Genomic DNA, 234,198 nt, shown 5'->3' with positions numbered 1-234,198 from the left:
TACTTTCTGGCTTATAATTCTGCAAAGTAAAGCACTTTTTCAAAGGAGTCTTTTGGAAAGCAACATAATTTCAGCTGTGTTGTGAGCTCTATGAATATGTTTCCAAAGATATAATCGAATGTCTTTCTATTGATTAAAAAAGTATAAATAAATATTAAACCTATCCATAGAGACATTTAAGTGTAATTAAAACAGATTGTTATGCTTTAAAAATATACTCTAATAAATGATATAAAATATAATGCTTATGATGGAACTATGAACTAGAGGAAGACACTGGGTCACCAAAATCAATAATCAGAAAAGTGGATTATATGCATCAGACTCGTTCTGGTTTGTTCTAGTTTGTTCTATTTGATGTCATTTTTTGTTAATTTGAGGTTTGGTCTCACAGCAAAAGCCCTGATGATTTGCTTCAGTAAATTTTTCGTGTCTTTGTTATTTTACTTATTAATAACTGCTAAATGTTTGCAACTTCACCCTCTTACTGTTGCAATTACACAGTCATGTCACCCACAATACCCAATATAAATCCATGATAGTGTAACGAAAAATGAGAAAAAAAAAGCTTATTGCTTCTCAAAATTCCACAGCTTAAGGAGTCATGTGGGTCCACCTGCAAAGATGTGAACTCAATCTTCCTATTACTTGAATCAATCAAAGGTGACTATTTTTTTATTTGAGTGATTATGTTGAAGATGCTCAAGGAGGAAAAAACAAGAGTGCTTTATCCTGGGATATATCCTGGCATATATATAACAAAAAAAACTCAGGAGTCAAGGGAGTGTGACAATCATAAAACTTGGGCTTACAACCTAGTGATATTTACAGTAAAAATGTCATTGCCAGGGGGGTAAAAATACTACCATTGAGGCAACCATATTCTATTTAGAACCCTACACTGCTCGGGCCTGCTCCTGTCATCCTTCACTGCTGCCCTGAGTGCCTTTTTCTCCTATACACCCTAGATCCCCACACTTCTCTGTTTCTCTGACAAATCTCCCCCTACCCTACCCCAACACACAGTTCCCCTCACTCCCAATCTTTCCAAGGTTTCTCTGGAATCATTCTCTCCTTATAAATTCCCTTGCAGCCCCAGTCTAACTGAATGTTATTGCCACTTCCTGGACTTCAGTAAAACTCCCGTGAGGACACTTTTTTCCCTGCACAAGAGGCTGCACATTCTTCCACATAACACAGACTTTTACAAAGGGTCAGGACACGTTCTCCCAGTTTCTCACTTCTGCACCATTGTTTCTTCCCATCTTATACAAAAATCCCTCACTACCAAAATTTACAAATCCACCTATCTTAACTTTTACCATTCCGTGTGGCCACGATGTGGTCAATGTCCCAGATTCCCCAGCCTTTGGTACCAGGCTCCCTATTTCCTTCTACCTTGTCCTACCATTATCCTGGATGGCTTCAATGTTCCGAAGGAAAACCTACCCAACACCCTTGCCATAATTGCTTACAGAGTTTTACCCCTACTCAGTTTTGGCCATTTGCTTCTGGGGTTACACATCAGGCTCTTTCACAACCCAGAGTTTTGTAATTCTTTCTGAGAAGCTCCTCCATCCTTATTACTTTATTCCTTGTATTTGCACAGGATTACCAATGCCTTGCCCACCCCAGCTCTGGCAGACAGCACACCTACCAGACTTCATACCACCTTCCCCAGCCAGGTGCATCATCTCAACTATTCTCACCAGGACCATTAACTGCCTCAACCACTCATTCTTTAGCCATACCTGCTTTACAAACCTCCAGTCTAGGACCAGGACTCTTACCACCCATCTTCTCTGACCCTTAACTGTGTCTATGGGTTAGATCAGAGAGAATCATAAAACCATGGGATGAAAGACTTTAGCTATTTATGGTCTACCACCTCAGCAGTGGCCTCATTCCCAAAACCTACAATGGCTATTCCACTATTCTCAATATTCTCCTAGACAATTCTACGCACCCAAAATAAGGATAATTGCTTTGTGCTTCACAACTTTATGATATCAACTGATCTTTCTTCAACCTACCACTGCCATTTTCCCTTACCCATATATATATATGTGTATCCAACCTCCCTTGTTGTCTCTCTTCCCAAGGGCTCACAAGGCTTCTGTGTTCCGAATCTCCTTCCATCCATCATTCTTTCCTGTGTGTTCAGTCTTCCCTCTTCAGTCTTCAATCCCTCGGCATAAAAACATCCTAAAGTCTCTTCCTCAGCTCTATCCACCTTTACCACTTTGTTGTGTCCAGGTTCTTGGGAGAGTCATCAATGTCATCAATGTTCACTGTTTCAACTTCTTCATTCCAATTCACAATTCTGGACTAACTGCACCCTGACTTCCACCCGTGTTGCTCCACTAAAATTTTTCTTGCTAAAGTCACCAATAACCTAATAACCAAATCCAACAGTCACTTCTCAGTCTCTTGACTTCCCTTTTATATTTGATCCTATTGATCATTCCTTTTTGTGAAACTCTTTCTGGTTTGACTCTTTTCATGACCGTTCATTTTCTTAGTCTTGTTCACTTGAAAGTTTCCTCTTCCTCTACCATTAAATGTTGTTATTCACCAGAATTCTCTCATTCCTTCCCTTTTCACAGTATATCCTTTCCCTATACTATTTTATTTTTGCCCATGGTTTCTTCTACCACTTACATACTGGTGACCCATCGCACCCCTATTTTCTCTTTTTTTTTTTTTTTTTTTTTGAGACAGAGTCTCACTCTGTTGCCCAGGCTAGAGTGCTGTGGCTTCAGTCTAGCTCATAGCAACCTCAAACTACTGGGCTCAAGCAATCCTTCTGCCTCAGCCTCCCGAGTAGCTGGGACTACAGGCATGCACCACCATGCCCGGCTAATTTTTTCAATATATGTTTATTTGTCCAGCTAATTTCTTTCTATTTTTAATAGAGACAGGGTCTCACTCTTGCTCAGGCTGGTCTCAAACTCCTGAGCTCAAACAATCCTCCCACTTTGGCCTCCCAGAGTGCTAGGTTTACAGGCGTGAGCCACCGTGCCTGGCCATGCCATTATTTCTTTAAATATGTCTTCTGGCCTCTCTTTTCTTTCTTCTCCTTCTCTAACCCTATTATGTAAAGGTTTGGTCTCTTGATGGTGTCCCATAATTACTGTAGGGTTTCTTCATTCTTTTATCTTCTTGTCCCTGAGGCTACATAATTTCAAATGTTCCATTTACCAGCTCACTGATTTTTTCTTCTGCTTGATCAAATCTGATGTTGAAACTTTCTATTAGATTTTTCAGTTCAGTCATTGAATTTGTCTTCTCTAGGATTTCTATCCAGTTCTTTACTATTATTTCTCTTTCTTTGTCAAACTTTTTTTTGTGTGTATTGTTTTCCAAATTGCATTAAAATTTGTATCTGTATATTCTTATAGTTCATTGAATTTCTTCATCAGTATTATTCTGAATTCTTTGTCAGTCATTTCATAGATCTCCATTTTGGGAGATCCATTATTGGAGCTTTATTAGTTTCAAAGTGTCATGAGTCTCTTATTCTCTATAATCTTTGTCCTTGCATTGATTTCTGACATTTGAGGAGAAAGCCCCTGCTTCTTTCTTTTACAGGTGTTCTTGAGCAAGGATAGACCTTTACTATTTAGCCTATGATTCTGTAAGGGCCAGCTTGTGACAACCCCAGGCAGGCAGAAGTTGTATGAGTTCTCTAGTTGACTAATTGGCTGCTGGCCTTGCTTCGATGTTGAGTGGGGCTGCTGGCTGGGCTCTGCTATCGGCAGAGCTGCTGGCTGTGTACTGTGATGGCTTCTGGTCAGCCCAGTCACAAGATGTATTCCCTGGCCAGTTAATTCTGCTATTTGAGATCTGCAGTTGGGCAGGGCCACAGGCTGGCCTCTAAATTAGGTAGAGTCACTGCTCAGGACAGACATGACCAGAGGCTATGCTCCTTAGAAATACATGCTTGAGGATTGCCTCCCTGTCAGGGTGGAGCCATGGGGTAGGCATTTGGCTGAGTTGGGTGGCTATTTGACCTCCTGAGTCAAGTCTAGCCCCTATGCATCTCCCAGATGTGGGGAGGTAGAAGTCTCCCTGCCTGGGTGGGGTCATTTGAAGTGCTTTTTGGCTAGAGGAGCCACTGCTTGACTTCCTGAGTCAGGCTAGTCTAGCCTCTTCACTTCTCTGATATCCATGAAGGTGAGAGTTTCCTTGCCTAGGCAGGGTTGTTGGGCAGGCTTTTTGGCTGGATGGAGTGGCTTGACTTCCAGGGCCAAACCAGTGTAGCCCCTTCACTCTCCAGAATGAGAGGAGGCAGGCATCTCCCTGCTTGGGTGAGGTCTTTGGCTTTGAAGCTGGGCAGGAAGACTAGTAGTCTAGGGAGTCAAGCTAGGTTGTACTTCCCACACCAGCTCAACATTGTGGGTGGGCTATGAGGTTGCCTGACATCTCTGATCAGGGACCATACTTTGTAGGAACACAGAGATCCACCAAGATGGCACACTGGTCACTATGACTTCTGACTCTGTCCTTTGTTTCTACCTGACCCTTGGCAGTCTGGCCCTACTGTTTCCCCTAGTGTTCCCCATGAGATGTAACCAGAGTGGGCTTTCTGGGAAGTTTCTTGGAATCCTAGGGAAGTGGATGATTGCTTCTAGTTTTCTTTCCCCCCTGTGGGAAACTGGGCCCAGGGAAATCTTCTCTGTCTGGTGTTGTGCCAACTTGGGGATCAAAGTGACACCATGCTTCTTGCCCAGCTAATTCAGATTTCATTCAGTTCTGCAGACCATATGGGTGTCTCAGGATAGTTTCAAAGTGTTGGGGTTTTCAAAAGGATGTTCTAGTCTATGGATGCTCACTAGTTGAACTTTTTGTGGAGGGGAGTGGAGCCTGAGACTTCCTATTCCACCAGCTTGTTCTGACTTTCTGTCTTGCATGGACTTTTTTAATGATTGGCTAACTGGTCTCCCTGCTTTAAGTCTCATTGACATTCACCATTCTCCAAATCTATTGTACATACTGCTGCCAAAGTTGTCTAAGATGACTTAGTGGTTCTCAAACTTTAGCATTCCTGGAAATCACCTGGAGAGCTTATTAAAACAGATTGCTGAGCTACATATAGTTTCTTAGTAAGTTTGGGGTAGGGCTTGAAAATGTCCATTTCTAATAAGTTCCCAGTTAGTTGATGTTGATGCTACTGGTCCAGAGATTACACTTTGTGAACCCTTGAACTGAGAAGGCTTTGTACCATAAGTCCAAAGTTATTCCTCAACTTAAAATCTTTCATTAGCTGTCGTCTGTCTACAGAAGAATTCCCAGACTTCTGGCCAGGTGTGGTGGCTCATGTCTGTAATCCTAACACTTTGGGAGGCTGAGGCAGGAGGACTGGTTGAGGCCAGGAGTTTGAGATCAGCCTAAGCAAGAGTGAGACCCCATCTCTACAAAAAAATAGAAAAATTAGCTGGGTGAGGTGGTGTGCACCAGCTGGTTGGGAGGCTGAGGCAGGAGGATCACTTGAGCCCAGGAGTTTGAAGTGACAGTGAGCTTTGATGATGCCACTGCACTCTAGCCTTGTCTCCAAAAAAATAAAAGCTCCCAGACTTCTGTCTGCTTAAGAATTACTTAGAGTGCTTGTGAAAAGTATTATTATTGGGCTTCACACTCAAGATTCTGACTTACTAGATCTGATGCAGTGTGCAGGGATCACCCTTTTCAGAACCTGTGGCCTACAAGATAATAAAAATACAAACTCCTTAATGTGGAATTCAAGTCCTTTTGTAATCTACTCCTTGCCTAGCTCTCTAGTACTGCTGAACTAGTTATTTAAATACTTAGTGCAAGTCCATACCCTGGATCTTTGTATATTCTGTCCAACTGCATCTCTTTCATCTATGTAGTGAATTCTTAGTGCTCCTTCAAAATGCATCTTCTATGCCACTGCTTCAGTGAAGCCTTTCCTGACGCTGCAGCTTCCAAGTCCATGAGGCAAAGTTGATCACTCCCTTCTCTCTATCACCACTGTATCTTGTACGTAATTCTATTACTGAACACCCTTATGTGAAAACTGATTTACTTGTCTTCCTTCTATCATTAATGAACTTGAACATCACTATCTCTGGCATCCAGGAACATCTTTATCTGGCACCTGGCAGTGTATGGCACACAATTGCCCAGGAAATAGAAATGAGGGGGAGAGGTGGCAGTGGTGGTGATGACTGATAGGGAGGGGAAGGAAAGGAGGTTTGGGGAATATAAACATGGAAATCAGAGTAAATAGGATACTAAGGACCATTTCCATCATGCTTATTCCCATCAACTACCCTCCTCTACTCCTGAGACATTTACCCACCTTAGACCACCCAGACAACTGGCCAAGCATCTTCTTTCCCTTTCTGGTATCCCAAGTTCACCCAACTGATCTTTTCCTATACCATGCTTTCCACATACCTTTTAATTTCCCAAATGTAAAGAACTACAAAAAAGATCATTCTTTAATGGCTATAAATTTCCTACTATTACTAAGCAAAGATGGTGTCCCTTCTCTTACATAATTCATAATAAAATACCCAGGAAACCAGTAATCTTTTCTCTCCCCTATGAATGTGACATCTACAAAGAACAGCTAGAATGAGCAGGAGCATGTTGAACTGAAGGGTTTTTTCCCGCTCATGCAACCATATCTGAAGTGGGGGGAGTGTCTTTGCGATTCCATTCTAAAATTAATTTTTATTTATTTCTTTTATTTATTCACTTGTTTGACCAACCTGGCATCTGGTCCTCCTGTACTACTTCCTTAGGATACAACCAAGACAGGTCAAGCCAGAAGGGGGCATCATGTCAGTTTACAAGATTGGACTATTATCACCAATCAGGGTTATTTGGACTAGTTTTCAATGCTAGTGCCAAGCTGGGGCCACTTTGATGAGATGTCTCTGTGCCTATGTCACCCATTTTGTTTTCAGCTATGGGGTAATCTTATCAAAATATTTCCCAGTTGTCAGGTGCAGTGGTTTGCACCTGTAATCCCAGCTATTCGAAGGCCAAGGCAGGAGGATCACTTGAGGCCAGGAGACCAAGAGCAGCCTGGGCAACATAAAGAGACCTTGTCTCTTAAAAAAAAAAAAAAAAAGGCTAGCCAAGAGAAGCATGTCTTCAACATCCTAAGGAAAAAATAGTGACATCGTAGCTTCCCTACCTTCCCTCCACTCCAATGACCTCCATAGTTATGCCGAACCACTTTAAAAAGCAACCAACCTAATACACAGGTTTTCTTGTTATTCATCTAATATACCAACTTGCTCTCACCTCAAGGCACTGTCCTTGCTGCCACAGTAAGAGGGAATTCGCCCCAAAGCTATTTGTATGACTCTTGCTTTGTCTGATCTTTACTCAAAAATCATCTCCTCATAGATGACTTACAGCAGTGTCAATCCTACCTCTTTGTTTTCTTGTCATGATTTATTTTCTATTTACTGTACTTATCACTACTACCAGGAAACATTATATTATACATAAATTTATTTATTGCATGTTCTGCACCACCTGCGCGCCCCCACCCCCCCACATTGTAAGCTGTGTGTGGGTAGGACCTTTGCATTTCTTAGTCACTGCTATATCCCCAGTGCCTCATATAGTGCCTGGTGGTCAATATATAGTGGTCAATATATATATTTGTTGAATTGCTGAATAGATTCAGACTGAATGCTGAATAACTTAACTTTTTTAAAAAAGTATACACATCAAAATATTTAAGAAAACAATGGTTAATATAAACTTAAAAGTGGTCACTTTGTGTAGGTACATACACACCTACACCTCATAATGCTTCCTTTGCTGAAAACCTTTTGGGAACTCTTCTGCAAGAATTGTTTTCAGAGCCAGTTTATAAACTACGTGATTGGTCTTTTAACTTCATAACTCATATTTTGTCTCATCACAAGTTTCACAGCATAAAAAACCAAACCCAGCATAGAAAACATACCACAATATATTTTAGGCTCTCCAAGACAAGGCCTTGGAAGTTTATATGATTAGTGACATCAATGGACTAAGTATATCATCTCCCAAGAATGATAACCTAAAGGGTTAATGCTCATAAACATGAAGATTCTGGAACATGAAATTTAAAACACACATTTTGGATATAGATTAAATTCTCTGAAGACATGGTGATAAACTCTTACATTTTACTTCTCATAACTCCAAACATAATGCCATTGTAGGTAGGTTGCAGTTATACTACATCTAAGAATGTTTAGCTGAGGACTTGCCCATTCTCCCAGTTACTCGGTATTTTCAACCTGTCTATATTCTCCAGACCACATGGCATTTCCACTCAGCTTCTCCCACTAATCCAGCCACACACCATCTCCGTTATGAGGGTGGGCACTCCAAAGACATTCTGTCTTATAAAGTATTACTTCAAATAACTAAGAGTAAAAGGAAAATCTCTGGAGATGAAAGAAGTGAAAGAAAAGGAAAACTGACAGCAAAACCCTGAGTCTCAGCATAGGAGCTTATGCAAGAGTATATTTACAGGTCACAGGGTAGAAGAGACCAGCTGAGTCCCTATCTCAGAAATGCTTCCTCCTAGGCAATAAAGAAAACCTCACTCAGGACTTTAACCAACTCTTTTCTCTATGTATTTTAACACTACTAGCCTGCTGAATTAAAAGAGAATGGGTGCTGGCAGGCAACTCCACTGATCTGCCTTTCTGTAGCAATAATTACTGGCCAGCTGAGGGCTGAAGATCATGAGAAGAACTGGAAGGAAAGCAGATACACCAAAGGTACTGTGTCAAGTAATATATGAGATGTGTTCATAAAGGAATGAGTTACTCCAGAGCCATACAAACAAATTAATCTCTTTACTGGAGAGGCATACCTCTCATATGTATATTATTCAAATATACTAACACATGAAAGATCACATCACCTTGTTTACGGATACATTTAATATCCCTTACCCTTCCCGACTTTCAAAACATAATAGTATACAAAATATAAAATATCTTAAATATTTATAAAAATTGCAAGAAAAAAATAGAACGTATGAAAATATTTTTATCTGAGTTCTCCCTCATTGTTGAGAGGCAGCTTAGTTTGCCTTCAGTTCGTAACTGTTGAGTGGGTAGGAGTATGCCCTGCCTAATACTATTCTGTCCCGGAGGAGCTTAAATAAAACATAGTAGTTGCAGAAGAGGATGAGAGCCATGGAAAGTGTGTGGTTCCACTTCTCCGACCGCAGCAGGGAATATAGCTGGTAGAAGACGACACTGCCCTCAATAAGGATAAGCAGATTTAACAGCCTTAATGGTCGATGAAATAGAAACTGTAAGGAAGTTAAAAAGCAAAACATTATTTTGTAGAAAAGACTGTCGTTATTCTTGCATTCATTTTCTTACAATAATTTCATATTTACAGGTTCCTACATGCAATAACAAGTAGATCTGCTTATTGAATATCAATCAGGCTATTTCTTTCTATAGAGATCCAAACTTCTTCCTTTTTGCTAAAGGAATGATGAAATAAATTTTATTTCAATGTCCCGGAGACATAAAAAGAGATATGCCCAAAAGAACACTACCTAAAAAGATTTTTCTTAGATTGTATCTTAGATATGTATTTTATTTAAGATAACCAAAAGTATATTTATCTAAGACAGAGGTTGGATAAAGGACCAAATGGGAAATATTTTAGGCTTTGCAAGAGGCAAAACTTGAGGATATTATGTAGGTACATACATAAGCACTTAAAATGTAACCATTTAAAACTGTAAAAACCATTCTTGGCTTGTGGGTTAAGACATAAACGCCAACATTAGACAAGTTTGGGGAAAAAGGGAAGTTACAAGTTGAATATCAATAAAATTGTTTCTTAATTTGTCCTTAAACTCTTTACCCACCATGGTCACTGACCGAAATCCTCTATACCACATACTTCTGCTGTTTGTTTATTTATTTTTTTCTGGATATTAAGAAGGAGGGTGCACAAAGACAGGATAAGGAGGAAGGAAGGAAAAATGAATCAGAATTAGACTTAGACCAAAAACAGGGCTTACTATTTTCACTCCCACCAAATTCTTCATTCTAAGAGGCTAAATCCTGGTTTACTAATAAAAAGGTATTATGAATATAAGATATAGGCCATAGGTTGCAAAGGTACATTACCTAACAATTCAGCTTAACCAGTCTAGGACTAAATTTAGATGACGAGAGACTGCAATAGTGGTAGTGTTTCAAATCTAAAAGAATTAATTTAGATGGAATTTAGATCTCAGAGCTTACATCTGAGAATGAAGCCAAATTATCGTGACAGCTCTGAAAGGTACCCCAGTTTGGGAGGAAGAAATGTTTACCCCAGAGTCTAATAGCTATAGGTAAAAGGCACATTTTAAATGAGTGTTCTCAAATTTCAGTGTGCCTAAGAATCATTTCCAAATATGCAAATGCTGCAAATTCCTGGGATCATATAGAGATTCTGGTTCAGAAGGCTGGGATGGGAGCCCTAAATCATGGTTTTTAAAGAGTGGACCAGGTGATTTATATGCAGGTGGCCCAAGGACCACCTTGAAAAGCACTTATTTAACTATCTATCTGGTCATACAAAATCAGTAATAAGTTAATTTGCCTAATCTTTCTTCTATAGTTTTCACCTGATTCTTCCGCTGTCCAAAGCTAGCAGGGAAAATACTTATTTTTCAAACAGAAAATCCTAATGAAATATCTGGCTACGACAGGTTTCAAGGGTCTGAAAGGACCAACAGAAGTTATTCATGATCTAGAGAATTCAGCTGGCTGAATTAAATATTCTATGTAGAAATCAAATGCTTGTGTAATTGTGACTTAAGTCCACTCCCATCTTAAGGCAATTCCACTGGAGTCAAGGAGATGCTTGTAGCTTTCTCATTCAAGAGCCTTGCCCTCCCATGTTCTTCCCAACCCCCAACCTGCCCCCCTCTTCCCTCACCATGGTATTTACAAGCATCAGCAAGTTCCGGTATTTAATTGAAAGATCCCTTAGTAGCAAACACCTGTAGAACCAGGACCCCTCACAAATGAACTGGGAGGGAAAAAGAGAGAAAAGGATGCAAGTATCTCAAAAAAAAAAAAAGATGTCCAATTGTAAGAATAGGATCTCCATTTAAAGGCAATGCACTGCACTATGGGCATTTTTACTAAGAACAGCTCCCTAGGTGCACCTTCTCTTCCCCTCTCCCATTGGTCTGCTGGCCTTTCCTTTGTAAGGAAGTATTTCTGCCTCCTACAGCCAGAATTTCTGGAAAACTGAAAGACCAAATAGAATATACACGAGGCATGAGTTCAAATGGGAAAGAAGCTGGATTTAGTAGGTATCTGTTGTCTTTTCCTTTTTTAACTTTCAAGCTTTTTTCCTTTTAATCCAGGTAAAAGTTAGGCCACAGAGGATGGCATTTGACTGTTTTCCAAAGGAGAAGTTAAGATATTTTGAGGAGATAATTATATAACAAATACCAAAAAGTAAAGTCAACACTATCACTACATCAAATATCACTTATGGACACACAGATACTATATACTTTAAAGATACCACTAAACCAAACCATTACAAAATAAAAATTGTAAGATAAAAAAGGAAGTCTTAGATAATTGCCTACTTGTTTCATGTAACACTAGATTCAACAAATTCCAATATAACTAAATAAAGCAGTCAAAGCTATTGTAACTGGAAATAATAATATATGACCTTCCAACTGCCTTTCACAAGACATTTCCAAAGGACGGGGCCACTGTTAACAGTAGTAGCAATAATTACCGTGTATTAATTTCCTAATATGTGCTACACACTGTGCTAGGTGCTTACACATAGAGTGGCCTCCTAACACCCCTACGCTTATGTTTGAAAATAAATAAGCGGTACTTGCATAAAAGCGGGCATGGGATACATCTGAAGGCACTGCCACGTTGTAAGGCCCCATGGCTCTATATAAACATCTGCTGTGCCGCACCAGCACCCCTTGAGGCCATATTGTATTTTCTGACCAACTAAGGGAAAAAGAAATGCAATGTTAGCATATTGGCAATTACAGACAAGATAGTGTCTGGCAAGGCCAGCTATATTTCTATGGAAGGGATTAAGTATTCAAGGCTTCATCTGTCTGAATTCTGAAAATATAGTAATTCCATGGTCAAACTGGAAATAGTTAGAAAGGATTCGTTATTATAACTTTATTGCTATATAGTACAGAGTGATACAGTTAACTTAGTGTTGAAGACTTAAGAGACTTAGAAGAATGAGCAGATATAAATGCGTAAGTAAGGCACCTAATGAGCCAGAAAACAGAGTATAAGCAGGTGGACTGTCATCGTCATCCCAAGTAAGCAGAGTCCACCGGCAGAAATGCAAGAGGGAATAAACAAGAAGAGAAAGCTAATGGCCGTAAGAGTAATGGAGAAATTAACACACTGTCAAACTAGCAGAATTATATTCCCCAAAGCGACAGAAAATCAGTTTGCTTAGCATATAATTCAAATACCTCACAAATGTGAGAAGGTATACAGCAGAATACAGAGAAACACGACATATACACAGAGTTTTCTTTTTACCGCTTTCTTGGTTTATTTTTACAGAGGTTTCTCTAGGGAAAAGAAGTTAAGGAAGAAGCAGCTTCACTCTTTCCAGCATCAACGTAATGGAGTTGGGGTGGGGTGGGGATCTTCAGGTTAAGCTTTTAAAAAAAATCTAAGTTAATTCATCTCTTCCTCATTTTGGAAAGGTTAGTTTCCTAGGGTAAGAACTGGGACAGCAGTTTAGATATGTTAAAAAAAAAAATTCTAGCACCCTGAAGCTTTCCCAGTTCAGAAAATGTTCCACCGGCCTTGCTCACACTTACCAGCATTAAAGTGATGATACACCTCATGGCCATGTGCCATCAGTAGCCTGAAGATGTACAGTACTAGTACTGTGGATTGTATTTTCAATTTTTATTGAAATCTGTCCTTTGCCCACAGTCGGGTTTCTTTTCAGCCTGGCCCAATCTCTTTCAGTTCCTGGGCTTGAAGGCCTGTGCTAATCTGTATCAGACATCAAGGCAGATAATTGAAGGGAGAACTCTGAGGGGGAGAGGGGAAGGGAAGGTCACCTCAATCTGTCCCACTTAATTAGGAAAGAATTTCTAGGGGATGAAATTTGTGAAATGTTCAAATTATAAAAGGGGGGAAGATGAAGATGGTCCAGGTCTGAGAGAAAGGTATGATGACAGGCTCAGAAGTGAGAGAACAAAAGGGTTCTAAAGTTAGCTCTTTTGGATAATGGGCCATGCAGAGAAATGACTGATAAGGGGGATATGAGAGGAATACTTAGAACTCACGGTGAGGGACAGTTTTCATTTAATATGGGAGAAGCAGGGAAATATTCAGCAGAGAGTTTAGAAAGAAAAGAAAAAAAAAACAGTAAAAAGTATAGGCAAGAAAAATTACTAAAATAAACCTGCATGTATTAGAAAGAAAAAAATGAGGGAAGCAAATTCCAGCTGTCTAAATGTGAGATGAGTTGCTAGCAACTACGTAGCTGTGGAAAAGAAGATGAGAAAACAAATATTAAAGTGTTCTAAAAAGAATTAAAAATATATCATGATTCTTTGAATTTGGGCAAAGGGGTAAGACTTAAAGAGAATTCCAAGGGTACAGCCTGGGAGATAAATTATATTCGCTAAAGTGACTGTGCAGCTGAAAAGTAGAAGGCATTTAAGGAAGGGCTGGGGATGGTGGTGGAAATGAGTTAATATCCCCTGTGTTTGGTTTAGCATGATGACAAGCATCCATATAGACAAAAACTAAAAATTAAATGTTCAAAGCCAAGAATGACATAAAGAGCAAATAAACATGATCAGCAGCATGTAGAAAAGTGTTACATGGTTTTACCCTCTATCCTACTCACATGTGCTGTGGAGCATTGCTGTAGGACCCATGTTCAAGCTTCTGCCACTTGCCCAGGTGAGCAGCTGATTTATGTAGCAAATCACAGTATTTGGATGGCAGCAGCTGTGTGGTGAGCATGACAAAAGCATTGATCCACACCATAATGAGGTGCTCGCATGACCAGCGCATGTCATAGTACTGGGTACTCTGGAAGAGATCAGAAGAGAGAGAAATGATCCATGCACTGGCGAACAGAGGCAGGAATGGGTGCGTGTACATATGCCCTGCAGACAAATGCCACACTGAGTCACACATGCACTGGTTGTCCTGCTGTCCGTGCAGAAAGTTCAAGAGCAGAGTCTTCCAAAATCCTTCAACCTGACTCTCTGGCTGTATGAGTTAGGGCTGGAGGGAGAGGCAATTATATTTTAAGTGTTTCCTTTCTAGAAGAACTGAGTGCTCTCTGAAGGACCACTCCGGCTGCAGAAGTGCTTCTGAATGGGTGAAAGAAGGGCACTAAAATGTCCCAAAAGATTTTGGGCCCAAGTGACATCCAGATCATTTTTCTTTTCTATTGAAGTAAATTGAAGTTTAGATAAAGGTTAGTTTAAATTCAAGGAAACTCCTGATAACCATGTTAATGTCAACCACAGTAGGCTAAATTCTGTTGAAACCTTGGTCCTTTTAAGCTACTACATACTGATTCTATTACAAGTACATTTTAATTATCCCCAGAAACTAAAAAATACTTTTAAAAAAAGAGAAAAGAAAAAAGAAAGAAAAGAAAAAATGGGGGGACCACTACGGGTGCATCACATATACAGAAATACCTATCCGCCAACCAGGAGCGGTATTAGTGCACTCCAGATGCAGCCGAACTCCACCATCCAGGCTGCCAAAGGGGAGACAGAGAAAAGGGGGATTAAACAAGAAATACCTAGTTTATATAATTCACACACAAATCCAGGAAGCACATAAAAGCAAGATAACCACTTACCTTCACAAAACACAGGGGGAGAAATGCAACATAGTAGGCACTGAAGAGGGAGTTGAAGAGAACTTCTTTGATTCTGTGGTTGAAATCTGCTTTTAGACATTCTACTTCGTTGCGAATGAGGTCTGGAGATAACGGGCAGCTGTGAGTGGGGATGGGCGTGGCATTATTAAATTGTTCTTTTAGAGACTCCAGCAATAAGGAGAGAAAGTCTTTGGATTTGGCCAAGCCACCCACAGTTGAGGCACTTTCCTCTACCACCTGGTGCTGAACCACATAGTTATAGTCTGTGAGAAGAAGATGAGCTCTGCTATCTTGATGAAAACAGCAGAGGGGAACATAAACACCAAACCTGTAAAACAAGTTGAATATGAAAATGAGTCCCTAGATACCACCTAAGATCAAATCTTACAACGTCAATAAAATAGTCCACTAGAATAAACATAACTCAAGAAGGATTTTGCTGATGGTAAATTCATTATTTGGGAAGCTTTTTTTTCCCACAAAAGCAGTATACACTCATTGCAGAATAATAGAAAACTACAGAAAACCATAATAACAAAATATAAATCACCTAGAAATAATCATTTTTATAACCCCGGTGCACATTTTCTAACTTGTAAACTTTACATATATATAGTTACCTATACTTTTTTCCTTTTATATGCTTGGCCTCATACAGTATAAATTGTTTTAACTTTGTGCATGTGTATGTATGTGGGTGTGTAGTGAGTATTTTCTCATGTCTAAATATTTTTCTATAAGAATTTTTAAAGACAGCACAGTGTTCTCATATAGATGTACCATAATTTACCCATTTGTCTCTTGTTGGAAACAGGCGGTTTCTTATTTTCCACTACCATAAGTAACAACAGGATAAGGATTTTCCTAACACACATCTTTGTGAACATCTGGTAGTTTTCACATGGCTTGCCCTTCACCTCAAATGTCCCTTTCTTAGTGAGGGGCCCTCCTGTCTCCCTAATATAGCACTCACCCTAATACCACAGGCACCCCTAGTTCTCCTTTCCTGGTTATTTTTCTCCACAAATCTTACCACTCCACATAGTTTACATGTTTATTAGGTTTTCGATTTTGGGTTTTGTTTTTTTTTTCTTAGTCTTTCTTCCCCTCACTACAAGTTAAGTTCTATGAACCAGAGATTTCAGTGTGCTTAATTCACTGCTATATCCTTGGTACCTGAAATAGTGGCTGAAACATAGTAAGAACCCTATAAATATTTCATGAAATAATGAAAAAATTCTAGAAGTAAAAATACATTTCTAGAAGTAAAATTATTGGTTAAAAGACTGAATATATTTGAGACTTCTGATAATTTCTTATAGTTATTCCAAATGTTGTTGGTTCATTAAATTTTTTTAAATACTTCCCCAAGTCTTCATTAAGTAACTTCCGTATTATGATTAGGTATTGTAAATAAAATGCTCATATCACTGACATAAATTCAGATATGAAAACAGCAAGTAAAAAGATATCTTATTTAGTTATAAATTTTATTTTAAAATGAAATGATACTTGTTCATAGTTTTCTACAAAGGGAGAAAGGATGAGCTTGTTACTGATTAAGAGGATAGTTAGCAGCAGCTCTGAGATCCACCATGAATATGCCCTTGGGAGGATGAAAGGGGACAGAGGTAAAAGTACTAGGCAGAAAAACTCACACATGTACAAAATTGTGATAGCCACAGAAGGCTGTAAGAAGTTCAGTAGTGCTGAAACAAGAAGTTCAGCGCTGCCAAAACACAAGCTGCACGTGCAGGTTTAAGGCTGCGGGTAAGAGGCTGGAGTGTGTCGTTAATACAATGATGGCCCCGATTCTTTACCCTTCCTTCCTTCCTTGTAGTCTTGCTCTTTGCCTTGTAACCACACAGCCCTCATTCTATGGGTAAGGTGACCTGCCCTACCCCCATACTAGGCTCAACAATGTGACTTGTTTTGGCCAATGAGATGTCAGCAGACATGCTGCAAAAGCTTGAAATGGACTTGTACACCGGGGCTTGCTCTCTTGATACTCTGACAACTTCATGGGACCATAAGCAGGCTAGTATGCTAGAGGATGAGGGTCATATGGAGAAGAGCTGAGTTGTCCCTGTTTCAGGTATGTGGTTGAACCCAGCTAAGATCAGGAGAGCCTCCTGACTTCCAGCTGACCCCAACACTTGCACAATAAATACTTACTGTGGTATGCTACTATGATTTTGTGGGTTTTACAGCATTATTGTGGCAATAGATAACTGATACAGGGTAGAATGAAAGAAACTGGAAAGATAGTACCAAAAGCTCAGACCATGGAAGGTTTTGTAAGGTAAAGGAAATGATTTATTAAAGGATTTTAAACAGGGTTAATAACATGATCAAATTTCCCATTTTGAAACTCATTCTAGCTACAATGAAAAATAAAATGAGGGGAACAGGAATGGATTATCAGGCTGGGCACAGAGGCTTACGACTATAATCCTAGTACTCTGGGAAGCCAAAGTAGAAGGATTGCTTGAGGTCAAGAGTTCGAGACCAGTCTAAGGAATAGTGAGACCCCATCTCTACCAAAAACAGAAAAAATTAGTCAAGCGTGGTGGAACTGATCTGCAGTCCCAGCTACTCAGAAGGCTGAGGCAGGAGGATTGCCTGAGCCCAGGAGTTTGAGGTTACAGTGAGCTATGATGACACCACTGCACTGTAGCCAGAGCCACAGACTGAGATTCTTGTCTCAAAAAGAAAAAAAAGAATGGATTATCAGAAGGCCACCTGGAGGTTTAGAATGTAATAGTAGAAACTATGGAGAATAGTGGATTGATTCAAAATATATTTAGGGACCACTAAACTCTAAACTGTTAGAGTTTAGACTAATTTACCCTAAACTGAGAAGCTATTTGAGAACTGAAGAAAAAAAAAGAGGCAAAAAAGAGCCTCTTTCTTATTTTAACCTATGAACAAACAGGAAAAGATGTAGTTATTGCCATATCTAGTATTTTAAATTTCTCACACTTTTAAATTGAAGTTTAGATAAAAGGTAGATTACACAACTTTTAAAAAAATAAAGAAGGGAAACATAGGCATACCTCATTTTATTGGACTGTTTTATTATGCTTTGGGATAGTGCAGTTTTTTTTTATCTTTACAAACTAAAGGTTTGTGGCAACCCTGTGTCAAGCATGTCTATCAGTGCCATTTTCCTACAGTATGTGCTCACTTCATGTCTGTGTCACATTATGATAATTCTTACAATATTTCAAATATTTTCATTATTGTTATATCTGTTATGGTGATCTATGATGAGTGATCTTTGATGTTACTGTTGAAATTATTTTGGGGCACCATGAACCATGTCCCAAAATAAATTAAGACAGCAAACTTAATGGATATTGTATGTTCTGACTGCTCCACTAACCAGTCATTCCCCTGTCTCTCTCCCTCTCCTCGGGCCTCCCTTTTCCCTGAGACACAACAATATTGAAATTAGGCCAATTAATAACCTTAAATGGCCTCTAAGTGTTCAAGAGAGAGTTGTACATCTCTCACTTTAAATCAAAAGCTAGACACGATTAAGTCTGGTGAGGAAGGCATGTCAAAAGCCCAGGCAGGCAAAAGCTAGGCTTCTTGTGCCAAACAGTTAGCCAAGTTGTGAAGGCAAAGAAAATGTTCTTGAAGGAAATTAAAAGTGCTACTCCAGTGTACACATGAATGATAAGAAAGGAAAACAGCCCTACTGCTGATATGCAGAAAGTTTGAGTGGTCTGGATAGAAGACCAAACTATCTACAACATTCCCTTAAGCCAAAACCTAATCCAGAGCAAGACCCTAATTCTCTTCAATTCCGTGAGGGCTAAGAGAGGTGAGAAAACTGCAGAAGAAAAGTCTGAAGGTGGCAGAGGTTGGTTCATGAGATTTAAGGAAACAAGCTGTCCCAAAACATCAAAGTACAAGGTGAAGCAGCAAGTGCTGATGGAGAAGCTGCAGCAAGTTACCCAGAAGATCTAGCTAAGATCATTGATTAAGGTACATACACTCAACAACAGATTTTTCAATGGATACAAAGCAACCTTGTATTATATTGGAAGAAGATGCCATCTAGGACTTTCATAGCTAGAAAGGAAAAGTCAATGCCTAGCTTCAAAGATTCAAAGCATTGGCTGACTCTCTTGTTAGGGGTTAATGCGGCTGGTGACTTTAAGTGGAACCCACAGCTTATTTACCATTCTGAAACTCCTAGGCCCCTTAAGAATTATGCTAAATCTACTTTGCCTGTGCTCTATAAAAGGAACAACAAAGCCCTGGTGACAGTACATCTGTTTACAGCATGGTTTACTAAACATGACCAACTGTTGACACCTACTACTCAGGAAAAAAGATTCCTTTCAAAATATTACTCATAAACCATGCAACTCGTCACCCAAAGGCTCTGATGAGGATATACAAGATTAATGTTGTTTTCACGCCTGTTAACACAACATCCATTTTGCGGCCCAAGGATCGACTAATTTTGACTTTGAAGTCATATTATTTAAGAAATACATATTGTAAGGCTATAGCTGCCATAGATAGTGATTCCTCCGTGGATCTGGCAAAAGTCAATTGAAAACCCTTTGGGAAGAATTCACCACTCTGGATGCCATTAAGAACATTTGTGACTCATGAAAGGAGGTCAAAATATCAACATGAACAGGAGTTTGGAAGAAGTTGATTCCCACCCTCATGGATGACTCTGATGGGTTCAAGACTTCAGTGGAGGCAGTAAGAGTAGCTGTGGTGGAAGTTGCAAGAGAAATAGAAGTGGAACCTGAAGATGTGATTGAATTGCTTCAATCTCATGATAAAACTTGAATGGATAAGGAGTTGCTTCTTATGAATAAGCAAAGAAAGTGGTTTATTGAGATGGAATCTACTCTGGGTGAAGATGCTGTGAATATTGTTGAAATGACAATAAGGGATTTAAAATATTATATAAACTTAACAGATAAAGCAACCACAGGGTTTTAGAGGACTGGCTCCAATTTTGAAAGAAGTTCCACTGTGGGTAAAATGCTATCAAACAGCATCACATGCTACAGACAAATCCTTCATGAAAGGAAGAGTCAATCAATGTGGGAAACTTCACTGTCTTATCTAAGAAATTGCCACAGCCATCCCAACCTTCAGCAACCGCCACCCTAATCAGTCAGCAGCCATCAACATCAAGGCAAGATCCACCATCAGCAAAACGATTACAACTCACTGAAGGCTCAGATGATCACTGGCATTTTTTATTTTAAAAAATAAAGTATTTTTAAATTAAGATATCTACAATTTTCATATAATTTATATAATAATACTATCACACACTTAACAGGCTGCAGTACAGTGTAAACATAACTTTTATATACACTGGGAAACAAAAAATTTTTGTGACTCTCTTTATTGCAATATTCACTTTATTGCAGCAGTCTAGAACCAAACCCACAACATCTCTGAGGTATGCTTGTATACTGAAACCTAAAATTTGTTTAAATTACATTCTTATTTCCTGTGAAGAGCCTTTAAGAATAAGTAAGCTTCTTTATATACCTAAATAGAAATAGAAAAGTTTGCTAGTCACTTTGATGACAGTAATCCTCTTAAACCTGGCCAAAATATTCCTTGATATAGCCGTAATTAGCCTTTCAAATCAGCTAGGTTAATCTTCTGATTCAACCAGGTAAGGAGAATGACTAAATAATTTATTTTCAACCCAAACAGCTAAGATATTAATCTACAAATATAGAAGCAATTGATATAAAGTATAATACATACCTTATGCAAAATCTGAGTCATGAAAAATGTTTATAACATTTTGTAGGAAAAAGGGTAATATTAATGAATTCACCTGATGAATACCTTATATAATTGTTTAAAAAATATAATTAGACCTACAAAGCACAATGAATAGAAGATTCTTCCTGCCATCCTTGTCGACACAATCTCTGATTATGCCTTGATTTTATACTATGTGATCACCCATATAAATTCATGCTAACACTTCAACACCATAACTGGCATAAAGCAATAATTCTCAAACTTGACCAAGCATCAGAATCACCTGGAGGGCTTGTTAAAATACAACTTGGTGGGCACTGTTTTCCAGTTTCTGTTTCAGTAGGTTTAGGGTAGATTCTGAGATTTCTATTTCTAACACACTTCTAAATGATGCTCCTACTGCTGTTCTGGGAACCACATTTTGAGAACTATTGATTACAGAGTAATGGTTAAGACAAGGGCTCTGGAATCAAAAATACCTTAGTCTCTCACAATTTGTCTAACCATGAGAAAGTTTTACAATGTCTTAACTTGTCTTTACCCATGGCAAAGACAGCTAATTGTCTGCCAACAGCCACAGTTCTCCTGTTTCTGCACAGCAACAGAATTTTTAGTTGTGATACAGCTGCCCTACTAAAGATTTAATTTTTCAGCCTCTTGTGTGTGTGTACCTATCAGCAATTAAGTTCTGGCCACTGGGAGGTGGGATGAAGTGATAAGTGGGTAACTGGATCATGCCCTTCCCCTCCCAATCTATCCTGCTAGGGAGGATGGAGTAAAAAGAGAGCAGAAGCCTGGGTGCCAACACTGTGGGGCTGCCACAGTTAACTAAGGTGACTTACACCCATACTATACATGAGAGAGGAATAAACTTGTAACTTTTTAAAGCCACTAGTATTTTAGATCTCTGTTACAGCAGACTAAATATACTACCTCCTGGATTACGGTGATGATTTCCTCAGGTGATGTTTATAAGCACCAAGCACATAATGAAAGCTCAATAAATAGCAGCTATCTATTCATCTCCAATGAAGAAAGTATGTGCAATATGTCAATATGTACAGTACATACCCACCAGATACCATGTACACTCACCAGAATGGCTAAAATTTTAAGACGGAAAACCTCAAATATTGACAAAGATGCAGAGCAACCAGAACTCTCACAATTGGTGGGAGGACAAAAATGATACAACCTCTTTGAAAAAAGGCCTGGTAGATTCTTATAAACATAGTCCTATCCTATGACACAGCAAAGCCATTCTAGATATTTCTCCCAAAAGAATGAAAACATCTTCATAAAAAAGACTCATTTGAGTATGTTCTTAACAATTTTATTTATAACAACCAAAAACTAGAAACAGCCCAGGTATCCATAATAGAAGAATAAACAAAGTATGGTATATTCATATAATAAAAGATTACTGATACATGCACCCACATGGATGAATCTCAAAAACATTATGCTGAGTAAAAGAAGCCTTACATAAAAGGTTGTACATACTGTATGATTCCGTTTATATGACATTTTAGAACAGGCAAACTAATCTGTAGTAGAAAATAATCAAAACAGTGGTCATCTCTGGGGAGATAAATGTGGGGGTTTGATGGAAAAGTGGCATGAAGAAACCTTTTGAAGTAGTGGTAATGTTCTATATCTGGATATGGGTTTGAGTTAAACAGATGTGTTTACATGTATCAAAATTGAACAAATATACACAAGATTTGTGAATTTTACCTCAAAAGAAATTTAACCTCAAAAGAAAAAACTGTAGACAAACAGCAAGCTCTAATTAATATATGTATATGCTGAAGTATTTGGGGGCAGTAAACTGAGGTCTGAAATTTAACTTCGAAATGCACCAAAAATAAGATGGACTGATGGATAGAGGGATGGATGGACAGGTATGTATTATGCAATTATAGTAAAATATTAATAGGAAGAATCTAGGTGGGGTTACACTGGTGTTTGCTGTAAAATTCTTTCAACATTGTTGAGTGTTTACAAGTTTTCATAATAAAATGTTGATTAAAAAAATAATAATATATATATGTCTACAGGGCTTGAATAGGGCACACAGTAGCCCCCCTTTATCCTCAGGGGGTACATTCCAAGACCCCCAGTGGATGCCGGAAACCATGGATGGTACCAAACCCTATATACACTATGCCTTTTCCTATACTGTATATACACACCTATGATAAAGTTTAATTTATAGATTAGTTACAGTAAAGAATTAACAATAATAATAAAATAGAATAGTTATAACAATATATTGTTCACAATTTCATGGATAGAATTTGTTCTTGCCCTAAATCTTAGCCACATCAGCATGATTTTTTTGTCTTTACTTATTAAGTTGAGATCTTTTACCTTTCCATTTAAAGGAAGCACTTTACACCTCCTCTTTGGCATATGTGAATTACCAGCATCACTAATCTTGCACTTTCGGGCAAGATTAAGTAAAATAAGGGTTATTTCAACACAAGCATTGCTATATAGTGACAGCTGATTTGATAACCAAGTTGGCTTCTAAGTGACTAATGGGCAGGGAGCCTGTACAGCATGGATACGCTTGACAAAGAGATAATTCACATACTGGGTGGGACAAAGTGCGATGACAAGAGATTTCATCATGCTACTCAGAACAACATACAATTTAAAACGTATAAACTGTACATTTTGAAATTTTCCATTTACTATTTTCAGACCTTGGTTGACTGTGGGTAACTGAAACCATGGAAAGCAAAACTGTGGAAAGCAAAACCATGGATAAGTGGGGGTTACTGTACGGTACTTCTGTTACATGATCCCAAAGATCAAAGTAATATGACCAACCAAATTACCATCCAAGGGTTAAGACTGATTAAGCCAGTTCATTCAACTAAAATTAACCACCATTTCCCTAGTACAGGTCTTTACTTGGTGAATAGAGATAATTAAAATATTCTCCATTGGTAAAACAGCCATATATTCCAGGTTTCCTGGGACAGTCCTGCTTTATGCCTGTTGTCCCAACTGTACCCTAGTTTAGAAAACAAAATATATGGTCACTATACCCCCAGATTTTCCAATTTTCTAAACTCTTGGCTTATATTTGAAGAATTTCATTTTCCCCTCTTTTATAGAATCATTTGCACAACCCAAATAACTTCTAAAGATTTACTAATAAAATGGTAAAACTGGAGTACTCACGGGTAGCCAAGGAAAAGGAGATTGAGGACTGAATGGCTTCGAAAGAGATTGACGAGGGTCCAACAAAGTACCCATCCACACAAAGTGAGTAGTACCAAGCGAGCTGATATCAGAACCATGTAGTGAATCATTGATGCTGCACCTGCCTTAGTAGCCTGAAAGTTTGGAAGCATCAAAAGGAACATTTTATAAATGATCTTATTCAAAAGTAATGCAACTCAAGGAAGGACTTAGTAGCTTTAGTGGAAGCTAAAACGTGTCTAAAAAAATGAAAAAGAAAAACTGCCCATTGCATGTTATCTCCCTAATAATAACTTCTCTAGCCACAGCTCATCATTTCTTCCTTGTACCCCCACAGTGCCGTATACAGACCTCCTTTAAGTTCTTACGATATCATCTCATTTATTTACACTGGGGCATTGAGACATACTTTGAGAAGTATGGTCCATGGACCACATTCATCAGAATCACCTGGGGTGCTTATTGAACATGTAAATGCCTAATGACCTCCTTCTCCAGAGGCAGGGAACAAAATGAGTCAAGGAACCTATATTTTAAGAACCTATCAAGTGGTTTTTATGTACATAAAGATGGAGAGCCACTAATTTATCTGTCTTACTTCCCACTAGACTATAAGGGCCTCAATAGCAGTGATATTTCTATTTTTATTTGAATCCTCACCTCTAATCTGTTTGCTAAATTAGTGTTTAATAAGTTACTGAAGTTTCAAAAAATAATTGGATCTTCTTGGACACACACCTTATGTTTCTTTTTTAACTTCTGCAAACATGGAAATAATGCATAATCACTTCCAATTCTTTACATTACAGCTGTTCAAATATTCTTCTTTAATCTCAAATCTTTAAAACTGACTATATATAGTAAGTACTTCTCAAAACATGAAGCTGTGCAATGCCATTTTCTTTCAAAATGTACTAGGAAGGATAGAATGACAAAAATGTAGGGGAAAATGGTAGATATCCATAACCTCTAAAACAGCAGTATCGGAACTCAGAAAGGGGAAAAAAGTCATCTGGAATCAACAGTACATGGGAGGGGCTAAGTCGTTTTTCAGGTCCCTCCTATATATCCACTTCTTAGTTTACAGATAATATTACACAACATATATAATATATTTGCAATGTATTGTATATACTACATATATAGTAATATACACAGTATAAATAGTTACTTAAAATGCAAAGAAGCAGTTAAATTAATAATGCAATGAACTGCTTAAGCCTCAAACTGTGGAGAAGGCTCACGGTGTTCTCAGCCATAGCAGGGCACATAGTTTCCTATCACTCCCCTGATCCATAACTCATGCCAATATACCTCACATGTCAAAGACTAAGGAAGTTATTTCAGTCACTGGAGTTACTCCATTGCCTCCCATCTCAAAACTTCAGGGTTAGAAATAAAAAAGACTACTTCTGCCTAATGTCACCACAGCAGCAGAGCTTGGATTTATTATTAATTTTGCCTTATTCCTGAACCCAAGCCTTATTCTTAACCACTGTGCTAACCACTCTTTACCAGGTTCTGGGTTCACAGTGGTAACCAAGACAAACAACACCCTTGTCTTTATGAAGCTGCCCAACCATGAAAAGCAAATAATCTAAGCAAACTTAGATTTAGACAATTATTCTTATAATTATGATGAGATCTAAGGAAAAGAGTAAGCTGCTATGGAGAGCAAATAGCAACAGATCCTAACCTAGAGATGGCTTCCTTTAGGAAGTTATATTTAAGCTGAGATCTAAAGGATAAGCAAGAGTTAGCCAGGTATGGAAAAGAAAAATATTCGTAACACTATGTTAAGTAAAAAGTATAGATATAAAACTATATACAGATAATGTCTCAAATATATTAAAATAAATATATATATCTTATATCTTTATATGCAAATAAAGATTAGAAGGGAGTACACCAAAATGTGGTCCTCAATGAGACTGTAATTTTTAAAGTTTCTGCTTTAAATTTTAGCATTTTCCAATTTTTTTTTTTAGCAAAATATAGTACTTTTCTATTTAGAAAAATAATTGTCAAAAAAGAGAGTTGTTTCAGGGTCGTGAACAAACAGTTGCATTTACTTCTGGTCTCATGGAGCAAGTACAGAAGCAGAGCTAGCCTGGAGGTGAACAAACAGAGTCTATGTAGGTGGAGAGGTAGTCCTCTCTGAATAGTATTTAGCTTTCTGAATTAAAAACCTCCACCCTTTCCTTAAATACGATAGGTCCTTCTCAGGGTAGGGATCCTTTCTGTGAAATAAGCAAAAAAAAGAGGGCAAATTTATTTTAATGGAAGGAAGAAAAGATGATTTATAATGGATTTTATCCATCTACTTTAGATATTTTAGGGAGAGAATCACTATACAGCTTTTTAAAATTTTTCAGTAGGTAATATGTTCACATCACGCAAAATACAAAAGTGTAACAGTGTTTGTAGTGAAAAGCTTCCCACCTGCTGTTCCCATCTCTTACCACCAACTAGGTAGCCTGTTGTTATAATAGTTTGCATGTCCTTCTAGATACAATTTATTTATATAAAAGCAAATATATTTTGTTCCCTCCATCTGTCTTTTTTAAACACTGTCCTGTACCTTGTTTTTTCCACTTAACATCTTGGAGGTTAATACATAAACATTTTTTCATCTTTTTAAAGACTACATGCTATACCATTATGTAGATGTACCATAATTATTTAAACATTCCCTTACTGATGCACATTAAGGTATAAGTTTAAGTCTTTGATTAAAAACATGTTTAAATTCAGCTTAAATATTCTGTTCCCAGTAAGAACTGCAAGCTTCTTTAGAAAGTAGCTAATATAGTCTCCAACTAAGGGTGTGCAAAAGCTGCTAAACTATTTTTAGGCCTTTCAAAGTTGCCTTTGCAGCAATAGGGTAGAAACCCCAGTTATGCAGGGTTTACACACTACCTGGACATATTAATTTGACATATCCAAGCAGCATTTCTAAGTAACTAAAGGGATGCAACAAAATCATTCCCTGCCTATTTTAAGAGATGTAAACATAAAACTCCAGTGAGATCCTCTAAAGAAAGAACACACTTTCTCAATATATCCAAAAGTAAGCTTCTATTTTCATCATCTAAATAAAGAACCTGAAAGAAAAGGTTATAAAAACACCATTTCCCCCTGTGAAAAACACAATCCTACTACCAGTATTTTCCAGTTAACTTCAAATGGCTTTCAGATCATGACTTAACATCTCTAACTACTGTGCTCACAGAAATAAGATTCCTGAAAATCAGAGCTTATACACAAGAAGACTTTCCATGTGTGTTATGCAAGAAATAAGCTGACTTTCAATAATCTGATTATAAAATTATATATAAGATATACGTGATTTTAAAAAAATCTGGCCGGGCGTGGTGGCTCACACCTGTAATCCTAGCACTCTGGGAGGCCGAGGCGGGTGGATAGTTTGAGCTCAGGAGTTCGAGACCAGCCTGAGCAAGAGCAAGAGCAAGACCTTGTCTCTACTAAAAAAATTGAAAGAAATTATCTGGACAACTAAAAATATGTAGAAAAAATTAGCCAGGCATGGTGGCACATGCCTGTAGTCCCAGCTACTCAGGAGGCTGAGGCAGAAGGATTGCTTGAGCCCAGGAATTTGAGTTGCTGTGAGCTAGGCTGACGCCATGGCACTGGAGCCCGGGCAACAGAGTGAGACTCTGTCTCAAATAAAAAAAACTAAGATATGACCATTTAAAATTTCACACTGAATCATAAATTCCAATATTAAAATTATTAGCCACTTTAGCTAAGTTAACATTTTTTGGTTTTGTAATCATTTATAGAATACAAGATAATAAAATCTTAAGAAAGCACATTTTTCTTCCTTATTGGGGTTTACAAATATATGAAAAATGATACCAATGGCCAACTCCAACAACAACTTTTAATTTAATAAAGATCATTTTGAGCTGGGTGTGGTGCTGTGCACCTGTAATCCCAGCTACTCTAAAGGCTGAGGTGGGAGGATTGCCTGATGCTAGGAGTTTGAGACCAGTCTGGACAGCATAGAGAAACCCCTGTCTCTAAAATAAAAATAAATAAATAAATAAATGATCGTTTTAATGTTCCAGTTCTTTCCTCTTCTGCCCACTAAACTTAGATGCTAATCTTCAGATTAATCCTGTGCACATTTTGACATTGCCTTTTTTAAAACTCTAAGTTTTAATAAACTCAAACAAACGTTTCTTGCTAGCTAACTCTACAAACACTATATAAACAATATCAAGAGAAAGTTACCTGAAACGGGATGTTTTAGATGCAACTGTATATGTACAGATGACTCTCCACAGTAATAGTTATCTGACACTCATCCTATTTTTACTGAACTATTAAAATTTTGAAAACTGTACTGAAGAACTTGGAAGCTGAAAATAAGCTCCTGCCTGACAAATGAGATTTCTAACAGTTCTCTTGAGTTATTTCAGACTTGAATTTTAAATATATTGCAGGAAAACCTTTTTTAAAGTAATGCCAGAACTCACACGGGAGTAAAGAAATTAATTTATAGTTTTATTAAAGTTATATTTGGACATTTCACATTTTCAGCCTGAACCCAATCTAGTAACTAATTCTAGCTACAAGTGATAGAAGATAGTGAATGAGCTGTTACCTCTGAGATGAGGGCCCATACAAGCCTCCTTGCAAGCATCACTGTGATGAATGCTGCCAGGTGATAATCAATGAGATGAAAATTCTATAAGAGAAACAAATAACTACATCAGAAAGAAATATGATGTATATCCAGCTGGGACTACTACACCAATAGAGGTTTACCCCTCAAAAGACCTTCCTTAGATCACCTTACCCTTACAGACTATGGGAATTTCACAGATCTTGAAGAGACCACCTACCTTCTCCTTCTCCTTTCATGACAAATTGCTTTAACTTTCCAGACACTATTTTAAACTATCTGGAATGTATTCTCCTTTTTTGAAAGTTTACTGTATTAAAAGGAAAATATTGTGGCTTTGGATTAATAAGTAGTAACCTACAGAATTATGGCAAGAATAATTCATATAAAATACTATATTTATAATAGTCAAATTTAATAGATCAGTTGGGATTCTCAGACTTCAGAAGTTACTGTTGGTCTCTTTATGCAAGCTTATGTTAACCTAACTGGGCATCTACTTAACTACACAGTTGGCACATCAATTATATTCATTTAGTCTTTCTTCCTAACTTGATTGAGAATTATGCCTTAGATCTCATCTTTTCTTCTGTAAAATAATAGCATTACCTAAATGCTGTCTATGGTTTCTTCTAGTCCCAACGCTGTCAATATAACTGTGATAATAAGCAAAATGAAAAGTCTTAACTATTTCCCAGGAACCAAGGAACTTAGTATGTATTTTCATTTTGATGGTCAAAAGGTCTGTAGGTTTCCACAATTCCTTCCAAAATGGAAAGTTGAATTTCTCAATAAATTAATTCAATAAATATGTATGTAGCACCCACAACATGCCAGGTACTCTTCTTGACACTAAGGATATAGTGCTGAAGATGACAGCCAAGGTTCCTGCTCTTCTGGATCTTCCTTTCTACTGTGGCATGAGAGGGAAAGGGAATGGCAGAGATTACCAGTTGTTTCTTCTACCATTTAAAATTTAACTGGGCACTGACTCCCAGCCAACTAAAGGTTCATTTTTCAGCCTCCCTTGCAAAAACTACTTCTAGCCAAGGGATGTGTGGAAAAGTGATTTGCCTAACTTCCAAGCCATGCCCTTAAAGGAAGAACTGTCTCTTTTTCCTTTCCTCCTCCTTCCTACTGTCCAGATGTGATGATAGAGGTTGCAGCAGCTGCCTTGGACCACAGTTTCAAAAAAGCATGTTGGAGATAGCAAAGCAATAAATAAAAAGAATTGCTACACTGCCATTATATCACCCAACTAAACCTTTCATTTAATAGGGAAACAAGCTTTTGTTATGCTTTAGTCATCCTGTTACAACAGCAAGAAGGGTGAGATGAGGTAATGAGTGATAAATGAGTTTAGATTTTTTTTTCTAATGGGAAGTCATAGTATTTTAGGAAAAGAGGGCCACAGTTCTATTTGTATTTTAAAATGATCATTGGCTGCTGCATGGAGCATATATCGTAGATGGACAAGATTAGTTAAGAAATTATAGCTTTTAATTCAGGTGAGAAATGATGATGGATTGATCAGGGTTAGTAGCAATGGAGATGGAATGAAGTGGCCAAATTTAAATCCATTTTAGAGGTAGAACAGCCACAATATCAAGAGAGTGACTTACCACTCCTTAGATCATATCCTTTTCTCTCTCTAAGTATTTTGCATTGTAACAATACTTATCCTCTTCAAGTTTTGGGACTCCTCCCTACTCATTCCACTCCTCCAAAGTAATGAATGCAGATTCATCAAACCCCTAGCTAATGTCTGGGTCTTATTAATGCATCACCAGTCCATCTAAGACACTTTTTAAATCAAAAGATTTAAGTGCCTAATATATCTTTTTGTTAGCAAATTTTTTTATATTTTAAATCAATGAAAACTGGTAGTTTATGATTAACTCCTTATAAATTAGGATATTTGATTAATCAGAGCCCTCTACTGACTATTCTGAATAATTTACTAATTATAGCTTTTATATTTCTTAGGGTTAAGACTCATTAGCTAATTATCTGAGAGCTAAAACGATACTTCACATATCCAGGTGTCTATATTTTCTTTTTGGTAATTATTAAGATCTTGAAATGGAAAAAGGAAAAACCTAATATATAAATCTTACAAATTTCCAGGTCAGACACTCATAATAGAAGAAAACTTAAAAGACAACCATGTATTTGGGACATAAGTCCCTTCTACAGCATCCCAGTCAAGTAACCAACCACTGTCCAGGCTCAAACACCTTTAGTGATGGGAAATAACTAGGTCTCTGGCAGTCCACTCTATCTTGGAATAGCTCACTGATTCAGACTTCTTTCAGATTCATGGCCTAAAATCTTATTTACTATTTCACATATGTTACTCTTCGCTTCATAACTGAATTTTAAGCTTAGTGTTAGCAAAGATCATGTACAGTAAATAAGTGAACCAATCCACACTATTAGCTCCTTTAAGTTTGCTTTCCTCTAAAAATGACATTTCCAGGCTTTCTTGCAACTAAGGTTCTAGATATGATTTGGATTCTGCCAACCACAGGGATTACATAAAACTTGAATTCAGAACTGAGTGAAGTGGGGAGTGGGGTTGTGGTAAAAGGCATCCATTTTTGATGGTGTGGGTCAGAGCAAAGTAAGCATAATTCTGGAGTCAGCACCTGTAGCAGCAGGTTCCGAATGGACAGGTACATGGCTCCCTTTGTTTCAAGGCAACGTCTGTAGGTGATTTTTTTAAAGAACTCTAGTCAGAAATGGTATGCTGGGAGAAAGCTCTTCGATTAGTCTAAAAATTTAACAAATGAGAATTTTCCAGAGGGATGTCAAACAATTGAAAATTTTATAATGAACTACCCAACAAGCACTTATAGACTAAATACAGAACAAATACAGAAAGAAAGCATAGTAGATTAGTCTGCAATTGAGTACTCATTTTGCTACTATGTGATTTTCGAGCTAGTTTATGAGTCTCACATCCTTATTTATAAAATAGGAGTCAAACAGTAGTACCTACCTACTTTTATAAATAGTAAATGAGATAATACTTATAAAGAACATACTAAATATTTTAATAGGTGTTTGCCATTGACGCTGTTAAGGTAGTAAATACTTACAGAGCTACATAACTGGAAGAAGTCTTAAAGATTATTTAATTTAACCCCTCCCTTTCACAACACCATGGCCAAGGAAGCATGAAGTATAGTTCCTATGCTCAATAAACTCATAATCCGGGTAAGAAAAAAGACCATTTAAAATTAAAAAACAGAAAATTTGGTATTAAATTGTTACAGTGCTTAAATAAAGAAACCGACATTCTTATTACATGATATTAAATAGATGGATGGTCAATATAGTAAGAAAATTCTTAACAGTTAATTTCAGGAACAACCAAGTTATAGAAATATTTTTTAAAAATTTTTTATTCCCTTCCCATACTATCTTGAGGATTTTGGTCCACATTTCCTTTTTATGTTCACCAGGCCAGGGAGGTTTGCTAATCTTTTGTTAGCCTCAAACACATATATAAACTACCCAGGACAATAGTTGTCTTTCCCCTAGAACGTATCTCTCTCACCCATCCAAATCTGCCATGCCAATGACATATCTGTCAAGTCATCTGACTAGCCTTACTGATATTTTATATACCCATCTACGGTGAACCTTCTCTGCAACAAGATTAACATGACCCTCTAAAAATACTGGGAAAAAACCTCAATATATTTTTATGTACTTCAACAGAGACAGCTAGTTCCTGTTTCAATTTCGTTTTTGTAACAGAACCCAATTTTATTCAGGTTACCAATGTACCCAGCTAAAGGACTATATTTTCTAGCCACCCCTGCCATTAGGAGTGTATATGTGTGGAAATGATGTGACCCTAACCCATAAGAAATTCTCCTTTATATTTCCCTAAGCTCTTACCCCTTTCTGGCTGACCATGGACCATGTTGGAAGACACCAGTATCTCCCTCAGCCTGAATGACCACCTGAAAGAATGCCTGCCAACCAAGACAACTGCTTCAGACTGTTATGTGTTTGAAGCATTATATAATTTGGCGTTTATTTGTGACAGAAACTACCATCATCCTAATCCAGTCATTAAAAGGATAGAGCTGCTGGAATTTAATCATATTGACACCTTGTATTTACAACAAACTTAACATGGTACAGAGAAAGCTAAATATCAAAAACTTTCTGTGATACTATAATAAATTATTTAAATGTTTTCTAAATTTTCATTTATATTTTTACTTCCTCTGCTAGTATTTATACCTTAACAATCTTACCATGAAATTTTATTTCTGAAAATAATCTGTGGTCCAGTAGAAAAACATTTTATTAGAAGAAAAACTATTAAGAAAAATAATTTCTACATATAGACTTTCCAGCTAGCTTCTTGGCTGACATGAAGATGTTAAAGGCCTAGTAAGACTTACCAGTGAAGTACAAGAAGCAGGATGATTGTAAGGATACCACCACACCGTTTTATAGATGTTGATGTACTGGATGAACAGAGCAACCAATAGGTAGATGAAAAAAAGAAATTCAAAGAGCAGGCTCCCATCCACAGGCAAGTCAGGAATTTGGCAATGACGAACAGGACCCGGGGTAATTAAGGCTGTGATAGGTGGGACTGGAAGGCCAACAGCACTACCATTCCTGAAAGAGAAAACTATAGTTAACTCAGTTGGCGATACCCTTCCGTGTCACAGAGCACAAAGGGCCCCTGCTGCCTCATCCACCTACCCCTTAACTGTCGGCTTTCCCCCAAGACTTCCATCCTGGCATCCTCTTCTCTTCTCCCTTTACACACTCTCTCAGTGATCTAAGATGTAGCCATGGCTTCCATTATCATCTACATGCTGAAGACTCTCTTTCTACAGAGCTCACTGTTGAGTTTCAGTCCCATGTTACCTAACTCCCTTTTGGACATCTTTGTGTTCCTCCTCCTATAGTTCTGACATAGTTCATGGCCCACCCAACCAGCTGTCCAAATCAGAAACTTGGGAATCACACCAGAACTCTTCTTCTGCCTCTCCATATCCAATCACTCTAAATCTTATAGATTCCACTTTATAAAACTTTGTCCAAACTGTACCTTCCCCTTTAAATTCATTGCCTTAGTTCAAACATTCACCATTTTGCACCTAAACTATTATAGTAATTCTCCTAAATTCAACTTTATTTTCACCAAACCTCCAACATGCCTTCAGGGGTCTAAGGGGAAACTCTGATACTATTACTCTCTTACCTAAAACCCTGAAAAGCTCTCTACTGCCAATGGGATAATATCCAAAAATTTTTAGTATATCCTATGAGGCCTCACCTCTTTTCACTCTTCCACATGCACCCTATACAATACCCATGCTATTTGCTGTCTGGAATATACATGCTATTCTTTTGCGCTCATTATTCCCTTTACATGTATAAGAATACCCTTCCTTAACTTCTCATGTATTTACTGATAAAATACTTTAAGACTTTTTAAACTCATTGTTCAAGACTTTTAAGATGCTCAAACATATCCTCTGTAAAGCTTATTCTGACTCAACCAAAATTGATTCATCTCTTCTCTGTGCCACCATTATACCTAAATTATACCTTTATTACAGTACTTTTTATACTCTTACATAATTTTGTGTATACATCTACATCTTGTCTACCAGACCATAATCTTAAGGACAGAGACTGTACTTTTCTTAGTTCACTGCAAATATATATCTTTAAGTTGAAAAGGCAGCAGACTGATACAGTCACGAAAAGGAGAGAGATCTCTTAAAACACAAATATAAATAGAGATTTGAATCTCGATCTTATTCTTCTTTCTTCCAACGTCTTTTACAGATCAGACATAGCTAGGCTATCTAAAATGATAAGAAAGGGATAGGGATAAAATTTCCTATTGTTTAATGCCTAGGAATAGTTACAGAGATCTCAGAGAGATCTCTGTTACTATTTACAGAACAAGGAAAACAGGCTTGGTTTGGATACTTCCAAAGAAAATTCAAGAGAACGAACAATATTAGTGTTACCATTCTACTCTAAAATTTCCAAATACAGAATACCAACATTGGTATGTGGCATTTATAGTACTTTAAGTGACTCATGGGAACATGAACTCTATTCATAGTTAAGAATATTATGGGAGAAACTCAGAAGAGCTAGAAGGTAAGAACAGTACTGCAGGGGGTGGGGAGGATGGAAAAAAAGCATAAAAGTCTTTTCCTCTCATTCCCAGAGCGTACTCCAATAAAGAAGGCCTACCAAGTAATAAATTGTGATCTATCAGTAGGTCTCAGAACCATACTTGCTCAATCATAAACTAGTCTTTACATACCACAGCTTCTGATCTGTTCTGGGAGGTGCGCCACAGCACTGTAAAACTCTAGGAGGCATCATTCCATAAAATACAACATGAATGGCAGCCTCTGGAGTTGTACAAGTCAACAGACCTGAATGGAGAGGATTAAGGGCAGCAGCCAATCTACTCTCTCACTCCAGTTAATCACAAGACATTGAAATAAAAAATTCTGATGAGAAGTTACAGGGTTAGGAGCCTCTATTCTAGAACAAACTAAAAATTCTTATTCCTCTTCAGTAAAAAATATACTACAGGGGAAAACATGCTAAGCTATTTGTTATGACGTAAGGGTTAAAAAGGTGCTTAAAGGATTTTCCCAAGTAAAGCAGACTAATATGCTTCTGCCATTAACAAAGTCAATAAAATGCTGGGCTTCAAAAAAGATGTACAAAAGATCTACACCTATGATACTCTATACTGCCTTGGCTATTAAACTTCAAGACAGAAGACAGAGACAAAGGTCAAATAAAATGATCCACAGCATCAGTGGGGAAAAAAGAAAAGTATTCTTATGTAAAAAGAATCTATGAGATTAAGTCTTTTTCATCTAAACTAAAAAGTTGAAAGCTTGAAAGGAGATACGACCGAAGTTCTTAAAACCAAACAATTTATAACCAAATAAACGGACTTGGTCAATACACCTCAGAAAATTAGTTAAAGAGGTATTATGTAGGAAAAACAAAAGAATTATTCCTCTAACAGGATATAAAAATAGATTTAAGAATTTATTCAGGACTCGCTTATTTCTCACAGCAACAAGTTGTGACAACACATATAAAGTGTTGTCTACCAGGAAAGTTCATTAGAAACTCAATGTGGGCCGGGTGTGGTGGCTCACGCCTGAAATCCTAGCACTGTGGGAGGCCAAGGCGGGAGGATAGCTTGAGGTCAGGAGTTCGAGACAAGCCTGAGCAAGAGCGAGACCCTGTCTCTACTAAAAAAAAAAAAAAATAGAAAGAAATTAACCGGACAACTAAAAATATATAGAAAAAATTAGCCGGGCATGGTGGTGCATGCCTGTAGCCTGTAGTCCCAGCTACTCCGGAGGCTGAGGCAGTAGGATTGCTTGAGCCCAGGAGTTTGAGGTTGCTGTGAGCTAGGCCGATGCCATAGCACTCTAGCCTGGGCAACAGAGTGAGACTCTGTCTCAAAAAAAAAAAAAAAAGAAAAAAACTCAATGTGCAAAGTTTTTATTGGGGGCTAGCCACATAGGCACCCTCTTTCTTCCTAGCAGTACAAAATTCCAGACTCTCAAAAGGAAATCAGGTATTCAGCATAGCTACCCTTAGAAAGACCTGCTTATAAGGGTTACATCTGGAAACTTGACCGGTAAACAGTCCCCTCCACTGATACAAAACTTTCCCTAAATAATAAGAATGGCTAGCTGTGCCTAGAACTGTTTGTATAAACAATGTGATTTATGCTGAATACCTGTGCTTTGTCCTTGCATATACAGTTTTGAGTGCAGGAAAGGATTAGCATAGCAAGCCTGATACTAGCTCTTATGGAGCCAGCAAACAGCACAACTTGGGTAAGCAAATGGATAAAACAAGAAAGAGTCAAAGGGAAGAAGAGGAATTAGAAGAGATAGAAAAAACAGTAATTATTTGCACATGTTCAGGTGATATTAACAAAGTATATGCAAGGAATAAACAAAGGAAAAAAAACACACTTAGTTCTTCTCAAATAAGATTCTCCCTCAATCTGAAGCTAAGAAACTCAAAAATACACGGTAAATCTTCCTTTTTTAAAAGGACAATCATCTAAATACATTGTTGCAAGAATAAATCCCTGTTACCCGAAGGTAGAAAGCGGGACAGAGAACTATGGATTTCAATCTTGACTGTGTCACCAAACTAGCTCTTTGACATTCTCAAATTTAACTTAACTAATCAGGCCACAAACACCTACCAAACAGGTACAAAGGCTCTCTTCTCCAGTCAACCTATGTCTTGCAGACACCCCAGATCATACCATACTTAAGCAATTATCTATTTCTCTCTTCAATATTCTACAGACATCCCAGAAGTAAGCTCTCCTCATTTGGACACTGTCTTTCTTCATATACATCCTTCTTAAAACCATATTCTAAGCCATCCACCATTGCCTTTATCTATATTTTTTATACCTCTTTCCCAGGCCTCATAAAACAAACTATTCCATCTGCTTCCTTCTCATCAAGAAGCAAATATAGAGCCTTTTCTTCCCAAAATAACCTCTCTAGGTAAACATGTCACAAAAGAATCATTCAGTAATAGTCTCAGGGACTTTTCAAGCCATGACCAATTATTTCTTTCACTTTAATCTGTTGGAAAACACATTCTTCTACCCACCCCCATAATCAATTACCAAAGAAATATATGTTAAAGGAGAGAGGGTAGAGAATGGTAAATCAAGGCAACCATAGTTGGAACCCTAAAAAGCCAGGACAGAAGACCTACAATGAAGGGCAGAGAAAAGAATACAAGACTACAGCCAAATCCAGGTAAAAGCAGAGGTATTTCCCAAATGTTCTGAGTTCTTCCCAGTATACTATCTGAAAACTCCAAGTGCAAGCAGAAGCATCTAGGAATGAGACTTTCAGCTCTTTTTAACAGCAGAACGCTTCATTATCCTTCCCCCAAGAGATATTTTACATGGTATCCTGATATTTAAAACTCATAGGAAAGGGAGTTAATATGATTAAGAGGAATAGAAAACATGAAGCCTAGACTACTAGGGCTGCCCCACCCCTTTTCCTTTTTTTTTTCCTTAGGGTCTCACTCTGTCACTTCAGCTAGAGTGCAGTAGCATCGTCCTAGCTCACTACAACCTCAAACTCCTGGGCTCAAATGATCCTCTGCCTCAGCCTCCTGAATAGCTGTGACTACGGGCCATGCCAACATGCTTTGCTAATTTTTCTTTATTCCTTTTTTTTTTTGTAGAGACAGGGTCTTGTTCATGCTCAGGCTGGTCTTGAACTCTTGATCTCAAGCAATCCTCCCTCCTCCACCTTCCAAAGTGCTGGGATTACAGATGTCAACCACCGCACCTGGCCCCCTTTTCCCTTCTGAGCCCTCCTACAGCAGCCTCTATGACACTGAAGAGGGATTCAATGGGACAGTTTGAGAACATGATTATCTAGGGAAATTCTCAAAGCCAAAGTAGAAGGGAATGAACAAAGAACTGCTGGAGTTAAGACAGAGGCAAAGCTAGAATTTTGTAGTTAGCTAGAATCCTAGCTAGGCATAGGTAGGATTTTCTATCACAATTTGAAAGTGCTGAATCTATAAGTTTATAGTATATCTTAGTAAAATTAAGGCATGTACTTCAAATTGCAAACAATTTTCATCTCCGTACCTTTCTTCTAAAGCATTTTCACATACTCTCATTCTTTTCATTTCTTTATTTTAACAAATATAAAATAATACATGTTATTTGTAGAAATTTTCGAAAAAATCAGTAGTTTTAAAAAATTACTGCTACTACCTCATTTATTTTCAACATCTTGCTTCGATGCAAACAGTATCACTATTTTTAAAATGAAGAAATCCAAAGAGCAGCAGAGTAAAAAATAATACTGTTGAATAAACTACAGTTACTCTGTATAAATATATAAACATAAAATTTGGATTGAAAATTAGTATAATGAGAATCAGAGACTGGAACAAAATTCCTTCAAACTGGAATTTCAGGGAGAGCTCCACTGAAATGACAAGATCAGAATTAATTTTGAAGATTGGGTAGAACTTGAGTTGGAAAGTCAGAAAGAAAGAGGGAGGTCAGGCCAAGAAGAGAAAAGTGCATAAATACTATCAGGCAGGCCTCAAAAGACAAGAGTGGTACTGACTGCTAGCTTTGAAAATTAAAATCAAGGCAAGGAAAAACTATATTCAGGGAAAAAGCAGAAATTAACTGGCAAAAATTATCTTGACCAAACACTTGATTGGATAGAAACATTTCTTTGCACTGTTACATGATCAAACCTCTTGATGACGTTAGTTACTGTAGATTAGAAATAATTCATTGTAACTTTTGAAAATTAGGAACATAAATTTCCATTAAAAAGATCAAATTCTTTATTCTCATACAACATGACACAAACTTAAGATGTCTAGGCTATAGCTGACAGCTTATTATTATAGAATAATTTTTTGACAAAAAAATTTTTAAAACCTTTGATGGAATGTGACATAATTTTAGAACCACATGTGAGCTGTCAGTTTTAATTTGCTCTCCAAAAAAAAGAAACAAGGAATGCCAGTAAGTAGATAAACAATTGCATTTGCCTTGTATTTTCATTCACTTCTTCCTTCTAATAGCTAAAAAGGGGATGACTAGAATTTGGAATATCAGCCTAAAGTAAGAGTTTACTTTGTGACTGTTTTCACTTTACAGGCCCCATATCACATCTTTCTACTTCCAAAATATTCTGAAATATTGAGCTTTCAGTCTTCAAGGACAGGATTTCTACCTCAGTATCAAGATAAGCAAATATCTGGATGGCATGATGACTTTCATATTAGTCTTATTGATCATAGGACATCACAAATTATGCATACCCTTATTTCTTCTGTACCTGTTTCTCAAGCCTGTTCCATTGCCACAGCTCCCACCAACCAACGTCTGTAAAGAAGGTAAAGCTGAACGGCTTAGCTGCTGCCGACTGGGGCCCCTCCTTCCACCGGGCATGTCCGGGAACCAGTCTGTTTCCAGTGCCGCCTGTAGTTGCAACCCAGGTTAATGGCTGTCAACCGGTTTCAACTCTGAACAACAACAAAAGAAAACATTTAAATATCAGTTGACTATTTTTAAAGTAGGCAACATAACAAAACAACCAGAAAAACTGAGTGAGCAGGCCTTGCAAAACCAGATTTTCAAACAAACGCTCCCAGTGTCTCTTAGCTACTTTATTCTAATTAAAGGAAAATTCAGACTCTAATGGGTCAGAAAGAAGCCTAGGTTCTGATCTAAGCTCTCTCTGTTCAGTTTAGGCAAGTCACAATTTTTGTCTTTTGTCAGTTGACTTGTATCATATGAAAGATACTACAATCAGATGTTAGTTTACAAGAAACATCACAATTTATATATTTCCAATTCAAATCTCATGCTAAACCACTTGAAATACAGGAGAAAACACACTGTCCAAAATGTTAGGTTTTGTTATCAAGGGATCTGGGCTCTGAGATCAGATGTGTCAGATTATCTGACCTTACCTGAGTCGTTTGGCCTCTGAGTTTGTTTCTTCGTGAGGGGAAAAACAAGTGTCCTCTGTTCTACAGAGGTCGATATCAGAACTGATGAAGATAAATGAAAGGGCACAAGAAGGCCTTTTAACTCTTTAAAAGTGAAACTGTTCAAATGGTATCTCCATATGCTAGGTGAAAATACAGAAAGGAACTCAAGTGGATTCCCACTCCAGAAAAACTGATGTAAAATCATTTAGAAATTACTGAAACTGCAAGATTAAAAGGCAAGTAACAGAGATCCTCACTGAAAAGAAGCTGTGTTTTCATCAATTTAGGGCAAAAACCATGGTTCCTCCAATATGGATATCAAATGTTTCCTAACGAGACAACCAAAAACCAAAGGATGACACGCTGGAAAAACCCTGTTTTTCAAAACGTTACTGCAGACTGATCCGATGTTCCCTATTCCTAACAGCCTTACTGTTAGATTAGCAAACGCCAAGTGAGACAAAGCATTCAAACGGTTGGATGTAGGGGCTGCTAGTCCTTGCTTAATTAGTGAGCAAAGGGAAAGAAAAGTGAGGGGCAAAAAACTGGGACGGAAGAGGCGAGAGTATGGGGTGGGGGGAGGTAGCCGGCTAAAGATCACAAACTTCAACAGACTGGTCCCTAAGAGGTGTGGACAAAGGCGGTCCCCGCCACACACCCCGGAGGGCCAGACCAGGCCCAGGACAGTCGGACAGTGAGGCAGCTCAGTAATACTCACGCATGGAAGAGGCCCGGCCGGTGGGGCAGGATCCCTGGGAGGCGGCGGCGGCTTTACAGACTGGACCCCAGGCAACAGAACTCCCTCCCCGCGCTGAAGCACTCCAAACCAGCTGCCTGTACGCAGGTCGTCCCCGCCCAGAGAGTCGAGAAAAGGTATCCAGGCTTTGGGGTGCCAGACCCGAGTCAGTGCCAGAGCCAGAGCTAAAACTAGAGCCAGAGCTCGGCCAGGTCAGCACTCATCCCCTACCTCCATTACCACGGAGCGGAGCAGACGTGGCAGCGCACAGTGATGACGTCAGTTCCGCGACGGCTGGCCGCCCCAGCTGCGAGCTGGCCCCGGAACCGTACAGGCAGCCACGGGGGCCAGCTTGTCAACCCCTCCCGCGTGCACCTGCGCAGTGGAACTCGCCTTCTCCTTCGGGTTCGTGGTCCCGCCTTTCCGGCCAGCGCTGGCCAACGTTATTTCCTCCGTCAGCTAGCCCCTACGAGGTGCAGGGTACTTCTTGTTAGCTCATGGACTCCAGGCCACAACGATGTACAAGTTGTCGCCCCCAGTTTACAGATGAGGGGAGATTGGGAGGCGTCACCTAGGGTCACGTCACTGCTAAGTGAAGGAACCCAAATCGTGAAGACTTCAGCATCCAACCCTGCACTTCCTGTATTTTAAGTAAAGGACTAGATAGATGTGGGTGTTACAAAGTGAATGCCACAAAACCTTAGGGTCTAGTGGAAAAGACAAGACACCAGGAAAACACAGTAATTACAATTTTATTACAATGCATGCAACATTAAATGTATGTCCAAAGACCAGAGATAGCATGCAAGGCAGTGTAAGGAACTCTATGGGATGGGGGTGGTGTCGATACCAAGAAAAACTTCACAGAGAGCTTGGGATTTAAGCCAAGACTTCACGAATGAGTAGGGAGTTCGTGGGAGAATGGCTCTTCTCTTGGAGAGGAAGTGGTAGATAAAAAGGTAAGGAGGCAGGCAACGTCATGATGAGTTCACGAACTGCCAATAATTTAGTACTAGAAGAGTAAGAGCGTTGAAAGGAGCGTTTCTATGAGATCTTTCGCTCCAGAGAGTTTAATCTCCTTAATGGAAAGTTCTTTGTGTTGATTATATGATTAGTTAACCGTTATTGAGAGTTTTGTTTTTGTTGTTGTGCCAGACACTGGGCTACTACCTTTACACATTTCCTTTAAATCTCACAATGCTTTGATAGATACTACCATGGTTCCTGTTTGCAGAGGAAACTGAAGTTAATAGAAGTTAAGTAATAACCTAGCTAATAAATGGCAGAGCCAGAATGACTTATACCAAAACTGCTAAAGTTAGTAATTTTCCCCAAAGTCCTAGTGTCCTGAGGTACCACAGAGACTTCATTCATGCATAGAGATGGGTGTCAATTTAGGATGGTTTGACTTACAATTTTTTGACTTTACAATGGTGCAAAAATGATACCCATTCAGTAGAAACCATACTTCCAGTACTCATACAGCCATTCTGGGTTTTTATATTTTGAAGTATAGTCATACGTCCCATAATGATCTTTCAGTCAACGTTGAACCACATATACAACAGTGGTCCCATAAGATTATAATGGACCTGGAAAATTCCTATTGCCTAGTAATGTCATAGTTGTTGTTATGTGGCAGTGCAACACATTACTCATGTATGTGTGGTGATGCTGATGTAAATCTATTGCGCTGCCACTTGTATAAAAGTATAACACATAAAATTATGTACAGTACATAACACTTGATAATGATAATAAATGACTGTTAATGGTTTATGTATTTACTATACTATGCTTTTTTCGTTATTTTAGAGTGTACTCCTTATACTTATTTAAAAAAAGAAAAAGTTAACTGTAAAACAGCCTCAGGCAGGTCTTTCAGGAGGTATTCCAAAAGAAGGCATTGTTGTCATAGGAGATGACAGCTCCATGCATGTTATTGCCCCTGAAGACCTTCAAATGGGACAAGATGTGGAGGTAGAAGACAGTGATATTGATAATCCTGACCTTCTGTAAGCCCAGGCTAATATGTGTGTTTGTGTATTTGTTTTTAACAAAAAAGTTGAAAAAGTAAAAAACAAATTAAAAATTTTACAAATAGAAAAAAGCTTATAGAATAAGGATATAAAGAAAAAATATTTTTGTGCAGCTATACAATGTGTTTGTGTTCTAAGCTAAAGGTTATGAAAGAGTCAAAAAGTTAAAAAAAAGTAAACATTTATAAAGTAAAAAAAAAGCTACAGTAAGCTAAGTTTAATTTATTATTGAAGAAAGGAAATTTTTTATAAGTTTTGTGTAGCCTAAGTTCACAGTGTTTATAAAATCTACAGTAGTGTACAATAATGTCCTAGGCCTTCACATTCACTCACTACTCACTACCTGACTCACCTAGAGCAACTTCCAATTTTGCAGGCTCCATTTATGGTAAGTGCCCTATAAAGGTGTACTTTTAAAATCTTTTATAACATAGTTTTACTGTAACTTTTCTATATTTAGATAACCAAATACTTACCATTGTGTTACAGTAGCCTCCAGTATTCCGTACAGTAAAATGCTATACAAGTTTGTAGCCTAGGAGTAACAGGCTACATCATATAGCTTAATTTTGTAGTAAGCTATACCATCTAGGTTTGTATATGTATGATGTTTGCACACCACTGAAATCACCTAATGAGTCATTTCTCAGGATGTATTGCCATTGTTAAATGACATATAACTATACTGCACACCTCCTGGAAGTAGAGAAAATTCTGACTCAAGTTTTATTTAGACTCCTGAAGAAGTCTTGTATGGTAGTGTTGGGAGTCCATTTTTCCCTACTGCCTATTCACCTAAAGTAAGCTTCACTCACACAAAAATTGGATGGTCCTACCCTCATGGAATGTTGTCCAAATGCCTCCTCTGACTGACATGGCCCATTCCTAGCTAATCAACATTATTTTATCTTCTACCATTCTTCAACATGCATCCAAAACCCACCACTGCCATCAACCTAGATTCTACCCCCACCTTCTGCAAATTATGGCTCCCACATTTTCAGTGTTTCCAGCACAGTATTCCTTAACTGCAACATTTCCTTTTCTTCAGCCTGGAATATACTCCTCCCACCCCTTTCTCCAGATTTCTACTTCATGTTGATTTTTTTCCTCCACTGAAACCAGTAACATTTAACTATTGCCTTAAATTGTAAATTATTTCTGGGGAAGCACATATGTTTTCCCTACTAGTTCTGAACTTGGGAACACAGATTTGATCTTGTACTTCCGTGTATTTCCACAAAGCCTAGGATGTTACTATGCACATTTTAGGCAATGGATAAATAATTGTACTTGTATGATTACCATATATACCTACACTTAACTATATACACGTATATATATATTAATAGATATATACCTATACTATGCTATGTATCTATACTGTCTAGTATTATGTTGCTCACTGTCAAAAAACAAAATTTCAACAAATTTAGTTTAAAGATCTAATTGGCTTTTATTAGTGATTCATATATCAGGTAGCATCCCATCTATGAAATAGAAAGGCAGACCAATGAGCTGAGCAGAGGCGGTTGGCTTTATAGGCAGAAAAGACCTGAAGAAAGAAGAAATAAGGGACAAAAAGCAGACTTATCATTTTGAATTTACTTTCCTTAGAGGGTTAAAACAGAAGGGACTTCTTTATTATGCCAGCTCAGGGAGACTGGGAACCTTCTGACTGATTGCTCTGAATCTCCTAGTTTTTTTTTTTTTTTTTTTTTGAAAAATGACCCATTTTAAAGTTCAGTTTGATTATGTGGCACCCAGGATGAAGGACTCCATTCTGGTTTGGTCTAGTCTTTTGGGACCTAGTGTAGGAGCTCAGTCCAAAACAATGATCTTCCATAAGTTTTATTTAACAACACTGACTTTTTCCCCTCATGCCTAAGTCCCCTAAACTGTTGTAAATTCCTATCATAGAGGGACCTGTGCTATGCATTTACAACCCTTGGGGTGTAACAGTGCTGTAGACATGCACATGCTCAACATATCTATGCTATTTAATAAGAGGCAGTTTGATGTTATGGAAAGAACTGTCTAGCCTCGGTTCTATGACAAGGCAGTTAGTGGTTGTGCCACTAACCGTGGAGCTGTTGGGCAAGAAACATATCCTCTCTGATGTTCAGTTTTCTGGCTGCAGAGAGATAATATGTTTTCAATATGTCATAGAATGTAAGGAATTATCATTATATTTTCCCAGAGGCTGGCAGGGAAGGAGGATAGTCAGCTGGTCCATTTGTACATTCTCCCCAGCTTCCTGGCGTTGCACTCCGGGGAAGCTCCTGTTCAGGCCTGGGGACTGGAGGAGGGGTGCGGGGCAGCATGGCCATCTTTGTGCGGGGCCCCCCGCCCGTGTGCCGCGGTGGCCGCCGCCATCCTTGTGCGGGGCAGCGCTTCCGCCGGCGGCGCGGCGGGGACTCCGCAGTGGGTCGGCTGGCGATGGAGTGGTGGGCGAGCTCGCCGCTTCGGCTCTGGCTGCTGTTGCTACTCCTGCCGCCAGTGCAGGGCCGCCGGAAGGAGTCAGGTGGGTTCCCGGCAGGGCCGAGCCTGCCGCTCGGGCTCGGGGTCTGGCTGGGCTCCGGAGGCGCTCCCCGGTGCCTGCAGGATGCCGTGGCCGCTGTAGCGCAAGCCGGGCAGAGGGCGCGGGGCGCCCTGGAGTGGAGAGTGAGGGTGTCGGGGTCCCTGCTCCTGCGCAGGACCTGGAGGGTAGCTCGTCCTCCAGAATTCGCAGTGCTGGGGAGGAGTGGGAAGTGCCCTGCTCTCCCGCAGGCGCTGTCGCCCGCGCTCGGCTACTTTGAAGCTCCCTAAACACTCTGGGGGAGGAGGGGCAATTACATGTGTGTGCGCGCTTGGTGTTTATATATATGTTGTCAGAACAGATGAGGGGAGGATTTAATGTTTCTAGCTTTTAATTGACCCTTTATATGTGGCTCAATTTGATTAGTAGAAGGCGAGAATCCATGTCACTATCCAGTTTATCCATAGTCTTCTGAGGGCTGGGCATTAAGCTTGGGATGTTGATGGCCCAGGTGGAGGAGCAGAAGACGTGAGCACTGGAGAGTTACAGGAAAAAAATGCTTCCAGACGTTTCGTTTCTACCCGTGGATAGGAAGGGGATTTCTGAAAGTTTTGGCCTCTGTTGGTTCTGTCTGCCTGCTGCTGCTAGCAAATACGAATGCTCAGGGGTACTTGATTAACTTTAATGTACTTTACTATTTGAAGGTTCAAAATGGAAAGTATTTATTGACCAAATTAACAGGTCTTTGGAGAATTATGAACCATGTTCAAGTCAAAACTGCAGCTGCTACCATGGGTAAGTTCTCTTCTTTGATGTGTCTTTGAGAGTTTAGTTCTTGTAGCAGGAAGTACCCTAATATCCCTGAAAGACCTTGGTTGCAGTGGTAAGAGAGCCAACGGGTTTTGAGAGCAGAAAGGGCCTCACGTGGTTTCCCTACTAATAGGGAATAAAAATGCTCTAGAATAGGAGAGGCTCTAGTGGTCTCAGCATTACTGATGACTCCCTGTGGGATTTAGTGCATGTGTTTGTCTGTTTCTCCCACTGGACTGAAAGTTTCTTGAGATCAGGATCTATGTCTTATTTGCTGTTGTATCCCAGGTGCTGGCCCTCAGTAAGTGCTCAATAAATATTGTTGAAGGAGTAAACCTATTTATCAATTAGTCTAATCCTAAGTTTCCTGTTGGTTATCTTTGAAGAATGCACATCAGGGCTGGAATATGGTATGTAGAAAGATAACTTTGAAAGCAGACTTGGGTTTTAGTCCCCGTGCTCCACTAATTACCCCTGTAACAAACCACTTAATTTCTCAGTTCTCAGATTTCTCATCAGCTAAATAACAGAGTTCTTTTAGTTCCTTTGCTATGTTACTCTGACTCCTCAAAAATTCATCTGATGTTTATGATATTTGTTGAAAACTCACTATGTAGTCAACTTTAAAAGAGATGAAAAATATTATCCTTTTCTGATTACTGCTGTTAGGCTACCAGAGTATGTGGCGGTGGGTACGGGCCAGAAAGACCAGAACAAGTAGGTCAGACAGTGTTGGACTGCAAGGCATAAACTGTACCTTCTCTGGAATTCGGAAAGGGGGATGTCAGTAGGACTGCAGTGACTGGGAGGACGTGGGTAACAAAGGGGGAATTTGGAACTGGCAAGGGAGGGACAATCCAGATAGAGGGAGGAAGGAGAAACATTGACCTACTTTATATTTTTTGTAGCTTTATTGCCTTTGGTGTTTCAAGTTATCTATAGTGTTTCTGGGAGAGAGTTGCTCATTCCTGCCCTCTATTCTTTCCCTCAGCTTACTGTGTTCTCTAATATTAAACCTAAATGCGCCTAGGAATTAGGTGGAACTGTACCAGTCTCTAGGCCTGCTTTCCCTGACAATTCCCATTCTTTCCCAGTGTCATAGAAGAGGATCTGACGCCTTTCCGAGGAGGTATCTCCAGGAAGATGATGGCAGAGGTAGTTAGACGGAAGCTAGGGACCCACTATCAGATCATTAAGAACAAATTATACAGAGAAAATGACTGCATGTTCCCCTCCAGGTAAGAGTTATGAGGTAGACACCTCTTCTGACTTTATTGCATACAAGCTTACTTGATACTGTTCTTAAAGAGAAGCTAATTCAGGGGACTGACAAGTGAATCCTTCCTCACATTTCAGGAGGACTACAAAATAATGACCAGCTTTTCTCCTTGTCTGGGAATTTTTCTTGCCAGCTCCTCTCCCAAAGCCTGTCTCCTCTCTCTTTTAGAGGCTTGGGCACAGCACTGGTTGTAGTAGCTATAGCTCTGCCCCATCTTACTTCTCCAGATAGTGTAGCTGCAGGACACAGACTGATGAGGCCTGGAGGAGTGAGCTGGACTGAAGGAGGAGAAGCATAGGTATTTACTGAGTGTCTGCCACGGGCCAAGACTGTTCTAGATAGTGAGTATTTGAGGAGAGATGACAGAGTCAAGAGCAGTAACTGGGGCTGCAGACTATACCAGCCAGGACTTCAGGTGTGAGAGTTGAGGTGACATCAGTGGGCTGAGGGCCGAGGGGAGCAGGCAGGGTCATGGACTGAGTCTGGCAGTTGGGTTTAGGCAGCATTACATATACCAAATGATAAACCTTCTTTTCAGGGTCTTTTTTTTTTTCATTTTTGTTTTTGTTTTGTTTTTTGTTTTTTTTTTTTTTTGAGACAAAGTCTCGCTCTGTTGCTCAGGTTAGAGTACAGTGGGTGTCATAATAGCTCACTGCAACCTCAAACCCCTGGGCTCAAGCAGTCCTCCTACCTCAGCCTCCCGAGTAAGTAGAACTTTTTTTTTGAGAGACGGGGGTCTCACTCTTGCTCAGGCTGATCTCGAACTCTTGAGCTCAAGGGATCCTCCCACTTCGGCCTCCCTGGAGTCTTTTATTTTTTTTAACTCAAATCTTTATAAAAATTAGAAGGTATAAAACCCAGAGAGCATAATATTCCCTTATCTATGATCCTCTTTCTAAATAATCCCTATTCTGTCATTAAATGTAAAATAAATGTACAGTGTTGCAAACAAAAAAAATGCATCCATTTGGACATAAAAGTTTATAATATTTGTCTTTATGATTTTATTAAAAATTAATATTATACCTGCTGTCAAAAATATGTAAAAACAATAAAAAAGAAAGATCAGTTAATATCCCACAACCCTGAGGAGATCAGTTACGTTTTGGTTGTCATGTATTAGGGGGAAATAAGGTGGTGGTAGGTAAAATCCTTGAGGTATTTTACACAGACATTTGTTTCATTATTTGGGATAATAATAGGGGGCTTTCAATACAAATTATGAGCATAGGGGAATTTTTAATTTCCACACATAAGAAATAAAATACAAATGTAGGCATTTTAAGACTTTGAAAGCTTACCCAATGTTTAATAGTTTGCTGAACAATTTAATTCCCAGATGAAATAAAATGCTTTCAAAGTTTCTGAAAGGCACAATTCTCTTTTGATTAGAATTATGAGCTTAGAAATATTCTAAAGGGAGCACAAGACCTTTAGTTAGCAATAAAATAATTTATATTTCCAATGACACTGCAAATTCCATTTCTCACCTACATACACAACTAAGGAAAACAAAGACAGACAAAATACAAGTAGAATGAAATATTCCAACCTACTGTCCTTAATGAAATGGACACAGTTGTATATCTCAAAGATTCCCATCTAGCTGCAAATAATATCTTTCTAGGCCTAGACACTTTTAATTCAGCCAGTTTCAGAAACCTATATGACATTTTAAAAATTCAGTTTTGGACAAAATAAAATATAAACTCAGCATTTCAAGGATGAGTGGAGAGATTTTACTGAGGGACCAGAGGTCCATCTAATTAATGCTAGAGAGAAGTCATTTGAAAGATGAGGAGTAATGATATTTTTTAATAACAGCTTTATTGAGGTGTGGTTGACATAAACTGCACATATTTAACATACCCAACTTAAATGTTCTCATAAGAAAAAACAATAAGTATATGAGGTGGTAGATAGTTAGCTTGATTAATCATTCCACAGTATAAACATATATCAAAATGTCACAATATACCAAATATATATAATTACTTATCAATTAAAAATAAACTATATACTTTGATAAATTTTAATATATGTTTATACCAAGATAATGAACATACCCATCACAACCAAAAGTTTCCTTGGGCCTCTTTGCATTTCCTCTCTCCTGCCCCTCCCTGCCATGCCTCCCCCCCCATCCCTACCCCTAAGCATCTACTGATCTGCTTATATTATGGATTATTTTCTAGAGTTTTATATAAATGAAATCATAAGATATATGAGAGAGTGCTATTTTAAAAGCCAAATTGTGAAAGAAAATACAAGTGTTTTAGCTATAATGTATAAATTATTCTGCACCAATTTTTTGGATAACTCAAAAAGATGTTCAGTGAAAAGGAAGTTTCTCTTGCATCTTAGACACCTCTAGTCCCTGAGACTGCATCTCAAAAGATAGGCAGAATTACAAGTTTCTTGTATGTCCTTCTAGAAATAGTCTATGCATACACAATCATCTAAACTCATCAACAAATTAGAACATGCTTTATCTTCTGCTCTGCAGCTTACACTTCTTTTCAATATAATAGCAGATTTTGAAATTGTTCCATAAAGTACATAGAGAACACCTTACTCTTTTCATGGCTGCATGTTAATCCATTATATGGAATTCTTTATTCAGTCCTCTATCAGTGGACACTGCAATTATTCCTCACCACACCCCTTTAATTTCTGGCTAATGCAAACACTAATGCTGTAGTGAACATTCTTATACATATACTTTTGAACACTCATGTAAACATATATGTAGGCTAAATTTTTAGAAGTAAAATAACTAGGGCAATTAATGTCTTTTTAAAATGTTGACAAATAGAAGCAAATTGTCCTCCAAAGAGGTCACGCCTATTTACACTGCCACCATCCTTGTTTCACATACTCTGAATGGACCTCACCCCCTTACCAGCACTGTGCATTATCAGACTTTTTGATGTTTGCCAATCTGATCAGCAAAATTGGCATCTAGTTTCATTGGCATCTAGTTTCATTGATATTTCTTTATAATGCAGTTGAGCATCTTTTCCTATGTTTATGAACCATTGATATTTTTTGCAGTTATCTCCCCATATATAAAACAATATTTAAATCAGTCATTTCCATGCTGCCAGAAAATTATGACCAAGCCTTGGAATGCTGCCCCTAGTATAGTGATGATCAGAACCTCAAAGAATGGGGCAGAAACAAGATAAACTGTCAATGTATCTTCTCTTTCTTTCAAGAAATACTCTGAGGATTCCCAGGGAATCTAGTCAGAAAGCTATGTTACAATATTCATCATCATGTACATAACACTTTTTCTGGCTTGCAGAACTGATTTTGATATTGTTCTGTATTCAGGTTGAAGGTAATGAAAGATTTTCTATCTTTTCTCATAAACTATGAGACTTAGTTATAGTGGAAATAAAAATAGTGTCTTTGTAGAAGCAAGTCAAAGGCCCACAGTTAGAAAATTAGCTTTTCAAGCTCCTGTCAGAATTTGTATCTTACTTACTAATTAAACTATCCCATATAAGGGAAATAAAGAAAAAACTGGAATGAATAGAGAAGTGGTAGGAGTAGGAATAATACTTCCTTCAAAGCAATGATGATTTATTTGGAAAATTTTATTAAGTATTGTAAGCTAGAGCAACTTCGCTAGGAACAATAACTTGCACAATATAAAAAAGTGAATAGTTGCTTTTTCCTGAAAGCAGCATTGCTTTCAGGAAACTTTGTGGTAGACTGGTGTTCTGAACACTGGTTTGTCTTATTTTAAAGTGTGAATGGGACCCTGTCTTATCCTAGAGCCTGCCGGCAACACCCTAGTGAATTTTTGGTATTTCCGTTCGACAGGTGTAGTGGTGTTGAGCACTTTATTTTGGAAGTTATTGGGCGCCTCCCTGACATGGAAATGGTGATCAATGTACGAGATTATCCTCAGGTTCCCAAATGGATGGAGCCTGCCATCCCAGTCTTCTCCTTCAGTAAGGTAAGTATGGGAAGAGCTAGATAGAGGAATGGAGGGTGGCCCTCTAGGGTATGAGTAGAAGGTCATTTGTTCTGTGACAGAGACTGATGGGTAATGGTGAGGATGAGGCCTGAGGTTGAGGAATGGGTCTGTGTCCCTGCTAGCTTCACAGTGGTTGAGCAGTAAGACTAAGGAGATAGAGTTGAGAACCCATAAGTAATTTGAGTAAGATTGCTTAAGTGTCTATAGTGCTGGGGATGGAGGCTAGGGAGTGAGAGGCCTGAGGAACCTACAAGAAATTGGAGGTGGGGCTCATAGATCCTACAGAGCACGGGAAAGAGGGGTCGAAGAAAGCTCATGGACTTGGAGTTAGGGAATACCTTCATTCAAATAATGTTTATTGAGCTTCTACAATGAATATATCAGCCATGGTGCTGGGTATCATCTGTCTTCTCTGTCACCGAATCCCAGGGGTGACAGAAAGTGAACCTGAAGATGCCAGATTACTCCACAGGATTTGTGTCCAAGCAGTGCATTGAGAGGATAGGCCACTTACTGTGTTCTTACTATGTACCAGACACTGTTCTAAGCTTTTTATATGTATTAACTCACTTGATATTCAAAATAAGCCTATTAGATAGATCGTATTATTGATATTATTATTTCCCCCATTACGATGATAAGGAAACTGAGGCATAGAAAGATTAAGTAAACTTGCCTGGAGTTGTAAAGAGGTAAAGTAAGCATTCAGACTCGTATGATCTGTCTCAGGAGCCCACACTCAAGTATTGCACTGTACTTACTGGTTCTTGCTCCTAAGAGACTCACTAGGAAGTAAACTAGAACTGATAAGACAGTGTAAATGCCAAGAGTAGTAACAGTTAAATGAGAGAGCTCCATGATTATTCAGAATTGGGTATATTACTTCCTTTAACTAAAAACCCTAACAGTGTGTATCCTCTAGAAAAACTGAATTTGGGGAACTGAAGAGGGGTATGTGGGAGGTTAATCTTTGGGTCTCATCACGGAGGGTAGGAGTAGCTAGGATGCACCTGTAGGCTTCGTGAACTTAGGACAGTGAATATCTTGTTAGTGCTCATGTTTCTAGACCACCAGTTCGTGGCCTGTTAGGAACTGGGCCGCGTCACTGCCTAAGCTCCCCGTCACCCCTACCCCCACTCCAGTCCGCAGAAAAATTGACTTCCATGAAACTTAAGAGTGGTGGTGTGGGGGAGGGAGTTGGGGGAGGGCCTGCACAGCAGAAGGTGAGCAGCAGTGGGAGCTAACTAAGCTTCATCTGTATTTACAGCCACTCCCCATCGCTCACATCACCGCCTGAGCTCCACCTCCTCCCCCAACCACCCTGTGGAAAAATTGTTTTCCATGAAACTGGTCCCTGGTGCCAAAAAGGTTGGGGACCATGGATGTAAATGGGGTATTGGCTGGGATGGGCCTTGCTTCCCCAGAGACTAAGTATGAAAGCATTGGGAGGTAGGGGTGGAGAAGCTGGAAGAAAGTGGATGGAAGTTTCTATGGGGTAAGAGTGAGTTTAGGAAAACTTTATGGACTTTGGGAAAAGGAGTACCATCTCTGATTTGGTTTCTCCAAAGCAGAAGGACCTTTTATCCACACTTTTTTCTTTATCACAGTTTACTTTCTCTCTAGATTTTTTTATTTCCTATGTTGCAAATAGGCTGAGGCCACATTTGTTTTGCATTCCCATGGTTTACCTTCATTTCTCAAAAGTGCTTGGTCCCACTGTTTGTCATGAAACTCTCCTAGAAGAACAGATAGAGGCTCCCATGTAAGTCAGTATGGACTTCATGTTTGTTATTTATCTGTTGTTTCTGTGAATAATAAAGTATGACCATCAGTACACTAACTTTCCTTTCATCTTTACTTCCCTCCTATCTTTTTTAAATCAGTGACTCCTAGCTTCCAAGGGAGGGATTTTAGTCTGTAAACTTTAGAGTTAATTGTGCAACTCCTACTGAACAACTGTTAATGTGCTTGATGAATCACATACCTTTTTTTTTAAGTATTTGAGAGAAGGCAAACAGCATATTATGCATGTAATTCCAATGGAAAAAACAGTAGAGTTAGAGGTTTATCAGTAGCCAGATTTTCAACAGAAGTAACCATAAAAAGGGAACAAATGGTTTCACACTTTCTTCAAAAGATGTGTGATAACCCTCCTCCCATTCTAACCATTCTGCCCACTGGCACTTCTGACTCCCTCAATGAATAAGCAAGGATTTACTGACCTGCCAATGTAAGCTCCACAGTGCCACAGTGTTAGGTAATACTAGCTAACACTTACTGAGTACTTACTATGTGCCAGACACTGTTCTAAGCTTTTTATATGTATTAACTCATTAAATTTTCAAAATAATCCTATTAGATCATATTATTCATATTATTATTTTCCTCATTATAATGATAAGGATACTGAGGAATAGAAAGATAAAATAAACTTTCCTGGAGTCATAAAGAGGTAGAGTAAGCATTCAGGCTCACATGATCTGTCTCAAGAGACCATACTCTTTTTTTTTTTTTTTTGAGACACACCCTGGCTAGAGGGCTAGAGTGCAGTAGCAGCATCATTGTAGCTCATAGCAACATCAAACTCCTGGGCTCAAGTTATCCTCCTGCCCCAGCCTCCCAAGTAGCTAGGACTACAGGTGTGCACCACCACACCCAGCTAATTTTTTTTATTTTTAACAGAGATGGGATCTCGCTTGTGCTCAGGCTGGTCTCCAACTGAGCTCAAGTGATCCTCCCACCTTGGTCTTACAGACATGAGCCACCACACCCGGGCAGGAGCCCACACTCTTAACTATTGCACTATATTTCCTGGTTCTTGCTCTCAAAAGACTCACTAGGAAATAACCAAGAACTGCTAACACAGTGTAAACGCCAGGAGTAATAACAGTTAAACAATGAGAGAACTCCATGATTATTCAGAATTGGGTATATTATGTCCTTAAATTGAAAATCTTAACGGTGTTTATCTTCTAGAAAATGGAATTTTGGGGAACTGAAAAAGTTGACCTATTTAATGTGATTCTAAATTCTGGAATTTAATGAGCCCAAGAATTTTAACCCATTGTCACTTTTGCCTTTTAATGTCTAGAATCTAGACTTTGCAAACTTGGTAAAATAGATCTTTTGGCAATATGACACAAGAGCAAGGCCTTGTCCACATCTTGTGGCATGAATGCAGTTTGCCTCTTCTAACTCTGTTCCAAGACTGATTTAGAATGACCTTTATGTTTTTGTCGAAGACATCAGAGTACCATGATATCATGTATCCTGCTTGGACATTTTGGGAAGGGGGCCCCGCTGTTTGGCCAATTTATCCTACAGGTCTTGGACGGTGGGACCTCTTCAGAGAAGATCTGGTAAGGTAGGTCCTTTAAAGAGGTTTTTTTTTTTGGGTTTTCTTGAAATGAGTGGTAGAATATAACCAATTATTTACTTTAAAATGACTAACTTTTAAGTTAAAAATAAAAGAATATTTGTTATAGTATAAATAATTTTGTACATGTATAAAACTATTTACATATCCATAGGAAAGGGCAGAAGAATCTATCCTAAACTAGCAACAATGCTTCTGTGGGAGGGAGTATAGGAGCCTTTTTTTTTTTCTTTAAATTTTTCTGTATTGTTAAGATTCTTTAAGAGTGAATTTGTAGTGTTCTGTTTCTTTATTGCAAAAAAATAAAGAGTGAATTACTTTTATAACAAGAAAAAGTAAATGACTATGTTGTAGGGGAGGATAGAAAATTACTTGGAAGAACATAAATGTATTTTGTAATTGACAGCCTAGTACTTTAGGCGGGTATGAGGGAGCATAAATATTCCATCAGTACCTCAAGTACAAGCTGATTCCAGATCCTGTCTGATTCATGACTGAGACATGCCTTGGCCTGCTGACTCCCTCCTGCTATCATTTCAGAATTTACATTGTATAGTCATCTAAACTGTAGGTATTTCTTACCTAGCTACATTTTACATTAAAGATTCACACAACTTTGGTGCTTACTTAGGGAACTTCTAGAAACACAGTCTATATAGGTCTTCTGTCAGGTATAAGGAAAACTATAATTTAATTCAACCTTATTTCCACAAATATATATCACCTCTACTAATTGTGGCTGAAGATTCAAAGGGGATTAAGAGAATCTTCCCTTTCTGAGGAAACATAGGACCGCAGTCCTCTGTGGTGGTTAGAGTCCTTTGGTTAAAAAAAAAATCTCTTCTACAGCAGGTATGATTTGGAAATTTAAAAAACAAAAACAAAGAAAAACTTAGTCTCAGACTTCACATAACTGGAATTAGAAATTCCAGGGACCTTTATCCAGTCCTTTATTTCAGGGATAAGGGAATGAATGCCCAGAGAGGTTAAGTGACGTCAAGGTCAGAGGCAAATCTGGGCCTGAAGTCCAGGTTTCCAAGTGTATTACCCTTTCTACTTTACTAGTTAATATTACTTATGTTCTCCCAACACTGAGATCATCATTTCTTGTTTATTTTTTGGTTTTGAACATGAGTTTATGGGGACGGGAGGGAAAAGGCCTATCTTTAAGCTTTTTTCTTTAAGTTATTCTTGGCTTGGCCTTAGTTTTCTAATCCTTTTTTTTTTTTCCAGATACTTGCAAATACCTTTTTCACATTGTTTCTTCTTTTTGTAGCTCTTTTACCACTTGCTATACAACTACTTTGTTTTCAAAATCTTTAAAACCATTTTTACTGATTATGAAATATATATGTATATATATACTCATAAAAATTTACAAATGTGTATAACCCAGGCAAATTTTTCCCTCACTAATTTATGTTTCTAAGTAATTTTTCCATGTCGATACCTAAGAATTGACCTCATTATTTTTGACTTTTTTTTTTTGGAGACAAAGTCTTACTCCTCACAGCTCCTGGGCTCAAGGGATCCTCCTGTCTCCGCCTCCCGAGTAGCTGGGACTACAGGCATGCGCCACCATGCCCAGATAATTTTCTCTATATATTTTTAGTCATCCAGCTAATTTCTTTCTATTTTTAGTAGAGACGGGGGTCTCGTTCTTGCTCAGGCTGGATTTGGACTCCTGATCTCAAGTGATCCTCCTGCCTCCCTCTCCCAGAGTGCTAGGATTACAGGCGTGAGCCACTGCGCCCAGCCTGACTTCATTATTTTTAACAGTGGCATAGTATTCTATTGCATGGATAATAATTTACTTCATTATTTCCCTTATGGATAGTTAGGCTGCATATGTAATGTATACATAATTTGTTGTTTTCTGGACTATTTGAGAGTATGTTGCATCCCTTATGACCTTTTATCCCTTAATACTTTAATGTGGATTTTTTAAAAACAAGGATATTGTCTTTCATTACACTACAAATAGAAAATTCAGGAAACAATATTGTTATAATACTTAATTGTCCCAATAATATCCTATATAGCATTTTCCCCCTCCAGTACAGGACACATCCAAGATCACAGATTACATTTAATTGTCATGTGTTTTTTGTTTCCTTTAATCCAGAACAGCTCTTCAGTCTGTCTTTCTCTTTCGTGACTTTTTTTTTTACAGATGTTCTTCAGTTTTGCTTTGTCTATTCCCTCATGATTGGATTCAGTTTATATATTACTGGCCCAATTGCCTAGATAAGTAATTTTGCATCCATCAACCCCTCATTAGTGATGTTATTCAGTTCCTCCACTGTATAGTTATTATTTTCTCCCTTGTAAATTCGTAAGCAATCTTTAGGGAGATAGAGTATGTCTTAAAATCTTATCTTATGCGAACACTTTTTCCATTTGATACCTTCCCCTTTTGTTCAACTGAACTGAATCACAGTTATAGAATTGCAATTTTTTAGGCCCTCCATTCAGAATCTCTAGCAATGTGAATTCATTTTGTACCTTGAAACTTTAATAATCTGCTTGTTCATTCATCTGCATTGATTGATGTCTCCCTGCCATTTTTCCATCTATTTATAATCTTTTGGGGCTTTGTCCCCAATGACTTACATTTACTCTATAGAAGAATTCAGTGTTCTTATAGATTTAAAGATTTCATTTTTTATTGTCAGAGAGGGTTTTAAAAAGAGGTAGTGTCAGGTTGTGGTGGTGGCCACTGTTAGCACTCACCTGGAGAAAAAAAGTCCTAACATAGGTCTCTTGAGGAGTGGGTAGGTGGTAGAGAGAATGAAGGAAAGAGAGAACAGTTAAAGTCTGTGTATATTAAACACAGCTTTCCCAGGGTCCGGGGAAATGAAGAGAAGTAAACTTTGAGTATAAACTGATACATTTTTTTGTTAGGTAGTTTGGCAATATATATCAAAATTGAAAATGTGTACTATATGTTCTTTGACCCAGCCATTCTACATCTAGAATGTATCCTGAGGTTTTAGTCAAGTATACAAAGATGTATGTACAGGATGTTCACTGTTCTGTTGTTTCTTAGAGCAAAAAGTTGGAAAGTACCTCAAGGCCCATCAGTAAGGGGTGAAATAAATTATGACATGACTATAAAATGAAATACTGTACATAAATGGAAAGGCAACGTAGAATGGGGCTTAAAAACTAGAATCTGGGTTCAAATCCTGGCGCTTATTATAGCTGCATGACTCTGGGCAAGTTGCTTAACCTCTCAAGGATCTCTTCTGTATAAAATAGGTGTAATAAAACTTACCGCATGAGGTTGTGAAAATGATTTGATATATACAAAGCACTTAGAACAGCATCTGGAACATAGTAAGGTACTATATAGGTGTTGGCTATTATTATTATTTGTAATATATTTCCTAAAAAGAATGTTACTTAATAGCATGTATGGTATGACCTCTGTTATGTAGAGCAAAGTTTCTCAGTTTTGGTACTATTGACATTTTGGGCTAGATAATTCTTCGTCGTGGGGGCTGTCCTATGCATTGTACGATGTTTAGCAGTATCTCTGGCTTCTACTTCCTAAATGCCAGTAGCAATTCCCTAGTAGTGACAATAAAAAAATGTCTACGGATATGGCCAGATGTCACCTGGGTCAGGGGGAAGGGCAAAATTACCCCCATTTGAAAGCCACTAATATAAAAAAATGATTGGAAGGAATTCTTCACTAAAATGTTCCATTGTTACCTGTGGATAGGGAGATTCCATATGATTTTTTACTTTTATCTTTACACTTTTCCATTAGAATTTTATATAATGAGCATGTAACATTTTTTCCACCAGTAACAAAAAAAGCCCAGAGAAATCCAGTGCAATAGTGTTTATATTTTGGTAGGAGGAAGTATGGGGGAAAACAAGAGATAGTGCTAGCCTTGGAGTGGAGAATCAAGTAAAGGTGATCGAGCAAGAAAGGGCTAGAGGATGAACCAGGTTAGGCGAGGGTAGAGTCTGAGGGCCTGGAAAATATTAAGCAATGCTCTCAGCTGGGTGAAAATGAATAACATGGCACTGTATGTATCTGAAAAGGACACATACCTCAAAAGTTTATATCCTCAATTCCTCCATTACTGTAATACAGTCCACCAATCCCTCACTAACTCCAGTTCAGCCTTCCCGTCCTTTTTCAGAAAAACATGCTGTGTAGACTTCTGTGCAGGGAGGGTTCCTACGAAGAAAGTTAAGAATGATGCATTTGCGAGCTAGCAGTTTCAGCAAGGAAGGCTGGTCATAGTAATGTGTACAAGACCTGAGTTTTAGGGATATAATCTTTATAGAACACTTAGTGCAGTTTTAAGAACACTAAGGTGCTTTGCAAGTATCAGACTAAATCTGATGACACCTCCTACCCATCAAAAACATGAAATTAGGCTGGGCGCGGTGGCTCACGCCTGTAATCCTAGCACTCTGGGAGGCCGAGGCGGGTGGATCGCTCGAGGTCAGGAGTTCGAGACCAGCCTGAGCAAGAGCGAGACCCCGTCTCTACTAAAAATAGAAAGAAATTATATGGACAACTAAAATATATATAGAAAAAATTAGCCGGGCATGGTGGCGCATGCCTGTAGTCCCAGCTACTCGGGAGGCTGAGGCAGTAGGATTGCTTAAGCCCAGGAGTTTGAGGTTGCTGTGAGCTAGGCTGACGCCACGGCACTCACTGTAGCCAGGGCAACAAAGCGAGACTCTGTCTCAAAAAAAAAAACAAAAACAAAAACATGAAATTAGACAGTGATTGCCCTTTTATTCAATTTCTGATATTTTTTGTAGTTGTCTTCACATATTAATTTTATCATTAGCACTCTACTTAGTAAAGTAGAGAGGAAATCCTGACTATGCTGAATTAAATAGCCCTATACATGTCATTCAGGGTTTGGGAGCTTTTCTTTCAATGCCATTAACTTATTAATGGGGCAACAGATGTATAGATATAACTGGCTAGCACCTCCAGAGTGATGAAATAATAACAACAGGGACCATAGTATCTTTTAGGACTTTTTCCTTTGAGTAACCTTCATCAGACTTATTTAAAACTATAAAGCTCTGAACTAATCTTCAGAAATGGTTAAAACACATCCTTACATAGTTGAGAAAAAAAGCTAATCAAAATCTGTATTTGTAGGTCAGCAGCACAGTGGCCATGGAAAATGAAAAATTCTACAGCATATTTCCGAGGATCAAGGTGAGTATATTTTCTGATATTTTACAAAGATATTCTTCCATGTAATGTACAGTGTAAGTAATCTTGAGGGTAAGATGAACTTTCTAGCTCAGAGGGAAAGCTAAGATAACTAAGAAATAAATGTGGAATCACAATTTTAAACTAGAGAAGAATTCAGATTATTTGCACAAATCACTCTTAATTGAACTGAAATTCAAAGAAGTAGAGTTCATCCATCTAGTCATTGAACAGATATTTACATGTTGCCATGAGTGTGTTGGGCATTGACTGGATAATTAATGTTTAACAGGACAAGTTGTAGCACTAGCGAATGACTTAAATTCACATACGTGAAATAACAAAAGAATACAGTATAAAAAATAATAATGTTGAACAGAACAGATGGGTGTCTTCTTGTTTATAGTTTCCTGGGAGTAGCTTATGATCATGCCATGGTCACTCTGCTAGTTAATGCAGAGCAGGACTCATCATCGGGTCTCCTCACCGCCTTTCTCATCAGAACAGACCATGTGGCTGCCAAAATGGTTAGGAGCACAGACTGAGACAGGTGAAAATGGAGAGGGAAGTGGGCAGGAAAGAGAGGAGGGGAATGGAAAGATAGTTATATGGAGCTGTGTTGTTCAGCTCGATATTCCCGATGCTAAGAACGGTACATATTATATATGTAGATATACAATAATTATCTGTGGAACAGATGGATAGAAAAGACTATCAAGGGAGAAGGGTTTTGTAGCTCTTGCAGTGAGTCCTAGCCAGAGATTATACCCTTTGTTTGCCTTCCTCTTTGCTTGGGCGGTGAACTTGGCAGGATGCAGATGAGCCAACCACCCAGCCTCTGCTTCCTGTTCCTTACCAACTTCTTTGATTCTTATACCTTGAGATTATAGATTCTTAACTTGGAGCCCATGTCTGGGCTTCCAGAGTTTTAGAACCTCCTTGAAATTATATGGGGATGTGTGCATTTTTCTGGGGTGGGTGATTAGTCCATAGTTCTTACTGGATTCTTGTCCATAGCTAGGACTTTTTTCCACATACATTCTTCAGGTTTTTAAGTCCTTTAGTTTTTGAGGTTTCTTTTTAAATTTAAATATTGTACTAGACTTTACAAAGCATATACATCACAGGTCATATAGCTGTTTTGGTGAGTGGTGATTACCTATTCACACAGCCCTGAGTACTGGTGATTATAGAAGCTACATGAACTTTCCTAAAAGGGAAATCATTCCTTGGGATACAGCTGTAGTGACCAGAACAACATACCCTGCAAGACCAGATGCAAGCATCCCCATCTCTGAAGGTACAGTGGGAGCAGCCCCAGACCACCCAGATGCTGCAGTACCCGGTATCCCACTCCTGCGCTATCACAGAACCAGTGAATTGTCCACCTGGGCACAGTAATTGCATTGGACCCCAGTACTGCTCACCTTTCAGAGATTGGGAACAGTATTATGGTATAGACCATACAGTTTTATGTCATGTGTTTCTTTTATAGGACAAGTCCAGAACGAGATCCTCTCATTCTTCTATCTCGGAAAAATCCAAAACTTGTCGATGCAGAATACACCAAAAACCAGGCCTGGAAGTCTATGAAAGTAATTATTAATCATCTGACTAGAACTACAGCAGTGAACATTCTCATTCAAAGAACATTGCCACCTGGGTAGAATTTGAGATTAAGTTTCCATTCAGTGGTGAGATGAATATGGAGAAACTTCCATGAACGAGAATTAGCACATATGTAAATTCTTCTTATTCAAGCTCAAATTGCTTTTCTGACCATATTATGACTAGTATATTATATTACTTTGAAGGTTTAAACCAGAGGTCACAAACTTTTTCTGTAAAGGGCCAGGATGGTAAATATTTTAGGCTTTGCAGGTCATATGGTCTCTGTTGTAATTTGTAGTTTTTTCCTTTTTTTTTTTTTTTCTTTGGAGACAGAGTGTCTATCACCCTGGCTAGAGTGCAGTGGCATGATGATAGCTCACTGCAGCCTCAGACTCCTGGGCTCAAACGATCTCTTGCCTCAGCCTCCCAAGTAGCTGGGACTACAGGCACATGCCACCACACCCAGCTAATTTAATCTATTTTTAGTAGGGATGGGGTCTCACTCTTGTTCAGGCTGGTCTCAAACTCATGACCTCAAGCAATCCTCCCGCCTTGGCCTCTCAGAATGCTAGGATTACGGGCGTGAGCTACCACACCCAGCCGTAGTTGTTATTAATCTATGTTATCACAGCACAAAACCAGCCATGAGCAATATGTAAACAAATGACCATGGCTGTGTTCTATTAAAAACTTTATTTATGGGCACTGAAATTGGAATTTTTTGTGGTTTTCACGTGTCATAAAATATTCCTTTGTTTTTTTACCAGCCATTTGAAAATGTACAAATATTCTTAGTCCATGGATTATACAAAAACAGGCAGTGGGTCATGTTTGGCTTGTGGGCTATTGTTTTCCAACCCTTGGTTTAAACCAGTAGTTCTCAACCCTGGCTATACAATACAACCAGAGAGCTTAAAAAATGAATCACATAAACCAGAATCTCTGGGGATGGGGCCCAGGCATCTTCATTTGTTTAAAACTCCCCAAGTGATTCTAAGGTAAAGTCAGAAATTGGAACCTTTGGTATAGAGTCCATTTCTGTCTTCTTAACTCTGCGACTTCTTGCCTTAATCCAAGAACTTAAAGCCCTAAATTTCCTCATCTGAAATTTCTATATGCCATATGAGGATGCTACGAGAAGAAGCTTTAAATGTCTTGGAGGAAAACTGAGTAAATCTGAGATGCATGTATTATTTGATACAGTTTCAATCAAATAGGAGCAAATGAGTTTAAAACACTTTGTTAAATAATAAAAATATTTTAAAGAGTGTATTCATTCAGCACACAAGTAGTTGTCAGCATCTACTGTAGAAAGTTGCAAAAGCAAATGAGACTTGTTCCCCTCCTCAAGTTTAGCATCTGCTAAGGTGGATGGGATGTACATGGGGGTCTCAAACTCAAATGCCCCCGGGAGCCAGCGCATGATGCAAAGGAGTGAGCAAGAGAGAACATTCACAATTCCTGTTGATTGCTGCCAGATGGGAAGAGGAGCCCAGTTTACCAGATCTTCCTTTTTCGTTTTTCTCCAAGAAAAGTTAGAAATTTGGAGTTTTGCAAGAAATATCCTACCACCTATAATACTTATTGAATACTTATTTTTAAATACTTTGCATGCCCAATAAAATTTGTGGGTATGGGGGCTATACCTCTAAGCCCTCCAGCCAGCACTTGTGACTTCTGTGTGTGTAATTTACACAGTGAAATGTGCTGCAGGCTGTGACCTCTGAGTTCAAAGGAGGGCAACATGGCTTCAGGTGAGCTTAAACTCTAAAATCAGACAGACCGGGGTTAAAACCCTCGCTCTTCTATTTAGGATCACGTGACCCTGAGCAAGTCTCTCAAATTCTTGAAGCCTTGCCTTTTGCATTTGCATAATGGGGATAATGTCTCCTGAGTATGTTTACTATGAGGCTTAAATGTGATAATGTTGATGAAACGTTTAACAAAGCTTGCTGCACAGTGGTCACCAATAAATGCTATTACTACTAATACTAATAACTTTCATTTCACATAAAGGATACCTTGGGAAAGCCAGCTGCTAAGGATGTCCATCTCGTGGATCACTGCAAATACAAGTAAGATTTCCAGGACTCCTGACTCTCTTAGTTTCCATATTGCTTTTGAAGTATAATAGCTTCACTTTGGGTGAGAACTTTAATACAAAGGCCCAGCTAGGGTGTATGAAAATCACATTAATTCATTTAGCTGGCTTTTCCTGAGGGCCTACTGTGCACTGACCTGAGTTCTATGGGGACTGTGGAGACAAATGGAATATGGTCCCTGCTAAGGGGCTAAGGGTAAGAGCAACTCTGGCTGGAGACGGTATGTGCATGAGAAATGCTGGTAAGAAAATGTTGTTCTTTTCGAAGATAGTCTTTTTCTGGGGACATTTCTGTGAAAATTGATTAGGTTTGCCTTGTTTTCCTCTCCAGACTTCAGGATGATGTCCTGGAAACAGGGGACACCTTTGACAAGATGGGGTACACTAGAGGAAAAACAAAGGCTTTGGAGAGCCATAGCTAGTTAGAGACATTAGGCCTACATAAGCTTGTGAGGTTTTTTTTTCACTTCTGATTTTTGACATATGTCACTGAACATTCCTGTATTTTCTCAAGTATGTCCCAAATCCACAACGGACCATCATTTCCTTCTGAGCCTTGCATCCTTCCTACCCAGCACCCCACTCCTGACCCCATCTAGCCCTGTCTGGGGAAAGTATCCCCCTCTTTCTCTCACCTTGACATTCCTAGAACAGCCTGTAGCCCCAACTCTGGAAAAGCATAGAGTTTATAGAAACCTCACAGGGATAATAATGTGTCCTTGAAAACTGAAATTGGAAGATGGGAGAGGAATCATAAAAGGAGAGAAGGGGAGGAGGGAATAAGCAAAAAAGAGTCATATTTGTGGCAGTAGATGTATAGTAGCAAATGTATTTTGCTGTTTTTTCCCTAGGTATCTGTTCAATTTTCGGGGTGTAGCTGCAAGTTTCCGATTCAAACACCTCTTCCTGTGTGGTTCGCTTGTTTTCCATGTTGGTGACGAGTGGCTAGAATTCTTCTATCCACAACTGAAGCCATGGGTTCACTATATCCCAGTCAAAACGGATCTCTCCAATGTCCAGTAAGCAGCTGTCCCCAAATGCAGAGTTTCTAATGACCCTTGTAATCTGCCTTTTACGTCCAGCCATTTAAGGCATTTACTCCTGTTGATTTTTTCCACTGAAAGCATTTTATTTCTTTTATTTGGTTTGCATATATAATATTGCATTATTATCCAAGTAGGTTATAAATGGTATTTAATTTGAAAAAGTGCTTTAATGCTGGTTTCAAATGAAACATTCAGACACTATGAAGTAAAAAAAGCTCTAATTTTTCAAAAACTAAAGATAGGGATATTTGATCTTATTTTATTGTCAAAGGGATTTTCAGATACAGCATGAGAATTGATCCCAGTGAAATTTAGGCAGGTTTTCTCTCATGATGAGAGAGGCTAGGAATAGGTATAGAGAAGGGCCAGAAGTGTGAACCCAGTTCCCTTTTCTGGGGGGCCAGAGCAAGAATTTGGAGACAGGATGAAATAGTGTATTCTACAACAGGCTGCCTATAACCTATGTGTGGGCTTTTTTGTTTGTTTGTTTGTTTTTGGTTACTATTTTCTTCTTGCAAGGACCCTGATATCTTTGCTTTAAGGAAATAATCCATCATCCATGTATTTAGAGATTAATCATACACCTTAATCTGTGGTCTTTCTGATTTAGTACCAATGAACTTGGTCTATATTTCAGAGTCTAATAATTCTTTTCATTTTAGAGAGCTGTTGCAATTTGTAAAAGCAAATGATGATGTAGCTCAAGAAATTGCTGAAAGGTAAGTTCTGTTCATTTTCCCTTTTTCACTTTACTTTATCATCCCCATTTTGCCCTAGCTAAAGTTATCTGAGTATTGTTATCATGGTGATATCTATATTCCATCCTCATTATACAGAGATAACTCAGAATTAAATCTGTGCTGGAGAAAAAATATATACAAACATTCACATATGCCCCAAGCTTTATAGAAGTAGACTGAAATTTGTGAGGTAATTAAGTACTTTTTATGATCATTGGCTGTTTATGTGTTTGTTTTTAAGGAAAATCATGTTAAGTTCTATTGCTATATGCATGCGTGTAGATATGATGGCTATAGAGTTGGTTCTGAGGATCAAATTCAATTAATTCATATAAAGTACACCAAATATTACTTGGCACAAGTAAGCACTCAAATGTAGGATATTATTATTATTCAATTCTGTGCTTTAAAATATTCTTGTTAATCTTGTCTCCAGGGGAAGCCAGTTTATTATGAACCACCTGCAGATGGATGACATCACCTGTTACTGGGACAGCCTCTTAACTGAATACTCCAAGTTCCTGTCCTATAATGTAACAAGAAGGAAAGGCTATGATCAGATTATTCCCAAAATTTTGAAAACTGAACTCTAGTAGTCATTATAGGACCATAGTTCTCTCTGTGGCAGCAGATCTCAGATATCCTGTGATAAGAAGCTTACCATGAGCATGGCACCTAAACCTTGAATACCTTTATGGAGCCAAATATCTGGTTTTCTTTATCGTGCTGCACCCAGAAAAACTCTTGAGAAAGATCCAAAATGTGTATAACACACAGATATGAAGCCACTCAACTCTGGCTGAATAAGGACCAGGTATCATGAGATGTGAATTTTGGACCCAGTTCTACCTTTCATTTTTTTAGGACCAATCACAGCCTGTGCCTCAGATCATCTGCCCTGTATGTCCATCACTGTGAAATTGACTTGTGTCCATGTGATGATACCTTTCGTCCCAGTATTTGGAGCAGAAAATTCATCACTTGGAACTAGTACAACTCATTGCTGCAGCTCTGAAGTTATTCTAGGCTTGAACTCTGTTGCTTTATTTTACTGTAGGAGACCCTATGGGATTTGTGAAAAATACTTGGGGATCATTTTGTGAAAGGTCTAAGGAAGCAGTAGTTGTGCCACACAATGATATAGGAGTTCTTTTGTAAAAGCATAAACTGTTCTTACTGAGGAGGTTTCTGTAATGCTACATAGAAAGGAACCAATTCCATGAGTAATTATTGCAGCTGGATTTCAAGTTCCCTTTTTGTGCCTTCATGCCCTTTTTATTGTATCTCTAAAGGAAAAAAAGGACAAAGACTTCTTAATAAACTTAGGAAGTGGTCCTTACTCTTTAAAGGAACAGTACATAAAATGGCAACCCTTCCTTACCCTTTGCACACCCTTAACATTGTTCTTTTTTAAATTGGCCATAGCTGGGTTTGTCCACACTCTGAATGTCTTGCAGGGACTACAGGGAGTCTTCATATGTGAACATGGCATTCAGTTGGTAGCTTAGAGCAATCAGCTTCAACACTTACTTATGTAGGATGTATTTGTTTTTGTGCAGATCCATGTTGGAGTGGCTCCTTTGTCCTTTTTCCCTTTTTGAAAAAGACATTTGGGTAGCATTTAATCACTCAGGGTACTCTCCCTAACATAGTCAAAATGAAGAAAAATGTTTATATTAAAACTCTGTAGTCTGATGGACTTAGAACCATCCTTGACCCTTATGCCCAACATTTCCACAAAGAAATCAGCTCTTTTCCTTTACCTTTTAAGAACTGTTCAGTAGTAACTGGTTTTAAAATTAGTAAATGTGAGATTCAGTCACATAAAATCAGAGATTTTATTCCATTTGTCACAAATGTATTTGGCCTTTATGACTCTGTTTCACAAAATTTTAAGTCTAAGGACTTAGAAAAGTTGAACATCCCTTGTAAGGAATAAGGCAGATGTTTAAAGTGGGATATTTTTTTTTTCTTTTGGAGTACTAACAAATCACAGGGACTGTGTCCTTAGGTGCTATAAGTCTAGCCATCCAGATTTTGAGTTGTACTATAGTTTTGCCTTGTCACTATGAGGCCCTACAAGGTGTAATCATTCTCTGTATTTTAATTTTCCTCTCACCAAAATAGGAACAAAATTTGTTCTCCTTTGGATTGGCAGCTGAAGCTTCATTTCTCTGGGAATGTTTCCCATTTAGCTTCGAGTTACAGCTCAAATATCACCTTCTCTCTGAATCCTTTCTTTCATTTCTCTAGACAGTTATGGGTTACCATAGTACTTTGCTCAGAACTGTATTATATGACCTCACATTGCACTGTAGTTACTTGACTCTTTCTCCTACTGTTCTGTGAGCTTATTGATGGGTGGGGATCATGTTTTGCTCATCTTGATGTCTCCATTATCCAGCACAGTACCTCACACAGAGTATATACTAAAGAACTGGTGGTTGGGTGGATGGATGGATGGACACAGTTGGTTTAACTAGATCCTATTTACAGTTTTCCCAGCCACTCACTCCAAGGCGGATTGGATAAGACCTTAAGGATTGGATCAATGCAAATCCTCACCTGCCCTTTGAAGAGTCAATAAAGGTGTCTTTGTCTTTAAATACAGCAAATGTTATTCAGATTTTATACTTGTTTTTCTGTTTACCTCAGTATAGATGATCTGAGGTTGGTGTGTAACAATATGTAAAATGTATGTTTTTGAAAATAATTTGTTTCCCCACAACTTTTGAAGATTTTTCTTGTCATAAATATTAGCTTGGTCCCAAACTCATCAAAGAGCTAAGGTCACACTTCTCTTGAAGTAAAGATAATGATTTAATTTCTTTGAAAAGTGGTACACTTGGATAACACGAATAATGCTTTACCTTTCTTTATAGTCTAACTCTTTTAGGTCAGATTCTCTTAGTTGTTAAGAACAGACTGCTTGTAGCTAGTTGAAGCAAAAGAATTTATTGAAAGTATATGATGGCATCTCATGGAATCTAAAGAAGTTCCATAGGTTGGAGGAGTAGAAACAAGGGTAACTCCAGGGATCTCAGCAAAAATTTTAACTGTTTCTAACTGCTGCTGTACTGCAGTTCCATAGACTGCTAGGCTCTGTCTCTCAGCCCAAAATTCTCATGAGAAAAAGATTTAATGGGCTTATTTGTCAGTTCCAAAGAGTTCCCTACACTTAACCCTTAGACTGACTACAAACAAGAGCACACACAGATACACAAAAACCTATCTTTACATGCAGGATAATCTTACTTTATCTGGAGGTAAAGGGTTGTGGATGGAACAGAGGGTTAGAATTACAAATCACTCATTTAATATTTATCAGATACTTCTTGAGCCTCCACCCTGCACAAACAGTGGGAGTTAAAAAGTTTACAAAAGGCTCATTAACCTGAAGGAGCCCTCCTGTTAAGTTGATAAAGCAAGTGATATGCGAGGCATTGTAGGTAGAAGGTGATTAAGACAGCATGAATGCCAATTCATAAAGACCACGTGGATTTGGAGTTAAGAGAAAGAAGAAATTTTCAACTAGGGCAGATGGGAAATTTTGTGGAGGTAAAAACTGATTTACACTTTAAAGGATGAGGAAATGAAGTAGTCTTTGGAGTTCTCAAACTTCATTCCTCTACCTGTGGAAATGGTTATGTCATATATAACAAAATGTAATATATGTAGCAAAGGTAGTACTTGCTGAACCTGGCAGGGAAAGGGCTCACCAAGTACTGTGCTATTGGATTCTATGAGCAGAACTCAGCAACCAAGGCTAAGTGGAAGAATGGTGCTTCCAGATACAGGGTGGTGACTGTACTGAAGTCCTTCCTTGATGCAGTTTCCCTGCTGGCAAATACACATCCTGGGGACAGGAGAGCTGTATGTGAAACACTGGTCCAACTAAACCCCATAACACCTTTGGCTTAGAGTTGTTCTGAGGCCTTTCAAAAAGAGCAGACCACAGAAGTATTTCCCTAGTGGTAAAAGAAGGTAAACCCTGAGGGCTTAGGGAAGTAGGAAATGCAGTAGGGTGACAGAGAGTCTGTGAGAGCTGAGATGGAACAACAGCAATAGTGTGAGCAGTAGCCAAGGCATCGAGGACTTAGGGAAACTTACAGATGAGTTTTTAGTTACCCAAAGGAGAAAGCAGCTATGGAGTTAGGGAAATTTGCCTGTTAAAATGATCTCATGTATCTACAGGCTAGTGTATCCTAGGGGCATTAGAGTTGTATATAAATGAGTTCATCAGTATCTGCAGAACACCCACCCAATCCCTCTTCCCCATTCCAAGTCCTTCCTCCTGCCAGAATGATTCTGGGGTCATTTAACGCATTTAGCTGTTTCTACAGGTAGGCTAGACAGGCTGTACAGCCATTTTCTTGGGACCTTATCTTGGTGCCCACCTCTACCTAATAAGCAGCAACCTAGAGCCACAAATCAGGGGATCTGAATTCTTCATTCGACAAGTATTTACTGAACACCTACTACATGCCAGACATGGTGCTAAGTCCTGGAGATACAGAGATGAATATATGTGGTCTCTGAACTCAAGGTTAATCTATGGAGACAGATCAACAAACAGGAAATTATGATGTAAATGTAGTAAGTTCTATGATGGTTGCTGAATCTAATCTTGCCTCCCAGAAATCCTCGTGGCACTGTCAGTACTTCAGCTAGTCACTCTAACCAGTCACTTCTCAGGGCTTTATCTATAGAATTTCCAGCTATCAAATTCCAGAAGTCTATTTACTGTATTCTACTAAAGAGTGCCGCAATTTTGAATTACAACTAGAAAGGAATAAAGGGGGTAAAAGTTTTGGCAAAGAGAATAAGGGAGTAGTTTTGGTAACTAACGAGGATTAAATTACGCAAACCAATTTGAGAATATTTTAAATGTGTGCATTTTAATGAAAACTATACCGCTTATCATATATTATTAATAGCAGACGCTGTAGTGATGGGAAACTATTGCAGAACAAACACAGGATAGAAATTCCAGAAATTCCAGCTTTTGAGAAGCAGTAGGCATACGAACTAAGCGGAATGCCAGAAGCCAATTCTTCAAAAAAAGTGTTCTGGAAATCTAGGTGTAACTGGCACCGAGACCCTCTCCGATGCCCCGGGCTTTCCGGAAACCATAACTGACAGGCTATGAAAGGGCCCCGCCCAGCCTGGGAGGCGTCTCCAGCTGTGCCAGGGAGGGTTGGGCTTGTTTCTGAGCAATTGCCTTTCTCTGTTTACCTACTCCACTTGCATTGAACATTGCACTTTATGTGAGATTTTTGGCATTTCAGATACGCTAAGTCAGCCTGTCACCGCATCAAGCTGAGTGTAACTAGCTCCAGACCACGTTCGCAGGCGTCCAGGAAGCCGGGAGAAACCTGGCAAAGGCGCAGCCGCACGGCACAGAGCGTGACTACTCGCGGCCAACTCACTTCCGGGGGCGGGGCCTGGCGCGGCTGCGGCCCGGCCCGCCCCAAACCGGAAATTTTTTCAGCTCCGGCTCTGTGGTCGTTTCGTCCGCTGACCTTTGCTCTGGTGGGGGCGGGACTTCCTGTCTCGTGTTTTCAAAGATTCCGTCCTGAGACCTAGGACTGAGAGTAGTGATGTCTAGCATTGTGGTTGCAGCGCTTGCTGGCCGCAGATTAGCTTTGGTCTAGTGCACGGGTACTCACTCGTTCATGCAGCTGCCTCACTGTCTCCTACGGCGCCTCCCGGCAGCCTTGGGGCCTTAAGCGCCAAGTGTCCCTCAGGTCGGGAGAGGGCCATGGAGGTGCCGCCGCCGGCGCCACGGCGCTTTCTCTGCAGGGCACTGTGTCCTTTCCCCCGAGTGTTTGCTGCCGAAACTGTGGCTGCTGACCCGGAGGCCCTTGCGAAGGATCAGAAGCTGCCTTCCTACGTGCCAGAACCCTATTACCCGGAATCCGGATGGGATCGCCTCCGGGAGCTGTTTGTCAAAGAGTAAAAGTGCACAGGGTCTGGAGGGCGGGGGTGGAGGGCCTGCAGCCTGGGTCAGCCTGGGGCGAAAAACGCCAGGGGTGGTGTGGTTTAAAATGAGATTCGAGGTTCTATTTGTACCCCAAGCTTGTATCCTGACATTGCCATTGGATGGTTCTGTTGGTTGACAGGAAAGTTCTTAAATGGTAAAGGTGGTCAGACTCTCTGAAAGTCTGAGATATTTAGCGAATATAGTCTTAAGTGTGATCAGCCCTCTGATTTTGCAGATTGGAAAAGTTGGCCCAATTTAGTATTAAAATTGGCCCAGAATCCATGTTTACAGAAATCCACTCCAGTGTTCTTTTTCATATTTCAGTTGATCCCAAACTTTAATATTTCATGACCACTAGGGTGATTGATTACCCCATATACCCCCACAGTGGGGACTGGGGAAAAAGTTCATTTTTTATTTTTCCAAATAAAGAATTAAAAATGGTAGCAACTATTACCTCATCACTTTATAAAATAAATTAGCTGCATTTTAAAATAAAAAGGATATTATTTTAGAATATAGAATAACTAAATTGAACTGATTTTATCTCATAAAAGCTCAGGATATTGGATTCATTAATTTATTTCTTCATTTATTCATTCATTACTAATGAGTTTGCCCTTACATGAATTAATCTACACTGTGTTATCAAGTAATTAAATTAAAAGTTTAAGCTTCACTATGTTGCTGAGATAGTTGGAGCTGGCAGACTTGTATTTAATTACTCTAGGTTTCATTATTTTAAATGATGAGACATTTTAAAGATAATGAGACATCTTTACTCAGTGGTCCCTCCACTATTTGAGATACTTGTGAAAGATCCTATGTAGTATATAACATAAGGGGGTTATTTTGATTAACTTTATAAACCACAGAATGTTAGAACTGAAAGAAACTTGAAAAATAATGTAATTTTCATGCTCCTCTCCAGGTAAGGGTTTGGAGAGATTGTGATCTGGCTGCAGGTCAGTTAGCAGTGAGTGATAGAACCGAGACCATAACCCCATTGTTACTTATAGACTAGGTCCATTCCACCACTGTTACTTTCTGCTCCACCATTCATTAACTGTTTGGACCAACCATATAGCTTCTTAGAGCCTCTATTTTCTTACTGGTAAAATGGAGATAAATATCAACTATATCATAAAATTATTCAGAGGATAAAAAAAGAGGCAAAACATGTTCATCTCCTGACTTGTTAAATCTTAAGCTGTTATATTTTATCTTTTCCAAGTTCTACCATAAATCAGTTTTTATGTAGATACTGTTTTTAATCTTGTTCACTATAAAAGATAAAATATAAAGTTAATATTATAGCAGTTTATTTGTTGACTTAAGTATAAGACTTACAGTTTTCTAAGAGATTTTATTGAAATTTCTCTCTTGTAGGAACCATAAAGACTCACAGATTCGGATTTCAGAAATGTGGTTATTGACAATTAGAATTAAACACTTGTGCAGTCTCTGAAGAAAGCAAGTTAGTGATAAGGTTAACATTTGCTAGTTTACTTAGGAGGGCTGTTATTTATAGTAACTTAATACTTACAAACAGCTATTTGTTAGAGCAGTTTCAGAAGGACTGTCTTGGAAGCTCCATTAGCAGTTGTAGTTTCTTATGCATTTGAGAGTAATAAATTAAGTAGTTTTTCGTTGTTATTTTTGATTGGCATGTGCTGCCCCCTGCCTAGTGAGATTTCTCAATGCTTTTTATAGTACAGTCCTATCTGAGCATGTCATAAAAATTAAGTATTTAGTAAGATAGGGTTCTTATTTATTTATTTTTTGTACATCCAACATGTGTATGAATGTTTTCATTCATACCCTGCCATAAAATCTCCAGGCAGTTTGTATGGCTTCTAAAAGTTAGCTTAAAAATCAAAAGGGGAAATAACTGATATCTGCATTCAACTCACAAGTTCTTCCTATTTCCAGGGGTAGGGTATAGGTGTAATAGTCATCAAATAAAAGTACTTTTAAAAAAACTTGTTGGAGCATGATATGCATTTAGAAAAATGTACATAAGTATACTGATCAATGAATTTTCACAAACTGAGCATAGCTGGTTACCTTGTACCTTTCTAGTCACTGCCTTCCCAAGAGTAACCACTATTCTAATTTCCCTCCCTCTCTCTCTCTCTCTCTCTCTCTCTCTCTCCCTCTCTTTTTTGCTGGAGTGCAGTAGTGCAATCACAGTCCCCTGTAACCTCAAACTCCTGGGCTCAAGTAATCCTCCTGCCTCAGCCTCCCTAGTAGCTGGGACTATAGACACACGCCACCATGCCTGGCTAATTTTTTAATTTTCTGTAGAGGCAGCATCTCACTGTGTTGCCCAGGCTGGATTCAAACCCTTGGCCTCAAATGATCCTCCTGCCTTGACTTCACTATTCTAATTTCTAGTAGCATAGCTTAGTTCTGTCTGAGATTTGTGTTACTTTAAATATAACTACACTGTTTAATTCATTAGAGGATTCTACCTATAATGAAAAGTGTTGTGTTATTAGGATTTGGAATAATTCTGATCATAGAGTCTTTTGGAGAGCAATATCCATAAGCTAATCCCAAATAACATTGTCTTTTTGATGTTTTAGTAAACAGCAGAGAATTTCAAAGGAACTTCAGGATATCTATAAGGCGGCAGTTTCAGCAGGCGTCATTGGCTGGGCATATGGGGGAATACCAGCTTTTATTCATGCTAAACAACGCTACATTGAGCAGAGCCAAGCAGAGATTTATCATAACCGGTTTGATGCTGTGGTATGTACTGGTGGTCTGAAGGTATTTGGGGGCACACTGACTTAGCAATTCACTGAATACTTAATCATTCAGTTGTGGGATTTGGGGGAGAGTTGTAGGATATCAGAGTAAAGAAATGATGTGTATACTTAATAACAGTGGAAGCACTAATGCTAAAGTGCCTACACGTGGCTTGTCAGCCACTGTGGCTCTTCTTTCTGAAATACATTTCTAATCCCCTGCAAAATCATCAAGGCTTAGCTGTAACCTAGTTACTTCATTCACAAAGCCTCCACAAATACACTAGCTCACACTAGAAAAGTAATTAACATTTATAACTTTACAGTTTATAGAGTGCTAACTCATGTGTTATATTATTAAATTTGTATGTCAATTTTGTTGTATAGATGAAGGGATTAAAGGTCAGAGGGGTTTTTGTTTTTTTTGTTTTTTTTTGTTTTTTTTGAGACAGAGTCTCACTCTGTTACCTGGACTAGAGTGCCCTGGTGTCAGCCTAGCTCAGAGCAACCTCAAACTCCTGGGCTCAAGCAATCCTTCTGCCTCAGCCTCCCGAGTAGCTGGGACTACAGGCATGTGCCACCATGCCCGGCTAATTTTTTTTATATATATATTTTCAGTTGTCCAGCTAATTTCTATTTTTTTTTTTTTTTTTTTTTAGTAGAGATGGGGTCTCGCTCTTGCTCAGGCTGGTCTCGAACTCCTGAGCTCAAACAATCCACTCACCTCGGCCTCCCAGAGTGCTAGGATTACAGGTGTGAGCCACCATGCCAGGCCTCAGAGAGTTTTTTTAACTTTTTATTTTGAAAGTATGTTGGACTTAAAAGTTGCAAAAATAGTGCAAAGGTTTCTTATATACCTTTCACCCAGATTCTCCACATGTTAACAATTTACCATGTTTACTTTATCACTCTCTCTTTGTGTAATATGAACTATTTTTTTTCTGAAGTACTTGAGAGTAAGTTATAGACATGAATACTTCAGTGTGTATTTTCTAAAAACAAGGGCATTCTTTTATATATAACCACAATTATTATTATCAAGATCAGGAAATTAACACTGACATAGTACTATTATCTTATCTACAGACCTTATGTAACTTTTGCTAGTTGTCCCACTAATATCACTAATTTAAAAAACAAATAACAAATAAGGCTGGGCATGGTGGTTCACACCTGTAATCCTAGCATTTTGGGAGGCTGAGGCCAGAGGATTGCTAGAGCCCAGGAATTTGAGGTTGTAGTGAGCTGTCATGATGCCGCTGCACTCTAGCCCAGGCAACAAAGTAAGACTGTCTCAAAAAAAAAAAAAAAAAAGGTATAAAAAATAAATAAGAAATAAATTTTTTTTTTCTGATCCAGAATCTGATACTGGATCACATAATGAATTTGCCAGTCATGCCTCTTTAGTCTCCTTTGGTCTGTCTTTCTTTGTCTTTCATGACTTTAACTGTAGGCCATTCATTTTGTAGAATATCCCTCAATTTGGGTTTGTCTGTTAGTTTCTCATGATTAGATTCAGGCTATGTTTTTTGGCAGGAATACCCTAGAATTTATGTTGTTTCCTTCCTAGTACATTATATCAGAAGCACATGATATCTCTTTGTCCCTTTACTGGTTATGTTTACTTTAGTCACTTGGTTAAGATGGCCTTGTCCAAGTTTATCCACTGTAAAATTACTATTTTTCCCTTTGTAGTTTTCCCCTTTGTATTAATTGCTAAGTATTTTATGAACACTTGTTACATACTTTGAGACTATTACATTTCCTATTTTTCATCAGATTTCTACCCTCTAGTTTTAGCGTTTAATGATGATTCTTTCCTGAAACAATTACTGCGATGGTTGCCAAGTGGCCGTTTTCTAAAGTCTGTCATTCTTTCTACATTTTTTGTCCAGTATTCTGCTCTAAGGAAGTATTTTCCCTTCCTCCCTATTTATTTATTTATCTATTTATCTGTTTATAATTTTTTATATCAGTATGGACTCATGGATTCTTATTTTATTCTGTAGTTTATAATCCATTACAGGTTGAGCATCCCAAAAATCTGAAATGTGAAATGCTCCAAAATTCAAAACTTTTTGAGTACCAGCATGACACTCAAAGGAAATGCTCATTGGAGCATTTTGGATTTGGGGTTTTTGGATTTGGGATGCTCAACCAGTAACTATAATGCCAATATTCCAAAATCCAAAAAAATCCTAAATCTGAAACACTTCAGGTCCCAAGCATTTAAGATAAAGGATGCCCAATGTGTGCAATCATTATTTATTTTGATACTCAAAAATGCCTAAATTTGGACAGTTGGAGCCCTTCAAGCTAGCTCCCGCATCGTTTCAATATGTCCCCATCATTCTTTAAGTGGCCCTTTACTCTTTGGCACAGCAAAATATTTCTGGCTCATCTTTTACTTTTCAACCACCAGCCCTGGAATTAGCCATTTCTCCAAGGAGCTTCTTTTAGTTAAGAATGGTATTTGGAAACCAAGATCTGTGTGCTAGGTGTGCTCATTGCTACTGGGGTGTCATTGCTTTTAGGCCCTAGGCAGACAGAGCTAGGCAATGTGTGTTTGTATGTGTGTGTGTGTGTGTGAGGAGATTTATATACACATTCATGTGTATATCTATATCAATGTCTGTCTCCCTATTTATTGAAAGCCATGAGTTCATACTGATACCTGTCAGAGAAGTTTTGGCTTTCTCGAGATCATGTAATAGTTAAGGATCTGCTCAAAGATTCTCTGATTCTTTAAAAATCCACTTTACCCCATGATATTATACCAAACTTGTTCCATGGTGGTCTAGCGAAAATGAGCTGTGGAAACAGACAAAATGTCTTCTAATTCTGACTTTATTCCTTATTGGCTGGGTGATGATGATTATAAACTTCCTCCTAAGTTTTAGTTAAAACTAAAACACCTTCCCAAATAGAATATTACAAAGATTAAATGAAGTAATGAGAGGGTGGTCAGCAAAGTTTAGTTTTTTCTTCCTCTGTTCTTTTCCTGTGCATCTGTATTACCTTTATCTAAATATAGCATTTACTCAGTTCCTTATGATTTTCTTTTCCCCAAGTTTTCTTGAATATAAAAGGCATGTCTAATACTGGTTTTATATCTTTCATGGTGGTTGACACATAGATTCTCAGTAGATACTTAGTTGATGGATTGCTTGGTTGACATTAGCAATTCTTCGTTCCTTTCCTCCCTCCTGATAGAATATAGAATCTATGTCAGACTTTTGGTTAAGCCTCATTACTTAAAGAGTGATATTTCTAGAGATTTTCTGTTGTTCCTGTTCAGTATACCTGACTAATCCTTAGCTGAAATTCCTCCACCATAGTTCTACAATAAGGAAAGTATCAAGGTGTCTTGGAACCTCACACCTTTTTTATTAACTTTAGCAATGTGCACACCGTGCTGCCACACGAGGTTTCATTCGGTATGGCTGGCGCTGGAGTTGGAGAACTGCGGTGTTTGTGACTATATTCAAGTAAGTTCTCTCTGAATTATGAGATACTGAATTGTCTTGCTCTTCTTTTAGGAGTGTATCTTTTGAGCAAGTAGGATTATAAAAACTGCACACCCACATGAAAATGATTGATAGTGCCTTCTTCTCAAGAACTTTTGTCTGTCTTTGTAAAAGACTGGTCCAGTTGTTCCTCCTCTATGATGGAGGTCTGGAACACATTGAAGGGGCCTAGACTAGGACCAGGGATTGATGTAGTAGGCTCTTCTCAATATCACTTGAGTGAAAATAGCACTCAAAAATGTAAATGGAATATGCTTTAAATCTTACATTCCTTTTTCTCCCTTCTTCCCAGCACAGTGAACACTGGTCTAAATGTGTACCGAAATAAAAATGCCCTAAGCCATTTTGTCATTGCAGGAGGTAAGACATTTTTGTTCTTACTTATATTTTTCAATCTTCTCAAATGTGGTTTTGATTTAAATGTACAAGGACTTACAAATCAGAACTACTGAACTCTTTGGTTGGCCTCGCATCACACCTCATTCAACATTAATGCAAAAAATATTTATGGAGAGTATTATGCTTGGCCCTTGGTATAATTAATGAACAAGACAGCAAAGTCCTTGCTGTCATTGTAGGTTAAAGTCTAGTATAGATGGGAAAAAACAAGTTGCTGTGATAGAAAGTAACAAATAGATGGGGCAATGGGATCTAATGTGGACACAGTGGTCAGAGAAGGCCTTTTTGAGGAAGTGACATTTAAGCTGATACCTAAAGAATGGGAAGGAGCAGCCTTGCAAAGAGGAGTGTCCTAAGCAGAGGCAACGTCAAGGGGGAAGGCTCAAAGGCAAGAAAATTTCCTTCAAAGCAGGTTAATATGACTCGAACAGAGTGAGAGGAAGAGTAGCGTGAAATGAGACTGGTCAGTTGAGGTAGGAAGTGACCAGAGTTTTCATGGTATGAGCTTGGATTTTATTTTACAGCTCTCTGCCTCTAGTAGATACATCCTTTTTTAAATGAGCATTAAAAATAGAAGGTAGAATGGTGATTACCAGGGGCTGGGGTAGGGAGGGTTGGGGAGATGTTGCTCAAAGGATACAAAATTTTAGTTAGGAAGAATAAGTTCAAGAGATGGATTGTACAACATGGTAACTATGGTTAATAACAATGTATTATATACCTGAAAATTGCTGAAAGAGTAAATTTTAAGTGTTCTCACCAAAAAAAAAAAAAAGATAAGTATGTGAGGTAATGATATATTAGTTAGCTTGATTAACCATTTCACGATATATACGTATTTTAAAACATCATGTTGTATACCATAAATATATATGTTTAATTTTTTTAAATGAGCATTAAAAAAAAGCATTAGAAAGGTAAATGACGTTAACTGCCGTATATATTTAATTACTCACTAACTCATGTATATTCTCTTACATACAGAAATATACACAGATATGCTGAATATAACATTCTTAAAATGTTTTATTTGGAAATAATCTCAAGCATACAAAAGGTTCCAAAATAAAAAATAATAAAACAGTCTATACCCTTGACATAGAGATTTAGCCACTATTACCATTTACCCCATTTGCTGTATCTTCTTGTTCCTAGGTTTGCTCTCTCTCTTTCTCTACATATGTGTATATGCACATAAGAAAACATATACATATAAACAATTTGAACTTAAAATTTTAATGAAAACATTTAAAAATATAAATCTAGAAATAGCTGGGCGTGGTGGCACTTTCCTGTAGTGTCAGCTACTCGGGAGGCTGAGGCAGGAGAATCACTTGAGCCCAGGAGTTTGAGGCTGTGATGACCTGCACTTCAGCCTGGGTGACACGGCAAGACCTCCTCTCTTGTGGAGGGGTGGGAAGGTGGGAAACTACAAACAGACATTAATAGCATTGGAGCAGCTAGAATTTGCTGTTTTTAAGTTGCAAACACTTTTGCTCGGTTTTGTTTTCCTCCTCCCACTTTCTTACTTGCTCTTGCTATGTTTTCTGGCATATATTCTGTTAAATGCCAAAACCAGAAACCAAGGAATGATATGATCTTGCTCTTTATTCTATTCTTTCCAAACTTCTAGTCCATTAACTGCACTCCTTAAATATATAGAGAATCCTTCATCTCTTCTTTATTCCCATTGCTACTATCACGTCTTCCCTGTTTCTAATCTTGGTGTGCTCCACTACCTCCACTTCTTACCTAGTGACTTTTTTGAAATATGAATATGGTTTTAACACGTTTATGTTTGAAATTTTTCTGTAGTTGCCCGTCACTTTGATGTCAATTGATCCTCCATGCACCAATCTTTTGCTTCAGCCTTATAACCTTGGATTTCCCAAACCCAGCATGTTCTTGTTTTACATGAATTGGTCCCTCTTCTTGAATGCAGTTTTCCACTCACACAATTAATTTTGTTCAGCTTCTACTCAACGTACAGATCATTTCTCAGTCTCAACTTCCCTAGGGAGTCCTCCCTAGCCCCCATTTCTCTATCTTTAGTTCTGCTTAGATGTCTCTGCCCTGTGTTCCCATAACTCACTATAAATAGTTTTACCAAAGTATTTATAACACTATATTGGAACTGTTTACTTGCTTTGGTTTCCATTAGACTGACTGACTTGAATTCAGAAAAAGTGTTTACCTTTCATAACACAATTACTTGACACATAGTAGTAGATAGTATAAATGTTTCTTGATTGAATGTAAAAATTATTAGTAACATAAGAAGTGAAAAATATATCTGATACAATATAAATTTTTATTTCAAACCAGCAACTAACGTCATACTTAGTGGTGTAACACTAGAGTAATTTCTCCCGAAGTCAGAATAAATGTCAAGGATGTCTCTCCTTACCATGATTATTTGGCATTGGTCTGGACATTCATAAAATATATTCATCAAATATATTTAAAATGTATTCTGGAATGGCTGAGTGAGGATCTTAGCAAATCCTTTCCCCAAAAAGCAGCAATAAAACTGGACAAAATTCTCAAAAACAACCAATTAAAGATGTTAGAAAGTGACCAAAAACACACAACAAATTTGAAAAGCATTTATTCAAGAATATCTGTTGAATCTCGGTAAAAACAGTGGGAGTCTGTGGTATTGCAGCCTGAGGGTGCACCCATCACTTACCTCCCAGCTCCATAGTCCAGATGGTTCACAAAGGCAGGACAGGCTGAGAGGACTGGCAGTTCTGCTGCTTGAGGGGGCTGATGTTATTTGGAGCAGAGCACAGAAAATTTCATGCCTAGGAATTTGCTAAAAACAGTTGCAAACAATCAGGGAATGATAACATCACAAAGCTAACCTGAGCTTTTCATACTGTTTGGGGCAAGCAATAGACTGGCAGACCAGGATGAGTTTTAATGGGGCTATCTAGGGAACTAAGATGGTCAAAGAAGGCCTTAATAAGACCCTACTTATCCCTGGTACTCTGAAAGATTGCACACATATATAAAGATTCACACACACTCAGGAGAGACTGGTAAGGGCCCTAGGAAGCCAGTGCCAATCATATTTCAGAAAGTCACAATCCCAAATGCCATAATCTTGAATGTTGAAATCCTGAAAGATAAAAATTCGCAAAGATTGAAATCCATAAAGTCTAAAATCCCTAACATCTAAAATCCCCAAAATCACAATTCTGAAAGATTAAAATCCCAGATGTTGAAATCCTAAAAGCCAAGTTCTGAGGAAGGGATTAGTGCATTTTTGGTTGTATACAGGATACTTGCTTCATATTAGTTTGCATAGTGTTAATTACCTTGTTATTATCTTTGGGGGAATTAAGTATGGTTTAAGGAGATGCATACAGGTGCCAAATTGACAAGAAGTAGACTTAATTTTAGGTGTCAACTTGACACATTTTTGGAATTAAATTGGTACTAATCTGAGGTAAATTATGGTGAATTAAGATGCATAGTGTAATCCCTAGAGTGACTAATAAGAAAGCAACTTATTAAAGTATTAGAAAGATCAAAAAGGGATTAGGCCAGGCGAGGTGGCTCACGCCTGTAATCCTAGCACTCTGGGAGGCCGAGGCGGGTGGATTGCTCGAGGTCAGGAGTTCGAGACCAGCCTAAGCAAGAGTGAGACCCCGTCTCTACTAAAAATAGAAAGAAATTATATGGCCAACTAAAAATCTATATAGAAAAAAAAAATTAGCCGGGCATAGTGGCGCATGCCTGTAGTCCCAGCTACTCGGGAGGCTGAGGCAGTAGGATTGCTTAAGCCGAGGAGTCTGAGGTTGCTGTGAGCTAGGCTGATGCCATAGCACTCATTCTAGCCTGGGCAACAAAGCGAGACTCTGTCTCAAAAAAAAAAAAAAAAAAAAGGCATTAAACATGATATGTAGAAAACAAATAGCAAAATGGCAGATCTAAATCCAGCCATATCAATATTAATATTAAATATGAATGAATTAAACACGGTGTTTTTTTTCTCTTAATTTAAATATTTCACTCCACTCTCTTTTTGCTTGCATGGTTTCTGAGAAGTCTGATGTGATTGTTATCTTTGCTTCTTTATGAGTAAAGGTTTTTTTGTCCTTTGGCTTCTTTTAAGATTTTTTTTCTTTATCTTTGATTTTTGCACTTTGAAAATGATATGCCTAGATGTAATTTGGGGGGGCATTTATCCTTAATGTTTCTGAGCTTCTTGGATCTATGGTGGGTTGTCTGACTTTAATTTGGGAGAAATTCTTGGTTATTGTTGTTTCAAGTAATCTGTTCCTTTCTCTTCTCTTTCTGGTTACACTTACATTGTACCTTTTTAGTTGTCCTACAGTTCTTGGATATTCTGTTGTTGTTTTTATTTTTTGTCCATCTCTTTTCTCTTTGTTTTTGTGTTTTGCAAGTTTCTATTCACATGTCTTCAAGCTCAGAGATTCTTTCCTCAGCTGTGTCCAGTCTACTAATGAGTGCATCAAAGGCATTCTTCATTTCTGATCCAGTGTTTTTCATCTCCAGCATTTTTTTTGGTTCTTTCTTAAAATTTCCATCTTTCTGCTTACATTGCCCATCCCTCTACCTTATCCATTAGAGCCCTTAGCATATTAATCATAGTTGTTTTAAATTCTTTGATAATTCCAGTATTCCCACTATATCTGAGTCTGATTTTGGTGCTTGTTCTCTCTTTTCAAACTTGTTGCTGCCTTTTAGTATGTCTTGTAATTTTTTTCTTGTTAGCTGGACATGGTGTACTGGGTAAAAGGAACCGTGGTAAATAGGTCTTTAGTAATGTGGTATTAAGATGTGAGAGAGGGAAAGTATACTATACTCCTGTGAGTAGGTCTTAGTCTTAGTGAGCCCGTGCCTCTGAACTATTAACTTCATAAGTGTTTTTCAGGTTTTTTCCTCCCCAGAGGTGGGACAGGATAGCTAGAGTAGGTGGGAATTGGGTGTTTCCCTTCTCCCACATGAAGGCTAGCACAGGTTGCAGTTGGGTATTCTCCATTTTGGTTAGTCTCTGATAAAACCTCCCAGTAGGTTAGGCCGTGTAAAATTGTTTATCTTGAGGGCAGGCCTTTTAAAAATGCATTAACACAGAGGAAGAAAAGACAGATAGGAGGGAACAAAATTTAGTATGTACAGCATGACCCCAATTTGTTTTTAAAAATATTTTGTTTGGAAGACCAGAAAAATAGACTAACTCATTACTGACTCTGGGTAATGGTATTAGAGGTGATTTTTGTCCTTGTTAATTTAGAAAATTTACAAAATGATTATATAATACTTAAATAAAAAATATAAACCTCTAGTCAGCCAAAATAGCTGAGTTGGGAGAGCGTTAGACTGAAAAAATATAAACCTCAAATGTTATTCTTTAAAAAGTGTTACCACCTCAAATGGCGTTAGTTGCATTATGCATAGTGGAAGAGGAAAATGAGCATCATTATGTACAATCCCCAGTAGGAAAAAAAGAGGCCCCTCCATGCACTGACCACCAGGTGGCATTGTAGGCCAAATGCTGCCTGCTGTCCTACCTTAGAGGTGCAGGGTAGCAGTATAGAAGGGGTGAGTTGCGGGAAGGGGTGAGCTACAGGGGCTAGTCAAAGTTTTTCTGTTTTTTATTTTGAGAAAGCTTTCCTTGAAGAAGGAAGAAATGAAATAGGTAGAAGGGAAAATATTTCAGATTTTTAGGGGAGATGGGCAAAAATGAAACAGAAAGAAAAGAAATTGGTTCACACCAGTAATCCTAGCACTCTGGGAGGCCAAGGAGGGAGGACTGCTTGAGGTCAGGAGTTGGAGACCAGCCTGAGCAAGAGCGAGACCTCATCTCTACAAAAAGTAGAAAACTTAGCTGGGCATGGTGACAAGTGCCTTGTAGTCCCATCTACCTGGGAGGCTGAAGCAGGAGTATCAATTGAGCCCAGGAGTTTGAGGTTACAGTGAGCTATCATGATGCCAGGGTAACAGAGCAAGACTCAAAAACAAAAAAAAAGAAAGAAAGAAAAGAAAAGAAATTAGATTCATGGAACAGATCAAGGATTTAATTTTGTAAAAGGAATTTGCAGAGTAGATGGGTAGCTACCTGTATTGGCATTTTAGAGTCAGGAAATCTAGACTGTAGTGGTATTTTAATGTTGAGTTCAGAAGGCTCACTCAGGTGTTTGTGTCCTTCTTATAGAAGGAAAATTTTAAAATGGAATTTTAGTATTTAATTATGATTTAATGTTGGCCTTTTTTTTTTAAACAGCTGTTACAGGAAGTCTTTTCAGAATAAACTTAGGCCTGCGTGGTCTGGTGGCAGGTGGTATAATTGGAGCCTTGCTGGGGTAAGCATTAACAGGATTTGATTCTAAATTGGCACAGCTTTCATTAATGGATTGACTATTAAAAAATCTTATTATTTTTTAAAGAGCAAATTTAATCCTTAGAGCCTATAAAAGATCTCCAGTCTTTGTCAGTAGCTTTGACTGTCCAGTTCTAATTCTACCCCAATTGTTTATCTTACTTACAGTTTTTACTTAAAGTTTATTTTATTTACAGTTGTCACACTAAATAATTTAACATTGATTCAATACAACTATCTAAGATAGGGTCCTTATTCAAAATGCCTCTTCAGTGGGTAAAAATGGTTTAAATATCACTAACACCTGAAGCTATTTGTAGTTTGAACAAAGGTATGTATAAGGAACAAGAAAAAGGAATAAGAAACACTTAAGCATATTCTATAAAAATTTTGGGTTAGGTTTTGTTTGTTTAGCTTAATAATTTTTTTTAAAGTTTTCTTCCTCAACTTTTTATTTTCAATAATTTCCAACCTGTAGAAAAGTTGAATGAATTAAGTGCTTTGAAACCCCATATACCCTTCACCTAGATGCACCAGTTGCTAACAGTTTGGCTGTTTGTTTTCTGTCTCTCTCTATGTGTGTGGGATGTGTATGTATTTCTTTCTCTTTTTTCTTTGACTAAACCATGCTCTCATGACACTTCACCCCCAAATATATCAGTATGTATCTCCCAGGATGAGGAACATTCTCCAATGAAATCATAATACAGTTATCACATAAATAGTGTTTCAATACAACTATTTGAGTTAGAGTTGATATTCAAGACTCCTCAATTATAATAATGTTCAAAATCTGTCAGTTCTTCTATTTTTATTAGTTGGCATTTGTCTAAACAGAAGAGTTCTCCCTTCCCTTCCACCTATTCACCCCTCTTTGTGCCTCCTTTTCAGGAAGAGGTAACACTATAGATTTAATGATTTTTTTTTTATTTTAAGTTTTTCTAAAAAATTCAGCATATTGTAATCCACTGCTGACATTATTTTTGTTGTGTTAATAAACCAGCATGCTTTGAAAGGAAAAATCATAGAAGTTAGCAGCAAAACTAATTTTTTTTATTGACGGATAAAACACATAGCATAACATTTACCATCTTAACCTTTTTTAAGTGTATACTTTGATAATGTTAAATATATTCACATTGTGTGCATATAGAACTTCTTGGTCTTGCAAAATGAAACTCTATACCCATTAAAGACTAATTTTCTCTCCCATTCCCCCTAGCCCTCAGCAACCATCTTCCTACTTCCTGTTTTTATGAGTTTGACTACTTTAGATACTTCTTATGAGTAGAATCATATTTGTCCTTTTGTGACTGGATTATTTCACTTAGCATAATAACATCCTCCAGGTTTATCCCTGTTGTAACATGGGATGGGATTTCCTTCTTTTTTAAGGCTGCGTAATATTCTATTGTATGTGTGTATCACATTTTCTTTATCCATCATCTGTTGATGGACCTGTAGGTTACTTCCACTGAGCAAAAATAGTTTTTAGAATGAGGTTACTTAAATTGTAGCCAAAGGGAATTTAAGCTATATCAATGTCAAAAACTCCTTCTCTTTAAGAACCTACCTACAAACCAAATTTTCTTCATCACTGTAATAATTATTATCTAAATTATTTTCACAGTGGGTAACTATTAGAATTGTGGATGAGATGATTGTGACAGATTCTTGAATTTTAGGATGTGTTGGTCCTACCCCCAAAAGCCATTAGCATTCCTCCCCAACTAAAAATGCTTTCCATAGTTCCTGTACCCAAGGGGGGCTGGTGGCATTCTGAACTAGAAATTTTATTTCTGAGAGATCTTTGGTATGGAGCTACTTACTAGAACTTATCATAAATATATATATTTTACCTTTTTGTTTTGGTTTCTCGTTCATGATTTAAAAAAAAAATAGAGCCAATTTCTAGATCTGTTGTTTTTTATACCAGATAACTTTAGGTAGTTTCAGTGATTGTTTTTCTCTGTTATTCAGACAAGGAAGGAAACTGCCTCAATATATTTTCTTTGTCTGGCAAGGATGCTTTAATTGTCAAATGTTCCTATGCCAAATGGTGAAAAACTGGCTCTGGTACTGCTCATGCCTTGGCTGAGAGGCTCACCTGTAGTGTGGTCTAATGAGTCTTTAAGTTTTCTCTCTGCTTTCCCCTCAGCACTCCTATAGGAAGCCTCTTCATGGCAGTTCAAAAGTACTATGGTGAGACTGTCCAGGAGAGAAAACAGAAAGATCGAAAGGCACTCCATGATCTGAAACTGGAAGAGTGGTAAGGAGCATGTTAAGACTAGGGAATCTGACTTTCCTAACTCTTGGTCTTACGTAGTGGTGCTGTTAGTCACGTACTCTAAATTACCACTCAATTCTAATGAGGATCTTTCTTTAGATACTTTTTTTTCAGGTAAAAATGTTGTAAATCTCTTTTGGTTGCATGTTTTTTTCTTTTCCTGTGTTCTTGAGTGCATAGGAAATTACCTAAAGGGAATGCACATTAAGAAGTGAGCTTACTTGGCTAATTATTTAAAAGGTTATATGCCCTTTTATGTATATATCTATAAGTAATACAAAGCATGTTAAGTCTGCACATTCAAAGATTCTACTTCTTGCTGTAGATGCAGAAGAATTAGGCAAACACAGTGGCTGCTCCTGGACTACATGCCACTGAGGAGCATGAAAACCTTTGCCTGTTCCATCTAGTCATTTCCTGGGATCCCGTTATCTGGGGTAGGGTAATCAGACTGATAGCAGACTTTGTGCAGATTCTATGTAAAATCAATATAACAGGCTGCCATCTAGTGTTCCTGAGTACAAATGATTCTCACAGTTCTGCTTCCTAGGTACCTAAGATGGCATTTGCTGCAGCTGCTGTTTATGTTTTGATAGTTGGATAGATGAGAAATCATTTTTTCCAGTGTTTTTATTTGAAACCTTCATTTCTGCTAAACATACATACAAACACACACAGAAATTCTTAACAGCTGTAAGTCTATTGTCCAAGGACTTGGGTGCTGTAGGAGAAAAAGCATTGATTTTGGAGCTCCAATGAAAAACTCGGCCTAAATCTCAGCTAGAATATGAGTTAGTTATATGACCTTAGATATTTTTCTAAATGTAAAGTCTTCAGTTTTTTCTATTCTAGGGGTACAGGCATACCACTTTGCTCATTATATGTTTGTTTCATTCCTTCCTATTTGTGGTAAGAGGGCAGGTGGGACTTGCAGTTATCTGGCTTCTAGGATGAAACACTTAAAATTCTGAATGGCACCATAAAATCTGACATCATGGAAAATTAAAAGGATGAAAGCATTAGGTTATTTCTAGTTCTCTAGGTGTCATAAGAGATTTCTTTTTTGAAAAGAAGCTTTGAGAAAGAGGTTAGAAAGGTAAGGAAAGTATATTGGCTATTTGACTCTGATATCAGATTTTATGGAATAATTAATACTTGGAGAAATATGAACAAATAATAACTATTTCCACAAAAAAAGAGAATGAGGGGGGAAAAGCTACAAAAGTTTATCAGTGATTTAGAGATAGAAAAATTTAAGAATGGATGAGGCTCACCGGGGGGCCTGCCAGTACTGGTGACCCCACCTCCCTGACCAGCAGACCTACCACACACCCACAGGCACCCCTCTAGGACCTGAGAATGGCCCTCTTAGTGACCCTTGACCCCAGTAAAGCTGAGCTGCAGCCTCCAGAAACTCATAGACAAAGCCACTGAGGTACTTGCAGACATTGCTGACATTGATTACTGCTGAAGAAATCACATAAAGCCTATACTACTGTGTCCACCAGAATCAAAGCCAAAGCAGCCTACCCAACTCACACCGTAGGACCCACTTGCCACAGGAAAAAGTCTTTCCCTATGAAAGCTACCTCATAAAATTAGAAGTAGTGACTGTTCCACCAGATGTGCAGATATCAATATAGGGACTTGAGAAACATGAAAAAGTAAGGAAACATGAAGTCTCTAAAGGAACACAATAATTCTCCAGTAACAGTCCCCCAAGAAAAGGAAATCTATGAAATAACTGAAAAGGAATTCCAAATAATTATACTCTTAGGAAAACTGAGCAAGATACAAGAGAATACACATAGGCAATTTAAGTAAATCAGGAATATAATTCATGATCTGAATGAAAAATTCAACAAAGAGGTAGATATCATAAAAAAGAACCAAACAAATCTCGGAACTGAAGAATCCAATGAATGAAATAAAAAATACAATTGGGAGCTTCAATAATAGATCAAGAAGAATTTCTGAATATGACAGCAGGTCTTTTGAAATATCCCAGTGAGACAAGAAAAAGAATAAAAAAGAATGAAGGAAGCCTACCAGACTTACAGGACATTATGTGAACAAATATTTGAACATTATGGCATTTGCAGGAGGAGAAGAGATGGGAAAAGGCATAGAAAACCTATTCAATAAAATAATGGTCAGAAATTTCCCAAGTCTTGAGAGAAATGTGGACATCCAGTTTAAGGAAAGCTCAATGATCCCCAAATAGATTCAACCCCAAAACATCTTCTCCAAAGCACATTATAGTCAAACTGTCAAAAGACAAAGGGAGAATTCTAAAAACAGCAAGAGGAAAGTGGCAAGTCACATATAATGGAATCTTCATCAGACTCACATCAGATTTGTCAGCAGAAACCTTATGGGCCAGAAGAGAATGGGATGATATATTCAAAGTGCTGAAAGAGAAAAACATTGCAGCCAAGAATACTGTACAAGCAAATACTAAAGGAGTTCATCACCACTAGACTGCCCTACAAGAAATGCTTTAGGGAATCATACATCTGGGTATGAAAGTATGATAACTACCATTATGAAAACACATAGAAGAATAAAACTCACTGGTAAAGCAGATACACAAATGAGAGAGAAAGAAATCAAATATTATCACTAAAGAAAACCACCAAACCACAAAGATAAACAGAGAGGAAGAAAGGAACAACGGATATATAAAACAAACAGGAAACAACAGAATGACAGGAGAAAGTCCACACCTATCAATAACAACATTGAATGTAAATGGTTTAAATTCCCCTATTAAAGGCTGGGTGTGGTGGCTCACACCTGTAATCCTAGCACTCTGGAAGGCCGAGGCAGGAGAATTGCTTGAGCTGAGGAGTTCAAGACCAGCCTGAGCAAGAGCGAGACCCTGTCTCTACTAAAAATTGAAAAAGAGCTGGGTTTCGTGGTACACACCTGTAGTCCCAGCTACTGGGGAGGCTGAGGCAGGAGGATCACTTGAGCCCAGGAGTTTGAGGTTGCTGTGAGCTAGGCTGATGCCACAACACCCTAGCCCAGGCAACAGATCAAGAATCTGTCTCAGATAAATAAATAAATAAATAAACAAACTCTCCTATGAAAAGATATAGACTGGCTGAATGGGTAACAAAGGAAAAAAAAAAGACCCAAATACATGCTACCTACAAGAAACTCAACTTCACTTATAAAGACACAGATTGAAAGTGAAGAGATAGAAAAAGATATTCCATGCAAGTGGAAACCAAAAACGAACAGGAGTAGCTATACTTATACCAGATAAAATAGGCTTTAAGTAAAAAAATATAAAAAGAGACAAAGAAGGTCATTATATAATGATAAAGAGATCAATTTAGCAAGAAGATACAGCAATTATAAATATATATGCACCTAACACTGGAACACCCAGATATATGAAGCAAATATTAGAGCCAAAGGGAGAGATAAACCTTAATATAATAATAGTTGAGAGACTTCAGCACCCCACTCTCAGCATTGGACAGATCATCTTGACAGAAAATCAACAAAGAAACATGAGATTTAAACTACTACAGATGAAATGGACCTAATGGACATTTAAAGAACATTTCATCCAAGAGCTGCAGAATACACATTTTTCTCATCAACACATGGAACATTCTCCAGATAAACCATATGTTGGGGTATAAAACAAGTCTCAACAAATTTTTTGAAATCAAAATCATATTAAGTATCTTTCCAGACCACAGCAGAATGAAACTAGAAATCAATAACAAGAAGGACTTTGGAAACTGTACAGATACATGGAAATTAACTAAAATGTTCCTGAATGACCAGTGGGCCAGTGAAGAAATTAACAATGTAATTTAAAAATTTCTAGAAACAAAAATGGAAATACAACATTCCAAAACCTATGGGATGCAGCAAAAGCAGCACTAAAAGGGAAGTTTATAGCAATAAATCCCTACATTGAAAAGTAGAAAGATTTCAAGTAAACAACCTAATGTTGCACCTCAAGGAGCTAGAAAAGCAAAAACAAACCAAACCCCAAGTCAATAGAAGGAAGTAAATAATATGGATCAGAACAGAGCTAAGTGAAATAGAGATTTTATTTTATTTATTTATTTATTTGTTTTCTGAGACAGAGTCTCACTCTTTCACCCTAGCTAGAGTGCCGTGGCGTCAGCCTAGCTCACAGCAACCTCAAACTCCTGGGCTTAAACAATCCTCCTGCCTCAGCCTCCCAAGTAGCTGGGACTACAGGCATGTGCCACCATGCCCGGCTAATTTTTTTTTCTATATATATATTTTAGCTGTCCAAATCATTTCTTTGTATTTTTAGTAGAGACGGGGTCTCGCTCTTGCTCAGGCTGGTCTCAAACTCCTGACCTCAAGCGATCCTTCCACCTTGGCCTCCCAGAGTGCTAGGATTACAGGCATGAGCCACCGTGCCCGGCCTTAAAATAGAGATTTTAAAAAAGTACAAAAGATCAATGAAATGAAAAGTTGGTTTTTTGAAAAGATAAACAAAATTAACAAACCATTAGCTAAACTGAGAAAAAAGACAAGACCCAAATAAATAAAATAAGAAGACATTACAGCTGATACCACAGAAATGCAATGGATCATTAGAGACTATTATGAACAGCTATATGCCAACAAATTGGAAAACTGAGAGGAAGTGGATGCATTCCTGAACACTTATACCCTACCAAGATTGAACCAAGAAGAAATAGAAAACCTGAACAGACCAATAATAAGTAATGAAATTGATTAATAAAGTCTCCCATCAAAGAAAAGTCCAAGACCAGATGACTTCATTGCTTAATTCTGACAAATATTTAAAGAAGCACTAATACCAGTTCTTCTCAAATTATAAGGAAATTCCCCCTGTCTCATTTTACTAGGCCATGATTACCCTGATACCAAAACCAGACAAGGATACATCAGAAAAAGAAAACTACAGGCTAATTTCCCTGAGAACATAGATGTTAAAATCCTCAACAAAATACTAGCAAACCAAATCCAAGAGCACATCAAAAAGATTATACACCATGATCAAGTGGGATTTATCCCATGGATGCAAGGATAGTTCAATATATACAAATCACTAAATGTGATACATCACATCAATAGAATGAAGGATAGAAACCATATGATCGCTATATGAAGAAGGTTTTATATTTGGATTTTCTGTTCTGTTCCACTGGTCTGTGTCCCTGCACTTGTGCCAATACCAAGCGGTTTTAATAACCACAGCCTTGTAGTATAGTTTGAAGTCTGGCAAATTAATACCTCCCATTTTGTTTTTATTGCTTAAAATTGCTCTTGCTAAATGAGGTCTTCTCTGGTTCCATACAAAGCATAAAATTAGTTTTTCTATGTCTGTGAAAAATGATGTTGGTAATTTAATAGGGATTGCATTGAATCTGTAGATCACTTTGGGTGGTATAGACATTTTAACAATATTAATTCTTCTGATCCACTAGCATGGTGTGTTTTCCACCTATTTACATGCTCTGCTATTTCCTTCCTCAGTGTTTCGTAGAGTGCGATGCACACTGTCTGGGGAATGGACATGCTTGAAGCTCTGACTCTGGGGGATGGGGGGGCATGGGCAATATATATAACCTGAACTTTTGTACCCCCATAATAAGCTGAAATAAAATTTAAAAAAAAAATTTCAGAAGAAAAAAAAAAGAAACCATGTGATATCTCAGTAGACATAGAAAAAAGCATTGGATAAAATTCAATATTGCTTTATCATAAAATCTTTCAATAAATTAAGTATAGAAGAAAGGAACACTTCTCGACACAATCAAGGCCATATATGACAAACCCACAACTAACATCATACTGAATAGGGAAAAGTTGAAAGTTTTTTCCTCTAAGAATTGAAATAAGGCAGGGATGCCCACTCCTACTATTCCTAGTCAACATAATACCAGAAGTCCTGGCCAGAGCAGTTACGAAAGAGAAAGAAATAAAGGGCATCCAAATTGGAAAAGAGGAAGTCACAGCATCCCTGCTTGCAGACAACATGATCTTATATCTAGATAAACCTAAAGATGCCACAAAAAAACTTAGAATAGATAAAAAAAAAATTCAATAAAGTTGCAGGATATAAATATAGCCAACATACAAAAGTCAGTAGTATGTCTATACACCAATACTCAAGTAGCTAAGAAAAAAAAAAATCAAGAAAGCAATCCCATTTACAATATCTACAAAAAAAGTAGGAATAAATTTAACCAAGGAGGTGAAATATCTCTACAATGACAGCTACAAAACACTGATAAAAGAAATTAAAGAGTACACAAAAAAATGGAAAGACATCCTATGTTCATTGATTGGAAGAATTCAAATTGTCAACATGACCATATTACCCAATGTGATCTAGAGATTCACTGCAATCCCTATCGGAATTCCGATGATATTCTTCATAGAAATAGAAAAAGCAAACTTAAAATTCATGGGGAACCACAGAAGACCCCAAATAGCTGAAGTAATCCTGAGCAAAAAGAACAAAGCTGGATCATCACATTACTTGACTTCAAAGTATACCGCAAAAAGCTATACTAACAAAACAGCATGGTAGTTGCATAAAAACAGACACATAGACCATTGGAACAGTGTAGAGAACCCAGGAATAAATCCACATTTGTACAGCCAACTGATTTTTAACAAAGGGACCAAGAACATATATTGGCAAAAGGATAGCCTCTTCAGTAAATGGTACTGGGAACAGTGGATACATACCCAGAGGAATGAAACTAGACCTCTATTTCTCGTTGTCTATAAAAATTAACCCAAAATGGATGAAACACTTAAATGTAAGACCCAAAGTTATAAAACTACTAGAAGAAAACATAAGGGAAACACTTCAGGATGTTGGTCTGGGCAAAGATTTTATGGATAAGACACCAAAATCACAGGTAACAAAAGCAAAAATAGACAAATGGGTTTATATCAAACTAAAAAGCTTCTGCACAGCAAAGGAAATAATCAACAGAGTAAAGAGACAACCTGCAGAATGGGAGAAAATATTTACTAACTGTTCATCCAATAGGGGATTAATATCCAGAATATACAAGGAACTAACTCAATAATACAAAAACAAATAATCCAATTAGAAAATGGGTAAATGTTCTGAATAGACATTTCTCAAAAAAAGAGATACAAATGGCCAAAAAGTATATGAAAAAATATCTAATGTCACTAATCATTAGGGAAATGTAAATCAAAACCACAATGTGAACCCATCTTACCTGAATGTCTGTTATCAAAAAGACAAAAAATAATTCTGGCAAGAATGTAGAAAAAAGGGAACTCTTACAAACCGTTGGTGGGAATGTAAATTAGTTTAGCCATTATGGAAAACGGTGTGGAGGTTCTTCAAAAAAAAAAAATAGAACTACCCTGTGATCCAGCAGTCTCATTCCTGGGTATTCAGATCAGTATATCAAAGAGGTATCTGTACTCCATGGTTTTTGCAGTACTGTTCACAATAGCCAAGATAAAGAATCAACATAAGTGTCCATCGACAAATGAATGGGTAAAGAAAATGTGGGAGATATATACGCAATGGAACACTATTCAGCCATAAAAAAGAATGAAATCTTGTCATTCACAGCAACATTGATGAGCCTGGAGGACATTATTTTAAATGAAATAAGTCAGGCATAGAAAGACAAGTTCTCACTCATATGTGGGAGCTAAAAAAGTTGACCTCATCAAAGTAGAGAGTGCAATCATGTTTACTAGAGGCTGAGGGAGGGGGACATAGAGAAGGAGGTATAGGAGAGGTTGATTAACAGATACAAAATTACAGATAGAAAGTATAAATTCTAGTGTTCTGTGGCACTATAGGGTGATTATAGTTAACAATTTATTGTATATTTTCAAATAGCTAGAAGAGAGGATTTTTTTTATACATTATATTTGTATATATTTATGGAGGTACATGTGAAATTTTGTTACATGCATAGTGTGTATAATGATCAAGTCAGGGTATTTAGGGTGGCCATCAAGTGGAGAGGATTTTGAGTGTTCCCAGTACTAAGAAATGATAAATGTTTGAGGTGATGAATATGCTAATTACCTGGATTTGATCATTACACATTGTATACATGTATTGAATTATCATTTTGTACCCCATAAATATTTACAATTATGTGACAGTTTAAAACAAGAATGGGTAAAAACAATAACTTGAATTATATTAATGAAAGTATACTTTGGCAGAATGAAATAATGTCAAAAATACATAGTTTATATATGTGTATGTGTGTGATACTTCTAAGAAGAGTTAATAAATGTTTAAGTATATTATCACCTATGGGTCTGCTTCTTTGCTTGAAAAGAATATAGGGAAATCAAACAAACTGAGAATCTGAAAAATCGCCTTAGTTAGCAGAAAATGTATAAAACTGACTTTAGAGAAATGGAAGAAGAAATGGTCAAATCTGTGAAGAGTTGAGAAGAAAGTTATTGATGACCCTGATAATCACTTAAAGAAAGGAACATACTAATACTTGATTTAGAAAAACAGCTGATCTGTTATTTGGAAATCAGGTTTTAACTCTTTGTAAATATACATATATAGTATTGTCCTATCTGACTCTCCGTACCTAGATTACCATTGTTATAGCCTTTGTCTCGTTCCTACAAGGTCTGGTGACAGAGAGTTTAACAGAGTGGCAGGGTGCTCACATTTCTGTAGCCCTGGGAGCAAGAGGACAGCCAGGCTTTGAACCTCATAGCTTAGCACAGGGTGTGTCAGCTTCCACACATCACCCTGTGAGAAATCTAGGCCCCAGCATGCTGGAATATTTTATGGATGAGAGCTGCTGCCATGACAGTATCCATTTTGGTGACGTGGGAATCATAGTTGCCTTGTGAGTAGAACAGGTTGGGAGAAAAGAAAGTTACTACATTTCAAGTGCAAGGAGCAGTGTTTGCTCCTACATTGTCTTACCAAAGCAGGGAGAGTAAGACAAATACTGTCATTTTTGTTTCAAATCTCTGTAAGAACTAAAGAAATGATGCAGTACTTGATACATCCATTTTATTGTTTGATTACAGGAAAGCCAGACTACAAGTTACTGAGCTCCTCCCTGGGGAAATTGAAAGTAGCTTACAAAAAAATCGATCTGAGGAGGATGTTAAGAAAATTGAAGAACTGTTAAACCTTCCTAGAAACCCTTCAACAACAGATAGACAAGAGGACTGAAAATGCTCTGAACTTGAAACTCAGCTGGAGAGTTGAAGGGAGATATGTTGCTATGCCCATTGAATGCCAACAGTCAGGCCACTCTTTGGTCAGCCTGGTGACAAATGTAAGTGCTTGCACCTGTGATGGCAATGACTTTCTCTTATCTTTTTTTAACCATGATTGGAGCTATTATACTTTCACTTTATTTATCCTTCAATTTAAATACAAACTTAAATGACCTATCAATCAGTCTATACACATATATTTATTTTCCCTGGATTTTATGACAGTAAATAAAACATTTCCTGAAAGGTGAATTCTACTGGCTATATACTTATGCATGTGGTCCTTTAAAAAGGTACTCTAAGAATCACTGGGAGGAGAAAAAAGAACCAGGTAAGGCAAATGGTCTATGAAACCTGTGTGCCCTTGGGTCCCGGAGGCCGTATGGGCCTCAATATGTGTTTGGTTTTGATTTTAATAAAAATCAAAGATGATTCCTGTGCCATTTGGAATAAAATACAAATTTAACAAAAAGGAAGTAGATCAGCATTATTAAAGAAACAGTCCAACTTTGTTTCTTCTCTTAGTACTGCTGACAAAGTATCTGTGGAATTGTATGCAGCAGTTACTTAGACTACACTTGACCTTAGCCAAAAGGCAGAGAAGGGATGCAGGAGTTACTTAGAATGGACACATAGTCCCTCCACTCCAGGAGCTTGCTGCCTATGAAGGAAGCTGTCCTGCAGATTGTAACTGTTACTAAATGAGAAGGAAGAAAATTACTGAGTTAAGTGTATGAAGGGGAAAAAACTGCTAGTATTTTATGTTGTTCTTAGACCTCTCTCTTCCTACTCTGAGAATACTTTTATTCCACAAGAGCAATGTTTGTGAAGCAGCATGATGTAGTAGCTAAAACCCTGGGCTCTAGAGACAGACCACTGGCTTTGATCCCAGCCATGTGACTTAGCAGCTATGTGACATATAGCAAAGCCATTTTACTTAAAGTATCAGTTTTCTCATCTGCCAAATGAAATAATGTCCATCTCAAAATGGATATTAAATGAAATGGTGCATATAAAGCATTTAGCACAATGTTCTGGCACACAGGGTATTATATAATAAATATTAGTAGTTATAAGGATATAAGAACCTTTGAAGCAGTATATTGGTACCATGATTTACATGTTACCACCACACTCCATAAGGCATGTTTTTCTTTATTATCCCATTCATAAATTGCTGACAGATTGGGAATTAGTCTCTTCATTGTTTTATTCACATCCACATATAGGTTAAATATTTTAACTAGAAATAAAACTAGACAGTTTCTTTTAAAAATAATTTTATGTATACTACAGAAATAGTTATTAGAATAATAAAATACTCTTTGAAAAAATAATATTAACATATTTACCAATTGTAACAATAATTATAAACACTTTAATATAATAACAGTGTTGTCTGACCAGGTGCAGTGGTTCATGCCTGTAATCCTAGCACTTTGGGAGGCTGAGGTGGAAGGTTCGCTTGAGGTCAGGAGTTCAATACCAGCGTGAACAAGAGCAAGACGCCTTCTCTATAAAAAATAGAAAAATTAGCCAGGTGTGGTGGTGTATGCCTGTAGTCCCAGCTACTCAGGAGGTTGAGGCAGAAGGATTGCTTCAGCCCAGGAGTATGAGGTTGCTGTGAGCTAGGCTGATGCCACGGCACTATAGCCCAGGCAACAGAGTGAGACTCTGTCTCAAAAAAAATAAAATAAAATAAAATAAAATAATAGTGTTATCTGTTGAGTTTTATAGCTAATTATTTTTTGAGGTCTTTTTCTGTTCTGAATTCTTATAAACTCACTACCTATGTGTGATTTAGTTCTGAAAATAAACCCAAGGTGGTATGTAATGTGTTACATAAAAGTTTCTTAGACTGTGTAGTAGAATCTTTTTCCCTTATAGGTACCAAAATTAAATATTTTAAATCCATCCATATTTGAGAAACTTGGTCATGTCTTGCTGTCCAACTCCCAATTTTCAGATGAGAATGTCTGAATGTCCCAGCTTAAGTTGGGTTCACTCCTGGTCCAGTGAATTGTGGAAGGCAGTTTCAGAGAAGGAGAAGTCATGAGTAACATACAAACAACACTTGGCTGTTTCTGCCTTTTCATTTCTCTGCTGTCAGAAAAATCCAGAAATACCAAAGAGGAAAAGCAGTGTTAGGGATCTAAGGAGGCCCTCTGGAATGCTCTTATCACCTCAGACATTTGAAGGTAGCCTACTGCTTACTATGTGCCCAGTAAAAAACTCTCATTTTAAACGAGAAACTTTCTCATAAATACTTTATTATGAAATCAAACTAGCATAAAGCCATTTAAAGAGATTATTAGTCCAATATGAACCAGTTGATTGTATCTTTAGACTATCCTTTTCCAACCTGACTTGTTTTGAGGTATGTAAATCGCTCATCTTACATGTCAGAGGAAATTGGTTTTGGATACTTGTACTTTGTCCTGCACCTGATGGGAAAGTGGGAGAACAACAAAGGAGAACACACTCAAAAATGGAATACTGGCTAAACACCATTAATATTTTCACTATCTTCATGCAGATATATGTATTATCATATTTCCCACACATTACATTGGGCTTTTAAAAATAGCAACATAATATTTTTCTTCAGTAATTGCATTAGGAAATCAGATCAAGTCTCTGAAGTTGACTTGATGTTGGACAAATTCTGTCTCCAGAAGCACTTTGACAGATGTCTCACACACACACACAACCAGTTAACAGGCCAGAGTCAAACTGATGAAGGGAGAGAACACCAGAAATCTGGGTTCTGGCTCTGGCCTTTATAATTCAAGCCACCTCCTTGGGCCTCAGTGCCTTTGTCATCGATGAGACTAAAGTCTCTTCCAGACCTCGAGAGTTCTGTGTTTCAAAACTCCTTGATCAAGGTCACTGGAGCTACTTCTGTGCCTACCATATTCCTCTAGAGACTTCCAGAAAAGCAACTGAAGTGAAGAAACTCCTAGAGAACAGGATACGTGAAGGGCAAGGCTCAGTAATCCTGGCCATCAGAAGAAGTTCCCAGAAATCAAATGCAAATGGAGGTGTGACCTGAGAAAACAAAATAAATAAATAAGTACTTCAAACCCTAAATTAGCAAGGGAGGAAAACATTTTAAATCTTTATACTTTTTATCTCAAGGCCAGGGGTATTCCCAACTTCAGGTAACTTTGTACATATTAATCTTGATAGCTAAAGAACATGAAGGGAGAGCTAAATTATGAGAGAACTAGTCTGACAATTTTTACTACATTTATGAGGCAAATGTTTCTTAAGCATCAGCCATCACCAAACAACCAAGGCACTTTTCTATGTGTGGGGCAAATGGTTGCCCTTCTCAATAAGCCTGCAATCTGGGAAGGCATGTAAGTCAGATGTGGCATCTGAAAGTAAACCCAAGGTGCCTCAACTTTCACAAGTCAAAGCTGAACTGTTGAGGACGGCCATAACTACCCTGACCTCATATCATATCAAGAGACCTCATATCAGTCTCTTGGATTCCAGTGTTCCAAACTTTCTCTTACATGAGAAGACCTGAAGATTTTGGGAGAACATAAAGTCAATCAAGTTAACAATGTGGCTGTCACAAAAGTTAATGCCGTGTTAGGCTCTCTTAACAGGAAGAAGATTCCAGACCCCAGACAGTAGTTATCCCATTATATGTAGACTCATTAAGACCAAATCCAAAGTCTTGGTCTCCATTTACTGACATCTAGCATGTGCATGTGAAAAGCGATCGAAAGAACTGAGGATGTTTAGACTGGTCAGCTGGAATGTGGAAAGTTAAAAGTTTTGAAGCTTTTCCTGTACTGTAGGCACTGGGGTCTCTTCTGAGTTTCTGAGTGGGAAAATGACATGGCAGAATAATTCTTTATGAAATTTGGCTCTGTGATTGCTCAGTAGAATGAGTCTGTCAATAAGAGGCAGAGAAACCAATGAGGATGTTACTGTGTTAGTACAAAGTGACCCCAATCTGTGTCCATAAGTACTGAGGGAAACGGGATGATCAGATCAAGAAGTTAGCCCAGGAATATTACTTCAAAATGAACACAAAGTAGTGTTTTATAACTAATGAAACTCATTGAATTGGTTGACAAGAGGACATTTCAAGGTGGCAGACTGGCACAGTGAGGGAAAAGGCACGTTAAGTAAATTGCAGGTGGGGAGAAAGAGAGATGCAAAGCATCTTGTGTCTTTAGAATAATCTGAATGAGGTTTTTGAGAAGGTGGGGTAGGAGGTAAAAGAGCTTAGATTTGGTACTGAGAGGCAAAGGCGACTGTGCCTCATGGTCCACATGCTCCCATGCACCCCACATTGGCACAGAAGAGCTAACGGAGGCAACCTTCAGACGATCTGTTCAGCCGATGCTTCTGCAGATCCTATAAAGATAGGCGACATCCTTTCCATTTCCAATCCCTCCTCATTCCTTCTCTTTCTCCTTCTTTGGGCAAATCCTTGGAGACAAGCATAAATGACAAAGATGATGGGTGAGTTTCCCTTAATTTATGCCCATATATTTTAGCAAGAGTAGTAGTTCTCAAACCAGGAGTGATTTACAGCTCTCTCCATCCCAGGGACTTTTGGCAATGCTTGGAAGCATATTTGGTTGTCACAACTGGGGCATAGAGTGAGTAAAGATTAGGGAAGCTGCTGAACCTCTTACAATCTGCCCCAAATGCCAATAATGCTGAGGATGAGAAACCCTGAACTAGAGAGGTAAGGCTGGAGAGTTTGTATCAGAAACATCCAGACCTCTCTATCCTACCCATGAGATGAGTTGTTCACAGCAGAGTCTCTAGTGACTTCGTGGAGCTTTGGCCTTTTGTGTGTGTGTGTGTGTGTGTGTGTGTGTGTGTGTGTGTATGTGCGCGCAGAAGCCTGGGAAAATCAAATGTTGGTCTTCCGGTTTTCTTTGCTCAGTATACATGATTTCTACTGCAGAAAAGGGCTGGTACCCCTTCATGGTGATTATGGCTATAGCTCTGACCTAGCAGTTCCTTTTCATTTAATTGAAGAGATTGAGGTCAACATATATATAAGGCCAAAAATGTAATTCGTAGGGTAAAATATCTTAGCCATCTTTCATCAACCATTTCTGATCTTTCATCCAAAAATGTATTGTGAAGAACTGAAAATTGGTAAAACTCGCACATGGCCATGTAGTTTCTCAACATTATTAGTGCATCTCGCCCTCCTTCAAGAAAATTATTCTTGACCCCCCCCAAATCTTGTCATTCTACCTTTCTTCCAACTCCAAATCAAAGATTAGAATGTCATTTAGCATCAGAAATGTTTTCAAATTAGTTAGTAAACCTCAGAGTCTCAAAAAAATGTCAATTTAGGGAAAAATAAAAGGACTAAGCTAGAATGTGTCTTGAGGGCAGTGACCTCTTGTCACAGCACCTCAAAGAGATGCTGATAGAGGTTGGCCTCTGGGAATTGAGATACTGATGACAGTACGATAGTACTTACTGTACTTACGGTAGCATATTACTGCAATGATTACTGCAACTGCTGCGATGATTACTGCCGTGGAAATCCCTGTTGCTAGCAGGATTGTAGAGGTCTGGAATGAGGGCGGATTATCAGGAAAATCCTCTTGCTTAGCTGTGGAGGGAAAAGAATAATGTCAGCTGTAATGTGTTTCCCACTGCCCGAAAACCCATTCTATGCCTTTTCTATTGATGCAACTGTGGAGTATTCTTTATGTCTTTGCCTGGTCAGCTCTCCAATATGCAGCTGCTAGCATTTTTCTTGCCTAATTCTTTAATAGGACATACACTGTGGGCAACTAATATTCAGAAGTCAGATATTAAATGTGAAAAAGACAGTCTGAACTTTTGCATTTTACTGTGTTAAGTTGGCATAAAAACGATTCTAAGGAGATACTTTTTTAAAATTTTATTTCAGCATATTACTGGGGTACAAATGTTTAGGTTATTGCCTTTGTCCCACCTGAGTCAGAGCTTCAAGCATGTCCATCCCCCAGATGGTGCGCACAGCACCCATTAGGTGTGAATATCCCCATCTCCTCCTGCCCCCACCCATCTGCCCGACACCTGATGAATGTTATTACTATATGTACACTTAAATGTTGATCAGTTAATACCAATATGATAATGAGTACATGTGGTACTTGTTTTTCCATTCTTATGATACTTCACTTAGTAGAATGGGCTCCATCTCTATCCAGGATAATACAAGAGATGCTAGATCACCATTGTTTTTTGTGGCTGAGTAGAACTCCGTGGTATACATATATCACATTTTATTAATCCACTCATGTATTGACGGGCACTTGGGTTGTTTCCACATCTTTGCAATTGTGAATTGTGCTGCTATAAACATTCAAGTGCAGATGTGTTTTTTATAGAATATCTTTTGTTCTTTTGGGTAGATGCCCAGTAATGGGATTGCTGGATCAAATGGTAGTTCTACTTGTAGCTCTTTGAGGTATCTCCATATTACTTTCCACAGAGGATGTCCTAGTTTGCAGTCCCACCAGCAGTGTATGAGTGTTCCAATCTCTCTGCATCCATGCCAACATTTATTGTTTTAGGACTTTTCGATAAAGGCCATTCACACTGGAAATAAGTGATACCTCATTGTGGTTTTGATTTGCATGTCCTTGATGATTAGAGATGTTGAGCATTTTTTCATACGTTTCTTGGCCATTAGTCTATCTTCTTTTGAAAAGTTTCTGTTCGTGTCCTTTGCCCACTTTTTGATAGGGTTGTTCTTACTGATTTTCTTGAGTTCTGTATAGATTCTAGTTATCAGCCCTTTATCGGATGTGTAACATGGGAATATTTTCTCCCATTCTATAGGTTGTGTGTTTGCTCTCGTGATAGTTCTAAGGAGATACTTTAAAACACATCTTGTTTTCATATCTAATTTTTATAGCTGATTTTACTATGTATTACTAATAATTAGTTGATGTTGTGTTCCAGATATACCATATGTTTTTTTCTAACTCTGTCATGCCTTCTCCTTTTCTCTTAACATGTTCTCTTCACATGCACACACCCTCCTACCTCACAGTAGCTGCCTAAAGCTACAAGAACCACTTTGCATTCACTTTCAGATACACATTTTTCAACTTACAGCCTAGAGCTTCTGGAAGGACAGAAGAGGCCCAGCAAAGAACTCAGAGCAAACGTGGCTTGGTCTTAGGTGGAGCCATCCTGGAAGAGAGCCCTGCAGTCTAGCAATCAGCTGCAGTCTCAATCCCACAGAGAACACAAGGGGGACATAAGGAACGATGTGGGTGGGGAGGAGAAAGGTGGTGTATGTGACACTGCCATCCATCCCTCTTCATCAGGAGCAACAGCTACACCATTTATTCTTCAACCTCTTTGAGGAATAGTTAGCACATCTGGAGAAAGGGCAGGGACACAAACTGAAAGAATAGTAGCAGCCCATCCTCTTCTGGCTTCTCTGAAATGGCTTACAAATAAATATTAAACATTTACTAATTTGTGTTTATTTTTCTGATTACCGAGCCTAGTGGGTAAATTTCGTTCTTTAGCTTATTAGACTTCTCATCAGCATCTGGCCTCTTGGAAGCTTCTCCTCCTTGGACTTTTATAATACCACATCCTGCTGTTTCTGTTTGTTGCACTCAGTTTTCCTTATAGGTTTTTCTTGCTCTTCTGGTCCTTTAAATGTTGTCCGCATGATTCTATCTGTGGTCCCATTCTCTTCTTACTGGCCCGGGTACAGCCAAGGCTTGAAATGCCATCTGATTTTTAAATCTGTATATTGTATTTCTGGTCTCATTCTGAGCTGCAGATTTGTAGTTCCAGCTGCTGACTAGATGGTGGGATGCCAGCATCTCCACCTGTTTACAACTGAACTCACTATATTCTTTCCAGAGCCTACCTACCACCCATATTCTCCCATTTCAGTGAATGGCAACACCATTTAGTTACCTAAACAAGAGTGAGGTGTTTTCTTTGGGCTCACTTCCCAGTAGGCTCCCACGTACTTTCTAGTCTATATTCAGTATACCTCTGGAATTTACTGCTTTTCCCCGAATCTCTTGCAGCAACTACCTTAGTTGAGTTTTTCTCATCTTCCACTTAGTAGCCTGCAGACTGGTCTCATTGCCTCAGGTTTCCTAGGCCCTAATAACTCCTCCACATTTCTGTCACAGTAATCATTCTAAAATGCATATTTAATCACAGTGCACCCACCACTTAAAGACAAGGGACAGTTGCCTTTTCCTTTTTCTCTAGAACACCCGATTGCGTTGAGACATCCGGTGATTACCAGGGTTGGCCTCTACAGATCAGAATGACACACAGAATAACAAAGAAGCCTTTGCTGTTATCCTGGGAGTCTAGAAGTCATAGGCTTTGGCTCACTCATTAGTTCTTCTCAGAGGCCACTCCACACCCATCTGCGAACCTCATTCAGTCTAGAGATCATGTTAATATGTGAGGGAAAAGATGCGCCAGTAGCAGCAAGCCAGCTCTGCCGTGATGCCTGTTAGAAACCTGGTGCGAGGCAGACGCAGAATCCAGAGTGCACAGCTGTGCGAGGGCATCTGCACAGGTAGCTTATTAGATACCGAGAGTGCCACTCCCCATTTACCTCCTTCCAGTTTATCAGGGGTTAACAAATTTGGCAGGCCTAACCTAAAAGAATCATATACCCAATCTGTTTAATTAACAAATTTGAAGTTTTTTTCCAACCCAAGTATTTATACAGCAAAGCTTTACTCACAGTGACCAGTAACATTTCTATGAACTATACACCTAATGTGTATTTGTTTGTGCAAACAGCCCTTGACTACCCATAAATCCATTATTTGCTTTTGAATCCTACTCTAAATAATGCCTGCATTCCAATTAAGGAGATTTGAAGCATTTATACACTAAAGCTCTCCTGCCACAAAAACAAAACCTATAAATTGGCAAACCACAGTACATGGGCCAAACCTGGCCTACCACCTGTTTTAAAAATAAAATTTTGTTGGGACACAGCAATGTCATTCATTTATGTCTTGACTAGGGCTGCTTTTGTGTGCTACAACAGCAGAAATGAGTTGCAACAGAGACCGTATGAGTACAAAGCCTAAAATTATTTACTGTCTGGTTCTTCTCAGAAAATTTTGCCAACCCCGGTCTTAGAAAGTCACATATATCCACATTCCAAGTCTAAATAATGTCCAAAGTAAAACACGATTCAAGCTACTATTACTGATTTATCTCTGTACTACTCCCCACCTTTAATTAGAATAATCTAAAATTGGTTAAATAGTGATATATCAATAAAGTAAAAATAAAGCCTGAATTAATGAACTATTCTTACTATATGATTCAAGCCTCATTTAACTAATTTTATTAAAATACATAAAAGATTAATTGAGAGTTATGAGTTTGAAGTGAGTATAAAAAAATCATGTCAAAATTTGGTTTATATTTATATTTTCCCAGGAAATTTTATCTCATTACCCATTGAGAAAAAAAAATGAAAGAATCTACCTTAAAATTAACAGATCTAGAGTAAATCATATACTAGCATGAACTACTAGACCATCTAAAATACCTTCCCAACTACAAGTAAAGAGGAAGATATAAGACATATACAATATATATTATATATAATAATATATATTTATGCACCACTGTATAACAAACTCGGTGTATTGTTTCCTCCTATGCAGTCACAAAACCTATCTTTGGGAGTGGAACTGGGGGTTGGGGGAGAGGCCTGGTGGTCTTCCATGCAAGTTAGGCCAGTATTTCAAGTATCTGAGTTCTCCTATAATAACCCATTATGGGCTTAACATGCATGTATTTATGTAAACCTAACTTTTTTATTGTATATTTTCAGATGATTTCACTTCTTGGGGAAAAAGAGTTCTATAAGTTCACTACCTGTAGGGCAAAGTATTTGCCAAAAAATGACCTCTTTTTTCAGGCAACGTCCTCAAAGAGCTTGCCTCTGCCTATTTACCAGACTTGGTTTGGAATAAATGAGTAGTTCTTTTTTTTGAGACACAGTCTCACTCTGTTGCCCAAGCTAGAGTGCCGTGGCATCAGCCTAGCTCACAGCAACCTCAAACTCCTGGGCTCAAGTGATCCTCCTGCCTCAGTCTCCCAAGTAGCTGGGACTACAGGCATGCACCACCATGCCCGGCTAATTTTTTCAATATATATTTTTAGTTGTCCATATAATTTCTTTCTATTTTTAGTAGAGACGGAGTCTGGCTCTTGCTCAGCCTGGTCTCGAACTCCTGACCTCAAGCAATCCACCCGCCTCGGCCTCCCAGAGTGCTCGGATTACAGGCGTGAGCCACCACTCCTGGCCATGAATAGTTCTTAAAAAGCACAACCACCCACAAAAGATAATGATTTGATACCCTGGGACCATGGGGAAGGTGTCCTAAAACAAAGTACCAAAGCCCTGAGGGCAATTCCAAAGAAGGGACAAATTTTAGTGCTTTCAATAACAACAATATTGTTACAGTAACTTTCTAAGATGGCTACTTGATGGATAGCAGTTGTTAGGATGTATAAAATTTAGAATGTTTATTAAAAGGAAATAAAATTAGTCTAGTAACAGTATCACCACTCCTTTAATATAGTGACTTTAATAAGTCACTATAGCACTTGTTGTGTCTAAAAATACTACTACATCAATACTATCAAAGTCAATATGACAATTCCAAAATGCATCTGCCTGAGTTATAGTCATACACAGCATAACGACATTTTGATCAATGACACACCACATATATGATGGTGTTCCCATAAGATTATAATACCATATTTTTACTGTACCCTTTCTATGTTTAGGTATATTTAGATACACAATGGTAAAATTGAGTTAAAACTGTTACCACTGCCTCCAGTATTCAGTACAGTACCATGCTGTTCAGGTTGGTAGCCTAGGAGCAATAGGTTCTACCATACAGCCTAGGTGTGTAGTGGGCTGTGCTATCTAGGTTTGCATAAGTGCACTCTATGATGTTCCCATGACAAAATCGCCTCGTGACGCATTTCCCAGAACATAGCCCCATCCTTAAACAGCACATGACTGTATTTTCTTTTCAGATTCTACACAGTAGAAACCCCCAGAACAGTATCACTTACCTGTTTGCCAGCTGTAGGTCTGTGACACTGTTAAATCTCCATACTTGATGAGACACACGAAGCTGTGGTTGCTTGTCACATTGAAATCCAGCTCACTGCTAACAGTGTAGAGCTTAGTTTCAGGATCTTGGGAAACTGTTGTGTTGATGGCATTTAATTCCTTTTCATTTTCCAACCAGGAGAGATGAGGCTCTGGAAAACCTCCAGAGGTTGAGCAAGTTATTCTTCTAATGTTAGAAGATGGCGTTTCAGAGGCAGTTATACTAGGTTTAGGGAAGTAAGCTAAAGAAAGAATAAGGATATAATTACACATATTTACATATCTCTGTGTGTGTGGGTTTATATTCTTAATAAATTATCCAGCTTTATTTAATGAGAATAATAAAATGAGATGTAATTGCAACTTCCCATAAATCACTAATAGTTATATGTATAATCCAAAGAATAACTTTGATTTGAGTTGGCTATATCAATTCTTTACCACTTTTGGTAGAGATAGGAGGGTACTTCTTAGAGAAAGGAGAAGTAGGTTATTGTGAATAAGTGTTGCCATAAGTACTTGCAATTGTAAGAGATGAAGAGAAAAATAATAGGTGTTTATTGAGCTCTTGTTTCTTAGGTCTGGACAGTACCTCATTTTGTATTCACAACAACCCTAGGAGGTAGGCTGTAGATCAAAAAAGGTAACTTAATATGATTTAACCTAATATAATTTCCATTTTATAAATAATCAAACTAAGGTTTAGAGAAATCATAACCAGCAGTGGCAGAATTCAAGTCCTTGGCTGACACCAGAGCCTGTCTTTTCATGGCCTTTTCTTTCCTTCCTTTCCTTTCTTCCTCAAACTTGAGGTAAACAAGTGGCTCTCTTCCCTTTTATCTATTTAAACTATAATGAACACCTGTGAACCCACCATCCAGCTTGAGGCTCAGAACACTGACCCGTAACTTAGGTCAATCTACCTGTATGGTCTCACCTGTCCTGTCCCTTTCTTTCTCCTCACCTGCAGTAACCACTACCCTAAATTTGTGTTTAATATTCCCTTGCTTGTTAAAAAGTACCCTTATGCTCAGAAAAACCTGCGTCCAAACTGTACAACATTGAGCCTATAATTTCAGGCACTACACTTTACTGGTTCCCTTGCTGTTTTGATATGCTTAAAAGGGCAGAGAGGCTTCCTAGCATTCTTCCAAGGTACTTGAGGCACCTTCTCATTTGTGGATTTGAATCCCCATCAGATACTAAAGTGCACACAAAGCAAAGTATAGGGAAATGACTGCAGAGAACGTAGGAGAAGGCTCCCCTACCTTCTTCCTAACTTATTCTTAAAGGATTTAACTTCTCAGCATGAATGTGAGGATTCAATGCCCCCATACCTCATTCCAGAGAGACCCACAGAGATGTTGTACAGCACAGTGGCCATCAAGAGCAGGTTTTAGAACCAGTTCTGCCTTGTGACCCTGGGCCAATGACTTAACCACTAGTCTTAATTTGCTCATCTACAAGATGGGATAATACCTGCCTTCCAGGGTTGTAAGAATGAACTGACGTCATTAATATAAATCACTTAGCACAGAGCCTGACACATAGGAAGTCAGGTGATAGATTTAGGTAGGTCCTAAATTTGTCCTCTCTTAGATGAGTCCCCTCATTTAAATCAGGTTGCCAGGTGAAGGCTTCTAGGAATGCCTGGTGGCACCAGGAATAATGAGGAAAGGGGGAAGTCATGACAAATGATTGTAATTGCCAGGAAAGGGAAAAACCTGGATTTGGCTAGTGTTTTCTTAAAGAACCTTGTCCCTAAATGAAGTTTGACATGTTCTTGAGCCATTTTTAGTTGGCATTATCTCCTACTTGTTAAACTATCCTATAAGACCAAATCATTACACTAGCAGCTGACATCAATGATATTCCCATTGTTTCTTATAACACCAATATGTCATGTTATAACCAGGAAGAACAAATCTAAATAACGATTCGTGTTCATTTCTGTGCTCTGCTTTTCTAAGAAATAAACTACAAGAATGTCACACATACCAGGAATCATATTAAAAATCATCTTGTCAAGGTCTCACTGGGCTGAGAACAGCCTCAGGCCTGTCTCCCGTCCTTTCTATAAAGTGATCTGTTTAGGGTAACCACTCCCAGGGGCTTGCAAGACTGTCTTTTGTATTTCATTTTAATCAGTTAACCCATGATGTTTTCACCACTCTTAATGGGGAAGGGTAAGAATGATTTATGAGAGGAAGAGGTGCACATGTTTTAGAAAGTTAAAAATTCATTAACCTGGTTAATTTGTTAACTAATATAGCTAATTCTCAAATGTGCAGGTTAAAGGAGGTTTTCATATACTGCTATGCTGATATTATATTATCATTTTACAATCTTAGGCAAATGTAAGGTAACCAACTAGTCCTATTTGCCTGAGACTTTCCCAGTTTTAGCACTGAAAATCTTGTGTCCCAAGGAAACCCCTCGGTCCTGGGCAAAAGAGGACAGTTGGCCACTCTGGCCAAATAAGAGCTTGTTTAATTCCTTGCTTCTCAAACTGTGGTCCTCAGCAGTAGCACAGGCATCATGTGGGAGCTTCTTAGAAGTGCAGAATCTCAGATCCAAAGCCCAGACTTGCTGAATTTAAATCTGCATTTTAACAAGATCCCCAAGGGATCCACAGGCATATTAGCATTTGAGAAGCACTGCTTTTAATTGACTCAGTTTCCAACGGGAAAATTAAGCAGGTGAGTTCTCCCTTACCTAACTTTTGTGCCCCCACCCCTTTGAGGACCCCAGCAATCTCATGTTACCCCTTAATTGTCCTTGGTTTCCCTCATCTGCTATGAGGGCCTGCCCTCCCTGAAACATTTTCTCTTCTTCCTCTTGGATTTTCTTCTTTATCTTTCTACCAAAATTTACGTGACCTGAGTCTATTTCTCACAGCGGTCCCCAACCTTTTTTGCTCCAGGGACCAGTTTCGTAGAAGACTATTTTTCCATGGACTCGGGGTCGGAGGGGGGGCGGTGCAGGCAGGAATGGTGAGGGATGGGGAGCAGCTATAAATAAAGATAAAGCTTCCCTCCGCCCACCTCTTGCTGTGCCGGCCAGTTCCTAACAGGCCACTGACCAGTACCTCTGGGTCTATGGCCCAGACGCTGGGGACTGCAGTGTTGGAGGACTATGTACCTAACGTAATGAACTAATACAGGCTAATATGCTTGTGGTGCCACTTCCCCCAGGTAATACATTTTCTTTTCTTTCTTTCTTTTTTTTTTTTTTTGTAGCAAAATGTTTGTTTATTTTGAGCAGATGGGTGGAGGCCAAAAAGGTGCCCACACATTTTCATTTTAAACAGGGACCTTGTATGGGAAAAATGCTGAAACTAACAGAAATAGCTATAATGATGAGAATTTCAGAAATTAATGCAGATGAAAATTTTGGAAGAGGTAGGCTTCTTAGTATCCCTCAAATCACATTACCATATAATCATTTGCTATATCCTTGAGTAAGAGAAAACACAGAGTGGAGTTTAAGATAGTTCCACGTAACTTTCGCTTATCCCCTAAGTGTTAGGTGTGTCTGGATGCTACAGGTAAAGATTCATAGTTAAGGACCAAAGCAGGGACAGTGAGGGATTCACTAAGGATCTGCTGACATTATCAGTTATCAAGGTTAATCATTATGTTTTATTAAGTAAAAGGTTTGTTTTTCACCAAAGGCTCAACGCCCAGGAAGAAAAAGAAATGGGTCTGAATTTCAGGAGTGAGAGAATGGCCCGGGGCTGTACCTGCACAAGGGCTGGGCTCCATCAGTATCCTCTAGTACGACCACCTGTGACTAAAGCAAGGCTCCTTCCCTCCCAACATGAGAAATGCTTGCCCATTATGGTAGGTGTATAAACAGGGCTTTGGTTTGTGAATTAGTTTTCTTCAAAGTTATGCATCCAATTCTCTAAAATCTAACTTTGCAGGAGTGACTGTTAGATGAGAGCTTCAAATATGCAATAAGTAAATTGTCACTTTGAAAACAGGACAGTCAAATAGCCATAGTAAGAGACATTCAAATACTACTTGAAAAGATTTATGCCTGCATCGCTCTTTTACCTTTTCAACATACTTTCACTGGCATACATTACTGGATCAAGTGCAGTGGATAGTACGGCTACATCACACCAAAGATGTCACCTGGTGATTCTGAGGCTCTTTAGGTCAAAACAGTGCCCCAGGATGATTGTCATAGGGGGGTTGTCAAAGTACAAGAAATACACATTAGTAGGTATTTCTAGGACCTCCTGAGAAATCAGTTAGGGTTTATTGTAAAACTAGAGACTGAACCCTAAGAAATGAAGAGAAGTACATCCCCCTTTGGTAAAATTTCCACCTAAATCAATAGGCATGTGCTTTAGGGCATTAAGAACCTGCTGGCCTAGAGTAAATCAGAAAATCCCACCAACCTCTGATTGATAAAGTCACCGAAGTCAGGTGTTCCCGTTTGTAAGACCCTTTTTCAAGCTTCTGAACGACACAAGTATATTTGCCCATGTCGGACAGGCGCAGATCCAGGATCATGATGGAGAGGTTATTGGTGATGTCAATCACGGTCCGGTTCTTGTACTTGGGCCACACTTCCGTTGACCCAGGTGTGACACTCAGCACCATATCATTCTCCTTTTGCCAGTAGATGCGAACTCTTGCCAGTTCTTTGGCAGAAATGTTGTAGTCACAGGACATTATTGCCATTTCTTTCACTGCCTTGATCACCTGGCTAACACCTAAGGAGAGGCAAACAGGAGAAGATTTTACATTTATTAAACACGATTCCTGCATGAGCAGGAATCCAGACTTGGCAGTAACAGAACTCAGGGGGTTGTATCTAGTGACTAAGCATGATCAGAGAATCCAGTTTGATTTTTCTTGGTCCCCAGTGCTTTTTATCCTCCCTTCATCTTTTTCATTGTGGTAAAAAAAAAACCACAACATAAAATTTGCCATCTTAACCATTTTTAAGTGTATAGTTCAGTAGTGTTAAATATTCTCGTTTTTGTGAAACACATCTCCAGAACTTTTCATTTAACAAATCTGAAAGTCTATGCCCATCAAACAACTGCCCCTTGATCCTCCCCTCAGCCTCTGGTAATTGCCATTCTGCTGTTTGTTTCTATGAATTTGACTTTATTTACTTTTCTGAGATTGGGTCTCACTCTGTTGCCTAAGCTGGAGTACAGTAGCACAATCATAGCTCATGATAGCCTCAAATTCCTAGGCTCAAGCAATCCTCCTGCCTCAGCCTCCCAAATAGCTAGGACTACAAGAGTATGCCACCACACCTGGATAATTTTTTTTTTTTTTGTAGAGACAGGTCTTGCTATGTTGCCCAGGCTGGTCTCAAACTCCTGGCCTCAAGTGATCCTCCTGCCTCGGCCTCCCAAAGTATGAGGATTACAGGTGTGAGCCACCACACCTGGCCTGAATTTGACTTTAGATACCTCAAACAGTATAATCATACAGTATTTGCGTTTTTATGGTGGGCTTATTTGACTGAGCATAATGCACTCAAGGTTTAAGTATGTTGTAGCATATGAAAAGACTTCCTTCCTTTTTAAGAAATAGTAATGATATATTAAGGATAATGAGTGTGCAAATATCTCTTCAAAACCCTGCTTTCAATTCTTTTGGATATATATACCCAAAGTGGAATTTTGGGGTCACATGGTAGTTCTATTTTTAACTTTTTGAGGAACTTATAGCAGTTGCACCTCCAATGCTTTTTACAGGTTTTAGAAGTCATTGTTTAGAAAAAGTAAATATGACTGCATAAACAAATAAATTTGGCTTTCAAAACAATTAAGACATATCCCTAAAATCAGGCCAGGCACGGTGGCTCATGCCTGTAATCCTAGCACTCTCGGAGGCCGAGGCGGGAGGATCACTCGAGATCAGGAGTTCGAGACCAGCCTGAGCAACAGCGAGACCCCGTCTCTACTAAAAATAGAAAGAAATTATCTGGCCAACTAAAAATATATATAGAAAAATTTAGCCGGGCATGGTGCCGCATGCCTGTAGTCCCAGCTACTTGGGAGGCTGAGGCAGTAGGATCGCTTAAGCCCAGGAGTTTGAGGTTGCTGTGAGCTAGGCTGATGCCACGGCACTCACTCTAGCCCGGGCAACAAAGTGACACTCTGTCTCAAAAAAAAAAAAAAAAAAAAGGCATATCACTAAAATCAGATTCATGGACAAATCACTATAATATAACCACCACCACCCCCCGCCTTCATTTTTCTTGAGGATTTTCCAGTGGCATGCAGGATTTGGAATCAATATGAGCCTTTTCTCAAACCAGGCAATTTTTAGTCCTCTTATTTCTTATTTGCCTTATCTAGCATAATGCTATTCCCAAGAAAAGCCAGCCCTGACCAGTGTACTGGGGAGAGTGATGGTGGAGGCTGAGGTGTTGCTGCCCCACTCTGTCTAGATGCCCAGTGTTGAATCATTCTTCATACCATCTGTCACCTTCTTCTTTTTTGCTTCCTCTATGGCTGCTCTATGGAGGGGAACAAGTGCTATTTCACTTAACCCCCCTAACAAGCCCATGAGATATGTATTATTATCCCCATTTTACAGATGAGGCAACTGAGACTTTGAGAAGTTCAGGAAGCCAAGGGCAGGGCAGGTAGACCTAAGATTCCAATTGCCTATGGCTGAATTTCTTTTTCCTTTTTTTTTTTTTTTTTTTTGAGACAGAGTCTCACTCTGTCAGCCAGGCTAGAGTGCCGTGGCATCAGCCTAGCTCACAGCAACCTCAAACTCCTGGGCTCAAGTGATCCTCCTGCCTCAGCCTCCCCAGTAGCTGGGACTACAGGCATGTGCCACAACAGCCAGCTATTTTTTTTTTTTTTACTGTTTTTAGTAGAGACTGGGTCTCACTCTTGCTCAGGATGGTCTTGAACTCCCAAGCTCAAGTGATCCTCCCGCTTCCACCTCCCAGAGTGCTAGGATTATAGGCAGGAGCCACCACCCCGGCCCCAAGTGCCTATGATTCTGCAGTCGAGAGGAAGAATAAGGGAGGGAGTGTTTACTCATCAACAGCACTAAAATTCCTTATCAGACTATGTTTTTGATTTTTGGTTCAGAAGGCTTAGTCACTCTTCCCATGCTGTGTAGGACCTAAAAGCACACCCTCTTTGGCCCCAGCGCCTCCCCACCCAGTCCTCTCCTGCTGTGTCTTCCTTGCCCAGTACCACCTTGAGCCACAGAAATCCCTGCAGGGAGGCCCATGTCCACGGACCTCATTGCCAGGTCCTCTCTCGTCTTGCGCAGCAGGATCGTGGGGCACTAGCACCTTTCCCTCTCACCAGCTGTTCTCAGGCCTCTGTCAGACTGGTTATGGCCCAGCCACAGCACTGAGGAAGAGGGGTTTTTGCTGGTGGGCATTTGCATCGCAAGGTGAGGTAACTCAGAATGTGGCCAGTCGCTGCTTTAAGGAATATAAATGAAACTGAGGGGGCAGAAATGAAAGGATATATCTGAAGGGAGCATATATCAAAGTGAAGTTATAATAGCCAAAGATCAAGCTACAACCCAGACACTCTTAGGGATACAAGGAAAGCAAAAGGATATGTAAAAGGAGCATGGAATATGCATTTCTGATGACTTGGCGTCTGGTCCCAGCTCAGCCACTTGCTGATTAATCTGTTTCCTTATCTGTAAAATGAGTATGATATCTACCCCCCAGGATCACTGGAAAATAAACTTCAATTAAATGAAATGAATAGAAAAGTCCCAAGGACATAGAAGGTCTTCTGTGAGAGTTTCCTTTTTTCTCTCTCCCTCTTCCTGCCACCAAGTCCTGCCCTCTGGTTCCTTTCATCTCACTCAGGGACTATGTCAAATACATAGGAGTCTGGGCTTGATCTGGGCCAGACAGAGAAAGCAAGAATGGGGCCCATTCCTCTGGGGCCCCAAATAATAGAGGTTTTCCCCACTGAACTGTTTGTTTCTGCCCCCAAATAACCCAATGTTTTGAACAGATTTTGACATGTGGTGACGTTTGCAAAGGAGAAATCGTAACTGAAAGAGAAGCTAACTAATTTCAGTGACTGTTCCTGAGGAGTTTTTGTCCAGCCATGTGAGGAAAAGTGTGGGTGTCTCTCTAAAGGTCACAGCACACCATCAATGGGCTGCTTGATGTTCCTCTCTGAAGTCCGCTTCTCACCAGACACTGCTGCTGAGGAAGAACCCGACTAAAAAGAGGAACCTAAAATCTTCCTGGTGATTTGGGAATTCCCACAGGGACCCGGCTTCCATACGCGGGGGTTCCACTACACAGGGACGGAAAGTAGCTGAAACATCTCTGAAGGGTGTTGTCTGCCCCAGTGACTCCGGAGGGGATAGTCATTTCCCAGAAATCTCAGCAGTACCGTCTAAAACCCGGTTAAATTTCTGAGCTTGCTTTGCCATCTTACAAATGGTCACGGTAACACCTGCCTAACACAGGGGGTGTGAGGAGTCAAACAAAACACTGCATGTGAAACTCCTCCATGGTACCCGGGACATCAGCAGGGACAACGTCCTTCCCAGAGACCCACACAGCCCAGGTCTCGCTTTGCCGCCATCTGCTCTCGCGGCCCCTTGTCAGAGAGGCCTTCTCTGACTCTCCCTGAACACACCACTCTCCCTGAGCCCATCCATCCTGCTACTCCTTAGTCTCTTGCCCTGATTTATTTCTCTTCAAGCTTGTCTCCAGCTGACATATGCTTTTACAAGTGTGATTTCTATTTACATGAATATATATAATATATAATTACTTACGGGGCCATGAGAGCAGAGACTTTGTTCAATTTGTTCATTGCCATATCTGCAGGGTCTAGAACAGGGTCTGGCCCATAGTAGGTGCTCAATAAATACTTGCTGGCTGCATGCCTAGGCATTAGGAGATGAGGTCTGGCTCATCTGCTACGTAGGAGAATCATAATCTTGAACGAGTTGGTTAACCTCTTTGGGCCTCAGGTGCGATTTCTATAAAATGGGCATAATCCTATTGCTATAATTCGACTGTGTTCCCCAAAGTTCACGTGTTAGAAACTTAATCTCCAACGAAACAGTGTTGAGAGGTAGAACATTTAAGAAGTGATTAGGACAGGAGGGCTCTGCCCACAGGAATGGATTAATGCCGTTATCTTGGGAGTGAGTTTCTTATGGCAGAAGTAGCTTCCTTACAAAGGATGAGTTCCACCCCCTTCCTACTCTCTTGCACATGTTCCCTTGCCCTTCCACCTTCTGCCACAGGTTGGTGCAGCAAGAAGGCCCTCACCAGATGCAAACCCCTCGACCTTGGACTTCCCAGCCTCTAGAACTATAAGAAATAAATCTCCGTTCTTTATAAGTTACCTAATCTTAGGTATTCTGTGATAGCAGCACTAAACAGACTCAGGCACCTATCTTCCCTTCTACACATAATTATCACAGGGATCATATGAACCCAGACGGGAAGTGCTTGTTAACCATAGAGTGCCATACAGATTTTTGATAGGGTCATTCTCATGCACAGCAGCCTACTTTGTTGCACCACACCCAGGATGGGACCAGCACCACCACGGTAACTGGCTGACGCTTGGACTGAGTTGAGTGCCCATAGCTGGCAGGGGTGCCCGTCGTGCATTCACGCCAACAGCAGTACAAAGGGGCAGAGGCATGAGAGAAGAGGGGGAGAGAAGACAGAGATAAAAGGTGATGCTGCTCACCTCTCCTGATGAATGCGTGTACACTGCCCACCTGTGTGGCACGTTGGGGACACTCACAGTGCTGTCCACACCCCTGCCTCTCCTGACCCCTCGGCCACCCCCTGCCCTGACCACTTCGACTCCCAAGTGCTAAATCTGCGAGAGGATTTACCAACAAGTATAGAAACCACAAGTTTTAGAGAAATAATGCACCTCTCAAGAACTCAATCTACAAGAGAATATTATCTGGCCATAAAAATGAATGAAGTACAATACATACTACAACATGGGTGAAACTTGAAGACATAATACACAGAGAAAAAAGGGCACAAAACGTCACATATTATAAGAAATGTCCAGAGACAAATTCCTAGAGACAGAAAGTAGCTTAGTGATTACCAGGAGATGGGGGTGGGAGAAAATGGGGGTGGCTGCTCATGGGCATGGTGTTTCTTTTTGGGGTGATGGAAATGTGCTGGAATTAAATAGTACTGGTGGTTTTACATTGTGAATACACTAAAAACCACTGAATTGTACACTTTAAAATTGTGAGTTTTATGTCATTGCAAATAAAACATGCAGGGAAAAAGAACCCAGTCTAGGAAGATATGAATCTTCCCTAACCTCTCCATGTAGGATGGAGGCAGTGTGGATGCAGCGGCCTCCCCAGGGCACTTCCGCTGAGTCCAACCCCAGCAGCAGTCAGAGGGGCTGCCGGGTGGGGGGCCTGAGCCCTGTTCACCACTTCTCCCAGTGGACGACGGAGAGAAGCAGGCAGCACAGCATCTGAAAACTCACCCAGCGACCTGACATACATGACATCACTGAGGACTTAAGTATGCTTTAAATAAACATTTTCCCTGGCTATAAAAGAAACATACATTAAATTTTGAAAGAATAGAAAAATAAGGAAAAATATAAAATTCACCTATTGTCTCATCACCTGAAGATTTTACAGTTGATGGTTTGTGCACCCCCTTCCCATGGAAATGACCTTTCTGGACAATTCTTCTAAGCATGTGATTAAGTGAACCAGCAATGACAGGGCTGGTGTGGCCCTAGGCCGGGTGCTAACCACACAAGGAGGATAAGGTGTATCTGCTCTCTAGCAGCCAGCAGATTTGAGACTTGTCACCTGATTGTTATGTCGCTCCTGACTTTGTCTTCTTTTAAGACCCAGCTCTCATACTCTGTATAATACGATCCTTACTTTTTTTCTCTCTCTGAGTAGTATTTATATCCTTAAAATGCTCAGGGGTCCAGGCATGGTGGCTCATGCCTGTAGTCCCAGCAATTTGGGGGGCTGAAGCTGGAGATCGCTTGAGGCCAGGAGTTCAAGACCAGCCTGGGCAGCATAGTGAGACCTCCATCTCTACAAAAAGTAAAAAAATAAATTAGCTGGGTATGGTGTTGTATGCCTGTAGTTCCAGCTACTTGGGAGGCTGTGGCAGGAGGATCTCTTGAGCCCAGAAGTTCAAGGTTACAGTGAGATATGATCATACCCCTGCACTCCAGCCTGGGCATAGAGCAAGACCCTGTTTCTAACCAAAACTGCTTAGGGACTTGAACAGCTCTTCTCAGGGTAATGATGGCAAAAATCGTCACTCATGGGACCCCTTTACTGGTAGCATTCTGACAACAGTGGTACACTTGTTACAATCGATGAACCTACGTTGATGCATCATTATCAACCAAAGTCCATAGTTTATGCTATTGTTCATCACTCTTGGTGTTGTACATTCTGTGGGTTTGCACAAATTTATAATGACTTATATCCATCATTACAGTATTACATGAAATAGTTTCACATCACTAAAAAAAAAAATCCCCTGGGCTAGAAACTGTAATTTAGCAAAACCCCGAGGTGATTGGCATGTGTAATTAAAGCATGAGCAGCACTGGGGCAGACCATGCCACTCCCCTGCAGAGCCCTTCTTGCTCCCCAGCGCTCTCCACACAGCATGCAGATTCCTGACCTAGGTGCCCAAGCCCTGTGGGGTCTGGCCCCTGCTCCTGCCCAGTCTGGACCTATCCTTCCGTCTTCCCCCAGCTCACTTCCCTCCTCGCTGGCAGGGGAAGAGGGCACTTCCTCTGACAGGCCTGTACCTTGCCTTCAAAGCACTTCTCTCTGTTTGTTGGTCACACATTCATTTGAGTGACTATTGGGTTACTTTTCTTCTTCCTCTCAATGACTATAAATTCCATGGAGGCAAGGGCCATGTCCATTTTGCTCACAATTTGTCCCTGGGACCAAGAAAAATCTCTTGTATATAGGAGATGCTCAATATTTGTTGAGTTAATGATTAAACAGAAGAATGAACACCTGTGCCAGACTCATCCTCACCTTTGTGCCTTTGCCCAGGCCGTTGCCCCCCCAGAAGTCTCTGTCCACCACCCATCCACATCCATAAAGCCCCCACTGCTCCAGCCCAACCTGGTCCCTCTTTTCCCAGATTTTTGGCTCTTTCAGTCAGAACAAAGCACTTCCCATCTCATTGCTTATTTTATGTGGGTTAGTTTTGCCTTCCCCAACTTACATATGCAAACCTCTTTAAGGGCGGGAATCCTAAGCCCACCGGGCACACAGTAGGTGTTCAGACATAAGGAGCTCATGGATTGGTTCCTTGACTCTGTCACAGCAGCAATAAAATCTGCATGTAGCAGTAGCACAAGGTGCTTTCCTAAACATCTTTCTTTAGCTCAAAGATCATCTCCTTCTATTTACCTCTGACCCCCCTAATTTTTCTGGTACAATTGCTAAAGCCTGGGTTTTAATTTTCCTTTTATGTTTTCTTTCTCTTTTTTATTATCCTCTCTCTCAGTTCTGGAGAGCCTGTACAAATTTCCTTCTAAATATTTTCAATTCATTCAGACTCTCCAGAAGACTAGTTTGGAAGCACTTCCTCAACTTCTCAAAAGAAAATTGTAAGTGCTGGGAACATAATATAACCTTCAAATATATACAAAATCTGATGTACAAATTGTGAAACTTAAGCCATGGTTCCCTTGTTTCTGCAACAGGGGATAACAGAAAACTTTACGACTCTGGACAGAAAAATGAAAACGACCATCATGGCAGACAAGTAATCTGTGTGCTTCCAGCTCCTCTTCCCTTCCCTCTGCCAACTCTCCACACCTCAGACATCCCAGGCAAGGCTCCAGTGAGCAGCTTTTAAGACAAAGATCTTGGATAGTAGGGTCTTTACAGACTGGGAAACCACGCTGGAGCCCAAGCCTCCTCTCTATTTTAGGGAAACCAGGAGGTATGCTACTCCATAGGAGGCGCATCTTTTGTTTTATGACTTTAAAAAAAACCAGAACCATCCTGCCAGCAGGAGGAGCCCCACCCTTCTTGGCAGTCCCGCAAGTTCAGCAGCCTTAAGACCACCAGAGCTGGAACAAAAGCCTCTAGAAGTGAAAATATTATTTGCAGGACACATATGAAATACTATGCATCAAATTAAAAATAACTAAAAATATAATTTTGTGCTAAGTCTGATACCACTTAATGTCAGATGTCGGTGTTGAAAAAGGATATCAAGCACCCAAAGCATAAGAATAAATATCAAGAGAAAAGTTTGACATCCAGAAGATTATATTCCTAACCCCTTCCTCCTTCCTCCCCCTCAAACTAGAAAGCTCATCATCATTCAACTTTAGAAGCAGAGCACTCCGGCTGAGTGGTGTCAAGGAAATGGAGTTTGGGAACTGGACCCCAAGACCAATGTCCTTCTCCCTTCTCACATCACAAAATGTAAATGAGCATCTAGTTGTTTCCTTCGGAATTGGCTTTATACTTTTGTTAAAATGACATTGTCCCACCCTTCCTTTAAGACCTGGATTCTTGAGTTAACTTGGCCTCTAACTTGCTATGTGACCATAAGCAAGTTCTTTAACCTCTTTGGACACAGTTTTCTCATCCTTAAAATGTACTGAAAACACCCTGAAGGTCCCCTCCTGCTTACAGGGTGATGGAGGGAAACAGCACAAAGAACACTGAACCCTGTAGCAGTGTACTCAGTTAAGTTCCTGAAAGTTGCTTACCTGAACAGGAGTAGCAAACACCAGACAGCACCAAGAAATTGAGGTATAAACACTTGCATACTTGTGTGTAATCCATTGGCTTAGGTGAGAGATGGAAGCCAACAATTTAGACCTGGGCACCTCCCAAGTATGAAGCAGGCAGGGCTGAAGACAATCCAACTGCCCCACGTAGAGGATTCTCCACTGAGGTTTACAAAACACGCTGATGAGAGTTTGGATAGTGTTCCTGGCTCTCCAAAGGTTGTGGATTTATTTTCACAACCTGAAAAAGAAAAAAATACAAGTCATCCAGGAAGGAAGGCCTGCCTACTGTGGGTTGTAAACTCCCGAGTTGCCTGCCGAAAATAAGCTGGGGAACTTAACCTGGGTGACTTGTCAGCCAGGGTGTGACCCTGAGGAAAAGCAAGTCAGGGACCCCTGTGAGGAGGTGGTGACCATGCCTTGTGCTGTTCTGAGAACCAACCATAGCGCTTCCATGAAATGGCTTTCTGCTAAATAGGTGTGGTTATGACTTTGTTAGACACACACAGAACTAGAAGAACCCTCAATATCACTAGCCCACCCGTGAAAGTCCAGATTCTCTTCTGAGCATACCAAGAAATGCAGAGGAACCCGCGAGGGTGTCCTTCGTCTGAGGCAGTGCTTAAGTTATAAAACAACTTCTTTCCTAACACAGTAACACAGGAAAAAAAGTATCTCAATTATTAAACACCACTACTCAAATAACATGTCATAAAGGAGTAGAAGTTCTCAATCAACACAAAAATCTATCAGTAAAAAGGGAGGAAAAACAAAGACACACTGTAAATGTTACTGATGTAAATCATTTACTGTAAAATGAAGAGGCTGGGGTTTTTTTCCCAGTAAATATATCAAAATTGGGAAATGAAAATGATTGCTGTGCCCCACTGTCACCCTCTCGGGCTGATGCCGTAGACAGAGTTCAATGCTGTCCAGAAGATGCTTGGGTCTATCCCCTCTTTGGGGACAACCCTGAAGCTAGTGTTCCAGCCACCCCAGATTTTCTTACTAGCCACAGTCTGTTTTTATCAAGATTAAGTTGAAGAGACTTATTAACCAGAATTTCACTGATTGGAGAAACTAAAATTTGGGCCACAAAAATAACATTTTCTACTATCTAGGAAATTTAAAAATAATGGGCCACGATTCTCGTGGTGATTCTCCAAATGTGTTGGGAAGCCAGAGCCTCCCATGGAGATGAAACCCCAGAGCCTCCTTGGAGGGCAAGGATGCGTCCTGGAGGTAGTGGGGATGCTATGTTTGTTTAAAAATCAGTCAGGTTGCTGGTACCTAGTTCTCCCAAGCTGTCCCATAGTAAGATGATAGTAAATGTACTTACCAATGAAGAAAAATTCCACTCTTTCTTTTGTATTAAATATCAGAGGCCCCGCTTCTGAGATCTTCTCTTCATGCTGTCTTCAAAATAATAGCAAAGCACTCGGTTCTTTGGGTGTGCTATCAAAGAGGAGCTGTTGCTACCTTCCAACTTCCTGTCACTTGCCAGAGGATTTGACCTCACGCAGCAGCAGAAACACTTAGTCAACTGGGGGCCGGGCAGGGTGTGGTCTATGGTTTGAGGAAGCTCCCTTGCGGTTCTTTTCTACCCCTGTCTCCCTAGAGGGTGCGGCGAGTCCAATCACTGGGCCGCTCACACACACTGAACACGGAGGGCCCCAGGCAGCCTGGGTGGAGGCAAGAAAGGTGCCCCAGGAGAGGCTGGGGCAGCCGCTCGCCTTGCTGGGTGGTGGGGGTGAGCTTCAGGGGCCGGCTGTCTCTGTGCTGGTCTGAGTTCTGTTTTAGCACCCAGAGTTACTCCTCCTGAGTCATTGTCAGGCCACTGCAGGAGCGGGCCATTGACCCCCTATGTAGGGGAGACTTTCTGGAGACTGCTCGTCTCACAAGACCACCCTCAGCTGCACTGTCACCCTTCCACCCCACCATGTTCAAAGGGTGGGCGCCACGTAGCCACGTCGGACAGTGAATTCCAGTCACCCAGCTGTAGCTGAGTGCATTTCAAGTGAGCACGATGCAAGCGCCGAGGGGTGGGATGGGGAAGACTTTAGTACCTCCCAGCACCCCCATTTCCAAGCAGCATTTCCCCCTTTGCACCCCTGTGTAGAATCCTGGAGCACCCATGGGCAAGCAGCTGACCCTTGCTGACCCAGGCTACGCAGGCGGAAACTGAGAGCACCCTGTGCGGGCCTGCGCTTTTCACAGTCTGCCTCTGGCCCTGCCCAGGGCTGCTCTGTTGTCTTGGCATGGGACACCTTGGAAAGTTCCGCACTCAAGCATGCGCCCCCCCGGCACGTGGGGAAGTCAGTGCCCACGGGGCTACCTTTGACCACTGGGCACCAGAGGCTGATGCATAACTGCTTCTCCCTGCGTCTCCCCAGTGGAGAGTTCTGGGAGACATTTTCTCAGGCTCCCCAGAAGGTCTTAGTGGGATCGAGCACCAGTGGCCTTTAGCAGCCGTCACCCCACAAGGCTTCCTTGTTCTGGCTTGCCCCCTTCCCTGTCTCCCTTTCCCTGGCCTGTCCCACTGGACTCATGTTTCCAAATAAACTACTTTGCTCAAGGCTTTGTCTCTAGCTTTGCTTTCCAGAGAACCCAGGCTAAGATAGCAGGGATACCTTGGTATGGTAGAGATACAACAGTTGTTCTTCTAAAACAAATGTGTAGAAGTTGAAAGGTGAATCAACTTAGAGAAAAACAATGACAGTAGACATGGCATATGAATGTGGCAAACATTATGAATATGGTATAGAAATGTCCGAAATATTCATCTGAGCCTATTAGAAAATAAACTTTCCTAGCAAAAATCACAGTGTAAGCTGCTATCCCTCCTTTATTTTTCAGTGTTATCGAAGGCATCGAGATCCTTTAAATAAAAAGCTGACCGGGAAGGATGAAAGCATGAGGCCCCCAAGTGTCCATCTGATGGGGAGAGTAAAAATCACTCCAAAAGAAGAGAAGGAAAGAATAAAGGCTTTTTCCACTTCGTGGTTATGCTTAAGACTCCGATCATGCCTGTGGTGCGGCAAACAGGTCCTCTCTAGAGGGAATGTGTCCCAAGGCTCAGCTAATGCTGCAACTGAACAATCGCTGGTTGTGTTTGGGACAGATGTTATGCACGGAGTGAGTGGCGGCTCAGCCCATGAGATCTGATAGCTGCAGCCCTAAAGCATCGGTCCTCCTAGCACCCAGCGCGCATGCGCATCCATGCGGGGCAAGACAGGCTCTTCAAACTGAGGTACTTGTATCCGCGAGGAGACTTTCAAAGGGTATGTGGGCAACTGGTAGATTTAAGAGAATCAATTTCTAGATTTTCACTTTATGTATTCTTTCTTAAAACTTGCATGAGATGGACCTTGACCTTCACCCTATTTAAAAAGAAAGGCATACCTCTCACCCACCCTGAATCTGACTGTGGTGCAATGCTCTAGAAAGTAAAAATCTGAAAAAAAAAAAAGGAGGGACAGTTCGAAATACTGGTGCCTCAATTAACATTGCCTCCTTAAACTGAGATAGTGTAAGCCCAAGGTAGAGCCTGTGTCCCTCCTGTGTTGTTAGTGTTTCTATTCGGTAGAAACGTGGCATTAGAGACAGGTGTACGGTAGTGGGGTGGCAGGACTGGCAGCAGCTTTTATTCAGTGAACTTGCTTTTCTACTTCCTGTGTGTTGTTAAAGATGCCATCCTTCCCATGGCAGCCAGAAAGAGAGCACAGAGCTTGGGTGAGTAATACTGGCTGCAGTGACAGCTTGCTTCATCCCAGCAACAAGTTAGGCAGGGCTTGGTGGGTGACTGCTGTGTCCACCTTAGATCTGCAATACCCCAGCTTTGGAAATCATGCAGGCAAGACTTGCAAGGACAGGACCCCACTGCATCATTTCACCTTCTCCATTAGGAGAAGGGGCTTTGTGAGCACCCTCCGACCCCTGTGTCAGGTTCTGGGTCTCAGACGCATATTTTGAATAATTACAGGGAGGAGGGAGGTGATGACTTCCACCTTACCTCTAATAGATCAACACTACATTTTCAAGTAAAAGGCATATACGTCAGTGGTAAGTTTGTGCTTCATATTTTCTCGAACATTTAGTCAGATCTTAGATTTTACTCAGTACATGTAAGAATGATGTAATTTTTTTAAAATGATAATTTTACAATATGTTGGAAATTATGTCCTGTGCAGGTATTTGAAGTAATATAAAATTACAGATGTCACTTTAAAAATGAGCAAAGCAATACATAGTTTTATAAATTTCATGTGGGGATATATGAGTAAAAATTTTGAAGACCACAAGACACCCTCACATTTTAAGAGTCCCAGTAAAATCCTAGCCTGCCTCGGAGAAAAAATATATTAAACGACCTTTTGCCATTAGCACCTTGTAGTGACTTAATCAGAGAGATTGGGAGGAAAGGGACCAGATAGGTACTTTTTACTAGTTTTCCCCTTCCTGACTGCAAAATACAGAAGGCTTCTCTTCCAAAATTATGCACTAATGGGATGTGTTTAATCCTTCTTCCTCCTTAAAATAATAGTTAAAAAAAAATTTTAAAGGTATATCCACAATCAAAATGAGACTAGGAGCGTGATCTGTGGACCAAAGATTTCTGGGGTAAATATCTAGAGACTGGAAGGTGGAGGGAGGTGATGGCTGAGGCAGAGTATCCATATTACTAGAAGGAAAACCCAGCCATGGGTTAAAGGAGTTTGCTCTGAGGAGCAAGCCTGGGGTTGGAGAGGAACAGCAGGGACGACTGCTTTTCAGTGTAAGCTCTTCGGCACCACTTGATTTTTAAATCCATCTATAGTTTTACTTTATTAAAAACAAAAGGAATTCTTTTTAATGTTTTGATGTGAAAAATTAAAATTATAAATTTATGAGAGAATATTTTTATAATTCTAGGGTGAAAGAGAAAGACACAAACCCTGGAAGCCACACACACAGAAAAAAGATATACAGAGTTGACTTTATAAAAATTAAAAATATTTACATGGTGAAAGACACCATAAATGAAATTAAGACAGTCATAGACTGTCTGTAGGGGGCCCTACAGGAAGGGGTGTCTGGGACCCAAGGGACCGGCAGCTTTGCTACTCAGGAAGCTCGGGGTGGGGTTGAGGAGATGGTGAGAACCCCACAGGGGAGGCCTCACTCTCTGCTTTGCCTCTGAATAGGATGATGTCTGTGGAAATGATGGTTTGATCTCTTCTCTTTTGACCTTGGAGCTGTTTTACTTCCCCATGCCGATAAAGCCAGGCTGAGCTCAAACTTTCTAACCTCCCTTCTGATGTCCATAGGGAGGGCTGGGCTGGATCTTGGCAGTGGCCTTGGAATCCCTGTAAGTTTTGCTATTTGCACAATGAGTTCCCAGGGTCCAAGGTGCCGGACAGCCTAGCTGCTGGGAAAGCCCCTTTCCCACAGTAGGCTCTCTGTTGCCGAGGAAACAAAACCCATTATTGCATTGACAAAAATTTTGGGGGAAATTTTGTTTTTCCTTTCCTTTTCTTTCTTTCTTTTCTCTTTTCGTGCTTTTTCCCTTTTTTCTTTCTTTCGTTCTTTCGTTCTTTCTTTCTTTTTTTTTCTTTTCTTTTTTATTTCAGACAGAGTCTTGCTCTGTCACCTGGGCCAGAGTGAAGTGGCATCATCATAGCTCACTGCAAACTTAAATGCCTGGGCTCAGGCAATCCTCCTGCCTTAGCCTCCCGAGTAGCTGGGACTACAGGTGTACACCACCGCGACCAACTAATTTCTCTATTTTTTGTGGATTTGCTCAGGCTGGTCTCGAACTCCTAGCTCAATTGATCCTCCCGCCTCAGCCTCCCAAAGTGCTAGGATTACAGCCGTGAGCCACTGCACAGGGCCTGTTTTTCCTTTTCTAATAATATACCCCTCCCATGGGGTCTGGAAGTTCATTTTTGGACATGGCTGCAGTCTCAGCAGGGAAGTGTCACAGAAAGCTCTCTGATCACTGTTTCAAGACAATGTCCCAACATGCCCACCCGGCAATCAGCACTCTGGTTTCTGCCATGGACTGTGGAGGGTTGAAATGCTGCCCTGGCTTCTTTCCCTGCTTTACTCCACCCTGTCTATAAGGCCTGCACCCTACATCGGGTGGCCAGACCTAGGCTGAAGGCCACAGTGCTCCCTAGTAGTGAAACCGTCTGCTAACGGGGGCGTAAAACGTCATCAGAATGAGAACGGTCACCTCTTCCTCTTAACAGGCTGTCACACTCTTTCTGGTTCTTTGAGATGGAAATTACCGAAGTGCTTGCAATGAAAGGAGAAGTGGCCATTGAGCACTAAGCCTTGTTCAGACTGAGGGCCCTCTTCATGTTGCCCACTGCCGGTTCTCCCTCCCATGCTCAGCACTGTGCCCTCCCTGCCTGCGATTCCTGACCCACCAACCCTCAACTTCCTGCACTTCCTTTCCCCACTCTGTCTGCCCATCCAAACATCTTTCTTCCTTAAAGGACCAGACCTAATGCTACTTCCTCAAGAAGCTTTCCTGACTCTTCTGATCTCCATCTGCTCTTTCCCTTCCTCAGCTCCTAATGTCTGTGCAACTCATTTGACACATCAATCCAAGTCCCCCAAAATTTACTGAGTGTCTACCATGGAGCTATGTCGAGCACTGGGGAGGCAAATATGACTTGAGCAGGAGAGATAAGAACAAGGTGGACAGATCCTAAGAAAACAAGCAAGCAATAGCAGAAAAAGACCAAGGCAACCAGCTGAATATAGGTCTTCAGCACGGCAAAAATGCCAACAAAATATTGTGAGATATGAGTCGAAATAAAACATACCATGACTAGGAATTATCTTCATGGATTCTCTCTACATGAGCCAGATTCTCAATTTTAAACTAAATGTAGAAAATAGAGAGGATCCCGAAAAAAGTAACAAGCAGTAATAAAAAAAGATGCTAAACTGGGCAACCCAGAGAATAGAGAAATGGAGAGCTGAGATTTTTGTAGACTGGCCAAGTGGTTTTGAGGTGTTTGGTAATGATGCTTCCTTGCTTTGAGGTGTTTCTGTTTCTTTGTTTCAGCTAGTAATGGACATAAATGCCCTCTATGCCTGTGGATGACCAAACGGGAGAAAATAATCTACATTAAAGCAGGAGAAATTTGTGTTGTGTTTAAGAAAGAATTTTTTTGTGCTGAAACCAGAAAGGGCAACTTTCAAACAAGGTTGCAGAGTTTCACTGTCTGATGCTTTGAGAAAAGAAGAGACAAACCCTGTGTCCAGGAGAGTTGAGACTTCTCTGCCTGAGAATGAGGGACCACGGTGGAATCCTGGCTTATCCTCAATTTCCATGATTCTGGGATCCGTGCTGTTCAGAGTCACTGCCATTGGCGCTGCCCCCAACCCTGCCACGTTGCCCCCTGCCACGTTGCCCACTCACAAAGTTACAAAAATCACTCTTTTCAGTTTCCTGTTTCATTTTCCCTGTCCCTTGAGAAACAGAGAAAGGGGCCAATGATCAGGCAGCAGGAGAAGCCAGAGCTGATCTTGGTACTTTCTCAACGGGACAGTATGGCTTGAATGAACTAAAGCTGGAGGGTCACTCCTACCTCTTTCCTCCCCCCGCCCTACCCTTCCCCCTTCTCCTTCTTCCTTTTTGCAAATTTTTCTGAAACGTGAACCAGACATTTCCCATGTGTTTCTTATTAACAATGTAATATGAAAATGATCTTTTAACAAAAGGTCATCGTTTCTAGGTTTCAGAAGAGGAATTCTGTTCTGTTCATAAAATTAAAGACAAATCTCATGGCTTGATGGAAAAGGGAAGTTCCCCTTCACTAACTTTCCAGAAAGGCAACACTTAAAGCTTACCTTGCAGGGGCACATCTAGTACTGTTTGAATACGAGAAAGAATTTGGCCACTTAAAGGCTCTGCAGAAGGGCCTGATATTTACAAGAACCACATCACAAAGAAGAGAATTTGATAGCGTGAAGCAGCACTCTGAGACTGATCTCCCTGGAGCCTTGAACTGACTTCTCCAGGGCCACCACATGAGGTTGAGTGACTTGGCCAATGGCCGCAGACACAGGTAGGAAACCTGCCTAAACTGCCTGCCATTTTGGAAGCATTGGTTGTCCTTTATTTAGATACCTCACCCCACGATTCAGGAGTTTTCTCCAAAAAGCAGTTTCAAGAATGAATGCCAGAGACCAAGGGAGAAGGGACAGATACCACATCAGAGGGAGAAGGGGTGGGCTGGAAAGGCAAGAGCGACTCAATGTTCCCTGATTAAATTTTTCTTTACCCCTGTGTCAAGGACTCTTCTCGTGACAGAAAAGAGAGCAGATTCAAGTAGGTTAGCCCAGGCCAACTCCAATGGCAGGACTATGGGGCAGAGGCTGTGTGAAAGAAAAATAGGTTTGGTTTAGGGAGTAGTTACGGTTCACTTCCTGGAAATTGTATTTCCACCCACCGAGAGTCCAGTGGGCAGTGGAGTCCCTTAGGGTGGGGCTGTGGGCAGGAGCATGGAAGGTCCGTTGCAAAACCTGGGAGCTGGCCAGCTGAGCTTCCCTTCCTGCTGGAAATTCCAGCAAAACCGGGAGAAAGGGAGCAGTAGAGGTCACCAACTAGGAAGTGTACTGAAGAAGATTTGACAGTCCGCTGGTGGCTCTCCAGATCAAAGGTTGGGAAGCCCTGACCTCTAGCACCAAGCTACCACATGGCGGGAGGGGAGGCAGCAACATGGACTTCCCTTGGGTCTCTTTCTGTTCCGCTGAGAAGGGCAGAAGTCACTCCTGGGTTTTTAAAGACAAATCTGTATCCACTTATCTCTTCGCCTCTCCACATCCCCACCTCCTGCTATATTTGATTACTACTGCCTGCTTACTAGAATTACAGTGCCTATCTTAGATTTTTCTTTAAATACTACTTTTAGACTGTCATCAAGTTGAGGCTGAAGCCTCTTTCAGGGAGGGTAAGGAATATTTTAAAAATGAGACTCTTTCTGAGTTCATATCTTCAATGTAATCAATGTTTAGTCAATCGTGCCATTTTGAGTTTTTTCTAAGTGGCAGTAGAGGGAATGGAAGTCCTGGCTGGACTTCAGAGCATCTGTGTTCCAGGTCTGCTTCTCTCCATTTGTGTAACTGAGTGTCACACTCTCAGTAACTGTCTTCACAGGCCTTGGCTTCCTCAATAGAAAATGATGGGTTATGCAAATGTCCTCTGGCACTAACATTTTGTGATTTAAACTTCCTTTCTTTCTTTCTTTCTTTTTTTTTTTTTTGAGACAGAGTCTTGCTGTCTCACCCTGGCTAGAGTGCAGTGGTGTCATCATAGCTCACTGCAACTTTAAACTCCTGAACTAAGCAATTCTCCTGCCTCGGCCTCCTGAGTAGCTGGGACTACAGGTGTGCCACAACGCCCCGGCTAGTTTTTGTATTTTTGGTAGAGAAGGGGTCTTGCTCTTGCTCAGGCTGGTCTCAAACTCCGCACCTCAAGCCATCCTCCAGCCTCAGCCTCCCAGAGTGCAAGGATTACAGGCGTGAGCCACCACACCAGGCCTGTAATTTAAACTTTGATCTATGTATATATGTATCCTATTATTTTAAAAAATGAATTTAGGACTAGTGTCCAGAGAGCCTATTTTCCTTGATGAGCTGATCTTCTGGATGCCTTCTCTGTACACCCTGACTGAGCTGATAGTGTCTCTTTCATATTTGCCATCCCTGTACCTTGAACACTCAGCCTTTTCATGCTCCTCATGTCATCATACTCTACAAAGTCTCTCTTCCATTAGTGTGATCTTTGCCGTACCTCTCTAGCTGCAAACAGCACCTAGCAAGGTTCTTGGCACATTTTAGATGCTATATTAGTCAGGGTTCTCCAGAGAAACAGAACCTACACACACACACACACACACACACACACACACACACAACACACACACAACACACACACGTCTAGAGAGAAAGAGAGATTTACTTTCAGGAATTGGCTTACACGGTGGTGGAAGCTGGCAAGTTCAAAATCTACAGGGTAGGCCAGCAGGCTGGAGACCCTCAGAAGAGCTGCTGTTGCATCTTGAGGCCAAAGGCAGAGTCTGCTGGCTGAATTTCTCTTCCTCAGGGGACGTGAGTTGTTTTTTCTATTAAGGCCTTCGACTGATTGAATGAGGCCCACCCACATTAGGGAGAGTAATCTGCTTTACTCAAAATCTACCGATTTAAGTGTTAATCCCAGCTAAAAAACACCTTCTTAGAAACATCTGGAATAATGTTTGAGCAACTACCCGGGTACTGTGGCCTAGCTAAGTTGACACAAAATTAAGCATCACAGATGCCAAGTGTTCTTGAATTGAACTGACAATACAGGATATGCGGGTGGTTGCTTTGCTTTCCTATTATCCTGTACTAGCTTTCTTCTGTTTTCTTCATTTTCCCCCCATTTTAATAAGTGTACATAAAGGTCTAAAACATCCTGTGGTATGTTTTTCTTTAAATCTTTTTGTTTTTTTGTCTGCCAGAGAGTCTAAGGGGCCCTATCTATTAACCATTTCCTGTTAACTCATTTTATTTTTTTAGACTTTTTTTTTAGCTCTCATCATTTAACTAGGCAGTCATGATTACATGTATGTGTCACAATCCATTCAGGCCCACAAAGTGGCAAAGAGTTGTTTAATCTCTGCTCTTTTGATTATCTGTGCTTCTGTTTTCCTTTGTTGAAACAGTCTGGCCATGGTGTGGTAGGAGAGCAATTGAGCACCAGGACCCAAGACTTTTTTGTATCAAACTGGAAGAGAATTTATTCTAGAAGTATTATCTTATCTGAGCATTTGGAATCCATTGTACTAATACTATTATTACAAATGACACAGAGAATGCTTACAATGTGAAACTAAGTGGTTTTTTAAAAGGACCTAAAATTGTATATGCAAAATGATCCATTTTTTTTCAAAAAACATGTGCAAAAAATGGACTGTAAGTATATACAACCTGAGTGGTGGATTGTGGATGGTTTCTATTTTTTCTGTGCTTTCTAAAATTTCTTTATAAACATAATATATAAAAATTAAAAATTTCCTTTCATCTCTCCCTGCAAACTCACCCATTTCCTTCCTGAGAGATAATTGTAATCATTATTAACAATTTGACATGTATTCTTCCAGTCATTTACACACACATATGTGCATATGTGCACACATGTACAGCTTTTTCATGAGCATAGATAAGACCATATGTATTCATCATTTTAAAATTTGATGTTTTAACTTAAGTGTCTCTATGCTCTTCCCATTTGAGCACCTCTATGTCTGCCTTATGGTTTTAAACAGCTCCATAGTTTTTCCATAGATAGTTCCACCATAATTTAGGGGAAGGAAACTAATATTCCAATTCTCTGCCATTAGAAACAGTTCTGTGAAGAACGTCCAGAAACATTTATCTTCATGAACATGTGTGCATATTCCTTCAGGAGAAACTCCTAGAAGTTTTCTCAACATTTCAACTGGAAGCATGCATTACTTTTATCATCAAAAAGACATGTTACTGTACTTGTCTCCAAATGCATCAAGTCTTATATATTAAATATGTACAGCTTTTGTATACAAATCACACTTCAATAATATTTTTAACATATCAGTAACCTAAAATCAGATCACTTGGCTGAGTCTACTCTGTGAGAGCAGGGACTGTCATGTCAGGCCCTAGCATATACTTAGTATACAGTAGGTGTCTAATGTCTGCAGAATATATAAAGATCATTCCTGTACATCATAAAACTCTTAAGAACAGTACCACTTTTCCTGCTTTGCAGACGAAGTGCCTGAAGCATCTCAGAGATCAGGCGTGAGCCCTACAAGTTTGTTTCTCAGCAAGAGTCTCAACATAGCAATTGATTCTGTATCGGTGAGTACTGAAGATGCCTATGATGTGTTTCCCTTAATAAAACAGGGGACAAAGAGCTAAGTCTTCAACATATTTGCCATCCCAGCATCTATACTAATGTCTAGCACCTAGTAAAATGCCAAATACTTATTTGTTCTTGGCAGAACAACATTCACTATTTCCTTTGTAAACAAAACCCTGATTTTTGTGTAAGTATCTACCTCTTAGGGAAGATGTTCTATCCTTGATCAAAGGGAAACTCATCATAATTTAACTTGCCTGCCAGTGATTGGTTTAGTCTTCTGGGCCATCTTTGAGAACAGTTTCTTTATCCTTGAAAGAAGACACTTGCTTTTTCCACTGGACGTTGTCTATAACTGTAACTGTGATTTGGTAGCAGTTTAAAAAGTCATTCTAGGGATAAAAGTAACACTATCCTTACTGAGGATAGTGGGGCCAAAAGATGGGAGGAACCGGGTATTTTTAAAAAAATTTTTTTTGTACAGACAGGGTCTTGCTATGTTGCCCAGGCTGGCCTTGGACTTCTGGTCTCAAGCAATCTTCCCAGTTCAGCCTCCCAAAGTGTTGAGATTACAGGACACAGAACTGGGTCTGTGATGATTGTATTGAGTTGCTGAGTTAACCCTAAGGACTTCTTACCTCTAGAGATTTTGTTACATAAGATAATGTGTCATTATTTAAGTCTGGGTGAGTATGTAGGTATTTTGGGGGTAGGGGAAAGTGATGATTATTTGCAGTTTCTTGGAGCTGGAAGCATGCTAACTTATAAATTATCCTTTTGGTATGTAAGACCATATCCTTGATGCCCCCAAAATATTTTTCAATTTTAATTAAGGAAAAAGGATGTCAGTAGGTGTTAACTACTGTGGAAAGATGGTAACATGGCTTATGTTGTGTGATGGAGATGAGAACTGGGGATATAGAGAGACAACTGGGCTGGTAGTAATTTTTTATTGCATAATTACTACACTGATAAGCACTAAAATTTTTACATTAATTGCTTTGTGTGATCCTCAAACCACCTCTATGAGGTAGGTACTATTATTTTCCCTACTTTACAACAGTAGAAAGTGAAGCTTAGCAAGATGAAGGGACTTGTCCAAAGTCTCTCACTCAAAGTCACTTACCCAAGGTAGTAAGTGTTGTTGCTGAGGTTTGAAACCAGGTAGCATGGATGTCATGAGTCTGTGCTACAGTGGCAAGGTTCATCGGCACCATAAAGTAAAAAGCAAACTAATTGCTAACAACCTCAGTTATTCTTTATATTTAAGCCAAAGAAAAACTTCCCCCATGGATTCTTACAGAAAAAGCACTGTATAATGAAAGGGTGAATGACCCAAAGGATAGATTTCACACAGAGGCTATGTGGGAGCAATACGGCCGGTTTATTCACCTGGGTGCGGGTGGGCTGAGTCAGAAAAGAGAGTCAGCACAGAAGGGAGTTTTTATAAAAGGGGATAACTGACCCCTTCCCACCTGCCCTGTTCAGTTCTTTGTTTCTGGGCCAAACTGGCAGGTGAAGAGTGGCAGAGGACGGTGGGTAGAACAGCTCTTTGTAGTAAATTCTTCTTCAAACAACCAACTCCTATGACCCCGTTACCCCAGTCACATCCATCCTCTGCTCTGGTGTCGTCCTTATCAGGAGAGCTAGGGAGGGAGAGCCTTCATCTCTATCAGGGAGAGAGAGGGAAGGAATGCTGGCTGCAGCTGTCTGTTAGATCCACAAAGTCCAGGGACTCCCCAGACTCCTGCGGCTATTGTTTTACAAGCCTAAGTTCTGCATTAACCACATTCTGTCCTACACATACTTTGCAGGTTCCCACCTGGAACAAACCTAACATATAATATGAGCAGTATCCTCAACAGACCTGTTAAGCTGAAACAGTGTAGAGTTTTACAGGGAGGCTTATTATTTGAAATGTCCCTCACTAGGGAACTTTCTTGGACTGTATCCTCAGAGGCTGAAAATCTTTGATGATGAACTTGGTTTTTGTAAACACCCCAAAGTCACTTAGGCTAGGGTTGGAGATGGAGATGAGGATTCCCTGGGAAAGGACATGGGAACGTTTTGAAGTAACGAAAATATTCTCTTTGTTGATTATGGTTACCCAGGTGTGTGTGTGAAACTTACTGAACAGCAAACCAAAGGAGTATAATTTCATTACGTGTAAATTATATATCAATCTTTTTAAAAAAGCTCTCAGGCCAAGTCTAGTCATTACAGCAAGAATGATAGGCATAGAAAATTAAAATTTTTGAAGAAGTATATAGAATCCTTGCATATGGTAATTCTAATTCGCTTTAAAAGTGGCATTATGAATGTAGACAAAAATACTCTTAGATTTTCTTTGCTTTTATTTATGATCAGGACGAAACAGATCTATACTTCTGGCAAACAAGTGACAAAAGTGTAAGTTAACTAATTTAATCCTCACGATCGCTCTAAGAGGCAGACACCGTATCCCACTTTATGGATGAGGGGCCCAGAAGCCGGGCCCGGGCGCCGCCCTCATACCCTCGTCAAGCACCGGGCGCGCGGCGTTCACCTCGGCGCCGGGAAAGTGGGCGTGAAGAGAGGCCAAGGCGTCAGCCCCGGGCCCCACGCAAGTCACTGACGACAGGCAGACGAGGGCCGAGTTCCCGGAACTGCCCCCCGCGCGACGTCAGGCTTTTCCCAGGGCCCTCCGGCTCCCTGGTGGCGGCGACGCAGGTTCCGTCCGCCCCCCGTGGGTCGCAGAAGGGCGCGGCGGCGCCAGGAAGCGGCTTGCAAAGCCCCGAGACTCGCTCAAACTCAGCTCGGCCGAGCTCAAGGTGAGGGGCGCCCACCCGCGGTCCCGCCACCCCGGCGCGGTCCCGGAAGGCGGCGACACCGCTCCGTCCTCGCCCGCGCGCGCCCCGCTCCCGGAGGCCGCCACGTCCGCCCGCCTCCGCCCCGCTCTCCGCGGCGACCCGCTGCCTTCCCTCCCGCCCGCCCGCCCCCGCTGCTCCGCAGGGGTGACCGGCTCCCCAGCTTTCCCAGGCCCCGGCAGGATTGCCCGGAGAGGCGGGGCGCTGTGCGAACCCAGTGTGTGTGCAGGTGGACGTCTCCCCCAGCCCCCAGAGCAGGGGACTGTCCGGACGCAGCTGACTAAACCTCAGTTTCGAATGTAGAGTTCGGGTAGGGGGATGTGACCCGTGCAAGTTCACAGGAGTTCAAGGAATGACAGCGCCCAGAAAGCCCGAGGCCAGCGCACTACGTGCGGAAGTTAAAAAGAATTTGCAACAGGAAAAGATGCTGGTCTTCTTCCCCCACCCTCGCTTGCAACTCACAAAAACACCCAGTGGGGTGGAGAAATAAGGAGTTACAGACAGGACGCCCAGGACGTTGGGAGGGGGGTTCAAAGTTAGTCCTCAGAGGCCAACTCTGCTTGGTCTCTAAAAATCTCAGCGCAGGACCGGACCTCAGGGAGCATCTACATCTCCTTCCCCGCCCTCCAATATGTAGCTCCTGGGTGTCCGCAGTCACCCGACTCGTCCGCAGAGTCAGGTCTAGTAGCCCAGAACTCCAGTGCCTCCCTAGACGTCGTGTATAAGTAATAAGATATGTAAATAACGTTTTACAAATAGCCTTTGTGAGCTCAGAAACTCAGCATGATCAGCAACTAGGTGTTGGCAAGCTCAATCCATCTTTGTCGCTCCCTCCTTCTCCAGGTGCCTGCCAGCCTGCACCCCCTGGCCCACAGCAGAGCAGCTGCAGGACTCCAGGGAGCCTCAGACTTTAAACAACCCAGAGTAAACAGGGTTTGGGTAAGTGGACGGGAGGAAGGGCGACGGGGTGGGCAAAGAGCTTGAGCTGAGGGAGAATGAACTAGTCTACCGGCCCTTATAAACGTGTTGGCCTGGCTGGCCTTGAACCTGAAATCCACAGGGAAGGGACACCCCAGGGAATTGGCTGAGGAAGGGCACCTACAGCACTTCACCCGGGATTTAATTCATGGTGGGTATATTAGCAGAGATCTTGCTTGATGCTCTAGAAGCCCACCATTTAGCAGAAAAACAAAATGTAAATATTGCTGTTGAAGGCAATGTTGTGGGGAGAAAGTATTCTAGTTCAGTAATAGAAAACGCTTTTCCCCTGGTTGTGTATGACTAATAGCAACAATAACAAAAATAGTGCTTACTATGTGCCAAGCACTGTTCTAAGTGCTTTATGAAAATTAATTCACTTCCTCCTCTCAACAAATCCAGTGGTTGTTACTTTTTTTTTTTTTTTATCAGTACTATTTTACACCTGTGGAGGCTGAGGCACCAAGAGGTTGCCCACGGTAAGCAGGTGCAGCTGAGGCGAGTGGTGTAACACCAAGCACCCTGGTCTGGCCGCAATCAGGAGATTTGGGTGCCAGGGCTTCCACTCTCTGGTTGTGTGAACTTAGCTTCTCTGAGCCTCAGTTTTCTTATCTGGGAAATGCACAGTGTACTCCCTCCTTGGAGAGGCAATGAATGTGCAGGCACTTTATGAACTGTGCATTGTGATACTAATAGAAAGAGTTATTATTTAAGTAAAACCTTGCATTTCCAAGGCCAAATCTCATCTAAAAAGAGAAAATGATGAGCTGGGTTGAACTTGCAGAATTTAATGGGGTTACCCCTCACCAAGAGGCAAACATAGAGTCTTAGCTAAAATCACAGGGTTTGGAGTCACATTCCTGCATTGGAATCCCAGCCCTGCCACTCATTAGCACTGTGACCTGAGACAAGTCACTAAACATTTTTGAAACTGTTTTATTGCTATGATCCTCCGTTTACTCATACGTAAGACGGGCCTAATAATATATTCCTCATAGAGCACTTATGAAGATTCGATGACATGCACCTAATACAATGCCTACAAGTAGTAAGTGCTCAATAAAATGTAGATGGGGCTTTCGTTTTTTTTCTGATTCTTCTTCCTCCTCATGCCCCCTATGTGTCTTAATTGCCCTCCCTAAAGACAGCCTCTCTGGAGCCCAGCATGTGTGGGGGACTGATGGAGAGGTATGTGGCTGCCATGGTGCTGAGTGCGGCTGGAGATGCCTTGGGGTACTATAACGGGAAATGGGAGTTCCTCCGGGATGGGGAGAAGATACACCAGCAGTTGGCCCAGCTGGGCGGCTTGGATGCCCTGGACGTGGGAAGGTGGAGAGTGAGCGATGATACGGTGATGCACCTGGCCACAGCGGAAGCCCTCCTGGAAGCTGGGGACGCCCCAGACTTGGCTCGACTGTATTCCCTCCTTGCTAAGCATTACCAAGACTGCATGGAAGACATGGATGGCAGGGCACCAGGTGAGCCGGCCAGAGGGAGGGCAGGGAGGGTGGAGAATAAAACTGGCCCAAGGAAATCATTAAGAATGTCAATGGAGATTTAAATATCAGGGAGACAGTAGTGTTTGTAATTGTGATAAAAATGGAAACAACCTAAGTGTCTCATTATTTACTTAATTATGGTGACACATTTGCAATCATTTAAAATTATGCAGGGTGACTGCAGTAAGTAATAATGTATATTTCAAAATAAGTAAATTTCAAGTGTCTCAGCACAAAAAATGATAAGTGGGGTGACATATATGTTAATTAACTTGATTTAATCATTCTATATGTATACATATATCAAATCCTCTCATTGTATGCCATAAATGTACCTCATACAATTATGATTTATCAATAAAAATAATATTAAAGTAAGTGAAATTATGCAGATGAATACTGATATAGGAAGGTATTATATATTTAGTGAAAAAAATAGGACACAAAACAGTATGTATGGTATGAACCCACTGTTCTTTAAAAGAATAGATGTGCATCTCTGTATTGGGAGAGGTCTGGAAGAATATACACAAAGATAATAATTATATCTGGGTGATGGGTTCTTATTTAAATTTTATTTATTTGTATTTTCTATGTTTTCTGTAATGAACAAATATAAAAAAAAATTTTGTTTTCTTTTTAAAGAAAAATGGAAAAGATCTTGTAGAAATTTGTCTTCTGGTCCCAGGGCTGTCCACAAGTGGTTCTTGCCCACTTTGGGAACTTGTAGCCACTTGGGCCAACAGGTGATTTTCCCCTTTCTCTGGCCCACCTGACCTGCCTGTCCTCCTGTTTTAGTCTGCTAGGGCTAACAACAAAATACCATCGGGTGGCTTAAACAAGAGAGATTTATTTCTCATAGTTCTGGAGGCTAGAAGTCCATGCAAGTCAAGCTGTTGGGGTTTGGTTTCTTCTTAGGCCCCTCTTCTTGGCTTGCAGATGGCCACTTTCTCTCTGGGTCCTCACATGGCCCTTCCTCTGTGTGCATGCATCCCTGGCATCTCTCTCTGTGTCCACATTCCTCTTCTTGTAAGGTCACCAGTCAGATTGGCTTAAGGCCCACCCTAAAGGCCACATTTTAGCTTAATCACCCTTTAAAGGCCCTATCTCCAAATCGAGATGTTAAGGTGGGTGTTAAGGCTACAGCATATGAATTTAGGAGACAGAATTCAGCCCATAGTACTACCTTATGAAAAGCTCTTCACCACCATACCCAGTAGCCTCTGGTGACCCCCAAGGACGAGCCTTAGAAGCCAATCTCTGTTCACTCTAAGTATCTGATAGCTCATCAGTTTGGCAAGCAGAAAGTTTTCTTTGCCTGTGCCATCCATGAACGTTGTTGTGAATGAACTGACCAATAAGGGAACTATAATACCACACTCCACAGTATGTTGCTGCCATTGTTTGGCACCTGTACAGATTCACAGCTGCCTGGTAAGATAGGTCAATGGGACAAACCTGCTTACACCATCAGGTAGGGGACAGCCAAGGCCCAGTAGTTCAGTGGCTCATCCAAGGGCACATTGCTCCCCCGAATTCACTGCTCCTCATCTGAGCCCAGGGCTTCACTCTAGAATTTGTGGCCTCTTTGTGATGATACTCAGGAGCTCCGCTTGTCAGGTTCTTACTGGACTCCTTAAGGCAGGGGTCCCCAACCTAGGGTGAATTGTATAATTATATAGTTATATATTACAATGTAATAATAGTAGAAAGAAAGTGCACAATAAATGTAATGCACTTGAACCATCCCCAAACCATTCCCTACCTCCTCAGTCCATGGAAAAATTGTCTTCCATGAAAACAGTCCCTAGTGCCAAAAAGGTTGGGGACCTCTGCCTTAAGGGCTTGGGCTTTGGAGTGTGATAAATTTTACCTGGCCACTAACTAGCTGCTTGTGTGATTCGGAGCAAATTTCCTAAACTCTGAGCCTTACCTTATTTATTTTAAAAACGAGAATAATATGTTATACCTACTTTTTTGATGTGTTGTGATATCTCAGTAATAACTGGTAATGATTCCAGGGGTCCTACATGAGTCTGCTGCTTTCGCTAGCACTGTCATGCTTAGGGTGGTATATAAGGTAAGGCACGTTGCTGAGTCTGGCGACATTCGTCATCATATTTTTCTGGCTTTCCCTTTCCATCAAAGAAGCCTGGAGACAGTTTAGTTCTTTCTTCCCCCTGGGGCCTTTGCTTTGGTTACACTGACCTCGGTGCCCTGCCCGACTCTTCCCCAGGCGGCGCCTCCGTGCAGAACGCCATGCTGCTGAAGCCAGATGAGGCTGGTGGCTGGAGGATTCCCTTCAACGGCCACGAGGGTGGCTGTGGAGCTGCCATGCGGGCCATGTGCATCGGTCTCAGGTTCCCTCACCCCAGGCAGCTGGACACGCTGATCCAAGTGAGCATTGAGAGCGGGCGAATGACCCACCACCACCCCACGGGCTACCTGGGGGCCCTTGCATCTGCCCTTTTTACAGCCTATGCTGTGACTGGCAAACCACCTAGGCAGTGGGGAAAAGGGCTGATGGAGGTGCTACCAGAGGCTAAGAAGTACATTGTCCAATCAGGCTACTTTGTGGAGGAAAATCTTCAACACTGGTGAGTCTGTAGAAGCATGCACCTGCCAGAACATGGTTAAATCTGTGTGTAGACATGCCCCTGCACATGTGTGTCTAGGATTCAGAGATTGTGGTTCTCACCGCCCAGTCCCCTCCTTGCCCACCTGCCAAAGATTTCAAGTTCCTTTCCAGCAATGGTTGTCACGAAGTAGCGAAGTACAATAAATACCTCAATGAGTGGCGCAGCTGCATTGCTTTCCTCTTACGTAGGAATCCTGTCCTGTGTTCCAGCTCTGTGTAGTTTTTGTGGCTGTTCTATGCTGAGATGAACTTTCATGCTTATTTCCTATTTTCCTAGAACTTGCTTTTTCCGTGTCATTTTGATGCATAAATACTATTTTCAAATCCTTGATTAAAATGCCAGAGAGAGGTTTTTCCACTAGCTAATTAATAAGTGGTAAGGCCATGCCTTCCCCTTTTTGTGAGTTCACTTCACATTCTCTTTCTTAGAATAAAGAAGGCTTTCTGCTGAAGTCACCCATGGTCATGCTGTCCTGAAGTTCCCCCTTGAAAGGTGACATGACATTATTGTCAACCCAGGACAAACAAACCTTTATTTCCTACCGTTTAACTTCATATTTGTCTTCTTTGTTCAGCGACAGAGTCTCTGCCTTTTTTTTTGTAGATCCTTAGTAAAAATTTATTGAATGAATCGTACTTAGAGATAATCTTGATTTTTATATAGTTTATATATTGGTACAAAAAGTTGACGTTATCTTGGAATTTCCTCTGTTTGCACATCTATCTGGTGCTTTTCTTTATGGCTTTTTACTTTATTTTTTCCTTCCTACAGGTCCTACTTCCAAAACCAATGGGAAAAGTACCTAAAACTTAGAGGGATTTTGGATGGCAAATCAGCCCCTACCTTCCCCAAGCCCTTCGATGTGAAGAAGAGGGATCAGTTCTACACGTCCGTGAGCTACTCCGGCTGGGGTGGCAGCAGTGGGCACGATGCCCCCATGATTGCCTATGACGCCATCCTTGCTGCAGGAGACTCCTGGAAGGAGCTTGCCCATCGAGCCTTCTTCCACGGTGGAGACAGCGATTCGACAGCCGCCATTGCTGGCTGCTGGTGGGGAGTCATGTATGGTTTTAAAGGAGTGAGTCCCCCCAACTATGAGAAACTGGAATACAGAAACCGGCTGGAAGAGAGAGCTAGGGCTTTGTATTCTCTCGGTCAAGGGAAGACGCTGTAATTACCCTCTAGGGAGATGCGATGTTCATTTCTGGTGGTTTCTTCTTTTGAGTATTCCCATTTCTGCTCTGTTTCTTTTCACTTTTTCCACCAAAGAGTCTTAGCCTTGTACTCAGGAAATTTTGAGATAACAAATCCCTGGGGCACCTTAAGCTCAATCTTTTCAGATTCATCTCATTCTCCCTGAATCTGACCCTCTTCTTATATTGAAGAGTCTTTTATCTCAGTTGATGGGGTCAGTAACTCCCAAGACAGAAATCCCAAAACCTCATATTTGAGTCTTCATTTTCATCATGTAATTGTTCTAAAGTTTTTTTCTGTTTGTCTTAGGTTTTAGGGGCAGGAAACCAGCAGCCTTAAGGCCACATGTGGCTTTCTAGGTCCTTAAGTGTGGCCTTTGGACTGAATCCAAATTTTATAGAACAAATCCTTTTACTAAAAGGGGTGTAGCAGAGAATGGTGAAGCTTTGCTTCCCTCCTTTGGTGCATAGAAAAAGAACAATCTGGAAATCATAAAGCTTCAGGTTCCCCACCCCTGGTGGGTTCTCTGACAATGTGGACTCTGAGACAAGGATTTGAGTGCAAGTAGTTTTTCTGGGACACGATTCCAGGAACTACTGGTAGGAGAATGGGGAAGTAAGACCAAGCAGGGAAGGGGGCGTTAGTGAGGGTTTCCACTGTGGGCATTTGGGATTCGGTCCATCTGGGTCCCCTGCTTAAGGCAATTCTCAGAGTAGTCCCACCCGAAGGACAAGCAAACCAGCTTCCATCTGTCATTGGTTGAGGACCACTCCCAGGGATGCTACCTCCCTGGTACTTCTTGGCTTGCCTTTTGTGCAAGCCAAACCTGAATGTCTTCAGGTAAAGACTCAGAGATGCTTGCAGTAGCAAGCTGCAAGGTGCATGGGAACAGTGAGGGTATATGTGGGGTCCTAACAGCATCTACTAGACTATTCTACCTCCCAAATATATTTGAAAACTATCACCTCTTTTATCTTCATGCACTGAATATTTTCAACTGGATTTCTGCAATCCACGCTGCCCTTGTCTGGTGAGGTGCCACTCCTAGCTGCCCTCAGTACTTTCCTCGTCAGGGCACCTGACACGTTACCAATTTTGTTATTGTTTATTTTCTTGTCTGTAATCGCCTCTGGACAGAATCTGGCATGATGCCTGGGTACACAATAGGCACTTCATCAGTACGTATGCAATAGTTGTCGTTAACTCACCTCCTGTCTGGTGACTCCCTCCTTACTCTCCAAAGTTATCTTTACAAATGACAAGTCGATCATGCTGGATTTTGAATCATGTTCCCATGAATACATCATCCCCTTTCTTCATTTCTTGATGCTCTTCCCACTCCTTTTCCCCTTTTCCACCTGGTAAATTCATCCTCATCCTTCAAGACCCAGCTCAGGTAGAACTTCCTGGGTGAAACCTGCTTCGACTGTTCAGGCACTTGGCCATCTTCTAACTGTACCCATAGCCTTTTGCCCCAGCCCTGTTGCCTTCTGATCCGGCTATGTGGTGATCGTTTGTCTTCTGGGTCAATCTCAGGTGCACTCTGCCCAGCAGACATCCAACTCAGAAATGAGATGCCATCGTCACCTTCATCTGGTCACTCTAGTCTCAGCCATAGGCCTGCTCTCGTTTGTCTTGTTGTCAGGCAGTAAGGAAGAACACTCCCTTCCTTCCCCTTTCCAGAAAACCCAGAACTATGACTCGCACAATTTTTCCTTCAGATCTTTGGTTTTCAGCAAGGGGAAGTGGGGAAGGGAGGTTGGATTATAGCTGCCTCCTAGTTAGTCCCACAGGGATTTACTTTTCCAAGTCCTTCCGGTCTCTTTAGGACATGGCATGTGTGGGGGGTGGGGGAGGCACTGGTGTAAGGCTTTAGCTACAGTTGTACAGAAGAGGAAAAGCTCTTTAGAGACCCCGTTATACTTGCTTTGTCAATTCTCACTCTCCATCACAGGCACACTTCAAAAACAGTTTAGACTTTCACACTCCTTTTTATCAAACCTCAAAACCTCCTCCCCAGACTTCACTCTCAACTGGTGGCCTTGCTTCCTTGTCTGTGTGTTTGTGTGTGTGAGAGAGAGGAGGGAGGATGACAGTGATTGGGGAAAGGAGACAAGCTTAATTGTGTGCATAATATTAGAGTAAATCAATAAAGATGGTGCGATACACAGTATGAGTTTGTCATGCTTACCAGGTTAATATATGTGTACGGAAAAGCAGAATAGGTCATATGTGACATTTCAGGAATTGCTGGTACTTTTTTGAGCTGCTTTGTGATGGGGTTTCGTTTGCTTTCTTTCTTACCCAAGATTGCTAGATGTCTAGAAGTCTTGGCAATATTTATTTATTTATTTCTCTATCTATCTATTTATTTATGAGACAGAATCTATTCTGTCACCCTAGTTAGAATGGTTAAGGACGCAGGGTCATTCAGATAGGGATGGGGGCAGCCTGCCATCAGTTTTTTTCATCTTTCAAGTTTGGGGTTGGGAAGAGTGACACCCAGGGAGTAGGGGAGGCTCTTTCCGTTTGGAGAAGGAGAAAGAAAAGGAAGAAAAGAGTGTTGCCATATATCAGACATTTCACAACAACCCATTAATAGATGAAGAAATTGGGCTCAGAGAGGTTGCTGTCTATCTAAAGTCACACAGCTAGAATGAGATGGAGATAGGGTTTAAACCAGGTCTGTTTGTCCTCTAAAAGACAGGAGAAAATCAAACCAAAGTGCTTTTCCAACTCACACACCATTCAACACAACGCTTCTGACATCAAGGTGTGAGAGTTGTTTCCCCACACACCAGCCAAGTCTCTAGCAGACACCAGCTGGTTGTCCTCTAATTTAATTCAATTCTGACGCTATCAGATCCCACAAGTTAAAGTCTCAGTCCTGCAGGACTTTCCCCCATTTCAGATGCCAGTCATATGTCGCAGATTGTGACCTGTGCTTCTGACCAGCTGGCCAAAAATCAGGGTTCCTACGACCCCCTCCTCAGGTGCTGTTAATTTGCTAGAGCAGCTCACAGAACTAAGGGAAACATTTCTTTTTACTGGTTTATTATAAAGGATGTCACAAGGGCAGATGAACAGCCAGATGGAAGAGATGCATGGGGCAAGCCATGTGGAAAGCGGCGCAGTTTCCACATTCTCCAAGCCTGCAGGCACTTCCATGTGTTCAGTTCTCCAAATCAGGTCCTTTTGGGTTTTTATGGAGGCTTATTATATAGGCATGATTAATCGATTACATCATTGGCCACTGGTGATCAACTAAGCCTTTAGCCCCTTTCCCTTCCCTGGAGGTCAGGGGGCGGGGGTAGGAAGAAAGTTCCAAACTTCAAATTACATGGCTGGTTCCCCTGGTAACCAGCTCCATCCTGAAGCTGTCCAGGGACCCATCACTAGAAGAAGAGATGCCCCTATCACCCAGGAAATTCCAAGGGGTTCAGGAGCTCTGTGTCAGACACTCCTATCACTCAGGAAATTACAAAAATCTTACAAGCTCTGTGTCAGGAACTGGGGGCAAAGACCAAATATTAGAACAAAAGATCCTCCCAGCAACCCTATCTACCAGGATTTTAGGAGCTCTGTGCCAGGAACTGGGACAGAGACCAAATATATATTTCTTATTATATCACAATACCACAGTCTCCAAAGCCTTTTTCTTTGCAGACACTCTACCACACTCTGTTAGCTCCAAGTGTTAGAAAATCATTTCTTAGAGAGAGTCCCGGTGGAGTAAGATCGTGATAGCAGTAAGCCTTGTGCTCTGTTCTTCACCTTCCCGCAACTAAGGGGTGAAGTCAGGAGGAAAACCAGTTGTGAGTTTGAGATCCACATTTGGCAGCAGAGATAGGGAAGAGGCCAAGCGGAGCCCAGGTAAAGCTGTGAAATGGGCAGAGAATCTTCACTCTCCTCTCAGCCTCTGTCCCTCTTCAGACAGCCTCCTTTTCCTCTGTCCTCATTCTGCCCCTTTATCCCCATGGAGACCCACCCAATGCTTGGGCCATGATCTGGACCTCTCCACACTGTGCTTGGTCACACCTGTCCCCATTTGCCAAGGTTCTTACTTCACCTTTGTGGGCCTGTGTATCATCTGTACCAGCTGGTGGTGTCAGGCAAGTGTCCCCCTCTCGGGGTCTCTGGGCTTGGATCCATGGGCTTTCAACACTTTTCACATCCAAAGAATATGAGTCTACAATGGGGCTGTCTGAAGTTGGGGATAGGATCAAAGGAAGAATCCTTTGGTCTTTCCCAATCCACAGAGCTGCAGATAGAAGTCTGTATTTATTAATAGAGGACCGTGCTTCAAACCAGTGTTTCCCATCGTTTGGGCTGGTATGTGGACAACACTCCCCATTGTCAACACCAGCAGATGGAGGTGACACAGTGCACCTGTCAGCCCACTTCAGGGGCTGGCTGTGTCTTCTTAATAGGAATCTTCCTTCTAAAATACACTTAGTAAAGCTCATTTAAATCAAACTTTAAATTCATATTAGTATAGGGGCTATGGCAGGAATAGGGAAGATAGGACCCGGAGTAACAAAATCAAGAAACATGGCCTTGAGCAAACAAATGGATCTCTCTCCAGCAGGGTGATTTCCAAGAGAAACCGTTCTACAGGAGGTAATGTTTTTGGGGTGAAGTGGGCTTTCTGGCATCCCTTTATGCCACCAAGCCTCGAATCCAGGAGACCTGGAAGGAGGCCATTCTCCAAAGGTGTGCATTTTTTCCCTGTTGCAGGAAGATGGTAATTGCCATGTAGTTAGGCCTAAGAAAAGGCATGCTCTGTGGTCTTTTGTGGACAGCTGCCATTGAAACCCAGCTCTCAGGTTACTGAAAACTAATGTAAGTTGAGGCTAATAGTGCCTACCTTGAGGGATGTGGTGGGCATGAGACTAGGGAACGTATATTTCGTGTAGCAGATAAGGATGTGTTTACTGGTGGCAGTTTTTCAGATTCAAATCCATGCTGTGCCACTTTATGTAGCCTTGGGCAAGTTATTTAGCCTTGCTCTGCCTCTGTTCCCACATGTATAAAATAGGGCTACGAACAGTACCTACTTTCTGGGATTGTTGTACATTCTACATAGAACAGCATCTGGCACATGATAAGCCCTCAAACAAAAAGTAGAAGGAGATATGTCAACATATACTATGTATATATTAACTAATAGCTTTTTAAAAAATGTATCTAGGGTCTTCTTTCCACCAGCCTGTCATCAAATACTAATAGCAGACCTAGCAGACCGGGGGAAATCCCCAGATGATCACTTACAGCCAGTTCTTTCATCTCTTGGGAAACTTTTGACATGACCCAGGAGCTCACGGGGTTTTCTCTCCCTTCAACTTTCTCCTGGTACCACCTTGCACTGCACACACAATGAGAAACACTTAAGGATTTAAAGGCTACAATTTTCAGTCTCTCTCAACACTTGGAAGCTTGGTGTCACCTGGAAGGCACACAACTTCTCTGTTCTGTCAAAACCACAAGGGGTCTTTTATCTGAGCAAATGTAAAGCTGGCGTCCACTGTGGGGGTGAAGGCAAAACTTCCCCCTTGCCGTGGGAAGCTTCTCTGAAAAATCAACTCACAACAAACCAGATTAATAAGAATTATCAAATTTATTTCAGGTATATGCATGGGGACCGCCTAAAAATGAAGATTCAACTCCCCAGAGGGTTCAGAAGCTTATATGTCTTTCTGGTAAAATGGGTTATGGGAGGATGGGAGGGGGAAAGAGGAATTCTGTTAAGGAGCAACAAAGGACCACCAGGGAGGATGAATGGATGGAGAAAGAAGACTAACTAGTAAATAGTTCCCTTTTGGAATTCAAATGAGTCTGAGAGGTGGGACACCATCTTCTTAAAGAGTCTATTTAGGTGTGATCACACCCTTGGTCTTACAGGAAGGGAATGAAAAGCACAATTGTAATCCTAGGTGGGTCCTGATCTCAAGCAGATGAAGAAATGTCAACGATTTTGGGGGAGTCCCTGGTGGTGGCGGGAGTGAGGGAAGGTCAGAGAGACCTTGAGGCTTCTTCGGTCAGTCAGGCTTCAATCTGAAATGTCGGTTCTTGGCGCACTCATGGCTGAAGAATGACCAGACACACCAAAGTAAGGCAAGCACAAAAATGAGGTTTATTGAGGAAAGAAGGATAGGATTATAGAGCAAGAGGAAGACGTAGGTTTACAGAGCGTGATACGTACACCACAGATGACGACCGGATCCACTGTGGTGGCAAATGGAAGAGGCCAAAAGGGGCCTGGTTATGGTTTGCGTCTTGTTTTACAGTGCCTGGGTTGGGACCTCCCTCGTGGTTCAGAGGTCACCATGGAACTACTTTGATTGGACAGTTGGGAGTTGCATGACCTGAGTCTTAGACTACACACGCTAGGTGTTCTAGGTCACTTCCAGACTCCATGGTACCTATGCTGCTTGGCCCGTGGGCTAGAGAGTCCTCTGTATTCTTTTGCAGCTGGTGCGCTAAGTTATGATTGGCAGATTCATAGGGATTCCCTTCTCCCCAGGTATGGCAGTTGCTCAGGAGAGGATTAGGGTGGGGCAGGGCCAAGATGGGGGCCTGGGGCCCACCCATGTCCTTCTTCCCGGTGGGGCAATTGCACCAAGGCAAGAGCACCCACTTCCATCCCTAGGGGACCCGGAATCCCTCACTATCTACCTAACAAATCCAGAATATCAAAATGTCATATTTCGGGGTAAATTTCTAATTTCCTTTGCCACGTATTTTTCTGAGAAAATAGAGACAAAATATAGATGTCTTAAAATGAAACTAAAATTACATGGTTTGGGGTAAAAGGGGCACGAAATGTTCTCTTTTCCCATAAGGATCTAGATTGTCCTAAGCAGGAGCCGGGTTCACCATAAACTGCTTACCAGCTCGCCTGACGTAACACCCCCCCCCCACACACACACACGTTACCTGAAGTGGCCTTGTGACTTACAGCTGGGCAGCAAGGACAGTAGAACCCTAGGATTCATGGGGAGATGGGCCCCCCAAGGCTCAGGAGAGTGTTAGGCAGGGACCAAATCTCCAGGTGGCAGGTACAGCCAGGAGCGCAGTTCCCAGGCATGAAGCCAGGGACCAATGAGGGGAAGGGACTGCAGGAAAACACAGAACACCTGTCACTCATGTATATCAATCATGTGGTAACATCCCATAACCCTGTAAGCCCTCTCCCGGACCATGCCAATAAAAGGGAACCACCTGGGAGTCCTTAACCTCTTTCTCCACTCATGAAGACTGACCCGTTCCTCTCTCTGGAACTTCTTTTCACTTTGTATAGTTTCCATCCTTTCTGCAATAAAAGCTCTGTGTGCAGAATTGCTTCCTGTCTGTGGTCACTCTGTCACACCAGCCTGCTTGTGATTCCTCCAAGCAAGGAGCCAAAGAACCAGGACAACAGTCCACCAAGAGGCCAGACCTGACAAGAGCAGCCCTGGGCAAATGGAGACTCATCTGCACACATCGCATCTGCACCACTGCAGAGGGCCAAGGAAGCAGCCTACTCTGGGTTTTCTACCCTAGGACAACAGGACACACTGGGCTAAAGCTATGAAGGACATCCTGTTTCAGGAGTCAGGCCTGGGAGACTGGAACAGGGCCTACGCTGTTCTGGCCAGTTCCCACTATCTCAGGATGTTGTATTCCCAGAATATCTTACAGTTATTCTTGAGAACTACAAGCAAGAAAGGGGGAAAAACTGGGTCAGTGCACGGCCACCTGAAAACTGTCCTACGCTATGCTCAGACATTATGACTTGTCCTGAGAAGTGTCTGCATGTGCGTGTGTGCGTGTGCACATATCACATGCAGTATACACTGTACATCAGGAGTGGAGACTCCAAAAATCATGCTCTTCACCTCATATCGGAGAGGAACCTGGCAAAAGTTTGGACTTCCTGAAAATCGAGTAGGATAAGGGCTTGAGCCATTCTGGGTTGGGCACTAAAATTTCATGACACATTCTATCTAATGGGGTTATATGCAATCTTAAAGAAAGAATGAGACAGCCTAAAGTATTTTGTTTAGTGTGAAAAGCAAAGATCAAAAAGGTGTGTGTAGTAAGTCAGTAAGTGTGTAAAAATCTAAAAAGAGTGAGTTAGAATATCTCTAAAAGTATATGCAAGAAAATGGTGACAATGACTGGCTTCTATGGGACTTGGAGAACCTCGGGGAGGAGGATGGAGATTTATTTTTCAACGGCATGCTTTTGTATTTTTATTTTTTTTCTGAGACAGGGTCTCAGTCTGTTGCCTGGGTCAGAGTGCAGTGGCATCATCATAGCTCACAGCAACCTCAAACTCCTGGGCTCCAGCGATCAGACTTCCTCAGCCTCCCAAGTAGCTGGGACTACAGGCATGCGCCACCACATTCAGCTAATTTTTCTATTTTTTGTAGAGACAAGATCTTGCTCTTGCTCAGGGGGGTCTCAAACTCCTGGTCTCAAGTGATCCTCCCTCCTTGGCCTTCCAAAGTGCTAGGATTACAGGCGTGAGCCACTGTGCCTGGCCTGAACATCTATTCTTAGAGGCTGGGCTTTACTTCTAGCCCCTAGATTCTATGAACATATAGTACTCTCCAGAACAAACTCCATCTTCCTCCATTCTGTGCATTAAACGTACACTTACCATGTATTATTGGCTCAGCTCGGCAGTAGGCACTGGGGCTTCAAAAATGTAGAGAAGGTCTTTGCTCTCAAGTCGCTCAGAATCTTCCTAGGAAGACAAACAAGTTCACAGACAGTAACTCCAGTACAGTGAGGGCTTTGTGGCCACCTGGAGATGAAAGACTTCTGCCTTGGTTATTACTAACATTTTATAAGGGGAAATGGGAGAGGTACAGAAAAGTTTCCTGATCATGTTTGGCTCTGAGAGGAAGGACAGTATGTTTCAATGTCCCCTGGTTAAAAAAAAAAAAAAAGAAAAGAAAAGAAAAAGGAAAGTGTATTTATTTTCATTGAGAAGAAGAAACTGAAAACTCTGGAGTTTGAATAAACAGGAAGACTTTATTTTTCTTTTACGGGTCATGAGGCCAGTTAATGATTAGTGAGACCCAAGTGGACGTTTGCTGAGAGGCCCGGCTCTGGGTCTCCTTGGCCTTAGGCGGTAGGACTTCCCGCTCAGCAATGTCCCCAGGCCTCTGGGGGAGCCGCTTCTGCTTGTGGGGGCTTTTCTTGTGGCTCCGCGGCAGCGTTGGAAGCTCAGGTAAGCTGGAGGCTCAGGCCTGGGGTGGGACTTATTTCAGTCAATGATTGTATTTCTCAAACTACTTATGTAGGACTAACTGCCTGAACGTCCCCTAAAAGTCCTTTGCCTCTCCTGAGGTGAATTTAAAACAGGGGAAAAAACCCTACTATCATAAGAGGAATGATGGTAAACAGGACACTTTCTCAGGTCACAGAATTGAACTTTCCCTGGTTGTTTGACTCATTTTTCTAAAAGCCATATTACAATCATTTTTGCCTTACACAAACCAGGATGATTCTAAGAAAATAAAATTTGATTAATTCCAAAATATTCCTTTTCACCCTATAAATAGCCACTGTTCCAAGATATATTTAATGTTAAAATTTGAATTTTCCAAACTAATAATGATTTTGTTTGTCATTGAGAGTGTTAGATGTCTTTTTTTTTTCTCATTTCTTTTTCTTTTCTTTTTTCTTTTATTTAAGGCTGGTCAAGTGAAGCAGTGGGAGTGGATAGGGTACAAAGGAATCTGTGACTGGTTGTGATAGGTTAGTTGTAAACACCACTGCCACTGGACTCAGACCAACCTAGATGTCCTTTTTAATCCTGTCACCCAACTCAAGTTTAGGCTTGCCCTCCGTCTTGGCTGATAGCTAGTCCCTGCTAACCACAGATGCCTGTTAGCACGACTTCCCTCAGATGCCATTTGCATTGTATCTTTCCCCTGGTAAAGAATCAGAAGACACGGTTCTCGGAAGACTTTCCCCTCCCCCAAGCAGTGGCCCCATTCTCAGAAAGATCCCCTCCCTCTGCACTCAACAGCAGATCTTCCCCATAAGACATTTAATTCTCATTCCCCAGCTCTAGACTACGCCATGCTTCTGTCTGGAGTTGCTCGTACTGCCTTTGGGTTAATTTCTGCTCTTCACGTCTTCCAAGGGGGCTTCCATGATCGTATCTTCCTTGCAACCCATCATTCCTCTGCTCAGCACCCCTCCCTGCTCCAAAGTTCAACGTGCATGAGTGCGTGCACTCCCTGCATCTGTGGGTGGCTTTTTATTTTTTGACATTAAAAAGAGAAATGAAACATTTATTTAAAAATAGTTTTAGATTTATAGAAAAATCGGACATATACTACAGCGAGCTTTCATATAGTCCAAACACATTGTCCCTTATTATTAACTGCTTACATTACGTGGGCGGCTTTTTAAAGGTGCTGCTCAGCTTCACATGTGCTCTCTCCTACATTTGCCCCTGCCCCAGTGCCTTATACCTCTACCAGGGGGTAAGCATACCAGAGAGAAACTATTCTAGAACCAGGGAGGCCCGTCTGCCCAGTTCTTTCCCAGGGAGTATTGGTACCTACTTCCTAGAACACTCTCTTTCTCTTTAACACTTTTCATGTTTTTTGACAAAACAGTATTCAAGGTGGGGCGCGGTGGCTAACACCTATAACCGTAGCACTCTGTCCTTTGTGATCTTAGTCTGACTGAGCTAGCCCATAATATTTAGAAGAAAATATGAGAGATTATCTTTATGGGAAGATTGCTTAAATGAGACACCAGAAGCACAAATCATAAGATAAAAAATTGATAAATTTTATTCTATCAGTTTTTGTAGAAAAACACAAGCAAAACATAAAAATAAAAAACAAGTCATAGGCTAAAAAGAAGTCTTTTTTGTAATACATATTATAAACAAGAGATTCGTGTCAAGAATATATAAAAAAACCTGACACAAATCAATGAGATAAAATGAGCAGGTCAGTAGAAGAGTGAACAAACTACATGAACAAGTTTCATAGAAAAGAAAATCACAATATATGAAAAGAAGTTCAACTCTATTAATTAGCACTAAAGGGCAAATTAAAATGACAAAGAGGTAATATTTCATTCCCATCAGTTGGCAAAAATTAAATAATCTGACAACACTAAATACCAGTGAGAGGGGAAACAGGATCCTATACATTTCTGGGGGGGATGTAAATTATATCAGCTGCTTTGGAGAGCAATTTGGCTACACTGGTAAATTGCCTTGGGACCCAGTGATTCCATTTTCAGAAACCATCTTAAACTTTTCACATTGTAGGGGGTGGGGAACCTCCAGCCTCAAGGGTACATGGGGCCCTCCAGATCCCCAAGTCCAGCCCCTCCACCAAATCCAAACTTCCCTTTATTAAAAGGATCTGTTCTGTAAAACTTGGATTCAGTCAAAAGGCCACACTCAAGGATCCATAAGTCCACATGTGCTCCAAAGGCAGCAGGGGACTATATTGTCATATTATTTACTGAACATTCTTATATCTTAAAAGTATTTTATAATTTTTTAAAAATTTACCCATGAAAGAGCAAAAAAAAAAAAAGGAATGCAATACATTAAAATGTTAAAATATATTTGTGTCTGGATGGTGGGCTACAGACAATATCTTCTTCCATCTACTTTTATGTATTTTCTAAGCTTTCTATAATAAGTCTCTATTACTGCTTTTAAAAATTCAGAACAGTATAAAGAAGAAACGGGTGCTGGTGCTGGAGATAGTTTACAATCTCTCTACCTGGATAATCCCTGCTGATCCCTCAAAAGTAAGATTAGAAATCTTAAACTTTCCTGTCCATACCTCTTCTACCCAAAGGCAAATTCTCCTCACGTTTTCTTGGATTCAGGAAAAAAGTATATACATAAACAGACATAGATGGCATATACTTATATATTCCTTTGTATTGCTTTTGTAGTGGAAAATACCTAGAATTTAGCCAAAGAGAAAAGAATTTTATTTTGCAAGTTTAAAAACACTGGGGCTTGAAAATCATTCCAGTTAAACTAGAATACAAATCAGATAGAACATACGACCCTTTGGAGAGAAGGAAAGTGGTTAAAGGGAGGAAAGGCCTTAGAACCCCTTCTAGGACACTTTTTTTCTTTTTTTTGAGACTGAGTCTTACTCTGTTGCCCTGACAAGAGTGCCTCAGCCTCCTCAGTAGGTGGGACTACAGGCACACCACGATGCCTGGCTAATTTTTCTATTTTTTGGAGAGATGGAGTCTTGCTCTTGCTCAGGCTGGTCTCAAACTCCTGACCTCAAATGATCCTCCTGCCTCGCCTCCCAGAGTGATGGGATTACAGGCGTGAGCCACGCCACCCAGCTGTTTATCATTTTCTTTCTCATATTGCCCTTGTCTGGTTTTGATACTAGGTTATTTTAGCCTCATAAAATAAATTTCTATTCTATGAAACAGCTTATATCATGTAGAGGTTATTTGTACTTTAAAGATTTGGTAGAGTTTTCATATAAAACCATCTGGTTCCAGTATATTTGATGGCTAGAGAAAACTCTCAGTTGCCAGTTCAATTTTCTGATTCTATGAGGTTTATGTGGGTTTTCTAGCTCCTCTTGAGTCAGTTCCAGTAAATTACATTTTTCTGGAAAAGTATCCATTTGTTTTAAGTTTTTCAATGTATTTGGGAATTTTTAAGAATATGTTTTAATCCTTGATGTTCTACAGTTATCCTTTGGTCTGCCTAGTATAACTTGCTTTATTTATTTATATCTTGCTCATTACCCTGAGATTAATTTTTGATTGGAGCACTCATGCCTTTTTTAAGTTATGGAAAATTCTTAGCAATTAACTTTTCAAAATACTGCTTTTTCTCCCATTCTCTTCCTTTAGAGCACTGGTCCCCAACCTTTTTGGCACCAGGGACTGGTTTCATGGAAGACAATTTTTCCATGGACCACAGGATGGTAGGGGGATGGTTTCGGGATGATTCAAGTGCATTACATTTACTGTACACTTTATTTCTATTATTATTACATTGTCACTTGCCACCCACTGATAGGGTTTTGATATGAGTGTGCAAACAATTGATTTATTATGGTCTCTGTGCAGTCAAACCTCTCTGCTAATGATAATCTGTTCTTGCAGCCGCTCCCCAGCACCTGCCCTGCATCACTGCCTTAGCCCCACCTCAGATCATCAGGCATTAGATTCTTATAAATAGCTGCAACCTAGATCCCTCGAATGCGCAGTTTACAGTAGGGTTTGGGCTCCTATGAGAATCTAACGCCACCACTGATCTGACAGGAGGCAGAGCTCTGGCAGTGATGCCAGCGATGGGAAGCAGCTGTAAACACAGATGGAGCTGTGCTGGCTTGCCTGCTGCTCACCTCCTGCTGTGCAGCCCGGTTCCTAACAGGTCATGGTCTGGTACTAAGTACATTTTTTATTTATTTATTTTTAATTAATTATTATTATTTTTTTTGAGACAGAGTCTCACTCTGTTGCCCTGCATAGAGTGCAGTAGTATCATCACAGCTCACTGCAACCTCAAACTTCTGGGCTTAAGTGATACTCCTGCCTCGGCCTCCTGAGTAGCTGGGACTACAGGCACGTGCCACCATGCCTGGCTGATTTTTTCTATTTTTGGTAGAGATGAGGTCTGGCTTTTGCTCAGGCTGGTCTCAAACTCCTGACCTCACGTGATCCTCCCGTCCTGGCCTCCCAGAGTGCTAGGATTACAGGCATGAGCCACCATGCCCAGCCTCTAAGTAAACTTTTTATTAAAGTACAACATATATACAGAAAGGTTCACAAATTCTTACTACACAGATTAATAAATTTTCAGAGCAAATTCACCTGTGTAGCCATCATGCAGATCAAGAAATGAAACGTTACCAGGATCCTAAAACTCATCCCCTATGCCCGTTCTTAGTCACTACCACTCCAAAGATAACTACTATCTTGGCATCTAACATACTGATTAGTTTCACTTTAACTTTTAATTTTAATTTTTTCATTTTAACTTTTCAGTGAAAAGTTTGGTTGTGGCCTCTCTCCTCCCCCCGCCCCTCCCTAACCCCCCACCCCTCAGCTCCTCCAGCCGCTCCCACCGCTCCATCTTCAGTCTCTACTCCAGCCAGGGAGCCAGACAGCTCCTGTCTCAGCCCCTGTTAGCCAGGCCTGGTCTTTCTATCCTGCCTCCCTAAATAAAGCAATAGCCCCAGGCAGCAAGTCAATAGCTGTGTTTTGTTTGTTTTGTTTTTGTTTTTGCCCTTCCTTTCAGGAATTGAAAAGCCCCTCTCCATCACTGGCTACAAGGTGAGCCTGGTGCTGGTCCTCCCATCTGACCTTTACAGAGCTGAATTCTTACAACCACTGCCTTCTCCCAGACCTGGCACCCAGCACCATATTGCATTTCTGTTCTTTTTCTTTTTCGTGAAGGTAGTATTTTTATATCTGAGATCGTCAATGTCTTTTCATCTCTCTCTTTTGATACTCACCTGTCGTTGCTCTTTGGTTGGAGTGGTGGTTGGGGAGAGGCAGTATCTGACTGTGATTCACTCTGCCATACTCCATGCTCTTGAATGATTGACAGTTCTATTGTCTTCAAATATTGGCAACTTTTGTCTCTCCCTCTCTAAACTTTATAACTTTTATCCCATTGTATTGTCTTGTTTTACTGGCTAGGACTAGGACAACTAGTATGATATTTAATAGAAGCAGTGATAGCAGACATTGGTGTTTGTTCCCAGTTCTAAGTGGAATGCTTCTAATGTTTCACCAATAAGTCTGATCCTCAAGCTTTTGGTAGCTGTTCTACATTAAGGAGTGTTGGGTATTGAATTTTGTCAAGGATTCTTTTTTGTGCATCTGTTGAGATGATCATTTGGTTTTGCTTCTTAAGTTGTTCATATGTGAATTAATACATTTTCTAATATTAAAACATCCTTTGATTCTTTGGATTTGACCTTGCTTGTCCATAAAGTTCTGTTTTGTTTTTGTTTTTGCTTTTGTTTTTGTTTTTTGAGACAGGGTCTCGTTCTATTGTCTGGGCTAGAGTGCAGTGGAGTCATCATAGCTCACTGCAACCTCAAACTCTGGGCTCAAGCAATCCTCCTACCTTAGCTTCCTGAGTAGCTGGGACTACAGGTGCAAGCCACCATGCCCAGCTAATTTTTTTCTATTTTTTGTAGAGACGGGTCTCATTCTTGCTCAGGCTGATCTTGAACTCCTGACCTAATGTGATCCTCCTGTGTCGGCCTCCCAGAGCGCTAGGATTACAGGCCTGAGCCACTGTACGGGGCCCATGATGTACTTTTTTTCTTGTTATCCTTGATGAATTTAGATTTGCTGAACTTTTATCTAGGATTTTTTTGTGTCTATGTTTAGAAATGAAAGTGGTCTTTAGATTTTCTTTCTTCTTCTGTCCTTGTCCAGTTTTAATATTTTGGGAATATTTTGATAGCTGGGAATCTGTCTCCCTCCTAATTGTATTGCCTGGAGCAAGATATATATATATACAATAGGAACTTGGGATTGGTAGAACTTCCTGGAAAACTGTCTTGCCTGTTAGAGCTTTTTGACAGATAGATTTAAAACTACAGATAATATTTGATTATCTGTTTTTTCTTTCTTCAGTAAGTTTTGTTAAGTTCTATTTTTCTAGGAAATTACCCATTTTCTAGAAAAAATATTCATATTTTCAACTTTTGGGTGGGTATAAGTGTTCTTTTATGGTTTAAAAAATCTACTGTGTCTATAATTATATCCCCTTTTTACTCTTGATAGTGTTTACTTGTGACTTCCTTCCTTTTTCCTTACTGTATCTTATCAAAAGCACATCTAGTTCATTATTCTTTTCAACAGACCAGCTTTTGGGATTTATTGTGTTGGCAGGTACTATTCTAGGCAGTAGACTGAACAAAATGGATAAAAATCCCTGCCTTGTTGGAAAGTACTTTCTAATGGGGGAGACAGTCAATAAACAATGAATATAATCAATTAGTAAATTCCATAGTAGATTAGAAGGGGATGATTGCTAAACAAATAAGTTGATCAGTGTCAGGAAGACTGAGAGAAATGAAGTGAGGAGTGTAAGCAGTTTCCAATTGAAACAGGATGGTTAGAGTAGCAAAGGTGGCATATGACAAGCAAAGTCTTGAAGGGAGAAGGAGGTGAGCCATGTAGGTACCTAACGAAACACATTCCAGGCAGAAGGTGCAGCCAGTGCAAAGACCTCCCAGGAACCTGTCCAGGAGGAGGGTGAGCAAGGAGGACTCCTGGCTGGAACAGAGTGAGCGATTGATTGTAGGCTAAGACAAATGGCTCTCGGAGCAGGCGGATCAGATCACAGAGGGCCTTGTAGTCATTGTTAGGACTTCAGATTTTTTTTTCTTTTTTATTTCAGCATATTATGGGGGCACAAATGTTTAGGTTACGTATACTGCCCTTGCCCCACCCGAGTCTGAGCTTCAGATTTTAATCTGAATAAAAATTGCAACTTTCGGGGCCGGGCGCAGTGGCTCACGCCTGTAATCCTAGCCCTCTGGGAGGCCGAGGCGGATGGATCGCTCGAGGTCAGGAGTTTGAGACCAGCCTGAGCGAGACCCTGTCTCTACTAAAAAAATAGAAATAAATTATCTGGACAACTAAAAATATATATATAGAAAAAATTAGCCGGGCATAGTGGCGCATGCCTGTAGTCCCAGCTACTGGGGAGGCTGAGGCAGGAGGATCACTTGAGCCCAGGAGTTTGAGGTTGCTGTGAGCTAGGCTGACGCCACAGCACTCACTCTAGCCTGGGCAACAAAGTGAGACTCTGTCTAAAAAAAAAAAAAAAAAAAAAAAAAAAAAATTGCAACTTGCCCAGAGATGTGACAGGACTTACTTTTTAAAAAGATAAACCTGGTTACTATGTTGCAAATAGACTGAAAGGGCCAAGAGTGAGGATGGGAAAAGCAGTTACGGGCTAGGGCAGTAATTTTGGGAGATGATGGTGGCTTGGACCAGGGTGGGTGGTGAGAAGTGTTGGATTCTGAATATTTTATTCTGATGGTCAAGCTCACTTACCATTTACATGCGGGATATGAGAGAAAGGGAGGACTCAAAGATGTCTCTAAGAAGTTTGGCCTGAGAAACTGCAATGACTGAGTTGCTAACCATGTTGCTCGTATTTCATGGTTTTCTGTTTCTTTAGTTTCAACTATTGTCTTTATGTTTCTTTCCCTATACTTTATTTGGAGTTGCTGTAGTGTTCTTTTCTGAGTTAAGAGATTAATTTACCTAATCTAAATGTTTCCCATCTCCCCGCTAATGTTTGTGTGTAAGGTTATGTATTTCCCCCATTAAAAGATAACTGTAGACACATTAAGATTTTAAAGAGGTTTTTGTTGTTGTTGTTGTTAGCAAACAGTGATGCATGAATCGAGCAGCTCCAGACTGAAAGCTTTTCAGGGCTCCACCGAAGTGGCATGAGGAGAACATTTTATAAGGTGCATGTGGAGCAAGGCAAAGGAGATATTTGATGGGTTAAAGTGGAGCAGTAGGCTGGGTGTGGTGGCTCATGCCTGTAGTCCCTGCACTTTGGGAGGCTGAGGTGGGAGGATCTTTTGAGCCCAGGAGTTAGAGGCTGTAGTGAGCAATGATTGTGCTGTTGCACTCTAGCCTGGGTGACAGAGCAACACCCTGCCTCAATCAATCATTCAATCAATGGGGCAGTAGCCTAAGGCTCCTAGTGAGAGGTTGGTTGGCAGCTTCTGATTGGTAAACCTTAAGTTTTCTTTTCCTACGGTACGACTGTTCACCATGAGTTGGGGTATAGTTAAGCTTCCCCAGGAACTAAAGCACTAGAGCTGCCTCAGTCTAATGGCCTCCCAATTCATTATCTTAATGCCTCTAAGTGCTGTTTTAGCACTTAGAGGTCTTTGCAAGTTTTGATGTGTACTCATTTTATTGTCATTTAGTTTTTAATATTCTCTAGTTCCATTGTGATTATCCTGTAACCCATACATTGCTTAAAAGGGTGGTTTTACATCTCCAAATGTATTTTAAAATACCTTTTGTTATTGATTTTTTTTTTTTTTTTTGAGATAGGATCTCACTCTATCACCCAGGCTGGAGTGATTGCAGTGGTACGATCATACCCAATGCAACCTCAAGCTCCTATAGGCATGCGCCACCACACTTGGCTAATTTTTTGTAGAGGTGGGATCTCACTATGTTGCCCAGACTGGTCTCAAACTCTGGGCCTCAAGCGATCCTCCCACCTCAGCCTCCCGAAGTGCTGGGATTATAGGCATGAGCCACTGTGCCCAGCCTTGTTAGTGGTTTCTAATTTTATTACATTTTATTTAGATAACGTGGTCTGGATGATTTTGATTCTTTGATGATTATCTGAGCTTGCTTGTGATATATTGTGCTCATTTAAAAGGACTTTTAATTCTCTGATGCATCTAGGGTTCCCTATAGGACCAATAGAGCAGATTTATTAATAACATGGTTCAAACCTCATGCTCAAGCAGAGTCCTTTCATTCTTTCTTTAAAGAGCCAAAGGCTGGGAAGGCAGATACGGTAGTAGACTCAGGGGTCTTTCTCTCCCATGTACTGCGGGCCGCATTCTCAGAGGGCTTGATCCCAGGAGTGTCCAAGACCTGGCTGCTCAGAAGGGCTCGGCATGGACACTGGGGATGAGACTTGAGACTCAGAAGTGGTGTTGGGGAAACCTCTGGTCCACCTCAGTGCTCCTCTGGAAGGCCTTGCTGCAGGAGGTATTCTCCAAGGGTGGGGTTCCCACCATTTACTCATAGCACCATGTCCCAGAGCATCCCAGGCCCACTACCTCTGATGGCAAATAATCTCTCCAGAAACCTAAAGTTGTTGTCTTCCTTGGCAAAGGGGCCCACGCAAATCAAAGTCTTCAATCTGGGCCTGTCCTCTGAACAGCTGATTCTGTGAATTGCTTTGTCCTGTGGCAGTAATGCTTGGTAGCTGCCAACAGCGCCACAACTGGGCTGTATGCTGCGGGCCAGTGCTCCCTGCTGCTCCTGCCTGTCTCCCTGTGGGATGTGTGGCAGTCAGGGACCGCACGTCTTCATCACAGAAGGGGACATCGGGGAAGAATGCTGGGTATTAAAGACGGGCCAGATTTTCAGCTCCCTGCGAAGCAGGAGTTTCATGCCGCCTTTTGTGTTCAGTATTTTAAAAGGCCCTTTAATGACCTTGGACAGAAAATGTCAAGTTTAAAGGTATCTGTTGGAAGGTGCTATGGAGTAGGTATAGCTTGTTAAGCTCTTTTCCATGGGTTGGGCACTGGAAGGCGATGGCCTGGCTCTAGACCGCTAGTGAGGACAAGAAGCGATTAGGCTGGAGCGGGGGGTTGAAATCCTTCTGGGGTAGAGTGTTCAGACCAGAGTGAGCCTGGTCCCCAGGGTGACTTCCCATCTGGTTGCCCAGGGTTCCTTTTAGAAGTCTCTGTTAGTTTTCTGGAGCTGCCTTAACAAAGTGCCACAGGTTGGGTGGTTTAAACAATGGAAATGTATTGTCTCACAGTCATGGAGGCTGGAAGTCTGAGACCAAGGTGTCAGCAGTGTTGGTTCTTTCTGGGGGCCATGAAGAAAGGATCTGCTCCCAGCCTCTCTCCTTCGCCATCTATAAGAGCTGTCTTCTCCCTATGTCTTCACATCATCGTCCCTCTGTCTGTGTCCACATTTCTTCTTCTTATAAGGAAACCAGTCATATTAGATTAGGGCCCACTCTAGCAGCATCATTTTACTTTAATTACCTTTGTAAAGACCCTATCTCCAAATATGGTCACCTTCTGGGGTAGTCGGGGTTAGGGCTTCAACATATGAAATTTGGGAGGTGAAACTCAATTCAGCTCATAACAATAGCCATTCCACCATGGCATTTAATCTCTCTCCTCTAGTTGAGCAGCATTCGTAGTCTCTGGTATTTTTTCGTTTTCATATCGAATGTGAAAAATATTCACAGGTTTTGATTACAGAAGTGACACAACCTTTAATAAATGATGAGTGATTATCGCCCTAGCTGACTGATGATAAACCCCATGCCTGTAAGCCCCTGTTTCTTTCTTCCTTCTGAGGATATCTTTCTTCCTTCTGAGAACAGATGACCTCATTTTGGATGCTTCTTGTTTTGTTTTGTTTTCCTCCAGGGGATGCACCTCGTACCCCACAGCCCAACTGCACTGACTTCCAGAACGCCAGGCTCCTTCAAGGCACCCATCTCAATGTCCGGTTTCTCCTCTTTACCCCTTCGGATCCTGGCTGTGGGCAGCTACTGGAAGAAAGTAGTGACATCCAGAACTCTGGGTTCAATGCCACTCTGGGAACCAAACTAATTATTCATGGATTCAGGTGGGAGTTAACCAACCAACCAATAGGCTCTCTCAGCTAAGAACTCTCAAGTGACCGTAATGCCATAAGAAGTTAGTGAGAAGCAAGAGGAGGAATGGCTTTACTGACCATTACATGTTCCATCACCCACATCCTGCTGTCTTTGAAGAGGTCTCATGTCAACATGCACACACATTACATTGCTTATTCTTGTTGGTCATATACATCCCGTCTTGGATGTATACCCCTCCACCCAGTCTTGTCTACACATTCACAGACATATACATGTCTGGACAAGCCACTCTATATGCAGAGCCTTGGTTTCCATATCTGAATTCAAGGGGAGGTTGGAGGGTTGGTCTTAGTGATCTTCTTTTCCCTGAAGTGTGGGTTGCATGACATGATTCATCTCAGATAATGAGATCAGAGGCTTTTTGCAGTTGCTCAGAGGTAACAGCATGGTGTTTTTACCCACAGTTTTATTTCCTCTTCTTCACTTCTTCCTTGATTTCATAACTGATGAAACTGGTTCTCAGGAGCTAGGCACTTCTCTTTTGCAAATTCTCTGATGCCTAAAGTTGCCTACAGTCCACATTTTGTTGTAATATATCATCACTGAGTCTCAATTCAATCACCATCCTTCCTTCCAACACTTTTTCTCCAAAGCTCTCTGACAAGGCTGGAAACAGAAGAAGGTTTCTGGGAGGAAAGAGGGAGTGAGTATGGTGAAATGGTAGCAGGATGGAGCAAGTAGATTTGGGGGCATCCGATGACAAGGTAGACACAAAGGCAGCACATGGAGGATCTCCATTTCCTGAGCCCTGGCCTCTTTCTGCCTCTCAGATCCATGGACTCCAGGGACCCAGCCACATACTTCCTTAGGCATCCCACCTCACTCTTAAAATCTCTCCTCTAGCAAACCTTACATTCAGCCACTATCCAAGGCTGAGTGTGTGCCTCTAACCCAGGACTAACAGAACTAGAGAGCTCGTTGGGCTGGGTGCTCTGTCTGCTCCCCGACCCCAATGCCTGGTGCACACCAAGGGTGCATTCCTCTGTCCACACGATCATGCTCTCATTGCTCCTCTACTGGGGGCCATGAGAAAACCTTCTTTCTGATCCTAATCTATTGGGAAAGATTTCTAAAAAAATTTTCTATCATTCTTCTTTTCCTAGAGAAGTCCTATTACACTGTAAGTTCCAGAAGGGTAGGGACTCTATCTTATTTGTCTTTATTTTTTGGAAAGCACCTAGCATACTGCCTGGCCCACAGGTACTCAATAATTGTTTGTTGAATGAATGAATGGGTGAATGAAAGAAAGAATGACTTAATATTCACAAGGAAAGATCCTATATTCTAGAATGAGAATTAAGATTGCACACAGTAACTCTAAGGTACAAAGCTATCTTTTCTTTTCCACACAAGCACAAACGGGGCAGTGCAGTGCCTATAGTTTTTGGAGTTTATGCATTGCACAAAGGTGACTGAGTGAAGGCTGATGGGGCTGAAATCCAACCTGAGTTCTGAACCCTGGCATCAGGCTGCATCTACCTGGAACAAAAGGCACATTTTTATAATTTCCACAAAGGCTCCACATGTGCTGGTAGAAGGTCTGGCAACTTTGGAATTATGCCCTCCCTGTGCTCAAAGTGCTGTGTGATTTATTCCTTACATCCTCCCTCCCTTAGTTTTGACTTCTTTTCTGGGTTTGAGATACTAGAGGTTTTCAGGACAATGGATAACATCTTGGCATCTTTCCTACCCTTTTTTGGCCCCATGTTCAGGGTTTTAGGAACAAAGCCTTCCTGGGTTGATAAATTTGTTAGAGCCCTTCTGCATGCAGCAGATGCCAACGTGATTGCTGTGGACTGGGTGTACGGGTCTACGGGGATCTACTTCTCAGCCGTGGAGAATGTGGTTAAGCTGAGCCTGGAGATCTCCCGTTTCCTCAGGAAACTTCTGGTAGGTGCAAAGGAGTTTATGGTGTGTTGTGGTTGCTTACGGAGGAGAGAGGGGTTAGAAAGTAAAAAGCACCACACGAGGAGGCTCAGGGTCGAAGCAGAGCCACATAGTGGCATGTTGGTCTTGAGTTCAAGTCTTGACTTTGCCACATAGAGTGCTGACCTTGGGCAGGTCATTGGAGCTCTGAGCCTTCGGCTGCTCCCTTGCAAAATGTGCCATTGCACACTGCACAGTGAGTGCAGATGGCCTGGCATTTAGTCACCCCTCAAGAGGGAATGGCTGTGATCCTTACTCACACACAAAGGAAAGCTGTCAGTGAGGAGCCCAGGAAGAGAGGAAGTGATTGATAATGACAGCTCTACCCTTTTTTCCAGAAGCACATGTGGCCAGTGTGTCATGCCCAGGGCCCTTGGCTTCTGAAGCCTTGGAGGAAAGTGTGTCACTCTGAAGCCAGCGGCGGCTGTGGCTGACATGTGACTCACTGTCCATGCCTGTCCTAGGCGCTGGGCGTGTCGGAGTCCTCCATCCACATCATTGGTGTTAGCCTGGGGGCCCACGTTGGGGGCATGGTGGGACATTTCTACAAAGGCCAGTTGGGACGAATCACAGGTAACACTTCTCCCTGCCCATCCTCTCGGGGTTTAGAGCTATAGAGATTGCCCTGGAAATGCTTCTTCTGAGGGAGCGAAAGGAAGTGTTGACCCTTTGTTTTCATCATCAAGTCATCTTTTACCACTAAAATTTATTTATTGTGGTCCATTTGCATAAAATGATATTGTATTATTATTGCACACTCTCTAATATCAGTGTGAGAGGCCATGTATTTCCTTCTGAGCCTCAGTTTGTACATCTATAAAATGGGTTGTAACAGCACATACCTCCCTGGCCCCACTGTGGAAATCACCTTTAGACAGTTTTGTTAACCACCTGCGGGAGTGTGGAGGACTTTATGCTTCCAGATCCACCCTCAGTCAATAAGGGATGAGAGTTGCATGATAAATACCCAAGCTTCCTGGGCCCTCCGTGGACAATTCTGAGTCGTGTCTACAGAATTCTCAGAAGGACCCCGGTGGGATCAGACCCAGCTGCCAACAGTGCAAACTTACTCAATGTTTTGTTCATTCTCTGACTTGTTTTCCCACTCCCTCGCCATGCTTTCTGTCACCTTCTCCCAGATAAGCTATCTGCACTTTGAATCCTTGTGGCTGGGTCTGCCTTTTTGCTGGGGGAAGGAGGAAAGGGATCCAAACCAAGCCATGGGAATAGTAGTATCTACTTCACTGTGTTGCTGTGAGGACTAGAGTCTAGAAAACTGTCGAGCACAAGGCCTGGCACATAGTAACTACTCAGAAAAATTGTAGCTATTGCTGAGCTCAGTGGCCCATGCCTATAGTCCCAGCTATTTGGGAGGCTGACGTGGTAGGATTGCTTGAGGCCAGGAGTTCAAGGCTGCAGTAAGCTACAATCATGCCACTGCACTCCAGCCTCGGTGACAGAGCAAGAACCTGTCTCTAAAATAAAATATTACTTACATTAACTCTTACCAACTTGTTTGGTGTTATCAGGCTCATTTTAGAGCCAGAGAAACAGACTGAGCCAATGAGAGGTTCCCTGTAGAGAGACAACAGGGATTGGGGTTTCCTGGGTAGGTTGGTCCTGAGCTAGTTCTCCCAACCCTGGGGTCCTTGTTGGAAGACTCTATGACCTGAACTGGAAGGGCTGCCAGGGTAGGTGGGTGGCAGACCCATCAGGGTTCCTGTAGCTGAGAGGAAAGGGCCCCTGATACCAGTCTGTCCTCGCAGGCCTGGACCCCGCTGGACCCGAGTACACCAAGGCCAGCCTGGAGGAGCGCTTGGATCCTGGAGACGCCCGCTTTGTGGAAGCCATCCACACAGATACCGACAGTGAGCTGGGGTGACCTTCCTGGGGTGAGGGACTGAGCACGGGGCAGGGGTGGGGGCGCGGAGGCTGGCATCCTGCTGTGTGGCCCTGGGCAGAGGTGCCTGCCACTCTCTGACTTTCTGTTGCTCAGTGAGGAGTTTACCAGCATGGTATTGAAAGTCTCTTCCACCTCTGTCATTCTGTGACCGCTGAAGAGAATGGATTTATTTTTAGCCACCTGAAGGCAAGAAGACTCTCCCTCATACACTGAAAATGTTTGGGAGTCTTACCTCTGATTCAACTCCAAACCTTGTACTGGGGAGAACACTGCTGCCTGGCTGACTTATGGGAAAGTCACGCTGCTTTTTCGATGGGTATGCCCGGCCCTGGGGGATTGGGCCATTCCACTGCCCAGGCACAGAGGCCTGTCAGGACGTCCCTCCTCCCCAGAGGACAAGCCCAGCCCTTCAGTCCAGTGGAGAATGGGAATCCCCTTCCAATAGTGACCGACACAGGAAAGACCCCCGACTCTCAATCCATTATGATCAAACTACGCTCTTCTGACCAACCGGGAAAGGCGGTGGGCATTCTTGTTCACTCTACTCCATGTCAAATGCCCATGGAGTCTGTGCCAGGCACGGTGCTCAGTGTGGTGGTGCAAGGAGAAATAATTTCTGTCCCTGACCAGAGGAGCTTGCAGTTCAAGTGAGAGATGTTCCTTCTCATTCCCTTTGGTCAGATGCCTCCTTTTAGCATCCAAGACTCACCGATTCATGATTCTGGAAGAAACCCATGCAGTCCTACTGTCTAACCCTCTTTCCCGCCTTCATTTCACCAATGCAAAACCAAAACCCACAGCCCTGCCTAGCCATGTTTCGTTAATTAACCTTGCTAATTAATAAAGTAAATCTTTTCTTTTCCTAAATTTGCTAAGTAGGTGACTTATTTGGTCACCATTTATCTGAGCTAGGCCTCTCAGGCCCCCTCAAAATTGGAGCCTCTTCCTGATGCGACTAAAAAAAAAATTATTTTATTATTCAATCGATATTTATTGAACTAGGTAGCGTGCACTGAGAAAACTGCAATGAACGAGACATCGAATAAGGCCTCTGCCCACGTGGAGCTTACCGGCTATGTGGGCAGGCACTCACTCATCTCTCCATTCAATAATATTTATTAGGCACTCACCGTGTGCCAGGCACTGCGCTAGGTATTGAGGATAGAGCAGGAAAAAAGACAGGCAAAGGCCTGGCAGTGGTGGAGCTGTCCAAGGAAACAGACAAGATAGTTACGCACTGTGGTTATTAGAGTGAAGCAGACGTGAGAGAGGGCGACCTGGGGAGGGGTCTACTTCAAACAGGATTACCGGGGAAAGTCTGTCCAGGGAGGTGAGACTTAGCGGGTGAGAGGGAGTCAGCCCTGGGAAGAGCTGGGAGAAGAGCATTCTAGGAGGAGAGGGCAGCCAAAGTGAAGGCCTGGACAGGGGAGAGGATGTGGCTTGTCCAGAGACAGGAGAGAGGACCCCGCGCGTGGCTAGAGTGCAGTGGGGGGAGGCAGAGGTACGGAGAGAGGCTGGAGAAGAGGGAGCCCGCCCAGCCCGGCCCTGGCAAGGAGTGCAGTGAGCACAGGGCGGTGACTGAGGCTCCTCTGCCGAGAGTGGACCACGGGAGGCACGAGGGGAAGCCCCGAGGCCCTTAGAGGGTGGTTGCAGTAGTGGTCTGGGTGAGAGATGGTGGAGGCTTGGGCAAAGGGTGTGCCAGTAAAGATGGAGAGAAATATATTTTGGGGGTAGATCTGACAGGATGTGTGGTGGGCAGCACGTGGGCAGGAGGGAAAGGCAGGACTCCAGGACAGTTTCTAGGTCACGGCTTAGCCCTTGGGTAGATGGCATTAAACAAATAACATACAGAGGATATTGTACAGTAGTGACAGGCAATATGACAGAGACAATCGGGGTCTTTAGCACTTGTGCCTGACCCAGTCTGAGGGGTCAGATGAGCTGAGACGGAGGGTCAGGGACTGGTCACAAGGATGAGATGAGGCTGCAGTCTCTCTCTGGAACTCAGCTCTTGGGCCATATCGTATTTCCACTTAGGAGAGCACAAAAACATGTTTTGTGGGAGACTAGAAATGTGGCCCCAAACATACTTATCAGAGCTATTCCTCGAAGGAAAACAGAAACTATTCAATGATGAAATTGACCAAGTTTATAATATTTACTGATTTATAAAAACTTGTGTAAAGGGATTTAAAAAAAATTAGGCAAATATGAGTGTCTTATAAATGGATTCTTCTTTGGTTCCTTTTGGCATGGAAAACCCCCTTTAGAAAACCGTCGGAGGGCTTGTGCTGCAAAATCTCAGCACTTCAGAGTGAGGTGGGCTCTGCTGCCAGCGGGCCCTTACGTGGGACCTGGAAAATATCCCCTTGAAATAAGGAAGTTAATGGTGCTCTGCCTCCTTCCAGATCTGGGTATCCGGATTCCTGTCGGCCACGTGGACTACTTCGTCAACGGAGGCCAAGACCAACCCGGCTGTCCCACATCCATTTACTCAGGTCAGAAAGCCAGAGGGGGATGGTGTTTGGCTGCCCCAGAGGTTGGAATTCAGCAAGAGCCTTCGTGTTGAGTCAGCCGGTGTGGGCCACAGAGCATCTTCCTGATGGTGGCCTTTGCTGTGTCCCACGATGCCTTACTCAGCACATACTGAATAGATTAAGTGAGCCACGGCCAGCTAAGAATGGATTGTTTAGTTTTCTTATATTCTTCTTACGAAGATAGCCAAGATATCAGCATTTTACATGAACATTTAAAATGCTGATCTCTGTTTATTCTTATTGTTTTTTGTTTGTTTTTGAGATAGGGTCTCACTCTGTTACCAGGCTAGAATGCTGTGATCTAGCATAGAGATTATTGAAACCAATATATTTTTCCTTGGGCCCTGGTTTGTGGCACAGTCCACAGCAGCTGCATCCTCTATAGAGCCTAGTTGTGGCAGAATCAAGCGAATGTGCCCAAAGCTAGCTGGCTGAAAGATGAATGCACTGCATGATAATTTCACCAAATTTACTAAATCTAACACTTCTCTAAAATTGTTTTCAAGATAATCTTTAAAAAATATTTTCTAATTTAGTTATTCTTTTTGTTAGAGATGGGGTCTTGTTATGTTGTCCAGGCTGGCCTTCTACACCTGGGCTCAAGGACTACTCCTGCCTCAGCCTCCCAAGTAGCTAGGACTACAAGCACACCCCACCACATCTGGCTAAGACAATTTTTTGAACACATTCAATGAATGTACATTTTTACTCTTCTAAATATATTCTTCTGGAATGTTATTTTTGAATATGTTAATTGAATGTGTTCTTCTAAGCATTATTTTAAATAATATTAAATTTGTCAAAAGCTAAGCATCAATGATCATTTAGTTTGCTTATATTCTTCTTATGAATATAGCCAATGTATCAGCATTTTATGTGAAAGTTTAAAATGCTGATCTCTGTTTACTGTGGCTTTTTTCTTTTTTTGAGACAGGGTCTCACTCTGTCAGGCTAGAGTGCAGTGGTGCAATCATTGCTTACTGCAACCTTGAACTTTTGGGCTCAAGAGACCCTTCTGTCTCAGCCTCCCGAGCAGCTGAGACTACAGGCACATACCATCATGTCCAACTAATTTTATTTTTTTATTTTTTGTAGAGCTGGGGTCTTGCTGTGTTGCCCAGGCTGGTCACAAACTCCTGGCCTTAAGCAATCCTCCTGCCTTGACCTCTTAAAGTATTAGGATTATAGACATGAGCCACACCTGGCCTCTATGTGCTATTAATATATTTTTAGTCTTTTCCTTCTTTACCAAATTTTGAACATTTTAAGGATTCTCTTGACAATTTTGTTGAATAACCACTAATTTACTTACCAAATTTACAAGTTTTCCAAAAACATGCTTCTTTTAATAACCTATAAAGCTTTCAGCAATTCTGATCAAATGGGATAGTTTAGTTGCAATGGCTTTTGAAAATTTTGGTGGCATTTTCATTGACTACTTTTTATTTTTTCTTCATAACACAATTTGAGAAGAGTTTAGTTTGTCTCTGGCCCAGCTCCCTGGAAGGAGCTTATTCATGGAGAGTGTGCCAACCACAGGGGACAAGAAAGTCAACAGCTCAGCCTCAATTGCAGGGCTCAGAGAGGGGTTCCCAAGGTGCAGGGTGAGTCTGCAGACTCCAGAGCCCTGGAGTTATGTCTCACTACTTAACTTTTTAGCCCCAGCCAATTCATCCAAGGTGGGTTACTGCAAACGTAAATAGTAAACAACAACAAAGCCAAGTTTTTGTTAAACTGGGATATTTGGCAAATTCAGTGTGTCAGTCATTCACCTGAGGCCAGGTGAGCCTCAGCACATTAGATTTAGAGACTGACCATGAACTGCTGCTGAGTGCCTTGGTGGTCTCATTGCTGGGTTGAGTATAATGAGCTTGCATGTGTGATGATGACAGTAAAAATATGTACAGATATCCGTCTTGCAATGGAATCAGCCCCTCCAACTCTCTGCACACTCCAGACATTCTATGAGAGAGGGTTTGCATGACCACTTAAGAGTGGGCTTCAAACTGAGGAATTTACTTGATAGATTAAGCTTATGTACTGCAGGAAAATTAAAAGGAAAAGGGGCAATGCAGGAACCATGTCATTCATGTTTTAAAAATGCGGCTCAGGGGACATCCTGTTTATTTATATCTTGCATAAATATAAAATTCAATAGCCTTCCAGTAAGTAGCGTGGAGGGACTTTCCTTTAGTTTCGACTGAAACCCTTGTTGTGGTTTTTTCTCTGCTCAGGTTGCAGTTATCTGATCTGCGATCACATGCGGGCTGTGCATCTCTACATCAGTGCCCTGGAGAATTCCTGCCCGCTGATGGCCTTTCCCTGTGCCAGCTACAGGGCCTTCCTTGCTGGACAATGTCTGGATTGCTGTAACCCTTTTCTGCTTTCCTGTCCAAGGATAGGTAAAATGTCACTCCTTTGGTTTCCTTTGAAATTTGGGGAAAGTTCAAGCCCTGCCAGTTGTCACCTCTTAATGTCCTGGCCTCCTATGGTCAAGAAGTCTAGCCAACCAGGGGAAAAGAAAATGAAGCGATGAGGGGCTCAGCCTGTTCTCCTGGGAGCAGGCGTTGGCCTCATGCCCCAGCCCTCACCCTCTCTACTGCTGCCTGCTCTGCACACCCTGTCCCCCGTGCAGGGCCTCACCTACAAGTCCAGCCTCAGGACGCTCTCCAGAAGCATTGGTGTGGTCCGAGCCCCTGTCCCGACACTCAGAGCGGATGCTTTCCATAAATCTTTCCTGCTAGGCCAGCCATTCTCCAGCTCTTCATTGACCCCTAGTCCGTGTGTTGTGGGGAATCCCCTAGAGTGGCATGAGGTTGTGTGGCCACGTGCCAACCGGAGGGCTGCCTCATTGCTGGGAGGCTTGGGCACCCTCCTGGATGATCCAGACCTGTCTGAGGAAAGGACTCCAAGAAGGCCATGGGATCTGGCCTCTAACTCACCTGTACAGACCATTGCTGTGAATATCCTGGGGTTATCTAGGATTAAGAGCTCCAGGAAAAAAATCCTGGGTAATGGAAATGGTCGCTCCCCCTCCCACACTGTCCCCTCTGCGGCACCCCTGGCTGCCACTCAGAACTGCAGCAGCCTGTCATGGCTTACATGAATGAAATGGATACCAGCTCGACAAAACGTTAAAGTTGGGTCGCTTCCCACGTTCAAACAAGCCAGCATTATTTCCTACTCACTGGGCATATGTCACAGTTTGCCCCGATGGGATGGACCCGATGATGTAACAGCCACCTCCCCCCGTCTGCCCGCCCTACCTCTCATTGTACTTTCCCCTGCACGGAACAGCCCATCATGCAGACTGCCTGTGCTCCCAACCCCCCGTGTCTCTGTCCGAACCACACTCGCTGCCCTGACGCCTTCTCCCCACTCGCCACCCACTAGTCTGCAGGTCAAACACGTCCCACTTCACTGTGCTCCACTGCACAGGACACAAGTGCCATGAAAACATCCATCATGTAGATCGGTTTTGCAAGTTAGAGACATACTTTCGGATTTCTTGTCATTACCTACCAAGAACGGGCCAGATGATCTAAAGAACGTGCTTCCTGTTTACGTGTGGGTTTATCCCCCGCCCCCCGACTGGACTGAGTTTGTGGGATCCTGGGCTTCCCCCCAGAGTATGGCACATCATGAGCTACAGTGTAGATGTCTGTGGAAGAAACGGGTGCACGGATTAATAAATACAGGCCTGGGTGCTGTGGGACCCTGCAGCGGCCTCCTGAGGGCTCCGCTGTCTTTGCTTCTTTATTTCCAGGGCTGGTGGAAGAAAGTGGTATAAAGATAGAGCCGCTTCCCAAGGAAGTGAGAGTCTACCTCATGACCACTTCCAGCGCTCCGTACTGCGGTGAGTAGCGGGGAAATGCCTGAGCTCAGCTCTGCCAATGTGCCGGCTGGAAGAGTCCAGGGCTCCAGCTTGCGCTCTGTCCAGCCCAGTGTGTAGCTGAGGTGGTGGGGTGAGGGATGAGGGTGCAGTCATCACAGGAGGTGGGGCAGCAGCTCCTGATCTGAACCCCAACTTGTAGAGTGAGCTCAACCGATGCTCTACAGGTAAGAACGTGGGGGCGTCTTGCTATCTGGTTCCTCTCAGCCCCTGAAATAAGCCCTCTGGTGGGCGTTCTCCCCTGAGGGGTATTTGGGAGTGCCCCCCGTCCTCCTCTTCCTGCATACTTCTCTCCCCGCCTCGGTGGCCACCGTACGTGCCTCCCGGCCTGGCAACCTGCCTAAGTCAGGGTCCCAGAGGGATACGGAGCCTGGCGCTCTGCCCTCCTCCCCCTGCACAGACACATTCCAGCTGCTCACTGTTGCTCCCAACCACTGCATTTCTTCAAAGACGCCCATGGTTGTAAACAACATGAAAGAAAATTGTGTCTTAGAATCCATGAAATACACGACAAGCCGAACCACCACCCTTCCCTACGCTATGTGCATCTTAACTAGGGTGACCACACTTCTTGGCTTATGCTTGTTATCCTGGGGTCCTGTCTTTTTATTGTGTATACAGGAGAAAAGCATGCTGGTTTAGATGACAAATTAAACAGATACCCTAATTTTAACTGATTTTCTGATCAGCCTGTGTCGAGTTAGTGCAGGGACCTTCGTGGGTACATCGTCGTGGCACTAGAAGGTGGAGTGCAGTGTGGTGTGGAGCCCAGAGCTCAGACCCCTCCTCACACAAGCCTGGATTTGAGTCTCAGCTTCTCCACTTGTCAGCTGTGTGATCAGGAACAAGTTACTTAACCTCTCTGCACCTTTCTAGGCTTACGCAGAAAATGGGAACAATAACAGCACCTACTTCAAAGCATCAATTGCGAGGAGAAAATAAAACAGTGTACAGGAGGTCATGAGCACAGTGACTGAAACCCAAGAAGTCATACTTCCCTTCCCTTAGTCCATCAGAGAATTTGGGCGAATAGTTGGGGTGTTTTTACCTTCCTGCCAGAGAGAATTCATGGCCATCTCTTAGGAACAAAGTGGGCTACAGAGTCAGCCGTGGGCTTTTCACATGTATTGGCTCATTCGGCCACCCACTGAGATGCAGGAGTGAGGAAAGGGTCTGAGAGACCAAGTGACCTGCCCCAGACTGTACGGCCAGTGAAAGGGTCAGGACTCGACTGCAGGTCTTCTGACTCCCAAATCTAAACTCTTTCCTCACCACCTGCCTCCACACTGGCTGCTTTGCTCCCTGAGAATCTGCTGTCTGCGGCTGAGTTTCTCGGCTACTCTCTGGTCAGCGCCCCCATCAAAGCCAGCCTGCAGTGGGTGCTGAGTCTGGAGGTGGAGGCAGTGCCCTCGGGACCAGACTCCTGGCTTCCACTTCCAGCCCTGGGCAGGTCCACAGCAACCTGAACTGGCTCCTCCGCGCCTGCACAGCTAAGAATGCACATGGCGGGAAAGCCTGGGGAACGCTTGGAGGTTAAATGCACTTTAAGGTCCCTGCTGAGGGACAGTCACAAGTCTACTAATCAGGAAACCAGAAATACCATGTTTATAGATAAAGATAGATTCTCTCTCTGAAGTAAACCTGGGTTAATTACAATAAGGGGATTTCTACAGCAGGCAATCCCTCTGGCCACAGAGAATTCCTTTCCCAAATGGAAACTTCTGACAGCTACATGTTAGGCCTTCTGAAACTGGTAAATGAGGAATATAATTGAGATTTCTTAAATTAGTCTCAGTTCTCTGAATTTTCAGGAAGAAAGGGAAATCGCAGATACTTAGCATCTGTAATTGACCTGCCGGATAGTGACTGCGAATATCCCAGCCCTGGGATTCTTAGGTAGCAGAAGCGTAGAGAAGATGTGTAAAAAGGGAAAATAAAGTGCATTGACATTGTGCTGGCTAAAAACACAAAAACAAAACAAACAAAAAAACCAATAGTAGTATATGACAGATCTTTTTTGGCTCTTTCACGATCACATCACCATGATAATGTCACCAAACAGGGAGTGGTGGAACATTCTAGCATTAAAAGTAGTAATAAAAACTAACACTGAATATTTCCTAGGCACAGGAATTGTCCTGAGGACTTTATATGTATTAACCCATTTAATCTCATTCAGACCTGTGGGTGTCTATTTTTACTACCCCCAGTTTACACGTGAGGAGACTTAGGGTCCGAGCTGAGGGGTCATCTGCTCCACGGCCCAGAGCTACTAAGAGGTGGAGCTGAGATTCCCAACAGCACGGCTGCCCTCTGGGGTGTTTTGCTCATCGCACCTTCTGCCCTCTGGTGTCTGATGTGCTTTGGTTTCCTAGTGTATCACAGCCTCGTGGAGTTTTACTTGCAGAAGCCGAGGAACAAGGACACCAACATTGAGGTCACCTTCCTTAGCAGTAATGACAGCTCCCCGGTCAAGATCACTATGTACGTAAGTGTCCCGCATGGCTGGCCCCTCTCCTTGGGAGTTAGTTGCCTTTTCATTTTATACATGTGCACACGTGGGCGTCCCAGGTCAGGCCTGTGTGATCGTTGATGCAGGGGCAGCCGACTAGGCTGGAGCAGCACCTACTATAGATCCACCCACAGACACGTGCTGGGGAACTGTCCCAGATTTGGGACCAGTACTGGGTCCCAGCACAGGAAATTCAGATGACAGCAGATGAGGCAGACAGGCAGCAGTAATGGGGTGTCCCAAAGGGTGGTTAGGATATAGGAATCAGGGCTCTGATAGGAACCAGTGCTCAGGAATCCAGGTGGGGGCAACCAGGGTGTCAGTAGGGAGGGGGCCTCTGTCACTAGCCCAGGGACGGCTGCCCAGAGCCTGGGGAGCGCCCACTCTGGGCAAGGAGGCACAGTATGGGTCGGTCACCAGAACAGACTCAGAGGCAGAGGGTCAGTTAGCAAATGAGGGCAAGGTAAGGGCCAGAGTAGCAGCCAGGAGGGCCTGATGCTGGGCGGTTCCAGTACCTGAAACTGGGGCTGATCATTTCCTTCTTTTGCTGGAGCAGACGTGGGCCTGGGGGCTGGTGGGCTGGTGGGATAAGGATTGAAGTGAGAGAGCAAAGAACCTCAGCTGTAGGGAGCCCAAAGCCTGCAGGGAATAGGAAGTCAGCAACAGCGGTGCCTTTATTTTAGGTATAGACAGGGTCTTGTTATGTTGCTCAGGCTGGTCACAAACTTCTGGCCTCAAGCGATCTTCCTGCCTTGGCCTTCCAAACTGCTGGGATTACAGGCATGAGCCACTGCACCTGGCTGGTGCATGTTTCTTGAAAAAGCAATTGGTTGGTTACTCACAAGCTAGAAGGAGACGGACTGACCAGATAATATCACTGACTCAGTCAGGGTCCAGTCAGGAAAACAGAGCCCATGCCAGGAGCTCCAAGAGAAGGAATTTAACACAGTGAAGTAATCATAAGTGTGTTGGAGGACCACTTATGAAAACCACAAGGGAGATGGGGAGGCATTGCAGGGATTAGTGTCAGTAGGTGTCCCACTCCCACCCTAGGGCTAGAGGGACGAGGAAAGGGGTGGAGCTGGCAAAGCCCTGGACCCTGCCCAGTGGGAGCTGGGGCCACGGGGAAGGCTGCTGGGCAGGAGCTGGAACCACACAGGAAGCTCAGCCCCTCTGGAAGCCCTGCCCAAAGCGGTGGCCCACCTGTGTGTGCCCTCCATGGGTTAGAGCTCCTGGAACCCACCGGCAAGGGAGCCTGCAGGGGAACAGATCGAGCGCAACAGGGAAATGAGCCGTGCACACACACTTAAATGTACACCTGTCAGGGTGACCAGTGCCGTGAGAGCACGTAACACAGAGCCCGACTGAGTCTGAGGAAGTGATGAGCAAGCTGAGTGCTTCCCATTCGACCAGTGCAAGGTTGTGTGACTTCTAGAAGTGTGTTTTGATCAGCTCTCCAGCCCGTTGGTACATCCAACAACACTGGTGGGTGTCATGAAAATGACACACAACCTTGGCTGCGTGTTAGAATCACCTGGAGAACTTTAAAAAATACTGATGCCAAGCCCCCACCCCAGACCAATCCCATGAGAGTTTCTGGGCATAGGCTCCAGGGCTGTATTTTAAAATCTCCCCTAGTAATTCAAACAGACATCCACAGACTCGTGCTACCCCTTCCCCAAAGAGCTTTACATAAGGCTTTTGAAGAAGGCCACCAGAACATGATTAACTTCTGTCTTCAATTCCTTGATTTTTGATCTTGCAGATCAGAAATTGGTGTGGAAGGGGTTGGAGGAGAAATGTGGAAAAGATTATGTGTGGTCTCTCCCTACTTTCTATAGCTTAGGACAACTCCAAGATTTCCTTCTAATTGAAGAACTTACCTGGGTCAAAGCCCCAGACTACTCACTTAAAGTGTCTTTCATATTCCTTATGTATTACAAACTCCTCAATCTAAGCAGTTACTTAAAGGGAACAAATCTTATTTTTTCCTGAGATTTTTTTGTTTGTTTGTTTGAGACAGGGGCTTGCTCTGTTGCCCAGGCCAGAGTGCAGTGGTGTCATCATAGCTCACTGTAACCTTCAACTCCTGGGCTCAAGCGATCCTCCTGCCTCAGCCTCCTGAGTAGCTGAGATTATAGACATGCACCACCACACCCAGCTAATTTTTCTATTTTTAGTAGAGACGGGGTCTCCTTCTTGCTCAGGCTGGTCTCCAACTCGTGACCTCAAGCCATCCTCCTGCCTTGGCCTCCAGAGTGCTAGGATCACAGGTGTGAGCCACCGTGCCTGGCCCCTTTGAAATATTTCGTAATACTTCTGGGGAAAAAAAGGAACAGCTGTTAAAATATGTTACACAGGATCTTCTGTCAAAAGGAAAAAACAAAGCATATGACTAACCCTGGGCTGAAAAAAACACAAAGAAGACATGTCATCACCGTGGGAAGACCACAAAGGACAGGGAACCAACCTGGGGAGGACAGACTGTAGCCCCACCGCATGGCGGTGGTGTGGGGGGAAAGCAGTGCCTCCTCCTTTTCCCCTTTCTCAGTCCCTGCTGCCTCAGAGCCCAGGGTGGAATGGGAGGCGTCAGGAGCCCAGACCAGGCCCCGGGAGGCACGGTCCCTCCCTAGCTGTGCTCTGCGGGAGGCTGGGCCTGTACCCAGTGTGGGGCTTTGAGGGCAGGTCTCTTTCCTCCCACTTGAATCTCACCATTGCTTGCCTTTGCCTAGGCTCCCACAGCCCTTTTTGGAGTGCCCCACTGGGTCGGTCCCTCATCTTTGTCCCGGGCCAAAGTGCTGCCTGAATCTTGTAAACTGATGGGGAATCTGAGGGGCAAGTTCGAGAGGGTGGTTAAGACAGACTTGGATTCTGTTTTCACTCTGGGCCCCGAGGCTGAAGTCAGTATGTGCCAAACCCTGTGGTTCCAGCTCACAGCAGCGTGTGAGGTTTGTACCCAGTGCCGTGGGACTCCATGGCCACCTCACCAGGTTAGGTGACTTGCCCAGAACCTGGGCTCCGCCCTGCTCCATCTGGCTTTAGGGCCTGTTTTGTTATTGTTGTTGTTGTTGTTTCCACTGCACATTCATAGCTAGCCTAACACAGAATAGTCCTTACACAAAATTCTTTGAACTGAGATGTCACAAAAGAGGACTCTACTTCCAGGTAATTGGATCTGAAAGTGAAGATCTTCTCCAGCTAGGAATCCAAGAATGAGGGACATTTTTTCCAGATGTGAAAAGCCAAGAGCTACTATTTTGCTGAAGGGTCTACTTGTTTACTCTCGAAAATCAACAACTATTTTCTGGGTCGTATCCAAAGCTGTAGGTGTGTGGGGCGGGGCTGGTGCACGTGATTCAAAGGGCCTGGTAAGGAGCTAACACCTTTGTGTGGGACAGCAGCCTGTGCTACCAGCAGAGCCCTGGGGAAGCACCGGCAGTAAGTATGACAGTCATTAATTTCCCTTTCCCTTTCCCTTTCCCTTTCAGACCTAAGCAGGAACTCCAGGGGAAAGCAGTCATGGCCCATGCCAACCCACAGTGCCAGATAAACCAAGTGAAACTCAAGTTTCAGCCTTCCAGCCGGGTTTGGAAAAAAGACCGGACTACCATTGTTGGGAAGTTCTGCACTGCCCCTTTGCCCGTCAATGACAAGTAAGCCCCAGTATCCAGCCCCAGTATCCAGGCCCGCTACACACACACACACACACACACACACACACACACACACACACACCCCGAGGACCAATCCTGCCCTCAGATGTGATGCTTGTTGAGGTTCATCTCATCACGGTGATTACCGTCTTAGAAACAGAGATGACAAGGACCAGGGTTTTCCTGAACCTCCTCCATCTCGGGTTAAGGATGTTAGGAAGGAAGCCAAAGTGGGAGGTTGGAGGGATGGCTTTAATGCAATATAAGAAATCTTAATATAAGAAACTCCATTTTATCTGTTTTATGTATTTGATTTCTTTCTTTCTTTCTTTCTTTCTTTCTTTCTTTCTTTCTTTCTTTCTTTCTTTCTTTCTTTCTTTCTTTCTTTCTCTTTCTCTCTCTCTCTCTCTCTTTCTTTCTTTCTTTCTTTCTTTCTTTCTTTCTTTCTTTCTTTCTTTCTTTCTTTCTTTCTTTCTTTCTTTCTTTCTTTCTTTCTTTCTCTCTCTCTCTCTCTTTCTTTCTTTCTTTTTTTTGAGACAGAGTCTCACTCTGTTGCCCACGCTAGAGTGCCGTGGCGTCAGCCTAGCTCACAGCAACCTCAAACTCCTGGGCTCAAGTGATCCTCCTGCCTCAGCCTCCCGAGTAGCTGGGACTATAGTCATGTGCCACCATGCCTGGCTAATTTTTTCTATATATATATATTTTTTTTAGTTGTCCATATGATTTCTTTCTATTTTTTTAGTAGAGACGGGGTCTCACTTTTGCTCAGGCTGGTCTCGAACTCCTGAGCTCAAACGATCCACCCGCCTTGGCCTCCCAAAGTGCTGGGATTACAGGCGTGAGCCACCACATCCGGTCTATATATTTGATTTCTATGGAAGATTTCGTTGGAACAAAGTTTTCTCATGGTCTATTTCCTCATCCTCAGCCTCCATTTCAAATGCGTCACTGGTCACATTCATGGGTGTGGATCTGAATCCACATCCCCTTCCCCCTGCCTCTAGCAGGCATTTATATTATTAATCTCACCACCCTGGGCCCTTGAACCACAGGAACTGACTCCTATTGCAGATGACATCACTGTAGACTTCTTGCACCAGACATCATGGGAACTCAAAAACCACATAATTCCTAGCCCTCTCTCCCAGCCAACCAAGAAACTGCCCTTTTGTTGCTCTTGTCTTTCAGTAAACAGATGGTCTGCTTACCTGAGCCAGTGAACTTACAAGCAAGCGTGACTGTTTTTCATGACCTGAAAATAGCCTGTGTATGATGTAAGCCTGGGCAGGACACATCTCCTTGGATTTTCTTGAGTGAGGTGTGGTGAGGGTGTGTGTGTCTGTGCAACTCTTTCTACACCATCGCCACTAAGGAGGAAGGCAAAACTCTTGGTTATTTTCCCCATAATGAGCTACCTTGGAGGGAAAAGATGATTCATTTTACAGAACTTGATTTCCATTGTCAATCGAACATAGATACCATTTTAGCTTTCCTCTTCATGCTTAACTACAATTACCTCATATCTTTGGGCATCTATACTTAGGATTCAATAGACACACATACAGAAAGAAAAGTCTTAAAAATAAAACTTCATGGAATATCTGAATCATTTAATTGTTTTATTGGAATGGAATTCTGTTATATACAAAAAAATGTGATTTACGTTCTGTAGAATTGGAGAAAACAGTAGATATTGAATTCTCTGTGTTAAAATAGCAGCTGAAAAGAAGTGCTTGGAACAGGGCGGAGGGGTGTGGTGGGGGAAAGATGGTACCATTCACCAGCCCTTACCATTGCCTCCTCTGGATGGCTGGAGAGTTTGAGGGATCAGAGAGATCTTTGGGGAAGACACATGGAGTTTCTTGGGTTAGTGTTTCCCAAACTTCGATCTTTGTAAATAACCTTGCTCAGCAAAAAACAGATGGGACAATCAAATTGGGTAATTTGAGGAAATTTTAATAAAAAGGACTGATATGGCTTGGATGTTTGGCCCTGCCAAATCTCATGTTGAAATTTAATCCCCATTGTTGAATGTGGGGCCTGGCGGGAGGCGTTTGGGTCATGAGGGCGGGGCAGGTCCCTCACAAAGGGCCCGGTGTCCTCCCTGAGACAATGAGTGAGTTCTCCTTTATTAGTTCGTGAGAGAGCTGGCTCTTCAGAAGAGCCTGGCACCTCCTCCTCCCTCTCTTGCTCCCTCTCTCACCACGTGACACGCCTGCTCCCCCTTCACCTGCCACCTTCACTGGCAGCTCCCTGAAGCCCTCACCAGAGCACATGCTGGCACCACGCTTCAGCCTGCAGAACCGGGAGCCCAATAAACCTTTTCTTTACAAATTACCCGGCCTCAGGCATGCCTTTACAGCAGCGCAAAAGGGGCTAATGCAAGGACTATTCTCAATCTTTGTGGGGAAACCACAAGGACAGTGCAGTTCCCCGAGGCCAGTGGCAGTGAAGGCTGCTGCCACCTTAGGCCTAGAGAGGCAGCGTTGTGGGGGGAGCCCCAGAACCTGAGACAGAGGGGGCTTTGGGCCAGGACACACCCAGCCAGCAGCAACCCTGCAGGGAGGCGCCAGGAACACAGAGTGCTGGACTTCACTCTTCTTCCCTCATTCTCCTGCTAGTGGTCCCCATAGAGTGCCCCAAACCAGAAGCCAGTGGGCAAGAAGCACAATGACACGGCCCACACAGGCCCAGGACACAGCAAGACAGGAAAGGAGGGAGAATGGATGGGATGGGGCTGGGAAACAAACACACCTTCACACTTCCCCCCATATTTGGGTCACCCTTGCAGTCTTCTGTTCTTTAAATTCATTAAAAAAAAAAAAAACTTAGATAAATATGCTCTAAAAGGAAACTGCTGACTTGCTGATTCCCTCTCCACAATAAAGCAACAGGCTGCAATTACTCTCTCTGGGCCAAACCATCCAGGCCACCGGGAGCAGAGCTCTGGCCTTTATCCGGGCTGTGGCAATGCAACCACGAGGACAGGGATGCAATGAGAGTGCTCACTGGGATGCTGACCTTTCTGCACTATCACAGTCGTATCTGAAGACTCCACATGTTCCTCAATAGGCAGGCTTGCGAGTTCCTATTTTTTCCAAAACCAAAACCCCTTTCCTTTACTGCCTCTCTCTACTCCGCCCAGGCTCCCTGTGAGAACCTCCCTGGGGAGACAGTCTCACCCTGAGCTATATTAAGCTGTACTTCTGTTTGCCATCCTGGGACACACTGCTTGCCGCATACTTCTTCCCTAGTTTTCCCTACAACTTGTTGCCTTTCTTCCAAGTGTGTATAAATCATGTTACGCTCTTGTGATCAAAATCATGTTGTGTGATGCTGATGCTAATTGGTCTTAAACTGCTCTGACCTGGTTTCCACTGTCCTCATACTTTCCATTTTGTTTTTGGCCATAGCCCTGTGTTTCTTTGCTAATATCTTCTGATTTTTAAGCACCCTTAGACTCTCTCACATGTTATTCTGCTGCCCATCAGAAACTTTGGACCATTACCTTAAATGGAAAACTAGTTTCTGTATTCACAAATTAATCCTAGAAATAAATTTGTATGGAGAATATAAGAGTGTTTAAAATTCCAACTAGATACCGTAGCTTGCTGAAGGTTCTAAGCCCCAGGCCTGTCCTTTCTTTATTAAAAAGGGAAAATTAATTAGCAAGTATGTGAGAGATGTTAGCAACACTGAATGGAGACTTTCTTCCATATGTAATCAGTGGATTGAAAGGATATAAAAAGTGCATAACTCTCTCACTATGAGATTTAATGTTGATTGATGCTAGGTCTATGTGATACCTAAAATGATCTTGTCTAGGGGTACATGGCCCACACTTTGGGAAATCTGGGTTTAAGCAGGTGGACGTCTGTGGGCTTAGGGAAAAGGGAGGGCTAACGAGAAGCTCTGCTGGATGGAAGGGCAGAGGCAGAGCTTGGACCTCCTTCCACACCCACACTGCTCACAGCAGCCTGCCGCAGTCTTCATGAGCAGAGACTATTACAGAAGTGTTGATAATTCAGTTCAATAGTCAGATTCCCCACCGCGTGCAAGATGCACTACTGAAAGGTACAGAGCAATCTGGCTTGGAAAAGCCACACAACAGAAACAGCTAACTTTGCACAGATTTTTACTATGTTCCAGGCGCCATTCTGAGTGTTTCACATGCGTTAACATATTTTATTCTCTCAGCAAGCCTAGGAGATACATGCTATTACTATCATCCCCACTTTACAGATAAAGACATTGAGAGGTTGAGGAACTTTTAAGATCACAGGGCTAGGAAGTAAAGGAGCCAGGATTCAAATACCAGTTCTCTGGCCCCAGAGTCAGGTGATTAATCACTACTCCAACCAGGCCCCGAAACACAATAGAAAAGCCCCTCCCAAAGGTCCCCATTGCAACCCTGCAGGACTACCTACATAATTTGCAGGGCTCAGTGCAAAATAAAAATATGGACTCCTTGTTAAAAAAAATTACAGATTTTTCAAGATGGTGACAGCAGAGCATGAAACCAAGCACTGGGCCTTTCTAAGTGCAGGGGCCTGTGCGACTATACAGGACACATGCCCTGCAACCAGGTCAGACACACACTATTAATTGCCAGAGGAGCTGGGCATTCCCCCCACACTTGTATAGTGTCACTGACTGTGAACCCAGAAGAAGCTTCCATTGGCTAAGGAAGAGGGAAGTGAAGGATGAGAATAAGGTTATAGGGCCTTTGAGAAGGGTACAAGCGTTTCTTACAGAAAACATTCAGACCCCAGGGGCATTCTGGTGTCAAGTGTCACTAGATTTTCAGGCGAATGATGATTAAGGCTCCTCAGCCCTTTCTACAGGCTGGTGGAAGCTTGGCCCCCATAGGTGCAGTGACCGGGAGGAGGGAGCCCATCTCAAGCAGCATTTTGGGAACGCTGTCCTCAACAACTGGAGCACAAGATGCCAGGGAGAGACTGGAGATTGGGATGGGTTGATGAGGGAGAATACGACCTCCTGTCCTCTTCTGATCTCTGATGATCTCTGATGGTCCACACTTTAAGAACAGACCCAGGACAGACCTTCCACTCCTGTGTCCTACAGCTCTGAGGTTGGATAGGGACTGCAGAGTGGTTAACAGCAAAGAGGATATGTGTACTCATTTCTGAATAGCAGGGCTGCCTGCTTCAACAAAGTGGAGCAAAAGTTGGGAGTAGGAGGGCAGGGGAGAGGAGAGAGGAGATGTGAGCATGGATGGAGATGACTGCAGAGAAGCAGTTGTTGGGCACACAAATCCAACAGGACTCCATGAGTTCACAATAGCTTCCCTCGCCAGTGGATCACAAATTGTACCTTGACTACAAATCCCCCCATGAAAAATCAAGCCTTGGCCAGCAGGGACTTTGTCTTGTCTACTATTAATATTGTAACCCTAGCACCTAACATACAGTAGGTTCTCAGATATTTGTTAAAAAAATGAATAAATAAATAGTCCCAGGGAGTATTTTCTCTTCTAAGCCTTAATTTATTGGTAGAATTCACCAGTGAAGCTGTCCCCACACTGGCTTTTCTTTGTGGGTAGTTTTTCCACTAATTCAATCTCTTCACTTGTTACAGATCTATTCAGATTTTCTTTTTCTTTTTTTTTTAAATTGGTACTAATTTTCGTTTTTTTTTTATTTCAGCATATTACAGGGGTACAAATGTTTAGGTTATGTATATTGCCCTTGTCCCACCTGAGTAACAGCTTCAAGCGTGTCCATCCCCCAGATGGTGCGCACCGCATTCATTAGGTGCATATATACCCACCCCCTCCTCCCCACTCCCATCTGTCCGACACCCAATAAATGTTATTACTATATACTTAAGTGTTGATCAATTTATACCAATTTGATGGTGAGTACATGTGGTGCTGGTTTTTCTATTCTTGGGATACTTCACTTAGTAGAATGGGCTCCAGCTCTATTCAGGATAATACAAGAGGTGCTAGATCACCATTGTTTTTTGTGGCTGAGTAGAACTCTGTGGTATACATAAACCACATTTTATTAATCCACTCATGTATTGATGGGCACTTGGGTTGTTTTCACATCTTTTCAATTGTGAATTGTGCTGCTATACACATTCTAGTGCAGATATCTTTTTTATAGAATGTCTTTCGTTCTTTTGGGTAGATGCCCAGTAATGGGAATTCTGGATCAAATGGTAGTTCTACTTGTATCTCTTTAAGGTATCTCCATACTACTTTCCATAGAGGTTCCACCAGTTTGCAGTCCTACCAGCAGTGTATGAGTGTTCCTATCTCTCCGCATCCTTGCCAACATTTATTGTTTTGGGAGTTTTTGATAAAGCAGATTTTCTTTTTCTCTTGACTCAGTTTCAATAGTTTGTGCCTTTCTAGGATTTTCTCCTAGAAAGATAAGAAAGATGAGATAGGAAAGATAGATAACTATTTAAGTTATCTAGTTTGTTGGCATACAATTGTTCATGGTATTCACTTACAATCCTTTTTATTTTTATAAGGTCAATAGTGATGTTTCCTTCCATTCCTGATTTTACTAATTTGTCTTCTCTCTTTTTTATTTGTCAATTTTGTTGGCATTTTCAAAGAACTAACTTTGGTTTTCTATTCTCTATTTCATTAACTTCCAGTCTAATCTTCATTATTTTCCTTCTTGATCTGATATTCCTCCACATCATTTTTTTAAATAGCAAAAGCTACACATCTGACTTGACTCCTTTGTTTTTGTTTCTGTCTGTCAATCTTCCTTGAAGCTGCAGATCCTTTATGGCTTACTGCCCTAAAAGGGTAGAGTCATGGGGTAATGATATTCTACTACATATGCTTAACTTATCTTCACTCCTGGACTACAAAGATCTATTTCAGAGACACATTTGGAGTGGAATTTTCCCTAACATTATCCTCAATAAAGTCTGAAGTTTAGAATATCTCATTTTCTCACTCAAATCCTCAGGCTACAATGGTTGTTTACCAGACACCCTCCTTTGGAATTCCTAGAGGAATACCACTGCCTAAAAATCGTATTCCTCAGGCCAGAGTGCTCTAATAGACACCTAGACATTTTGAGATGTCTTTTGAGCTCAAGGGCCATCTCTTTTGCTGAGAACTCACCCCTGTCTACCGGATGGGCAGCCCCAATTGTACTGTATGACCCTGTCCTTAGCCACAGTTGATTGGACCAGAAGCAGAAACTTGACTCAATCTGGACAAGTGAAATTTCCCTCCTGCAAGTTTAAAATTATGAGTAAGAGGCAACCAATACTCTCTTCCAGTAGTCAGAATGGTTGTATATGAACTCAGGAGCTCAGGGCAATCATATTCTACCAGGAGACATAGAAACAGGGATGACCAGTCTGTAGGGAAAGAGAAACATGTTTCAGGTCTCCTGAGAGAAACAGAAAGGGAAGATGGTGCCCGCATTCTTGATGGTTTTCTGTTTCCCTGATCTGGTCCCATAGTGAAACCTAGTGGCATTCCTGACTTTGAATTCCATAAGGCACCCCTGTGCTTATATTATAATAACTTCTCCTTTGCTTAATCATCATTACTGTCAACATCATATCTACATTATCAGCCAAAGGATAAAACTTCCTGAACGTTTAGTATGTGCCAGGTAGAGTTCCAGAGTCGCCTTACTCATATTATCTTATTTAATTCTCCCAATAATTCCATGTATTACTTCATTTTATGGAAGAGGAAACTGAGGGACAGGGAAATTAAGTAACTTGCCTGTGGTTACACAGCTAGCAGTGGGTGAAATCGGGATTCACACCAAGGCCATCTGACTTCAGAATCTGGGCTCTAGCCACCATGTTATACAGTTTAGCCTGTTCAAGTTGGTTTCTAGTACTTCCAACCAAAACATCTCAGCTAAATACAGCTCTCCTCAGTCTGCCTCACTCTGCCTAACTAAAATCACAGCCATTTACCCCCATGTGCTGATGCCAATATTCCCTTATGATTTTGCTACTGCTTCCTCCTCCTCCTTTTAGATTCTACCCTCATTCAGGGTCCACTTCCAGTTCAGTCTCCTCCAGGAAACCAGGTCACCCAGAAGGCATATCAGTACCTGGGCTGCCTTGCAATGGTGGTCAATAGCTTACTGCATGTATGGCAGGCTTCTATGATGAGATTGTAAGGTCCTAAAAGAAGGGGGTGTTTTCTCTTTCTCTGTGTCCTCCCACAGAATAATTTGTTGTAAGCATGCAATAAAAGCTCCTTGAATTGAACTGAAGACAATAATCTTAACAGTGTAGACAAAAGCAGGGAGAGAAGGTCAGGCACAGAAAGGCTAAACCAAAGGAGGGGTTGATGTCTTTTTCATTAAGTGTCAGGTATGGCCTTCATTTATTTATCTTGTTTTAAAATTTCACCTGTCAATATTGCATTTCGACATTTAAAAATCTCTGTAGGAGAAAGCTATGGTTGCATATAAAGGTTATTACACTGAAATATAAATCTTCCCTAATTGCTGAATTCTCATCCAGCCCTTGATCTTCTTGCTGAGTGGTTGCAAGGCTGACGTTCTGAAAGTGACATACACTGTTCCCTCAGCCTCGAACACACCTCTGACCTCACTCTTGGGCATACCCCAGGCTCTGGGATGGCCCTCAAAGACTCCCCTCGATCCCACAGGAGGTTGGCTTCTTCCCCTTAAGAAGAGCTTGGGGGTGATGAGATTGTCCCAGTGCCTGAGTCCTTCCATGCCTCAGGAAGGATAGTTCCTCTCTGATCCTCAGTATTCACCCCTTATCTATGAAAACATAACTTTATGTTCCATTTAGTGTCCTGATGATAGTCCAAACTCAATCTATTCAAAATCAAATCAAGATCTTCCCCAAAGTTGTCCCTCCTCTTTTTATGGTTAATAGCTACCACTATCGTGCAATAATCCAGGCTTAAAGCCTGAGTCATCTTTGACTCAGAACATCACAGGGCTAAAAAAAAATTTAAAAAGTTATTTCCTTCCTTCCCCACAATACCTGACTTATAGTCAGACACTGTCTCTCAATTTCTTCAAAATGTGTCTGGGATCTGTCCCTCCTGTCTGTTCCCTCTGTAAGGCTCTGGATTTTGGCATCCACCCCTGAACTTGTCTTTTTTCCTCCTGGCCTGAGTAGGGAGGAGAAGCAAAAGAAAACTGGAAAGTGGAACTAGAAGTCTCTAAAATCCCAAGTGTTAACATTACCCATGTTGACGGGGATATGAGTCATTCTACTAATCGCTAGCAGCTAAGTTTATAGAATATTCAAGAACTGCCAACTAAATGCCACACGTGTGGGACTGTGTGAGGCGCTGGGACCACAGCAATAAATAAGAATCCCCCAGCCCTCAAGTGCCTAGAGAGAGAGGAGAGCTGAGGGAGGCGGTCTCGGAGGACTCAGAGTTCTAAAGGGGATGGGTAAATGCTGACAGGGGTGGGACAGATGGTGGGGATGGTGTGGGAAGAAGACCTTTGTACTAGCCTTGAGGGATGAACAGGATTTTAGGGGTAGAATTGCCTGGCCCTTGATCAAAAGTTCAGTTTACAGGCTGGACTAATCTGATTTGCATAATAACTGTGTCCTGGGCTTCCCCTGTAGAAGCAAAGCAATCATGTGACAGTTGGCGATTGTGTGCTATGTGGGACACTCTGGGGAAGGATCATGTCCGAGAAGTGAACCAAAAGTGAAATGAAGTCCTGTGATTTCCACGTAGATTTCTGAGTGAGAGGCACATGTCCGCATAGGAATTCAATGACAATTAGAAGTGAAACTGATGACATCATTGCTCATAATTCTACCTCAAGATGTGTGTGGGAATCTACAGGAAACTATGTCATCAAGAATATAACGGGAAGAAGGTGCAGAACCTCTGAGATGGACTCAATTGCCACCTCAGCAATTCTTCTCCCCTAGGTCTCTCATGGCTTTTTGCCTCTGTTTCCATTGCCATCACCTGGTTCTGGGCCTTGGCACCTCACAGGCCCACTGACCATTTCAGTTGCCTCACTGGTCTCCTGGCTTTGTCCTCTCTACTCAAGTCCATCAGAGCACGAACATTTATGAACCAGCTACACTCTGCCAGATGCCAGTGTGCACAGAATGCAACCTCCCGTACGCGATGCTTTGAGTGCGCCATTTCCCTGCTCACTTCCGTTAGAGCCCAGCGTCCACAGCTGGTCTCTAGTAAGAGTCTTTTCTTCCCCCGGACTGCTTCTGCCTTTCCAAATTCTGTCTTTTAGGGCACAGCTCAAAGACAACTTCTTCATGAACCCTTCCTGATCTCAGCCACAGGAATTGATGGCTTCTGCTGAACTTTTATATTTCATGTAGTGGTTTCAACCATTCATGTCATGCCTCCCACACTGACTGGCAGATTACTTATTCGTGTATGCATCAGTGATCCAAGTGCGCCTTGAACTATTTTGAGCCACAAGATGCCTATTTATACAAGGAACTGAAGAGTCTTCTGAGAAAATATTAGTGCCCAGAGCAGTCAGGTCCCGGGTGATTTACTTAGTAAGACCTTGTAGGGAAGGGGAATGAGGGGCTTGTAACTCATATATCTCCTTTTCTAGATCTTGAGCTTCTTGAGGGCAGAGACGGTGCGTGATTCACCTAGTGAAGTATGTAGTCTCCAGCAGAGTGTTTGACAGCAGGGATAGTCAGGAAGTATTCATGAGATAACAGAACACTTACTGTCCTCTCTTTGGAGCAAATATGACTGTCTGTCAGACTTCATTGCTAAAAATATTAAGTTATAACCCACAGATTTTCTTTTCACATGTGTGAACCTCTAGTGTAGTTATTGTAAGAGTTCCACAAATCCATATCATGTCAAGCATTTCTGCAGACTAAATAAATAAGATGCTTTGTATGTATATGTAATGCTGTTTTTCAAATATATAAAGATACTGTTGTGGTTAGCTTTTTAAACCCACAAATTTATCTAAAAACCTGATTGAAATACAAATGTCTTCTGCTTTACATATACCATTAGATAATGAAACCACAACTTCTACCATTAAGGTCTGATCCTGTTTAAAAAAAGGGATTAGAAGAGGTCCTCATCCTGAGACACCACTACACTGCTGTACACCATAGGTATGTAACAACAGCCCTGCCTTGGTGACCCTCCAGGTCGGGGATGCCACCACATCCAGGAAACGTTGAATCTGAGTTTATAATGTACAATGTACTTTTTTTGCTGTTTGTTTATTGCTTCATTTCTTCATTTATTCTCCACAACGGCCCTCAAGGGTTGACAAAAGAGCTGCTGCATCTCTCAAGATTGACAGGGACTTTCTATTGTGAAATGTGCATGAAAGAGACAGAATAAACAATATAATTTCAGAAAAAAATGAGAAACGAACACAGGAGCCATAGGGAACACTCTGAAGAGTTCTACCAAGCACAAAATTGGAGTCCTAAAAGGATATCAAAGAGAAAATAGGGCTCTGAAAGTCCATGCAGGACAAAGGGACAGAGAGTATGGTGAGGTAAGGACATATCTCAGCTGGGATGCTGACACTGAAGCTGAGAACCGCATAAGCAGAAGCGGCCAGCCAAGAGAAGGTATGAAAAAGCTTTCCAGACGAAGGAACAACTGCAAAGGCCCTAACAGAGAACGGAGCTAGGTATGCCTGAGGAACAGCAAAAAGACCAGTTAGTGTTCCTGAACCATGATGAGTGCAAAGGAAAACAGAATGAAACCTGGCTGGAGAGACAGGCAGGTGGGGCCTTGTGGGTGCTAAGTGGCTAGAAGAGTAGTACTCACTAAACTTTTCCTTTGCTGCCCCACCTTTCCCAGCCCCTTTAATCAATAAAGCCCAAAGCTGATTATTAAGTGGGCCCATGTGACCATTTCTAGGCAATTGACTGTGGGCAGAAGTGACTTATGTCACATCTGGGCCAAAGCATACAAGGGCTAGCACAGGAATGTCAAGCTGTTTCTTCCTTCAGATGACAGAGCCTAATGGTCAAAGTTGGCTGAATCACTGAGCTGCACCATGAAGAACAGTTGCCGTTATGAGTCACAGAGACTTTTAGTAGACTTTGAGTAAGAGAGAAATAGAGACTTGTTATTAAGTAGTAATAGTCAATCCTGACTAATATCACATGGCATGAAGTTTCAATTCTATTTTCAGTCTAATAGGAAGTCATTTGAAATTTTGAGCTAGAGAGTGATGAGATCTCTTATGTGTTTAAATGACCACTTTACTGTGTGTAGAATAGATTATGAGGAGGAAGGACTGGAGAAACGAGGGGCCAGCTATAAGCCTATTGAAGTTAAACTAGATATGAAGTAATGGTGGCTTGAAATCAGTGGTGGCAGTGAAGATGGTGAGTTGAATTCAGGATATACAGTCACGTACTACATAACGATGTCTCGGTCAACAATGGACCACATATAAGATGGTGTTCTCATAAAATTATAATGGAGCTGAAAAATTCCTATAGCTTAGTAACACCACAGCCCTCATAACGTCAGAGCATTACACATGACTCACGTGTTTGTAGTGATGCTGAGGTAAACAAATCTACTGCACTGCCAGTCGTATGAAAGTATAGCACATATAACTACGCACAGTACATAATACTCGAGAATGATAATAAATGTCATTACTGGCTTTTGTATTTACTATACTATACTTTTAATCATTATTTTATTTTATTTATTTGTTTATGCATTTTTCTGAGACAGAGTCTCACTCTGTTGCCCTGGTTATAGTGCGGTGGTGTCATGATAAGCTCACTGCAACCTCAAACTTCTGGGCTCAACCGATTCTCTGCCTCGGCCTCCTGAGTAGCTGGGACTATAGGCGCCTGCCACCATGCCTAGCTAAGCTTCTGTTTTTTGTAGAGATGGGGTCTCACTGGTGCTCAGGCGATCTCGAACTCCCGACTGGGCCTCTGAGAGTGCTAGGATTACAGGCGTGAGCCACTGTGCCCAGCCTTTATCACTATGTTATGATGTACTCCTTCTACTTATTAAAAAAAGTTAACTGTAAAACAGCCTCAGGGAGGACCTTCAGGAGGTATTCTAGAAGAAGGCATTATTGTCATAGCAGATGACAGCTCCATGTATGTTGCTACCCCTGAAGACCTTCCAGTAGGACAGGATGTGGAGGTGAGAGACAGTGATATTGACAATCCTGACCCCGTGTAAGACTAAGCTAATATGTGTGTTTGTGTCTTCATTTTTAACAAAAAAGTTTAAAAAGTAAAAAATAAAAATAAAAATTTTAAAAATAGGAAAAAGCTTATAGAATAAGGATATAAAGAAAGAAAATATCTTTATACAGTTGTGGAATGTATTTGTGTTTTAAGCTAAGTATTATAAAAGTCAAAAAGTTGAAAAAGTTTATAAAGTAAAAACTACAGCAAGCTAAGGTTGATTTATCACTGAAGAAAGAAAAAAAAATTTTTTATAAATTCAGTATAGCCTAAGTGTATGGTGTTCATAAAGTCTACAGTAGTGTACAGTAACTCCTAGGCCTTCACATTCATTTACCACTTACTGATTCACCCAGAGCAACTACCAGTTCTACAAACTCCATTCATGAGAGTACAGGTGTACCATTTTGTATCTTTTACACCATATTTTTTATCATACCTTTTCTATGCTTATATATGTTTATATATATATAAGTTTATATATGTATGTATATATACTTACCATTGTGTTACATTTGCCTACAATATTCAGTATAGTTACATGCTGTACAGAATCGTAGCCAAGGAGCAATGGACTACACCATATAGCCTAGGTATGTGGTAGGCTATGCCATCTAGGATTGGTAAGTGCACTCTATGTTTGCACAATGACAAAATTGCCTAATCACATATTTCTCAGAAAATATCCCTATCATTAAGCAGTCCATGACTGTGTTTTGTACTTGATCTTAGCAAAAAGGCCAAGAAGGGATCACATTACTGTATTTTGAAGATAGATCTAACAGGACTGATATTAGTAGAAAGACTTCCAAGGTTTTGGGCCTGAGCAACTGAGTGTAGAAGAGGACAAGGAGAGCAGAAGGTAAGGCAAATTGGGTGGGATTCAAAAATTATGCTTTGATTTCAAGATCTCTTCCAGAAAAAGGAGAGAGACAGAGATAGAGAGAGAAACAAAGAGACAGAAAGAGAATATTCCCAACTCATCTTACAAAACCAGCATAACCTTGATACCAAAACCTGACAATGATATTATAAGATACATAGATGCAAAAATCCTAAACAAAATATTTTCAAACCAAGTCCAGAAATACATAAAAAGGGCAATTCATCATAATATAGTTGTGTTTCTTCCAGGAATAAGTTGGGTTTGTTCCAGGAATGCAAGTTTGTTTTAACATTCACTATCTATTACTGTAATTTACAACATTAATAGAAGAAAGCAGAAAAATCATTTCAATAAATGTAGAAAAATCATTCATTAAAATTAGAAATGGAAGAGAATTTCTTTAATCTGACAGGAGTATTATAAAAACCTAACAGCACACATCATATTAATGGTAAAATACTGAAAAGATTTTCTTTAAGGTCAGGTATGAAAGAAGGATATCTTCTATCTCCCCTTCTGTTCTGTACTGAAGGTCCTACCCAGTGCAATGAGGCACCAAAAGAAGAAGGAGGAAGAAAGGGAGGAGGAGGAGGTGGAGGAGGAAGGTACAGGTAAGGAATAAAGAAATGAAACTGTCATTATTTACAGATGACATAACTGTGTCTATGGAAAATCCTGAAGACCCTATGGATTAATGATTAGAATTGATAAATGAATTTATCAAGATCATTCGATAGAATTTTAAGATACAAAAATCAATTATATTTATATGTAGCATCAATAAGCAATTAGAAAATAAAAAAACTAAATGATAGCATCTACAATCACATGAAATGCATCAAATGTCTAGAAATAAATCTAAAAAAACTCTGCAAGGACATCTACATGTAAAACTACAAAACACTATTGAGAGGCAATAAAGAAGACCAAAACAATTGAAGTGCTAAACTATGTTCATGGATTGAAAAATCAATATTATAAAGATAGCAATTCTTTACCAACTTGATCCACAGTGTGAATGCAATTCTAATAAAAATACCAGCAGGGTTTTTTTCTTTGTCAAGATTGACAAACTGATCCTATATTTTTTATGGAAATACAAAGCGAAAGGCCAAGAATAAGCAAGATTTGAAGAACAAATTTTGAAGAGTAACAAATAGCAAAACTTATTATAAAGCTATAATAATTACAACTAGGTGGTATCATCAAAAGATAGAAAATAGACCAATAGAACAGAATAGAAAATTCAAAAACAGACCTATAGACATAGGAACATTTTGATTTATGACAAGGGAGACAATGAACACTAGTGGAGATAAGACAGTCGTCTCAATAATTAGTGCTCAGTCAATGGGACATCCATGTGGAAAATAATGAATCTTGACCTTTCATACCACACACAAAAACCAAATCCAGGTTGATGATAGGTCTAACTGTGAAATGTAAAACAATAAAACATCTAAGAAGGTAACACAGGAGAATATCTTCAAGGAAGGAAAACATTTCTTAAAAATGGCACAGAAAGCACTAATGATAGTGAAAAAGACTGATATAAACTATTACATTGAAATTAAGAGTTTATGTTCATCAAAAGACACCATTTAGAGAAAAAAAAAGGTAAGCAAAGTAGGATATATTTGAATATGTACATATGTGTGTATATATAGCCAATAAAGCACTTTTAACCTGAATATGTAAAGAATTTCTTTAAGTCAATAAGAAAAAACACACAAACAAATAGAGAAGTGGACAGAAATTTAGAAGAGACACTTCACAATAGAACATATCCATATGGCAAGAAAAAAAAAAAAAGGTATTCGACCTTATTATTCATCAGGATCAGGGAAATGAAATTAAAAGAATGTGATGCTGCTGCATATGCCCAAATGGCTAAAATGGGAAAAAAATGTCAACCATTGGGGAGGATGAGAAGCAACTGGAACTCTTACACATTGCTAGTAGGAATGTAAATTGGTACAATCACTTAGGAAAACTGTTTGGCAGTATTACTATAGCCGAATATATGTATATAACTAATGTCTGAGTAATTCCACTCCTAGGTATGCACCCAAGAAATGTATACATATGTATACCAAAAGATATGTACAAGAATGTTCATAGCAACACTATTTGTAATTGCCCCAAGCTAGAAACTATGCAAATCCAAATGCCCATCAATAGTAGAATGGATAAATAGTGATGTATTCATACAACAGAGCACACAGCAACAAAAATGAAGAAACTATCGAGAGAGATCTCCAGCTGTTCCAGCCCTCAGGTGTTTGAGCCTTCTCAGATTAGGTCCGAAATAGGTGAATAAAGCAAGCTCTGAGATGATTCTAGCCCCAGCGGCTCACTGCAACAGAATAAAAAACCCAGAGTGAGACCCCCCTAAGCCCCGTCAAGACCCATATTCATGACCAAAATAAATTATTATGACTAGTTTAAGTCATTGTTTTAGGCATGGGTATTACACAGCAATAAATAACTGGAATATATGCTAAAATATTTAGGGAAAAAGAAAATAGAGTATATTAGATTTATAAATCCACTTTTAAATGTTTAAGGAAACCTAATTAAGTTTGTAAAAATCTCTTTAAAAATCATTATTTAATACTAGGTTTGTCAATAGAATAAGAGATTTGTACGTTGAACTGAAAAGCCTAAGGGAAAACTGGGTTTTTAAATTTAGACTTCCATACATTGAATCTCAATTATAAAATAAAAAATAACTACCAGTGGAAATTTCTTGGCTATCTGACTCCATTGACCCTTTCAGATAATTCAAAGAAACAACATAGGGAAGGGAGCTGAGTGATTTATTGAGTGCTTACTGGGTGCCATGCCATGTCCTAGGTGCTTTACCTAAATCAACTCGTTTGATCCTCACAACAACCCTGTGAGGTGGGTTTTATAATCCCCGCTTTACAGGTGAGGCTCAGAGAGCTTATGGAACTTGCCCAAGATTCTGCAGGTAGTAAACGATGGAATCTGCACTTTTGCACTTTGGGATGCCTTCTTTTGGAGGGAAGGCTTGTGAGAGTGACTTTCTCAAGGCCACTCAGGGGCCTCAGTGTAGCTATGGAGCTGGCACCTTCTGTGTCCACTCCCACCTGGCCCGTGAGCCTCCAGTGGCTGAGAAGAGGGGTGTGTCTACAAGTGGCTGTTCTGTGATGGTGGAAGAGGGCTGCACTGGGCAGAGAGAGAAGGATAGTCCAATGATCCTTAAAGTTCAGGAGTGTGGATTGGAGCCAAAGGGGCCTGTCCCCTGGACATAACTTGAGAGTAGCTCTGCAGAGGAGTTCTAGAAGCTGTGGAAAGAAAAAGAGGGAGGATTTCAGCACTACGGCTCCAGATAGCTTGCCTAGCTTCACAGGGATCTTTTCAGTTTTTTTTTTTTTCCTCTACAATGCCTGACATGGTCAGGGCAGTTGTACCTTTGGATCATTTCATTCTAGAATATTAGGGCGACTCAGTTTTGAAGTTATCTAGTCCAATCCTCTCATTTTATAGGTGAGGGGACCAAGGGACCAACTTTTGTCTCTTCCTATGAACAATCTAAAGAACTCTACTTCTTATCGAACCCTATTGAATGAGTTTGATAAAAAATCAAAACCCTGTATTGAAAATGATAAGTTTTTTGAGACTCTTGACTTTTATTTTTACAAAAAGAGGGGTGGGAAAATGAGGCCTGTAAAAAGAAGTAGAAGAATGACCGGGGAACAGCAGTGGTACCCCAAGGCTGCTGTGATCCAAAGGGCAGGGAGGGAACTTCTGCCTCTAACCTACCTGACTGACACACGAAACCTGTGGCAGGCAGAGGTGTCACTACCACCTAGACCACGGCTCTGGCCATGCCACTTTGAAGAGCACGTTTTCTGGCCCAGGAATCTTTCCAGTGGTTCTGTGAGAAAAATACTATTTACCAGCACTTAGAGCTGTCAAAGCACCTACAGCCACTTCTGAGGGAAGGAGCCTGATTACAGTGTGACTGTACTCTGTCTCCACCTGAACAAATAAGGGAAAGAAGACTGGGGTGCAGCCCTCAGTCATTCAGGGGCTAAGGCGCTAGCACGTGTTTTCTTTACACCTCCACCTTTTTGCTACTCCTTTTGTTGTCAGGGGGATTCTGCCAGCCGCCACCTTCCCTGAAAAGCCAAACTGGAGTGGAGGAAATAAGGAACATCATCTTTCTCTTTGCGGGGTGAGTTGGGGGCGAGGGATAGAGAGAGAGAGACTGCTAAACAATTGTACACACAACAGCCTTTAAACATGTTACACATTTAACTAGTGCTTTATAATTCACAAACTGGCTTTACATACTTCGTCTCAATTACTCCTCAGAGAAACCTGGTAAGGTAGACAGGGGCGTATCAGTCCTGTTCTGCAGATAAGGAACCGACTCTTGATGGTAGTTAAGTGGCAGGACTAGAGTCCAGCTCTTAGAACCACAGAATCATAGAGTTGGAGGTACCTTAATAGAAATAACCTAAGGCATCCTTTACCCAGAGTCTGAATCACTTGTAAAATCTCTGAGATTTCTTCTGGTTCCAGCTTGAACTCTTCCAATGACGAGTAACTCACTACCCCAGGAGTAATCCATTATTAATACTAAGCTAAAATCCTTCTCTTTATAACTTTCAGTCTTTAATTCAATTTCTGCCCACAAGAACCACACCGAATTAAATCAAATTCTAATTCCCATTGTTTTTAAAATTTGAAAATATTACCATTTGCCCTTTTCTTGCATATTAAACATCTTTAATTCTTTCAGTTATTTATCATGTGATTACCTAGCTCAGTGCCTGAAATAGATACTAGATAGTTAGTAAATGTTTGCTAAATTGGTTCTCTGGCCCTTGGTACTGTGTCCTGGTCCTGGGATCCTTCTCTGATCACAAGTGGCCTCCATATTGTAATCTATCATTTTTTAATTTAAATAATAGAAAAGAAACAATACATAGTTTTTACTTTCCAAACCACAGTTTTCAGAACAACGTGAAAACAAAATAAAAATTTGCCAAGTTTCAGACAGCTTTCAATTTAGTCTGTGATAGTGGACTTATTATCTAACCCAGAGATGCATTTCTAAAAGATAAGTTCCTCATTCATTGAGAATCTCCTACAAGTAAGACACAGAATGGAACACCATGGAGAATGCCCATAGAATTAAACTGAAAAATTCTAGTGAAGGCAGGATGATGTGGGGTCCAGTGGGAAGACCCAGCATGAAGCCATGATCCTGAGGCACCGCTTTACCTGTTAAAAGAAGCAGAACCCATTTTCAGTTCAATTTTGGGCACCATCACACTAAAAAATGTACTGTCTTCAAAAAAGAGCTCCAGAGGAAGCTCTATTTTTAGTTGGTCTTAAATTGGACTGGTGTGAGAGGCAAGCACTGGTGTCAATGTGATGAAGCTGTGTCATTCCTAATGATGCAGAATTCAGCCAACTTCATGCCTCTTACGCAAGTGCAGTGCTGGGACAAATAGCAATGAGCTTAAAATTTCAGTAACTAAAGAGCCAGAAAATCGATGGTGAATTGTGCCCTACTTTATGAAGGAATGATAGTAAATTACTACCAGTCATAAGGGAATATGCTTATTCATTACAGTAATAACCTTATAAGGAGTCTGATGATAAATAAGTTGGACCAAACATCTAAAAACACAATTCCAGAAAAAGATCTCAGGTTAAATTATTCCATTATCACAGACTAAACTGAAAACCATCTGAAATTTAGCCAATTTGATCATGTTTTCAAGTTGTTTTGAAAATTCTATGGTTTGAAAAGTAAATAATATATTTTTTCTTTCCTTCTATTACTTTTGAACAAACATCAAAAACCTACTTTCTTTATATTACAAATGCCAATATTTTAGAAAGTGAGTTACATTAGCAGTTTTCTCACTGAGTTTCAGAAAAGGCTGAATTTGGAAAGAGGCATTTCATATGATAGTATTAAGGGTTGAGGACTGGGAGACTGAGTTGTGACCTCTTTCCCCATAAAATGTCTGCACTGTAATCACGTGGTAGGTGATAGATTATTCACAGGTACAAATGGAGGGGAACTTCTAGTCAAGCAGGACCCACCACCATGAGGGAGGACAGTCCCAAGTCACCAGCAAAATCATAGTGAAATATAGCAGAAAGTTCTTTCTGAAAGACATTCAGATATCCCAGGACTTGTGTCCATTGCACCGCTAACTGCTTCTCTTTTCCTCCCCTGAAAAACTCATCCTTTGCCTTCTCACATCAATCCAAGAGGGCTTTTGGGGACAGCTGGTTCAACAAACTCAAACGAAGAAAGCAAGGGTCAGTGAGGTTGTATGGTTTGCAAAAAGTTACATATTTGATTAGTAACAGAGCCAGACATAGAAGCCAGGACTTTAGGCTACCACTCCTGGTCTCCTTCTTATTTACCATGCTGCCTGCCTCCTAACACTTGGGAAACATCCCTAAAGTTTTCACACCTTCAACTAAATGGGAAAGGTACTGACCTTGGAAGAGTTAAGATTAAAAACTAATAAGATGGGGGTACAGGGTGGTTTAGGATGAAGCGATAAAGCAAGGCAGGAGAGTGGGGGAAAAAAAGAGAGGGTAATAGGAGAGATAATATATGAACAATAAAATGTGAGAAGATACAGAGGACAAATGGAGAGGCAGAAATGAACTGAGAAGAAGAACAAAGGGGACACTCAAGAGCAGCGAACTGAGGCAACCAAGGATGGAGCAGAAGTTAGAAAGAGAGAAGAAAGAAGAGAAAACTAGAACCAGGAAAAGAGAATAAAATCAGAAAGAACAACACGAGAAAACAGAGACCTGCTGTGAGTTGAGAAGGAGTGCATGTGGGTGGGCATGCTGGACAAAGCCAGGGATCCACAGACCCTAACTGTATGCACACACGGGCGTGAATGTGCAGGAAGGCGAATGGCAGCACGATGGGAAAAGGGTGAAGAGAGTCGCCAGAGCATACGGAGGAAGTCAACAAAGGGATCCTGGCTGTTAGATAGAATCGACTCAACTATGGGTCCAGGGGCACTAGTACCACAGTTATAAATTCCATATCTATAAAACCATATAGCTATTCTCATCATTCACCTCTCTTGCCTCTTTCCTCATTTATATAAGTTGTTTTTCAAAATATACATTCATGCATTCACTTTGCATACCCTGCAGGCCTTCCTCACGGGGCTAGTTTCTCAGGAAATTTTTTCGTGCTTCCCAAAGAATGGTGGGTCCCTTAGAGTGCTCCTCACCTGGAAATGCCTTCCAAATTGGGAACAATGGGATTTTCCCCAGGAAACACCAGGCCTCCATCATGGTTGGGTGGAGTTCCAGAGAAAAATGTCATAGCATTGCGAGAGCAGCCAGGGGAACATGAAAGCAATTTCCCAGAACTACTGAGTACAGCCTTTTTTGTCCACTCTCCCAGGAGGGAAATCCTGCATGCATGGTTAGGCCCTCCCAGATTCATACCCATCCTGCCTCCCACAGGTGTGGGTTGCTGGGGAAAGCCAGGCTGCCATATACATATCTGATCACAGTAATGTTTAATCAGTCAGAGCAGTATCCAGTCCTCTGCCTGAGTGATCAACAAACTCATTGTCCACCCAGCAAAAGGAAAGCAAGATATGGACATTTTCCTTCCAGAGCTATTATTAGCCTGTAATCACAAGCCTCTTTAAAAAATGTGATTTTGGCAGAGCTACCTGTCCAGTTCAGGCTAAATAACAACTGCTTTCCAGAACTGACTCTATGCTGAGAAGACAATCAATGGGAAATAGAACCCTGCCAGCATTCTTTTTCCTTTAGAATGCATGCCACAAATAAAACGCCCTTTAGCTCCAGCTGTGGCCTTAGCTATTAGCACAAACTTGCAAAAACATTTAGCAGCAACCTTCCTGCCTGCTCAAAATGTCAATCAGTCCACTTTCCAGAATGCAATTACAGTTAATAATCAATGAGTTTTAAAAATTCTTCATGACTTGCATGCACTTGGAGTGAGCTGCTATCTGCAAGGTTGGGTTAATGCCACTTTCTCTGAGTCCTCTGAGAGGAAATGCGCCATAAAACAGTTGTTTGCCCTGACAAGCTGGGTTAAGGCTGGCTATTGGCAGGGATGAGTGGCAGCTTCCTTCTGAGTACTTACACAGAATCCGGGGCTGGTGACTGTGCCCATGTTAGTTCTCCCCTCACCTCATGTACTCCCCATCACTCCTATAATCCATAAACGACTCTGATCCTGACACCTCCTCAAAATCCTCCAGCACCAGACTGGTGGAGTCCTCACCCAGGACGCCGCTGTCAGGCCTGGACATCCTGGCTCGGGAAGGAGGTGCAGATGGGCTGGTGGCAGCTGGAGGGGGAGGGGAGGGGGCGGATTGCTGGACAGATGTGGGCATGGCCTGAGGAGGGGACATGGCCGGCTCATGGACTTCCTCATCATCCTTCTCAGACTCTGTCACTGCATCTGGAGCAGTGGGACCCAGGATGTGGTAGAGGCTGGGGAGGCGGATGTCAAAGCGCAGCCCAAACTTAGCAAAGAGCTTCTCGTTGAGAGTGTAGAGCTTCTCTGAGATGTCATAGCCCAGCAGAGCCGAGAAGAGGCAGGAGATGTATCGCTCTTTGGTCAGAAGAAGATGGAGACTTTTCCGGGGCCAGGAAATGTAGCTACATGAAGTCTCGGCAGTCAGAGTAACCTGAGGGGGTGAGGAACAGAGAATAAAGGTTTAAATTAGAAAATTTGTCCATGCTGAGCACAGAGAAACATATAGTCACTGGCAAATGTTTGTATGTTTATAGAAGCAGCTGTCTGGGACCAAACGCGCCATGGCCTTGCCATGTCCAGTGAATGATTTTGACTGTGTGCACTGATCTGGGGGCATGTCCTGTGTCAGGAGCCCTGGGATCAGCCATTCACTCACTCAGCTATCGCCTCCTGGAGCCTCAGTTTCCACACCTCGTTTCCTCGGCTCTAGGTCTATGGCTCTGAGGCTGATACCCTGAATGGCTGCAGAAGGTTCTGAGACTTGTGATTTTGAGACAAAGAAAGAAGGAGTCTTCCAGTGTTCTGAAGAGAGGTTGAAATGCTGATGACTATTCTTTTTAAGAATGAAGAAGGATAATATATTGGGGTAGGGTCACAAAAAGAGCTGGAAAGAAGTTTAGTTAGAAAAAAAAGCTTCTGATTAGGTATGCTAAGCTGCATCATGTGGATAGAGCACAGGTCCATGGTTGCTTTTTCCTAGGCCAAAAGGATCTGATCACTAAAGTTGGAAAAAGGGAACAAGGGAGACAAACTCTTAAGAGCAGAAAGTCAAAGGGCACCTTATTCTCCATTTATTTATTGATCTAGGAATTTCTGAGGATTCCCTCTGTGTCCATGCCGGAAAGCTAAATTATACTTGAAATAAGCAATAATGTGTGCCCTGCATGCAGTAGGTGCTTGAAAAATCCTTGTTAAAATAATGATGAACAGTAAAGCTAGGGCTGAAATGGAAACATGCTTAGGATAGTACAGGAAAAGAGTGCAGAGTTACACAATTTTTTACAATCTCACTGACCATAATATTTTGGGCTGGCAAGGCTCACGATGTATATTTGTGGATGGAGATGGTGGAAATGATGATAGTGATGGTGATGATGATGATGATGATGATAGCAGCTGACACTTATTGAGAGGTGACTGTGTGCCAGACATTGTGTTAAGTACTTTATATTGATTATCAAATTAAAGGTAGGGTTGATTTTCCAAGCATTCTTTGTTAGAGATTATATGTAATCCTTTTAATTCCTGCACTGCCTACCAGATCTCCCACTTCCCTGCTCTCCTCTTCCTTCCCCTCTGCTGTACCTGTCCTCCACTTCTTTATACATTTCCCCCTCTCAGCTTTTCCCCACTAATTGTTAGCACTGCAATAGGGACCCTAAATTACATTATCAAGGCCAAAAGCTGGTTTCAAGTGTCAGTTTTCCTTCTTTACCAGCTGTGTGACATCAGGTAAATTACTTAATCTGAGCATATTGCCTCATGAGACAGAATTATGAAAGTAATGTGATCTGTCCATTACTTACAGTCCAGCAAGTATAAGAGCTGTCACAATCTGCCATAGCCTTACCTTAGATGTACTTACTAACAATTCCCAAACAAGAAATCAGAGTACCAAACTTGAAGCCAGTGCGTTGAGCAAGAGCTAACCTGGATATAAACAATGTCCTTAAAGCCAAACACAAAGATTGTGAGTATTCTTATGAACATGCTGTTACTTCTTCCATCTTAAAATAAATAAAACAAAATTTAAAAAATAAATATTCTTTTTCTTTACCTGACTTCTCTAGCTAGCTACCACTCCATTAATTTGCTCCCTTTTTTAGCAAAACTCCATGAAAAAAATCATCTATACTTACTGCCTCCAATTCCTCTCTTCTCACTCTTCTAAACCAATAAGGCTTTGTCTCCACTAGTCCATAAACGCTGCTCCTGTTAAGGTCACCAATGACCTCCAAGTTGTTGGTCTGGCGGTCAGTGTTCACAGCAGTCTACCCTGTCGATCGCCCCCTCCGCTTTGACACACCTTGTTCACTTGGGTCCCAGGATGCCATGCACTCCCAGTGCAATCTCCTGATTGCTCCTTTTCAGGCTCCTTTGCTGCTTCCTTTTTTCTCTCCAACTTCTTAATACTACAGTATCCCAGAGTTCCATTCTTGAACCCCCTTCTCTGTCCACACTCACTCACTTGGTGATCTTATCCAATCTGATGGCTTCAAATATCGTCTGTATATAACCAACTCTCAAATTTATGTCTCAAGCCCAGATCTCATTCCTGAATTCCAGGCTCAAATATCCAACTGCCTATGCAGCATCTCCATTTAAATGTCCACAGATGATGCAGACCTAACATATCCCAAACGGAGCTTCCCATTCTCCCCAGACCAGCTCTACCTGCAGCCCTCCTTACCTCAGTTGATAGCAACTTCATCCTCCCAGCTGCTTAAGTCAAAAGCCTTAGAGTCTTCCTTGATCCTCTCTTTCTCTCACACACTACATCCAACCCATCAGGAAATCTTTTTGGCTCTATCTAGATAATATGTGTTCTGGCCCCATATGACCTGGCTCCCTGTCACCTCTCCAACTTCCTCTTCTGCTATTCTCTTCTCTTCCTCTCTCTGTTCCAGGCACACTGTCCTTTCTGTACCTCAAACACACTAGCCTCACCTCAGGGCCTTTGCACTGGCTCTTTTCCTCTGTCTGAAATGCTCTTCCCCAGACATTCACAGAGTTTACACTGCCACTTCTCTCAGGTTTTTGCTCAAATGCATCTACTCAACAGGGACTTCCAACAAGGACCACCCTATTAAAAATTGCAACCATATCCCCTTACACTACTCTATGTTGTTGTTTTTTTAACTAGCAGTTACTATTCTCTAACATATTGTGCACTTTACTTATTCATTATGCCTATGGCTCATTTTTTGTCTCCCCTACTAGAATGTAAATTGCATGAGGGCAGGGATCTTCATCTTCTCTGTTCACTGATATATTCCAAGCACCTTTAATAGTGCCTGGTATATAATAAGTGCTCAATAAATACTACTGAAATGAATAAATGAGTCAAGTGAAGACTAACAATCTTGTATGTTGCAAAACAACCTAATGTCAATTTCTCATGTCCTGGATAAAATCCTTCCCCAAAGGTATTCTGGAAATCTACTTCTTGATTGGTTCTCTCTCTCTTTCTCTCTCTCTCTCTCTCTCACACACACACACACACAGGTCTTTTATAAAATTTTATCAAGTATTTAGCTTTCTCTTTAATACTCACCTCAGAGTTTGGTTGAATAGATTAAATGAAATAACATATGTAAATAGGATTTAGATCCAGTAAACCAGGATGCAGATTAGAGAAATAATGATGCTATCTAATGTGTGATCTCTCCTGTGCTGTATTTTTGGTAATTAATGAGTGTCACAGTGCTGAGCAGTCAATAAATTTTGATTTAACTGAATTGTTGAGAGGTGTGATGGAATTTGATTGATTTGTGTGAAACACAATGTGAATTACGATTTAGGCAGTCACTGTGGATTGCTCTCTCAATCAACAAAGGCTATGTAATGGCAAAAGGCAAGGACAGGATGAACTTATAACTTGGGACAACACTTGACATTTGCAAAGAGGAAATGGGACTTTACACAGCCAATAGCAAACGTGTGGATCTCACTGCTCCTAAAGGAGGTGCACACTAAAAATATAAATGAGAGGAATATGACCAAACCTACATTCCAGGCTAAGAGGACATCTGGGGTTACAGCCCTTCCCTTTGAGCATAACTTGGGGGAGGACGCCCAGCTTACCCACCACCTGTTCCTCTGTGTCAGTGTCAGAAACAGAGCCCTGGTCCAGCTGGCTCAGGACCTGACTCAGCCCTCCTGGAGGTCCTCATGGCCCTGAGGGAGCTCCTGAAGGAGATTTCTGGGCTAGGTAGAGAGTGTGCATGGGGGTGGGGGATTAGGAACATGATTTAAGGGGGTCTGCAGCTGGTGGCCCTGGCAGTGGGATCAGGACTGTCTCTCAGGCTCCATCATCACAGAGCCAAGTGTCAGGGTGGGGGCGGAAGGAGGCCCAGCCAGGTGGCACTGCCTGGCATGCGTCTGTTCCGGGGTTGGCTCATATGTTGGCTTGAGGGACTCTTTGACAGAAGTAGTAGGAGACACATGGAACCCAGTTCCAGCAAACTATCTGGACACGGGTGTCCCTATAAGGGTGGGTGAGAGTGAGAGAGAGACAGAGAGAGAACGTGTGTGTGTGTGTGTGTGTGTGAACTCCACTGTTCTGGTGGCCCTCTCATTTTAATAAAGAATAGAAATACTAGATCTAGGCAATTTGGTTTTGCTGCTTTATAACTGAAGACCTTGGGCAAGTTACTTGATGCTTTGGGACCTTAGTTTCCTCATCTGTTAAATGGAGTAATAATAATATCCAACCCATAGAGTTGTTGTGAGAATCAATGAGGCAGTATAAGACGTAGTGCCTGCCACATGCTAGCCATTCAATAAATGAGAACTACAAAGAAAGTAATCAAAGCCTGAAGCATTGGCAGGGAAGAGAATAGGGACCAAGCAGCCAGGCTCCCACCGTGGAGTGCGTACGTGAGTGCACTATAACGTCCTCTGAGACACCACCTGCTCAATGGCAAGCCAGTTCAGCAAACCTTTACTGAACACCTACTGTGTTCCAGGTACTGTCCTTTGGAGCCCAGTGATAGAGAGAGGGAAAAGCCCAGATTTTTACTTCAAAGATTGACTGTGCAGAAGACAGAAAGGAAAACGGATCATTACAACAGAGAGCAGTATGTGCACCAGTCAACATAAGTAAAAGGAATAGAACAGGCACACAGGCAGGGACACTAAGCAGTGGGGTGGAAGTTGGTGAGGTTGAGCTGGGCAGGCTTCACAGAGGAAATGAGGTGCCATGGTCTCATCTAGAAGGGGAAATGCATTTCAGAAAGAAGGGATAGTAGACACCAAGGCATGGAGTTGCAAAACAGTGTGGTGTGTTTAGGGAAGTATAAGTAGTTCAGCATGGCTAGCATGGGCAAAAGATGAGTGCGGGAGAGAGGGGGACTGGAGATCACCGAAGGGTTGAAGTTACCCACTAAGGAGTGTGGGTTTTTATCTGGTGGTCACGAGGGTCTTCTGGAAAGGTTTTAGGCATGACCCACCTGTCAGAGGTCAGCACCTCCTTATCCCATCCCACCTGCGCCAGGGCCCAGGCACTCTTTCCACGGAGGAAGCGTGCTCCTTCCTCTGGCATCATATTGGCAGTGGTGCAAAGGACAGACGTGAGAGGGGAAAGACGGAGGTACGGACGTCGCTGGTGTGCAGCGGGGCGGGTGAGGCAGTGCTGCCATGGGGCTCCCTATTACCTGGAACACGCCCTCCTCAGAGGGCTGCAGCGATTCCCATTCGGGGGAGTCCATGAACTGGTATGGAAAGATGTAGTGCAGAAACTGCCCATCCTGGCTCACACGGACCCTGGCAGAGGGAGAGAAGAGACCATGTGGGAAAAGGGAAATGGCTGCCCAAATCCCCTTTGCTGAAGTTACGTGTTGCTGATTAACATGAATCTACCAGCAGAAATCTTTTGCCTAAAGCACGGTAAAACCCAAAGCAGGAGTATCCTGATTACTACTTGGAAGCAGTTTAGAAACGGAACCCATCAAGACTTTTGAGCCCTCATTTTCCTCCTCCTGCTCCTTACCAGTGGTTCTGAATTCCAGGCTGCTGAGTTTTAGCCCCAGGGGAGCTTTAAAAAAACACCTTATCCCAGAGCAATTAAACATGAATCTCTGTAGGTGGGATGTGGATATTATTAGTTTTAAAATCTCCCGAGTGATTCTAATGTGTAGCCGGGATGGAAACCACAGCTCTGGAGCTCTGCTTTCATTAGCCACAAGTGGCTATTTAAATTTACATTTACATTAATTCAAATTAAATAAAATTAAAAATTCAGTTCCTCTGTTACACTAATCACATTTTATGTGCTTAATAGCCACATGTGGCCTGTGGCTACCATATCGTACAACACAGGCATAGATCATTTCTGTCATCACAGAAAGTTCTACTGGACAGCGCTGCCCTAGAGGTTCAGCCTGGGGTAACTTCTCCTTCCTCCTTCCCAGTAGGCTGCGCGAACAGCCATGCTTTCTACATCGTGTGCTCACATTGTAACCACTTTTCAGACTTTGAAGAAAGTGGCAAGTCTACTGCATGCCAGACTGTGTGCTAGACATTTTACAAGTGTTCTTTTATATAATATTCACAATACTTCAGGGTAGATTATTCTTTTCTGTATCTTACAGCTAAGGAAACTGATGCTCAGAAAGGTCGAGCAGTGAGCTTAAGGTGACATAGAAGTAAAGCGGCAGAACTGAGATTCTGTGTTCTCACCACAATACCATGTAGCCATGCTATTACCAGAGCTTTTGGTAGGAGGTAGTGGATTCTTTTAGCACTGTCCCTTCCCTACCTTCTCAACCCATAAGGTGACAATAACAGCTTCTGTCTTTAGACAGTGAGATCCCATGCACCCTGTCTAGTTGATGGTCCTGGGGTGAAAACCTAACCCAAGCTGAGCCAATCAAACTCCTTCCCTGGGAATTTGGAACTGGAATTGAGTGAATGTGACTCATGTCTTGGATAGGGACAACTATCAGGCATTGGCAAAACTAACACATTCTTCTGTTAAGGAACTAAAACCTTGTATTTGTTTTTTTTAATCATGTAACTCAGACTTTAAAAAAGCATATACCCCAAAGGGCCACAGAGAAAAGAAGTGTGAAATCATAAAATGCCCTAGTAGAACATGTTCTTGTTTCTAGTCCTACCTGAGGCTCAAGTGCATGGCTTTCCTTCAGTTTAGTGAGAAATCCTTGTATCTTTTAAAATAAAGACCCCCTTTTCCCCTTTATCTAGCTAGAGTGGGTTTCTGCGGTTGCAGCCCGAAATCCTAGTTCATACATTTGTTTTAATTTTATGAATATTCTTATTCCACACTAGCAACAGGTTAAACAACTGCTCTTGACTTGCCCATGACTACAGCTCAGGGCTAGAAACCTCCCTAATGCTACTCACTGTCTTTGCATCCTTGTGGCTGGCACATAGCCTGGTGCTTTGCCCCAGCAGAGTAGGGGGACTTGACTGCATTCTGTGAGAACTTGTTAGAATTGATGGCATAACACTGACTATGCCTGGGGGCAGTGAGTATATTTTGAACATGATGCTGCATCTGGGAAAAGGGTAGAATCTAGTATGGGCTTTGTTTTTTCCCCAGAAAATTCACTTTCATCTTCCACTTCTCTTCTAAAGTGAGTTCTATCAGGCAAGGGAGTGCTTCTATCAGGCAAAGGGGGAAGAATAAAAAAGAGCTCTAAGATACAACTTGTCCATTTAGAGAGAGCTATGCTTCCCTTACTTCTGGATTTTATTGGCTAAACAAATTTTCACGGAGCACCTTCTGTGTTCCTGGAGGTCTGGGAATGCAGAGATGGGTACAAGCTGGTGCTTGCCTTTGAGGATTTCACAATTTAGTGGAAATCACAGGCATATAAATAACTGGCTGCAAGTCAACGTGATAAGTGCCAGTGTAGAACAGAAGTGTGGGGCGGGGGGAGAGATTGTTTCTCTTTGAGTGGCAGACTTCCCAGAGATGACATTTGAGCTGAGTTTTGAAAGATAAAAAGGATTTTGAGAAGCAGAGCTAGATGGTAATGGACAAAGATCTGGGAAATCCAGTGTGACAGTGTGTTTGCCAATATCTGTGTTTTTCTCTTCCTCCATGGTACTAGAGTTTTAACTGGGCACGTGGCTGCACAGCTAAAGTCTACATTTCCCTATTTCTTTTGGTGCTATGTATGGCCATGTGATTAAATTCTGGACCATGGGATATTAGCAGTCCTGAGTCTTGCTCTTCGTAAAAGCACATAAATGTCTATAGAATTTGCCAAAGACCATCACCAGTTAATAAGCTATTCACTATTATTTGACAACCTAAAGATAGAAGACAGAAGGAGATGTAGGTCTCAAACCAAGCTAAAGATGGAGTTGGCCCATAGCTTCTGATGGCAGAAAAACACTTGCTCCTACAAGACCAGGTAATATATATGGACTGCCTGGCAGAACTTGCATGAGTAATGAAAGGATACAAGAGAAAATGAAGTGCAGAAAATGAAGTGCCATGTTCTCCTACATCAGGGTCTTTCCGTATTCTAGCTCTAGGTGGACCTCTTCTCCTCGGGTCTCAGCTTAAACATTCCTTCCTTCAAGAAATCTTGTCTGACCTCCCCAGAAAAGTTAGATCCACCAGTTACCTGCTCTCGTTGCACTTTGCACTCCTCCATGGAAATACTATATTCATTATTAACCACTACATCAAACATTAATTATTGACTTTCTTGACAGACTGCAAACTCCATGCGTCCTGGACAATATTTTTCATGTTTAGCACTGGATCCCTAATCCCTAGCACTCTTAATAAATATTTGTGGAAGGGGAAAGGAAGAATGGAAGGAAGGAAAGAAGGAAGGAAGGAAGGAACAAAGGAATGAATGAACCAATGAATAAACACTTGTGTCACCATAAAAGGGGATCAAAACCTCAATGAAAAGCTTCTCTAAGAAAGGAAGACAAGAGGAGTGAATGAAGCTGCTGGAGCATATATCAGTCCCTCCCATAACTCCTCAGGTGAGGAACCTGGCGACGCAGGCAAGCCACCAAGGAGTGAGAACATCTTTGAGAGTTAACATCTAATGAGCCTGCCCAGCTCACTGAAGCCATTTAAATTAGTATAGTGTCCTTTATCATTTGTCTCTTCTTCCTCCTTAATCTCCTGGATGATGGGTAATTTCCTCCTATATGAATAGCTTAGACAGTTAGTTACCTGTTCAGGAAGCTGTACACAGGGGAGTCTGTGTTTTGAATTTTATACGAGAGAAACTGTCCAAAAGTAAGCACAGCTTAACAAGATAACAGACTTTGAGGAAATCACTTTGTCTCTTTGAGTCTTGAAAGGGACTGACTGTCCTTATTAAAATAAAACAAAAAAGGCTGCTGAGCTTTGAACAAAGGTCTCCAGATAATGGCCTGCATGTGCGACAGGAAGGCCTGCACAGGAGGCCCCACTTCCTGGCACGGAGCTGTCTGCTACTTTGAGGTGTTTGGTTCCTCACTGTAACCAGCCCATGGCACAGCGATGCTCCTTTAAAACTAGAGCCCATTCATAGACTAGAGGCCTCTTCTTCCTGTGTCCAACTTAGCAAAGCTGAGACAGGATGACTTTGAAAGATAACAAAACAAGAACAATAACAAAACTCTTACTCCAGACCTTGAAAAGCATGAAAAAAAAAATCAAAATTATCTAATTTTTGACTCAGGTTTTTGATGCTAAGTATACTAGGAAAAGCTACACTGAGGGTAAGCCCAGTTCTGCCCTTCACAGGGTAGTGGTCTTCTATAAGTTCATGGTAAATCTATCACGTATTAGATACCTAAACCGTACAATAACTGTAATATGCTTCCAGGGAATGAGCACCATACGGCGGAGGGGGCACTTCTGCTGGCCTCAGTTCCCTCCTTTCAACATTGGAGCTACAAGAGGCAAATAACATCATGCATCTCATGAATGAGCAAGTTCCCTAAATTGTCTTTATTTTAAGCATGGACCTGTAGGTGGCAAACATTTTGGCAATAGTCATAAAGTATCTGTATTTGCACGTACATTTGTTTACAAATAATTGCATTTGTTTACACTTTCAGTTCACTCATAAATGAAATGAAATGTCTCCCCACAAAATGTCTCTCCTCATAGCTCACTCAACCCAGGACTTCTGAGTCTAAAAATAAAACATATAGATACAACATTTTGGATTCTAAAAATTAATACACAAATGTGTATTATTCATATTAGCGGTAGTTGTAGTACCATTATCGTCATCAAACTTTTTTTCCTGTGCAGTTGGCAATCTTGTTTTGTTTTGCTTTTCTTGGAATCAGAGCCTTCTGATTACCATTTTACCTTTTCTACTACATTCTCCTGGTCTCAAGAAAGCCATTTGGGGTGGGGGGGGATTGGGTGAGGGTTACACAAGTGCCACTTGGGCAATATTTCAAAGAATCCACAACTGCCTACCAAATGTATGGTACAGAGCCCCACGATATTTTCTCCTAAAATATCAATGGCCAACATTCACATCCAGGTCAGCTGGGCATACACTGATTCTGACTAAGACCATTTCTGCCAATGTCTGATTATCAGTCTTCTTCCAAAGAGGTGGGTGTCTCCACCAAATTCTCCACGAGACACGTGTGAGCATCACTACTCTTCTCTTATTATTGGGCCCTCAGATTGACAGTACTGTACTTAACTTCTTGGTCTGCAAGAATCTCAACAACCGGGAATGGAAAAGTGAACAAGGGTTAAGTCCCTCTCCCAACCTGTCTGTATACAGATATCCCAAACACAAGTGGGGCTGTTTCCTTGATGCCCTGGCAGGGAACAGGGGTTATGGGAAACCTCCTCTGTTTCAGGCATTGTTCCCTGAAAGAGCTGGTGCTTAGCAAATGCCTATGGAACAAATTAACCTCATTGAAATATTCAGTTTTCCAAAGCTCATGGAGATACTGCTTTAGCTTAGGCATGACACACTGGTGTGTGTATGTAGGCACGGGGTCATTTAAGGCCGGAGTTCAAGAAACACCCTACACCTCCTAGCAGCCAGTGCACACACAATCATTCCTGCCCACCAAGACGCTGCCTCATTATCTGGTTTCCTCTTAGAAAATAACAAGACAGAGGAAGCAAACCCACTCTTAGAAAACTCTGTTTTGTTTGACTTGCCACACCTTCCCTCAATGGAAAGGGACATACAATGGAACAGGACACACTAGGAAATGAGAAGTGTGGGCTGGGGAAAGAAATTCAGGGAATGAGCAGAGTAGCTTACCGGCCAGAGAGCAGCAGGGACAGGCGGTTGATGGGTGTCTCACCCTCCACAGCATAGGTCTGCTCAGTGGCCAGAGTGAAGACCTGCTCCTCGCAGCAGTGAACAATCTCCTTGTATGTCGGCAGGGGCACCTGCAGAGGCAGGCACAGCGTCTTGTAGAGGAGGCTGAACTCCTCGGGGAAGGTGTCCTCGCGCAGCCGGTAGACCAGGTATGCCAGCTGGAGCACGCAGGCCACTGCCAGCAGGAAGCTCCAAAGGACAATGTCCAGGCCACAGGCAGTGAACCAGCCCCACAGCACACAGCACAGGTAGCCTGTGCCCAAGAAGCCAAAAAGGAAGAAGCATCCATATACCCCACTGCCCCCCATGAAGCCCAGGAGCAAGATGCAGTTGGCTAGGTGGTACATAGCCCCTTCCATTTCCTGCTTCCAGCTAATGCACACTGGCCCCCTAATGCTGTTGGCGCTCATCTTTGGGATGTCTCAAAGCCTTGCCGGGCTCTAATACTGTCCGCACATAAGAAACACAGAAAAGGAATGAATCCGTCCTTCTAGGTGTCTTCTCACCTCCAGCTCCACTTTTTCTAGGAGGAATGCTTCTGGTGGCTTTGGGAAAGAATGGCAGAACATAGTACAATTCATGAAGAATTTAAAAACTTTCCTCTTTCTCTCTCTCTCTCCCTTCAGCAAGGCTCGGGCTCTCCCTGCAGAGCTCTGGCAAGCTTCCTTAGCTCCAGGTTTCTTAGGACAGTCTTCAAATTTGGTTCTTAGCAGAAAAATCTATATTGTCCCGAGGGAAAGGTAAGATTATGGGACTGAAAACTTCGGCAGTGTGAGATGAAGCGGCCACATCCTGCTCTCTGTTGTTCCCAAGCAGACTGAGGAGAGCCCAGCATGGGAGGGACACTTGTGTTCCATTTGGAATGTGTTCTCTTTTGGCACCGGAAGAAAGGGTGACCCCAGACGGATACCATGTTTGGAATTGGAATCTAAGAGGTACTGGCAGTGAGAAAAAACAGGCCAGGCACACAGGCCGGCTGGCAGAGCACTTAACATACCTACCAGGGGACAAGATAAGACCTCGGGGCAAGAGAGGCAGGCAAGAAGGGACAAAGGAAAAGTGAGCATAGAATTTCCCACAATACCTCAGAGTATTGACACTGTCCAGAGCTCCCTGTGGGCTCCTGAGATAGGAGGACATGTCAAAGTAGCAAAGTATGGGACTATTAGCAGAAAAAATCCTAACAGTGAAAACTGGAAAATCCCTTGAAAGCCTTTATTAAGTCACACTGTAAATATCATTAGGCATTTATTTTATATCCGTTTAACAGAAGTAGCTATGTAGAGCAGCTTTTTGAATTCTAAGCTGACTTTCCCCTGCATATATCTGGATCTAGTAATAGTTAATAAATGGCAATACATTGCCCAGAGCATTACCCCACCCACATCAATATTTCCAAATTATAATTACTACCTATTAAACACCCATGAAGTGCCAGACCTGGATTAGGAATTTTACAAACTTATATTAGGTCATTAAATATGAAATGTCAGATTTGCACCAAAAGTGTAGTTTATTATATCTCAAACAAGAAACAGTACAATTAATCAAAGTATGCACCTAAACTATCAACATGGTTTTGCCATCCTAACAGTAGCTTGTTTATGCCAGCAGTGAGGAAGCCTGGAGAGTGAATGGTGATGAAATCGCAAAACGCTGTTTTCCACAGCTTGTTGAGAATTGAGTATTTTTCCTCACAAGAAGTGGTCCAAAGCCTGAAAGAAGTGCTAGTCAGTTGGTGCAAGGTCTTGTGAATACGGTGGATGACAGAGAGTTTCCATGTCCAGCTTCTGTAATCTGAGCAGCCTTGTTTGTGTGACATATGGTCCAGTGTTGTCTTGCAGGAGGATTGGCCTGTCTCTATTGACCAATCTCGGCTGCTTAATCACAAGCATCCTCATCATTTTGCCCAACTGGTTGCAGTAGACAACTGCTGTAATCAACTGACCAGGTTTCATGAAGCTGACGCTCATTTCATTCATGTGGAACCCATCTATCCAGCTTCTTTACCTTACTGATTTGTTTCAAATAGCCCAATATTGTTGAGATGGTAACATCAAATCTTGCTGCTAATTCACACGTATGTTGAGATAAATCTGCTTTCATTAGAGCTTTTAGCTCATTATCTACCTTGGTCTCAGGTTGCCCACATGGCTCATTTTCAAATTAAAATCACCAGAATGGAACTTCTCAAACCACTGACTGTGCATTCATTAGCCACATCCTTCCCAAACACTTCATTGATATTTTGAACTGTCTGTGCTGCATTTGTTCCACGACGGAATATTCGAAAATAACATGAAGTTTTGACTTATCCATGGTTTCACAAAAATTGCTCTAAAAACATTTGAAAGATAATCACAAGCCAAAACAAGCGTTTGAAAGGCTGAGGATGTACCTTCACAATAAAATTGAACAAGAAATATCAAAGTGAAATGTCAGAGATATCAACTGTCAATCTTAGTACTTAAGGAAATAGGACATTTCATACTTAATAATCATAACAGCCTTCAAAATAAATGTTATCCTTCTTCTAGATCTGGAAGAAACTGAGGCTCAGAGAGGTAACAAGTTTCTACAGGTAGAAAGTGGCAGAGTCAGGATTTGAACCCAAGTCTATCAAACTTAATACTCTGTTCCAACTGGTTTGCACAGTAAGTATTACAGAAATACAGGACTAGATCCATGACTTCTCTGGTCCTCCTAGGAAGCCTGATAACTTCCAAGGAACTTTTGGTTGAACCCGGGGATCTACTCTGGCTTGCCAAGAAATAAATCTGGAGTATGCAAACATTAAACCAAGAAACATAACCCTCATTTCTAAATGATGCCTTGATTCCTCTTCCTTGCTGCTGGGTTAGCACTTACTACTATTACTCCTGCTGCCCCTGGGGTACAAGTGGGGCACCTAGTAACCTCCTAGAACTATTCAAGTGCTCAATTCATAGGGACTTTTACTATACTGCTATAACCTAACTAAAATTCATGAAAAATGAGAAATTGTCAAATATGCTGAGAAGTTTCCAACTCAACAAATATTTGTTGAGTGCCTACTATGAGCCAAGCACTTGAGAATCAGATTCCCAAGTGAAGCTTTCACTCTTTTAGGGGAAAGAGACCTCAAAAAACAATGGAAATTTGGTGTGTGAAGTATAATAACCACATTGAGTTTAAAAATGGTGGCAGCCTAGAAGAAGGGTGGGAAGATGTAAGATCTAGCATATGAAGTTGAGGTTTAGGGGCTGAGTTCACCATACAGGCTGAGGGAGAACAGCATTTCTTTGGGCAAGACCAGCAGAAGTATGCACACAGAAGTGTGAAAATCTATGGCATGTTGAAGGAAGCCAGTTTTTTTATTTAAATAAAATCAACTGAGCAACAAATGTATACCTTATTTTCTCCTTTCTAAAGTCAAGAGGAAAAAAAAAACCAAACAAACAGTGGTAAAGCAAAGAGCTACAGTGTCTCGAGAAGAAATGCCTCTGAGCCTCCCTCATGGCAATGCTTTGGACCTGTGATGTCATTTGAGCAGTGGAGTTTGCGGATTTCCATATGCTGCTTTTATGTCACTTGCCTGCCTTCCAGCCTACCTCCTTTAACAAGCAGCAGCTGCTCATCCTTCCACCTTAGTCATGCTGCCCCTGAGCTTCCAGAGTAGCTGTCCCTGCCAGCTGAGAGCAGGGAAGTCAAAAGCACAGAAGCAGAGAAACAAGGGCTCTGCTCAAGATAGAATTTCAAAGCAGCTCATCTTTCCTAGCAAGCCTGCCTAAAGGGCTGGCCCTGACCCATTAAAGAGATAGGCACACCCATTAGCTCTGTTCACTTGCCCTGCTGCCCAGACCACTCAGCTTGCTTCCCTGTCATTCCACATATGTGCTACCTCAGCAGAAGGTACTAACACTTATCAAGCAGCTATTGTTTCCTCATTGTCATCTCATAATGCCTTTTTTTTTAATAGAAGAAACAGGCTCAGAGAGGTCAAGAAACTTGCCCAAGGTCACAGAGCTGGTATGTGAATAGGGATCAAGGCCCAGTCAGTGCGATTCTAAATTGCATATTCTCTGTGCTATACTAATGTACTAGGTATTTTGAGTTTATATGTATCCATATACAGGCTCATTTATTGCAGCAGGGGATTTGAGTATGTTACTGAGATGGTACATAGGTCAGAGAATCACAGATGCACAAACCCTGCACATGGCCTACAGGGATAGTGACACTGATACCCACAGGATAGGATGTGAGATCAGAATACAATGAAAAGCTGTATCTGGTTTTTAAATCCAGATTTGATCGAAGAAGAAACAAAAATTTATTGTGTGTCAAAATGGCATGTTCTTTTAAGGAAATCCACAAACATGAAGTCAGAAGCACAACAGAAAACATCTGGAAAGAAAAAGGAAAGAAACAGAAATCTTATCATTTGTTAATTCAATTCAATAAGCATTTTTTCAGGGCAAACTATAATATGTATTCCAGGAATAGGGGATATAAAGATGAACAAGACAATTATCATCTTTAAGAAACTTTTGGTCTAGTGAGGAAGACTGACTCGGAAAAGAACTGCAATCTAATAAAATAAGTATACCCAGAGTTCAAAGGAAAAACACTGATGGGGAAGCAAAGAATTCAAACCACAGGCACTTTTACTATACTACAACAACCTAACTTAACTAAAATTCATGAGAGGCTGAATGTGGTGACTCAAGCCTGTAATTCTAGCACTTTAGGAGGCTGAGGCGGGAGATTGCTTGAGTTCAGGAGTTCGAGACCAGCCTGAGCAAGAGGGAGACCCAGTTTCTAATAAAAATAGAAAAATTAGCTGGGCATGGTAGTACGCGCCTATAGTCCCAGCTACTCAGGAGGCTGAGGCAGGATTTCTTGAGCTCAGGAGTTTGAGGTTGTTGTGAGCTAGGCTGACGCCACAGCACTCTACTCAAGGCGACAGAGTGAGACTGTCTCAAAAATTAAAAAAAAAAAAAATGAAATAAAATAAAGTAACAAAATTCATGAGAAAAACATCACAGGGAAGGTAACATTTAAGCTGTACTATGAAGATGAGTAGGTGTTCCCCAGCTGGGGGAAGGCATTCCATGAAGGGAGAACAGAATGGGAAGTCCAGCCAAGGAGCAAAGCAAAAATACATGGTATATTCTGGTAACAGAGAACATCTTGTAGGTGAATCAAAACGAGTAGCAGGACACGAGGCAGGACAGGCAGGCTGGAGCCAGATTATGAAGTCAGCTGGCTACATAGTGCCTCTCAAGTGTGGTCTTGGACCCAGCCTGGTCTTCAAACTGTTACTGGCCCACACTGAGATACGGACAGAAATTGAGTGGTTAGACACTTTTACAGCAATTAGCAGAGAAACTTATGGCCTTTAATTTAGTAACAAAAACTTTGGGCTTGTATAGTCTTTTTAAAAACTGTATGATTGTCTTTTTAAAATTTCATTTTCTCAGTAGTGGTCTGTGATGAATTGGGAAAAAAGAAAGCTGGTTCTTCACCACCAATAGTTTGAGAAACACTGAGCTTGAGGTTAATGCTTTCCTAATATAGATATTAAAATAGGACAGAAACATGATTTTAGAAAGCATTGGAACTGCCAAGTTGATCTGAAGCAGATACTATGATCTTCCTTTAGCTATTTCTGCCTTTTCTTTAGTTTACAGGACTCTGATTTTGCTTGGGCAATATGTTAAGGAAGGTGGGCTTCTCCCCCAGTTGCCAGGGCCTGAACTAAGATTGGTCAGAGCCAAATACAACATCCCATTCCCCTCAGTGGCAACTGGCATAAGAGTGGGCATGTGACCAATGAGATGTAAGAGGAAATGTGTAGGGGAGCTTGTGGGAAAAAGTATACGCCCTGATAGACAGTAAAGACACCTTATCATTCATCTAGGCTTAAATACAGTTGTAATGCTTGAAGTTACCATAGCCATGAGATACAATATGCCCAGGGATGAGAAGGATAAAGGTAATTAGGATAAACCTAATTTGGTTCAATAAGACTAAAAAATGGACTAAGTCCATGTCCGGGGAATGGGTTCTCTCTCTTCAGCTAGACTTAAACAAGAAAGCACATGATTGGCTTCAACAGTTCTGGAAGAGAGAGCTCTGAGATGAAGATAACTTGGGTCTCAGATGGTATCATTAAGCCTATGATATCATTGAATCTAGAGCTGATCCTACCTCTGGACTTCCACTTATGTGAAAGAGTTTTCCTTGATGAGGATTTTTATTACTTGCTGTCAAAAGCACCATAATTGACACAGATAGAACTATCATCTAGCAGTTTTTAATAGCTAAGTAAAGAAATGCTAGGTATAGTCACACATACACTTTTTAGGAAAGCATTGACCATTCAACTTTATATTTTTATGGTTTATATACATATATATAACCACTAGACTATAAGCTCTTTGAGGGTAGAGTCCATGTTTTACTAATCTTTGTCTACTACTTAGCACATAGTGGGCATACAGTCTGTCCTCAGTAAATGTTGAATTAAACAGCCTCTCATCTCCTTGATAACAGGATGTATATCTGATTCACACATAACTACTCAATACCTTGGGCTGTTCCTTGCACATAATAGGCCTTCACTAAGTATGTATTAAGTGAATAAATGAATTTAGAACTATGAATACATGTTTATATTAGACACCTGGTACAATAAAATATATTGGGCTCTAATGACCTAGACTGACATCCCAGGTTACCAGCTATTTGATCAGGGTGACTTCCTTAACCTCTCTGAGCACCTGTATTCACCTGTAAAATGGGGATTATAGTTTCCCCATCAGACCTATGAAAGACATAGTAATCCTAATGTCGCCTTGCCTAAGGGCATGGTCCTGTTTTCATCAACCTTCAAGTCAAATATTTCAAGGTTAGACAAAACAAAGGGAACTAATTAGAGAGAATAGTGTGAACATATCTGTATCGAGTTTGGGAATTATTGTGAATAGCAGGGGCTTAACAAAGAGATGCATTAGAATATCGCTGTCACCTACCAGGAGGCCAACTTCTCCATTTTTCAAATTACTGTGGTAATATCTCTTAATTATTACAGAAATGCTGCACATAATCTTCGGGAAAGCTTAAGCACTAGACAGAAGGATGAGCAGTGGGTCTTGTGAGATGTACTTTTAACTATGGCAGAGGTCAAGAAAGATGCTTTAGTTCCTGTACAAATCAGGCAAGCATATCGAACTGGCAAAGGTTAAAAAAAATTGTGTCGCGAAAAGATTAGGAAAACAGTTACTCTCAGATACTTTTTAGAAGTTTTTATTTTATTTATTTATTTATTTATATTTTATATAGAGACAGGGTCTTGCTCTTGCTCAGGCTGGTCTCAAACTCCTGAGCTCAAGCGATCCTCCTGCCTGACTCCCGCCACCACCGCTGGTGGGTACGCTCAGATACTAAGGTGTAAATGGATACTTTCTTTGTAGAGATCAATCAGGTAGTACTCATCCAAAGCCTTGAAAACATGCATAGCCTCCAGCCCATCCTTGGCAGAGTGATTAGTAAAGGACACTTGTAAAGACTCTTATGGAGACTTCTACTGCAGTGTCATTAAAGAAGTAGTCAAAAGAAAAAAAGAGAGAGAGATAAACGTATGAAAAGATTCAAAGTGATTCTATTGCATACTTGGTGGGATTTCAGGTGATTTCTTCCTTGCATGTTTCCATATAACCAACCAACCAAAACACAAAAAACAAAACAAAACAAAAATCAGAATTTAGGTATCTGATATGTATCCTGTTTCAGACGAAGACCCAATTCCTAGAATGGCATCTGACATATAGCAGGTCCTCTGTAACATCTGTTTAATGAATGAATGTACAAACAATAGAGAATTGATTAAATTATGGTAAGTCACAGAACCAATTTAATCATAGCCAATACAAATGACGTTGTAGAACTATAATCACTGATGGTAAAATATATTAAAGGGAAAAGGCAATAATGTTACAATCTCACTAAAAATATGTAGTATAGAAAAAGAATCTCATTTTTTATTTTAAAAAATGTATAAATGCATAGGAAAAGTCTGGAACAGCATATGCCAGAAATTAACATTGGCTGATGAGGTTATAGATTTTGTTTTCTTTTTTATAGTTCCAAGACATATTCAAGCAGAGTCTGGGCAACTCTGCCAAGGATATGTACTGGGTGGGAAGGTAGTTCATACCTGTCTTGGAAGAATACTCTGTAAACCATAAAGTGCTTACTAAAATAAAATTATTATATCCAAATGAAATGTAAAAATGAATATGCAATCAAAGAACTAGAGAATGCTAATAACACTCAGTGCTAGATACCGTGCTAAATGCTTTATATACATCATTTCAATTAGTACTCAACAATTTTGTAAGTATTACTTCTCTTCCTGTTTTTTTAGCTGAGAAGACCCAAAGAAGCTGTGACATGCATGACGACACACAGTTGGCTATTGAACCTAAGTCTGTCATACTTCAAAGCTATGATGTTAATTAATTAGAAAGGAATCCCAAGGTATCATTTAATTCAGTTCCTTTATTTTATAAAGAGGCATTTTTCCCATCACACAATGACACATGAACATTACATATCCTTAGTTATGTTCCTCAGTATCTTTTGTTCTTGAGACTTTAAATTCAATATATTTAAAGGCAGAATATGATCAATTGCTTCATTAGCACATAACCAACTCAGAGTACAACGAGGTTACTATACTAAGTGAACCACACTCCCTGTTCTACTCCAGGTGTCACTATGGCATGGCATTGAGCTGTTTCATTAGTGACTTATTTGTACCAATCCAGCCTCTAGCCTGGGCCAGCTTCTAATTAATAACAGATGACTGTCTGTCCCCTAGGTATTAAACTTATGATTCTAGCCTACCCTAAAATGTAACTAGCCATGCATAGATTAACAATGCCAAACAGTAGAGCTCTTCCAAGCCAAATCACCCTAATCTGGTCCAAGTTCTAAACTAATTTCCAAAGACAACTAATAAAGAACAATATAGTTTAAGTATTGAGACTAATGGCCTGCCCAGTTCTTGCCTTTAAGTAAATTAAAAATTAAAAAAAATGAGTGTTGAATGAGATGATATGGCTACCACACTGACTTGGAATTGGTAAAGGGTTATTTATACTTCCATGTACCTAGTTCTGGAGATTTCACTGGCTGCAATCAGTGTCTGCTTTCTGGTAACAACAAATATCCAGAGTTCCCAGAATGACACAGTAACAAGAACATAAGAAACTTATGTTACAAATTTTGTTGATACATACTCTTTAAGAAAAAAAAAAGCCATTTGTGTGAGGAACACAGAAAAAAACACACCTGAAGATCGTTGACCAGGGATATTTTCTTTTTTTTAATAAATTATAAATACTTTTTCCACTTATCAAAGTTCATCAAAGAACTCCCAAAATAATTTAGTCTTCTTCATTCTTCAGGGATTACTTATTCACACAGCAGAGCACCTATAGAAAAACATTCATTTTAGAAAGTCAGATTTCAAACATGCCAGGCCTCTGAATTTAGGGAATTAAGACCACTAGAAATGAATGCTTCAGTCCAATAATTAACTAATTGCCACAATTATTTTAAATCAGAAGACTATATTTTCAGGGATCATTTCTATTGTTTGTTATTTTAAATCAGACATAAAATAAAAGATCCATATTTTTAAATTCTTGTTTTCCCTAACTAAAAACATCACTGAAATTGCTCATTACACTGTTTAATCTTTAGAAGCTTTTGAAGTAAATACTATATCTCTATCCATCTTCTCAAAAATATCTTCCAAAAAAGGCTAAGGTAGTTTATTTTTATAGATATGCAAGAGAAGAGACTTGCAAACCCCTCTTTGGTGATTAAAGTATGTTTGGCAATGGTCCACAAAGTGAAAGGCAGAAGGTCAGCTCAGTATACAAGGTACTTCCTGTGGAAAGTTACTTAATCCTAAGGACAAAATAAGGGCAACCCTTTTAAAATCCATTTAGAAAGATCAAAAAGGGAGAGTAGCAGAGACAGGGTTGCTGGTCTAGCGAGTCAGTACCAGGAGTCTCACCCCATCCCAGTCTCTACTCCAGAAGACAGAGAACAATGCTAAAAAGGTAACTAAATTGGGCTAGCTAACTCTTCAAGTCTAATGCAAGTACTTCCCTCATCTAGCTGTTGTTAATTTGGTTTAGATAAAAAGATAAACCACATCAAGATACAAACATCTAAACTCTCTCCTTTCTAAAAGGCTCAAAGGAAGAATATACTTAAGCAAAAGTATGGGCAGGAAAGATAACCAAAAATGAAGCCATTCAACATTTCAACCATAGCAGCCCTAGCATTACCTCTTTTGCTGTTGACTACATATCAGAAGGGGCCACCTGGTGAAAGATCCTGAACGTAAACCTCTTCGGTGTACACATCTCTGGGTGTAAAGAACTTGACAGGAGGGACCCTCTTTCTCGTCTTGGCATTTTCTAGGGTCTTAATAACTATATACTGAATGAACAAATGTTCAAGTGGCAGAAATGACCCTTTTTCTGGATTACCTCAGGATAAAATTTTCATACATAATCAGCTGTTTCTATGTAAAATCAGCACATTTTAAGCACTGAACAATTAAGTTCAGTTAAACTTAATAAATACTGAACATTTCCACTACTCAGTGCTGGTCCTTTAATTTCTTTCAACAATTTTAGCCTCCAAACTGGGTTCTCTAGGCTTCTTTGACTCCTACAGCCAGAAAGATGGTAGTCACCCATTTATTTCCTCCTTATGTTTCTAATTAGGTTCTAGGTTGGTTTACTTTCTCTTTCAGTAAAAGCAGTACTCATAAAATAGAAGAAATTGTCTAGAATCACCACCATCATACCTATTTTTTCTTAGTAATTTTCGAGTCTCTGGCTTTGCTACTATTAATTCTTCAGATAATTTACATTTAGCATTATGCCTGCTACTACTACTTCAGCTTAGGCCTGTGGTTGTTAAAAGGAGTGCACCTGAAAAGCACAGGAGTTTCTCAGTCAACAGGTGCAGACTGGGGCCTGAACTTTGGAAAACATTCCTTAGGTGATTCTGAGGTGCACCTCTGGGTAAGAAACACTAGGTGAATACAGCCTACTTATATATTAAGTTTAAAAGATGTATAATAGATTTATTTCCACTCTATTATGTTCAAGGTACAATTAGGATCTACTTTATTTAGGAATAACATTAAAATCTACAAAAGTTTTTGAATTAAGGAACTTTCATGATCATTGCTGGGAAGATCTAAGTATGCAAACTAGTTTTCCTTTGAAAATATTCTCAGAAAAATGTGGTCTAATTAGTCTAAGAAATACCAGTTTAATTAAGTTTATCTTACAGCACAGTTGTGCAGACAGTTGTGCTGGATTTTACCCTACAGCCAATGGCCTGGTTACTGAGTTATATACACCTACGTATTTCAGCAATAGGTCTTTCTAATTAGCTTTCATAATAAAGTTTTAAGATTGAAGATCAAGATTATGTACAATCCTAAAAATGAATATGTTGGCAAGACAATCCCATTAAAAGCAAGGAGCCTGTGATTTTAGAGAATATTAACAGATTTGCACTCTAGTTTTAATTCCACCACTATCCATTCTTAATTTGAGCAAGTCTTTTTTGACTTCACTGTGCCTCCATTTCCCCATGAAGGTTGGGGAAATAGGACATCTGGGACCAATGGGGACCCAAACACCTATTCCTCCTCCATATTATTACACTGAAAATGAAAACCATGGCAGTTTGATTTCTTAAAAAGGTCCCAAAAGGATTCAGATTGTTCTTATAACCAAAACTCATAAATATGTAATCAGGTCATACATTCAACAGACTTCTGCTATCCACAACTCCCAAGGTATGGGCTATTCTGTTTTGGTTTTTATTTTACAGTTTACAAAGTATACACATACATATATCTTTTAATCATCACAACTCTATAAAGTAGTTTGGGAATGTATTATTATCTCCACTTTACAGATAAAGAAACTAAGGTTCAGCAAGTTAAGGACCTGCCCAAGAGCACACAATCATTTAAATGTTAGGTTTTCTAAGTCCTAAGCTTTTGCATTTTCTTTTGTACACAAATGAAGTATAGAGATATCACTTTCAGTCTCTGCCCCAACGACATAAAACCATGGTATCCTCTGGTCCTTTTGAATGTATGCTTCTTATACCAACAATTATACCACTTTTGTGGTTCACATGAAGTCCAAGAGAAGCTTTTGATGGTCCTAAAATTAGCATCTCTTTTTTTTAATCAACCTTTTTAACAAGGCAGGTTTAGCCCTAGTCAAAATCTTCCACAACTGACTAGGAAGAGAGTTGGGTTATGAATAAGTAAACTATGCACAAACCTTAAGGTTTTGTGTCTTTAAAAATAGTTAATAGGTATACTTTTTAGGAATGCACCCTTATCCAAATTTACTTATTTTACAAAATGATTCATCATGGGATTTCTTTAAATAACCATCTAGTCTAAAAGCCACTTAAGTTTATCAGGTATACATAGTAGTTGATTACATATACCATACTATATATGTAATCACAAAATATATTATGGTATTTTTTAATAAATTACAAAAAGTGAAATCCAGAGAGGATTAATGTCTGGATGAAAGGTAAATGCAGCTGAAGTGAAAAACATGTTAAACTAAACATTAGGAGAATCAAAACAAAGCCCCAGGACTTTTAGCCTTGACTGTTTTTCACTATACAGTGATAATTCTTATCAGCTCTGGACAAGTTCCTTATCTCTCACTCTTTTTTTTTTAACAGCACAAGGAAGACTGGTCATATGTGAAATTCCAAAGAGGGAGAAAGAGGTGAAAGGGAAAGAAGCCAGGCTCTCTACTACTATTATATTGGTATGTGGTTTTGGCATTCTCTCTCAGCCAGTGGCAGGGTGTTGTAGAAGTTTGAGGAGGGGCACAAAGCAGAGGGAGTCTGCCTGCAGACCAAGATTCTAGTTCTGAAACTGCTTAACACATCTAGGGAGTCACCTCATAACTCTAAGCCTTAATTTCCTCATTTATTCATTCATTTAATTAACAATCCTCTATTGAGCACCTACCACACGCCAGGCACTGTTATAGGAGCTGGGGATGTGACAGTGGGTGAAACGGAAAATTCCACTTTCTCAGAGCTTACTTACATTCTAGTTCCAGGGAAGCTACACAGATGATTAAAGAAATACCTAATATGTAGGTGATGGCATTACTAAAATAGAGTAGCTACTAGCCCTAACAGGTGGCTATTAAAATTTTAAAAAACTAAAAATTCAGTACCTCAGTCTCACTAGCCACAATTCAAGTGCTCAATAGCCACTTATGGCAAATGGCTCCCAGAATGGAGAGTGCGGATTCAGAACATTTCCATCATCACAGAAAGTTCTATTGGATAGTGCTGGGATACAGTGATAGGAAAGGGATGCCAGTTTATATGGGGCGTTGAGGAAAAACCTCACTAATAAAACTTTTGAACAGAGATCTGAATGAAGTGGGGGAATGAGTTAAATTGATAAATGAAGGAAGAGCTTCCATACAAAAGGAAATAATTTATTTGTGGTATTGTTGGATATAGATCACTTAAGGTCCCTTTCAGCACTAAAACTTTGGATTCAAAGTTCTTCAAAAAATGGCCTGAGGTTTTAGATTTATTAGAATAAAGCATGGTACAAAAGAAACAGCAACAATTCCATTTTCATTTCATAGAAAATAGTATTTCCATGGGTTACCTGCTTTCTACTTAGAAGCATTTAATGAAGACCCACAACATTAGAAAAAAGAAATAGAGAATATTTCCTTTTAGTTCCTTTAAGTCAAACAACGGAATACTTTGAACTTCGTACGGCCATGAAACCTAACTCTAACAAAACTCTAAAGGCTTATGTCAAACCTTTTCTTGAAAGATAAATTCTTCCTTCTCAAACCTGCTTAATGTCTCACAATTTATTAGCATTATTTACTCCCTACAGTGGGAACTGAAAAATTGTTATTTATTCAGTATACTTAAGCATGTTAGATTAATCAGGTGAACCACCTTTCAGATAGAATGTTGCACAATGGCTGCTAAATCTGTAAAGCACACACAAATCTGAAGCAATAAGCTCACCATCTCAAATCTTAAATCCAAGGGCTCTCATGCACTCCTTGTGGGCCTCAATTAGATGTCCACAGTGCTCTTCTCCTTTCTCAATGATACTGTAAAACAAAATGTACTTGTTACCTAAGTAGGCATTAAGCACATTAGTAAATAAGCATGCATGACAGTGATAGGTAGTGAGGCAGAACACGGGTATGATGGAATGTAGCTGGAATTAAAAAAAAATGCTATTACACAAAACAGCTTTGTTTTTATTTGACCTTGTCGTATCTCTATGCATACAAAGATGTCCCATAGATACAGCTTGAGGGGGAATCTGATTAGAAGAAATAATTACACATATCAAATATTGCCTCTAGCCCATATCCAAGGAATAACACTGCTCTATAATGAAATAAATGGACTGAATAAAATATGTTAAATGAAAAGCAGAGAGAAGAGCTCAATTTTTGTCTACTATCACAGAGGAAGTAACGTTCTGATTTTGCCCTACATTCAAATGCACCTAAATAAATCTGCTACTCACAAGACACCCAACAACATAAACATCAAAAAAGATCTGGTAGCCAGGAGACAAAGATGAACTCCCTTCATGATGATCAAAGAACTTTTTAATTATAAAATTCACAAAGACTAGGACCACAGTTTTGTTTCTAGGGCCTGAAAATGTAATTTTAGCAAATAATCAAGTTAACTCAAATTCGATTAGCAAAAAAAATTGACTCCTGACTACAGATATCTAGGGAGAAGACATAGTGGTCTGAGGCAACTGATGCAAAAGAAATTTAAAGAAGGGAGTAAGTTCTTCTGTGGAAATCCTAACCATTCCTCAATATAGCTCTACGGCTGCCTGCAAATGGGAGAGACTGTCAACGATAGTGAGCTCCTTATGAAGACAATAGCTAGAATCACTGATCATTCATTGAATGTTATACACACACACACACACACATATATATTGTGCTAGGCACTTGATGTGGCTTATATATAGCACTTTGTAGCAATTTCTGTATCAGACTTCATTCTTTCTATTCTCCCCTCACAGTATTATTTGCAGAGTACTAATTACTATTAATTAAAGCACTGAGTTCCTACACTCTTAATATCCCATTATACCAATTATGACTTCTCTACTTCTTATATCGACTATTTCCCCATTTTGTGAGGAGAAAGGGGCTGGAGGGAGAGGTGTACGTTCACCTCCTTATCTTAGGACTCTTTCTAATGAGATTTGTTCCACAAAGGAGGGTATCTAAAATAAGAACAAACAAACCTTTTGTGGCTTGCTGACAGATGATGAAATAGTCTGAATACTATAATGTCACCTACATGGTAGACTGGTTAACTTTAAACTTTTCGTTGCCCTAAACGGGTTGAAGGTTTTTATTTGACCTTGTCGTATCTCTATGCATACAAAGATGTCCCATAGATAACTAGTTTGAGGGGGAATCTGATTAGAAGAAATAACTACACATATCAAATACTGCCTCTAGCCCATACCCAAGGAATAACACTGCTCTATAATGAAATAAATGGACTGAATAAAATATGTTCAGTGAAGAGCATTTAAATGTTAAATGAATAAAATACGTTAAATGAGGGGGAACTCTTCAGAACTGTAAGGAATGTACCCTGTGTCCCGCTATCACTAAATTTTGGGAGAAAGACTTGGAAACCACCAGAAAACCTTTACTCTTCGGTTTTGCCAAATCTTCGATCACAGCCCTTACCACGTGGTATACCAATCATTGGTTTGTCTCCATTAACTTTAAGTTCCTTTAAATCAGGTAGCATCTTTACCCATTTCTACATCTTCGGACCTTACGCACTGCTTAACCACATAATTGCATAACAGATGCTCAAAAACCATTTGTAGGAAGCAATGAGTAAGTGAAGCTAGCCTCGGGCCGATCTGGCCCCTCTCCGCTCTCTTCGTCGTTTCCCTGGACTGAGCTACAAGCTAAGTCAACAGAGAACATACCGCGAAACCTACAGAGCCCTGTAACTTTCTCAATAGCGCCACACAGCAGAGGGAGGGCAGAGGGCAGAGGGCAAAGGGCAGGCAGAGGGCAAAGGGCAGGCAGAGGGCAGGCAGAGGGCAAAGACACCGGAAGGCGTAGCGCGCGGTGAACGGGGACAGTCGGCCGCCCCCTCCCTGCTGCGCACTGACCACGCATCGCGCGCCTTCTTGGTCTCCGGGCAGGCGCAGCAGGGCTTCAGCGGCTTCTTCTCCTGAGACTCAGACGGGGCAGGGCTTGCGGCAGCCACACCCGGCATCTTTCGCGCCAAAAGGAGCTACAGCGCAGACAAGTTAAACTCTTTCAGCCACAGCAAACGCCGATTCGCCCGCAGTCACTTCCGGCATTCGCTCTTAAAAAGGACAGGAAGTCCTGCCTCTCTCAGACAGCGATTGGGGAGGAGAGCGCGTGCGCAGAAGAGGAGACAGTGGGGCGGCAACCAGAGGGCACCTCTTAGGGGCATGCGCAGCAGGCTGGCTAAAAGGTCACGTAATCAACTTGAGGGCCCAACGAAAACGCTGAAACGACTGAGAGGGAAATCAATCTCTCCAATTCAAGACTACAGTGTCATCTAATGTTATACTGGGGCAGGCTATACTTCCACTCTTGCTCAGGTTGTTGGCAGAATTCAGCTATTGTAGGACCGAGGGCTTTGGTTTCTTGCTGGCTGTCAATTGGAGGTCACCCTCAGCTCCTAGAGGCCTCCTGTAGTTCCTGGCCACTTGGGGTTCCCCAACATGGTCACTTACTTCCTCAAAGCCAGCAAAAGAGAGAGAGAGAGAGAGAGAGAACAACCCTGCAATATAGGCATTACAGTCTTATATAAGGGAGTTGCATACCCACTTGCTACCCACTATCCCATCATGTTTGGCATATTTTATTGGTTAAAAGCAAGTCAAAATACTCAAAGAGAAGGGATCACATAAGAGCATGAACACCGGGAGGCCAGGATCCTGGAGGCTACCTTAACAGTCTGTTCACCACAGGTCGATTATCGAAAGTGTGAAAATTGATCATTCAAATAGAATCATTCCTGTCATACACAATTAAAATTCAGAGTCGGAGGGCCACAGGGGAAAAAACCGCTGGGGTCTTAAAATCCTGCTCCAGAAACTGTCCTGAAAGCCCAATCCAATGAACAGCTGTTACAATTTTAAGACTAGTTTTTACAAGGAAATGACCACCATGATTTTAAAACTAGTTTTACCTAGTAACTGTTGCATCTTGGCCAGGATTCACCAGCTCCTGCAAAACACCATAAGAGCCAATGAACTTTGTTTTATAAAAACTTACATAACCTTTCTCCTTTCCCAGTAAAACCCCAACCTTTTCCTTGTTCTTTATACATATGAGAGACCACCTTGGTCTGTTCATTTGTCCCAAGTTGCAATCCTATTTCTTAAACCGTTTTTGCTTAGAGGTGTGTCTGTATACATTTATTTTTTATTGACATTAGGTAGTGTCAGAAGTGGGATGTGAAGCAGATTCACTTCAGAAAGATCAATGGCCCCCAGAGCTATGGCATGCCATAGGTATACTGAGACCCCCTGACCCCCTGCTTCTTTGCTGGTCATCTCCACCCCACACCCCACACCCCGGCCCAGCAATCCCCCAGTAAGTCTCTTTTGGATTGAACTCCCCTTTTGATTTGAGTTCTCTGGTTTTATTTGGGATTTATTTATGAGGGGCTTTTCCCTTCCTGTTTATGAGGTATTTTCCCTCCTGTTAAAAAAGGCTTTGTTGTTCCTGGTGAGTATGTACTTTACTTTCTGGTTTGTTTTATGTGCTTGTGTTTTGTTTTGTTTTTAGTTTTTTGTTTGTTTGTTTGTTTTTTGGCTTTTCATGTTTGGCTTTGCACTGACTCGCTTATATAACTTTATTTACCAATGGGCTCCCAGAATTCAAAGCTATACCAAAATACCCCCCATCAGGGACTGGAGCTGGTTATATGCTTAAGCATTATGGTCCATTGTCCTCTTATTTCTTAACTTGATGGACCGATTGCGTTTGGAATTGTAATGGTTTAGGATTCTTTTGAACAGTCTACACTCGTTTTTCTTAGAACTAAATTAGAAGGCCATGGCTACAAAATCAAACAACCTGAATGGGACATATACTTTAATTGGTATTTTGAAGCATCTAAAAGCATTCAAGACTCAAAATTTTTCTCACTCTAAAATACCATCTCTAAGTTAACTGAGATAAATAAAAAGTAAAGGAAGATAAAAGGCCTTAGAAACTCAGAACCTTCCTGTTCCTCTGGCACCACCTACTGTCTCTTTTCTCTACCCTTCCCTTTCTGACTCCGCTTCCATCCTCATACTTCCTCCCCTACTACCTCTCTCCTTCTAATCCCCAGCCTTACCCTATAAAAACTTGTCTCTTTAATGTTAGACTCACTAATAATCCTGAAGTTCCTTAGATTTCCTATGTCCCTTGGACTAAAGCTGATACCCCTGCTATAGCCAAGGAATTTTCTAAAGTTACCCAAGACCGTCATTGCTTTGCCAATGAATTTAACATTACAGTTCAAGCTTACCAGCCCAGCTTCTCTGATCTTTATCAACTTGTCCACATGCTTGTGAGAGAAGGCAAGGCTCAACACTGGGTGAAAAAGGCCAATTAGACATACGTCCAACAGTATTTAGAAAGACCTATCCCCACCTCCTTAGAAACTGGCTTGGCAACTTGCAGAAAGTTTTCATAGGGCAATCTGAGAAGCATCCCTAAAGCCATTGATTGGAATAAATTCAAGCTTGTACCTAGGAACCAAATGAACCAGTTCATAACTACTATAGTAGAGTCCAGGTTGTATTCAAAGAGAATTCTGGCCTTCCTATGGACATTGACTCTATTAGAGTTATCTTTAACTATGTGTTTGTTAACGGTCTCTCCTGAGAACTTTCTCAGTTAGTAAAAAGAGCTTTCATGGAATAAGAAACCATGCCAACCCCTTACCTTGTTAATTTGGCAAATCAATTGGATCACACCTTAGAGGATACCAATAAAAAGAAGACTACTAAAATCCTAAACCTCCGATTACAGCAGATGAATGTTCCCAGAGAAAACAACTGGTACTCTAAATGACAATACTCCTCTAATCCAGGAAACCTACCTCCTGGCATCGGTCATAATTGTGAACAAGTTGGCCACTGGAAGAAAAACTGTTATAAACTTAAGCAATCTAAATGGTCTTTTCATTTAGCCCTTGGGCTCCTCCCTCCCATTGAAGGGTTCTAAGGCCATACAGGGGCTTTTTCCAATTCTTCCCTTTAATGCCCTTTAGGAGACCTCTCTTCAAATTGGCAATGAGGTCCTAACTGTTCTCATAGACACAAGAGCAACCCTATCAGTGCTCAACCCCACTAACCTCAACCAGCCCCTGCCTTGGAGTAATAAAAGGATTCATATGGTAAGAGTTTCTAACAAACCACTGACAGCTTTTCTAGCCCTGTCCATTGCTTTTCATCTTGGGCCTTTATAAGATAACCATCCTTCTTGCTAGTAGAATCTGTTCCCGCTCATTTAGTGGGATGAGATTAGAAAAATACCATGCTGGCATCTCTTTCTCCCTAAAAGGAAAAATAATTTTGGAATTTGATAAGCCCAATAGCCTGCTGGACCCTACCAATAATGTCCCATTCTTGTTATGCTGTTCCATGCACCAAAGACCTCCCCACTGAGTCCCAGAGTTCCCTGTTGGAACAGATACCTGCTTCTTTATGAGCCACATCATCAACAGATGTTGACAGAATTCATAACATACCCCTGATCAAAATCTGAATTGATCCAACCAAACCAAGTTGCCTAGTATTAAACAATATCCCTTGTGCCAAACTGTCCTAAGGCATAAGGCCCATTATTGAAGAGTAGAAAACTCAAGGCCTAATAAGTGCGTGTACCAGCCCCTGTAATACTCCCATCCTCCCAATAACAAAACCTAATGGTTTAGGATGGAGATTTGTTCAGGATTTCCATGCCATAAATAATATTGTTATACCCTAGCACCTCATGGTTCCAAATCTACATACTTGGGGGGGATATCAAATATTTTCATTCAATAGACAGAAAAGTATTATAACATTGTATTTTATTTGTTTCTGTATCTGCTTTCTCCATCATCCAGGGAGCTGTACAAATGATCTCAGAATCTTTAACACCTATTATATAGTAGACATTCAGTAAATTTGTTTAATAAATAGATGGGTTTAGTAATCATTTTATTAAGCTTTCATGTACCACGTACTTTAGAGATACAAGAATAACCATGTGAAGTCCTCTGCCCTCAATGAACTCAAAGTTGTGGGGAGCAGAGTTGCAAGATGGGGGTCAGTGGACAGAAATTTACTAAGAGGAATCATCGAGGGTAAGGGGGATTCTGGCTAAACCAACCTAACAGGAGTCTTGCTAAAGACAAGCCAGGGTGATCAGACATCACCTTGAGTTCAGTGGAGGATGAGGAACCTGATCAGATATTGATGGTGGGAAATTCTAGCCAAATGGACTTAGCAGGGTTGTTTGCTACAAACTGGATTTTACAAGGAAGTGCACAGATGGGCCTAAGGCAAGGTTCAGGAGCCTGACTAAAGTCTGGCCAAGAAAAGAATCCTTGTCAGGGGCATAAATAGGAAAAGGCATTTTAGGCAAAGTAATCAGCTTGAGCAAAGGTTTTGCAGTGACAAAGTACATGGCTGATTTCCAAAAACCCCAAGAAGTTTAGGAGTAGACACAATAAGTCAAAACCAGGGGTATGTGCAGTAAGAGAAGTAGCAGAACAGGAAGCTTATTCAAGAAGTGTCTATGGATCCCATCAAAAGATAAAGAAGCCAACCCTAAGGTATGCTACTAGCCTAATGGAATAATTTGAGCATAATAAAGAATAATGATCATAATGGATTACAACACCAGATATGTAAAATGAATGCATTCATAATGATACTGAACAAGCAAACAAACAAAAACTTTGCCATTAACATTGGAGTTCGCTAGGATACCAACTCATTTCTCTGAAATTTGACAATCAGAGAAAAAAACCCAGCATTTACACAATCTTTTCTCAATGATGTGTATTTCTGAATAATCAATGAGTTGGTTTTAAAAAGTTCTTTTTATAGAAAACTCCCAGGTAACAAATGGAGAATTATTGAAAGTATTAAAAATTTACTGTTCCAAGATAAAAGATATAAGATACATACCAAAATGCAACATGAGGATTTTTTTTTTTTTTTTTGGATTTTGACTGGAACAAACCAGCTATAAACATCTTGAACTCAACCAGGAAAATTTGAATATGTACACTAAATATTAGATGATATGAATTATTGTCAATTTTGTTAGATATTATAACGGTGGTTAAATTTTTAAAATCTGTACCCATTTTAGATGCAGATTAATTTAAGGGTAAAATAATATGTCTGGAATTTCTTTCCAAAGGTGGGGGAGGGAAACTAGATTGGCAAAATGTTGATAAATGTTGATTCTGAGTGACAGGTACTGAGGGTTCACTCTTAAAAATGGAATCACTTTTGCCTATGTTTAAAATTTCCCATTATAGTTTTTAAAAGCAGATCCAGTGCCTACCCCAGGTTATCTTCAGTTGATCTAATGGCAGGAGCTCAGA

The 234,198-nt window shown here is 41.0% G+C and overlaps 8 protein-coding genes across 20 annotated transcripts; 4 read left to right on the top strand and 4 right to left on the bottom strand.

Moving 5' to 3' along the window:
• Window positions 1-8,828: 8,828 nt before the first annotated feature.
• On the bottom strand, window positions 8,829-41,115 carry TMEM39A (transmembrane protein 39A). Of its 5 annotated transcripts, none has more exons than XM_045540212.1 (9): window positions 40,809-41,115; window positions 39,433-39,619; window positions 32,950-33,172; window positions 28,505-28,588; window positions 23,854-24,008; window positions 14,872-15,220; window positions 13,894-14,081; window positions 11,879-11,999; window positions 8,829-9,307 (listed from the first exon to the last, which is right to left on the bottom strand). In XM_045540212.1, exons 2-9 carry the CDS (start codon window positions 39,543-39,545, stop codon window positions 9,074-9,076), a joined length of 1,467 nt encoding a protein of 488 aa, XP_045396168.1. In that variant the 5' UTR covers window positions 39,546-39,619; window positions 40,809-41,115; the 3' UTR covers window positions 8,829-9,073. The 5 variants fall into 5 exon arrangements, 4 of the variants coding, with proteins under 4 accessions (XP_045396168.1, XP_045396171.1, XP_045396169.1 ...); XR_006732694.1 differs by lacking the exon at window positions 8,829-9,307 and adding an exon at window positions 12,848-13,028 and having other exon boundaries at window positions 11,914-11,999; window positions 40,809-41,091; XM_045540215.1 differs by lacking the exon at window positions 11,879-11,999 and having other exon boundaries at window positions 40,809-41,091.
• A 4,110-nt stretch (window positions 41,116-45,225) lies between these two features.
• POGLUT1 (protein O-glucosyltransferase 1) lies at window positions 45,226-68,144 on the top strand. 3 transcript variants are annotated; one of them, XR_006732693.1, is made up of 12 exons: window positions 45,259-45,389; window positions 46,088-46,178; window positions 47,288-47,431; window positions 51,304-51,439; window positions 54,703-54,824; window positions 59,980-60,039; window positions 61,532-61,631; window positions 63,664-63,722; window positions 64,600-64,767; window positions 65,457-65,513; window positions 65,971-66,348; window positions 68,031-68,144. XR_006732693.1 is itself a non-coding variant. In XM_045540211.1 (12 exons), the coding sequence occupies exons 1-12, from the start codon at window positions 45,305-45,307 to the stop codon at window positions 68,064-68,066; spliced, it is 1,155 nt and encodes a 384-aa protein (XP_045396167.1). In that variant the 5' UTR covers window positions 45,259-45,304; the 3' UTR covers window positions 68,067-68,144. The 3 variants fall into 3 exon arrangements, 2 of the variants coding, with proteins under 2 accessions (XP_045396165.1, XP_045396167.1); XM_045540211.1 differs by having other exon boundaries at window positions 65,971-66,067; XM_045540209.1 differs by having other exon boundaries at window positions 45,226-45,389; window positions 65,971-68,144.
• Window positions 68,145-71,077: 2,933 nt separating this feature from the next.
• On the top strand, window positions 71,078-96,330 carry TIMMDC1 (translocase of inner mitochondrial membrane domain containing 1). Its single transcript, XM_045540208.1, has 7 exons — window positions 71,078-71,489; window positions 74,106-74,271; window positions 77,670-77,758; window positions 78,090-78,157; window positions 84,450-84,528; window positions 86,704-86,814; window positions 95,884-96,330. Exons 1-7 carry the CDS (start codon window positions 71,296-71,298, stop codon window positions 96,029-96,031), a joined length of 855 nt encoding a protein of 284 aa, XP_045396164.1. The 5' UTR covers window positions 71,078-71,295; the 3' UTR covers window positions 96,032-96,330.
• A 2,048-nt stretch (window positions 96,331-98,378) lies between these two features.
• On the bottom strand, window positions 98,379-122,447 carry CD80 (CD80 molecule). 4 transcript variants are annotated; one of them, XM_045540204.1, is made up of 7 exons: window positions 122,296-122,447; window positions 120,936-121,197; window positions 111,627-111,944; window positions 107,179-107,460; window positions 101,549-101,683; window positions 100,419-100,530; window positions 98,379-99,126 (listed from the first exon to the last, which is right to left on the bottom strand). In XM_045540204.1, exons 2-6 carry the CDS (start codon window positions 121,009-121,011, stop codon window positions 100,421-100,423), a joined length of 921 nt encoding a protein of 306 aa, XP_045396160.1. In that variant the 5' UTR covers window positions 121,012-121,197; window positions 122,296-122,447; the 3' UTR covers window positions 98,379-99,126; window positions 100,419-100,420. The 4 variants fall into 4 exon arrangements, with proteins under 4 accessions (XP_045396160.1, XP_045396161.1, XP_045396162.1 ...); XM_045540205.1 differs by having other exon boundaries at window positions 101,558-101,683; XM_045540206.1 differs by lacking the exon at window positions 100,419-100,530.
• Window positions 122,448-135,367: 12,920 nt separating this feature from the next.
• ADPRH (ADP-ribosylarginine hydrolase) lies at window positions 135,368-144,166 on the top strand. 2 transcript variants are annotated; one of them, XM_045540202.1, is made up of 5 exons: window positions 135,368-135,647; window positions 136,527-136,622; window positions 137,806-138,139; window positions 140,397-140,757; window positions 141,571-144,166. In XM_045540202.1, exons 3-5 carry the CDS (start codon window positions 137,827-137,829, stop codon window positions 141,971-141,973), a joined length of 1,077 nt encoding a protein of 358 aa, XP_045396158.1. In that variant the 5' UTR covers window positions 135,368-135,647; window positions 136,527-136,622; window positions 137,806-137,826; the 3' UTR covers window positions 141,974-144,166. The 2 variants fall into 2 exon arrangements, with proteins under 2 accessions (XP_045396158.1, XP_045396159.1); XM_045540203.1 differs by lacking the exons at window positions 135,368-135,647; window positions 136,527-136,622 and having other exon boundaries at window positions 136,647-138,139.
• A 6,887-nt stretch (window positions 144,167-151,053) lies between these two features.
• PLA1A (phospholipase A1 member A) lies at window positions 151,054-180,429 on the top strand. Of its 2 annotated transcripts, XM_045540199.1 has the most exons (11): window positions 151,064-151,213; window positions 162,147-162,348; window positions 164,113-164,290; window positions 164,791-164,899; window positions 166,093-166,194; window positions 168,638-168,727; window positions 171,001-171,168; window positions 172,533-172,622; window positions 175,034-175,142; window positions 178,659-178,823; window positions 180,012-180,429. In XM_045540199.1, the coding sequence occupies exons 1-11, from the start codon at window positions 151,135-151,137 to the stop codon at window positions 180,094-180,096; spliced, it is 1,377 nt and encodes a 458-aa protein (XP_045396155.1). In that variant the 5' UTR covers window positions 151,064-151,134; the 3' UTR covers window positions 180,097-180,429. The 2 variants fall into 2 exon arrangements, with proteins under 2 accessions (XP_045396156.1, XP_045396155.1); XM_045540200.1 differs by lacking the exon at window positions 180,012-180,429 and having other exon boundaries at window positions 151,054-151,213; window positions 175,034-175,146; window positions 178,659-178,748.
• A 15,243-nt stretch (window positions 180,430-195,672) lies between these two features.
• POPDC2 (popeye domain containing 2) lies at window positions 195,673-213,274 on the bottom strand. Of its 2 annotated transcripts, XM_045540198.1 has the most exons (4): window positions 212,371-213,268; window positions 206,797-206,905; window positions 201,164-201,572; window positions 195,673-196,181 (listed from the first exon to the last, which is right to left on the bottom strand). In XM_045540198.1, exons 1-4 carry the CDS (start codon window positions 212,838-212,840, stop codon window positions 196,096-196,098), a joined length of 1,074 nt encoding a protein of 357 aa, XP_045396154.1. In that variant the 5' UTR covers window positions 212,841-213,268; the 3' UTR covers window positions 195,673-196,095. The 2 variants fall into 2 exon arrangements, with proteins under 2 accessions (XP_045396154.1, XP_045396153.1); XM_045540197.1 differs by lacking the exon at window positions 195,673-196,181 and having other exon boundaries at window positions 201,023-201,572; window positions 212,371-213,274.
• Window positions 213,275-221,779: 8,505 nt separating this feature from the next.
• Window positions 221,780-228,972, bottom strand: LOC123630509 (cytochrome c oxidase copper chaperone). The gene is made up of 3 exons (XM_045540196.1): window positions 228,731-228,972; window positions 226,570-226,658; window positions 221,780-221,912 (listed from the first exon to the last, which is right to left on the bottom strand). Exons 1-2 carry the CDS (start codon window positions 228,835-228,837, stop codon window positions 226,574-226,576), a joined length of 192 nt encoding a protein of 63 aa, XP_045396152.1. The 5' UTR covers window positions 228,838-228,972; the 3' UTR covers window positions 221,780-221,912; window positions 226,570-226,573.
• Between the last annotated feature and the right edge of the window lie 5,226 nt (window positions 228,973-234,198).

Source organism: Lemur catta, chromosome 1 (genome assembly GCF_020740605.2).
Source record: "Lemur catta isolate mLemCat1 chromosome 1, mLemCat1.pri, whole genome shotgun sequence".
NCBI lineage: Eukaryota > Metazoa > Chordata > Mammalia > Primates > Lemuridae > Lemur > Lemur catta.
Note: the sequence above shows the minus strand (reverse complement) of the source record. Positions and strands in the feature narration are given on the sequence as shown.

Excerpts from the sequence above, each read along its gene's own strand:
- TMEM39A (XM_045540212.1), bottom strand. The coding sequence starts at position 39,545 with ATGCCCGGTGGAAGGAGGGGCCCCAGTCGGCAGCAGCTAAGCCGTTCA. Across the intron at positions 33,173-39,432 it reads GGAACAGGCTTGAGAAACAG|GAATGGTAGTGCTGTTGGCC; the intron begins GTACAGAAGAAA and ends TTTCTCTTTCAG. Across the intron at positions 24,009-28,504 it reads TATGGGCCCTCATCTCAGAG|GCTACTAAGGCAGGTGCAGC; the intron begins GTAACAGCTCAT and ends CCAAACTTTCAG.
- CD80 (XM_045540204.1), bottom strand. The coding sequence starts at position 121,011 with ATGGATTACACACAAGTATGCAAGTGTTTATACCTCAATTTCTTGGTG. Across the intron at positions 111,945-120,935 it reads TGTTTGCTACTCCTGTTCAG|GTGTTAGCCAGGTGATCAAG; the intron begins GTAAGCAACTTT and ends GCCTCTCCTTAG. Across the intron at positions 101,684-107,178 it reads GACCTACAGCTGGCAAACAG|CTAAGCAAGAGGATTTTCCT; the intron begins GTAAGTGATACT and ends TTCCCTCCACAG.
- TIMMDC1 (XM_045540208.1), top strand. The coding sequence starts at position 71,296 with ATGGAGGTGCCGCCGCCGGCGCCACGGCGCTTTCTCTGCAGGGCACTG. Across the intron at positions 84,529-86,703 it reads ATAATTGGAGCCTTGCTGGG|CACTCCTATAGGAAGCCTCT; the intron begins GTAAGCATTAAC and ends CTTTCCCCTCAG. Across the intron at positions 86,815-95,883 it reads GATCTGAAACTGGAAGAGTG|GAAAGCCAGACTACAAGTTA; the intron begins GTAAGGAGCATG and ends GTTTGATTACAG.
- LOC123630509 (XM_045540196.1), bottom strand. The coding sequence starts at position 228,837 with ATGCCGGGTGTGGCTGCCGCAAGCCCTGCCCCGTCTGAGTCTCAGGAG. Across the intron at positions 226,659-228,730 it reads AAGAAGGCGCGCGATGCGTG|TATCATTGAGAAAGGAGAAG; the intron begins GTCAGTGCGCAG and ends TTTGTTTTACAG.
- POPDC2 (XM_045540197.1), bottom strand. The coding sequence starts at position 212,840 with ATGAGCGCCAACAGCATTAGGGGGCCAGTGTGCATTAGCTGGAAGCAG. Across the intron at positions 206,906-212,370 it reads TCCCTGCTGCTCTCTGGCCG|GGTCCGTGTGAGCCAGGATG; the intron begins GTAAGCTACTCT and ends TCCCTCTGCCAG. Across the intron at positions 201,573-206,796 it reads CTGAGGAGGGCGTGTTCCAG|GTTACTCTGACTGCCGAGAC; the intron begins GTAATAGGGAGC and ends TCACCCCCTCAG.
- POGLUT1 (XM_045540209.1), top strand. The coding sequence starts at position 45,305 with ATGGAGTGGTGGGCGAGCTCGCCGCTTCGGCTCTGGCTGCTGTTGCTA. Across the intron at positions 60,040-61,531 it reads GCATATTTCCGAGGATCAAG|GACAAGTCCAGAACGAGATC; the intron begins GTGAGTATATTT and ends TTTCTTTTATAG. Across the intron at positions 65,514-65,970 it reads GCTCAAGAAATTGCTGAAAG|GGGAAGCCAGTTTATTATGA; the intron begins GTAAGTTCTGTT and ends TCTTGTCTCCAG.
- ADPRH (XM_045540202.1), top strand. The coding sequence starts at position 137,827 with ATGTGTGGGGGACTGATGGAGAGGTATGTGGCTGCCATGGTGCTGAGT. Across the intron at positions 138,140-140,396 it reads CATGGATGGCAGGGCACCAG|GCGGCGCCTCCGTGCAGAAC; the intron begins GTGAGCCGGCCA and ends ACTCTTCCCCAG. Across the intron at positions 140,758-141,570 it reads GAGGAAAATCTTCAACACTG|GTCCTACTTCCAAAACCAAT; the intron begins GTGAGTCTGTAG and ends TCCTTCCTACAG.
- PLA1A (XM_045540199.1), top strand. The coding sequence starts at position 151,135 with ATGTCCCCAGGCCTCTGGGGGAGCCGCTTCTGCTTGTGGGGGCTTTTC. Across the intron at positions 162,349-164,112 it reads CTAATTATTCATGGATTCAG|GGTTTTAGGAACAAAGCCTT; the intron begins GTGGGAGTTAAC and ends CCCCATGTTCAG. Across the intron at positions 171,169-172,532 it reads GCTTTCCTGTCCAAGGATAG|GGCTGGTGGAAGAAAGTGGT; the intron begins GTAAAATGTCAC and ends CTTTATTTCCAG.